We start from the raw sequence: 246,366 nt of genomic DNA on the forward strand, positions 1-246,366 counted from the left end.
GTCCCAGCGCTTATATGTAAATTCAGAGATAGTGGGCAAAAATCCTCAAGCTGATTGAGCAAGATCCTGGGGGGTGGCGGGGGTGGGGCGGTGAGGGAGGCAAGAGAGTCTCTGGGACAGAGCATTCCGGGCAGGCAGAGGTGATCGCCAACTCAAAGGCCCTAAGGCAGAGTCGTGCCAGGCTTGTTCCAGGAACACGAGAAGGCCCAAGGGGCTGGGGTAGAGAGAGCCAAGGAGAAGTAGAAGGAGATGAAATCACAGGAATAACAGGAGACCAGGTTGGCCAAGGCCTGGCTGGCATGCTGTTGTAAGACCTTGGACTCTTCCTCCAGAGTATGGGTCCATTGAAGGAGTTTCAGCAGAGGATTAAAATGGTCTACCTTATGCACTACAGGGATCACCCTGTGGTGATGGTAGCACAACAACGTGAACGTACTTAACGCCACTGAACCATACACGTTAAAATGGTAACTTTTATGGTATGTATATTTTACCACAATTTTTTTTAAAGAGGTCACCCTGGCAGTTGCTGTGCTCATACGTGGAATGGAAGCTGGAACACCACATAGGAAGACATTCCAGGAATCTCGATGAGAAACGATGGCTCCAGCAAGGATGGCAGCAGGATAAAGGATGAGGTCATATTTTGGATGTGTTGGATGTAAGGTATCAAAAAAGGGAAGATCGTGGTGACTCCAAAGTTTCTGGCCTGAGCAACTGGAAGGACAAAGTTGCCATCGACTAAAGAGGGAGCAGGTTTATAGGAGAACGTAAGAGTTAAGTTTGGGACTTACTGGGTTTGAGATACCTATTAAACATTCGGGTGGAAATGTCACATGTTAGTGAAGCTGTGGAGCAAGTAAAACTTTCACACGCTTGTGGGGGAGTGAAAATTGCAATAACCTTGGAAAACCCTTTGGCAGCATCTATGACCCGGTGATTCCATTCCCAGGTATATGTCCGATAGCAAATCTCTACATGTGTTCACCAAAAGACATGAACGAGAACGTTCATAACAGCATTCTTTGCAACAACCCAGAACTGGACATGACCCATCAACAATAGATTAGATAAAAGTGATATATTCACATAATGACATTTTATCGAGCAATGCGAATGAGCGAGCTACTGCTATGCAGTAATTGAGGCCGGAAGTAAAGAACAGAAGGGAAGGGAAAGCAGGAAACTGGAGAGAATGTGGCTGAATCTCTCATTAGAGAATATAATCTCCACAAAGTACAAAGTCAGACAGAAAAAGAAGATGAATCTGACCCAGCAAACCCACTCCTGGGCATATATCTGGAAAAAACGAAAACTCTAATTTGAAAAGATACATGCGTCCCAATATTCATAGCAGCACTATTTACAATAGCCAAGACGTGGAAGCAACCTAAATGCCCATCAACAGACGAATGGATAAAGAAAATGTGGGGGCTTCCTTGGTGGCGCAGTGGTTGAGAGTCTGCCTGCCGATGCAGGGGACACGGGTTCGTGCCCCGGTCTGGGAAGATCCCACATGCCACGGAGCGGCTGGGCCCATGAGCCATGGCTGCTGAGCCTGCGCGTCCGGAGCCTGTGCTCTGCAACGGGAGAGGCCACAGCAGTGAGAGGCCCGCGTACAGCAAAAAAAAAAAAAAAAAAAGAAAATGTGGTATACATGTACAATGGAATACTACTCAGCCATGAAAAGAGAATGAAATAATGCCATTTGCAGCTAAGTGAAGTAAGGTAGATAGAGAAAGACAAATATCATATGATATCACTTATATGTGGAATCTAAAAAAAATGATACAAATGAACTTATTTATAAAACAGAAATAGATTCACAGGCATAGAAAACAAACAAATGGTTACCAAAGAGGAAAAGGGGGGGAAGGGACAAAGTAGGAGTTTGGGATTAACAGATACACACTACAATATAAAATAGATGAACAACAAGGACCTACTGTATAGCACAGGGAACTATATTCAGTATCCTGTAATAACCTATAATGGAAAAGAATCTGAAAAAGAATACATCCATATAGCTGGGTCACTTTGCTATACACCTGAAACATTGTAAGTAAACTATACTTCAATTTAAAATAATTAATTCATTAATTTAAAAAAAAGAATATGAATCATGTGGCCAATTTTAAAGTTTGAAAACAGAAAATTGGTGTTCAAACAAAAATCTGTACACGAATGTTCATAGCAGCACTATTCATGATCGCCAAAAGGTGGAAACAACCCAAATGTCCATCAGCTGATGAATGGATACAGAAATGTGTTGTAGAAATACAATGGAATGTTATTCAGCCGTAAAGAAGGAATGAAGTACTGACACATGCTACAACATGGATGAACCTTGAAAACATTTTGCTAAGTGAGAGACACCAGACACAAAAGGCCATATATCGTGTGATTCCATTTATATGAAATGTCCAGAATTGGCAGGTCCATAGAGACATAAAGCAGATTCGTGGTTGCCAGGGGCTGAGGAGAAGGGGGGATGGGGAGTGACTGCTAATAGGTGTGGGGTTTCCTTTTGAAGTGAGTGAAAGTGTTCTGAAACTAGGTCCTGGTGATGGTTGCACAACACTGTGAGTGTACTAAATGCCACTGAACTGTATGCTTTGAAATGTTTAAGATGATAAATTTAAGTATTTTACTGCAATAAGATAAGAAAGATAAAACTCGGGCTTCCCTGGTGGCGCAGTGGTTGAGAGTCCGCCTGCCGATGCAGGGGACGCGGGTTCGTGCCCCGGTCCGGAGGATCCCACGTGCTGCAGAGTGGCTGGGCCCGTGAGCCATGGCCGCTGAGCCTGCGCGTCCAGAGCCTGTGCTCTGCAACGGGAGAGCCCACAACAGTGAGAGGCCCGCGTACCGCAAAAAAAAAAAAAAAAAAGATAAAACTCATCTCTGGTGTTATAAATCGGGATAGTTGTTATTTTGGGGTGCACAGAGGGGTAAGTGATTGGGAGGAGGACAGGGCTTCTGAGGTACTGACAATATTCCTTTTTTTTCGAAAACCTAGATGGTAGTTACATGAGTGTGTTCATTTCGTAAAGATTCATTGAGCAAAAGAGACAAGTACAGACAATTCTTGCAAGGTGTTTTGCTGCAAAATAGGGCTAAGAAAGTGGGCAGGAGCTAGAGAAAGAAGTGGGATTGCGGGAGGGTTGTTTTCAGATGGGAGAAATGAGAGTGGTAAGGAGGGCGAAATAGATGATGTAGGAAAGGTAGAAGAGAATTGCTTACGTGGTTCGGAGTTAGGGAGAGGAGAGAAGATCTCATGCATGCACGGGGGTTCTGCAGTGAGCCCATGATAGAAACTGGTAACAAGCAGGAAGCTGATCTCAGGGGTGTCGACGCTGGGGGTTGGGGAGAGCAGTGGTGAGTCTGTAGAAGTTCACTCCTGGCTTATTGCCAGGTTTATTGCCCCTCAATTTACCAGCGAGCACTCTGAGACTCAGGGAGAAAGGAGGATTGCTCCCCATCACACCACTGGGGCCAGGAGTGGAACCCAGGTCTCCCTGATACCGCGTGCAGGACACCGCGCTGCCCACATGCCTCCAGTTCACCTTCCCACCGTTGAAAAGAGCGCTTCCTATCATTTGCCCTGAAACAACTCCTCAGAGTTTCAGGAGTACCCCCCCCCCAGACTTCTAAGGACTCTGGGATTTGAGGAACAAGTGTGTTCTGCCTTGTGGACATGCCTTGTCATACAAAGGACTTTAGTTCTGTCCCCTCCTCAGCCTCCATCTTTCCCGGCTGGAGAATTCTCACTGTGGAGCTTGCCCTGATGGTAAAAAGCCCTTCATCACTCCATTGTTTGGCCCCTTTCCAGTTCTATTACGTCTTTCTTGGAATGCAGAGGCCATAACAACAGAAACCACAGTGGCTTCCATTTTGAAGAGCCTTTCGCAGGGACAAGGGCCCCATTTATGCATTCAAACCGATGGTCAGGGAGCCTGTGGTCTGCCCAAGGTCACACAGAGTGTCAACAATAGAGCCCAGCAGAGGAGAATTCCAATTGCTGTGATCCCTCCCCACACCCAACTGCCTGCATGCAGGACTCCAATGGGCACATATATCCGTCAGGAGGCATTCAGCAGCAGGAGACGGGGGAAAGTCACGTCAAAGCAATAAGGAGGATTTATTGAATGACATAACTGCAAGTCCTGGAGCAGGCAGGCTTCCGGGGTTGGCCCATAGGGGCTCAATGATGTCATCATGGTCCCAATTTCATTGTCTTGCCAACCACAGAGGCTGCAGTGGGTTGAATGGCAGCCCCCCAAAAGATATGTCTCTCTCCTGATCCCTGGACCTGTGAAGGTGACCTTATTTGGAAAAATGGTGTTTGTAGATGCAATTAAGTTAAGGATCTTGTGATGAGATCATCCTGGATAACCCAGGTAGGCCCTACATCCGATGACAAGTATCCTTACAAGAGACAGAGGAGAATAGGAGAGGCTTGTGAAGGCGAGGCAGCGCCTGGGCTGAGCAGCTACAAGTCAAGGATTCCGGCAGCCACCGGAAGCTGAAGGGCTTAAGGAACAGAATCTCCCCTCGAGCCTCTGGAGGGGGCACAGCCCTGCCGATAACCTGATTTTGAACTTCTGGACTCCAGAACTGCGAGAAGATAAGTTTCTGTGGTCTTAAGCCACCGAGTCCTGGTTATTTGTTAAGCAGGCCTAGGAGACTCATACAGAAGATGAGATATACAGGTCAACTTTGACCTGACCCCCACGCCCCACCCCCACATCTGGGGGTGAGGTTAGCTTTCCCCAAGGTCCATGAGAGACACGAGAAAGGGGTGATCATCAAGAGGAGGGCAACGGGTGTCAGGGAGGCAATCGGAGTGTCCACCCCACACACCATGTGCGAGAAGGTTTCATCTCCTGAGCATCTGCTCTCCGAGCATAGGAAAGACAGAGGGTGCCCTGGACGTGTGAGCTTCACAGGTGAAGTGCAAGGTGGAGGGCTACACAGCCCTGGGGAGTCCTCCAAACCCTGAGAGCAAAGCTGAACGTCCGGAACAGGGAGCACCTTCCTCTTACAGTACTGGCTGTGAAAGGTCTTATGAATCTAAAGATCATTCTCTCGTAAGAGACTGTTTAATCCACCTGGTTGCCCAAGCCAGGACAGACCTCAAGCTCCTCCCAGACTCTTTCCTGTCTCTTGCTCTACCCTTACAGCCAATCTGTCCCCACTTCTATAAAGAGTCCCAATCTGTTCGTTCCCCTCCATCTCCATAGCTGTCACCCTAGTTTAGGTCCCCATCCTCTCTTACTAGATTACAGCCCCCAGACTGACCTCCCTGGCTTGAGTCTCGGCCTCCTCCCACCGGTCTCCGCCAGGAACTGGAAAGTTCTTCCGAAAGTGAAAATCTGCCCAGGACACGTTCCTGCTAAGAACCCTGAAATCCCCTTGGCATAGCTTCCAAGGACTCTTGCTTACCTGACCATCCCTCACCATGTCCCCAAACACACAAGACCTCTCACACCCGGGGGCCTTTGCACACACAGCTCCCTCTGCCTGGGCGATCCCCCATCCCACTTCCTGGCCAAGTCCTCCAGGACTCAGCTTCTAGGCTGTCTGCTTTGAGGGGTCCCTTCTTCTGGGTTCCCACCATACCCTGGGCTTTTGTAGCTCTCCTGTGCTAATGTAAGGGTCCATTTATGTGTCATCAACTTCCCCCTAGACTCTGAGCTCCCTGAAAGCAGGAACCAGGTCCATCCTGAGTACGTAGTATATAGCAGGTGTTCAGAAATAAATTGATGACTAAAGATCAAATCTACACAGCAAGTGTATATTAAGCACTTACTATATGCCAGACTCTGGGGTAGGTGCTGGGGGAGGGGAGAGGGGGATAATGAGGACTCTTACCCTAAATTTCACAGTAACTTTCTGAGAAAACCCATCTATAAAATCAGGAGTAAATCCTGCCATGAATTCACAGGTGAGCTTGCCAACCAGTAGGAAGCCCACTGACAGGAAGGTAACCCTGAGCAAGCTCAGCATCTCCTCCAGGGCCCCTCACTCTTCCCTCCCCGTGGGTCATGCAGGAGACAGAGCGGCGATGGGTCTTTACTGCCACCTGCTGGACGAATGGAATAACGCTACAGGCGGCAGCCAGGAGAAATTCAGGCGCCTGCCCTTGAGTTGCCAAACACATGGCTCTGACTTATATCTGCCACATTTGTTCAACAGCTAATGAGAAGCTGTCAGAGGAAATGGCTTTTGAAATCAAAATCACCTCACCAGAAAACGGGGTGGGGGGGAAGAAAAAGAAAAAAAGGAAAGCCAAACTGTACCTTGCAATGGTCAGAAAATGGGAGCATGCCTCCTGGGGAAATTTCTCTCTCTGACTCAAATGGGAGGACCAGAGAATCCTGTAAGATGGAGAGAAATATCTCCTTCTGAAACTGTGGCTGTTTGTTTTTTTTGTTTTGGTGTGTTTTTTTTTTTGCGGTACGTGGGCCTCTCACTGCTGTGGCCTCTCCCACTGCAGAGCACAGGCTCCGGATGCACAGGCTAAGCGGCCATGGCTCACGGGCCCAGCCACTCCGCAGCATGTGGGATCCTCCCGGACCGGGGCACGAACCCGCGTCCCCTGCATCGGCAGGCGGACCCTCATCCACTGTGCCACCAGGGAAGCCCTGTGGCTGTGTTTTATTCCCCAGGCCCGCAGCAAGCACAAATCCTGGTGGAACTCTCCAAACCTTGGTGCCCTGGAACCCAACTGAACTCTCCTCCTGCCCATCAGCACCTGCAGGATCTAGCTTAGTCCTGGAACCAGCACAACAGAAACTGCCGGAAGCTGGGAGGCCGTTCTTTCCAAAGGCCTTGGCTTTGCAGCCAGACTCGCTAAGTCAACAAAGTGGAAGCCAGCCGTGCTGCTTGCCCTCCTGTTACACCCTCCAACTTCTCCTGGGCCTGCCACACTCACACACACACGTCTGCACGCTCACACAGAATGCTCCAGATCCAGTGTTCTGCTATTTGGGTGGGGAATCTGCTCTGGGAGAACTGGGAGGCAGAATCCAGATGGGCTGCAGCCAGAGTATTGAGTTGTTTTTTGTGTTTTTTGTGTTTTTTCCTCTTTCTCCATATTCCAACCATCCTGTGAAAAGCTGGGCCCAAGAATGCAAACTCCGGAAAACCAAGGGCAGTGCAGCGCCAAGATATTTACTTAGCCAGTGAGTGTGCTTCCGTCTCCCTGGTAGACAGTCTCAGATTTCCTCAGGGCACTGGAGCCTTGCAGAGTCCAGCCAGCTGCTTCTTTATATAAAGAGAATGGTCCCTGCAGCCTTCACAGTCAACCCACCCAGCCACCCAGGCATCTGAGAGAAAGCTTGGGGAAGCACCATCTACCATCCCCGCCCTGGGGTCTCAGGATGACCAAACCGTCCCCACTATAAACAGCACGAAACTAATTTAGGGGTGGGGTGAAAGGGTACATTCCCCCAGACCTTCCCAAAGGGAAGAAAGCTATAACAGACAGAAACACGCCAGAGCCATCAAAAATACACAAAACTGGGACTTCCCTGGTGGCGAAGTTGTTAAGAATCCGCCTGCCAATGCTGGGGACACGGGTTCGAGCCCTGGTCCGGGAAGGTCCCACATGCCGGGGAGCAAGTAAGCCCATGCGCCACAGCTACTGAGCCCACGTGCCACAACTACTGAAGTCCATGCGCCTAGAGCCCGTGCTCCACAACGAGAAGCCACCGCAATGAGAAGCCTGCACACCGCAACGAAGAGTAGCCCCCACTCACCGCAGCTAAAGCCCGTGCGCAGCAACAAAGACCCAACGCAGCCAAAAATAAAAATAAATAAAATTTTTAAAAAAAGAGTACCCAGGGGGCTTCCCTGGTGGCGCAGTGGTTGAGAGTCTGCCTGCCGATGCAGGGGACACGGGTTCGTGCCCCGGTCTGGGAAGATCCCGCGTGCCGCGGAGCAGCTGGGCCCGTGAGTCATGGTCGCTGAGTCTGCGCGTCCAGAGCCTGTGCTCCGCAACGGGAGATGCCACAACAGTGAGAGGTCCGCCAAAAAAAAAAAAAAAAAGAGTACCCAGGAAATTTCCAATGCATTTGTAACTTAAAAAAATAATAATACACAAAACCACTTATACAAATTGTGAATGGCACAATTCTGTTTGTTCTGCCACAGTACAAAAATGGCAAGTTTTTCATCCAGATAGAAAATAAAAACGAAGAAAAAATTATCAGCACTCTGATATGAATCAACCCATGATGATACTTTCAATACGCCATTCTCTACCTACCTGATGGCCTGGTCCCCTGCCCCCAGCAGTAAGTCGTTCTCATCTAGGCTTCTGTTAACTCTGCATCTCCTGCATCTTGGGGGTTCAAGAAGCAAAACTGTTGTCTCTCTGACCATCCCAATTTCCGACCCCGAGCTTCCATCTGGGCCTTCTGGGGTTCTCACTTCCTCAAGCAGTGCATGACGTCATCCAATATCCATCTTCACGGGTCCTCCTTGTCCCACGGCCCCTCTGGGTCCATCAGGTTCTCTGCATGATCAAGGCCTGGGCACCTTTTGCCAGATGGTCCTGACCGCCTAGAAGAACCAACATCTATCAGTCTCTGGGGACCTAACTCCCCAGTGACACACCAAGAAGCAGAGCTCATCATTCCATCTGCTCTTAGCGTCTCCAGATCTCTCTCTCTCTTCTCTCCATCTTCCTTCTCATAGCCCAGGGATTTTTTTTTTTTTTTTTTTTTTTTTTGGCCTGGGGAAAATTCTTTCTTCCCAAATGTCTACAAGATTCATAGTCTGTTGGCCCCAAACTCCCTTGCCTCCTTACCAAAAAAAAATTTTTTTTTTAATTTAAAAATCCCTTTTTGTAAAACCAAAACTAAAAACATTTCTTGGCTGTTTTCGACTCTGTCACATGCCTCCACTAAGGCAATGAGCCTGCTTGCATGGAGAGAGGGCAGGAGAGAAATGAGGGTATATCTGAAATGTCATCCAGCCACACGGTAAACACGTTTTTCCTCTCTTTTCCATCATCCAAGATTTTTAAAGTGGTCGGCTGTGGTTTCTTTCCTGGTAAATGATATTGTCTGAAAGAAACGCCAGAATAAGAGTTTCTCTTCTGTCCCTCCGAACAGTCCCTTTGTGCCTCTATTTCTCCAGCAGCCTCTGCCCACTTCTGTCCCTTTCCCTGGTCCCTCCTTTTCTGTCCCATGGCTGCCTCTTCCAGCCTGGCTTGTGCATTCTGAGAGAAGCTGGCCGGAAGTCATCATTGCCCCCGAGCCAAGAGAAACACTAGCACCAAAGGCTCAGGTGCATCCCCCAAAATGTGTTAGCCTGCAATGCCCTGTCCGCATCCCTGCACCTGCCCCAGGTCAATACATTCTCTGAGCACTTTCTGATTCCCACATCCCAAAATACCTTTTCAGCCTGCATCTTACTTTGCGTCTCTCTAGAAGAGATGGCCACTCCCTCTTCCTTAAAACTCTCTTCTCCTTAGATTTGGCTTGAGTGGTGCCTACACTCACCTGGTTTTCCTCCTCCTCTGCCACAGCCTGCCCTTGGGATCCGATTCTTCTGTTTACCCTGTAAATCGCTAACTCTCCCCAGGGCGCTGTCCTTGGCCCTCTTCTATTCCACAAGCCCTCGCTGAACAAGTTCAACCTCTCTCAACGCTGCAACGCCTGCCAAAACCTCAAAAATCCCCCAAACAGTCCCCTCTCCCTTCCCCTTCCCCCTCCTTCCCCCTCCCCCCGCCCCCTGATTCCAGACACATGTTTACAATGGCCTAGAAAAGGAAAAGCCAGAGAGAGGATAAGAGTGCTCATTTCCTACACTGGAAAGAGTGTCAGGACCACAGAGCAGACCACGACCACCAAATGGGTAGACTCCAACTCCATACAAGAGAGACTCTTCCAACAAGTAGCACTAGCCAGCAATGAATGGGCTCCTTCTGAGGTAATTATTTTATTTTTTGGCCATGCCGTGCGGCACGCGGGATCTTAGTTCCCCAACCAGGGATCAAAACTGTGCCCCCTGCAATGGAAGCACGGAGTCATAACCACTGGACCTCCAGGGAAGTCCCTACCTTGTTCTTTCATCACCAGCTTGGGATGTTGTCAGTCAACCCTAAACACAGCCTGGGCAAATACTGCATCATGGCTGAAGAAGACTGACTTTGTGCCAGTATTTACTGAATGTTTTCATGCTGGGCTCCAATGAAACAGGGGTGCTGAGGAGTAAGATGTGGTCCCGCCTTCAAGGAGCACTCACCCCAAGGAGGGAGGTGGACCCGTAAGCCGGTGATTGCAGCAAAGGGAGGCAAGTGTTGGGTATTTGTCAGAGAGAATGGGGAAGACTAGGCAGAGGAGGCAACTCTGTTTTAGGATAACAGCTTGTCTTTAAATACCTCATTGCAAAATCTATATTAAAATAACAAAAATATACAAGCAAACTGCCAACACCTCCACCGTCTCATCAAATTCTTTCCATTTGTCCATATTAATCCTTATCACTTACATATGCCATTTTTTCATGTTTCCAATATTATCAGAGTGGTTTTATAGTCTATATTTTCACTTATTATATCATTAGTATTTTTCCACATCTCTACTTTCTTTTTCTTACTTGCACTTCACCCCACTTAACTCCCCAGGCTGTGAACCAGTGTTCACAGCCTGGGGAGTTACCCATCTCCATCCTTCTCTGTTTGATCCATCCTAGGAGGGGCACCAGAACGATACCTAAATCAGAACAATTGACTAGCCCCTCCCCACTTTTCTTGTTCTCCTGACACACACAACTTTTGGCTGTGAAAGCCATTCTGATGTCTTTAACTCTAACAGAATATTGCTGGAAAGAACCGGGAGGAACTGCAAAGAGTAACTTTTGAAAAGCAGGAGAGTCTAAATTCACCACCATTCCATGGATCCCAGCAGCGGCAGCTTGTAAATTTTCTTTGCTCAGATACTCATGCACGTGTACTTTCCTTACTCTTTCTTCCGTCCCTCCCTCTGACCTAGGTGTAATCTCCCCACCTCGTGACTTCTTTTACTCGGTTTCAGCTGCCTCATAATTGCACATGGGCCCACGTAGCCTGTCCATAACACCACCTTTCTATTTGGCAGCCCTGCCACGCTCCTCAAGCCCTCAGTGTTTCTTAGCTCAATTTCTCAAGTTCCCCTTTTCGCGTCCGACACACTCGTGGTCTAATCAGCCATGGCACCGGGAGGAGTAAAGCAAGAGTGGTGTGGGGATGTGGTCTACGACTGTCTCTCCAGCAAGGACAGCGGAAGGGACCATTTTTTTCTCCCTAGGACAACCTTGGCCATGAGGGCTCCTCACGGCCAAAGCTACTGCCCTCCCTCATAAGGTGCTGCCTTATTCACACATTGTATGGGGTCTCTGAAAAATAGCTTAAATCGTTAGTTGTTCATCCAACTGCCGTGGATTTCAGGTCTGAAACTTTTTCCTGATTCAGCTTCAATACGGAGGCAGGGAGGTAAGAAGCAATGCCCAACCTGCCCAAGAGGCAACGGTGACATGGTCTGGTGTGTCACACACCTGCCGAGGTGTGGCCCCCAGGTCCCACGTCCAGGCTCACACACACACACACACACACACACACGGGCAACCATGGGAACAGACTTCAGAGTCATGTGAGGGTTCAGGTCACATTTCTGCTGTTTCCTGGCTGTGTGATCTGGGTGAGGTCAAAACATTTTGAGCCTTATTTTCCTCATCTCCCAAATGAGGTTAAAAAAAAATTTAAGTGACACGTAAGTAATTGTAAGGATTAAAAGGAAAGTAGAGTGTAAAATCCTTTCATGCCAATTGAGGGCTGTACAACTGCTGGTTTAATTAATTTGCCATTTCATTTTCCAGCCTACAGAAAGTCCTTGTTAACTAAGTAAATGGTCAATTTTCCATCACCAGGAATAGCAGTCAGCCGCAAAGTCACCAGTGTCTCTTGGGTTCCAATCTCTGGTCAATAGGGCCAGATCTACAGAGGCAAAAACTAAAGTATCGTTTTCTTTCACAGAGTAGTTTCATCTCAGACAACATCAATCCTGAAAATGTAAGTGAGGGGCTTTAAATGAAGGAGTGAGGCTTTGCTCAGAAGTTTCTAATGAAAAAGGGGGGAAAAAAAGTAGGCAAAAGCAGGCTGGTTTTTTTTTCTACTTTTATTTATAAAGAACACCATTCCTTCCCGACACAGACATAAACACTCACACATTCCAAGGAGGAGCTCATTAAAAACAACAACAACAACAGAACTGGGGGACAGAGGGCCTTATTTAACACCAGTCTGTGTGCCCGACTCGGGATTCACTGGGAATGTTTCCTCAGATATGACATCTCACCTCAAAGAAAGGAGACGTTGACCTGGAGGGCCCACCCACTCACCAGGCAAAAGCTATGCCCTCAGTCTTCGGCATCATCAAACTGTCCCGTTTCAAAGACCATCTTGGAATAATGGGGTATCAGTGGAGGTGGATGGTGCCAACTGGGGTCATAGATCATGTCTCCTTGCGGGGCACAGCACACCCAGGGTCTGACCTCTTGAGAAAGGCAGCCCTGGATGTCGTCAGCATCTGCAGGCAGTTTTAAAAGACAGATTAAAGGAAGGAGGGAGAGTGAAAAGAGAGAGCCAAAAATGTCTACGGGACAGACACTTGCACTGTCTTTGCTTAAACACATGCACGTACACGCACACAGACACAGACAGACAGACAGACAGACACACACACACACACACAGTCCTCCTTTCGTGGAGAATCTCAAGCACCTTCATTCTGATGCCACCCACAGTCCTGCTTCTCAGACACCGGTTCCTAGCAGCGCAGAGGAAGCAACTGGTGAACAGAGCACTTCTGTCTACAGCCGCTCGATTCACACAAAGATATTTGGAGATGGTAACACTGTTTCAATGTTACAACTGACCAATACATTATATAATAAAATGCAAAACTGGCACTTTTTCCCCCCCATATGAAAGAGGAGCTGTCACAGAAATTTCAGACCTATGAGAGCTATCAGGCTAAGCTCATGGATGTGGGTCCCTCTTCCAAACTGTTTCGGGGTTCATGTGTAGGAGGGTCTCAGAAGCCTGGCCTAGGACCCCCAAAACCCCACACCTACCATATGGATTCCCTAGATCTTCTTTCAACTCCAAGTCCCAGTCCTCGTTAAAAAGATCAGCAGCCTGTTCCCTGGGTGGACAGCCGGACACCCCTTCTGACAGCTCCCAGGGGTTCGGTTCCCCATCGGAATCCTCGTCATCCACAGCAAAGCCTTCCTCTTCACAATGGCTGCCCTCACCGTGGGCAGGACTATCATGAGGGATGCTCTGTGCTCCGCTGGCTAAGAAATCGACAAAAGGAAGGAGGTCTTAAAATAACTGGCAGACCAGAGAGGGCCAGTCGTGCACCCGGGAGATTTTTGGCAGACTTACTAAGAGGGCAGCAGTAACAAGTGTGCAGAGTTCCTCAGCCACCGGAGCACTTATTAAAAACTGTTGTTCTGTTTCCAGTTTTAGAAGTAGGGTTGATCATTTACTTTCAATAAGATGTTTTGCCTTAAATAAGGCCATTAATTACCAGCTCTTTTCATTCACATGAGAAGGCAGGCACAGTTTATGTTTTCAGGTAGTTTAAATGCCACTGAGGCAAAGGGCCTCTGGGAGATGACAAGCTTTCACAATACAGACCTCCTTGGTCTCTCCCAACACCCACCCCAGGCTCTGCTGCCTACTCGCCTAGTCGATCCGCAGCCTTCTCGGTCTCTCTCTCCTGACCGGAGCGGCCAGCTGGGGCAAAGGCAGCCTGCGGGAAGAAGAAACAATTACCCAGGACTTGGACATCTCGGGTACGGCCAGTATTTCAGCCCCACACCCACCCTTCCATACCCTCCTTTGTGAGGCTGGGGCAGGGACTCTGCCACCCACATTTCTGCTGTGCCCTGTTCGACTGGGCCTTGCTGCTTCCTCTTCCTGTCAGCATCACCCCTGCCAGCAGGATCGCCTGTCTTCCTAGAGTGGCCACTGAATCCAGTGCACAGTTTGCCAGCACGTGCAGAGCCAGCCTCCTCTCGAGCCCTGTCTTGAGCAGTCTCAGTCTCGGGCCTCAGGACCTCTCCTCCAAGCTCGGAGACTCTAGCACTAGCCGGGACAGTGCCCCCTCCTCAGAGGTTGGAATTTCAGCTCCCTGCAAAGCCTCTCCTCTGAGCTTGTACATTTCAGTCATTCCAAACTCACCCCTTTGTTCCGCTGTTTCCCCGCAGTGGCTACCTCCCTGTTTTTAGCTTTTCAGTTACTTAACTTTTTGTCTAGTTAACAGCTGCTTTATCAAATTCTCTGTCTCCTGACTGACACATGGGGACAACAGAGCTTTAGTTGTTGAAGGGAAATCGTCTTCTCCCATAGCCACCCATATGCTTCTCTGCTCCCATCACTCAAAAGTTCCTGAAATCCTATCACCTGTTAAGACCTCTTTCTAAGTGGGATGAGAAATGTTCACAGCCTGCATGAGAAGACCTGATTTCAATCCCATTCATTCAGTGTGTACCCTGGACACATCACTTCAGCCACCACACCTGGGTTTCCTTCTCTGGAAATTGGGGATGACTGTTCTGACCTTGCAGGAGGTTTATAATGAGATAATATTTATGAAAACACAGCAGGAATATAACATCTGTTGAATTGAAATCCACCTTCTTTGCCCCTACATCTAAACTGCGTTTGGCATCTGCCCCAATTAGTTCATGATCTAGTCCTACCTGGATTTAATGAGTCAATTCCATCTCCTGTAGTCAGCGACAACTCCTGGTCACTCCTGCTGACCAGTAGTGGGACCTCTCATCTCTTCCACCGCAAGAGCTCCCTAACTGACTTCCCACTCACCCATCTTGCACAGCCTTACACGCTTAATGACTCCTCTGATGAAAAACTCAACAGGCCTCCACTGCTGGAGCACAAAATTCGCCGTGGCATCCACACCTCCACCTCACGCTCCATCAACCTGTGCAGCATAGTTCTCTCTCCCAGCTCAGGGACCCAAGCTCTCAGCCATTTGCCCCGCATTTCCTCATCTCCACACCTTTGCCAGGACCACCATCGTCTCATCTTGGAGAGAAAGTGCACAAACCTTCCTGCTGTGCTCTGACAAAATTAGTTTTATCCTACCCGCACCCCAAAGTAATTTTCCTTATAAGCTTATCACTACCTTTTTCATATTATGGTTAAGATATGATATCTTTGATGCTTAGACAAGCATTCCATTCCTCCATCAAATTAATATGTGCGTCTACGGTGCCAGGCACTATGCTAGGCGCCGGGTTTACAGCAGTAAACAGAGGGTTCCTATCCTCAAGGAGCTCACCCTCTAACACGGATTGCTGATTGTAAACAAGGGCAGATGACTGTAATAACGGTCTCTGAAAAGCCAGGAGCTGTCTGGCGCGCAAATGAAAACACGTTTCTGGAACCCTGCGTCAAACGCGGCCTTTTGGTTTCAGTGAAGAGAAAAGGCGAGAGCGCATGAGACATCATCTGGTGCGCAGGCTTAGCTGAGCATCCCCACCAAGGGACACGGACCCTTCAGGGAAAGTCGCTCTCCTCGCTGCCCTCACCTGGCCCCAGCCCAGGCCCCCCAGTAGCGTCTCCAGCTCTGGGTCAGCAGCATCACCTCCCATTTAGCAAGGACGCACAGGCGCCCTGCGGCCGACAGCCAGCCCTCCCGGCCCGGCGCGCCCACCCACGTCCTCGGGGTGCCGCGCCCCACAGCCCGGCCGTTTCCAGCTCGGGCGCGCTCCCAAACGTCGGGGCTGCAGAAGGCGGGTCCGAGGCGCTTCCCCGGCTCCCCGCGGCCCCCGCCCAGCCCGCCCCGCGAGCCCCGCAACTTCCCGCCCCGGGCCGCAGGTGGTAGCCGCGCCCAGGACCCGCGCCGCGCTCACCCCCAAGCGGGGAGGCGCCTCCCGCGTGCTCAGCACCGGCAGACCCGGCGGCGGCTCCGCCGCCCCCAGCGCCGGGGCCCCGGCGACCTGAGAGTCCATGCCCAACGGCCCGCAGCTCCGCGCCCCGGACGCCGCTCGGCCACGTGACACGCCGGCCCGGCTGCCAGCCGGAGGATACGCCGCGGAGGGCCAATCAGCCGGGGGTGCTCCCGACCGGGGGGCGGGGCGCGGGGGTCACGAGGAAGCCGGGGCCGGGGCAAGGGGCGGGACGGAGCGCGGGGCGGAGCGCGCCCGACTGCGAAAGCCCCCCTCCCTACCTACCGGTCCCGGAATCTGATTTTTGTAGCTTCTGACGATGCAGATCCCAGGGCTAGACGACTAGCTGGGTCTGGAATGCCAAGTGTTATCCCTACGCCACCACACTGCGCATGCTTCCGCTTCATAAACTGTTAGAATAGTTGATTACCCGCGTCTACCTGATAGTGTATAAAACTCAGCTCTCAAAACTTTTCATGCAACTGTAGCTCTAACCCCATTTCACTCTTTAAACAGGTTTCTCTAGAACTCGGTCTGGAATTAAGACTATAGCTCACCCGCAAATGGATGAGACAACTCAGGAGCCCAGGATTCCCCACCTTGAGTTAATGTCAGTTCTTAAAGTTAACCCATTAGTAACCAGGTTGGATGATCAAAACAAACTCTTCCAACGTTCCAGACACCCTATAGGCTACGACAATTGGTCATAGTAACCCTAAACATTCTGTGCTGGGCCGGTACAGTCTCACCTGGGCGCCAATACCAGCAGAGGTTAGGCAGTGCCCGGGCTGGGGATAAACCAAACTCTAAAGACAGCTTTCCCTGCCCTTCCCTGCACTGTCTGAACTCCAATAACAAATCTGCTCAAGGTGTGATAATGGTAACCTTTAAATAGCAGAAAAGCTGGAAGCTGGGAGTCCTTGCTCACCAGGCCACCTTATGACAATCTGAGACATTAGCCTATCCGTTCATCTCCCTCAAAGAGTGTGTTTATACGTACACATTTGAAAAAATTTAGCCTAACAGTTCATACATTTTTTTCTCTATGTAGACTTTCCTACAAGGAAGAGAATGTGACCAATCAATGTGTGTTCTGTTCTGACCCATGAGTTAGTTTCCCCAAATCTAACTGGACCTAGGTCGTGTCCAACAGAACCTTATTTGATGGTGGAAATAAAAGTTCTGTTATCTGTGATGTTCAGTATGGTAACCATGCAGCTGGTTGTAAACAAGAAACTGAATTATCTAATTTCAATACATTTAAGTTCCCACACGTGGCTGGAAGCCACCCTAACAGTGCAGCTCTGGGTCAACTGGCTACATGCATTTTCATTACCTGCAGTGGTTAGAACCGGGTACAGGGCGTGATGACCCAAGGGTGACCCACCTTCATAGCCTTGCTTTAAGGCAGAGGTCCCCAACCCCCGGGCCACGGACCAGTTATCAGTCTGTGGCCTGTTAGGAACCGGGCCACACAGCAGGAGGTGAGCAGCGGGCCAGTGAGTGGAGCTTCACCTGTGTTTACAGCCGCTCCCCATCGCTCGCATTACCACCTGAGCTCCACCTCCTGTCAGAGCAGCAGCGGCATTAGATCCTCATAGGAACCTACTGTGCACTGCGCATGCGAGGGATATAGGTTGTGCGCTCCTTGTGAGAATCCAATGCCTGATGATCTGAGGTGGAGCGGAGGTGGTGATGCTAGCGCTGGGCAGCGGCTGCAAATACGATTATCATTAGCAGAGAGGTTTGACGGCACAGAGACCATAATAAATCAGTTGCTTGCAGGCTCATATCAAAACCCCATCAGTGAGTGGCAAATGACAAGCTGCATCTTACGGAGTAGACTGCACATAAGCCACACACTTCGCGTGTCACTGTCTCCCATCACCCCCTGATGGGACCATCTAGTTGTAGGAAAACAAGCTCAGGGATCCCACTGATTCGGCATTATGGTGAGTTGCATAATTATTTCATTATATATTACAATGTAATAATAATAAAGTGCACCATAAATGTAATGCACTTGAATCATCCCCAAACCACCCTCCCGCCCCCGTCCATGGAAGAACTGTCTTCCACAAAACCGGTCCCTGGTGCCAAAGAGGCTGGGGACTGCTGCTTTAAGGAATCACCCACCACCCTCTTTACTCTCATCTCTTATGTGCAACATGTATCTCTTTCCTAAAATAAAAAAGCCCTTTAAGGATTTAAATGTTGAACTTCCTGGGACTTAACGGAGAGGAGAAAGAGGAGATTTTTCTTATTTTAAAACAAATGACACACACACACCATTTTGGGTAAAAAAGCTCCTAATAAAGATGCCCTAAAATAGACTCTAATAGTCATAGGAATTTAATATATAATAAAGGTAGTATTACAAATCAGCAGAGACCAAAATGGCTACAAACGGTGTTGTGGAAAATTTAATTAACTGCATGGGGGAAAAAATACTGAGTTGTCCTCAGCAAGAGGTAGGGTTTTCAACAATAGAAATCATACATACAAAACCTCTGGACCTCAAAAAACACCACAAAAAAAAAAGCTGGGGGCAAATTATTTGCAAAAAAGAAGAGAAGAACTAAAGATTACTATTCTTAGTACATAAAAAACTCTTATAAATTAGTAAAAAAAAAAAAAAAGGTCAAAAAATAGTCAAACATGAAAAGACATGAGAGCCAGGAAAAATGCATTAACTGCACTGATATCAAAGAAATGCACATTAAAACAAGGATATATCAGTTTTCACCTATTAAAATGGTAAAAATAAGAAATATAATACCCACAGTGCTTGAAAGTATTTTCATAAATTGCAAATTGGCAACACTTATCAATATTCTTTAAAACAGTTATATCCCTTAATACAGTAATTCTCCTGTCAGATGTCAGTCTCCTAAAGAAATAACCAGGGATGTTAACAAAGATTTACAAGAATCTTCACCAACAGTACTTACAAGAAAAAATTAGAAATGACAAGGTCCAACCATAGGGGATTAGTAAAATAAGTCATGCCTCATCTATACAATGGAATGTTCTGAATTCATTAAATCTTTTTAAGGCTATTTAATGACATGGAAAAAAAACCATAATATTAAGTGAAACATAATAGTAAGTAAAACTGAACTGAATGCTTCTCCCAGTGACAGCATCATAATGTTAAGTTACAGAATGTACAATTCAAACAACTGCCTCCCCTGCTCCCAGAACGCCCTTCTCTACTCCAAGCCATCCTCCATCCTCGCCTCTGAAGCCCTTCTCTTTCTAACTTACTCCCTACCCCTGCCCTTCTTTTGTTGCTGGGCCTCCCCAATGTAAACATTTCTCTGCAGATCGGTCCCAGAGATAGAACACACTTTTATAATCACTTAAATCTTCTTAAAGGACATCTTTTCCCCCAATACCCAGCATCCTTCTCTGCTGCTTCTACCAACTCAGGACATCCAGCTCTGTTCCTCCAACCCTCACCTCCATCCCAGAAAGCTTCTCCTCTTTCCTGCCTATGACGGGCACTCAATGAATGAATGAATGAGTAAATGATCTAACAGTATAAATCAATTCTAATAAAGGAAATCAAATTAGTGATTTTTAGTCCAGATGATAAAATTACAGAATGCTTTTATTTTCTTTTCCACATTATTCTATTCCGCCCATATTTTCGACAACAAATGCATACCACATATACTTTTTTTTTTTTTTTTTTTGCGGTACGCGGGCCTCCCACTGTCGTGGCCTCTCCCGTTGCAGAGCACAGGCTCCGGACGCGCAGGCTCAGCGGCCATGGCTCACGGGCCCAGCCGCTCCGCGGCATGTGGGCTCTTCCCGGACCGGGGCACGAACCCGTGTCCCCTGCATCGGCAGGTGGACTCTCAACCACTGCGCCACCAGGGAAGCCCCCACATATACTTTTATAATAAAGAGAAAATAAACAGAACTGTACTTTCCTCTCTATCTTAACTGACCCCTGGGTCTAGATTAGAGATACTCAAGTTTGACCAGTGGTGATAAAAGAAGATCAGTGATGCGATTTCCATGTATTTTGGAAAACATTTAGGACCTATGGTAGGTCTGGCCTCAACAATTGGCCTCTGGCCACTAAACAGCAGTTCTCTTTTCTGGAATTAAAGATTAGTGCATTAACAAAATTAAAGCATGTCTCAAAATCAGACACCATCTCGCCTGCCATCTAAGCAAACTGCAGATGAATGCATAATACAAAACTATGCAGAGGGCTTACAACACTATTTCACAAAGTTGGCTGTGTTCTTCCTCTTTTCACAGCTGGCCGGCCTGGTGCACAGCATGTTTAGCTACAAACAGCTCTGCTGACTCTCCCTGCAACATTTTCATGGCTCGCCAGTAGATCTGTCCGCAGTGCTCAGGTCTACCAAGGGGGTGGTTCAATTCTTCTTTGATGTAATCCATCCAAAGATCTTTAAAGGGAATCCCAAAAATTACTGTAAACATACAATTAGGTAACTGACAAGGCTTTATTACATAAACTTAATTATTTAGTATCAATTCAATGCAAGATTTCTAAGAAACTTAATAATTTCTTGCTGTTATTTTCCTAGAACCCTATGGAAAACAATACCTCTCTCAGCTTCTTTACACTATGGTATTTCAAACCTTTTTTTTTTTTTTTAAAGTAGAAATCTTCACTTGGATCATGACAGTCTAGTGCTCTCACCTTCTGACACAGCCCACATTCTACTATAGAATGTGTATCTCTCAAGAAAACTGCTTTCACTTTAAAAAGAAAGAATCATGACAGTCTATATATTTCATAAACTCAAAAATACTAAATATTGTAGAGGGAGGATTTTGCTGAGTCTCTTTCAAGGTGAAACAGACCTCAATGAGTTCATTAGGACCTTGTCAGTTTGCTTAATAAAACTTGCTTGGGTTAGTAAAAATGCCATATTCATTCATTTCACCAGAAGGTCTGCTGAAACCTTGAAAAAGCTAATGTATTGTTTTAAATCTGAGTTTAACAACTCTACATGTCAGTTTTTGAGTTCACAAGTAAACAGACTTTACATGACTTAACCTATACCAAGAAGTATGTTTTACAAGTCCTATAAATTAGATACAATGTGGCAACAGCCCATGACAATCTTTGTCAATTAGTATCCCACTACCCTTCTGCTGTAATTCCCACCCCATTTTGTTCTGACCTACATTATTAACCTTTTCCTTACAAATATCACATTTTTCAAGGAAACCAAACCAAACGAACCTCCTTCTAGTCCAGAGTTCTTAACAGAAGACCCATGGATACCTGGGCTTGTGAACTTGAAATTATAAGCAAAATTATGTCTGCCAGCATTTATGCACTGAGTGAGGGAGGAGGCAGGGGAAGGATGCCAAGTTTTATCCTCAAAGAGGCCCATGACCCCAAAGCAGTTAAGAACCACTATTCTAACCATCATAGGTTACAGACCACACATGCTAACAGACCCATGTGTCTATAACTGAAGTTTACTTACCAGAATCTACGGATCCAAATTCTCTCAAAGCTCTCTCATAATATTCTCTTAAGTTCGCCATCTTGCAGGATTCCTAACAAAAATAATCAGACAATCTTGCCTCAAAAGCCTAATTTATATCGTCACAAATTCATTTCACACGTATTGTTAAGCAGCTATCAACTATTAGGCATTTGAAGGGGAGGAGAGATAGGTTTAAATGAACACAGCCTGACTCTGAACTTATCCAGAGAAAAGTCAAAGACACTACATGGCAGAGTGAAGTAAACGCCAAACAGTGATAAAAGCACTTTGTTTTGGTGGCAAGGAAAAAGCCTAATTAATTCTCACCTGGGGGAACATGGGCACCTCCACGGGAAAATATACGTGAAAGCCCTGAGGGAGGAGCAGGATTTAAATAAATAAATGGGGAAGGTTCTATTCCCTATGGTAAGGGATTTCTTCCTTTGAATATCTGGGCTCTGGCACATGTTAGCCACACCCACCTTAAAACTTTTTATATCAAGGCAAAATATATATAAATACTACTTATATGAACTTCAGGAAGTTTTCTGAACCCATCAGACAGACCTTAAAGTTTCCTCACCCATAAAATGAGGACAATAATATCCCTTAGGACAACTACAAGGATTCAATTAAAATGCTGATGAATTATGCACCAAGCAGAGTAGACAGTGTTAACTTTACAATCAATACCTGTTAATTCTTCACCTCTACTTCCATTTAAACGTATTCTCTTTGTTTCATTTTCAAAGCAGATTAATTAACATCTTCAGTTTAAAAATCTTTTTGTGTAGTCAAATAACTATTTCCTCATTCCAATTTCTCTTCACCAAGACTGTACTATTTTATAAAAAGCCAGTTTAACCTCACATCTTACACATGCATGAAAAACAGAATCACACTTTGTGAAGGGCTCATAGTGTGCATGGAACTGTGCAAAGTCCTTTCCATCCAGTCTCCCATTTGGCCTTGTAACCCTCACACCCCTGGAACAGGTATTCCGACCTCCTTTACAGATAAGGATGTCGAAGCTTAGAATTAAGTGACCTGCCCAAGGCACATAACCATTGTGTTATTAATCCAAAGCCTGGCTATGAATTATTATGCTAGACTAAGTCCTATACTGTAAGACAAGAACAGATCACTGACCCACACAATGGTCAAACCTATGAAAATAAGAGTTCAACCTCATTGTTAATTTTTCAAAATTCAAATAAAAATAATAAACACCAATCCCTGGACTTCCCTGGTGGTCCAGTGGTTAAAACTCCACGCTCCCACTGCAGGGGGCATGGCTTCAATCCCTGGTCGAGGAAGTTCTGCATGCCGCGCAGTGTGGCAAATAAAAAAAGTAAAAAAGTAAACACCAATCAAAATACCAAAATAAAAGAGAGAAGGCGAAACTGAACACTTGGAGAAGGTATGGAGGAAACAGGTATACTGATATATATACATGGTGATTATCACTATAAATAAGTATAACTTTTATAGAACTATCTGGCAATATGTAAAGAACCATTTAAAAAGCCAGTATAGGGACTTCCCTGGTGGTCTAGTGTTTAAGAATCTGCCTGCCAGTGCAAGGGACACAGGTTGGAGCCCTGGTCCCGGAAGATCGCACATGCCGCGGAGCAACTAAGCCCGTGCGCCACAACTACTGAGCCTGCGCTCTAGAGCCCATGAGCCACAACTACTGAGCTCGCGTGCCACAATTACAGAAGCCCATGTGCCTAGAGGCCATGCTCCGCAACAAGAGAAGCCACCGCAATGAAAAGCCCATGCACCGCAACGAAGAGTAGCCCCCGCTTGCTGCAACTAGAGAAAGCCCACACACAGCAATGAAGACCCAACGAAGCCAAAATAAATAATAAATAAATAAACATTTTTTAAAAAAACAAAAAAGCCAGTATCTCCAGTCCTCAAAAGAGAAGAAAAAAAAAAAAACTATATAAGCAAAATGCTTGCAGCGCTGTTTTCAATATCAAAAATCTAGAAACAACCTAAACGTAATGGAATGGTTAAGAAAACTACAGGTTTAAGAATAATACAACCACCATTAAAAATGATGCCAGGTAAAAACACAAGAATGTGTTTACAAAATGATGTTAAGGAAAAAAAAGTGAGAACCTCCACATGTCACGTAAGTCAGAAATAAAACATCATAAAACTGTGCATATGTATGTAAATAAGGATTAAAGAAAACAACAAAAATAAAAATAAATATGATCGGTTGTGTTATTGCGAGGGGATTACAGATATATTTGGAATTTCATGTATAATTTTTTTTAACTGACACTTTCCTGTATTTTTTCTCATTCACAAGTTCAGTTAAAGAACACCAGAAACAGTTACGAGTGCCTACTCTCTACCTCACAACCCAAAACAAGAGACAGACAGGGCACTGGAGGCAGAAAAGCAGCACCTCACACAGCCTGGCAGGGAGGACTTCCTGTAAGAGGTGACATCTGAGTTGTCTAGTTTCCAGACATGTACCTTTTCTTCTTTGCTTGATTACCATTCCTAAAGCCACATCTATGAAAAAGGGGTTGGAGGAAGGGACCAGAAATTATACTGTATTATAAGGAGTGCTTTTTAAATAACAAAGTGCTGCCATAGATTAGTTAGCACTAATCCATATTCCCAGACAAAAAATGCATAGACAGGACACTTACTTGCTCCTTTTCAAATTGGATCATCTTCCTGAAAAAATCAACTGAAAATGGACGGCTTTCCTGTAAACTAAAAAGGAACAGGGGGAACCGTTATCTTCCACAGTGAAGAAAGCCTCTTACATCGCATAAATATAAACACCTGCGCCAGTGCCTCCGCCACACGTAGCTGGATAAAGTCCTGGCTGCAGTTCAGCATGGCGACTGGACCTGGCTACCAGTCACTCACCATTTTCAATCTCCAGTGCCTTTACTCTTCACCACCACCAAACACCTACCCAGTTCTCTTCCTGTTCTCTTCTTTCTCACTCTCAGGGTTTTAAGTTCCCTCTCCTTCATCTCAAGGTCTTTTTGAAGGAGACCAAGAACTCCATTTCTAAGAACATATTCTAAGAAAATTATTTCCAATACGGACAAATAATATTTGTGCACAAAGGTTCATCAAAGCAGTTACTGTGGCCAAATAAATCATGGCACGTCCACAGGGTGGTATATCATATAGCTGTTTTTAATAAATGTTATTTATGAAGAATTGTAACTGGTAGGAAAAAGGCCAGTCTAATGTTCATCAATAAAAGTGGTACACCACGTGCAATTATAGCATAATCTCAGACATGTGAAAAACAAATTTTAAAATGATACATTAGGACGGTTTTTCTCTTGATGATAGGATTACAATGAATTATTAGTTACCTCTCTCTCTCTTTTTTTAAAAAACTTCCACAAGGGCTTCCCTGGTGGCGCAGTGGTTAAGAGTCCGCCTGCCAACGCAGGGGACACAGGTTCGTGCCCCGGTCCGGGAAGATCCCACATGCCGCGGAGCAAATGGGCCCATGAGCCATGGCCACTGAGCCTGCGCATCCGGAGCCTGTGCTCCGCAACGGGAGAGGCCACAACAGTGAGAGGCCCGCATACAGCAAAAAAAAAAAAAAAAAAAAAAAAATTTCCACAATGGGTATGAACTTAACAGCTCTTGGATTTATTCCTCCATCTATTTGTGATTCATATAATCTGGGTACGAGGGGCTGAGAAGGGGGTTGAGAGACTCATAATAGCTATGCGTGTCTGTGAGTACCTTTTAAACACAGCTCTGGCCTTTTTGTAGCCACCACTTCGATAAGCCCAATCCAGGTACTTATCCTTCAGAGTGACTGAGTCGCCACCCGTGATAGCTAAGACAGCTTTCTAAAATTTAAAAGAAAAGAGAAACAAGCTACATGAGGAAATGTCTACATATCAAAACAAATTTTCCCAAAACCATCCCAGGCCATGCAATGAATAGTGCTTTAAAGGGAGCACCTGCTTTAGAGATAACCCTTTGAAAGCTAGCCAACTGGCAGGGCTATCTGCTCATTCCCCACACACAAGACTTACAACAGGGGGCCTGTACCTTAAAGATTGCTTCAGTGTCTTCTTGGCTTTTGGCACCTTCACTCCACTCTGCCCAAGAAATCCACAATGGCAGACAAATCTGCTCACAATTTAAAAAAAAAAAAAAAAAAAAAAAGGTTAGAAAATGACATCTTAGCACTATGCTCTGAAAACTCATCACTATGAAGACGGGTTCCTCCTGAGATAATCAATATGTGCAATACAGAGTCATTCCCAGTCTGCCCCACTGTACAGAACTCTCAGTGCTTGGCAGGAATGGTACACCGGAACACAGACAGCCTTCGGACCCAGTTGCCCAAAGCAATACTCTCCTGTTAATGCTACTTCCCCCTGTTGGGGAATACTGCCTAAAGTTATTAGCATCAATTACCAGTAAGTTAAGCACTTAACAACCCAAAACTAGTCACACCCAAGCTAGCCAGGTCACGTCTGTGCTGTGTAAGACCACAACACAAGTGCTAACTAATCTAGGCTGAACTATCTAGCCTTTGTTCATGTCCCAGCAGCACATACAAATGAGCGGTAAAATAACTATGATTTTTTCCCCCTATTTTAACTCCTGGAATATCTTTCTCCTACTAGTATAAAAGATTCACTACAAAGCTTTAAGGTTTAGTCTTTTAAACTTTAAAGTTTAGAAATAATATTCTATTAGTATTTCTCACTTATAAGATATATAAACAGGAATAGAAAAGTTTACATAATTTAGTCGACTTTCAAATAATGAATTAGAAATAGGCTGGTAAATGGAAGTAATTCTTCCACCCATGATCCCTGAACCATCATCACAAATGCACTCTGGGGCCAGCTTTCCTTAGACAAGTCTACTCCAGATGAGCTTTGGCTGCAGTCTTAAAAGGTTTCCCAAACAGAATGAAATACAAAAGACACAACTCACAGACCTGGGGTTTCAGGTGCACAAAGGCTTCTTCAAAAAGCATGGCTACGTCAGGGCTCTTTGAGGCAATCAGGACCTGCAGCTTCACCTGCCACATCATCACGGAGCCTCTGAACAATTCCATCCCGGCTCCTGCCACCTCCAGAGCTTCTGTAAGGAAGTCATGGTGCAGCAACAACTCGCTCTGGATAAGACAAAGGGTCATTGGAAAAGTATCTACTGAGAGCTACATTATCTATGGAAATGGGGACAAATAAAGACCTCATGCGAGGCAATAGATTCAACAGCCTTTCTTCTAAACCTTTCACCATGGTGGCCAAACAGGCACAAAGTAAAAAATTTGGAATTTCTCCTCCATTCCCTGCTCCTATCCCCAAGGGCTATCAAAAAAACATTAAGTGAAAAAAAAAAAAAACGTAAGTGAAAAGCAGATGGCCTAAATAATTTAGGTTGAAAGTTATATGTTTTTAATAAAATAGTTCACTATAATAAAACCCACATCCACCACCAGTATTTGTGGGATGGTAAAGAAACAAGTTTATTCATTCAAACAGAGTTGGGCACACTATAAACTGGTACCCATTTTTCTGAAAAGAGTCATGAGACTGTTCATGCCACAAACTTGGGAATTTTACTTTAGCAAATATGACCCAACAAATAAATGAACAGGAGGAAATATCTGTTTAAAAATGCTTCTGTCCACACTACTGTAACAGGGAAAGAAAAACCTAAAACCAATCCAATTCTACAAAATTGTAAAAAAGCAAGTAAATGGCAGTATATAATGCATTCATTCAGCAAGCATGTTAATTCACGCTATACAGTCTAGACTCAATAATGAGGTCAGGTGCATTCCCTACTGCCCACAGCGCCTCCAATCTAGTAGCAGAGAGTCTGATACGTACCATCACAGAAAAAGAATCATATGCTACAGGAGTACAAAGCAGAAGCACCCAACAGAATCTTTGGCAGTGCTGAGAAAGGACTCCCAGAAAGGAAGCCCCATCTATGCTGAGACTTAAGGAAGAACAGGCATTAGGTGAAAGCAGAGATCCCCAGGAAAAAGAGAAGACTCTCCCACCAGCATGTGCAAGAAGCTGAAGATGATAGAAAGCTTGGATCCAAAAGGAAATCCAAGTTCAGAATGCCAAAAGAAACTAATAATGGAAAGAGAGCAGGACTGCCAAGGCAGTCTAAGCCACGCCCAGCTGAATTCACAGGGTGGGACGGACTGTCCTGCCAGCAGCATTCAGTAGCTCCAACAGAGCAGCTGAACTCATCAGGCCTGGGATTTTTCACAGATAGATTCCATAATGGAAGAAGGGTACCCAGTCGTGGTACAATACAATACGCTACTAATATATATCAATAGTTTATGTCGATCTACGTATAAAGTATAGAAAAAATGTTAATGTAAAAACAGTACAACACAGTACAAAACAGCAAGACATTAATTGCAATTACATAAAAATTGTGTAAAATATATAAATCAAAAGAGGTTAACAGTTATACAAATAAAAGGCATTCAATAAATATAAAGATTTTTGTCCTTTTTTTTCCACTAAGAAAGTATTTAAATACATTAACACGTTCACCATCTCATGGAATGCTATCAACAACTTTGTGAGGTGGCAAAAACAAGGATCACTATCATTATTCTAAAATCAAGTAAAGCAACTCAGAAGGGTTAAGTGGTTTGCCCATTACCTACCTATTAAGTCACAAAACCCAGTCTAGACCTGTGTATTCCCACACTACATTATTCTGGTCTCTATATATAATAATCCTTACCCACTTCAGAGTATAAGGATGGGTTAATATGCCTCTTACTAGAATGTCAGCTTCTAAAACACTGAACACATCTAATTTGTCTTTATTGTACCAGCGGTTAATCTGAGCCAAGCGTAGGTTCAGGAAAACATGAATGGATGGACAAACAAAATACACCCAGTTGTGACTCTGTTCTGCGTGTTTTCCACTATATATTACAATATTCCTCCCTCTACTGGTACAGATTTCGTTTCTGGCACACACTAAATACTGACAGCCAAATAATAAACACTCTCTACATCTACCATGCCAATCTTCCAAATGTGCTTAGTCATAAAACTATATATATTAAAACACATGACACCAGCCTGAACCAACCAGAATTAAGTACATGTAATTGACACTGAATGTGTCCAGGTCCTTACCCACTGCTTGTACTGGAATTCTGATAGAAGTTTGAGATCATGTGCCTTCCTGAATGCAACCATGGTTCTTTCCAGCCTCTGAAATCAGAAAAAAATCTCTCAGTTCATCACAAAGCTCCCAGCAGGGGTCTTTGGCCTCTGACAGGAACGAAAGCAGTTTTACACCTTTCTGAGAATTGAAAGAAGGGACAGAGGTGGTTTCACTTATGATTAAATGATCTGGGCAGTGGCATCAAGCACAGCCCAGGAAGAGAGGACCTCCTTACCTGGTGGCCAGAACTAGGGCAAAGCAGACTCAGACCTTCAGAATGACAGGTCATTCACAGGACAAAGAGTGGTTATGCAACAAGTTCTTGGAAGCTGTCTCAGACCCCAAAAACCTGTGCCTATGTTCTTTCAGAAGACACTTTCTAGTCAGCCACTGTAACCACATAACAAAGTCAATACCTTCTCTCTGAGGTGCCGACTGCTTGTCTTCTTAGCAAACCTTTCCATGCAAAAGTTGATGTAACACTTGCACATGGCCTCTGGAAAAATCAGAGGGATTATGTTGATCAGACCAGCAATTCTTTTAGTTTAACAGTCATCGTACATCTTTTCTTTGAAGGGAAAACTCCTCTGAGGAAGAGTTTAAACTGGTTTAGTCTGGTGAAAAATATAAGTTATTCTGATTACAGCCTATCAAACATCTCAAATACTGAGGGCAAACAACTGAGTAGTGACATAAATACAAAAATTAAAAGTCTTATCCATGTCATGCACCCTTTACCTTTATTTTCCAATATTACAAAATTATCAAGTATATCTATAATGGAAGATAATTAAGTAATGATAATGAAACATCCTTCTGAATGATCACATCCTAAGTATCATTTACTTCCCCAAATAAATGAACAAATGCCACAGCTATCGAGGAAGGTCATAAAAGAGAAAGAACAAGTTGGAAAAGCCAGGCACACTGTAAACTACCACAGAGAGGTTCCAGAAATGGATTCTGGTCATGGGAATGGAGCTTCAGATTCATATTCAAGAACACCGTTACTCCTCAGCACACAGGGCCTGGTGAAGCTCACCTGTAGGCAGAGTCTTCACTGCCTCTTCATACACAGCACAGCACCTCTCCTCCCGGCGGCCCACCTCTGCCACTTTGGTTTGTTTTGTTGTGGGCGGCTCTTCTCCTGGCTGTGACTCGATCTCTAATTCTCGGCGGGCCACATAATCCCAAGTGAGGGGGTCGTCTGTATGCAGAGCCTGAAGGCTGAAAAATACTGACATCAACCTAGGACATAAGATTAACTCAGAACATCAAACAGAGAGACAGTCCCAATGCTCTGAAAATGTACCCAGGACACCCCTTTAACAATTCCAGCACCAAAAGGGTCATTTCCCAACAGGCTCCCCAGATGTCTTCACCCTCACTATGTAAATGTTGTCAATGGATCAGAGCTGTCACACACTTGTTAGTTTCAGATTGTTTCAGACATCATTCACAAATGTTACCTGTAGGTTAGCTCTCAAAGTCAAACCAGCAGGTATGTGTGACAAGATACCTGGTTCTCGAGCCCAAGAAAACCTTATCATATCTAGACTCTTGATTTTCTCTAATAGAAGGAGCCTAATCATGTACCAAAACCCTAAAGGTATCCACAGAGCAAACTGATCCAAGTTCTCTCTTATCTCCTACGAAAGTAAGAGTCCTATTAAGGGTGAAGTACCCACAAGGTAGGCTGCAAATAATTCTTCAACCATATAACCAGACATTAAAAGAATAATGTCTGGGGCTTCCCTGGTGGCGCAGTGGTTAAGAATCCGCCTGCCAATGTAGGGGACACGTGTTCAAGCCCTGGTCCGGGAAGATCCCACATGCTGCGGAGCAACTAAGCCCACGCACCACAACTACTGAGCCGGTGCTCTAGAGCCCACAAGCCCCAACTACTGAGCCCACGTGCCACAATTACTGAAGCCCGCACGCCTAGAGCCCGTGCTCTGCAACAAGAAGCCACTGCAATGAGAAGCCCGTGCACCGCAACAAAGAGTAGCCCCTGCTCGCCACAACTAGAGAAAGCCCGCACGCAGCAACGAAGACTCAATGCAGTCAAAAATAAATAAATTTTAAAAAAGAATAATGTCTGATTACCTGCAGCACTCAACTATAAACATTCATGAGTACAACTCTCATCTTAAGGACAAAAGACATGCCAGGAAAGCAGGAATATAGATTTTTATATAAGCTATAGGACATATTTTTTATTGAACAAAGGCAAACTATTTCCCAAGGGAAGCCAGTAAGTGAGTCAAACAACTTCTCCAAAAATACACTTTTTATGTATACATAAAATACTATACAATAGTCCTAAAACAGCTTTCTTCCAAGGATTTTGTATGGTATCTTCTTTCCCCCTTTCTAAATATCCAACTTCAAACCCTTACCACAAGATCAAAACAGACATATTCACTTTTCCACTATTTTACTTACTCATCATAAATTTCTCTTTGCAGATCTTTGGCAAAGTCGAATAGCTGTGCAATTGAAAGCAGTGACACATGAAATTCTGCACCTAAAATTTAAAAAGCGGGGGAGGGGAGTAAGACTCTAAAGGAGCACTTTCTTAAAGTACTGGAGTTAGTTTTGGTTTTTTTATAAAGTGGGAAGTAAAACAAAAAAATCACACATGGTCCCACTATACAAGCAAAGTCATTATTAATATTTGAGTATTCATTAAGGACTTTATTCTAAGCATCTTTAGGACACAAAAGAATGTACTAAATCATTTATTCTTTTCAACTCCCCACATGATTTAAGTACTCAAAAACTTATTGAAATGTTCAGTTATAATCTAAGGGGAAATAGGCCTTTTCTGAAAGAATCGGGGCACTATTCCCTACAATCAGAGTTTTATACACATTCTAACAGAAATTTTCAAAATAGGCTAAAGGTTCCTCATTATAAATTGAATGTTTCACTTTCCCACCATAAATAAATTTTCAAAGGATACCTACTTTTAATTATGTTTACAGAATTTTTGTAGATGATCCTTGCCAACTCGCCCATAAGGATTTCTTCAGCATACTCGAGATTCCCCTAAAGAGTACGATATTAAACAACTGAACGGGTAATGCCAGTAAGTAGAAATAGCGCTAGAATGAAAATTAACAATCCTAGACTACCTATGCCACATGACCTCTGGCAAATTACGTCTCTCTCTGGGCCAGTTCCCTCACTTGTAAAATGTACAGCTTGAATAAGATCACTGATCTTCCACTGTATTCTCAGGCTCCCAGAGTTGTAGCAAGATTACACGGCTTAAGGCCTCACTCTCTACCTAGACCAGAATAGGTCAAGTTTTACATGCCACGTTCACCCTTCTGTGTAAGATTTTATTTGGATAAAAAAGTTCAAAGCTGGTAACCACAATAACAGGTGATAGTGAAGTTCCTTTTTCAGCTCTAATATTCTCAAACTTGTTTCTTTAAACTTACTCTGTCACGTAAAAAATTACATAAAAAGGAAAAGAAAGAAGGCTAGGAATCACACGTTTCACAACCATTCTTGAGCTCCTTCGACTCATTAACATATCATTTAATGAGATCATAAAGAACAGTATGTAGCCATTCCATCAGTAATAATTTCAAGGACCACTCCAATTAGTCCAAATGTCTATTTTTAAAGCACAAAATTCCATTTTTATTACTAAGCCCATTTTAATTAAATCAATGCAAGACATTTAAAAGTTTCAAAATATTAAGTTGGAAAGAAAAGTACATTCTAAAGATTTTCTTTTTTATTCCCACTTTGTCTCCAAGACCTGAAACCAAGAGCCACCAGGCAGTCAGTCGTGTGGTGCTGGAACTGCTGTGGCACTGGAATGGAACCCGCCAGCCACGGGCAGACCGGCAAGTCACGAACAGTGCTCCTAAAGATTTTCTGTTACTCCTAAGCAGGTTCAAAACACTGTATCTCGTTAACAGGTGACAATACATTAGGATCTTACCACATCCATCTTGGCTTTTTCAAACTCTTGCTTTTCCTTCCTCAGTTTCTCAGCATGCATCAGCTCCATCCTAAAATACTAACACAGAAGGGAAATAATGAACTGAAAACCTTTGGAGATAATTTTCTAATTAGAAATATATAACATGCCTCTTTTTACTCATAAATAGCAGATCTGGGGAAGTGTGGAGGGAGTGTTATAATCTATCTTGTTATGAAACTAGCTGACATTGACGAGGCTTTTTTTTTTTTTTGGTCACGCCACGTGTCTTGCAGGATCTTAGTTCCCCAACCAGGGATCGAACCCGGGTCCCCGTTGTCACCACCAGGGAATTCCCTCTCCCGAATGTTTCTATACAAACATATGGTTAACACATAATACAAAGTTGGATTTGTCCAGAATTTTTAATACTTTGAATTCTATGTTACAAGACATATTAAAATGACAAGTTTAAAAACAATGTTTGGGCTTCCCTGATGGTGCGGTGATTGAGAGTCCACCTGCCGATGCAGGGGACACGGGTTCGTGCCCCGGTCCAGGAAGATCCCACATGCCGCGGAGCGGCTGGGCCCGTGAGCCATGGCTGCTGAGCCTGCGCGTCCAGAGCCTGTGCTCCGCAACGGGAGAGGCCACAACAGTGAGAGGCCCGTGTAGCGCAAAAACAAAAGCAAACAAAAAACAATGTTTATATTCATTAACCCAAAAATTCTGCTTCCAGAAATCGATCATAAGGAAATAATCCTAAATACCTAGAAGTTTCATACACAAGGGTATAAGAGCAAATAACGCAGACAATCTAAGTGTCTAAAAGTAGGGAAAGTAAAATATATTATAAAAGAAGCAGACTGGTGATGCGGCCATAAAACAGTTACAATAGTTTAGTAATGGTGCACCACATTTCTAGTGATATTTTACTTTGTTTTTAAAGCTGGCTATAAAATTTTGCATATAACACAATTAACATTATGTAAAAAATGTGCACAGGAAAAAAGCCTATGAAGAAAGGTTAATAGTATTTGTCCTCAATCAGTCACACTTTTTCCTTTTCTGTGCTTTTCTGGCTTTTTTCCCAAGATTTTCTACAAAGTACATATTACTTTTAGAGTGGAAAATTTTTTTTAAATCTTTATTTTTTTTAACAAATGCAACTATCAAAACAGATAATGTATATCTCAAAATGTGACTTGGAGATACCTGGAGGTTCCCAAAACCCTTTCAGGGGGTCTACAAGGTTAAAACTATATAAAGTAAGGCCATTCTTCTCTTTAAACTTTGTTTCAGAAGAGTTTTTTTCATTTAAAAATAAGTAACCTATATTGACATGTAACGGGTTTATTATTTTTAAGTGAATATTTTTAGATTTCTTGGTTTTAATTTTCAATTCAATTAAATTTCAATTAAATATTTAATTTTCAAATAAAATTTAACAGATAACCCATATAACAAAAGATCCTTGGGGATTTCGGGAATTTAAGATTGTAAAGGGGTCCTAAGACCAAAAAGTTTGAATATCACTAATATAAATTAATATATACTAACATGGGACTATATTCGTGATGTATTAGGTAAAAATATAGAACACAAAAATGTGTAGTAGAATCCCACTTTTCAGAATAAAGCCTGTTTTAAATACCTGTAATATGCATAAAAGTATGGGAGGTAAAATTATGAGTACTTTTTCTGTTACTTTTTTCATAAAACTGCTTTCTCTGAACCATTTATAATAAATAAATTCTATTTACTTTTGATAAGAATAAGCAAAAATTCTATTTCCATTTTAGAAAATACAAGTCTAGGCAATTGTGAAAGCCTCCAAAAAACATAAACAATAACACCATACAATAAGCACTCTAATAGCAGGGATGACTGATTCTTATAACAGTTTCTCAATAAAAATAATAAAGGCCACAAAGAACTGTCTAACAGAATATGAAGAGAAAGGACGCAAGACTCTAATATAAAACATTAAATTACTACAAAACCAAAATACAGTTGAGACAGCTACAACACCTATTAGCTTTAAGACCCATCACACATAGGGGTCTTAATGAGGGTCTCCCTCATCACATAGGGCTTAATTTTCCTTTGAAGGTTCAACAGTAGTTTCTCCCTTATTCTGACAAATACCTCAGAAAAGGGTGCAGTTTCAATAATATGTCATTTCTAGCATTTGTCGGGTTTTTTAAAAATTAAATCTGGCTATCATTCATTGTTCTAGTGCACCCCTCAAGGGGGAATAAGTCCACCAGGAGGGGAAGGAAATATCTATCTCAAGAAAACTAGATGAAGAGAATGAGAACAAAGTGGGGAAAACAGCAAGGGAAGCCAAAAGAAGCAGGAAGGGGATGGGAGGGGAGAGCAGGAGAAGGGGAGGGGAATAAATGAATGAATGAATGAATACATACATACAAAGATATAAAGATGGCTGAACCCTGACCCTCAAGTAAAGAAAGGTAGGGTCCAGTTCCCTATCCCTCCCCACGGTAATGGACAGGTAGGAGTTCCAATCTCTCACTGAAAACCTGGAAGATGAGCAAAGTCAACACCTACTACTGGCCAAGAAATACCCTTCTGACCCCCTTTCCCCAGCAGCTCCCCTACTTATTCCTAGTCTCCATAAATCGAAGCCTTTTTAACTTAATAAAGTATATACGTCTCCAGAGGACCAAACTAAGACATGACTCTCACCTTATGTTCACACACACTCACCTCTTGATAAAGTTTTGGGCACTCTGGATGAAAGCGCAGAGCCCGAAGAAATAGTTGTCTTGCACTTTCTGAAGACAAGCGATCTTCCATTTCCCATTTGGCCGCCATAATCCACAAGGCTGTAAGTGAAAAACATCAGACTTCATTTCAATAAAGTAATCAAGTCAGGTATGAAAAGACCAATGCACCAATTTTGATACCCAAAGATCTTTTCTTTAAAATCTAATCAAAAGAGGAAGAGGATGAAGATAGGGAATTTCTAATGGTTATCTGTAAAGTATTGTTGCTTTATCTAAAATTTAGAGTGTTCTAAACCAAATCTGTAAATGTTAACATCTGTGGGTACTTATGTGCCCGTTACTCTATTCCATCAGATCTAAGGTCAACATCATCATTAACTCACATACAAATTTTTAATGTCTTAAAATGGTGGAAAAAATTGTGCATCTTGGAGTCAGTGAAATAAATTATTTTGCTCTTTTCTCTGTATTTAAAGTAGTTCATAGTTTTTTTCAAATGACTCAATTTTTAAAGTAAATTTTTTATCGTACCTACAGGGAATAAAGTCTTCAAACAAACAAAAAACCTTTGTCCTTCTACATAAGAAATTAACCTTGAGGTAACATTCTAGCTATCTCCCTAGAAACTTCATAAAGATCAGCAATTACCAGACACAGAGAATGGACCTGAGGACACGGGGAGGGAGAAGGGTAAGCTGGGACAAAGTGAGAGAGTGGCATGGACACATATACACTACTAAATGTAAAATAAATAGCTAGTGAGAAGCAGCCGCATAGCACAGGGAGATCAGCTCGGTGCTTTGTGTCCACCTAGAGGGGTGGGATAGGGAGGGTGGGAGGGAGACGCAAGAGGGAGGGGATATGGGGATGTAGGTATATGTATAGCTGATTCACTTTGTTATACAGCAGAAACTAACACACCATTATAAAGCAATTATACTCCAATAAAGATATTTAAAAAAAAAAAGATCAGCTATTACCAGGCAAGATTGCTTTTGGTAAAAATGACCCACGGTTTGTAACTGTGTCTGGACGAGGAGGGCTATGAATGGTAGACAGCCACTGCTCTGGGCTTTCTTGAGCATGTGACTCCTGAAACTGAGCACAGTTCACAGATATAATACCTGGAAGCTGCACCCATCCAGGGGTCCTTTACGCCAGTGTGGATCCTCTGCCCACTCCCGTGCTCTCATGCCCTCCCACCAAAGACAAGCCTCTGAACGGCTGACAGTACTAACGCTGTCTTGTTGTATCCTTCGGAATCAACCGGTGCCAAATGTAGCCGATTTTGAGTCTCGTGCGCTGTAAACCTAATACTCCAGAACAGACACTGAAGCACCTTCACTATAAAATATCGTACTGCTTACACAGTGTTCACAAGAGAAGTCCTTCTCTTACAAAACTTGAGTACCTACTCTGTGCTAATCGCTCTTGTAAAATCTGTATTAATATTTTCCCCTTTACGTTTCTGAAATCCTCAGACTTGACTGCCTCCAAACAGAATTCCCCTCAAAGGACTGAAGAGTTTCTTTCACCATCAGCTAAAAAGAAACTCAGTCCTTCTTGCTCACAGATACAATACCTGGCACAGTAACTAGTTCACAGTAGCAGGGATGAACTAAGAGGAATAAAAACTGCTGAGGCCAAGTTCATATGCTCAAGTTCTCAAAATAATTCTCTTAGGTTTATCAAGCAAAATAAATTCCAAAATGGCTTGAGTCTACAAATAAGGTAGAAAAAGAACTGACAAGGATTTCACCATACCTGGCTTGTTCGAATGAATGGCCAACATGGCAGAGAATACCTTGCTAAGTTGAACTTTGGTAGCCTGTAAAAGAAGAAAAATTCTACTTCCTGCACAGCAAAGTCATTGCTATTAAACTCTAAGTGATCTGCACTGTACCCTCACCAACTATGAGCTCCAATGAGGCGGCGACATCTGCTATTGCTAAGGACATATAAACAAATACAGATTCACTCAGGGTTCTCTTCTACCTAAACCACTTAACATAAACATTTTAAATATCTAAAAAATGTTTTCAACTTTACTGAACATATATGCATAAAGACCCTTTTCTTTTCAGCTGATATGGAAGCCATTTATATAGTCATTCAAATATGCAACAGGCTTCTTGGGTTCTTTTCCCATTTGTTAACCTTACACACTTTTGGAGAAAACATGGAGTTCAGTAGTCAAGGATGAGGTTTAAAATGCAGAATGACCAAAAGCAGGAAAGAGGGACCAAGACAGGGTTGCCCAATACTCACCCACTTCTTACAAAAGACTACATAAGACAGCCAAAGTTGAACATCATCCTGCAAGAAAAGCAATGGAGTAAGTTGCCTGAGTTTGAATTTTATATACAATACACCTTTGCATTAATTTTGTTTGCAACAGAGGCAGATTTCAGAAAATGTGCCACATCCCTCAGCCTATTAGGCTGCTCCTTACCCACCTTAGATCTCTTAACCATGACAACTTGTTCCATCCCCCCACTCCCACCTACTATGATCTAAGACAAAATTTGTCATCTATCCAATTTGTTCAATGCACTTCTGAAGTGGTCTCAATCAGAGGCAGCAAACTAAAATTTGTCATTCCCAAGAATCCAAAGTACTTCCCATATAATATATCCCAGTCCCAGAACCAAACTTGAAAAAAACCAAGTTACTGAGGTGCTGCGCCTACTCTAACCTTATCTTCCACCTCCAAGTTCCCCAGCTCGGGGTACTTTATTTAGAGACATATCCAAATCCCAGACAATTTTCTGGTCCTTAAATATGAATCAAATCCACTGTTTTCAGCATCATCCTCACAGACTAACTCTAAGGTAATGCGATCAATTTTCTTAATGGTTTCATAAGTGGTTTCAAGTCATGATATTATCATTAGAATAAGTATTGAGATACCCAAGGTAAGAATCCACAACCATACATTTGAATATCCATATTCATAATACATATAATACACATCTTCACATCCCTTACAGCTAAGGGCACTCTGAACACATACTTTCCACTTGGCTGACGCACGTCGGAAGACACCTTGTACCCGGTGTACGATAGAATTTTCAATCTCATCCTTCTTAAATGAATACCCAATACGCTAAAAAGGGACATTAAAAAAAAAAAAAGCCTCAGTTTAATCCCATTTATCCAAAGCAGCATTCCCAGTTGATCTTTAAACAGTACTGGTAGAGAAAGCAAATAATTACAAGTATCATTATGAGCACACCACCACACAATTATCAATGCCAACTACTTCCCAAACCCAAGTTCTAGCTTTGCAGTCACACTATTTAATTCTATATTTTTTTCCAACTTCCAGAAAATCATCTACTTACAACTCGTCTTCGCTGGATCAGTTCCAAAAGATTGATTTCATACTATGAAAGAAAAACATACAAAAAAAGAGAAAACAAGAAAAAGTATAACCTTTTATATAGAGGAGATGCATTTAGTCAAAATCATAAAGTAAATAAAAATCAAGAACACAAAACAGAAAATAATTTGCTATCAAGAAACCTAATTTACAGTAAATGTCTAGCATTCACTAAAAATTCACCTTACATCTGCAAAACTCAAAAATACATGCATGCATCTAAACATCTTAGATACAAAGAAAGCATGTTACTAAAACTCTAAGACTTCTAAGATTTACAATATCAATCTAACTTCCTCGTTTACAACGGTGTGTTCAGACTTTTAGGAAACTAACCATTCAAAAATTTTAGCTGACGCACAAGCAAATAAAGCAGATAAACAGGGTTGTACTAGCTGAAACAGGGCACCTAATTGGCTCTCCCTACCCTTGCCTCCAAAGGACCACTGAGAACCTCTAAGACTCTCCAAAAACCACTACTATATAATTCCTCTCTAAGCTTGAAAACTACTAGAGACAGAAGGCACAGAACCTTACAAGATCGCATGCTTCATTTTAAAACTGTCTTATGAAATATTTGAAGCATACAGAACACCCATGCAGCTACCACACAGCTATGTCAAAGCCTCCATTTTACTATATTTGATTCAAAACGTTTTTAGAAATAAAACATTTCAAATAAAGGCAAAGCCCCCCATGTCTGATTCCACTCTTCTCCCTCTCCAGAGGAAATGATGATCTTGACTCAGGTGTTTATCGTTCACAAGCATGACTTCAAACTTCATTATAATGTTGTCTTGAATGCTTTTAAACTTTATACAACTGGTATCATACTGAATGAACCCATCACTCCATATTTTTACTGAACATTTTGACTTTAGATATATCCCTGCTGTCATGTAGAATTCAAGTCCATTCACTTTAACTGCTGTATAGCATTTCATTATATGAACGTGCAATTTACCTATCCTTCCTCCTGTGATGTGTATTTGTTTCCAATTTTTCTATTACAAAAAGCTGCAATTAATATTCTTGTACACATCTTCTTGTGGATATATCCAGGAACTTTACCACTAACATGTAAGCTCCTCAAGAACATGATTTCTGTCTGCTTAATTTATTGTTGTACCCCATCAGTGTCATGTACATAACAGGTACTCAATATATACTGTATGACTGAATGAATGAAATTGCTGGGTCACAGTACATGCATCTTCAACTTCATGGGATATTGCCAAATTGCTCTTGAAAGTGGTGGGACAAATTACATGCTGATACTGTCAGTCTTTAAAACGTTTACTAATATGATGGGTATAAAGTAGTACTGCACCCTGGTTTTAATCAATACCTGATTACTAACGAGGCTAACATCTTTTCAAAAGTTTACCAATGACTGATGTTTCCCCTTTGTGAACTGCATGTACCTATTTCTCCAGTTGTTTTCATTTTCTTTCCACTTGTTTGTCATTTCTTCTTGATTTGTAGTTTTTTACATATTCTAGATTCTGACTATATATGTTGCAAATACTTTCTCTCATTCTGTGCCTTATCTTTTTACATTATTTATGATGTCTTTTTTGCACAGAAATTTTTACCTTCAACATAGTCAAATCAATCTTCTCTTTCATGGTTTGTGCTTTCACAGTCTTCTTCATTTTAAGAAACTTTTCCCTACCAGAATGTAAACTGGTACAGCCACTATGGAAAACAGTATAGAGTTTCCTTAAAAAACTAAAAACATAGAGTTGCCATATGATCCAGCAATCCCACTCCTGGGCATACATCCAGAGAAAACTATAATTCGAAAAGATACATGCACCCCAGTGTTCCTAGCAGCACTATTTACTATTTAGCAAGACATGGAAGCAACCTAAATGTCCATCAACAGATGAATGGATAAAGAAGATATGCTATATATACGTAATGGAATACTACTCAGCCATAAAAAAGAATAAAATAATGCCATTTGCCGCAACATGGATGGACCTAGAGATTATCACAGTAAGGGAAGTAAGTCAGAAAGAGAAAGACAAATACCATATGATATCACTTATATATGGAATCTAAAATATGACACAAATGAACTTACTAATGAATCAGAAACAGACCCACAGACATAGAAAACAAACTCAGGTTACCAAAAGGGAAACAGGATGGGGGAGGGATAAATTAGGAGTTTGGGATTAGCAGATACAAACTACTATATATAAAATAGATAAACAACAAGATCCTACTGTATAGCACAGGGAACTACATTCAGTATCCTGAAATAACCCATAATAGAAAAGAATATGAAAAATATGTACACATATGGATAGCTGAATCACTTTGCTGTCCACCAGAAACTAACACAACATTGTAATTCAACTATACTTCAATTTAGAAAAAAAAAACTTTCCCTACCTGAAGTCATTCATGTTTTTTTGTAGAAGATTTAGTTTTCCCACCACATTTAGCTATTCAATTCCATAGGAATTTATTTTTGCATGAGGAAGGGATCTAATTTTATGTTTTCAATGTGGATAATCAGAATCTCAATATAAAATGCCACTTATGTCTCATAGCAAGTATATATGGTTGTGTGCAGGCAGAGGGGGTATACATGTAAGAGAGGTGTGTATGTGAGTTTTTGTATCAACTTATTTCAATTTGTGCTCTAAAACTAAACAAATCAACCTAATCCACACATAGCTCTTCAAATATATGAAGAGTGAAATTATTTGCCACTTCTTAAGTCTCCCTAAGGTTAAACATCTCCATTTCCTTCAATGATTCCTCCCAGAACAAGGTTTACGTCCTGGCTGCCTTCTAACCAAAGTCTTCTTAAAATGTCAAAGTCCTTCTTAACATGTCATCCTGAGCTGACAATGCTCCAGACATAGTCTCACAAATGCAAAATATTTTTTCAAACCAACGTCTTCTGAGTGCCTACTGTTTGCAACCTCCTCTGCTCAGCTAACTTACCCAACACTCTACTTCTGTTCATGTAATCACTTAGATTATATGTTTTGACATGACATACTTCTTCATCTATTTGGATATAGCAATCTACTGAGCTTTAGGACCTCCTTCAAATACAAGATTCTTAGCCAGGTCTCATATATTGTTCATTCAGTAGGTTTTTTTAAAAGCTAAACTTAGAACCTTTTATAATGTTTATTAGTGTTAAAGTATAAGATTTATTTGTTTTGGTTTTTAATTTTATTTATTTATTGGCTGCGTTGGGTCTTCGTTGCTGCACGCGGGCTTTCTCTAGTTGTGGAGAGCGGAGGCTACTCTTTGTTGCGGTGTGTGGGCTTCTAATTGCAGTGGCTTCTCTTCTTGCGGAGCACAGGCTCTAGGCACGCGGGCTTTGGTAGTTGTGGCACACGGGCTCTAGAGAGCAGGCTCAGTAGTTGTGGAGCACGGGCTTAGTTGCTCCGCGGCATGTGGGATCTCCCCGGAGCAGGGCTCGAACCCGTGTCCCCTGCATTGGCAAGCAGACTCTTAACCACTGTGCCACCAGGGAAGTCCCAAAGTAGAAGGTTTATAACATCTTATTATTGGATTCTTTCTGAATCCTGACTTTATCATCCAACACATTATTCTCTCCCTGAAAACTGATCTAGCGTGTGTGTGTGTGTATATATTTTTGGGGGGGGGGGGTGCTGCGTTGGGTCTTCGTTGCTTGTGCATGGGCTTTCTCTAGTTGCGGCATGCAAGCTCTAGAGTGCAGGCTCAGTAGTTGTGGCGCACGGGCTTAGCTGCCCCACGGCATGTGGGATCTTCCCAGACCAGGGATCGAACCTGTGTCCCCTGCACTGGTAGGCGGATTCTTAACCACTGGACCACCAGGGAAGTCCCAAGCATGTATATTTTATCTTCAATCAAATTTTCCATTCATTTACAGGACTGAACAATCTTGCAGTATACCTCACCTCTCTCTAAATCAACAGAGCTCAGGCACATAAGCATTAACTTCCTAACCATGTGCTATCATCAAACTCACTTTCCTTTATTTTTCCCCACAAGACATAATTGATCAAACCTCTTGCTGAAATCCTGATACACTGGGTCTTTGGCAGACTCTGATCTACTAACCCTATAGAAGAAAAAAATGTTCAGTTTGCCAAGGACCAAAGCCTTAGTGGAGCAACACTATTACCAAATTACCTCTATTCCTGTTCAAAAATTACCTGTCTAATCATCAGTTCCAGAATTTTGTAGAAAACTGACATCAAGCTCACTATTCTATAACTGATTTTAAATTTGTGAGGGGATTAAAACTAAAATTATTCACTTACTTGAACATAATTGATAAAGTCTTCCTTAAAAAGAGTTCTTCGCTGTATTCTGTATTCTAGATCTGAAGCCTTTTTAATGATAGCCCTAAGGAGAAAGCCATTGAAAATGTAACACTTGAAACAAGAAGTTAAATAAATAACTTTGGAATTTTTAAAGTTTATTTTTAATATATTTGAAACATCTATTTGCCAAAATATATAATTCCCAAATAATTATCCTTCATAAGCAAGTACATATTCTTTTCTTTTAATATAAATTTATTTATTTTTATTTTTGGCTGCATTGGGTCTTCGCTGCTGCCTGTGAGCTTTCTCTAGTTGTGGTGAGTGGGGTCTACTCTTCCCTGCTGTGCAGAGGCTTCTCATTGCGGTGGCTTCTCTTGTTGTGGAGCACGGGCTCTAGGCACACGGGCTTCAGTAGTTGTGGCTCACAGACTCTAGAGCGCAGGCTCAGTAGTTGTGGAGCACAGGCTTAGTTGCTCCGTGGCATGTGGGAACTTCCGGGACCAGGGCTCGAACCCATATCCCCTGCATTGGCAGGCAGATTCTTAACCACTGCACCACCAGGGAAGTCCCCATTTTCTCTTACATAATTACCTCTGTGTTCTTTTTTATTATTATTATAAAGTATAGTTGATTTACAATATACTAGTTTCAGGACTTCTGTGGTCTTAAGGGCATGAAGATGTACCTTAAAACTTTCATGAAAATCACATCAATCGATTGCCAGGACCACTGACATTCCCACCAGCAAAGTAAATAATGTTAAGTAGTACTTTACATTATTTATATGTGGTATTAGTAGAGATTTCTTTTCCTCCAAATTCAAGTCACTTGGGTTTTAATAATAATCAAATTTCTTTCCTAAATTCCTCTTATTTCTGAATTTTCAACAGGTAGATTTAAAAAAAAAAAAACCTAGATTGTCTCTACCTATACCACTACTGCAAAGGGCTTATGGGAGAAATCTCACTGTATTTAGCTAAGGAATGAACTAAATACAGAGTCCACTCTTATTAAAGAGTCCACAATATGTTGCGTTTCATAAACAAATGTTTACTTTAAGGTTCCCATAGCCACAGTACTACATTCGCAGTCATTGTAAAATGAAGAAATAGTCACAGTAAACTATTAAAAACTATTATACAAATTAATGAGTAACAACTATATACTAGTTGTTGGCTAAGCCCTGGGGTAAAATATAAAATCGAGTTAAATGATCCCCATCTTCAAGTTTTGTTAGAATTATCTACTCCTCCTGGGCTCCCACGGCTCTCTGTTCACATCTCTAGGGCAGTACTCTACTACAATCAACTTACAGTACGCTGCACTGTGATCAAAATGTTTCACTTGTCTGTCTCCCCCACCATACTGTGTCAGGGCATCTAGCTCTTGACGGGCGGGTATCCTGGTTTTATCCCCTTTATAGCCTCAAAACCTCCTCCATGAAGAGCTGTCTGTATGTTTGAGGGGTAAATGGACGGATCACCTTGCAATGAGTGAGAAATTAATTCTGGGCATCATCAGAATCTGGAAATGGGCTTCTACCACATTAGAAAATATAAACACAACCCAAGTGTCCCCTATCCCTGCCCCCCGCCACACACACGCCCCAGCCTCCCCTCTCTACCCGCCCCAGCCCTTCCTCTTCCTCCGCTCTCTCACTTAATCTCCGCACGACTGAACAGTCCAATGCGCTCCAGCTGTTGCAATTCGGGGAGTCGATCCTCTATGCGTTCCTGAATTATCTCCGCCATGAGGTCGAACTCTACAACCCAGCAGAGACCTTCTCACAGCCAACATGCACAGGAAGCGCCCCCTCTCTATTCCAGGGACCCGGCCTTGTCGCTCGCACGTGCTGACGTAACGTGCGCCCCAGGTCCCGCCTTTCCGCTTCCGCCGCCTGGCCCTTGGACAGGGACCCCTGGCTCTTGCAGCCGCTGTCTCCCCCTGGCGACTGACTGTGGGTTTGCAACGAGCACCGCCCCCCTTCTCTGGAGGACTCAAGAGGACGGGAGTCGAGGGGTGGGGCCAGGATGGGGGTGGGGCTCCGTGCGCGGGATCTGGGATCGCGAAAATCACCTCGGGTCTAGAGGGGTTACCTGAAAGGGGCGTGAAATGCATTTTCTGCAAGATATTGTCTCCTTTTATTCTGATTTCCAACACCAAGAACCAAAATACAACCAAACCGGGACTTCCCTGGTGGCACAGTGATTAAGAAGCTGCGCTCCCAATGCAGGGGACCTAGGTTCCATCCCTGGTCAGGGAACTAGATCCCACGTGCGTGCGGCAACTAAGAGTTTGCATGCCACAACTAAGGAGCCCGCAAGCCACAACAAAGACCCAGCGCAATTAAATAAATAAATAAATACTTTTTTTAAAATACAAACAAACCGAGGGGAAAGCATAGAGGATATCGTAAAATTACAGTAAACATTTCAATGAGGCGTAATGAAAATTGTAGGGGGTGCTAAAATGGATCAGGCTGTCCCAAACACTATGTCTTTGGTTTCAACTAGATTTAGTAAACCAGTGTGATACTCGTTTTCCATGTGCCAATTAGACGGCTGGTTAATTTTTAAATGGGGAGACATTTTTATTACTTAAAACATTATACTGGCTTTGTAGACTCAGTCTTTCAAAATATGGCCCTGGGTGGGTATCAGAAACCGTATTTTTTTTAGAAGAGGGAATCTTGGTATTGAAAAGTTTGGGAGTTACCCAAAGAAGAATCAATAAGATATAGACCCTCCTTAAACCTTTGCCCAAGCAACTTAGCATTTCTAAGAGAACCGTCAGACAACCGAGCTTGAAAGCGACATTGCTGGTGTAATTACTAAACCTAAAATATTAACTACATGGCTCAGTTTTTTTTTAAGTTCTGGAAGATGATTTAAAAAACCAAAGCTGGAGTTCTTGCTAGACCTGTTTACTTCAACATTGGCATTAGCACCTTGATCCTCCGTGTGATTTATTAAAGAGGAATATATGCTTAGCAAGAGTTCCACCCTTGACCCTTGTGCCTTTTCTTTCCACTGGTCTCAGAATTTAGGCTAAGGTTGGCTTGATTCTTGATCCCCTCAGCTCTAAAACATGAGGGAAGTGGATGTAAAACAAAGATGGAATTTCTTTGTAATAGGAAAGTGTTTAGGGGCCTGTGTTAACAGTAAGAGCAGGAATGCCACTAGAAAGTAAGGTCCATATGGGCAGGGGATTTTTGTTTGTTTTGTCTACTTCGATACCTGGGCACTTAGAACAACGCCTAAAATATAATAAGCACTCAATTAGTAAAATCATGACAGAATAAGAAAATGTACTAAATGTTCTTTAGGTCCAAAGGAGTCAGCAAGCTCTGAGAGATTGTAATCTTTCCTTTCAAGGCAAATCTGATGGATAACTACATCAAATCAACCCAACTATAAACACTTTCCTCCCTTATTTTCAAATTTAGCTTCTATGCTTATCTTGCTCTAGGAATTATCATAACGGTAATGGCAAAGCCTTCTTGTGTCTCTTCTGTATCTCATAATAATAGCTATCACATATTTAGGACTTACTATGTGCCCAGCTCCTATGTGCACTGTTCTAAGTTTCTCATATATTAACTCTTCTACTCCTATCACAAACATTTTAAAATATCAACACAAGAAGGAGCTCTTGAAGAGGTAAAAAGCACCTAATAGAGAAAGACCAATACAGCAGAAGAAACTGTGTTTGCATAATGGCCACGGGGTCTCAGAATCCTTAGCTGAGCACACCTTCTAAGTAAGGAACCCAAGGGCCTGAGAAAAAGTGCTCTTGAGTCTGGAGTTCTAAGGTGTACCTCAGAAAGCGTGACATATCTTTAGTCTTTTATTTGACCTTTAAAATTCACCATAGATGTCAGATTAGTAAGCAGGTACAGACTGGTAGAGGGCACAAGGGAGCCTTCTGGGTTCTGGAAATTTCTATATCTGATCTAGGTGGCCATTATATGAATGTATACGTATATAAAAGTCCATCCATTGAGGTATACACTTAAGATTCATGCACTTGGGGCTTCCCTGGTGGCGCAGCAGTTAAGAATCCGCCTGCCAATGCAGGGGATACATGTTTGAGCCCTGGTCCGGGAAGATCCCACATGCTGCGGAGCAACTAAGCCTGTGCGTCACAACTACTGAGCCTGAGCTCTAGAGCCTGCGAGACACAACTACTGAAGCCCACGTGCCACAGCTACTGAAGCCCGTGCACCTAGAGCCCGTGCTCCACATCAAGAGAAGCCACCGCAATGAGAAGCCCGCGCACCGCAACGAAGAGTAGCCCCCGCTTGCCGCAACTAAAAGAAAGCCCGTGCGCAGCAACAAGGACCCAGCGCAGCCAAAAATAAAATTAATTAATTATATTTTTTAAGTTATAAAAATTATTTTTAAAAGATTCGTGCATTTTATGAAAATTATACTTTAAAAGAAAAAATTAATGACCAGCTCTCTCTTTGAGGATATTGTTCTCTTCAAGAGCTTCAACTATTATTTTTAGGAGTGTGGCAGGGTCAAAATACTGAAACACGAAAGACCAAAGCCTTCTCCCTCTCTGAAAGAGTTCATCTGAATTTTGCATTCTAGCCCACAATAGATTAGTATTTGTTCGAATACAAATTATTGTGGGTTTTCCCCCAGCTTGTCAAGTAAGATTAATCCCAGAAAGATGTACCCTGCTCACCCCACGTTAGAGAAACACTTGGCCCCATTGCAATGCTCACGAGACAGTTTGGAAAATAGTTAAGAGGGGTCTCAGTTAGGGTCCCAAGACAATCTTTTAAGGAGTCTGGCAGATGAACAGTAACCAGATGTTTGCAAATCAAGTTAAAATTTCTATTATGGCCTTCAAATTATTTAAATGTTAATTTCAAAGTAAACGTGAACTCTTCCCTAGAGTATTCATTGTCACGTCTGAAGATTAAGTTCACCACCAGCTCAGTGGTTAAAAACAGCAGAAAAGGGAATTCCTTGGCAGTCCAGTGGTTAGGACTCGGCACTTTCACTGCTGGGGCCTGGGTTCAACCCCTGGTTGGGAAACTAAGATCCTAGAAGCCGCATGATGCAGCCAAAAAAAAAGCAACAACAGCAGAAAAAGAAACGTTCCTCTCTTTTTTTCATTATTATTATTGTTATTATTATTAGGTAAAGAGAAGTACGTAATTTCAGTGATAATGAGAGGAGAGACACCTGGAATCCCATCCCCCTACCTTGTTCAAAGTCCCCTGTCTGCTTCTCCCACACAGAGAACCCTGGTAGACTTCAAAGTCAGAGCAGAAGTGATAGACAAGAGTCTGGTCTTTGATGCCTAAGAACATCGTATCCCTCAGTTTGACGTGAATGCAAAGCATCTGTACCTTTCAAACCTTTCATGTTACCTCACGTTGCTAACAACAAAGCTGAAAAGTTTGAGGTGACACACATTACACACATTAAAATATTTGCAACCAGGAACTTTTCATTTCTTTTTCTATCATATATAGCTTCTTTTACTTTGTGAACCACACTGGATAGTAAATTACTTCTGGCACGCAGCCTTGTCAGCTTGCCAAATTTCAACTGGAGCAAGTTTTTACAGCCGGGCTAATAAGCCCTGAAAATTAGGAGGTAAGTATAATGGAAATAATGACATGGTCTTTAACTGCAGGAGCCTAGAATGACAACGTGAGAGTCTAATAGATTCTACTTTTCCAAGTTTTTTTTTTATTCTAGTGAAGTCCTTTTTAAAAATTTTAGGTTCTTCAAGTTCAAAACACATGTAAATGGAGAGAGTTTCTTTTAATTGGTGAAAAGCATTTTTGTGGGTCTTTTCCCCTGTGGCTTAAGTTATTGCTTTTTGCAAACTCGAAGAAAACAAAAACAAAAAGAAAACCAAGAGTATGGTAGTTTGAGGATAACAACCTACTATTAAAACGAACTAACATCTTGAAAAAACATGTTCGGAAATGATTGGCTTCCAGGATGGGGCCTGGCGATTGTTTGTGTATGAATACATTTCATCAAAACCATAGCTGATTAGTTAACATCAACTTTTTTTCAGTTTGCCCCCAATCCAGATAGAAACCCCAGTCCCTGCTAAGTAACTTTCAGGTCTTTATGGAACAAATCTTCAAAAGATAGAAAATTAATATCACGTTTAATTTTTATCGCTGAAAGAAACAGGTAGTATCTATTGCAAGGTAGTATCCATTTCTCTAAATTTAATTCTTACATCCATTCCCCTTTACAGTTTACAAATGACAAGGAACATTCTTTTTCCCCTTCTCGTTCTGCCCTCCAATTAGACCAGGACTGATTAGCTGCAGCATCACATGCTCAGTCCCAAACTGTTTAAGCAAAGAAGAGGTTTGGAGTTGTGCGTGTTTTTTTTTAACTATACTAAAATAATATGGCCTTGCTCCAAAACTGCAGCTCTCTTATAGTTCCGCAACTATACTGTGCTGTTTTATACTTCTATTAACACCCACTATTCCCTGTGCCTGGGATGTCTTTGTCCCCTTATCCACTTGGCAAATTTAGTTCATGAAAAAAAAAAAAGGAAGCCTGCCCTTAATGCCCCGCCATCCCATCATCACCACCAACTTGTGCACTTATGTATATACATTTATATAAAGGGCTCAGTCTTCCTGTTTCGTTTTATTTTGTTTTGTTTTGGGCTGCACCGTGAGGTTGGGGGATCTTAGCTCCTTGACCAGGGATTGAACCCAGGCTCCAGCGGTGAAAGTGCCAAGTCCTAACCACTGGACCACAGGGAATTCTACTAAAGGGTTCAGTCTTTGAATCTCTTTTTCTCCATTCTCACTAATTATCTAGGTCCATAAAACAAGAAATTCATCCAGGTCCGTAACATCAGATGTCATCTTTCAGTGCTGTCCAATAGAACTCCAGGGATGATGGGAATGTTCCACACCTGCACTGTCCAATACAAGAGCCTCAAGCCTCACGTGGCTGTTGAGTACGTGAAATGTGGCTAGAGCAACTGAGAAACTGAATTTTTAATGTCATTTAATTTAAATTTAAATTAATTTAAATTTAATTTAATTTAAATTTAAATTGCCACATGTAGCTAGTGGCTGTCACATTGGACAGCATAGATCTATGTGACTTCCATATTTTTAACACCAGTTCATAACTGTCCCCTGAACTCCAGACTCATGCCAATATACCCAACTGCCTACTCAGTATCTCCACTTGCGGATCTTACAGGCATTTCAAAATTAGTACATTCAAAAGCAAGCTACTGATGTTCTCCCCCAGTATCTGCTCTTGCTGTAATCTTCTCCATCTTATTAATGGCAATTCCATTCTTCTAGTTTCTCAGAACACAAACCTTGGAGTTGTCCCTGACTCCACATCTAATTCGTCAGCAATCCTCTCTGTTCTACAAAATATAGCCAGAATATGACCTCTCCCCAGCATTACTACTGCAATCATCCTAGCGTACACCGCCATTATCCCTCACCTGGATTATTGCTAAAGCCTCCGACTCTTGTCTCCCTGCTTTCTTCCTGGCCCTCTTGAGTCTGTTCTTAACAGGAGTCTATTCTTCAGAACAGCCTATGTTATTTTGTTAGAATATAAGTCGGACCACATCACTCCTCTGCTCAAAGCTCTGCAGTGGCTTCTTGACTCAGAGTAAAAACTAAAACTCTTTCACAAGCCTAGAAACTTCCTACGATCTGGTGCCCTGCCCCTCCCTTTCCTTTCTGACCTTATTTCTCACCCGCTCTAGTTTCCTCCACTGCAGATACATTAGCTTCCTTGGTATCCCTCCACAGGGCAATGCAGGGCCTTTGCACTGGCTATTCTCACTGCCTGGAATTCTCTTATGCAGATAAATTCTTGGCTCATTCTTTCACCTCCTTCAGATCTTTCTCAAATTTCACTCTCTTGGGGAAACTTTTCGTATTTAAAATTGCAGCTCCTATCCTCAACAATCCTTAATTCTACCTTCTTGCTTTTTTTTCCTCCACATCACTGATCACCATCCAACATATTACAGTAGTGTTTATTATCTGTGTCTCCTCAAGCTTACACTGAAACAGAAGCTCCATGGAGCTGACATTTTTTGCTGTTCAATCTCCAGGGTTAGGCGCATAGTAAGTGCTCATTACCTATTTGTTGAATAAATGAATGAATATTTGTGTAGTTTACTACTTAGTTTGTGCTGTAACTTTTTTCTTTAATCTATGTCTACCCTTTATAATACTGTGACTTCCATGACAAAGAGAACAAATATTTTATTTATCTTCGAAGTCCCTAAAACCTAGCATTGGAAAACATTAGGTATTCAATAAACATTCACTGAAAAGAAACAACTCTACTAACACATACTATCTAAGAGCCACTCGCAGAGTTTAATATGCCCAAAACCCTTCCTGCAGGAAACTGATCTACCCACAGCTACTTTTTTTCTTACCACCTGACCCTGGGCAATTTGCCACTACTGCTCAGACCACAAGTAAGCTCCTGACTCAAGAACAACCCATCCATTGGCTGGCCAAAAACCTATAATGTACCCTGGCATGAAAAGATGAACTGAACTAACTTAACTCTCCCTCTTTGGATTCTGAATTAAGAAGTAAAAAGAGAATTGCATGGGGCTTCCCTGGTGGCGCAGTGGTTGAGAGTCTGCCTACCAATGCAGGGGAAACGGGTTCGAGCTCTGGTCTGGGAGGATCCCACATGCCGCGGAGCAACTGGGCCCGTGAGCCACAACTACTGAGCCTGCGCGTCTGGAGCCTGTGCTCCGCGACAAGAGAGGCCGCGACAATGAGAGGCCCGCGCACCGCGACGAAGAGTGACGCCCGCTCGCTACAACTAGAGAAAGCCCGCGCACAGAAACGAAGACCCAACACAGCCATAAATAAATAAATAAATTTTTAAAAAAATAAAAAAGAATTACGTGATGGGAACGTGTGAGTTAAAACAAAAGAGAATCCAAGAATTAAAGTTGGAGCTTGAGGAGCCTGGCAAGGCAAAGTTGTAAGGAAGCAGAAACTGCATTAAGTAGAAACTATGAAATATAGAAAAGGCGGGGGCTTCCCTGGTGGCACAGTGGTTGAGAGTCCGCCTGCCGATGCAGGGGACACGGGTTCGTGCCCCGGTCCGGGAAGATCCCACATGCCGCAGTGAGCCATGGCCACTGAGCCTGCGCGTCCGGAGCCTGTGCTCCGCAACGGGAGAGGCCACAACAGTGAGAGGCCCGCGTACCGCAAAAAAAAAAAAAAAAGAAAAGAAAAGAAAAGGCATACAGAGTAAAAGGGGATGGGGGAAGGAACACAGTACCTAAGAGAGAGTCACTGAATCCCATTAATAAGAGCACCCTGGAATGAGGATCCGCAGACTCCGGCAGTTGAAGTCCCATTTGAACTGTTTTGAATCCAGTACTCTTGAAATTCTGGGCCCCTTCTTGCTCTCTGTGTCACTGACGATAATGCCCAATTGCTTGAGGTGCCTTAAAGAGATTGTCTCTGTAATTTACAACCCTCAACCTAACTAAAATACCATTCTTGGTTCATACAGTTGCTGTCACCTGTCAAAGAGTGAGAGTATTGCGTTTTCGTATTTTCTACTAAATGATACACTTGAGATGTTCTTCAGAGCCTTTGGCCATTGACCCTTTGAGCTTTGAACCTTTATTAGGAGGCACAGGGACGAATGTTCTCTTCAGAGCTGTTTGGTTTCCCTTAAAGTCACCCTCCTGTGGCAAGCCAGGAGCCACTTACACTGTGAATGTACCTTGCTTTAAACAGATTTGAAACTCTGGATTTACAGCAATAGATTATTATGGGGTCACTTTTAACAATCTTTTATTTATTTATTTTATCAGAAAAATCACATACTGTTAGAAATTCAAAGGCCATATTCTTTTCAATAGTGAGGATTTATGAACCACAAGAGAGCCACAAACCTCAAGTTCCCCTTGCTACATTTCAGGGACTACCATTGGCTTGGGTACACACAAAGCACCCAAGCAAAGGTGCTTTCTGCTTCAAAGACTTGGTCACAATCTTTCTCTTTTTCCTTCTCCATGAGTAGCCCTCCCCCATGGGTCCACACAGCTGCCACTACCCAAGGAAGCCAGCTATTTCAAAATGCATTCGCTACTTTGCTCAAGGGGCAGTGGGGCATCACTGTTAAGACAACCAGCTCTATTCTGAGTACGTTTTGGCAGTATCTACCAACATTTTAAACATGTATGCTTAAGGCCCAGCCGTTGATGCCACTCTGACAACTACAAATCTATCCTACAGAAACACTAACGAAAACGCACGAACATATACATATAAGCAGGGTCACTGAAGCAATGTTTGTAATAGAAAAACATTGGAAAGATCCTACATTGTCTATCAGGCAAGTGGTTAAATGAATTAGAATACGTCCATACAATGGTATACTATGCAACTATGAAAGAGAATGAGGAGTGTGTTATGTAATGAGATGGAAATAGGCCTATGACACGTTGTTAAATCTAAAAAAGGCAAGTTGCAGAACAGCAGTTATCGTATAAGCCATTTTAAATGTGTGTACGTGCGTGTTAGGAGCAAAATAAAAAGTTAGGAGGATTGCCCATCAAATCATTCACACATTGGTCCTCTGAGAAGTGGAATGGGGACTTTCTACCATACTATATTGTTGAGCAATATAACAAAGGTGTATTATTTTTGTCATTTTTATTTAAATAAAACATTTCAATAGAGGGAAAAGCAAAATGAAAGAAGAGGCTTCAGAATCAAACTCTGGTTCAAATTCCAGCTGTATCATCTTTTTTGGGTTATTTGGGATATTAAAACGAAAACGTGCTTTATCTTAACTTCTGATTGACTTTACAGCAATTGCTTGAAATACCTCAACTTTTACTTTACACATTGTTGTTTTTAAACATCAGAGAAGATTCTGCCTTAAGGGACTTAGGATCCGTTCTTCATGTGAGGAATACTTTTGGTAAGGTGAGCAATTTCACTCCTTAAGTTATCTGTTTGCTAATAAGATACTCATAATAAAGAGGGCAGGGGCTTCCCTGGTGGCGCAGTCGTTGAGAGTCCGCCTGCCAATGCAGGGGACGTGGGTTCGTGCCCCGGTCCGGGAAGATCCCACATGCTGCGGAGCGGCTGGGCCTGTGAGCCATGGCCGCTGAGCCTGCGCGTCTGGAGCCTGGGCCCCGCAACGGGAGAGGCCACAACAGAGAGGCCCGCGTACCGCAAAAATAATTAATTAATTAATTAAAAAAATAAATAAAGAGGGCATATTCTGTGGATTTCAAAAATCCAGCTCCCTTTTCTCCCCTTCTCACCCCGAGCCTCCACAACCTGGGAGCTGTCCAGGTACAAATTAACATGTAAAAAGACCTCTAGTTGTTCACACAAGCAGCTCTATTATTGCTCTCTCCTTTACAGCCTTGGTCTGCTCAAAAACCCACATTCAAATTGGATCACATCCACTCCAGCCCTTCCGCACACAGGTATTGTGGCAGAGAGGCTGCTTTTGGCTACAAACCCCTTTATTCATTCGAAAATAACTTCATTCATAAGGGTCATTGAACAACTAGCTTGTGCCCATCACAGAATCTGACAAAGCATTTTTGCCTACCTGTCACACTAATCCTTACTGAAACTCTGTGGGTGGGTGAAGCTTCATTTCACAGATGAGCAAACCAAGATTCCAGAAGGTGAAGTGACTTGCCCAAGTTCACACAGCTAGTAAGTGGGGGAGTCTGCTGGGAAATCTAGGCTTACTAAAGGTCACCAATGGTTCTTTATCTTTTTTTGAACTAACTAGTTTTAAAAGTCAAATAGTACTCTAAAACATGTAAAGGAAAACAGCCTTTCCTAAAGGAAAACAACCCCACACGTCCCCTCTCTCCTATTCTAACGCACCTGTGCAACGACGTGCAACTTTTTCAGCTCTGTCTACTGGTTTACCGCCAGATTTCTAAATAAACGCATGACCCGTGTGTTGCACAGATTTAACCACCGTATAACCAAAACGCCACTCTACCGTCCACTCCCTCTGTTCGCTCTTGGTTCCCGGGGTCACCCACCCCGCCCAGCTTGGAAATTCTATCGGGGCCCCTTTCTTCGCTCACTTAGTCTCCAGCACCTCCGCTGCGGTAACTAGGCTGGCCAGGGCCAAGGGACCACCATCAGGACCCGGACCGGGGTGCGGGCTGAGCTGTCAGCCTCCTCTGGCCCGGCCCAGGCTCACCCAAGACCCCTCGAGGGCTGCGGACTGGGCTCCGGGCGGCGGTCGGTGTCTGTGAGCGAGGATCGGGCGGGGGCGAGGGCTGGGGTCGCAGGAGAGGGTCAGGGTCGGAGGCCCAGTGCCTGGCCCGGGGGACGAGGATCCGGGTCAGCGGGCGAAGAAGGTCTGGGTGGGGGGACGAGGGCCGGGGTCAGGGAGCAGGATCAGAGTCAGGGATGGACGGCCCGGCGGGCGCGGCGGCGGAGGCGGGCGCTGGAAGCAAGGCGGAGCGGAGCGGGCGCCTCCCCGCCCGGCCGCGGTGGCCCTCGGGGGGCTCCTGCCGGCCGTCGATAGCGCGGCCGCAGCCCGGCGGACAGGGCGCCGCCTTCCGCTCCCGTCCGGTCCCCGCGGCTACTCGGCGCCGCAGCCCGGGCCCAACTCGCCAGCCCTCCCCTGCCGCCCGCAGGCCGTTGGCCTCCCAGGCCACGGATTCCCCGCGGGAGGCGGCCCGGGTCGGAGCCGGCGCGGGGCAGGCACCGGGGCTCCGGGTTTCCCGGCCACTCGGCCCGAAGGCCGCCTCCGAGTTCGGAGTCGAGGGTTGCACCCCTGTCCCTTCCTCGGGGGACGAGGGGGTCCACAATCCCGCAGCCTTGCTCCAAAGAACCGCTCCAACCAAGCCCTCCAGTTTCCCTTCTGGCCCCGTTTGTATGTTCTTTCTCAGACTAAGGGGGTCCAAGACTTGAGCAGTTTCTGAGGGAAATGTCCTTTGTTTATGGAGGGGGCAGTCTGTTTCCCGTTCAATGTGGTATCCTCTTACCAGTCTCTCACCAACTCTCTCCCCTTTTCTCCACACACACTCATCCTCTCCACACCGTGGGTTAAATCAATTTTTAATTTACATTATTTATGCATTGAAAATACTTCTCACAGTGGGTCTGAGTAATATACTATGATTGTATCTCCTGTCTAGTCCCTGGAGTTAATCACTGTCTCAGTTCTTTGTTAAGCATTCTACATGCCGTATCTCACTCATTTTTCCCCAAACTGTAAATCCCCATTCATTCATCAGGTAAAATACATCTATTTTGTTTTTTCTCGGGATCTTCCCCCCATTCCAATCTTAACCGTTGCTCACTAAGCCAATTGCACAGCTGTTGTTCTGGGCTTTCCCTTCATCGTCATCCTGGGAATTTTCCTTACCTTTTTGTGTGAGTCCCCTGTGTCCTGGATCCCATGTCTTGTTTTTCTCCCTCGTTTTGGTGCAGCACATCTTCTGCTAGCTTCCTGAGAAGGAGTGTAAAGGAGGTAATCTTTTTTTGAGAACTTGCATGTCTGAAAATATCTTTATTTGACCTCCTCACTTGATTGAAGTGATGATTTGTCTGGGTATATAATTCTAGGTTGGAATTCATTTTTCCTTACAACTATAAACAGTCTTCTAGCTTCCAGTTATCTCAACAGTTATTGTTGAGAAGTCTAACGAAATTCTTACTTTTGTACATGACCCATAGTCCTTTGTGTATTACTGTATTTTATTTCTGGAAGCTTTGATTATCTTCTATCTTTGGTGTTCTGAAAATGCCCAATGATATATCTTGATATACATCTTTTCATTCATTGTATTAAACACTCAAGGGCCCTTTCAATTTAGAAATTCTTGCCCTTTAGTTCTGGAAAATTTCTCACTTAACTTTTTTTTTTTCCTTGCATTACTCATTAGATCGCTCCCCTCCACACACACACACTCTGCTCCACTCCATCCACATGTCTTCTCTGTTCTTACTTTCTCAAATTTCTGTTATCTGTACATCAGAATCTCCAAATAATTCTAATTCTCTCATCTTTTCTCTTCCACTTCTCATGTCTTTTTTTTTCCTACTGTCTGCAGATTTCTTCAACTCTATTTTCCAAACTTTTCATTACCCCTTGGTCAATTTTGCCTTCTAAACAATGGTGTGCTATTAAATGACTAACAACCAACTCTCCAAAGGCGGGGTGTGTGTGTGGGGGGGGGGTGGAGCCTTGATTGGTAATGCTTGCCCATTTTCAAAGTGTAAATATTTGCACAGTGGCTGATTTTAAGCTACCAACATTATACCATTGAATGCAGAACTGGGAAGAGAAGTGCAATAGTATATCATTATACTAGTATTTCTATAATATAGATACAAGAGACAATCTCAAGAGCATAGGTGATAATAAAATATCAATAATAAAATAATTTGGAAGTGATGGGTTTTGAGTATTACTTTTATTTTTAACATCTTTAATTTTAACCGTATATAACCTAATTTTAAATAACAACTGTATTTAACAAATGGCTTACAAAATTCCTCAAGATCCACCAGTTGGCTCTTGCAAGCTGGTATGAGCCAGCTCCTGCAAATTATTGTTTCAAAATAAAGGGCTCCCCTGGTGGCGCAGTGGTTGAGAGTCCGCCTGCCGATGCAGAGGACATGGGTTCGTGCCCCGGTACGGGAAGATCCCACATGCCGCGGAGCGGCTGGGCCCGTGAGCCATGGCCGCTGAGCCTGCGCGTCTGGAGCCTGTGCTCCGCAACGGGAGAGGCCACAACAGTGAGAGGCCTGCGTACTGCAAAAAAATAAATAAATAAAATAAAATATAAAATAAATAAATTAATTAAATAAAATAAAAAACCATGGTCTCTAATGTAATAAAATTAAATCAGAGTAATCCTCCATATGCAGTTCTGATCACATCACTCCCCTGAGTGAAACTCTTTATTGCTTCTCTGCCTTCTGACACCCTCAAGTCAAGGCTCAATTCACACTCTACCTTTCTTATTTGTTCATCAAACAAATATTGATCAGGTATCTGCTAAGTTCTAAATCAAAAGAGGCTGAGGATCCAAGGATGAATAATATAACACTACTATATATAACATAGATAATTAATGAGAACCTACTGTATAGCACAGGGAACTCTACTCAATGTTCTGTGGTCACCTAAATGGGAAGGAAATCTGAAAAAGAGTGGATATAAGTATACGTATAACTGATTCACTTTGCTGTACAGCAGAAACTAACACAACATTGTAAAGCCAGTATACTCCAATAAAAATTAATTTTTAGGGCTTCCCTGGTGGCGCAGTGGTTGAGAGTCCGCCTACCGATGCAGGGGACACGGGTTCGTGCCCCGGTCTGGGAAGATCCCACATGCTGCAGAGTGGCTAGGCCCATGAGCCATGGCCGCTGAGCCTGCGCGTCCGGAGCCTGTACTCCACAATGGGAGAGACCACAACAGTGAGAGGCCTGCGTACCGCAAAAAAAAAAAAAAAAAAAGGTATGTACAATGTACTATAGGAATGTCTAGCAAATGACTAATTCAGCCTGGGGGATCTACCAAGAAAAAACTCAGCGTGTTTTTCCTTGTCTGCAAGTGGGTCAGGTTTTTAAATTTTATTCAGCATTATATACTTTTCTCATCACAAGTCCTAAAGGTAAAGTGGAGTTTTCATTTTGAAAAGTGCTAGTGTATTTTTTTTTTTTTTTTTTAGCTACAAGAGATGTCCTCAGAATAAACTGCTGGTTAATTCAGTTAAGTGCACAAATTTTAGACTGAACTAATAGAGGATTTCTTAAAGCTATCTATGTATGGGAAAGATAGGAATATTAAAGTATATGATGCTAAGTTTCTGGACCATATTTACATGTATGAATAGAAGAAATGTCATAGAAATAATGTAAAACATAAATGGAAGTAATAGAATATGAGGTAGTGGATGAAATACACTTAAAAGTTGTAACTGAGCTATAAGAAGCTTTCCAGAAATCATACAGGCAGAATTTCATAGGACTAGCAATCTTCTTAGCAGAGGATCACAAAGATTTTTCTGACCCAAAATATTTGAGGCTATGATCTCATTCCAGACTGAGAATAACTGATCCAGCGGAATCTTCTAATTGTGTAAAGAAATAGGCCCAGAAAGTTGAAGCGACTTTTCTAAGGCTATGTAGATGTTGGTTGAGCTAGGATCAGAGAAGCTAGGTGACTTGGCTCCCACTTCAGTGTATCTTTCCCTTTAAATACTTTCAATATTTACCTAGGGGCAAGCTCTGATGTCCACCAAGCAGCACTGAAGCAACTTTATGTAGATATATTCATTTTTTGTTAATTAGTTCAACAAACATTTATTGAATGCCTTTTCAGCAATAGGCTTTAAAGATATACAGATGAATTAGATGTTAGCTAATAGGGTAGACAAGCACATACACTATGGGTAATTTATTCTATCTGGCAAGATTAGGCAGTATTTTCATGTCAGAGATGACATCTAAGTGAAAATGATAAATGTGCAGAACTTTGATGAGGGAAGGGGGGAAGGCATTCCAAGCATAGTAAGAAAGTATAGAAGTGCTCATGGAATAATGCTGAAACCAGTAGGACTGGAGAGCAGGCAGTATAGCCAGGAATAGAAAGAGATGAAATTCGAAAGTAGGAAGTGTTATAGACCAGGGTTCTTGGCCTACCCCAATCAACAGAAATTGACCAGAGGCCAGACAGGAAATTCAGGCAAGGCTTTATTGGGGCCCCTGCTGCACCAGGGGGGAGTGAAAACAAGTAACAAGTTAGCTTGCTTGCTGGCTCCCTGAAGGGGGGCAAGCTTGTTCCTTATACAGGGTGAGGGTAGGGGTGTGTCCAGGAGTCGGGCCACAGGGGTGGCTTAGGTGTTTTGCTCACCCCTTAAGTGGTGTTGTGTGCAGAGGGCATGCACAGTACCTGGCTTTTGCTCCCAAACCTGTTTTTGCTCCAGGCTCTTCAAAAGTGGTAGTTGGGTTTTTTGGTCTCTTTGTATCTTTTGGATCCAGAATTTGCCCCAGCTGTGCCTGCATGCAGTCCCATATAGTTTCTTTGTATTTTATTGCTCGAGGAGAGGTGTGTCCATGTGCAAGCACTGCAGCACTGCAGCAAAGGGTTCCAGGTCTCAGCCTGTCTCAGAAGGACTCTGATTTTGCAAGCCATTTTCCTGAGAAATTAGGGATATTAACTTTGCAAAAGGCTCTATCATAGTGTTGTTTGAAGCAGGATTCAGTAGCTTAGGCACTTGAAAAAGTCTTCAAGACTCATGACCTTCCAGACTACTTGCTATATACCATACTCCTCGCTGAGATACTCTTGAATTCACAGTGTCAGGAAACATTTATCCCAGAATAAAATAAGTTCCCCAACTCTGTTTGGGGTTTCATGGTGAAGTTCCCTCTGTTCAAGACATATTCTGTTCTCCCTTCTTCTGCTCAGACACTTCAGTAAAATTTTAAGATTTCCAAGAAATGAAAACTAGCTTCTAATAAGAAAAAAAAAGGAACTCTTGAGTATATAATTGAGTATATAAGAAACATAATTAGAATCAGAAAGATATAACTGATACTACAATTTTCCAGGAGCCCTTAACGTGAGAAACCTGAAACATGCCCCTTATGATGGGGACTCACGTTAAAGTAAAGAGAAAGCCCCCAGTCTGGAGAGTGAGCTCTGCCAGGAAAGAGGAAGGATAACTGAGAAGTAGACCTTCAACTAGTTTGCTGTCCCCACTGCCTCTTTCTCTCAGTGTTTGCTGGGAAGGGCAATGAGCCGTGCCACCCTTCCTTTTACTGGGGGATTTGGTTGTCATCTCTCTCCTCTGTAACATTTCAAGTTTCCTGGGAAAATGAAATTAGTTCTTTCTCCATCATATGGCTGATTTGCTTTGTTGTGCAACAGAAACTAACACAGTATTGTGAAACAATTATACTCCAATAAAGATTTATTTAAAAAATGAATATAATGTTATATGTCAATTATATCTCAATTAAAAAATAAACTAAAACCTGCATGTTGCAAAAGAAAAAAGGTGGTAATACCTGTTAAACACATAAGTAATTATATTAACAGCACCATCTGAGGCTTCTTGGGGTAAGTACTCAGGAAAGGGAGAGAGATTGAAAAGAACGTGACTACTACTATTGAAAAGCAAATATTAAAAGAAATAGAGTCAGAGACATCAGTACAAACTCAAGTTTAGCTTAATGTAATAGAGATGGCAGGCAGAAATAATTACAGATTTGTGTGTATGCACGTGCTAGAATACATACACATATATCCTATCCACTGAGAGGGCCTAGAAGAAATGACACCTCAGAAGCTATGAGCACACCCAGCACCCACATCTTGGTTTCTCCATCATTTTATCATAATGAAAGGAACCAGAGCTGCTTGGAGAAATGGCTGCTCTAGGACTGGGGTAGGGGAATATACAAGATGAGGCTGGCACTTGTCATAGTACAAGCAAGTAAGAAATTGCTAAAAGCAAAACACAAATGATGGTGCTACGTCAAAGGGGCAGATCTCCCCAATGGCCAAAGCAGCAACGATCTGAACAACAAATTAAATGATGTAGTACTGGATATAGCCCAAAGTATCCAAGTAAATATCCATAAATAAATGATTGAATAAATACAAAAATGAGGGAGAAAAGTCTTCTATACAGAGGAATTGTAAATAACTTACAAAGCTACTCCCCCATCAAGGAAGTGGAGCTTAATTCACCACCACAACCTCTATCACCACACCTGAGTGTGGGCTTCACGTGGGGACTTGCTTCCAAAGAGTAGAATGGAGAAGACTGTGAAATACTTAGTTGTTCTGATGGCTAAGGTTAACATCATCATCAATGACAATCATGTTGATAGCAGGTATCCTGGATATGAAGTGAAGAAAATGGCACTTCATCTCTGGGATCTTCCTCCCCAAGACCCATAACCCCACTCTATTAGAAAAACATCAGACAAGTCCAAACTGAGGAACATTATACAAAATACAAGTACTCTTTAAAACTGTCAAGGTCATCAAAAACAAGGGAAGTCTGAAAGCTGTCACAGACCACAGACCAGAGGAGACTAAGGAGCATGAGGACCAAAAGTAATGTGGTATCTTGGATGATGATAGATGGATTGATAGGTAGACAGACACAGATGATTAACTTTGTGTGTGTGTGTGTTTTCTTTTTCTTTCTTTCTTTTCTTTCTCTTTTTTTTTTGCCACAAGTGGCTTCCGGGGATCTTAGTTCCCCGACCAGAGATTGAACCCAGGCCCCTGCAGTGAAAGCATTGAGTCCTAACCACTGGACAGCCAGGGAATTCCCTAGATGATTAACTTTGGACACAACAGAAAATATCCGTATTATTGAAACATCCATTGAACATTACAAATAATTGACCATTTGGGGCCCTGAAAAAAAGACTGGGGACTTCCCTGGTGGCACAGTGGTTAAGAATTTGCCTGCCAGGGCTTCCCTGGTGGCGCAGTGGCTGAGAGTCCGCCTGCCGATGCAGGGGACATGGGTTCGTGCCCCGGTCCAGGAAGATCCCACATGCAGTGGAGCGGCTGGGCCCGTGAGCCATGGCCGTTGAGCTGGCGCATCCAGAGCCTGTGCTCCGCAACGGGAGAGACCACAACAGTGAGAGGCCCACATACTGCAAAAAAAAAAAAAAAGAATTTGCCTGCCAATGCAGAGAACATGTGTTCCATCTCTGGTCCGGGAAGATTGCACATGCCATCATGGGGCAACTAAGCCCGCATGCCCTAGAGGCCACGTGCCACAACTACTGAGCTCGTGTGCTGCAACTACTGAGCCCTGCGTGCTGCAACTACCGAAGCCTGTGCATCTGGAGCCCGTGCTCTGCAACAAGAGAAGCCACTGCAATGAGAAGCCTGAGCACCCCAACGAAGAGTAGCCCCCGCTCGCCACAACTAGAGAAAGCTTGTGCGCAGCAACACAGACCTAACACAGCCAAAAAATTAATTAATTTAAAAATAAAAAGAAGTAAAGGTAATTAAAAACAAAAAGATTTAACAAATTCCCAAAAGCAATTTATACAGGCCTTTTTTTTCTTCTTACCATAGTGTAACACAGAATTGATAGAAGATTGGTTGAATAAATTATTGAATATTTTTTAAAACGCCTAACAGCTTATTTTTTAACATTCCTGTCTGTGGGCAATTCAGACTGCTCAGATCCTTCTGTATCCTCAGCATTTTTTCAGATATTTTTGTCTTACTCTGTGAAAGAGGATTTTTATATTCTTGGATGATAAGTACAATATAAACTTTCCTTTTTCATTTCCCATTCTAAATATTGTGCAGCTCACCTTCTTACCGGGCACTCTTCTACATCATTTGACATGTTTTGAGCTGAATTTGTAACCCTTTTTTGCTCCATTGGAGAAAAGATAACACTATTTGCCTTTTGTTTATTCATCATTCAGGAACCAAAAATAGAACCCAAGTTTTATGATTTTTACAGAAAAGGAACATTAGGATGAATTTAACTTTTTTTTTTTGAATTTAACTTTGGTATAGCACACTAGAAGGTGATTTCTGTGATTTTCTTGGAATTAAAGAACGGGGATAACTTTAACAATAACCTATATCAGTGTTTCTTGATTTTTTTTCCTCAATATCTAATTTGATTTTTTAAAAAATTCCTATTCCCCTACCCCTGTAACCCATGTCTATCTTTCTAGGGAGATGTGCCTTAAGAACACTGATATATGGAAAACTGTCTACCTCTTCATGTACCCACTGATAAAGAACTTTATTTTCACTGATTATAGGGTAAAAACTGCAGATAGCTTTGTTTTTGCTTTCCAAAAATAAAATTATAATGTTGAACATGATTTTCCACATTACACATGATCTACGTTCAACTTCCAGGGATTCTGTTATGGACAAAATTCACTGGTCTAAATCAATCCTTAATTTTATATTTGAGAAAAGAAAGACCAGAGAACTTAAATAACTTTCTCAAACTCACACTGTGAAATAATGACCAAGTCAAGTCTTGATTGATAAGTATAATGTTCTTTCTCCTAAGTTTATTGCAAAGTGGAACTTGAGGAAAAACATAGATTTCAAAAATAGAAATAGAGCCAGAAGCATGTCTCTCCTATTAAGAAAACTCTCTTAGAAGAATACTCTCTGAAGAAAGCCCAACGAAATTAAAATTCGCCTCTGCGTGTTAATTTTGACCCTGATACACTAAAAGTACAGAAACAATTTATCTTGATATGAAGTTGAAGTCCTACTCCCCCAATCGCTCTCTCTCATCACTTACAATGCCTCTGTGATAGAAAATGGTTACAGAATTCTGAAATCTATGTCAAATGCTTATGATATCAAGGAATTTTTTCCAGGCACGGAGAGTACTATCCCAGTGGCAACATGTAAGGTCTGTGTTGTTCTATCAAAAACAGCTGCTAAAGCACTCTGTGGTCTCTTCAGTACACCTCTCTTATTCAGCTCAATCATGAGGGTGGCAACTTTCTCAAATTAGTCACGTGAATAAGTTATTGTAGGAAGCCATGAATATGAAGAAAAAAAAGTAGTTCAATCAGGAATAATAGCAATGTTTCCCCAGGGTCTAGTTCCACTGAATAGTGTGCAAGCAGAAATAAAATTCTGAGTAGAGTAAGATGGATGAGGACTTTTTTTTTATGAAGTACATAAAAAACATCCTAAAGAATACTGAATGTATAAGCTAAGAGGCAGCTTTTCCACAAATATTTAGCCCTATAGATTCTCTCTCAGCATATACTTAAACCTCCTGTGTGATCTTGGCAAATTAAACTGCGGAACTCAGTTTCCTCAGGTGTATGAAAAGAGGCTTAACTTTGTGATCGCCTGGAGGGGTGGGATAGGGAGGGTGGGAGGGAGGGAGACGCAAGAGGGAAGAGATATGGGAACATATGTATATATATAACTGATTAATTTTGTTGTAAACCAGAAACTAACACACCATTGTAAAGCAATTATACTCCAATAAAGATGTTAAATAAATAAATAAATAAATAAATAAAAAGAGGCTTAAGCTAGATACTATCTAAGTCTCCTCTAGCTATAAAATTTGTTTTCATATAATAAATTAATTTATAAACAGTAATTGCTAAATGTATCCTTCAAACAAAAACCATATCATGGAAAGAAGAACAATATTTGTAAAACAACAACTAGCTAAAAATAAAGACCTGTATCTCTTAATTTGTTCTGATTAAAAGTAGTAATCAGCAATTGTAAAATGAAGGTTAACTTATAAACTTTAAATGGAAATCCAGACTATACCATTATTATGGAAGTGGTATAATACCTAGTTTTCTTGATATTATTTATGAAGAATGGTGACATAGTAATGCTCTTTTTCCTCAGTAAATGAAGGAAACATTTAGTTTGGAAACAATCAGTTCACACAAAGATAAGAGGTAACAACAGCAAGGCTGAATTTTTTTTTTCTGGGCAGGGCATGCATGAGATATGCACAGATTTTTTTCATCTATATTTCATTACTATTAAAGTAATCTTCATTACTCTTAGCATACTCTTGTTTTTAATGGTGTCAAATTTTGAGGTGAGTATAGCCCAGAATACATTTTTAGTGTCATTTTAGCTCATTGTTTCTCATTATCAGGTTTGGGAAGGTAGCTGAGTGTAATGCGATGGTTTTCAAAAAATATTTTTTCAGCAAGTAGATCCATTATCTTCAAACAAATTATACAACACATAAAAGCAGAACAGCTCTGATTGAAGGTGAACGAAAGGGGAAGCAGAGTCCACACTGTTTCCCTTCAGGTAGCTTTTTGAAACTCTGGGGCTTCCAAAATGCTTCCTAGATACCTTTGTTGTACTGAAAAACACATGGGGTTTTGAGTCCCCTGTAACTGGGTTCAAATCTCAGCTCACCCACTTAAAAGCTGTGAGATGGGGAGAGAGTTACTGAATCTCTCTGAGATTCAGTTACTCGTGTGTGAGAGGCTAACAATAGTAAATAACATAACTGTTTATGATTGTTGTATGGATAGAATGCTCAATAAATATCAATTCACTCCTGCCTTTGTTTAAAATTAAAGATAAAACCCCCTGTCCTATAGTTTTAAAAATGGGCATAGTAGCTATCTCCAAATGTAGGCCTCCCAAAATTCAGGTTTAGATATTTCCAATTTGTCTCAGGTGGTTTTTCCTCCCTCAAGTTATTAGTGTCAAGTTTCTTTTTGTTTCAGGGGTTCTAACTATGCCTTCCTAGCGCCCTTATTATATCTGGTTAAACCTAGATAAACACACACACAAAAATCAGGGGTTTATTATGAAAACCCCATAATACACAGTGAACGTTCCATGGTTCTCATGTTTTTCTTTTCTAGACAAAGGAAACAAAAATGTGCAAGCTTTTGATTTTAGATTTCAAATAGAACTCTTAAAAAATTGTTCTTTCACACTAACTTTTATTAGTAGGTTATTAGTATTTTTACTTTGGAGGCTGTTCCTTTTAAAAAATCAAATTTGATTATATCTCTCCAATAATTTATCAGCAAATATAACTTCAGTTCCCTCAAAGCAAGACTTAAACATATATTTTTTTCTGATATAGCTTTTGTTGGCTTAGACTCAGTGCTTAATCTTAAGGTGATGGGAGTGGATGGAGGATAGAAAGACACTATACAAGTAAAAAGGAAAACTGACACCTAGGTTATTTTTCAGCAAATGCATTCAATACTGATGATCATTCATTCCAGTGCATCAGAGGCAATATTTACTAATCTTTCTTGACCTAGAAATGACACGTGCAATATTTTATATCTCTAAAGCTCTCCAGTTTCATGGCATGATGGTCAAGAGTGAGGGTTCTGGAAGCAGATTGTTTGGGTTAGAATACCAGCTCCATTACTTATCTTGTGCAAGTTACTTAACAAGGCTTGCCTTTGTTTCTTCATCTATAAAATGGGAAAAATAATAGTTACCAGCATCAGAGGGTCGGTGGGAGGTCTGAATGAGTTGGAATTGTTAAAAGCTTAAAATACTGCCTGGCACATAGTAAGTACTTAATTATTATTATCAGTATTTATATTTATGCACTGGTGTCCATTCCTATTTATCAAAACTCATTGGATGAGCCCCTATTCTATGCCAGGCACAGTGACAGACACCTCAGTTGCTAAAACAAATCACCCATCATCCCTGCCCCCAAGAGCTTACAGCCAAGTAGAAAGAAAAAGACTTGATGCTGTGACACCAAGTTGTAAATCTGTATCAAATTCAGGGAGTCTCCGAATTCAGAGGAGAAAATAAATTACATCTTTATGTACATTAACCTCTAACTGAAATTTAGCATTTCCTTCAACTACTAATATAGGTAACAAATCACAGTAGTGTTAGCAATGCCTGCGGCTTTGTTTCCAAGAGAAGTTACAGATATTTTCATATCACATTACACTTCTTGCAGTTACCTCAAAATATTATTTGCCCTCATCACTGCTTTGAAATTATGATAGTCATAAGACTGACCTGCTGCTAGATCTTATTTAGTAAATTTAAAAAGAAGCACCTATATTAACACATCACAACTTTTTTGGTTTCCCTTATAATCCAATACATTTTATATTTGTGCATTTACAAAACAAACATTTCATAGGCTTCATCAGACTGCCAAAGGGGTCCATGGCACAAGAAAGGTTAAAAATCCCAGCACAGTAGTCTGTGTAAGGCCAAGTGGGGACATTGATGAAAAAGGGCACAACAGGAAGGAGTAAAAAATGATTTTTTTTTGGTAAGAGAAGCTAAGTAGTCCTCAGTTTTTAAAACATACTTAACAGTCAACTTGAGGTACTAAAGATAACTTTATTCTGATTGCAAAAGTGCATAGAAATTGAATTTTAAAAACCTGGGTCCAGAGACTTCCCTGGAGGTCCAGGGAAGTGGTTAAGACTCCGTGCTCCCAATGCAGGGGGCACGGATTCGATCCCTGGTCAGGGAACTAAGATCCCGTATGCTGCATGGTGTAGCCAAAACCAAAAACAAAAAACAAAAACCTGGGTCCAACTCACAGCTCTGCCGCTAAATGAGCAAATCACTTAACCTCTCTGAGACTATGTTCTCTTCTGTAAAATGAAAATAGTGCCAATTTCATAGGATCATTATGACAAAGTGAGGTAATATACATAAAAGCATACTCACAACTATAAAGGTCAAAACGATTGCTCTTCTTCTTTCCTTGCACGTATATTTAGTCCTGTGCTAGGAAATATAAAAGAAATGAACAGTGGCCTTTGCTTTTTAGGAGTTTACCAATTCCAAATATGCGTGAAGGCAGAAACAAACAAAACCCTGGAAAGCAATTCAAATTCAGTGTGAGTTAGGGGACTAAACATACACCTGTCTTTGACAGTGAATTGGCATTGAAAGTCTCAAAAACTGTTACCACACCAAACTTAAAAATAACAACACAAAATAAATAAGCTGGCCACAGAAGTGACCAATACTGAGGTGATATACAGACATTTTACCTATAGGACAGAGTCTGATTAAGAATACTGTAATGTAACCAAGAAAACCCCTCAATTAATTCTAATTTGTCCTAGGGTATAAGGATTTTTTTTAGTGTTCTACATACATTCTCCACAAAGAAGAATACAAAAAGGGAGAATTTGTTACTATGCCCCTCCCATAGAATGGATGGGTTTGATTCTCATGACCAGTACTGGTAAGCGACTGTACGTTAAAACCATGTCCATGCTGAAGCCTAGAACGCTACCATGGCATTCCTAAAGGAAATACCCTTTAAGAACATCCCAACTCCTTTGGCTCCATTTTTCTGTTCATCAAAGATTTATGATAACCTGTGACTCGGTCTTTTTCTTTGACTGTACCTGTATCTCCACCCTCCCTTCACCCCAAAGAAGAACCCTGTATAAACGACGAAGACTGGTAATTCTGCCAGTTATATTTACTGTTAATTAATAAATTAGCATTCTGGTTTATAATTTGAAATCTTGTGATTTTGCTTAGTGCGCTTTAGTTCTCCAGACCTTGACTGAATTGATGAAACTTCATTTTCTAACCCTGTAAAGCTAAAGATGAGCAGTTTAGCAAGATCTAACACCCCACAAGCCTCTAGGGGTGGCACTAATCAGAGAAGGCTTATTTGACAAATCTAAAGAACAAAACAAAACCTCTTTTTTTTTTTCTTGGTAGGGGGGAATGTTTTTTTAAATATTGAGTACAGAACAGTATAACAAACAAGAGAGCATTCTGAACTTTTTGTCTGACTAAAAATATAGACTGTACTTAAAAATCAGCAACAGGTATACTTAATTTCAGATGTGTTACTGAAATGCCAAATTTTATACTACAAGGCATCATTTGTAGAGCTCACTTTCTTATGTAGCAAATGCATTGTAAAATCAGCACTTTGGTTATTTAAATAACCATTCCAAAGATGCTTGCTTTGTAAACAGCGTTTTGAAGTGAACTATAAAGGGCTCAAAGCAGGCATTTAAAAAATATTATTGAAAGTATGAAACGGCTCTGTTTACAGATTGGAATTTTTGAAGATAATGTTTCATTTTAATGTAACACAAGATTACAGGATTTGATTTGGAAGAACATCCTTAGAGATCATCTTGTCCGACCTGAAATTCAAATCTTGAAGAGTATTAGCTCAACTCCAAACCCGTCCGGGCCTATGCATCTCTCTTTTTAAGCGAGACCGGCTAAAACACCGGATCCCCTCTCCAGTTTTTGAGCGCAAAATGGGCAGGTTCTCTAGATGGGTGTAGGTGCTTCTAAGAAATCATCCAGTTTGTCCCTCTGGCCACTCCTGTGGTGTCCGGGAATCAAAAACCTAAGTTTTGCTTCCAACACGTTGAGAAGCCACAACCGCTCTCAGTAACGATCCTGATGCCTCACCGCACCTACAGAAAATCCTTTTCCTCATTTGATAGGACATTCCTGCTCCCTAGAAATCGCTCCCTTTGGTGGAGCCCAGCGGCGTCCGAGAGCAGCAGCCGCAACCCGTTGGCTGCCCCCAGTCCTCTCTAGGGCTCGCTGGGTGGGATTCGGCCAAGGGTGGCTTGAGGCACGTGGTGGCGAGGGGACCGGGGAACAGATCCTCGCCCTGAGAGCCCCTCAGACCAGAAGCGACCCGACCAACCCCCAGGCAGGCCCCTTTCTGTGAAGTTAGAGACTCGATGATCCGGCATGGATCTCAGTTCATTTAACAAGCCCCTCGACCCCCCAGCACCCGCCTCCCCGTTCCTCAGCGGCCCGCCTCTCCTCAGGGGTCCTGTATCCCACGGGGGCGGCGACTGACGACGCTCATAAGGCGAGAAACGGCTCCCTAAGCCGCTCGCTGGGTCCCTCTCTCCCCACAATGCACCGGGGCCAGCAGGAAGGCCGCTCCGACCCCTAATTTTCCCGCGAATTCAGTTCAAAGAGGCGGCCGGGCCCGCGATCGGCAGCGCGCACGGGCCAACCAAGCCGCGCCTCCGCGAGAAGCGCCTCCGCGTGACTGACGGGGGAATCCGCGGGCCAACAGGCTGGGCGGCCGGGCGGCGCGCGCTCCCGCCGGCCAATCAGAGCGCCGGGCGGGGGAAGTGGGCGGAGCGAGGCCAGGCTAGGGTGAGCGGTCTCCCGAGCGGAGCGGGGCTCTCAGGAGGAGACACTTTTTTTTCCTCCCTCCTTCCCTCCTCTCCTCCTCCCTTCCCTTCCCCTCTCCTCCCCTCTCTCCTCCTTCCCCCCTCGGTCCGCCGGAGCCTGCTGGGGCGAGCGGTTGGTATTGCCGGCGCTTACTCTCCGGGGCCGCCCGGCGGGTAGCTGGCGGGGGGAGGAGGCAGGAACCGCGATGGCGCCTCAGAAGCACGGCGGTGGGGGAGGGGGCGGCTCGGGGCCCAGCGCGGGGTCCGGGGGAGGCGGCTTCGGGGGTTCGGCGGCGGTGGCGGCGGCGACGGCGTCGGGCGGCAAATCCAGCGGCGGGGGCTGTGGAGGCGGCGGCAGTTACTCGGCCTCCTCCTCCTCCTCCGTGGCGGCAGCGGCGGGGGCCGCGGTGTTACCGGTGAAGAAGCCGAAAATGGAGCACGTCCAGGCTGACCACGAGCTTTTCCTCCAGGCCTTTGAGAGTGAGTGTGATGAAGGCTTTGAGGGCAGGAATCCCCACTCTTGCAGCGTTAGGGGGCCGGGACACTCGTGCTGGGACCCCCTTCCTCACCGGTAGTCGGTTTGATTCGGGAGTGGAGGGCGAAATTGAGGGGGCCGTTCCGCCTTCCGGGGTTACGGCTCGAGGGGGCCCGAAGTCTAGGGCCTTTGGGGGAGGTGGACTAGGGGGTCCAGGTGAGGTTCGTGCCTCCCCGAAGATTTACACGCGAGCTGAGGCATGGGGCCCCGCGTGGAGAGCAGGCTGCTTTTTAGGTGGGGAGGTCACAGTTGGACTGTACAGTTGGATCTACCGTCAGATCTCAGGACTAGTTCTTGCTTTCTTTCATGCCTTCCGTACTATAGAAGTACAAGGCTGTCGGTTGTAGGTTTAGAGGAGCAAAATTAAGCCCGTGAAGAGAGGAGTGCAGTAAAATCGACCAAATTGTCATTAGTCTGAAATGCCTTCGCACTAACTTGGTGCATTAACATGGCACCTTTTGATGCTCTGCACCTTTCACATCTTTCCACCCGTTTCATGGGTACGTAAACTGAGACAGGCAGTGTTTAAGCATCTTATTTCTCTCTAGACGATTTCGGAATTCTGCCCGTTTGTAGTTGTCTTAATTTCGGGCCATTTTCTGTTGTCAGTTTCTGTTTTTAAGGTCTGTTTGGAGGGCAAAGCTACGACTTAATTTGGGAAGGGGGGCAAGGTGTCTGGAAAGAAACAATAGAATATATAAGAAATGTCATGACTATGAGTAATCTGAACTGTTCTTTAATGAATATTACATCCTGATTGTTTTCCTCTTTGCTTTTGTACGGATGTTGTAATTTGGATGACCTTTAATAGCTAGATATCTTACAGAGACTTGAATAAACTCAGCTCTACCACTCAATGTCTTTATTTACAATTTTTTTGTGGCATATGTTAAGGGCATGGTATCAGCTGTTCTTGGAAAGATGTATTACGTTGTTTAATACCCTTCTTTCATTCTCTCTCATTAGTGCTTCATGAAATTCTAATTGGAATTTAATACAAGGAATTTCGGGTTTTATTGAAATTAGTATTGAACCTGCTTGAGAAAGATTCACATTATTCTAGCGTTTGCTCAATATACTTTCAGAAATCTGGAGAGGCTTTCAGTTGGAAATAATGGTGGAGAACTAAAGCACAGTGATGACAGTAAACATACATGTTTGCAGCCTTTCTAAAACATCTCATCTCCTTTTAGTTTATTTGAAACTAAACTAACTGAAGATTAAGTGGAAATTTAAAAAATTCTTTCTAAATGTTGTGAGAAGACAAATCCTGCAAGAAAGTTTTAGCTGTTTTGCTTTTTCGATGAGTCTACTTTAGAGAGATGAACTGTCATTAAGAGTTAGATATGGTCACAAAACAACTTGATTCTTCTCTAATATTGATCTTAGTTTCTGAGAAGTTTATATGCTTTGATGTATTTACTAATATAGTTAGTCATATTAGGTCATTTTTATACTGCTTTATTTAAAGAAACATAATACTAACAGGTCATTAATGTACCTGGTATTATGGTAGTTGTATATAAAATACTTTCTATCTGTAACCTAAGTCCTTTATAACAAGATTTTAACTAAACAGTATTAAAAACACTTTGGGAATCTGTTACTTTAAAAATATGTGTTGAGGTAGTATTTACATACTGAGGTAATATTTACACTGAGCAAAATAGAAACTTGAACTATAACTAGCAATATTCATCGAAAATTTTAGCTAACTTACGTCTTGGATTTCACTTTGATTATATCTGTATTAGGACATCTATCAAGGTAACGGTTTTATTCCATTTCGGCTGACTAGTGTACGGACTTTTGAAAAGACCAGTTAAAAAGTGAACATTTTATTTTGTTATTTGGCTTCAATAAAGAGTTCTTTTACTGAATCCAACTACCTCATTTTAGCTACTTTTTAGAAGTAGATAGGGTATAAATAGTTTAAATTAACTAAGTTAAATGAATGTAACTGCTTCTTTTCAGTTCTGCATACAGACTGGTTTAAAAATAGCTGCCTTAGAAATGCAAGGTTTAAGAACTAGATTGTAGAGAAACTTTAAAGTAAATGTAGATGCATTTTGTGAATGTATGCTATATATTGAATGTCTTTTGATCTAATTGTGCATACTTATTTTCTTGATGTAAATATTCACTACATAGTTTCACTAATAGGTTATTGGTTTATATTGGTTATAACATGGGCTGGGTTGGTATTTTCTTAACAACTTAAGTATGAGTAAATTTAGATAACTTTGGATTTTGTTTCTGTTACCTAGAACCAACGCAGATCTATAGGTTTCTTCGAACGCGAAATCTTATAGCGGTAAGTAATCAACAAAATTTACTGGTATTATTTTTTTCCTAGAATTTCACCTATTTAATTTTAATATTTTAACTTTTTTTATAGCCAATATTTTTGCATAGAACTCTTACTTACATGTCTCATCGAAACTCCAGAACAAACATCAAAAGGTACATTTTATGAATCTTATTTCAAGTTGTTCAAACCATGTTAAAATTTTGTTTTAAAGTATGATTTCTACTGAAAGATTAAATATGAAAACTGAGGTGAAAGAGTGAATTGGTTGCAAAGTGATTTTTAATAGTATCATTTTTGTAAATCCCAGTTGATCGCCAGTTTTTTCCTAACAAATGATTTGGTAGTGGAGTAAATGAAGTGATTTTACTGACTAATTTTTTTACTCTGTGCTAATAGTTATTTTCAAGTTTGGTAGAAGTTGAGGATTTAAATATTTACTAAAGGGCTCATGGGAATTATCTTTGATACATAAATTTAACAGTTAATGTCTGAATATTTCTTATATGTTCTTAACAATAGAGAATTCACTTCTATGATGATAGGTTCAGAAAGTCTCATTTTATATCTTTGGTGGTTGTCTTATTAAAAGGGAAATACTTTTGAAGTCAGTAGGAGGAATGTCTTTAAAAATTTCTTAATCTTAATCGCCTAGTCTTAAAGTGGAATCTGAAGGTGTCAGAGAGCTTGTTTTTGCTTTGTAACATTTAACCATATATAATTATAGAATGGTAGTTTCTTGTTCTGCACCCATGATTATTTACTGAGCATATCAAGTGAAGAACTTTAAATTTAAAGGAGAGAACCTCTACTAAGCATTTGGTATTGTTATAGTCTTGACTTTGTAAAACCATTAAGCTTTTCAGTAAACTTTGAAACTAAACTCCTTTGGAGACTCCTACTGGTTATTAAATAAGCACCGCGTTTTTTACAGCGAGACATAGTTTAGCTTTGTAGATATATCTAGATGTATTTTTGAAGGATTGAAATGTTACAACTATTTGTCATCTGGTAATCTTTCTGAATAGAGAGAGAGAGAGAGAGAGCGCGCGCGCGTTGCATTTAACGGGTGAAACCTGCCAGGTGCCTAAATAACTAGGAAGAAGGTGATGGATTAGGCAGCAGAATTATGTCAGCTCTTTACCTGTCTGCTGTATGCCAGGATTCAGGAAACTTTTTCTCTAAAGGACCAGATAGTAAATACTTTAGGCTTTGTGGTCCAGGAAACGGAATTGAGGATATTACGTAGTATGTAGGTACTTACACAAAAAGAGAAAATGAATATCAACAAATTTTTTTATTGATGAAATTCAAAACATAATAATTGAGTGCAGTGTTTTCTTTTTTTTTTCTTTTCTTTTTTTTTTTTTTTTTTGGTGGTGGTGGTGGGTGGTTGCTGTGCAGCTTTTGGGATCTTAGTTCCCTGACCAGGGATTGAACCTCGGCCCTGGCAGTGAGGGCGCCAAGTCCTAACCACTGGAGCCAGGGAGTACAGTGTTTTGTAATATGTGCCTACTAGTGAGAAATGTGGGATTCTTTTATTTTTTCGGGGTGGGGTGGGAGGGATAACATTTAGCTTAATTGGGATTTAGAGTTAGTATTCTCTGTTATCAAATCACTTGCAAATGTTTTATCTGTAAAAACCATTCTTAGCTCATGGGCTGTGCAGAAACAGACAGCAGCCTGGATTTGGCCGATGGTCCATAATTTGCAGACCCTTGATTTACTCTATAAAACTAGGAGAATTTGATTAAGTAGTAAACTTTTTCTTTTAGTATTTTTTTTTTTTTTTTTTGCTGTACGCGGGCCTCTCACTGTTGTGGCCTCTCCCGTCGCGGAGCACAGGCTCCACTGCAGGGGGCGCAGGTTCAATCCCTGGTCAGGGAACTCAGATCCTACATGTTGAGGTGCGGCCAAAAAAAAATTTTTTTAAGTACTTCAGTTATCATCTAGAATGCTGCCCGGTTTTTGTTTTTGTTTTTCTGCGGTACGCGGACCTCTCACTGTTGTGGCCTCTCCCGTCGCGGAGCACAGGCTCCGGACGTGCAGGCTCAGCGGCCATGGCTCACTGGCCCAGCCGCTCCGCGGCATGTGGGATCTTCCCAGACCGGGGCACGAACCTGTGTCCCCTGCATCGGCAGGCGGACTCAACCACTGCGCCACCAGGGAAGCCCCCGATTTTAATTTTAAAGTGATAAAGTGTTTTCAGAATAAATTTGAGTTTAATCCGTAAGTGGATTAAAAAATATACATCATATTTGTTTATTAGACTATTTGACTGCCTCATTGTGGGATACATTTCTGTTGTCTGCTAATGAGTGGAGGCAATTTTAAAAGCATGGCAGTAGAAATGAACTTTCTTAATTTAGTACCCCTTAGGTAAAAAATTGTCCTTTGGGACAGTTTCGAAGCAGTTTGCCAGCCAAGAAACATATACATTCCATTTAGTTTACTTCCGTGTAAAAATGCGTTAGGAATCACTTAATTCTTTTGTTGTATGCCTGGCGTATATAAGACAATAAGACTGATTTTTAACAAATTATGCTACAACTTAATATCTTCAAATGAGCGCTGTCCTTTTCAAAGTACTTGGTGAATTTGGAAGGTGATGAATTCAGCCCAGTGATAGTAGTCTTTGTTCCAAATGTTTTTGGAACTGCTTTTACAGAATTGCTTTTAGTACAATACCTTTGCTTAGAATGTTTTTGGAACTCCTTTTGTACTGTTACACAATAACATAATATTCATTGTTGGAGTACACTTATCACTCCTTTTGAAGTTGTATAAGCAGGTGTAACATTAAATCTGATATATTTGTTAAACTTGCCTTTTACTTTAGTTGCACTTCATAGAGGTATTCACATTCTGTAGGCTGACACTACACTGGCACAGTGGAAATACTGGTGAGGACAACGGCATCTTTTATTGAATCCATTTTAGTAGGTTTTATGTAAGCTGTTTCTGAATCCTCCCCAAAAAATTTTCTTGAATTTTAAGAATATTCTCCTTTATGATGACCTTTTGATAACTATTTCCCTTGTTAAATCTGAGCTACAGTAGCAGTACCTTTCTAAAGAAACAAATACTTGGTGTTGGGAGGTGGGGCTGCTTTTATGTAGTTGCCTATACAGTTTGTTTTTCCTAAGGAATGCTGGGTTACCTGTATGATCTATTCAAATGGTTGTTAATATTCAGTTTTCCTATGTACAACTCCATAAAGTTGGAAGAGGTGAACCTTGTGACCTACAGTCTTAACTTTTCTTCCTACAGACAGGGTTTCTTCTTAATCATTACACAAAGATAAACGTATTATTCTAAAAAGTTTTCAGTAACTTTACAACCCTCCTCAGTAGTACATTTCAGTATTTATACTGAAAAGTTCTTTGTAACTAGCCTAAAAGAATCCTACATTTTTCTTCTTTCTTCTCTCTTATCTATGGAGATTGAAAATGTATTGCCTGCCATCCTTCATAAAGAACTCCTTACTATGCTTTATTGGGTGAGACTTTGATATTGAGGTTTTCAGTAACTCTAAAGGTAAAGAGAGAAGCTTTTTTATAAAAAAGATCTTTTGTTAATGGAGGCTATTTATTCACCTGAAATATAGATCGTATCAATTCTGCTCTTCCTATCAGTGTTTTACTACAATATATTTACATTAACATTTCTCTACTGATAATTTTTATTATAGTAGTTGAGTACAATAGCTGTTTTTGAGGAATGAGCATATTAGTAATTTCTAATATCTGAATTCAAAATTTACAAGAATACATGAATCTTTCCAAGTTCTAAATTTGAAGAAAATATATGAGTATAAATAGAAATATTTGTTTCCAGTTAACATATATGGGTCTAGTCTTTCAGCTTCTAGAAAATGTATATAGTAGAGCACCTTAAGAACTAAGATGAGGCTTGTTTTAGAATCCATTCATTCTTAAATTGCTTGCTAGGTGTGTGATTATTCTTAATATAAGCTTCTGTTTTATTGGAAATTACTTTTTTCTCTTAAAGTTGTTAAGTTAAAAGCTGATAATTTTGTTATGATTTGATGGGTATGTCCTTTAAACTTCAAATTTTTTTCATGATGGTGACAACCATCTCTTTAAAATGACATACTTAACTTTAGCCATTGCTGCTAATCTTTGAGTGTGTTTTACTAACTTCATATTTGTTCTATGGAATATCCATATTTGTCAGGTTACTTAATGGAAATATGAGTGTTTCAAAATATACATAATTTGCATTTGTTTGGCTCAGTCCAACAAATGCTTGAACACCTACCAAGTATAAGGCAATATGCCAAGCACTATGTGGCTTTCCTTGAAGAAAACAAATCTCTGCCCTTCAGGAGCTAGTAATCTAGTAGAAATAAAATATTTATGCAAGTTTCACATTTAGGAGACTAAATGTCAAAATAAATGTAAACCAAGTGCCATAGGTAGGGAAAAATCACTCTGGTTTGGGAATAATTACAAAAGGTTTCGTGGAAAAGTTAGCATTTGAGATGGGACTTGAAGACTTGTTTGCTGTATTACAACATACACTGTCTCGATAGTATTCATTGTTACGGCTAACCATCCCATAATTTATCTTATTATAAATAAAATCAGATCTCCAACTTGCCTATTATAGTGACAATAAAGTGTAATCTGTTTGTTTTTCCTAGTTGAGAAGTGATTATTTTGTTTATCTGTTTCTTCCAGGAAAACATTTAAAGTTGATGATATGTTATCAAAAGTAGAGAAAATGAAAGGAGAGCAAGAATCTCATAGGTAAGATAACCTATAAGTTTACATTAAGTGACATACTTGAGGAAAGAGGAAAAAGTACAGAGATCATTTTCCTAGTGATCACCTCAATATTGTAAGGAGTTAGAATGAACCTTAGATGTCAGTTGGTCCAAACTCATACACAAATCAGGGATTACTTCTTCTGTAGCATCCCTGGCAGAGAATCAGTTCTTAAGCTTCATCTTGAATATCTCTAATGCTGGGAACTCACTGTTTTCTAAGGCAGTTCTGTTCATTATTGTTTTTCTCTACTACCAATTTCTTGCATTCTGAATCAAAGTTTCTGTAACTTCTGTAGTTAGTATTAATCCTACTACCTCATCTAAAGAATGATGGAGACTCATTTTTTATGGAATACTCAATGTATACGCTAGGTGCTGTGCCAGGTGCTTCACGACATCACATCTCTTCTAAGTGATCATCTACAATTCTGAGAGAGGCTCTGTCTCTTTTTTTCCCATCTTGTCCTTGTTCTTATTTACATCTTTCAGGCAAAATATTCTTAACTTTAGTTTATATTTGAAATATGTTTATCACATGATAGTTTCAGAAACCTGGCCCTTTGGATGGAATCTTATTGTCTGTTTTCACATGTGTTACCCAGAACTAATCCCTAAATGTTCTGACTAGTCTAGTATCTGCCTAGGCTACACAGTATGCTTCCATTCCTCGACAGTATGCTTCTATTTATTGTTTCATATGTAAACTAAAGAAAGTTGAATATTATTCTAAAGAGAAACAGGGACTTGGGTGGTATTTGTTTATTCATTGACTACTTTTAGGAAGAATGTAGAACTAAAAATACTAGATTAAAAAAAAATGGAATTGGGAAAATTGCCACATGGATTTTTCTTTTTCTCTTGAAGTTTTAAATCATATCTTACCAATTTAGATAGGATGTACACTGACTTAATGATGCTTCATTTATACTTTCTCATTTTTGTGACTAGTATAAGATATCATTTTTCAATTGCTTTTATTTTAAGTTCACCTTTTCAATTAGGTTATTTTGTTACTGGAATTTTTTTATTGCATTTAAAAATTTTTATATCAGTATTTGCAGTCTTGTAGAACTGAAGTGTAATTTATATTTCCATATCTAGGCAATTTTGATTTGTAAATAAACTGATAGTCCATTCCCAAATCTTTACCTAATCTATTATTGCCCAAGGAATACCTTACAATACAGGTTTAAAAAGACTGAGAATATTCCCAGCGCATGCCCTCTCTATTCTTTGCTTGAATTTCTATTCCAGACCGTTGGCTGTTCACCTACCCTGGACAGAGCTTTTGGGATCCTCAGGGCCTTTTTAACTTAAAGTATAAAGCTGTAGTCAGAGCCTGACCTGACATCCTCACTTCTTTTCTCATAAACACCTTAATAGTTTGCCCTCCAGGTCTTTCAGGGCTCATGTGAGAAGGAAGAATGAACCAAGAAGAAGAAAACTTGACCCTTTTCTTCATCTTCCCCATCAGGGTTCCACCTTCATCACTGCTAAACCTTACTACTATCTCATTGTGACACTGGCTTTGGTAAATATTACAGAACTTCCTTTATAGTGTGTGTTGTGAGGAAGATAGATTATACTGGTCAGTTCTCTCTGAATAATCACTCACCCAATAATTATATTTCTTTTGACCCATTGGGTTCAATAGCTAGTCCAGTACTATAACAGGGGTATTGTTAACCAACTCACAGAAACATCAGAGGGTTGCATAGAATTCCTGCTTGTAATTTTGAAAAACAACTTTTTCATTCTCTAGGATCTAGCTGGGACCAGTGAGTTGGTCATTTCAACACCCAAGATTTTTTTTTTTTTTTTTTTTTGAAACAGACCTAACTCTGTTGGAGCTGACCATGCTTATTTAATACCCAGTGAGGCACTTTAGGCCCAGGAGGTACTGAGTTACTGTACTAGGTGCTTCAACCACCCCCTCCGGCCCCCATCTTTATGAATGTCTCATTGTTGCTCCCCGAGTCACTAAAGTTAATTGAGAAATTGCTTCATTTTAAGTTTACCCCCAAGGCCCTATATTATTAAATTTCTTCAGTGTATTTCTCATCTCAGATTAGGCATAATTGGTTTAGTAGACCAATAGGTCTACTAAACTTATCACATAGGATTGTAAGAAGTTCTCTGGACACCAGTATATAATGCCAGCATTTTAAAACTTTACTTGTAAAATCTATGGGCAAATTCTCTGAGAGAACAAAATAAACCTTCGTTGTTCCATGTCGTTAATTAGTAGACGTTAAAATCTTTAATCATATACAAAAAGGTATTTCCATCTATATTTTTATTCTTTACCATCTCAAACATAGAGATCTTGTTCAGTTTAATTGGATCCTGGGTCTGTTCAGTAGCTACTATCTGGATATCTTCCACTGGAACTCATGTTCTTTTAGTACTTCCACAGTTTTAATGTCTCCACTCTCAAACCCAATGTATTTCATTCTCAGAGTTCCAGGAGAATATCAAGATACCCCAAATTTCTGTAGTACTACAGCCCAAAGCTTAGAACAGTCAAATGCCTGACCTGTTTATGACAGTTGTAGTGACTTATAAACAAAACCAAATTCCTGGCATTGTCTGTGCAAAATAAAGTTGGTGTCCCAGGATCTTTTTTGTGTTTTATACTCTAGATCTATATTTGTCTTACTTGTTGCAGATAATGGCAGAAATTTATTAGGGGAAGGAGCTGATAGAAAAAAGAAACATGGGACATTTCATGGTTTTCACTTCTTTAAGGTATCCATTTGTGACAGTAGACCAGAATTGCATTTGTAACCTTAAAACTCAACCATAACACCCACCAACTATGAAGATTGTTTCTTTTCTTGAACAGTGGCTTCTGAAAACTCCACAGCAATTAGCAAATTTTAGAAATTCATAGTGTTCACACTATTTGACCAGGTTTTTCACATAGTCTAGTGACCAGACCTCTAGTCTCCAGGTTTTTCCTAATCTTTCTCCTTGCTCTTTTGGTGTGGTTATGTATATTTAAAATATCTTTATTTTCTTTTTAGAATTTCTGATATAATGCCTTATATTCTATCTTCTCCGTCTCTTGTTTCTGGCATGCCAATACATTGTGGGTTTTGAATTTATTTGGAGTTTTGACCAAGCACCATGGTTTATTGGTATAAATCTCTGATCTTTCTGTAGTTCTCTGTTCTAGCAGGATCCCAGGGTGTCTCGTGGGCTATTTATCCTACCAATTTTGGAATTCTCTAGTCATATCTCTTCTAAGTGCATCTCCACTGACTGAAAGGTATCATGAAAAGATTCCCAAATTGGAATTGCTTCCAAAAGTATTTCCTGTGGTCAAATTAGAAGCATTTCCACTTAATCATTTTCTGTTCCTGGTCCACTGTTAGTAGCTGGAGAAATCCCCTCCAAAGGTAACTGAACTAGAACATCTACTAGATATATTTTCAAACCTATGTTTTTAGTAGGTTGATAAGGTAAAGTACCTTTCATCACTTTTTGTTGTTGTTATTACAACCTAAACTTTTGAATTAGTAATCTTCCTTTTATCATCTTTTTGTACTGTAACAAAGTCTGGGAGTTTTTTCTGGGATTCCCATTTCCTTAGTGTACCATGTTCCAGACACTATACTAAGTCCTAGGGGATATAATGATGAGCAAAACAGATGAAGACCTTGCCTGTATGGAACTTAACGGCATTTAGGAGAAAAAGACATAATTGTATAATAAATATAATTATAAAATAAGTGCTGGGAAAGAAAAGTACACATAGGGAAACTATGGGTGTATAAAGCAGGAGAATCAGCTCTTGTTTGAGAGTTGGATTTGGAAATAGTGATGTTCAGTGAGGGCTTCCCTGAAGAAATGAGCTTAAATTTGAAACATGAATATAGGAGTAAAATGGGGATAGAGGGTGAGCAAATAGGTGATTCTCGATAAAGGGAATATTATACATAACCTCATTTGAGGCCAGAGTCGCTGACTAGAGAGAGTAGGGAGAGTGACATTTGATGAGGCTAGAGCAGATGGCCATGACCAGATAATGCAGAGCCTCGTAGGCTATTTAAGGATGTTGGTCTTTATCCTAAGAAAGCCATAAATTATTTTAAATAGATATATTGCATTAATGGTGTTTCCCTAGCCACCTCTTTTGTAGATTTAGCTGCATTTTTAAAACTTCAAGCTACTTCGTAAGTTAATTGTCTTTTCCACCATAATAAGATCTGATGTCTTCCTCCCTCCCCTTTCTCTTTTTTTTTTTTAACAGTTCCGTCTTGATTGTAAGTTTTGAAGTTGTTTTCAAATCAGCATCTTTTCAAATTTAAGTTTTGTTCGTTTTTCAGAATCTGGGCCATAGATTTCTTTGTACATACCTACTCCTGAAGATGCCTTATCATTCACCACTGAACGCATAGGATTCTTAAAATCTAAGTATTTAAGAACAAATTTTTTTTCCCCAAAACAATCATGTCTCTATTGACTTTCTTTTTTACTGAATGCAGTGGCTGTTTTTTTCACTCTTAAAGAAAATAAACATCTTTTAGAAACAGCTCGATACATACAGTCTTCAGTGTGAAGCAATATACTAATAAGAACACTAGTTATCTTAACATTTACAGTTTTCATATATATTATGTATATGTATACATATATACACTATATAATGAGGCCAGATAGGAACAAATTTTTAAAATGTTCCTTCTTGTATAATCTTTGGCTTTACAATAATCCCTTTATGTTCTGTCTACGATACTTCTGGGAGGTGATTCATTTTTATGTAATGGACTCCCACCCCTCATTCAACTTTATCTTCTCACTGCAAAGTGTTCTCATCCTTAGGTCTGAACCTGGAAAGAGACATTGGATTCCAGAATAATGGGCTTGATGCAGTCACCAATTCCTCAGCTTTATAATACATCATAGCATGAAATGTAATAGTGTAGATGCCAAATAGCTTATCATCACACTTGGGCTATTTTGAGGTGATATCGCCATGACCCTAGAAATGAAGCCTTACACCTGCCACTATCAGATTAATGTGTACAAATTCAAGGCACTAATCTTGGTTTCTTTCCTGCATAAAAATGTTTGTCCTTCTGTGGGATCTGGCTGTTCTTAAAATTTGAGTTTCCTCTCATCTCAAAATGTTAGTCCCTTATGAATTTAAATTTACTTAACCTTATTCTGCAGACTTCTTTAGAATTGTCAGGTACTTGTGTTTAGAATCTTATCCCCAAATTTCACATTCCCCTCTAGTTTCCTATTGCCATATTGCTTGCTTCCTAAGATACAGATAGGGAACACATCACAAAGATGAACCAAATCCTTATCTGATATCTTATCTTGATCATCTAAGCTAGATCCTTTGCTGCCTAAAACTAAATAGGCCTGACCATGTTTCTTTCTTCTCTTCTTCTGATCCAGTTTAACCAGTTAAAATGTAGACATGGTAGCCACAAGAGAGGGAAGAGGGTAAATCAAAGGGAAAGAAAACTGCCCTTTTTCCTTGGACTCAGCCATCAATTAGGCCTCATTGTTACATTTTATTCTAGGTACATATCAAGAGTGTTTACTTTTAGGAAGGGAAGGAGGAGGGGAAATTATGCATAGCAAATCACATTCCCGTTTGTTCTTTAAGTTGGTTAATTGAAATTTGGAATTCCTTTTCTCAAAGAAACGTTATAATGGTGGCTGAATGTGCTTGCCATCTTATTTAACTTATAATGTAGCAATTAAAACTGTCTCAGACCATCCTTTGGTGACCTTTTTGTTTGTTTTTAATTTCCAGTCTTTTGTAGATGGATACGTTTGTAAATGTACTGATCACATACTTGGATGTTACGGCAATGTTAAATTTTTATGAAAGTGGTTAAAGTCTTATTCTCAACTTCTTGCCTTGTTGTGGAATGGTAACAGTTTCCCGAATGACCTCAGTTTGCAGACCACGTTTTGAATAACACTAATTTAAAATATTTTCTGGGGTAGATCAATGCAAGGTATTTCTGTCATTTCACAGCTGGAACTTAGAATCACATTCCCTATAAAAACTATGTAAATAATATTATAAATACTACAGTATAATGGGTCCTGATCCCTGAACTTAAAAATCTTATTACTCTAGGGAGGACATCATTATCCTTTTGAAAATCATTTGTTGAGTGCCTTTCTGTAAGACACTGCTAGGTGCTAAGGACACTGATATGTCAAAAGAGAATGTGTGTGAAAAAATTGTGACAAAAAAGTGGTAAATACAAGTGTTTGTAAAGGAAATTAAGCTCTGGGATGTTTGGGGATGGGTCTTTGTAGAAGAGGGAGAGGGTTTTTTTGTGTGTGTGTGTGTGTGGTACGCGGGCCTCTCACTGTTGTGGCCTTTCCCGTTGTGGAGCGCAGGCTCAGCAGCCATGGCTCACGGGCCCAGCCGCTCGGCGGCGGCGCATGTGGGATCCTCCTGGACCGGGGCATGAACCCGTGTCCCCTGCCTCGGTAGGCGGACTCTCAACCACTGCGCCACCAGGGAAGCCCAAGGGAAAGGGTATTTTGATGGATTGTTTAGTATTTTATCCAAGCCTCACAATCTTGAGAGAGGTTATCTCCTCATTTTATAGATATCAGGTCACAGCTAATACCTGGAGCCAGAATTCAAGCTTGGATTTTGTCATCCTATTCTACTTTCCTATATATGGCTTTAGTAGAGGTAAAAAGGAATGGGAACCGTATTACAGACAGCAGTTAGACAAAAGATTTCACAGTTTGGGACCCATTAGAAAATTGTAGAAAGGAATGATTCATTCAAAATCATTTTAAGAAAATTTACCTGGCCTTAGTATGTAGGTTTAATTGAAGCAATTAAGAATAGGATAGACTGGTTGTGACTAATGGATTATCTTCTAACATGGAAAATGTAGAATATTTCTTTCAGTTTTGTTTTGGAGTTTCACCAATTCTGCATTGTAGGTTACATTTATGGAACAGTTTTGATAGGAAAATGCTAATTATCTTTTAGTAAAATGGCACGTAGATTTCATAGATGGTAGATATACTTTTTAAAAATCAACTTTGGGTATAATTAACATTCAATAAAATACACTCACCGTAAGTATATAGTTTGAGTTTTGACAAATGTATGCATTCGCACAAGCATAACCACAATTAAGATATAGAACATTTTCATTACCTTGAAAAAGTCCTTTGAGCGCCTTTACAGTTGATCCCCTTAATGTACTTTTTTTTTTTTTTTTTGCGGTACGCGGGCCTCTTACTGTTGTGGCCTCTCCCGTTGCGGAGCACAGGCTCTGGACGCGCAGGCTCAGCGGCCATGGCTCACGGGCCCAACCGCTCCGCGGCATGTGGGATCTTCCCGGACCGGGGCACGAACCCGTGTCCCCTGCATCGGCAGGCAGACTCTCAACCACTGCGCCACCAGGGAAGCCCTGTACTTTTTTTTTTGAAGTATAAATTTATATGCATTCCAATTCACTCTTTGGTGTATAGTTCTGATGCATTCAATCAGGTAACAACCACTACAATTAAGATAAACCCTACAGATTCTCTCATGCCCCATTTATAGTCAACTCCCCACTCCCGCTGTGTTTTTGAAATGTATCTGATATGTGTCAGAAAGTAATATACATGAATTACCTGTTTTCAAGAATCCCATTTTATTTTTCTTGATACTTAAGTTATAGTTGCTATTCTTAGTTTTTCCTTTCTGTGTTTATGCTTTCTAACTCTGCTTGGACCCTTACACTTCTACTCCACCATAGTCATTTTGTTCTCTACTGATACCCTAGCATACTTTTCTTAGTACTGTTCTAGAAATGCCCTTTAGGACCTCCACTCTGTAGTTTTTTTAGCATACACTTTCATAGATTACCTCACTAAGAAAATAGAGGCATCCTCACATCTTCTGTTGAAATATCTCACTTACCTCCTGTTTCTCTAAGAAGAAGAAGAGTCCTGGGCAAAGTTACAAAGCTAACCTCTTTATAATATGTCCTCATTTCCAGTCATTACTTGTTCCTTAACGCTCTCTTGCCTCAAAGTCTTTATATAACTCTTCCCCTCTGATTATAAGAATGCGTAGATTGTCACCATCATTTTAAAAAAAACAAAAACATACCCTTTATTGATCCCTATTGCCCTTTTACTGCTATTTACTTTGATTCTTTAGTCAATTTCTTGAGTAAAAGTACTGCTTCCCTTTTCCCAACATCTGTTCTGGAAAGTTATGAATGGCTCCTGATCACGAGACAGATTTCTCTTTTTCCAGTTTAAAGCTACTACAAAAGCCTGTTGATGTTTTTGTTTATTCTAGCCCAACTTAATAGTTTTTCCATTGGTAGTAAATATTTTTCAAAACAAAAGGATCATTATAGTTTATGCTTCCTTTTCATTGCTTCTAAAACTAAAAGTGAAAATGACAAGTTGAAACAGTAAATTACAAATCTATAGCAGATTTGTGATTGTATATTTCATCCCTAATTGAAGTAGAAAGTGATGGTTCTGCATCATTTGTTAGGAGGCTAAATTTCCGTAGCTTGAAAATACTCAAACACTTTTGCCTGGATTCAGCTACCATTTTGACGGGTGGGAAGGGAAAACCTGTCCCCATTTTATAGGTAGAACACTAAAGCACAGTAAATTATCTTGCCTGTTATTTGGTGGTCTGTTTTTTTCTGCCTTGCTTCTTTGGTGTTTTTGTTTTTATTTGTGTGTGTACGTGTGTACGTGTGTTTTTAATGTGTATAAACACACTGTTTTGGATGTCATACTTAACAGGGAGAGCATGGGGTCATGGGCTTGAACAGAGTTAAGAATTAGACAGCCAAATATTTATAAATTAGCTGAAGTAGCTTTGCTTTCAGTGTTATATTTTACAGTTTAGGTTATTTTTATTATAGAATATTAAAGTGATAAAATTTTTTTGTTCTGTTTAGCTTGTCAGCTCATCTGCAGCTTACATTTACTGGTTTCTTCCACAAAAATGGTATGTACTTAAACATATTGGCATTCTTACAACAAAACACCTTTGTGACTGAAAAATAAAATTGCGTGTAAATTCATAAAATTATATTTAATGGAAAATATGGTGATGTTGATAATTTAATTTCTCTTTAGTGGATTTCTCCAGCAGTTTCAATTATTGCTTTATTTGGTCAATGGTGGGATATGGAGGAGGTAACTTGCAACTCATTAAACTTTAAAAGTAGTAGTTCTTAAATTTTAGTGTGTGTAGAAACATTTTGACAGTTTGTTTGAAATACGTATACCTGGACCCTACAGGGACTCAGATCTAGCAGGGTTTTGGTGGAGCTTAGGAGTCTGCATTTTAATAAAGCACCAAGGTAATTCAGAAGTACGTTGTCTGAGGAACAAGTTTTAAGAAACTCTGGCTTTAAAAAAAGAATGAAAAAAAAAAAAAGAATGTGTCAATATATATGTGTGTAACTGAGTCACTTTGCTGTACAGCAGAGGTTGGCACAATATTGTAAATCAACTACACTTAAATAAAAAAAATAAATAAGAAACTCTGCCTTAAAAGTTTTTAAAAATTGTAAGTAGACTTTATACATAAGGTTGTGTTCATCGCCTGGTTTTCTTATTGCTGTCTTGCTGTCTATTTAAGTTTTAAGTAGATTTTTAAATTATTAAAATAATCAGTGCTGTGTGGGATCATTCTTGCGAAGGTAAACGTTAGCTTCATCTGGCTCATATCTAAATAGATGAAATTCCAGCTCTTACCGCTCAACCGTACCTTTTAGGGCTCTAAGTATTGCAGTTTTAAAAATGGTGTGTAACATTATCTTACCCAACTCAGAGCCATCATCTTTCCAAAGATCGTAAGTAGAAAATAATGGGAAGGACTTGTAATGAAATTAAATTTCTTAGATTTTTTATTTCCAACATGTTTCGAACTTTAAATTATAAAGAATTATGATGAGAATTGTAGTTAATTGCCTTAGAACCTGGAATAGGTGAAGAGTCTCCTGAGTAGAACCCTTTTCTGCATAAACATTTTGAGTTTTTTTTTGTTTGTTTTTTGTTTTTTTTGCGGTACGCAGGCCTCTCACTGCTGTGGCCTCTCCCGTTGCGGAGCACAGGCTCCGGATGCGCAGGCTCAGCAGCCATGGCTCACGGGCCCAGCCGCTCCGCGGCATGCGGGATCCTCCCGGACTGGGGCACAAACCCGCGTCCCCTGCATCGGCAGGCGGACTCCCAACCACTGCGCCACCAGGGAAGCCCTTGAGTATTTTTTTAATACAATAATAAAACAACTGAAACAACCACTGCTACCAATGGGATATATCAATGTGTTAGATATTATATAAAGAAAATTATATAGTCTTAAATGTTACTTCATTAAAAGAGGTGAAAATGTACTGGGTAAAGTTTCAGTTGGTTTCAGAGTGGATAAAATGCCTCCAGGCTTGTCCATGTTAAATTTGTGTGTGTATCCTTTAATAATCATGTAGTGGAATAAAACCTTTATAAGAAACAGGTCAGGTTGGTCATCCTTGGTATTGTTTAGTAAGAAACAAAGTTTAATAATAAGCAGAATGGTTATATTAGAACAGTTTGATAACTAATCAGGTTTTTAATGTAAGAAATTTGAAGTCTGGTCATACCTGTATTAGCAGTTAATGTAACTTTACTTCTAGTTTTGCCTTATATCTGTTCTATTTTTTTATATAGAAGTAACCTCCGTAGCATTTTCATGTTTTTTTCCCTCCTAAATCATTTATAGTCATCTTGTAGAGTTCATATTTCTAATCATTCATCATACTTGGTCTTCTGTGATACTTAAAAAGTACATGAACTCTAATACTTCAGAAGCTTATAATTTGAATTTTATAGGTTTGTTAGCCCTTTGTTCTCAGGGGCTTCTATAAAACATATAAATTATTCATCACTGAAATCATTATGGATATTAATCGAATAATACTTACTAATTAATATTATTTGATTAATTAATAGTAATTAAATTTACTTGAATTAATTAGTTGAAATTAACTGGAACATGGTACGATAAACTTTTTTCCCATCTACATGACAAAAAAGTTCAAAAATTGCACAAATTCACTTGAACTTTATTTTCTTGATATTACTGAAGTAAATGAGAAAGTAAACTCTGTTGATACTTCTATTTCCAGAAAATAATTTCCCATTATAACTTTGAAATTAGTGGAAGTTGGAAAGAAGCAGATATATTGCCTCCCTTGTCTATTCAAGGTATATTCGTAGTTTTTTATTTTAAGAAATCAGGATAGAAAAGCAACATCACAATCCCTAAAATATGATTATTTTTTCTTTTGTTTTTAAATGAAGACTTTTGTTTAGCAATTACTACTTGAGACTGCTTAGATTGAATACACAAAGATTATTAGGGTACTATTTTCATGGTGAGTATTGTTCAGAGAGTATTTTTGTTACTGCATTTTAGATATTTGGTTATTTTATGGTATATTAATTTATTTTTATTCTGGATGCAACTTTCAAGAGACTGATTGAAATGTATTTTATGTATACACCCTGAGTAAGAAGAGTGTTTTCAAGTAGAAAGAAGTATTGTCCAAAATCTCAGAACAAAAATTATTTTATTTCTGTATATGTTTATGGATTTATCTATAATATATAGAGAACTATATAGAAGTACATAGTAGTTTGATATATTAGGAACTTGATGAATGAATGATTAAATATTTAAGTTTTTTGGACTATTAATGCCTTTGGGATTAAAGACAAGCTGTAGGGAAGTATTCTGGAACCTTAATTTGCAGAAGCCTTTGTTCATTGATATAGAGAATATAGACTATTACTTTAAAATTAAATTTCCTAAACATTATAAACCAAGAGATTTCCCTAGGTAGTAAATAATATCTTGATTTTTGCTATCCCATTTAGGCATGCAAGTTTTATGTTTAATATTTTTTGAAAACTTTTTAAAATCCCTTTGGTTATAAGTTTTGATCAAATCAAAGAGTCTTTTAGTGGGCTTCCCTGGTGGCACAGTGGTAGAGAGTCCGCCTGCCGATGCAGGGGACACGGGTTCGTGCCCTGGTCCGGGAAGATCCCACATGCTGCGGAGTGGCTGGGCCCGTGAGCCATGGCCGCTGAGCCTGCGCGTCCGGAGCCTGTGCTCCGCAACAGGAGAGGCTACAACAGTGAGAGGCCCACGTACCGCAAAAACAAAAAGAACAAAACAACAACAACAAAAAGAGCCTTTTAGTTTAAATATCTGAGCATTCAAAATGAAATGAAATATGTAAAATAGTAACCAGTTCAATTTAAATGTATCTTAAACTAAATAATTTTTCTAATAGATTTTAGAAGAAGGAAAAAAAAATTTTAATGTTTATTTTGTGTGTTAACCTCTCCTGAACTATTTCATTTGTGCTTTCTACTAAGAAGCCTTAACTGTATTTGTCAAATTTGAAACTGATTTGTCAAATTTGAAACTGATTTTGGGAAAAAGGAACGAGTAAACTTCTGAGAAGACTTCATTATAGGAAGTCTTTTTTGTAAATTCTCAGACTTCTTAGGAAAATGAATACTATTTTTAAAAATAGATTTTAATCACTTCTCAGCCTTTTGGCTAAGATCAGGTGTAAAATAGATTTTAAAGTATTGATTTTCTATTTAGATAAGCCATCACAAAATTCAGAAAATGAACAAAATTCTGTTACCCTGGAAGTCCTGCTTGTGAAAGTCTGCCACAAAAAAAGAAAGGTAATGTATAGGATGATACTGGTAGATGAAATGGAATAATTTTTTTCATTGAATATGTTTATGCATATATATTGTTTATGCATATAAACCTTAAAAGCTTTTAAATATGTTGATGGCTGAATTGTAAAACTGATAACCTCTTTGGCCAACCTCCCATATCTTCATTTTTTTTCTAATCTGCCTATAGGTATCTGCATAAAACTTTCTGTTACAGGAGTATGACAGTGAAGGGAAGAAGCTATCTTTTAGCATCTTAGGACATAAATTCAGTTGCTTCCTGCCACTCTAGTCTCTTAGCTTATTTGTTTTAGCTATTTGTACACATTAATGTTTTAAATAAGGGCTAAGAGAGAGTTTTTCCCAAAAGGATTATCTTGTAACACTACTCTCAGGCAAAGAAATTTCTGTTTCTAGCATTATCAGCCATTAACTTATAAATATATTGCTTCAAATTTTTATTTATAAGAGGAAATCATTTCACCATGGAAACAAGTATTATGGTGGTTAAATTTCCTGGGCAACCCACCAAAGCCAACAGATATACTTTTAGTAGCCTTAAGTCCTTGGGTATTTTAAGAATGGGCGGGAATTCCCTGGCGGTCCAGTGGTTAGGATTTCATGCTCCCACTGCAGGGGGCCTGGGCTCGATCCCTGGTTGGGGAAGTAAAATTCCACAAGCCATGTGGTGAGACCAAAAAAAAAAATGGAATGACCTGTATAGAGGTTCTGATTGCTCATGCTTTTCCAAAATCAATCACAGTAAGGTGATATGGTGAAAACTGTGCTAGAGCGTTGGTATGGAATAGACCAAGGTGATGGGAGACAGCAGTGTAAGTATTAAAAACTCTATAAAGTTAGTTAGTAATACTCCACGCTCCCACCCAACCCCCATACACAACAAGTAGTGATGTGAAAATTCAAGATAATACTATTATTTAGGCAAAAACATGTGCCTGTAACTATAGTATGGTCCTTTTTGTGTTAAAAAAAATAATAGGCGTAAATGTTTTCTTCAAAGGATATATACAACCAATTGCTAATATTAGTCTTCTCTGGAGTATAAGACCTGGGGGATGGAGGAGACTTTTATTTTTCTCATTTTATATTCTTGTAGAGCAGAATTTTAAGACCATAGCATGTATTCTGTTTGTTTTTAAAAAGAAGTTACCCAAAATAATGTACTATATTTTGTTGTTAAAAAGGTCTTCTGCATCTTGCAATTTTTCAGCTTTGCTCTTTCAGCATAACTCTAGTTATAGAATTACAGAATATTACTCATAAGATGATTAATGTTACTTCTTATAAACAATATATTTAAATATATGGATTTACTATTTCTCAGTGTTGTTGATAATGGGGTTATTGTAATAATCTTTTTTCATTTCTAACAGTCCTATGAGTCATTTTGTTAAAATAGAATGTTTAAGGGGAAAAGATTAATTTACATGAGTTGTAATATTTTAAGCATGGTTTTAGTTCTATATTTCTAACTTAAAACTTTCAGATGACCATCAGCTAAATATTAGATATACTATTATATCATTATTTTCATTATATTGAGGATATCCTCAATTATGCTATTATTTGAAAGATAGTTGATCCAAATTTTCTTTTTGCTTCATCACAATTTTCAGACATATGGTTAGAATTTTAGCATGCCATTTGGAAATCATGGCCTATACCATATTTCCTATAGCTGTGATTAGAGGTTTTATTGTAATTCTTACAATTGCATATGCATAAATAAATATAATAATCTTTGCCTTTGCAGGATGTAAGTTGTCCAATAAGGCAAGTTCCTACAGGTAAAAAGCAGGTGCCTTTGAATCCTGACCTCAATCAAACAAAACCTGGAAATTTCCCGTCCCTTGCAGTTTCCAGTAATGAATTTGAACCTAGTAACAGCCATATGGTGAAGTCTTACTCATTGCTATTTAGAGTGACTCGTCCAGGAAGAAGAGAGTTTAATGGAATGATTAATGGAGAAACCAATGAAAATATTGGTAATTTTTATTTTAATAATTTTACTAGATTTTGTTGTTGGAGATTATTAAGGTGATCAGTGAAAATGATTGAACTAATACATCTTCGTAGTATTCATAATTGTGTACAGAATATTTCTTTTTTTAGTTATTTTCATAATTATTTAGAGGGAAAAATGGTGCAGAACTAGAAATAAATGCATGTGTTCTAATAGCATGGCCTTTATTTGCAAATCTCTTATAGTCTAATGAGATAATTAATTTTATGGTAGATTGGCCTTGCTCTTAGACTTTTGGCTATTGTGTTGTACTAGGTATTTAATCTGTAAAATTCTCATTGTTGTATGATGAAACATTTCATGCAGCAAAAAAAAAATACATATATATATATATATATATATATATAAACACTGGATGGAAAAGACTGGTATTTAAATTAGTCTCTCAGCAAACAATGAATTCATTCCCCCCTCAACATTTTATTGTGAAAAATTTCATACATACAGAACAGACAAAAGAATTTGGTAGTGAACACCTATCTACCCACCACTTAGAGTCTACAGTTAACATTTTATTATACTTACCATACATCTATCCTTGTATCCTCCCAACAGTTCTGAATCCACCTTTGAGGTGATCATTCAAACAACATATAGGTGCTGGGGACACAAAGATGATTAAGAAATCCAGTCCCATCTTCCAAAGGCTCATAACCTAGAGTATGGAGATAAACATAAAATATAATTGCAGCTAAATGATATGTGGTATAATAGAGGTATTTGTGAAGTTCAGGGGAGAAGCACCCAGGAAGAAATAATCATTGAGTTTTGAAGTTCCTGGAAAGTAACCATGAATGAGGAGGGTTTTTTTCTCCTTGCCTAGCAGTAAAGATCATTCTGAACAGAAAATAATATTTGCAAAAATGTGGGATTAATAATGTCAATGAATATCAAAAAGTAAGGACATACACATAAGGTTGAGATGTAAAGTTGAAGAGTGTTTGGATATTATTATATTGTAACTTAAGTTTATTTGTACCTCATTTGGGATAAATGTAGTATGTTATGTGAAGGGACTATATATCATAAGTATGTTTTTGCTTGAATATTTGATTCATGAGAAATGTTTGTCAAATTCAGATGTCAGTGAAGAACTTCCAGCTAGAAGAAAACGAAATCGTGAAGATGGGGAAAAAACATTTGTTGCACAAATGACAGTATTTGATAAAAACAGGTAATGTTGATGGACAAGCAAGGCTCCCATGTTTTAGAAATGTTTTTATTTTGAAGCAGAATATAGTGGTGATACTGTTTCTTTGCCTTTGTTTCTCTTTATTCTTATGGATGAAAAAAGAAATTTGCAAATACTGAACTTTATCACGTAGAAAGCAATAAACACATATGAGGAACTATTTGAACGGCTCAGTTAAGATTGTTTATTCAGCTAGTATTTTCTGAGTGTCTCCTCTTTGTCAGACATTGTTTTAGGCGGTGAGAAGGCAACAAAACCCCTGCCCTCATGGAGCTTAACTTCTAGTGGAGGAAACAGACACCACCCCCCAAAATTGTATCAACTAATGTCACTTAGTGGGAATGCTGTGAAGAAGAATAAAGAGAATAAATGGTGGTTTTTGTAGAGAAAGCCTCTGAGAAAAGGTCATATTTGAGCAGAGAGCTGAATAAAGTGGGCCCCGTGCAAATCTTGAGATTATGTATTTACTAGAGTTAAGGAAGAAAAGTGTGTGTAATCATCATTGTGTGGCTCTGTGTGCATTTGGCACAAGGTAGCAAGGAACACTTGGATGTATAATCATCTCTACGGTTTTCGTTTGGGAATGAAGCATCTTAGTGCCAGTAAAAGAACCTCTGGGAAGCAAATACAGCATTCTTTTTTGATAGGGTTGGAGGATGAAACCTATAATACGTCATGATTTCTTGTCCTAGGCTGCTCACTGGTAGTTAACACAGTTCACTGTTAGGTATAGGAGAAAGAGCCAAGAAAAGCAATTAGTGTGTTTCTCCTGCTCTTTAAAAAGTAAATTGTTGTTTTAATGTAATCCACTTATTAGCCGCTAGGGTAAAGAAAGGTTATAGGGCTTTTAATGGGAAAGCAAAGGTGATTAGGAATAATGCCATGGATTTTGCTACCATATTGTCATAGAATATATCACTTAATGTCACTTAATGTTACCGGCAGAAACCAATATAGTGTTTTTTTTAAAGTCAGAAATTTGAATGTGGATCAGAAATTTAAATGGAGAACAACAGAAACATATATGCTAGGAGATAGGGGTTGTGTCTGTGGGAGAAGCAATTAGGCTGTTGTTGCACACTGGGCTTCATCAGTGTTGGTAAATGTTCTATATATTTTAGGCAGCATGAGGGAAGGGGTACATTATATTCTTTTAAGAATTCTTTCTACCTTATATTAACATATTCCTTGTACGTTAAAACAAAAAAACTGCTTTTTTTAAAAAGTACCAAGAGGAAATCATGGGAGAATTTTCTCCCACCTTCTTTTGAAAATTTCCAAACCTATAAAAAAGTTGAAAGAACAATACAGGTAGTAATTAATACCCATGTACCCTTCACCTAGATTCATCAGTTGTTAACATTTTACCACATTTGCTTTATTTGTGAGTGTATTTTTGTGACAAACCATTTGAGGGTTAGATCATGACGCTGGATTTCATTCCTTATTCATAAACACTTCATTCAGCGTATATCTCCTAAGAGCAAGGACATTTCCCTCCATAACCACCGTACGCCTATCATATTCAGGAAATTTAACATGATACAAAAAATACAATACTCTCTCCCCAGTTTCCTCGATAATGTCCTTTTCTGTTCCCCACTCACCCCAGTCAAGGATTGCGCTCTGTGTCAGTTGCCATATCTATTCAGTCTCCTTCAATTTGGAACAGTTTTCCAGCCTTTTTTTTTTTTTTTTTTGCCTTTTATAACAACACTTTAAATACAGGCCTGTAGTTTTGCAGAATGTCTTTCAATTTGGACTTTTGTGATTGTTTCTTTATATTTAGATTCGGGTTAAACATTTTGGGCAGGAACACTAATTGGTGATGTGTTCTTTGTGCACGTCACAAACACAGCTGATATTAGGTTTGATCACTTGGCTAAAGTGGTATTTACCATATTTCTCCATTTTAATGGTCCCTTTTCACTTTAATTAATTAATATGCAACCTGTAATAATTAATACATGAAACTGGATAAATGTCCTTTTGCTCCCAAGTCTTTTTTTTTTAACGCAATAGTTTAGCATCCATTGATGATTCTTACTTGAGTAAATTATTCTGTGGCTGTGGCCACATGGTAACTTTCTATCAGTTCTTCCATGTTTGGTTTGTTGGCATTTTTCTGTGAAGAAGAGCGTTCCTTCTCTCAACCTTTTTTTTTTTAATCAGTATGGATTAACAAATTCCAGTTTTATTCAGTCTGTTTTAATCTATTGATGTTGCTATTTTAGTGCTCAAATTGTCCCAAATTTTGTCAGGAGGAGCCCTTCCAAGCAGGCTCCTAAGTCCGTTTGACTTGTTTTTATTTATTTATTTCCTTGTTTTGTGGAATATTCTAGATATTCCAGGCTTTACATTCTCCTTTTCCTACCTCTGCTCTGGAATTGGCTATTTCTTCAAAGGGTCGTAGTTCTTTCAGTAGAGGAGAAGTATTTGCCAACCAAGATCTGAGGAGTTAGATGTTATAAAAATTCTTTTTATAATCTCTGAGAAGCTAAAGTCTCCTTAAAGAATAACCAAAATTAAAAAGCCATATTGAAAGAGTATGAAATATGGAGTGAAATTAAAAAACTTCTTCTGAAAACAAAAACGCCATCATAAGCCAAGTCAAAATAAAGATGACAAGTCAGGAGAAAATTAATTTCAACTCATAATGTATAGATAGATGCCTCATTCCTTTAATATAAAAAGATTATACTAAGTAAAAAGAAAATCACAGGCCAATAGAAGAATGAGGAAGGGATATCATGAAAATGTTTACAAGAAAAGAAAATATATATGGTTTTTAAACAACTAAAAGGTAAAACATCTGAATATAAAAGTACACTGAGATGTCATTTTTTCACTTACCAGTTTGACAGATATCAAAAAACTTGATAAAGCACTGTTGATGAGGCTGTGGGGGAAAAGGGCCTCTTCATACACTACAGGTAGGAGAGTACATTGGATTGTAGCTGTCACGTGTTCAGCCATAAAATAGAATATTATGTAGTCATGTAAACATGCAGGAGGAAAAGTCCTTTCCATTTTAGAAGCATACTAATGTATTACCTATTCAAATTAGTAAATAAAATAAAATTATTTTTAGAATTAATATTCTAAAAATATTAAGTTGAACAGCCTTGTTGATATATTATGAAGTAGAATAAATTCAGTAGCACAGCATAAAGACAAAAATTCTTAAGGCTCAAAATCATTCGGTGTTAAGAGTCAGACTTTGGAGACAGATTACCTAGATTCTGTTGCTAGCTCTGGCTACTCACTGTGTCATCTTAAGGCAAGTTATTTAACCCTCTCTATGCCTCAGTTTCTTCTGCACAATGGAGTAATAGCATCTACTTCATAGAGGTGTTGGGAAGATTAAATGAACTCTGTAAAGTCTAAAATAGTGCCTGGCACATAGTAAGCACTCAATAAATGTCAGCTAATACCACCTAACAGAATTTCTCTAAGACTGATGAAGAGATGCCAGATTCTTGATATACAATTAATTATTGAGTATGGTTGAAGAATGGTATTTAGGTTAGTAGTGTTTAATTGTATGGAAAAAATAACATAAACTATGTATACACACACAGATATGTACACACACATTAAAACTATACTGTGAGTATGGGTAGAATTTAATCGATTCTTTGATTCAACCAGTATTCCATTTATTCATTCACCTATGAAATGTTTATTGAGCACCTATATGTGCCAGGTGCCCCCCAGGATCTTACAGTTAATTAGTTTACTGTTCAAGTATAAAAGTCAAGAATTGTAGTTCAAGTACTTACAGTAGTTAAAGGTAACAGAGACATAATTCTTAGCGGTTCCCTAAGGCAAGTATTGTAACACCGTTGTTACCTTGTTTTTAAAAGTATAAAGCCTGCACACATGCTTTATACTTAACGTTTAAAACTTAGCAAGTTTTAAGACCTTAGGCATATTATACTTTAAGTGTTTAAAGTTACATCTGAGTAGCTACAGTAATGAAATAATCCTCTAGTAATAATTATCAGTACAAATCATTAAAATTTCTTTTGTCAGGAATGGAGTGTAGGTATATTTTTAAGTCTTGTTGGGTATGTAAGCTAGTTTATAAATTTAATAAATGCTTTTTAGTATAAATCTAAAGATGTAGAATTTGTGTACTTACAATAATACTCAGGTTACTTTAAAGTGTATGTGTTTGTCTAACAGGCGCTTACAGCTTTTAGATGGGGAATATGAAGTAGCCATGCAGGAAATGGAAGAATGTCCAATAAGCAAGAAAAGAGCAACATGGGAGACTATTCTTGATGGGAAGGTATGGACTACTTAGAAGACTGAGCACGTTATAGTTATGAACTCCCATTTTTGATTGATGTTTTCTTCCCCAAATGCAAATTCACATTGGAAGGAATTCATGTTGGAAGGAAGAGTCCTTTTTTTTATACTTTGAAAAACACAAGTCAGAATTATCTAGTCAGAGTATTTAATGGAAAGCATCATCCTTGGAACCATACTGCCAGCTTCAAATCTCCACTCCTAGCTATGTGGCATCTGGCAAATTACTTAATCCCCTGTGTGTCTCGGTTTTCTCATTTGTGAAACGAGGCATAGAATTGATGGGTTAAATGAAATGATTAAAGATGCTTAGCACCGTGCCTGGCATAAAATAAGTGCTCAATAAATGTTAACTGATATTTTAAATTCCATTCATAGTAACAGCAGGTAACATATGACTAATAAATTTATCAAGAAATCTTCAAATCTTAGATGAAGCAGGCTTAAAATAACTCTTCTAAGAGACTTAAAAAAATAAATAGGCATACATACATTTCTTGGATAGGCAGACTCAGCAGAATACTAATGTCATTTATTTCTAAATATATTAGATCAGTGTACCAGCACAAGCAAAATCCTGATTTTTTTTTAAGCCTTAAAAAAATTAGTCTCAAGTTAACCTAGAACAATATGTAATTATACTAAGGAAAATTATGGAAAAGTTTTCTGAGAACCTTTACTTACCAGATAATAGAACATAGTATAAAGTTAAAAGAACTTAAATTTATGGTAAAATCTTAGCAATAGATAAGCACATCACTGAAGCGTAGTCTTGAAATAGTTTCCTGTATATTTTAAATTTAATCTATGATAAAATTGGTGTTAGATCTGTGTGGGAAAGATAAACTGTTCATTATCCATGTGACAGAATTGGCCTCTAGCTTTCTGGAAATAAACTTAGACCTAATAAATTCCAGAAGGCTCATAAATGTAAATGTGAAAATTAACACTGTATAACTTCAGAAAAAAATATAGGTGAATATTAATCTTGCTATGAGGAAAAGCCCTTCTAGGTATGCTACAAAAGCTAGAAAGCATAAAATAAAAATGACTAAAGTGAATCGTATACTGCACAAATCTAAAGTTAAAAGCAAATGATGGACTGGGGCTAATATTTGTAACATAACAAAAGGCTAATATGAATATGCAGTTAATAAAAACATAAGCAATCTAATTAGAAAAAATGGATAAAGAATAGTCTGACAGTTCTTAAAGCAACAAATATAGATGACCAGTAAGCTTTTAAAAAGATATTCAGCCTTACTAGTATTCAAAGATGCAAACAAAATCAGAGATACTACTTTTGACTACTAGTTTGACAACAGTTAAAAAGGGTTGACAGTTTCTAGTTGGAGACATGAGAACACATGCTCTCAAATAATGCTTTAATGTAAGAATAAGTTGGTATAACCTTATTGGAGGGCAGACTGGCGATACGAATAATAATTTTAATTGTGTATATAATTATTAAGTTTTATGTAACAGTTAATTTTCATTCTACAGTTTTGTCACAAGGTAGTAACTGTTTAACTGAAAAGATGTAGATTACAAGTCTTGCCTGAAAATTTTAAATAGTGAAAAATTGGAAACACCTTTAACTCTAAAAAGATAGCCATTGAAAGAACAATACTTTGACAAGAAGATCCCCATGATATTTAATTTTTATGTAATAATACATCCACCTTTTATAAAATTAATCATAATAGTGGTTACCTCTAGGTGATGGGATTTTAAATAATTTTTATTTCTTTATACGTATCTACAGTGGTTGAATTTTCTGCAGGTATTTATTATCTTTGTTTTAAATTTCTTTTTTAAAGTTTGTTACATTTATCCATGGGAAAATAAGGATTATTATATGAGTTGTTGGGTTTTCCCAAGAAATTGAGGCAATATGAAATGGGTATCCTTTTAAGTCAGGTCATATAGATTTGCTTCTTTTTAACAGCTCTGTGTTATTCTTTTAAATAATGTCCCATAATTTACTAAACCAGTGTCACTTCAATGGATAATTTGATTATTTTAATTTTTTTTACATTTTCAAAAATGTTGTAGTGAGTATACTTGTATTGGGTTGACCAAAAAGTTCGTTCAGGTTTTTCTGTAAGATCTTAATGGAAAACCCGAACGAACTTTTTGGCCAACCCATACATGTATCTTTTTGCATTGCAAGTATTTTTATAAGATAAATTCCTAGATATGGACTCACTGGGTCAAAATTGGTTTATATGATTACACTTTCACTTCATTCCATCTAAAATTATAGTTTTAAGAGGATTATTTGTAATAAAGATGTACAGGGAGATTAGACTTGTGTGGCAGTAAAAATAAATAGGAGCCCATTGAACGTTTCTGTAAAAGGGAATAGCATGAAAGCAGTCTTTCAGAAGATTATTTGGATATGGATTGGGAAGTAAAAATTAGAAGCTGGGAGAGCAGCTAAGATACTGTACTAATAAGATAGTAAGGATCTATACTTGATGATTATGTAAGAAAAGCAGAAGCAAGAATAGGGGTCAAGTGTAATTCTGAAATTTTTAGTTTAGGGTCACCAGTAGACTGATAATGCTTGGAACAAAAATAATTGTGCCTGAGAAGGAAAGAAAAGATAATACGTTCACGTCTAAAAACATATTTTAGTTCAGGGTGACCTTGATATCCAAGTGGCAGTGTTTAGAGCTCAAGTATAAAGAATGGAGAACCAATTTGGGATCATCTGTCTAATGGGTAAATCCTTGAGGATGGGTGAAAGACTCAGGCATATGGCTAAATGTTAGCTAGGAATTAAGGAGGCCAAGAGAAGAGTGGTTTTATAAGTGACTAGAGGTGGAGGAGGAAATCCAAGATAGTTCAGTGTCCTAAAATCCGAAGAAGAGAAGTAAGGGCAGTCAGTGAAGCTGAGAGAAGTCAAGGAAAATTACTAATTGTTTTAATAATCATTCAGTTTACACACAAAAAGTAATTGGTCATCTAAGAGAGGTTGCAGACCAGCAGGCTTTGGGTATCATAGTTTTTAGTTTTTTGTTTTAATTTTTAAATTACCAACAAATAAAAATTGGAATATTTCTCTTGGAAACTTGGAAAAAGATCTGAAAATCTGGCTGTGTTGGGCTATTGTTTGTATGGGGCAACAATTCAGCAATTGCCAATAAGTAGTCACTCTTGTAGACAGTCTGAGCCCTCCAGTACTACAGGCTCTACTGCACTGTACATTATTTTATTTGCCTGGCCATCCATGTAGGCATTTGGGGTTTTTAAGGAAAAATCTCTTAAGTCAAATTCACATTAACATGTCATAATAAATATTTTCTTTTTACTCCTACAATTTCTTTCAGTTCATTATTTGGAATCTTCACTGTTTTCATGTTTTTTCTTTTTAAGAGACTGCCTCCATTTGAAACATTTTCTCAGGGACCTACGTTGCAGTTCACTCTTCGTTGGACAGGAGAGACCAATGATAAATCTACAGCTCCTATCGCCAAACCTCTTGCCACTAGAAATTCAGAGAGTCTCCATCAAGAAAACAAGCCTGGTTCAGTTAAACCTACTCAAACTATTGGTATGAAAACTTTGCTGTCAAAATAATGCTTTGCAGAGTTAGGACTTAGGCTTTAGATTAGTTTTTGTTTTGCTCCAGTAATCTTTGGGAAATATTATTTGACTTATTAGGTATATTGTGAGTAAATTAGGGTTCTCCTATTATTAGTCCTTTATTCAAAACCTTTGTGCCAGATGTATGTGGGAATTTTGGGGTTTTTTGGTTTCTTTAATTTTATAAGTGTGGTATAGTATATAGGATATATGTCGTATACTATATAACACCTCCAAATGAGGTTTATAGATAGCCTTATGTCAGTTTAGGGTTTTTCCATTAAATAAATTTGTCTCCATTAAATAAATTAAATAAATTTGTCTCCATTAAATAAATTAAATAAATAAACTCATGAGAAAATGATTGTTTTTCAGAGCTTTTTAGATGTTGGAATTGCAGCTTTAAAGGGCTTTGGAACTGTATGCTTTTAAAAATTCATATAAAAATTTGTTTATGTTATGGAAGTGACTTCATTATTTCAGAGTGTTTGTACATAGGGCTGGAAAAGGATCATCATAACCTGAATTTTACCAGGTTAAATTTTGCAGTAAATTTTTAAGAGGAAAAACATTTACAAATTGTAGCAGTTAGTTCTGCTAAGGCCCAGGTTGCAGTATTCTTTCATTTTGTTTATCTGTCTGATAAGAACACTGTCCTTGACCTGAGAGCATCCGTATGTTTTTATCTAAGACTGTTTAAGAAGGCAGAAGGCTTAAGACAGCTGTCTTTGATATATACCACTCATGTCCATTAATTGTGTGCAGGTCACTGTAAGTCAGATTCAAGAGATAAAAGAAATGACCCATGTCAGAGGAAAGATTTCCCAAGTAAATTGTGGTCTGGGCACTTCTCAAAGAATTCTGTGGCCAAGTAGATAAAAGAGTTTCAAAGAAACTGAGAAGAAGAGTTTTATACAAAATTGTACATACGAAATGATTACTTATGTCAGAGGAAATAAAAATTTTTATTTTTAAGTCAGTGAAGTAATACACTGGAATTATTAACAAATGATTATCTTTTGGATTTGGAATGATATTAGTGCAATCACTTTAATTTAATTTCTGTTAAACAACATTTAGTGGATATCTGCTCACTGCTGTGCACTGGGAATACAAAGTCCAATCAAAACCATACTCTGACCTCAAAGTGCTGAAAGCATTACAGTGACTACATATAATAATTACTTGGGGTTACTTTTAGAATGTTTTAGGACATTATAGGTGGTTTTTAAAGGAAAAAAAAAATGGCTCCTGCCAATAAAGACCTTACTATCTGATTAGGGTTGCTGATTAAGGGGATTGTTCCCCTGAACATCAGTTGAGGGTGAGAACAAACATTGTATTAAATACCACAAGAAGAATTTTGTGAAACCTTTATTGTTTAATTATTTTCACAAGATGTATTACTTCACTTTTAAGAAGCAACTATTTTCATTAAATATAAAAGTATATGTTTTCAGCTGTTAAAGAATCGTTGACTACAGATCTGCAAACAAGAAAAGAAAAAGATACTTCAAATGAAAACCGACAAAAATTAAGAATATTTTATCAGGTAAACATAGCTGACCCTTCTTTTTTAAGTAATCACGAGATGCCTTGGTTTTGCATGTTATATCTGAAGTATTTTGGCTATTTAAATAAGAAGAATGCCTCTGACTTGATTTTCCTTTTAAATTGTTTTAACTATTTTTAAAGGTAATATTGAAACAAAATAACTTGAGATATGTAAGTGGAGATTTGCTGTTCTTCTTTTTGTCTTCTGTTATTTTTAAAGTTCCTTTATAACAACAATACAAGACAGCAAACTGAAGCAAGAGATGACCTGCATTGCCCTTGGTGCACTCTGAACTGCCGCAAACTCTACAGCTTGCTCAAACATCTTAAACTCTGCCATAGCAGGTTTATCTTCAACTATGTGGTGAGTGACTTTCATCTTTTCTTACTCATAATATATTATACATTATAATACAATTTGACTTTCAGAAATTGTACTTTGTGCAAAATACCAAAATCTCTACACTGATGGATTGCTTATGCATGAATTAACAGTGAATGAATGATTCAGAGTTTATGTATATTTGCACAGTACACCTATAATGACTCACATAATCCTCACACCAGCTCTGAATTAAGTGGTAATTTCCTTATCCTTGCTCAGTCAAGAAATCATTTGTACGAAGTTACCAAGCCAGTAAATGGCATAGCCAGGATTATAACACAGATCTTTTTGACTCCAGGTCTTCTGACTTCCTGTTCACCATGCTGGTATGCCTAGCGTATTTTAGTTTTTGAAACATTAAGAACCCACAAGTACTTTTTAGTTAATTAAGTTGGAAGGATAGGTATTTAAGTTAGGATAATTAATATTTTCTTTTCCTAAACACCTTGCCATTTTTGTTACAGTATCATCCAAAAGGTGCTAGGATAGATGTTTCTATCAACGAGTGTTATGATGGCTCCTATGCAGGAAATCCTCAGGATATTCATCGCCAACCTGGATTTGCTTTTAGTCGCAATGGACCAGTAAAGAGAACACCTATCACACACATTCTTGTGTGCAGGTAGGTAAAAAAGTCATACGACAAAAATTTATTCTGACTTCTATTGATGATGTTGGAGGAATAAAAGGAAGCCAGACAAAGCTACATTTAGGTGGAATCCTTATTTCAGTATTAGCTAAGTCTCTGGGGTGGTATACTGCTGTGTAACCCTCCCTCGGCTCCTGTTTCTACAGAGGTTTTCTCACTTGCTCCTTACAGCTTTTTCCTGTGTTGTTAATGTTGCCACTGCTCTAGTGGTTATAGGGGGATTCAAGTGTCTCCCAGTGGAAGTTTGTGTGTGCATACCTAGGTAGAAACCTGTAGGAATGGAATGTACTCTATTTGGGGGGTGTGAGCCTTCTCTGTGTTACTTAACATTACATCAACATTGCTTTTCATTAGGCCAAAACGAACAAAAGCAAGCATGTCTGAATTTCTTGAATCTGAAGATGGAGAAGTGGAACAGCAACGAACATACAGTAGTGGACACAATCGCCTGTATTTCCATAGTGATACTTGTTTACCTCTCCGTCCACAAGAAATGGAAGTAGATAGTGAAGATGAAAAAGATCCTGAATGGCTAAGAGAAAAAACCATTACTGTAATTATTATTATTATTATTGTTGTTGCTGTTATCATCATCATCATCGTTGACAATGACTTTAGAATTTTATGATTAAATGATTTTTGTTTGAAAACTAATAATTGTTTAATATGAATTACATTTTGATTTAGTGTAAAGGAGCTTTTTCTAAATTAAGGAATTCAGGAATCTACAATTTTTATAATTGTGTCATTTTAACAGTAACCAACTAAAGGAAATACAGATTTTCTTCTTGTGATTCTGTATTGTGTTTTTCATTTTATTTAAAGGTAACTATTGTCATAACATAGAATTTCCCTTTTAAAGTTACTACCTAAACAGATGATTTTAAGAAACATTGCCACTTTGCTATATAAATAAGTTGTGGTATTTTTAGTTGCAAAAAATTCTGTTTTTGACATTCTCACAATTTTTTCTTAGAAATACCAATTATACTTATTCTGTATCTAACAGATATTTTTTCTTTTTCTCTTTTTTCTTTTTAAAGCAAATTGAGGAATTTTCTGATGTTAATGAAGGAGAGAAAGAAGTGATGAAACTCTGGAATCTCCATGTCATGAAGCATGGGTAGGGTATTTCTAAATTCAGATATTCCACTTCCTTTACGTTCTTTTTGTTGCTTCACATTCTATAAATCTGTTAGAATCTTACTTAAAATTCTGTTTAGATATAATTTGTCCTAAATATCCTAATTCAAGTATTATAAAGAAAAAATGGTTATCCTCAAAGAATGTTTAAGGAAGGTGCTAGCTCCATCTAACAGCAGGTTTTTATTTAATGTCCTTTTTTAAAAAAAATAATAATCCAATGTTTATTCCTTTTATTGCTAGGGGATACATAAATAATATGCCATGTGCTACATACCTGGAATTCCTGGAAACTTTATCACACTTATTGCCACAATTTTTAAAAATTGCTTATTCAGAATAAAATATAAGCAGCTTTTCTGATTTCTTATTACCATTTCATAAAGCTCAAGGTAGAACGATCCTTATTTCTTGTGCCTTTGTGGCTGAAGCATTGTTTTTCCTGCAGATCTGCTTCCTTCCCTATGTGAACTTTTACCTGTCAGTACATATATTTTTCTTCTCTACCTTCATTAGTATTAGATCCTCATATAAGGCTTTCTTGTATAGCACAAGCAATGTAAGGTTTTTTCATTTATAGTTAAATGAAATAAGTGGGAGAGGGCACTTTTGTTTCCTTACTCTTGGGGAGTGAAGAGGAGTTGGTACATAACTTCTAGTCCAGATATCTGGGTGCATGGCCTATAGCCTTTTTTTTTGTAAACTGCTTTGAGCTAAGAGTAGTCTTCACATTTTTAGTGGGTTGTAAAAAATTAAAAAGAGGAAGACAACAGAGATCATATATGGCTTGCAAAGCCTAAAATATTTACTATCTAGCCTTTTACAGAAAATATTTGCCTGATCCCTGGTCTAGTCACTAAAACTCAGTTAAGAGTAAAGTATGTATATGGAGGCTTGCCTGAAATCTGTTTTTCCTTTTGTCCTGATATGCCAGTTTCAAGATAGAATTTTAGTCAGATTACTTAATTGAGTTCTGTTTTAATTCCTGATCGAAATCTGTTAGCATAACAACTACTGGGTTCATGATACACTGGCATTACAGACTGGCAGGTATTTGGTAAACTATTCGGATTTTATCAGATCTGCAGGCAGGCTTTTACAGGCTCTGTTAGAGTCTCAAGTTTCAGTGGGTAACTGAGCAGCCTTCTCCAATTTTAATTTGCTTCTCTCAAATTTTATTCATTGCTTTCCACCAAAACAATCACACTGTACCACATTTGTTGTGACATCTTCATCTTTTCAGAGGTTTACCATGAACTGAATGTAGAGGAAACACTGCTTCTGATATAGGAAACTGAGAGAATAGTATTATATAGTTAATAAAAGTGGTGCTGGCAAGAGAAAATATTTTATACTTTTAACTGCTGAGTTCCTAATTTCGTTAGGAAAACCAGAAATGACATCTATTTAAGTTCTGGTTAAATTAAATGTTTAAATTTCTAAGACTGTAAGCTCATTCAGGTGATTGAATCTCAGACTCACTATAGTTTTACTACTTGTTAAGTCATCACTTAACTGAATTTGGATATAGTCTTAATGTTCTATAATGGTTATCACTGTGGCATTTGACAGAAATGCTTTGTATTGCTATTGATGTTTTGTGTTGTTTTTATTAAATAGGTTTATTGCTGACAATCAAATGAATCATGCCTGTATGCTGTTTGTAGAAAACTATGGACAGAAAATAATTAAGAAGAATTTATGTCGAAACTTCATGCTTCATCTAGTCAGCATGCATGACTTTAACCTTATTAGCATAATGTCAATAGATAAAGCTGTTACCAAGCTCCGTGAAATGCAACAAAAATTAGAAAAAGGAGAATCTGCTTCCCCTGCAAATGAAGAAATCACTGAAGAACAAAATGGGACAGCAAATGGCTTTAGTGAAATTAACTCAAAAGAGAAAGCTTTGGAAACAGATGGTGTCTCAGGGGTTTCAAAACAGAGCAAAAAACAAAAACTCTGAAAAGGCCTAACCCCATGTTATGGACAAACACTGAAATTTCATTCTAGGGAGTTCAGCCTCTAGGAAAGAGTCTTGTTTTTGTTTTTAATCATAAGTTCCAAACAGGCACTGTCAGATGAAGTAAATGATTTCAACAAGGATATTTTTATCAGGGTTCTATTTCACTTCATTATGCAGCATTACATGTATATCAGTTTTATTGATGTCATTAAAACATTCTCAAGTTTGAGCATGAAAAGCAATACTTCAAAGAAAGTATTTTTAACTTCAACAGTTGTCTTACGAAATATATTGACTTGATAATCGAGAAATTATTTCATATATTTAAATTACAATGTTTTTTTGCAGTTGTGACTGGCTGTTTTTCTACTTTGTAATTGTGAGACATTTTCTTGGGGAGGGAAAATTGGAAAATTTAGAAATTGAAGATTTTTGTGAAATTATGTTGCATTACTATTTGCAGTCAAACCTTGATCCTTGATTTTGAAATCATTTATCAATTTGGAATGAAAAATTGTGACATAAGATATTTTACATGATGTAAGTTCATTTTACAATTTAAAAATAGCACTTCTTCATCTTACGCCTGTTTGGGAGCATGTTAATTTTTCACATTGTCAATGGTGAAATGTCATGTTGGCTTATAAGGTTACTGACCATCCATTTGTTTTTATGTGGATAATTTTGGTGCATTGCTCACCCAGTATATTTTTTTAAACTTGAACATTTTGCTGGTTTTTTTTGTTTCTTGTTTTTCTTTCCCAATTAGGTAATCACATGGAAAATTCAGCTGTCCATATCTCTTCATTAGGATTGTAAACCAAGGGAAGAATGAGTTCGAGGTTTTTAAGATGCCACTTTTGAGGGAGGAAATGTTCTTATAAAAATGAACCAGAAAATGCTATAACTTTTTTTTTTTCTTCACAAGGATGTCTTCGTAATGTATTTCACGATTAGAATATCCAATACAGATAAGCTGACTTGAATCGTTTTGAGCAATTTTGCCCTGTGTTATATGTGTCTTATGCACATATTTGCAGTTGGATTTTCTCCAACAGAAAGTGGTTTCACTACTGGCACATTAACAAGCACCAATAGAGTTTTTGGTCCAACTCCAAGCACTGTGGTTGAGTAACATCACCTCAATTTTTTATTATCCTTAAAGATAAATGCATTTTCATATTCTTTATTTATAAAGGATCAATGCTGCTGTAAATACAGGTATTTTTAATTTTTTTATTTCATTCCACCACCATCAGATGCAGTTCCCTATTTTGTTTAATGAAGGGATATATAAGCTTTCTAATGGTGTCTTCAGAAATTTATAAAATGTAAATACTGATTTGATTGGTCTTTGAGATGTGTTTAACTGTGAGGCTATTTAACTAATAGTGTGGATGTGATTTGTCATCCAGTATTAAGTTCTTAGTCATTGATTTTTGTGTTAAAAAAAAAAAATAGGAAAGAGGGAAACTGCAGCTTTCATTACAGACTCCTTAATTGGTAAGCTCTCCAAATGCTGAGTTACAGTAAACTCTGATTATGCCTCTGGATAGTGGATTTCGAGCATTTTTCTCGGGCTTTAATTTGCTAATAAAGCTGTGCACATATGTAAAAAGAAAAAAAATAGATTATTTTAGGGGAGATGTAGGTGTAGAATTATTGCTTATGTCATTTCTTAAGCAGTTATGCTCTTAAATGCTTAAAAGAAGGCTAGCATTGTTTGCACAAAAAGTTGGTGATTCCCTCCCCCAAATAGTAATGAAATTACTTCTGTTGAGTAAACTTTTTATGTCATCTTATAATAAAAGCTGAAAAAATCCCTTTGTTTCTATTTATAAAAAAAAAAAAATTCTTTTCTATATGTACCCTTGTTAAGAGATTTTGAAGAAATCATGTAAGATGATAAAGCATTTGAATGGTACAGTAGATGTAAAAAAAAAAAATTCAGTTTAAAAGAACGTTTGTTTTTACATTAAATGTTTATTTGAAATCAAATGATTTTGTACATAAAGTTCAATAATATAAAAGCTGTATTCTGTTTTGTTTTTGTTTTTTATTATTATGCATTGTCAATACATGCACAAAAATTTGGGCTCGGCTAAGATAGTAAGGATCCAAAAAAATTACACCCGTCAGAGCTAATAAGAAATTAAGAGAAAAATTAATGTGAAATCCTGCTTTCAGTTCTAGTAACATCAGTTGCAACTAGTATGTTATTTATGGTATTACATAAATATTTTAAAATTTATATTCCAGAGTAATGTCAATATTAGTTAACCTAATGTTAATCCATCTTTGGTTTTTTCATTTTCTTTTGAATGAAAAAGAATTTATCGTGGCCTTCAAAAAGCCCATAGATTAAGAGTGGGGGATACAAATGATAACGTAAAACAATATATTATATAATAAAATTGTATGCTACATTCTGTGAGGTCAATAGTTTGTTGAAATAATTAACTTAGAAGAGTTGAGGGAAACTTTACAGAAGTGTTGACAATTCCACTGTGCTTGCTTTATTTACAAGTAATAGCTTGCCTGTATACATGTTGCTTTGTATTCTTTGAGCTGAGCACCCCTCTGCTTCCAAAGCTCACTGTGTGTGTTTCGTTTAAGCACCTGTTTCCTTTTCATTAGACTGCTAAGTCAGTCTCACTGGCCTTAGTACTGTGTCATGGTCTTAGTTGGTGTTCAGACATTTGCCACATGAACTGAAGGCTTTACATGCCATGCTAAGCGACTGGATTTCAGGCAGTAGGAAGTATTTGGAGATTTACTGCACAGACATGACACAAACCCGTTTGTGTTATAGGTGAGCCATGGTTACAAGAATTTGGGAGGGGAGAAGCTCTACAGAGGGAGAATCACTAGAATGCTGTTGTAGTCCTCCAGGTGAAATATCCAACTACTAGAACACTGCCCGTCGTGAAGTAAGTGCCCAAGAAGTAATCACTGAGTGGTGTTTGTTTCAGTGTGAAGGAATGAAAATGAACTAATACGCAGTGACAAAGCCGAAGGAGGAGAGTTTCAAAAAGGAAACAGTAGTGCTGTAACAGAAAATGAGTACGATATCACCTTCAAGGGAGTTTAGTGATAGAAAACAGGTTTAATGAGCCTAGTAAATGGAAAATGAGTTGGAGAAGTTCAACATGAAGATGTGAAAAATGGGGCCATAGGAAGAGGGAAACAGGCAAAGGAAGAGACCGGGGAGAGTGGATGGGAAGGTTGAGTATGTATACTGAGGAAGACACAGAGGGGACCAAAGATGCAAGTTACCAGAAAAAGGAAGGAATGAGATCAAGAACACAGATGGATTTAGCCTGCTAATAATACTGTTGGTAAAAAATGGGGAAGTGGGTACTCAGGACATTTCTGGTGGGAAAATAAATTAGTACAATCTCTGGAGACAGCAATTTGGTACGTCCCATGAAAATCACAATGCATTTAACCTTTGCCCCAACAATTTCATCTTCAGGAATTTAATCCTACAGATAAACTGGAACACATGTACACCGACAAACTGTGACCACTGTTGAAAAGAGCAGATTAGACACAAGTCATCAGTAGGAGACTGGTTAAGTAAGTTATAATCCATATAAGTGGAATATACAGCCACATAAAGGGGATCGGGAAGGTTTGTTTTTAACCAATGCAGAACAAATGCCAAGATATAAGTTCCATTTTTTAAAAATTTGAAAAGTTAATATATGCCCATATTTGCTTGGGTTACAGAATATGACTAAAAGGATACACAAAAGCAACTGCTTTCAGAGAAGATGGCTGGATGAAAGGACAGATAGGAAGGTGGCTTTTCACTGTGCCACTTCTGAAATCTAAATGTACTGCCTATTTTCTGTAGTTCGTATATTTTAAAAATCTAAAAAAATAGATAAGGGAGTTCAGGAAGAGGGATGATTTCTCACTGGGAACCAGGTATAATGGATAAGTGGTTAGCACAGAATTGGAACATAGTAAATTTGTATTAAGTAAGACGGGAAGTTCACTGTGAAAAAATAGTTTCTAAACATTCAGTTTATATTTTCTGTTTGTTAATCTAAATAGTATGCTGATCTTAGAAAAGGGGAAATACATGAGGTTTTATTAACTATACCAAGTACCATATTAAAACGGATCATTGATGGTTCCCAGTTGTTGACAGTGTAAAAATCGTATTCTTCCTCCCTGATCTGAATTCACTATGTTTTCAGTCTTATCTCTCATGTATGCAGTCTCCCGTCCAACCAGGTGAGATACCAGAGTACAGCATGGTACACACCATGCATTCTGGTGTTCTCTGTACACAGTCTACAATCCAGTTTCTGGAGCATATTCTATTCCTATGTACTACTTGTACAAGTGTAAGGTTGATTTTTATACAGAGGTAAAAATTCACTCAAGTACATTCTTAGGCAAACAAGATTGCTACTGAAGTGTCACATGGATGAATCACGTTATAAAGTTGGTTCTAGAGAACAGGGTGGCTATCTCCTGGACTACTATATTTCATCTGTTCTCTTTTCCCATTTCTGACTACCATCCTATCCACATGGCAAAGCTTCAACCAGGGGCTACCTGCAAGTGCACCATCTCCTGGAATCATATTTCTGTCCATGCTACCCCATTCTTTTTCAGAACCCAAATAGCTTCCACCTGCTCTTGTAGCATGCTACCACTAGCAGCCGTTCTGTCAGTCATCTGTGAATGTGTGCCAGCACTTGTCCCAAGCACTGGGAATGAGAAGTTGAATAAGACTCAGATCCTGTTTCAAGGATTCTCCCAGCCCCCATGGATCAAAACTACAGTCACTTCTTTCTCCTCCTGTCCCTAAACAATCATATACCTCTTTGCTAGATTTACTGCTCATTACTCCAGAGAAGGGGTGAAGTTATACAGATATCAGAATAAAACCTTTTTATATTTTGAGACAAATTTATGAATCACCTAATACAAGTACCTAGAACGTAACAGGGGTCCAATAAATCTTAGCTTCTTCACTAAATCAAGTAAGATTTTCTTCTGAATGGATCCTGTCTATCCCTGTTTCTCATCTGGGGGGCTGGTTCTTCTGTGCACCCCTGTAGGGAAAGGACCAAGGTTGCCATGTGCGTAATTAGCCTTAAGGAGCCTTACTTATTCGTTAAATACTTCCTGGGTGCCTACTATGGCCTTTGCCTTAAGCTAAGCATGAGGATAAAAAGATGAATAAGCCAGACATTGTTCCTGTCCTCATGAATCTTAAATTCCAGAGAGGGAAACATTCACTCATGTTTTAGTAAGCCGTATTTCCAAGTGTCTAATCTCCAATTGGTGCCCTGAGACGTCGGGTAGTGCGGACAGAGGGTATCGTGGTAGAAGAACTGACAGTCGATAGTCTTGGATTCGAATGCCAACTTTGGTGCCTTTGCAGCTTCAAAACTCACAGTTATTTACCGACACTGAGTTTGTTTCTTCAACTGTAAAATGGGATTAAAATGCCCCCTTCAACAAGGGATCTAGCACAGTAACCTGCTCTTGGTTAGCACGACTGTTTCCTTTCCCGATGGCCACACGGTTTTGCCAACTTCAATCCTCAGCTCTCACCGCTAAAGGAAAACCATATGCTTGCTCCCTCTTCCACAAGCTGTTTTAAGAACATGAAGAAGTCTCCTGAGATGACATTAACAAAGTCTAATTCTCTACAAAACTGCAAGTTTTCTAACATTGCCTTATGTAAGACTAATGAATAGAAGTGACACAGAAAGGTCACTTTTCATTTAATCAACATGAAATTCCATGAGAGATAGGCTTTTGTGAGAGATTAGTTTTATTTTGCTGAATATGGTTTTTGTTTTTTAAAAAGAAAAGTACTGGTCTTAGTTCAAAAGTATTTATCATATATATGGGAAATATATTTCCCATATATCAGGAAACGTAGGGTAGTAAGTAGATCCCAGCCTTTCGGATTTCAGAGACCAGTAATATACATTCAAAAATTTTTTGACTTTTTGTCAGATAAGATTTATGAACAAAACAAGCAAACCTGACATCTACTGTCACTTTCATGTTATAGAAGGACACAGTACAAAAAGAGCAAGAAGGATAATTTCAGAATAAAAGATAGTCTTTCAAAGAAAATTTAGATTTACAAAATAAATTACTACAGAGACTGGACTTTTGGTTACTTTGGAGCAGTTACTCCCAAATCTGCCTTCATAACAGAATAATTTCATTTCTTTAAAAAAAAAAAAGTGAGCGCCACTAGTACCAATTAAATCAGAATTTTTGCTGTTTTTAAAAGCTCTCCAGGAAATTCTAACGTGCAAGCAGGATTGAGAATAATTGCTACAGAAGATACAAAAGCTCAAGGAATTTATGATCTAGTGCGTTTAAAGTAAGTGTCAGAAATTCATCTACCCATAGGGTCAGCAGTTAAATGAGCTACGTAGCTGAGTGTTATACCAACCTAGGAAGACAGAATAAACAGATACCACAGTCTTCCAAAGAGAAAAGACATACAACCTACAAACAAATGGGCACCAGAACGGCATCAACTTTTGGTTGTATCCTAGGTGACAACAGAGCAATGCATTCAAATTCTGAGGGGAAATGATCTCCAACCTAGAATTCTTAATGAGTCACAGTCAAATGTAGGATAAAGAGATTTTCAGACCTCTACCTTTCAAAATATTTACCTCTTGGGCACCCTTTCTCAGGAAATGGAGGAAGTGCTCCACTAAAATAAAGGAATAATCCAAGAAGGAGGAAGACATGGGACACAGGAAACAAGTAATGCAGCAGTAGATCTGAGCTGAGCAAACTATCCATTCTGACACTGGTTGATTTACATACGTATGGCAAGTTCTGAACCAGTTTAGGAGATACCTAAATGAGTGTGTGACCGTCAATCACAGTTGTCACAATAGTTTGTTCTCAATAATTGAATAAATCTCACTTCTTGAACTAAATCCTTCACATTTAACACAGGAGCTAGATGCTTACTCTGCTCCCTCTGCAGGAAAACCCCTCATAAGAGACGTATTTACCTTTCATCTCTACTTCTGTTTTTGTTTTGATATTAAAATCTATTATATAGCTTCAGAATTTATGCTTCTGAGAAGATGGAATAGCATAATTTCCCTATTCCTCCTGCTAAGTACAACCAAAAACCCTGGAAAAAATATAAAACAAACATAAGAAGATTCTGACAGATGGCCGAGGAACCTCAAAACTCAAGGAACTCAGTACTGTGCGTTCCTAGGGTTCTCTTGTCTTACGTATCTCAGACTTGGGGCTGAAGAAGCCAGCATCATGGAAATACCAACAGACACAGACAAAACCCCAACAAAAGCCTGCTCTCTGTAGCCAAAGGACCAGGAAAGTGGCAGCCTAGTAAGACAGAAACTTACAGCCAACCACCACTCCACTCCAGCCAAACACCATCGTCAGGGTTGAATGACGCTGGCCCACAAAAAGACATGTCCACACCAGAACCTGTGATAGTGATTTTATTTGGAAAAAGGGTCTTTGAAGATATAAATATATATCTTCTTTGAAGATATAAATTGAGGACCTTGAGATCATCCTGGATTATTTGACTGGGTCCTAAATCCAAGAGAAATGTCCTTTTAAGAGACCAAAGGAGGGAATACCCTGGTGGTCCAGGGGTTAGTTAGGACTGCTGCAGCGCAGCTAAAAACAAAGCCCAAAGGCCATGGGAAGACAGAGACTGGAGTTTTGCAGCAACAAGTCAAGGAATGCCTGCGGCCACTAGAAGCTTCCAGAGACAAGGATTCTCCCCTAGACCCTTTGGAGGGAGTACAGTCTTGCCAATATATATGTTATATATGTATATATAACTTATTCATTTTATATACATATGGATCCTCCCACTTAAAAGTGAAGCTGACTTTTCTCCCTCTACTTAAAAAAGTAAACCTGAATTAATTAAATCTCATGAAAGAAAAAAATACACACATATACCTTTTAGTTTTTTATTTTGTTTCAGACAGTTGGACGAGACATCTACATTCTAGCACATCTTCTTAACAGTCACTAAGCAAGTGAAAAACAGCTTACTTATAATATAAAAAGGCAAGGGGAAAAGGTCATGATTGTCTAATAGGGAACTGGAATCCCCAAATAAATTATCTCACAAAAATATCAAACTTGCTTTTCCACTTTTCTGTTAAAAATGAAAAAAAAAAATTCACATTAAAGAAAAAAGATCTTAAGCTGTTATATAGCAAGATAATCATTTTTACATCCTAAGTCCTTCAAATAAATATTTTAAACAAATTTAAGTTTTCCAAAAAATAGGTCAAGTATTTACCCTACATTTGTTTGGTCCACTAAAAGACCATTTATGAAACTGACATGAAACTGGACTGCAGCTCAGACCCTAGGAAGAACAACATGCACGTCACTGAGGCTGGATATGCACCTGTGCATATTTCAAACATGGGACATGGCTAACACTGCTGTGCATACTACTTCCATAAGTAGTTTTACCCTGTAAAAACCCTCTAGCCTATTGTGAATTGAACTGCAAGGAAAGAACAAAAGAAAACACGTTGCCTGTTGTAGACATTTGCTCAGTTTTTTTTTTTTTTTTTTTTTTTGCGGTACGCGGGCCTCTCACTGCTGTGGCCTCTCCCGTCGCGGAGCACAGGCTCCGGACGCGCAGGCTCAGCGGCCATGGCTCACGGGCCCAGCCGTTCCGCGGCATGTGGGATCTTCCCGGACCGGGGCACGAACCCATGTCCCCTGCATCGGCAGGTGGACTCTCAACCACTGCGCCACCAGGGAAGCCCAGTAATTTTTTAAAATACAAAAATTATCGTGCTTTTGGGACTTCAAGATTACTGAACATGAGATAAAATTCAATACTGCTTACAAATCCCTGCATATGAAGAGCATATTCAACACTCCTGTGGAGAACACACAAGAGAGTGTACATTACAGCGTACATGGTGGCACGTTCTACCTGGTCTCTTCTTGCCTATTCATTCTAAAGTCTTGGATGGCCTTGGATCTTTAAAAGATAAAGATTTAATAAAAAAAAAAAGTTACGTTACATTTTTGTGTTCTTACAGCCAACTTTAAAAAGAAGTACAGTGGAAAGGTACATAGGGCTGTCTATATCGCCTCACACTTTTAAAAGCCAATTTGATTTTTATTGTGATGTGATATTCCAATTAACACTATGCTAAAAATAAAATGGACTGCATTACTGTTTTGTCCACAATATTCACACCTCTTATTGCTAAGATATTGGAAAATAAATCCAGTAAATAATTTCTGTTTCCAATGACTTAACTGAGAGATGAATCTAACCATTTTTTAAACCAATGACAACTGAACTGGGCTGAGGAAAGCTATGTGAAACCCCTGCAAACCCAAAGCCAATCATCTGAAAATCTAGAATACCAGCACTTTCCACCCAGGATAGAAAAACGAGCATCCAAAGTAAAGAGAACCACAAGACTGATCGAGCAACCAATCAAACACCACTTCTCTGTTATTTGAGCTAATAGTTACTCGAAGCTTGATGTTTCCGCCTTCGTTATTATTGCTGGATCCTAGAGTCACAGCTTCAATGTCAAATGTGACAGTGGACCCAGAAGTAACTGCGGGCAACTGATTAGTCATTTCTTTTCCATTTACAAAAACTGCACCTAAAATGTTAAGGTAAAGAGTCATTCATATGTGAGCAATAACTAAGAACGGAAACAAGATTCTAGATTATTGGTGATACAGCTAATTTCCTAATTCAGATACAGAAAACATTTTGGAATGCCAACTGGTCAAAGATAAATGCAGTTAAATATGTTAATTAACCCCCATCCCCAAGGCAGAAGAAGAAGTTAAAGCTTTAATAACTTTTTAGAGTTCTGGTCCAGGGTTCCACTCTTTTGAAATACAGACCATGAGTTTCCCATATGGATGGCATCAAAAGAAACTTGACTCCTTTATAAAATTACATCCTGTGGAACAAGATTGTTTCACATGGAATAAACAAGAATCTTGTGCTACCTACTGTTTGACCCACACAGTAAAATATTAATACATCTTGGCAGTGATTTTTAAAAGTGTGATTACTGCAAAGTAAGGGACCAAAGAACACTACAGATGTAAACTCTCTCCCCGTTTCCCTAATCTATGCCAAATTTATGTTGTCTAATCTATGTTGAATTCAGATCACCCAGGCACACCGAATCCAGGGGTAAACCGCCTGGTGAAAATCCCAGCTCAATCACCTCCAAGCTATGTGAGTTTAAGCCAGCTACTTCACCTCTCTGTGGCTGTTTTTATCAACTACAAAATGGATATAATACTACTCCTCACTTCAAAAAGCTGTTAAAAGGATTAAATAATGTGTTATTTTTAAAGGGTATAGAATAAGGCCTGGTACATAGCAGCCACACAGATATGCCATTAAGACCTAAACCTTTTCATCTTCTGCTATAAATGTGTGATATTGAAACTGATTCAAATCTTACTACAGTGAATCATAGATTTCAAAGAGAACGGCAGTAATTTCCCTCTTACCATTTGTACTAATGCAAACTGCTTGATCCCGCTGCAGGGAGTCATATCCGTTCTGTTTTTCTGCACACACTCCTATACTGTCTCTTCTGTCTGGCTGTCCCACAGTTTCAACTCTGTCAATGAGGTAGAAAGGTCATTTAATCTTTTTTACTTAACGTGATATCTAATGCTTAAAAAGAGCCATCTCATCACAATTACTCTTAAGAACAGCTAACGATGATTCAGGCAGGACTTCCTAAATTCCAGGCACTGTTCTAAAAACTCTGTGTCTATATATCTATCTATAAATCATCTCATTCAATTCACATAACAACCCATGATGTAGGTACTATTAGTATCATACCCAGTTTATACATGAGGAGACTGAGGCACACACAAAAAAATAAGGTTAAATAAACTGATGCTGATCACCTAGCTGAGTGGTGGAACTAGGACATGAACTCAGGCATTCTGACTGCAGAGTCTACGTTAACTATTTATAACTATGACAGCACATTTCTATTCTATATTCTGGCTCTAGACGTGTAGAAAATGTGTCATATTTGCCATTATAATGAATGTGACCATTACTGCCATCACCTAAACCTTCAGTATGAGAGTCTATGCAATGATTAGATTACTGTTTATCAAGAATTTAAAAACAAACATTATCATCTTTTTAAAAAGAGGATAATACAGTTATGGACTTTTTTTTTTTTTTTTTGCGGTATGCGGGCCTCTCACTGTTGCGGCCTCTCCCGTTGCGGAGTACAGGCTGCGGACGCGCAGGCTCAGCGGCCATGGCTCACGGGCCCAGCCGCTCCGCAGCATGTGGGATCTTCCCAGACCGGGGCACGAACCCGCGTCCCCTGCATTGGCAGGCGGACTCTCAACCACTGCGCCACCAGGGAAGCCCTATGGACATATTTTGGTTGCAGAACTTCATACATAGAAAGTTTAAGCATTTCCTTTTGTGTTTTAGTCTCAAATAATACATCATCATGTACTCTAGAAATGGGAAACTTAGATATAAAGGTCAATCTACATCCCTATTACCAGGGTCATCTTTCCCTGCATTCCTTGAAAGCCAGACTTTGCAAGGACAGGAAAAGAAAAATTAGCAAGGAGCAGAATGTAGATTTATCAAGGGAAGATGAGATTATTTATACTCAACGTGGCCTCAAAATGTTTTTCTTTGTAAAGTGGCAAACATACAGGTTCATAGTAAACATGTGGGTGCGTTTCTTAAGTCATTTCACTTCTAAACCAGCAGCATAAAGAAGTACAGGGAGGAGGAGAACGATGTCAGCAAATACAGCAGAATTGTACGTCCCAGGACTCATTCTACCACAGAAACACCACTTTCAAAACGATATACAGACCAAAATACCTTTATGAGATTTCCAGAATCCAGTTAAAAAGTCCCAAAGGAGCACAAAGCTGAAAACAGCTGTACTGAAATGGATAAGAAGAGCAATTTCACTGGCCCCACGTCAACCCCTCTTCCAAGCTACCACAGTTTGGCGCCAGGCAAGAACAGCCCAACTCCTGACTTTTCCTTGAGAAAGGAATCACAGGAGTGGAGTATGCCTCCAGCATTCTAGCTCTTTGGAAGGTGGCCTGAAGGACGGGTTTCTGACATGACTCATTTGGAGCACTGACAGAACTGGCATAGCACGGATGCCTGAATACTGCAAAGGCCAAAGAAAAGTGAGGGGTGGCATCCTGCAGGCAGTGCAATTTGGCATGGGAGGGAAGGAAAAGAGGAAAACTTGCTTCTGGTGTGCTAGCTTTTCACAGAGCTGCTCAAAGGAATCGTATGTCTCACCTCATGGGGAGCCAGCATACCCTGGAGGCCTGAGAGAGAGCGAAGGCACCCTGCTGCTGTAGCACCAGAGAACTTGCAGTGCCACAAACAGGCACCAGAGGGAGCAAAAGATTATGAGCTCCTAAAAAACCATCAAGCTTCTCTTAACTGAGAAATTGCACACACAAGCCCAGAGAAGTCAGATCCCACCAGAAAAGGTTTCAGAGGCCCCCCGGATCTTTAGCTGGGCTCATGTGTGAGGGTCTTCTCCTGTATGAAGCAAGGCCATAAAGATTTGGAAAGGTGGCTGTTTTTCCATACGTGCAGATCCCAACACAAAATTATGAAACATGAAGAAACAGGGAAACCTGGCTCAGACAGAAAAAAAAAAAAAAAAGAAAGAGATCTTCAGAAAATTATCCTAATGAAATAGAGGTATATGAATTATCTGACAAACAATTCAAAATATCCATCATAAAGATGCTCTACAGGCTCAAGAAAATGAGGCATGAACAAAATTAGAAAACCTACAGAGACAGAAAATTTTAAAAATAACTGAACACATTTTGGAACTGAAGAATACAATAACTGAAAAGTTCATGAGAGGAATTCAATATCACACTTAAGCAGAAGAAAAAAACATCAAACTTGAAGACAGGTCGTTTGAAATACCCCAACCAGAAGAACAAGAGGAAAAAAGAATGAGAGTGAAGAAATTCTAAGAGACTTACGAGAGAAGAGAGAGGAAAAGGGGCAGAATGTTTAAAGAAATAATGGCCAAAAATTCCCCAAATTTGGGGAAGGAAATGGACTTTCAGATTCAAGAAGCCTAAGGAACTCCAAAGAGGATGAACCCAAGGAATCACACTGAAACTCACTACAATCAAATTGTCAGAAGTCAAAGACTGAGAATTTCGAAAACAGCAAGAGAAAAGTGACTTGTCATGTACAATGGAACTCACATAAGACTAACAGTGTATTTCTAATGAGAACTCTTACAGGCCAGAAAGGAGTGAGATGATATATTCAAAGTGATTAAAGAAAAAAACCTACCAACCAAAAATACAATATTCAGCAAAACTGTCCTTTAAACATGAGAAAAAAATAAAGACATTCCTACATAAACAATAGCTGAGGGAGTTCACCACCACTAAACCTGCCTTATAAGAAATGCTAGAAGGAGTTCTTCAAGTTAAAACAACAAGACACTAAACACAACATGAAAGTATGTGAAAATATAAAGCTCACTGGTAAAAGTATATAGGCAAATAAATACTGTAATACTTTAACAGTGGTGCATAAATCACTTTTAATTTTGGTGTAGAAATTAAAATACAAAAGTGTAAAAAATATAACTATAAAAATATGTCAGGGCTTCCCTGGTGGCGCAGTGGTTGAGAGTCCTCCTGCCGATGCAGGGGACACGGGTTCATGCCCCAGTCCGGGAAGATCCCACATGCCGCAGAGCGGCTGGGTCCGTGAGCCATGGCCGCTGAGCCTGCGCATCTGGAGCCTGTGCTCCGTGACACAAGAGGCCACAGCAGTGAGAGGTCCATGTACCGCAAAAAAAAAATATATATATATATGTCAATGAATACGCAATATAAAAACTATGTAATTTGTGACATCAATAATAAGTGTGGAGGAGGAAGAAGTAAAAGTGTAGAGTATATGTATTCAATTGATGCTAAGTTGCTGTCAGCTTAAAATAGATTGTTATAACTACAAGATGTTTTATGTAAGCCCTAGGATAACTACAAAGAAAATACTCATAGAAGATACACTAAAGAAAACGAGAAAGGAATCAAAGCACATCATTACAAAAAAATCAGTGAAACGTGGGCTTCCCTCGTGGTGCAGTGGTTAAGAATCTGCCTGCCAATGCAGGGGACACGGGTTCGAGCCCTGGTCCGGGAAGATCCCACATGCCATGGAGCAACTAAGACCATGCACCATAACTACTGAGCCTGCGCTCTAGAGCCCACGAGCCACAACTACTGAGCCCACACACCACAACTACTGAAGCCTGCATGCCTAGAGCCTGTGCTCTGCAACAAGAGAAGCCACTGCAATGAGAAGCCTGGGCACCGCAACGAAGAGTAGCCCCCACTCGCCACAACTAGAGAAAGCCCTCGCACAGCAATGAAGGCCCAACGCAGCCAAAAATAAATAATTAATAAATAAATTTATTTTAAAAAAAAGAAAAAAGAAAAAATAACCAAACTACGTTGGTTTTTTGAAATGAGCAACAAAATTGACAGACTTAGCTAGATTAACTAAGAAAGAGAAAGATAACATACAAATAAAGTCAGAAATGAAAGAGGAGACATTACAACCAATTCCAGAGAAATAAAAAGGATTATAAGAGACTCTTATGAATAATATATACTAGGAAATTGGATAATCTAGAAGAAATGGATAAACTTCTATGAATATACAACCTACCAAGACTGAATCATAAAGAAACAGCAAATTTGAACAGACTTACAGCTAGAAAGTAGATTGGATCAGTAATCAACCACATCCCAGGACCATCAGTAAACAACAGCCCAGGACCAAGTGGCCTCACTGGTGAATTCTACCAAATGATTAAAGAAGAATAAATAACAAACCTTCTCAAACTCTTCAAAAAAAAACTAAGGGGGAGGGAATACTTCCAAACTTATTTTATGAGGCTAACATTATCCTGAAACCGAAGTCAGAGAAAGACACTACAAGAAAAAACTACAGGCCAACAACTCTGCTGACAATAGATGTAAAAATCCTAAACGAAGTACCAGCACTGTCGGTGAGAATGTAAATTTGTTCAGCCACTATGTAAAACAGTATGGAGGTTCTTCACAAAATTAAAAATAGAACCACCACATGATCCAGCAATCCCACTTCTGGGTATATATACAAAAGAATTCAAGGCACTGAGAAGAACACAATATTACTTCTATAATATTTCTGCTGAAGATGCATAACCTGAATCTAACCACCAGGAAACAGAAAAACCCAAATTGAGGGATATTCTATAAAATACCAGACCTGTACTCTTAAAAAATGCCAGTATCTGGGCTTCCCTGGTAGCCCAGTGGTTGAGAGTCCGCCTGCCGATGCAGGGGACGCGGGTTCGTGCCCCGGTCCGGGAGGATCCCACATGCTGTGGAGTGGCTGGGCCCATGAGCCATGGCCGCTGAGCCTGCGCGTCTGGAGCCTGTGCTCCGCAACGGGAGGGGCCACAACAGTGAGAGGCCCGCGTACCGCAAAAAAAAAAAAAAAAAAAAAAGCCAATATCATAAAATTTAAGAGAGACAGAGAAACTGTTCCAGATTAAAAGAGACATAACAAATGAATATAACACATGATCCAAGATCTTTTTTTTCTGTAAAGGACATTAATTGGGACAACTAAATCTGGTAAGGTTTGTAGGTGAGATAATAGTATATCAATGTTAATTTTCTGATTTTGATAATCTCTTTTTACAAAATACTCACTGAAAATGATTTGGGAAGAAAAAGTAGAGGACTTCCCTGGCAGTCCAGTGGCTAAGAATCCATGCTTCCACTGCAGGGGGCATGGGTTCAATCCCTGGTTGGGGAAGATCCCGCATGCCACATGGTGCAGTCAAAAAAAAAAAAAATGTAGAGAGAAAAATGATGAAGCAAATATTTAGGCATCTGGGTGAAAGGTTTTGGGAATTCTCTGTACTATTCTTGCCATTCTTCTGTAAGTCTGAAATCGTGTTTATAAAGATTTTAAAAATACACAAAATACTACTGGATAAATATATACATATAGAGAGAGAGATGTGGGAAACACAAGATACCTGAATTTTATCCGTAACATCCCTAATGTTGTTTCCTAAAAAATAAAAACCTGCTAGTATTATTAATTATAGATGGAAGACAGCAGTTACTTGTGTTTAGTATTGTGTGATGAAATATTTGGCTTGATCCTGGCAGGTAACCTTTAAACCACTGCAATTTCCCAAGTGATAGGAGTGTCTTTGTTATTCATGGTGGGTCCCTCAGACCACATCTGATAGTTTATACTAATGAGGTGCTCAAGGTGGGCCCCTAGATAGTTTATGCTAACAAAATGACTCAGGATGGGAACAGGTCACTCCAGAAAGACCAATCATATGATTACAGGGTTGAGGCTTTGAGCTACATGATGTCAGCCTATTCTCCTAGGAGGGCACGGGAGGTGGATATTGAGTTAGGTGGGGAATGATTTAATCAACCATGCCTCCACAATAAAATCCCAATAAAAACTCTGGACACCAAAGCTTGAGTGAGCTTTCCTGGTTCGTAATACTCTGAGTACTGTCATGCCAAAAGGCCTTGCATCCCTGAGATGTATGCTTTGTCTTTGGAATCCTCCCAGATCTCACACTATGAGTTCCTCCCTTTGGCAGGTTCTGATTTATATATCCTTCTGCTATAATAAAACTGTAATCATAAGTGAAGTGCTTTCTTTCTTTCTTTTTTTTTTTTTTTTTTTTTTTTTGCGGTACGCGGGCCTCTCACTGTTGCGGCCACTCCCGTTGCAGAGCACAGGCTCCGGATGCGCAGGCTCAGCGGCCATGGCTCACGGGCCCAGCCGCTCCACGGCATGCGGGATCCTCCCGGACCGGGGCACAAACCCGTGTCCCCCGCATCAGCAGGCGGACTCTCAACTACTGTGCCACCAGGGAAGCCCCTCTTTCTTTCTTTTTAATATTTATTTATTTAGCTGAGCCAGGTCTTAGTTGGAGCAGGCGGGCTCTTTTAGTTGCAGCATGCGGGCTCTTAGTTCCCTGACCAGGGATCAAACCCGAGTCTCCTGCATTGGAGAGCGGAGTCTTAACCACCCGACCACGAGGGAAGTCCAGTGAAGTGCTTTCTTAAGCTGTGTGAGTCACCCTAGCAAATTATAAAACCTGAGCATTGGTCCTGGGGACCCCTGAACTTGCAGCTGGTATCTGAAGTGAGGGCAATCTTTTAGAGGACTGTGCTCTCAACCTTGAGTTTGGTTAGCTCATTGCAAGTGTACATTTTTTTCTGTAATTAAACTTTTTAAATAAATAATTAATGCAAGTAAAATTTCTCGAAATTAACTAAAATCCTGGGAAGAAGGAAAAAAAACTCCTTATTTGAATAAATCACAAAATTGTTCCTAAAAGCATCTTACTTAACAGCATTTGATAAATAAGACAAGCCTGGAATTAAAAGCTTATAAAAGTTTCTCTGAATACAAAATGAACCACGAAAGTAAAGAGCTAATTTGCCTTAACAAAGAATTATTTTCACAGCTCACTAAGAAATAGAATGGAAGTTTAAAATCTTTGAATTTTTCCCCGCTTTGGCCACACCGCACGGCTTGTGGGATCTTAGTTCCCCGATCAGGGATTGAACCTGGGGACCCGGCAGCAAAAGCTTCAAGTCCTGACCACTGGACTTCCTGCCAGGGAAGTCCCTAAAATCTTTGAATTTTTAAATTGCAAGACAAGTAGTCAGGACATTATTTCCTAAAAAACTACCCAAGTGGTTCTCTCACATAAACAAGTCCTATAAGAAACTCTGCCATAAATCATCCAAATATAAAAAGTATATAAAAAAAGAAAAATGGTATACAAAATAATTCATAGTAGGGTACAGTGACCTCGGAGATACAATTAATAAAAAAAATCAATTTATGCACAAGTTGGTAGGAATGCATCCATTACATAGAGCCATGTAGAAAGTTCTAGGTGATAATTTTTCTCAAAGGTAAAGTATTCTGAGAAAGAACATGGTTCAGAACAAAAAGGAAAAATTTCGATGGGAGCAAGAAAGCTAATCTATTCCTACTACTCTGGCACTTTGGCTAACTGACTGGATTTAAGTGGCAAATTCTCATATAACCTCAAACTTCCTTCTTCTCACAATGAACACCTGGAGCAAAGATCCAAAAATTCAGTTGCTTGGCTAATATATCATAATATATTATGAAAAATATCCAAGTTTATGATAAATATAAGAAAGAAAATGAAAATATTATTATGTCCTACAGCTACAAATTAGGTAAAAACAGTAATACGTAATACTGACAAGGATGCAGTGACATCAGTCAGGACCCTCACACACTGCTGGGAAGACTGCAAGTGCTTCCAGGAACACAGCTAGTTGGCCTGTGTCACTAACAGGAAACTAGCCCAAGGAATAAAGAATAAGCCATATGTCAAAAAAGAGGGTCATAGCACAGCTTGACCTGTCAGGAAAAAGACAGAGAAGGAAGGGATGTCTTATCAAGTCATAGTAAACAAGGATTTTTGATATAGAAATATACTCCTTACTATACAAATCCTAAAATAGCTTTTATCCTCTCTTAAAATGAAACTGATAGTCTTATATCTATTATAGAAATTGAAAATCTTCCAACAAAAAAAATTCCAGGATAGCGAATTCACTGGTGACCTCTACCAAACATTTAAGAAATAATACCAATTCTCACAAACAGTTCTAAGAAATAGAAGAGGAAGAAATACTTCCCACCTCACTTTATGAGGCTAGCAATTACCCTGATACCAAAGACATCATAAGAAAAAACAGACAGATATCTCTCTTCTGAAGAGACATAAAAATCCTCAAAAAAATATAAAAGTTAAATTTAGCAACATATATAAAGAATAATACATGGTCAAGTGGAGTTTCTCATGCAAATGCAAAGCTGATCCAATGTTAAAAAATCTATCATTGTAACCATATCAACAGAAGAAAAACCATATGATTATCTTAATAGATATATAAAAATAATTTGACAAAATTAAACATCCATTTACAGATAAAACTCTCAGCAAACTAAGAATAGAAGGGGACTTCCTTAACCTTATAGAGGGTGTCTACAAAAAAACCCTACAGCTAGCATCATACTTAATGTGAAAGACTGAATATATTCCTGCTAAGATCTGGAATAAGACAAGGATGTCTGCTTTCAACACTGCTACTCAAAATTATACTTCCTAGCCAGTGTAACAAGACAAGAAAAAAATTGCAAAACACTGATGGAAGCCATTTTTTAAAAAACTAAATGAAGATGGCAATTCCCTGGAAGTCAAATGGTTAGGACTCAGTGCTTTCACTGCTGCGGGCCTGGGTTTGATCCCTGGTTGCGGAACCAAGATCCCACATGCCACTCAGTGTGGCCAGGAAAAAAAAAAACAAAAACAAAAACCTAAGTGAAGGGTGACTTTCAGATTTACAGCTCTACAGCCTGTCCTCCATTGCTATAGGAAGGTCCTGCCTTATAATATGGCTCTTCTGTGAAGCCACATCTCCTTTGACACTCAGAAACCTAATCTGGTTCAAAAGAGCTTCTATTGCCAGACCTCAGTTCTCTTCAAAGGCTGCTTATAAACTACTCTCCACTGTCACCAAGGGACACAGTCCTTGCTTCCTAAGATGATGCACTGTGACTCCCCTGGACATTTTTCCCACCTTTTCTCTCTGCTTCCTCAAGAACACTCAAGCACTGTTCAGTCTTGGCCCCGTTTATAGTCTTAGGGTGGAGTCTTCTCCTTGTGGGACTGAATATTTGGAGATTTCTGAGACTGGCCAGCAAACTCATGATTTCCAGGCTAGTTGTGTCTTAGGGGGCCTTTACAGCTAATTTGGAATTTGAGTTTTCTGTATTTCTTAGTTCTGTTGAAAAAGTACTTATGGGTCCCTACCCCCCACCTCTTTATTTCTCCAAAAAGTTTCCAGTAGTGGAAAAATTCAGAACTATGGTGCTACTATGCATCTATTGGTCTCCAAAGATCCCATCTCTCTTTTGAACCCACTCTAATCAAGCTTCCCTCCACCACAGCTCCCCTGAAACTGTTCATGTCAGGGTCACCAATCCACGTCCACGCTGCAAACCCAAAGGCCATTTCTCAGTCCTTTTCTAATCTGTTGGGTCAGCAACATTTGACATAATTGACCGCTACTTCCTCTTGGAAACACTTCCTTTGCTTGGCTTCAGGACACCACATTCTCCCACTTTTCCCATCTACCTCACCTGCTGCTACTCCTCAGAATCCTTTGCTGGCTCTTTCCTCCCCAAAAGCTAAATGTGAAGAGTTCTCCAGTGTCCTCTCCCTACACTCATCCCCTAGCTAATCTCATGCAGTCTCACGGCTCTAAACACACATCTATATGTTAAAAACTCTCAAATTAATATCTCCAGTCTGGTCTTTTCCACTGAGCTCCCGATTTGTATATCTGACTGTCTCTACCCCCCATTTTCACTTATATGTCTAATAAGGAACTCAAATTAATTTGTGAAAGAACTGATATTCACCCATAAATAGGCTCCTTATAAGGCCTTACCTACCTCAGTAAATGACAATTCTACCCTAAGTTACTTAGTCCAAAAACCCTGAGGTTACACTTGACTCCTTTCTCATACCTCACAACCAACCTGTCAATAAATCCCATCAGTTCTTCCTTCAAAATAAATCCAGACTCTGACCACTTATCATTACCTCAACTGCTTCATCCTGGTCCAAGCCACCATTAGCCATCACCAAGATTAATACTGGAATGCTGAATACAGCCTTCCCTTCATTTCTGGTAATATTTTTGCTCCTCCTCTCCAGCCTCCTAAATGATCTCCTTCCAGCCTGTACCGCTGTACAGACTATTTTCCACCCAGCAGCCAAAATGACTTATAAAACATATGTCAGATCACATCATTCATTTGCTCAAGGTCCTCCAATGGCCTTCCAACTCACTCTAAGTCCAAGCAGAGTCCTACAGGGCTAGACTGCTAGGATTTGCATCTCAGCATTACTATGAAGAATCTGTACAACCTCAGGCAGGTGGTTTAATCTTTTTACATCTCAGTTTCCTCATCTATAAAATGTGTCTACCTCCTGAGCATGTAATGAGGATTTACAGACATTAACTCAATACTTAAGAAGTAACACACAGTAGGGTTCGACAAAGGTGAGCTGGCTGTTATTATTTTGTAGCCTAGCTCAACTCGTGAATTCATGAAAAGTCAAATGCAGAGCATGACTCCCAAGACAATGAAATGTGAACCTGACTTGGTTTTACTTGGTGAAGACTTTTGTTGGAAAAAGGAAAAAAGAAAAAGACCTCTGTATGTGGTATCAAATGCCCTCCTTATAAATGGGCACAAGTGAGCTCCCAAGGGGCAAGTCTTTGAGAAATTGAAAAAGAAATAAATATACATAGCCTGTCCACAAGAATGTCGTACTTTTCTGGGGTTCTGACTATACTCCCATCTCTATAAAACCCATTCACACTCATTACTTCCCGTTCTTTATATTTTTTTCTCCTCCGTATCTTTGGTTCTTGCTTTGTTTCTCTACCTGAACTTTCCTTTTCAGCCCTACCTGAGATAAAGCCTTCACCAACCCCTCATCTAGAAGTAACTCTTCCTTCTTCTATATTCCACAGCAGTCAGGATCTTTCTTATACTTTATAATTTATAAACTGCCTATTCTGTGGTTAGATAAGATTCTAGTTTTTTCTTTTTCTTAAACTTTGCATTCCCAACAATACCAAGTACTGTAAGTACCATCTGAATGGAATAGGGTTGTATGAAACAATCAGCATCATTCACAAAGACCACAGGCGAGCAGAACTGTCCTTACATTTTAGAAAAGCAGTTTAAGACAGAAGGATATGGACAGGGAAAAAAAGTCTAAGGAATATTCCTTAGGTTATCTGGGAGGAATAGCTATTATATGTGAACATCCCAAAGCAGACATGTCTCCCTGACTTCATGTAATCCTCCCTCTACAAACAAACTAAAAGCTAGGGTTTAATATGATATCACTTACATGTGGAATCTAAAATACGGTACAAATGAGCCTATCTACAAAACAGAAACAGACTCATAGACAGAGAGAAAAATATGGTTTAAAAATCAGTAAGAATGGGAAATCTTAGAAGCAAGGGAAAGCAGGAATGTTCAAGACAGGAAATCAGAGAGAGGCCTGGAAGGAGGGGGTTGCTAGCAGACCCGGGCACCACATGAGACTGGGCTCTAGAGACTGTTAAAAGCCGGCCAGTAACAGGTTCCTTTGGTGTCAGCAGTTCTAAGGATTCCAGAAACTTCAGCAGGGATCGACTGGGCTGAGCAACAGGGCAGGGCTGCAGGAGTATAATCTCCCTTCTGACTATGAGGCCCTCAAAAAGCTGAATAAAGTTTACCTTGATTCAAGCAGGCCTATCTGCCCCCAACCCCATGCGTGAAGGTGCCCCATACAAACACTCTATTCACATCCTCTGCCTTAACTGCCAATGCCTGAAATTCCTTTAAACAGGAGAGAAAACATTTTCAATCCACATTCAAAGGAAAAATGACAACAATGCAACAGTCTGGCTAAGATAATACTTAGTAAGTTTAAATAAGCTTAAATAAGTTTCAGTTAATCACCCTACCAAGGGGGACCCCTTTGGAGGAGGAGGGAGGAACTAATGGTTTATTGAGGCCGACTAAGTGTTGTACTGTCCACAGACAGTACGTGGGTTTAAATCAATGTGTGTAATTTCCAATGTCGTAATCTATATACATTTATTGAATGACTTAAGAAACAAACCTAAGTAGATCATCTATCGGCCCTTCCCCTGTGTTCACAGAGGGAGAAGCTAAAAGTAAAAAGAGCATCAGATCACCATCACCCAGGGATAAAAATCATAGAAGAGAGAAAAGGAAAAGAGCTGAGGACACGGTAGCGGAGAAACTATACATTTCCACACTAACTCAAATCATGTTTACTCTCCCATGAAAAAAGAAAAATGAGAAGCAATACAGACCAGTGGTTAAAATTACTGGAGCCAGACTGGGTTTAAATCCTAGCTTTGCCACTTACTAGTTATGTGACACTGGGTAAATGACTTCACTTCTCTGTGCCTCAGTATCTTCATCCCTAAAATGGGTAACTACACCTATTTCATTGGGTTATTGTGAGAATCAAATGAGTTAATATAAGTAAAGTGCTTAGAACAGTACCATAGTAAATGCAATTTAAATATTAACTGCAATTTGTAATACTATGATTATTATTCTTACTATGACCTGAGGTATCTGGCCTGAATCTGTTAACTCAGGAAGTCCTATCATTATACAGAAGTACCCTGTTCTCAGCAGCCTCACTAATGGGAGTATTTCTATAAACAAGGGACATCAGCAGAGAAGAGGTTTGTTAGTACAGAAAACTCCTGATTACCTGGGGAATAATTAAATAGATGTTAGGTACCAGACTCCTCATTCCTCTGCTAGTTTTTTCTGGTTAATAAGTTATTCTTTTTTCATAACGTGAGGGGTGAGAGGAGGTGTCAAAAGTGAGACAAGGTTTCTGATGGTGACGACCTCCTCACGAGAACATGCCTCTCGCAAAGGTTCTCCTTCATCCCTCTCCAGAAGAGGAGAAGAGGAAACACAAGAAGAAGCGCCTGGTGCAGAGCCCCAATTCCTATTTCATGGATGTGAGATGCCCAGGATGCTATAAAACCACCACCGTCTTTAGCCGTGCACAAACAGTGGTTTTGTGTGTTGGCTGCTCTACTGTCCTCTGCCAGCCTACAGGAGGAAAAGCAAGGCTTACAGAAGGGTGCTCCTTCAGATGGAAGCAGCACTAAAAGCCCCGGGAATCAAGATGAATGGGAAAACATCCCAATAAACACATTTGGGATACGTCCAAAAAAAAAGAGACAAATGGGATTTCCCTGGTGGCACAGTGGTTAAGAATCCGCCTGCCAACGCAGAGGACATGGGTTCAATCCCTGGTCCGGGAAGATCCCACAAGCAGCAGAGCAACTAAGTCCGTGCACCACAACTACTGAGCCTGCACTCTAGAGCACACGAGCCACAACTACCGAGCCCACGTGCTGCAACTACTGAAGCCCGCGCACCTAGAGTCCATACTCCTCAACAAGAGAAGCCACGGCAATGAGAAGCGCACGCACCACAACGAAGAGTAGCCCCTGCAGGCCACAACTAGAGAAAGCCCATGCACAGCAATGAAGACCCAACACAGCCAAAATTAAAATAAATAAATTTATTTTTTAAAAAAATGAGGGCTTTCCTGGTGGCGCAGTGGTTGAGAGTCCTCCTGCCAATGCAGGGGACACGGGTTTGTGCCCCGGTCCGGGAAGATCCCACATGCCGCGGAGCGGCTGGGCCCATAAGCCATGGCCGCTGAGCCTGTGTGTCCAGAGCCTGTGCTCCGCAACGGGAGAGGCCACAACAGTGAGAGGCCTGCGTACCGCCAAAAAAAAAAAAAAAAAAAAAAGAGAGACAAAGCATAAACTAGTGCATTCTGATCATGCTGCCAGTTCAAATGACTTGGCTGGTGGAGAACATGGCAACACTAGCTTAGATAAAACTTTCAGATACACTCCATGCCTTATACAACAAGGGACTGACACCAAGAGGAACTTGGAACAAGCATTCACAATAAAATCCTATGATCTCACAACTTAAAACTTAGAGGAGAGTTTGCTACACTGAGGTGTGTATGGTGAACATCAGACAAGCTTCACTTTCCTAATTCAAAGTTTGGGCTTTGGTTTTTAGGAAAAGCTATTTAGAAATAGGACCACAGAGAATATATCTCAGACAACATGAAAACAAGAAAAAGGAAATTTTTCTAATACAGGAAGAAATGGATGAAGAAATAGAAAATTAATTGGCGGCAGGAGAGGCACGCTTTCAATTTTATTTTATAGAGACTATATATATAGTGTGTTTATTCTGATAGGTTGTCTCTCACAGATACTTGCTCTTATTGATTCACAAAGAAAAAAAAAATTGGGGACCTCTGAACGCTTAAGACTGATTTTTGAGAGGTATTCTATTTACCAAGAAGAAAGAAGAAAGAAACACAGTGAACACACACTATTTATCAGGCAGAAGCAAGGCATTTTATACCCATTATCTCAGTTCATGCTCATAATAACCCTGTGAATACATACGAGAAAAGCGAAGCAAAGAGAAACAAGTAAATTGCTCCAAAGTAACACTACCTAGAAATGACGGAATAAACTCAGGACTGTTTTGATCCGAAGCTCATGGATGCTCTGTGTACTTCACTTACTGCCTAAGGCATGACAGACAGATCTTTTAATATCCACTTGCCTGAATGTTAATGTCTGCCCACAGAAGTAAGTGGGAGCGCTGGAGTAGAGAACACCGGACGATTCAGCATCATTCCGAAGCGCTATGTTTCTTCGACTGCTCAGACTGTACCCCTCAAAGCCAGCTGTCCACTCTTTTTAAAAAGCAAAGATATTGTAAATTGTTAGAATCTTTTGGGGAATATCTTCAACACAGGCACATTAAATAAAACTTGGAAGTGGAAGACGCTACTTAGGGTTCATGGGCAAGTTCAATGAAAGGAAAAATTCAGTGACAGGGTGTCATGGTCAATCCTACCAATCACAAGAAAGATTTCAGTCTCTTCCTACACATTTTTGGCAAGGAAGATCAAATAAGTGTTATCTCTTACCGAATAAAATCACGTTTGAGCTTATTCCAACCTGATTAAGAAGTAATTAACCGAGTCTAAATCTTTTTTTTTTTTTTCTAAATCCTTAAAAAAAGTTATATAGGAGAGGTCAATTTTGGATTGTAAGACTTCTAAGAAAAAGCCTCTATCAAGATATACGTTGAAGGTTTGGGTCGAATGTTGCAGTCTTCTAATGCAATATTTAAACTCTGTGGTTTTAGGGATGCTTATAATCCTGCCTGGCACTATTCGGGGACTCTGAAGATAAGAACGAATGAAAATTTCTCAAAATTCACATGAAGCAATTTGAGCAGGAAGTAAAAGACATATTCCATGTTATTCTCCATCAATTCAGGGTTTATCCTTAGGAAAAAGGGTTGTCAGTGTGCTGCCTTTAGCACAGGATACGTGTACTCATACACAGTTAAGCTTCAGGAGTGAGAAGGCAACAGCATACCATGAGGCACCAGCGTGGAATGACCTATCTGGGGGACACTCCAAGGACTCCACTCCTGTCGGCCATCTCCTCGGGCGCAGACTCTGAACTGATAATCAACATTGGGGTCTATGTGCAATACTATGAATTCAGTTTCAGAGCCTACATACACGTCCTCAAAATGACTGGAAGTACATTTACGGAACTGGAGCCTGTAATCTTGGGCGGTAAAGTCGTCATCCACCTGAGGAGAAAGGCTTTACGTTAGGTAAACGTCAGAGAATAACTTCTCTCAGCATCACTACTTAGGAACTTTGAATGGGAGCATTTGGGGCCAAGCATACAGGTCCACATGCTGAATACAGGTTCTTCTCAGGAAGGTCAGAGGAAACGTGCCATTATTATTTCCCTTGTTTTCCTTATTGAACCATGTGTTTTATAACCCCAGTCTGATATGAAGAAAATGTGCTTCCTCTGAAGCAATGGCATGACTTCTAAACAATTAATGCCAAAGATAAGACATTCAAAATTCAAAGACAAGTATCCCAAAACTACATTATTCATATAACCAAGAGAGAGCTAATATCTGAAATATATAAAGGACTCCTTAAAATTAATAGAAGACAGAAAAAAATAAAAAAAATAAAAAAAAAAAAAATTAATAGAAGACAGGGCTTCCCTGGTGGCACAGTGGTTAAGAATCCACATGCCGATGCAGGGGACACGGGTTCGTGCCCCGGTCCGGGAAGATCCCATATGCCGCGGAGCGGCTGGGCCTGTGAGCCGTGGCCGCTGAGCCTGCGCGTCTGGAGCCTGTGCTCCGCAACGGGAGAGGCCACAACAGTGAGAGGCCCACATACTGCAAAAAAAAAAAAAAACAAAAAAAAAAGAAAATAGTTTCCAGAAGCTGACCACCCACCTCTGAATGATGTTATCTGTCAACAGCCGAGACATCATGACTCATCTGGACATGGTTTTTATCTAAAATATGGTAATTCACACGTATAATATGATTAAATATACAAAATTTTTGGCAATGCTAAGAGTGTGAAAAAACCATACTTTAAAACTTTATTTCAGAGGTATTAGTTCAGTGTTGAACAGAAAAATATCCAACACCCAATATTCACTATCACCTTCTGACTTTTCTAATTCTGAACGATCCTCAAGTCACCAAGCGTTAAGTTTGGGAAATATGTGATGGGAAACATTTCGATACAGAGATTTCATAAAGTACCTTCGAAAGTGTTTTTCCCAACTGGAAGAGCTACCTCAGTTCAGGTTCCCTGTGACCTTAGTTGTAAAGCAAAGGGCACTTTTGTTCATGCAGAGAAGAAGACATTCAAAGGCAACTAATAAAAAAAAATCGTAAAGGCCCCCAACTCTCAAATCCATAATGCTGAAGCCATTTCTACAGTCCTGAATTACGTACCTTACACCATCGTACGATGATGCCTCCGGGTTTCTCTATCAATTCTTCTATCTGTACTGGTGGGCGAGACGCTACCGTTCCATGCTTGAAAATATGGTCTTTCACTATGTTAAGAATTGAGTCATCCAACTGAGCAGATAAGCAAGGCACATCAACCAGTAAAGGCACCTCTGGTAAGCTGAGGAAACAAAGCTCATGTGTTTATAAGGCTTTTAACTGAGAGTTAAAAATACAAGGGAGTATAGCCTTGAAAAACTGCAAATCACTATGCTGTACACCTGAAACGTATACAACACTGTAAATCAACTATATCTCAATTTTTTAAAAAATAACAAGGAATATTTTATTTACTTATTTTTGGCCGTGCTGCACAGCTTGTGGGATCTTAGTTCTCAGACCAGGGATCAAACCCAGGCCCTCAGCAGTGAAGGCATGGAGTCCTAACCGCTGGACCGCCACGCAATTCCCCAACAAAAAATACTGTAGATCAGTCATATACTGTAACAGTGCAGAAGCCCCCAGTAAATAATGCTAATGGCAGTGGGGGTTTTGCAAGACATTACATTAAAATTCTCTTCCCAAATAAATAAAAGGAACGAGAGAAAATGGGTAGGATCACAATTGTTAAGTTTATAGCAAAAGATCTGGTTTACTGAGCTATGACGCAGGTTTGTTTGTTTTAATTGAAGTGTAGTTGATTTACACTGTCGTGTTCATTTCTGCTGTACAGCAAAGTGATTCAGTTATACATATATATACATTCTTTTTTATATTCTTTTCCCTTATGGTTTATCACAGGATATTGAATATAGTTCCCTGTGCTATACAGTAGGACTTCGTTGTTTGAGCTATGACTTTGTTCAGATTTTTTTAAATTAACAGTTCTCTTACACATTAGGATTGTAGAAAATCGGCAGTAATTCTATACCAGAGATTACAATCACAACTATTTCATACTAGTAATACTGGTAATGGGCAGTGAAAACTTGAGAAATACATTTTCTATATCCCTGAATCCGAATTTTTAACAGGCGAAAAGAAAAAAAGAAAAGCAGACAGCTTAAGCCCAAGAGACACTAACACTTTTACCTGTCCAACTGGATGTGTGAGGCCTTTTTGGTAAAGCTCCACAGTTTTTCATTCTGTTCTCCTACACCACCCAGAATGGCGATCTCACCTACAATCAGGAATAAGAGAACTAGTACAGGGAAAAATGGTCACGTTATAAACTAAGCAACACAACCCGTGTCTAAGTGGGTCTCTGGTTCCCTTGAAAACAATTCTTAAGTGATGTCACAAATTCCCCAAAAGTAAACGTAGAAACTATTTTAGGGACTTCCCTGGTGGCGCAGTGGTTAAGAATCCGCCTGCCAATGCAGGGGACACGGGTTCAAGCCCCTGCCTGGGAAGATCCCACATGCCGTGGAGCAACTAAGCCTGTGCGCCACAACTACTGAGCCTGCGTGCCACAACTACTGTGCCCGCACACCTAGAGCCCGTGCTCCACAACAAAGAGAAGCCACTGCAATGAGGCCCACGCACCACAACGAAGAGTAGCCCTCGCTCGTCGCAACTAGAGAAAGCCCGCATGCAGCAGTGAAGACCCAATGCAGCCAAAAATAAACAAACAAATAAATAAATAAATAAGAAACTATTTTAGAAACGACTTTAAGGTTAAACACAAGAGGAAGGGAGTACACAATGACAACATTCTGCCAGAGATGAAAGATTCTGCTCTACAAATGGAAACTTGGTTTGTCAACCAATTTTATGCAAGGCATAAGTCCCAGGGACCTCTTCCCATCTCCCCTACAGAATCTTTATCAACTCCAATAGGAGTCAGTGCAAATATTATCCTGCCACAAGCAATAGGGTGAAGGGTCATATAAAGGAAATATTATATAAAGTCATAAGAAAATGATCAACATCTCTGTCCTTCCACAGCCCTTAAGAACACTACTAGAACTGTTTCCCATCTCAGTATACCCTGGAGTTACTCAAGTGTTTTGAGACCATATGACATGACCTTCCCCCCTTACCAAAAGGAAAACAGACACACTGAACACTGCCTCAAAATCCTAAAAATTTCATAAATAAGTTTTTAATCCCTCGGGAAGGGAGGGGAGGAAAAAGTTTGAAATGTAAAACATTTCTGAAGTATTAAAAAAAAATCAGTTGCTGCCACAAGCATGTATGTGCCTCAAAGGATTTATTTTCTAAAATAAAAACATTGGTCAAGCCTCGTGGTGATTGGTATACACTCCTGACCTGTGCTGAACTGCTGCTGAGTTTGTTTCCAAATGCTAAGCGCCCAGGGAAAGACATTCTGAAGTCCTGCTAAAAATAATTTTCTCAAAGGCACTGTTATTGTCAGTGGCAAATAAACACTTCTCCTTGAAGATAAGACAAAAATGTAATTAGTGTGTAAAGATAACATTAGTACTATATTCTAAGTGGGACCAAAATGGGGACTAACTTCCAGCTGGAGTGACAGAGCTGGGAGCCAGCCACGCACACTTTTCATCCTATGCCACTCACAGCACTCATCAAAGAACCAATGGTATTCAGTCTCCTTCCCTGGATCCTTTTTCCTCAACGCCCTTTTAAATACTGACGTCCCTCAGAGTCCCACCTTCTGTAGCCTTCTCTTCTCATATTGTACACTATCTCTTGATGATTTTACTTATTCCCATGGATTCAGAGGTGACATACACACCATTCACTGCCATATTGACATCTCAAGGTATGATCTCTCTCCTAAGCATCACACCCACATTCCCAACTCCTGGCATCTCCGGCACCTTGAACTAACATACCCCAAACCAACTGTCTAACTACCCACCCTCCCCCTTCACGTTCTGTGTCAGTCAACGGCACAATTCACCGGTCGTCTAAAATCACGCTGGGTTGGGTCATCCTAAATTCTTCTCTTTCTCCTCCATCCTATAACCAGGCAATCACCAATAATCAACACTTATGGCTCAGTAAGATCACCATTAATTCTATCTCCAAAATATCTTTTTTTTTAATTTTATATTTATTTATTCATTCATTCATTTTTGGCTTTGTTGCTGCACGTGGGCTTTCTCTAGTTGAGGTGAATGAGGGGCTACTCTTCATTGCAGTGCACAGGCTTCTCACTGCGGTGGCTTCTCTTGTTGCAGAGCATGGGTTCTAGGTGCATGGGCTTCAGAAGCTGTGGTGTGTGGGCTCTGTAGTTGTGGCTCACGGGCTCTACAGCGCAGGCTCAGTAGTTGTGGCGCACGGGCTTCGTTGCTCTGCGGCATGTGGGATCTTCCCGGACCAGGGATGGAACCCATGTCCCCTGCAGTGGCAGGCAGATTCTTAACCACTGCGCCACCAGGGAAGTCCCTCCGAAAAATCTTAAAACCAGCTCTGCTTCATCTTCACCTGTCACCGTCTCCCATCGCTGCCTATCTGACTGCTGCCACAACTTCCTCATCGGTCACTTTTACTTCCTTACAACCTCTAACACAGTCTCCAAACTGTGGGCAGTGTCGTTTTTAAAAAATGCAAATCTGTGTAACTCTGCTGCCTAAAATACTGCATTCAATATCTCCCAGATATGCCATTCACTTTACTCTTGACGTTACTTCTACTTCCAATCGTGCTGTGACCTCCTTTTCTTCCTTTGTCTGCTTGATGAATTTCTTCAAGCCTCGGTGGAACTCCTCCTATAGAAAGCCATCCTACACTCTTCCAGAGGTAAGCGTTTCCCCTTCTGTGCTCCCGTGAGGTCTTAGATCTCTCTCATCGTGTGTGCTTCTCTCACTGGGCTGTGAACCCCAAAGGGCAGAACTTATTACCTTTTTATTTAATGTACCTGACAAAGACCTACAAGAGGGAAGGAGGGGAGGTAGGTAGATGTGGAGACAGGAAGGCAGCAAGGCAAGAACCGAGCATGATTTAACCAAAATAACTGACTAAAGTTAGGGATATAACCAGTGCGATTTCAGGAGTAAACACCAATCCTACTCATTAATCTCTAAAAAGAATGATGGCATTAAATCCTATAGACCATTGACACTCCGAAAAATATGTGAACAGACTCAAAATGACCGTAAAATCACTGTGTTAACAGAACCATGAGAAAAATCCTTATTTTGTAAATGATTATAATTTACTCCGTACTTTGTAAATGATTATAATTAGTACATTAATTGCATTTACCCTAGGATACCTCACTGTACACCTGTCATCCCATATCACAAACTGTCCCAAGGTACGCATAGCCTGAGCACCCCACAGATGGCAGGAAGCCTGCTGGAACCCTGAGACACCAGCAGTGTCAATCTGAATGTGCTGCGTTTAACAGGCTCCCTGGACTCCCCACCTTCTTTCTTTTTTTTTTTTTTTTTGCGGTACGCGGGCCTCTCACTGTTGTGGTCTCTCCCGTTGCGGAGCACAGGCTTCGGACGCGCAGGCTCAGCGGCCACGGTTCACGCGCCCAGCCGCTCCACGGCATGTGGGATCCTCCCGGACCGGGGCACGAACCCGTGTCCCCTGCATCGGCAGGCGGACTCTCAACCACTGCGCCACCAGGAAGCCCTCCCCACCTTCTTGGACTAAGTCCGCTGCAGTGTTAACTCCGTGCTCTATCAGCTTCTGGCAGTCATCTAGTGGTTTAATGGTCTCCTGTTCAATGGTGTCCACCTCTTGCAGAAGGGTCACCAATCGCTCATCCAGAAGCTTCCCAAGGGTTCCTTTCAAATCGTTAAAATGCTGTTTGAGGACATCTCTCGTCTGGGATGCACTCTCTTTGATCTGAAAAGAAATAACATAAAAACTCAGAATCAGAATCTCTAGAAGAGGCTAACCCACAGGCATCACCCCTAATAATCTCAAGGCACTACACAACCATCACCTTCCATTCAATGATAAACCAAATGTGATTCATTTGTGCAAACTGGCAGACTTCCATAGAGTTGGCCTTCAGGTGAGACAGAATGGTCCCATCGTTCACAACTATGTCAATCTGGCTAAGTTAATTAAACACATCATGCCTCAATTCCTTTATTTGTCAAATGAGTATAACAATGCTCGCTTCATGGAGTTGCTGCAAGGATTAAATAAAAATAGTCTATGTACCGCACTTGGTAGAATAACGGGCACACTTGTTCTCAATAAATAAATGTTAGAAAGAAATATGATCTGCACAAAGTAGTTCTCAGAAATAATATGTTTCAGTACCAAAAAAAATTAAATTAAGAAATTAAAATTCATTTTACTGAAAAGCAATAAAGAAATGGTAGATTAAAAAACCACAATACAGGAACTTCCCTGGTGGCGCAGGGGTTAGGAATCCGCCTGCCAAAGCAGGGGATACAGGTTCGAGCCCTGGTCCGGGAAGATCCCACATGCTGCAGAGCAATTAAGCCCGTGCACCACAACTAGTGAGCCTGCACCCTAGAGCCCACGAGCCACAACTTCTGAGCCCACATACCACATCTACTTAAGCCCACACGCCTAGAGCCCGTGCTCTGCAACTAGAGAAGCCACCGCGATAAGAAGCCTGCGCACCGCAACGAAGACAGAACACAGCCAAATAAATAAATAAATTTATATTAAAAAAGGAAGAATAGCTATAAAAAAAACACAATACAAAAAAAATCACTTCATGGACAACATGCCCTCATTATGGTAAAAGAAAACTAAGAATTTATTCACAATCCAAAAGGTTCAGAGGAGGCAGAAGACAGATGTTCAGGAAAAACACACCTTCTGGGACAATGACTTCATCCTTTTTCAGTCATGGTCCTCTTTGCGAATCTTAATGAGAGGTTTATGAACCTTCTTCCCAGAAAAATGAATAAACCCTACCCAAAAGACAGTTATTGAATTTCAGAGATTGCAAATTCCCTCAGATCCCAACCATGGCTCGCTCAGAGCAGTAATTCTGAAACTTGCTTTGCAGAAGAATCACATATCATACCATTGCATCCTGTTATAGTTTAGATGGCAGGGCTCCATCCCAGAACCAGCTTGGAGAAGGGGCTGGGGGAGCGTATGGGCAGAGTTCTTTTTCACAAGCACACCTGTGACTCTGTAGCCCACACTCTGAGAGACACTACCCTAGGTCCACAGAGCCCATATTAAGAACTGCTGTTCTAGAAGATATAACAGGAAAATCTTTACATCTCACAGATATTCTGAAAACAAGTCAGTTGTCTATATAGACACCGGATTTTTTTTTTTAAGAATACAGATAAGACACAATTCACTTTTTCTCACTTAACAGGAAAATTCTAACTATAAGCCAAACATTCAGTTGAATTAAAGCAAACTCATACTTTACTTTGCAGATATTATATTAGTTTCCTAAGACATGTTATGTTTACTACCCTAACCCTTTGCTAACTTGATCTTAGCAAGAGCATTTGACATCCCAGAAAAATACACCAAGAAAAGAACATATCAAAATATGGATAAAGTACAATATTTCAACAGTTAATAGAGAAATTTAGAAAACTTTCTATTCTCTAACACTAAAATTAAAAACAATACAAAACTGTTGTCCAGAAATGTTCACAACCATGTAAAAACAAAAGATGCCCACGTCTAAGGACTACAAAGAAACACAGGGAAAAAAAAATGGTTTGATTGGCTGGGGTGAGGAGATCACAGAAACAATGTTTTTCCCCTTTTGACATTAATGTAAGTTATGATGGTGTATGTGCGGTAAGTGAAAGAATTTCTTAAATCATAAAGAAAAAGAGAAATTCTAATTTGTTTAATTGTTAACTAATCTCTGTAAAGTTACTAGAGAACTTCTAAACCCAAGACGAAGTTTAAAAAAAATCAGGGAGCGGGTATATTCAAAATCTCCTTGATCTGGTGCACCACCAACTGTGGGATCCTTGAGAATCAGGCCCTAACATACATAGCACCTAGCAAATAAATGTTCAATGAAATTAAGTTAATCGTGTATGCTTTTAAGACCTTTTAAAAAGAACCAGTTAAAGAATGCCTTATGATTTTGATATATCTCACCTGGAATATTGTTAGAAATGCAAAATCTCAGGCCCCACCCAGAATTACTGGATCAGAAGCTGCATTGGTAACAAGATCCCCAGGTGATTCATACCGGCCTTACAGATACCAGAGTAAATGAAGACAATGTGTTGGCGCACCCTCACCACCGGGAGGAAATTCTGCAGTCGAGCGCTGTACCAATGAGGTCCTATCTCCCTCTTCAGCGGACACCGCACACACAGGAAGTGCATTAGTTAGGTAAAGTCAATTTCCTCTTTAGGAAGAATTCAAAAGCTCCTTCAACTGCTGCAGAGCTCCACTACGTTTTGTTTTTGTTTCAGAACCTCAGAAAAAAAGGAAGTGTGTGAGCACAAAGCAGTGAGAGGGCCAGCGAAGGGAGAATCCATTTCCAAATCCACCTCCCGCAATTTCATTATAAATTTGACTCCTTTTTGTTCATAGATTCCCGACCACTGCTGTTCCAAACTTGACACTACCTTGGTGGCATCATTTTCTTCTCCCTGAAACAGTTCATAATTCAAAGCCACAGCCACCTTTAATTGAATCATGTAACTAATCAAGTTCATTCGCTTGGCTTTTAATAAAACTAATTTTAAAATGCAAACTTTGCTGCTGAGTGAATTTCTTCATATTTGAGGTGGTACCATGGTCCATTGAGTGTTATAGCTCACTCAATCTTCCCAACAACACTGAGAGGTAGGTCTGTATTGTCTAGGTTGAAGAAAGTAAAGCTCAAGGAAGTCAAATAACTTCCCCACGGCTTCCCAGTGCCAGAAACAGTGCGACTCCAAGGACCATGGTCTGTCCACTACACCAAGCTGGTTAGTGCTTACAGACCCCATTTTAAAGCATTCCCATAAACCGGTAAATTATGTATTGGATGAAGACATTTCCTGCTGCAATGTGTATTTCTTGTCCTTGCATAAAGAATCATGTGGTAGATTCCATATATGTGTCAGCATATGGTATCTGTCTTTCTCTTTCTGACTTACTTCACTCTGTATGACAGACTCTAGGACCATCCACCTCACTACAAATAACTCAATTTCATTTCTTTTCATGGCTAAGTAATATTCCATTGGATATATGTGCCACATCTTCTTTATCCATTCACCTGTCGATGGACACTTAGGTTGCTTCCTTGTCCTGGCTATTGTAAATAGTGCTGCAGTGAACACTGGGGTGCATGTCTTTCTGAATTACGAATTTTCTCAGGGTATATGCCCAGTAGTGGGACTGCTGGGTCATATGGTAGTTCTATTTTTATTTTTTTAAGGAACTTCCATACTGCTCTCCATAGTGGCTGTATCAATTTACATTCCCACCAACAGTACAAGGGAGGGAGATGCAAGAGGGAGGGAATATGGGGATATATGTATACATATAGCTGATACACTTTGTTATACAGCAGAAACTAACACAACATCGTAAAGCAATTATACTCCAATAAAGATATTAAAAAAAAATTGTGGTAGACAACCACTCAGGGCAAAACAACTGTGATGGTTTGTAACAAAGTAAATTTAAGAAAAATACAAATGATATACAACTCAAGGTCTCAGAAGGGAAACTGTAATATACATTGTTTATGTTGATTAACAATATTCAGAACGAATTTTCTACTAAAACCTCTCCTGTAACAGACCATTAAATCTTATTTACAAAGTTTCCACTGCAGTTGACTCTAATTCCAAAGCAACTGTATTTTTAAAGTTTTAACATGAGGATAAGTTCTCAAAATGCCAAAAAGTCATCAAGATTATACATCAATACTAAGCCATGCAAAAGCCTATAAAAAATATACTTCACAGCCCTCCAAGACAACAGTGACTGATATTTTCTAGAGTTTAGCTACTAAAATGTCATAAAACCTACCTAGAATCTGATTTAAGACACCTCTGGTCTTAAGTGGCAATATACAGTTGCTCTATCTATAACACAACATAACATGTGTGTGTTTCAGGAAATTAAGTAACTGGAATCTCCTCTACCTCTCTGAAACATGCATTTTCATGACTTTATAGAAGAAAAGAATTTTTATCCTCCAAGGGTAATCTAAGAATTTATTTTCCCAATTGTTTTGCTTACAGGAAACTAACTAAAACTATTTTAAAATTAGAGACTGTCTTTACACACTATTAGCTAACAAGAACATAGGGATCAAAAATAAAAGACAAAGATAAAAAATAGTCAACTGAAATTGAAGAAGCTAACCAAAAGGTTTCTTCTCAGTTCATATGAAATGTACTGCATTAGCTATGTGTCTTCACACTGACACCAAGATATTAGTCATTAAAAATAAAATGGCAATAATAACAATACAACAGCAGCTCCCACCTACTGAACACCTACTGTGTACCAGGAACTTATACCCATGGTCTCATTTAAATTCTACCACAACCCGATGAAAAGCTAGTCAAGTGGCAGGAAATCTGAACTGTCTGCTTCGTGTATGGACTCATATGTGCTGATACATTTCCTTCTTGTCTCTTACAGTTAGGCTTTCTGTTTTTTTAAAAAATATTCATTTATTTATTTGGCTGCACTGGGTCTTAGTTGCGGTATGCAGGATCTAGTTCCCTGACCAGGGATCAAACCCGGGCCCCTGCATTGGCAGCGTGGAGTCTTAACCACTGGACTACCAAGGAAGTCCCTACAGTTATGTTTTTTTAAAACATGCTTATTAAAACTTTCAAAAAGAAAATCTTGATTATATTACTTGGTAGTGTGTTACATTAATGGCCCCAATGAACCAGGAACCATGCCTTGTGGTACTCATGTCCTCATGCAGACCTCTCCCCTGGACAGGAGGCTGGGCTGGTGGCCAGCAATGCAGTCACATGTGCATCGTTATAGAGTGGAACTGAGCTGTGCCAGCTCCAGGCCTCAGCCTTAAGACTACTTGGCAACTTCTACTTCTGCACTGCAAGAATTCCTGAGCCACTGTGTAAGAAGCATGGCTATCGGGGCTTCCCTGGTGGCGCAGTGGTTAAGAATCTGCCTGCCAGTGCAGGGGACATGGGTTCGAGCCCTGGTCCAGGAAGATCCCACATGCCGTGGAGCAACAAAGCCCGTGCACCACAAGTACTGAGCCTGTGCTCCAGAGCCCGCGAGCCACAACTCCTGAAGCCCGTGTGCCTAGAGCCCATGCTCCACAATGAGAGAAGCCACCGCAACGAGAAGCCCGCGCACCGCAATGAAGAGTAGCTCCCACTCAACACAACTAGAGAAAGCCCGCGTGCAGCAACAAAGACCCAACGCAGCCAAAAATAAATTAATTAATCTAAAAAAAAAAAAAAAAGAAGCATGGCTATCTTTCTTGAGAGAACAAGTGGAAGGGGGAGAAGAGTGAGAGGGGTGGGAGGAAGAATGTGGGAGGGAGAGAGCTTGGCATCCAGGCTCAGCCATGCCAGCATTCCAACTGAGTCCTGCTACTACTTAAGGCTCCACACAGGTAAGTAAATGTTCTATCTTGAACATTCCAGCCTCAGCTGCCATCTGACTGCAATTACATGAGAGCTGCCAGCAAAATCAGAACTGCCCAACTGAGCCCTGGGTAATCCCCCGAACACTAAGCAAATTGTTGCCTTTTAAGCCATTATGCTTTGGCATAGTTTATTATGTAGTGACAAATAACCAAATCATGATAAAACAAATGTTTAATTCTTGCTTATCTGCATTAGTGAATAGGGTGCCTATAATCAAGACTACGAACAATCTAAAAAGAATGTCTGCAAAATCACACCCACAACATTCATAAAGGCATTCATTCTATATTTATTGAGGTCTAGTGCCAGGAACTGGGGTTATAAAGATGAATAAGGCATGATCCTGACCTCAAAAAACTATCATTCTAGTAAAGGAGACAGTTGCATGCACATGTAACTATAGTAAAAAGTATTAAGTCCTTATGTAAGTGAGACAGCCACAAACCCATCAGAGCTCAAAAAGGTCATTCTGCTGGGAAAGAGAGTAGGAGACAGTTAAAGAATAAGTTACCAGTTGGAGAAGTAGGGGAGGTCACCTTGAATAATAATAATATTTGGTGGCATTATTTCTATGGCTAGTATTTATTAAGCAGTTCATATGTCCCAGGCATCGTGCTAAACGTTTTACATACATTTCTCATTTTAATTCCCACACTGGCCAAGTAAAGTAGGTACTATCCTTATCTACATTGTACAGATAGGGAAGTGAGGCGTCAGGAAAGTTAAGTTTCTCAAGGTCTCACACCTAATAGGGGCAAATGCAAAAAAAGTAAAATAACTGCAAATATAAATGATTCATGGATACCCCTCAAAAATAAAAGCCTGTCCCAGGAATTCCCTGGTGGTCCAGTGGTTAGGACTCGGCGCTTTCACTGCCAGGGCCCAGGGGCCCGGGTTCGATCCCTGGTTGGGGAACTAAGACCCCACAAATCATGCAGTGTGGCCAAAAAAATTTAAAAATAAAAATTAAAAAAAGTCTGCCCTACATTTGTTTGGCTTTAGATCACAAATTAGCCGTATTATTTACCAGGTTTCTAGTAATAAGAACAGTTCTTCTCTATCAAATTTAAATTTACATTACACTCTATATTGAAAAAAAAATTCTACACAGAGAGAAACTGGGTTCCTCTGTGACACTCACACACTTTTTGAGGTTAACATTATAGATTCTGAATGCTTGTTTAAATTCTCATTTATATCCTACATTTCAAGTGAGGTTTGGACTCAACAAGCAGCTTTCAGAGTGTCGTGTTTAAAGACAATTTGTGAAAAGACTTAAAAAAGGATGACTGAAAAGCCAATGTAAATATGTGGTTTTTGCACACAAATATATGTGCAGCTTTTTTTTCCCCTTGGTAGTTGATTTAGTGTTGCTTCTAGAGCTTTGCTTCCAGTATTTTGGCATATTTGAGTCAATACATTTTCAGCCTACCACCAACAAATGCTCCGTAAGTACCTATGTAACAGACTATTCACTCACCTCTGCATTAAAAATTAGACTGTACGTGGGAAATCTTTCATAATGCTTATGATATAATGCTAACCAAAAGAAAACAACAAGTATAAAGTTGCATATACAGCAGTCTTTCAATTTGGCAAAATAATATGTCTAGAAGGATACACCAAAATGCTAACAGTGGTAGTCTGTAAGGAGTAGAATTATGGGTGATTTTCAGATTATTTCATCTGTTCTTGGTTTTCCCCAGCTCCAGATTAAACCTTTTCTTAGGACACTATAATAGGGGCATTTTAAGTACTACTGCAGTAACAGATTATTTTCAAACAGATTTTTTGGACTGTTTTGAAAACGGGTAACAGAAGGGGAAGTGGGAGATAAAAGAAGCAATAACAGCTTTCTTTTCTTTGCTGAGCTACTAAGACTTCCTGTCCTGGTTTTCTGAAATAACTTTTTTCCCCCCACTGAGTTCTCTATCTGTTCCAGTCTTTAACTAGTATGCTACGTGTTTTCAAATCCTGTGAGAATAATGATCTATGGAGAACCTGGTATTGTACATTAGGAATATCAAAGTTCCTAATAAAATCTTCAAAAAATTATCTGAAATCAACTATTAAAAAATTGAAAACAAAATACTATGAGAGGGCTTCCCTGGTGACGCAGTGGTTGAGAATCCACCTGCCAAGGCAGGGGACACAGGTTCGAGCCCTGGTCTGAGAAGATCCCACATGCTGCGGAGCAACTAAGCCCATGCGCCACAACTACCGAGCCTGCGCTCTAGAGCCTGCAAGCCACAACTACTGAGGCCTGCGTGCCTAGAGCCCGTGCTCCGCAATAAGAGAACCACTGCAATGAGAAGCCCGGGCACCGCAATGAAGGGTAGCCCCCGCTCGCTCCAGCTAGAAAAAGCCCAGGTGCAGCAACGAAGACTCAACGCAGCCAAAAATAAAAATAAATAAATTAAATAAATTTAAAAAAAATACTATGAGAGACAAATTGTCACAGTACAGATGTTAAGACACGCTAGGGCAAGTGCTGGCTTGAGATCGTCAATTATTCACTTGTCTGTCACTGCATAATTATCTAAACCCATGCTATTTCAAACAGCGTTTTAATCTTGAGGATAAACCACAGCAGTTTACAACAACACACCTACAGTTCAGGATGAACTACAGAAATCGGTAGAGAGCTGATGAAGAGTTAATGGTATCCTCTAAGGCACTGTGCCTCTATTTTTAATGTGCATACACATCACACCTGATGATGATTCACCAGGTCTGGGGGGGCCTGATTCCTGCATTCTTCACAAGCCCTCAGGTCAGGATGACCCTGCTGCGGTCGTGGACCACACTTGTAGTAGCAATGATCAAAGGGACACCACTGCCCAGAGCTGGGCAGGGTCCTTGCCAGTGTCTTAATTAGGCACCAGGATCTGGCCCTTTACTCTGAAAGAGCAGAGACTTGCTCTTGTCAACGCCCCTACAGACACTGAATCACACTAATTAAAGGCACATGAAGGCCAACAGTTCATTTTAGAGTAAATTATAACTGTACACAGACTAGAATATTGGTATTTCTCACTGTTGGCACCTCCAGTACCTCAAACTAATCCCCCTTTGATAATGTACAAACATGGAGTTTCTGGACCTGCAAGGCTTAAAGACTAGGTCCTGGACAGTGGCAATGTCATCAAACTAGTGTCACTCTTTGAGGCATATCTGACTGGCCAGCTGACACACTACGTGACATCCTGATCAGCTATCTCTACTTACAACAAGCAGGAAAGTCAACCTGTAGAAGTCAACAAGGGATGAACAACACAATGGAACTGAAATCTAAAAATGAATACACAAGAATTTAGATTTCTCCTATTTGTTTTGTTTTTAGGTTTTAGAGTCTGATGACTAGCCACCAAAGGAAAGAGTAAATCTGTGAGAGCAATGCTGTTTCCCTACCCACAGTATTTCTAGGACCTAGAAGTATCTCTGACCCACAGAACGCACCCAGTGCATATTTATTGAGTAAATGAACAAATGAGTATTTAAGGAGGGTTGAAGTTAATTTCTTTGGTATTTACATCTTAATACCAAGGATTCCAGGGAGCTATACAGAACTATTCCTAATGATTTCAACATCAGTTACTCCAGGCTGACTGTAAAGATTATCTGATTTCCTGAAGACAACGAACATCTCTCTAGTCTTTAACGTATTCAAACAGTAAGAGTTACAGACTACCCTTCATTCCTACACAGAACTTCCTTTTCTCTGAAGACAGAGGGTAGGGCTTAAACTAACCACAAGAAGAGAAACTGCTACATGCTGCCAGTTGTTTTTCACACTAAAAGATTGACAGTAAAAAAACTCTTGTTCCTTCTAAATTTTCGTAGCCATGATTTCCTAACAGGAGGCAAATTTCATGAGAGATGTTTAAAGGGTAAGAAACAAAAGCAAAGATAGAGTATGCCAAGAGTTCTTGAAAAGGTTAAACAAAGAGTTACCACACGACCCAGCAATTCCTAAGTACTAAAAGAACTGAAAACATGTCTCCACGAAAACTTGTACATGAATGTTCACACCAAGGTTATTCATAAGAGCCCAAAAGTGAAAATAACCCAAATATCTATCAGTTGATGAATGGATAAATAAAATGTGGTATATCCACACAACAAATATTATGCAGCCACAAAAAGGACTAAAGTACAGCTACATGCTACCTCATGGATGAACCTTGAAAACATTATGCCTAAGTCAAAGAAGCCAGCCACAAGGGGCCACAGACAGTATGGTTCCATTTATATGACATGTCCAAAATTGGCAAATCCAAATAGAGACAGAGAGTGGTTTAGTGGTTATCAGGGGCTGGAAGAGTGACAGCTAACAGGTACGGGATTTCTTTTTGGGGTGATGAAAATGTTCTGGAATTAGTGGTGACGGCTGCACAACTTTGCAAATACACTAAAACTGCTGAATTGTACATTTTAAGGTATAAATTTTATGGTATGTAAATTACATATCAATTTTTTAAAAAATCCTATGCCAAAAGGAAACAAAATCGGCAAGTAAAAAATATACACAAAGGGAGCATCTTTCCTCTCTGCTCTCTCATCCTTCCCTGATACAAAATCTTTGACTGAAAAGCCATATATTTAATGTAGTTATTCTGAAAATGACTGGAACTCTAAAAATATCCTAACCACTAAACAAAAGCAGCTGCTTATTTTGATAACATTTTTGTAACACTGACCTTCCTTAAAATGCAAGTTGACAGAGGACTTATTCTACAAACCCAAACGTGTACAACCCACTGGAATTAGCTTTGAGGAAGAATTAAAGCTTTTAGAGCTAGAAGCTGTTGTAACTGGCACCGGCACAAAACACACTTCAGTTCACAATAGTATGACATTACTTAGTCTAGTCCGAAGGCAATGTCATTAAGAACCTAAGCTAATGGATGTTCTCTTAGTGTCTTCTGTTTCAAGCACAAGACAATGGTCCTCAAAAACAAAACAAAACCCCATACCAAACTCCACTAAGTTATAGGAAACTATGTTCTGTCTTTAAATTTTTGGACATAGAATTTAAAAGAATGTAGGTTTGGAAACAATACTAAACCATTCAGGATGAGATCATACTAAACTGTTTTAACGTGTTCAATATCACACGAGAAAGTAATAAGCACTTCTCCCAGGTGCTAAGCTCATTCATTTAGCATCACCTCTGTTTCTTAATCCTTGATGCAGTTAAACAATAGTCTCATTCATATATGACATCTTAATTGGCTGCAACATTAATCATATAATAAGAGATACTTTAATCTCTTTTTAAATATGCCCTAGATTTAGAACCTCTATTTCGAAACAGCAGAAGGAATAACGCAGGTGTTTTCAAGTGGAAATCAAAATGAATATACTGGAAGGCCTTAAAAAGCATTCGTCAAATCAGGATCACCATATCTAGATCTTGCTCCCAGATTTGCTACTAAACTACAAAAGATGCCTGGCCTACATTTAAAATCTACAAGGATTTTTAAACGTATAAAACCTAAAGCATGTTGAGTATCCTTAATGATGAGAATATCCAAGGGCACTATTCTACCAGTTGTAATTTTCAGATTCTGTGCAGCATGGGAGTTACTAGGATGACAACATATATTAATAACAAAAGTGATGTTGAAAAATCCCACTCACTCAAATGATTCCACTCAAACGGAATCCCACTGACTCAAAAAGCACTTATTAAGCACCTGAATTAATAGTAGCTTGAGGATTATCTGTCCTCCTGCACATTGGCAGTGGGTTATATCTTTTTCTGTATATGTTCCAGGGTGTAGAGAAACCATGTGGCGTTCCTTTATCTTTGATAACCAGGTCCCCATGGAGCAGATAACTGCCGTCACTTAAAAGTATATTTAGCTTCTCCTTTCAACACTTCTCTCTTTAAATCTGTTTTTCCATTTCCCTACACTTTTGTATCCCATCCCCCAGAGGCTTCATTTTCCTTCTTTTGCCCTTCCAACATAGCTTCACCTTAAAATCCAAACTCTCTAGAATGGGATCCCGCTACATGATTTTTTAATGCGTTCAAGATCATATGAGATACTAAGTACTACTTTGACATCACTTCCATTCATTTAGTGTTAACGTTACTACTCCTCCACTCCTCTGTCTCTCCTTAGTACATCCCTTCCACGGTCCATTCCGCCTCCACTTTGAGCTCTCCCCAAGTCACTGCTACACCTTTTCCTCACGCTCTCTAAAATCGCTCTCCATCCACAAGGTAGGTTTTCCAAAGAATCTCCACCTCCCCCAACTCTCTCAATCTTCACTACCCTCTGTGACGCCCTCGGTTTTTGCTCTGGTCCCTCACTCCCCCAACCTCGGACCCCATCGCATCCCCGACACCGCCCCACACAGCTTAGGGTACTCCCCTCACACTCTCCCTCGATCCCCCAAATTTGCCCCTTCCTCTTAAGACCCCCCGTCCCCCTCCCCCACCCCCCCACCCCCCCGCAGAACCCACCTCCCCATTCCCAGACTCTGCCAGGTCTCCCGAACCTTCAGAGACGCTTCCCTCCGCCCTTCAGAGTTTCCGGACACTCCCGCCCCTCGCAGCCCTCCGTGCCCTCGCCCATCGCCTGGCACCCCGCGCCCTCCCCGGGGCCCAGAGCGCCCCTGCGGGCGCGGCCCTCCGACCTGCCTCCGCGCCTCCCGCAGCCCCTGCAGCCTCTGGCCTAGCTCCCGCCGGTAGCTCTGCGCCGCCTCCACGCTCTCGCGGGCCTCCTGCAGCAGCAGCTCGGGCTCCAGCTCCATAGTCCCCTCGTCCGGCCGCGCGGCCGGCGGCTGCGGGCGCGGCTCCCGACTGTCCCGGGCGCCGCCGAGCGGCCCCGAGCGGCCACGCGCAGGCGGAAGCACCGCCCCGCCCCGCCCCACGGCGGCCTTGATTGACAGCAGCGCTCAACGTGCGTCCGGGACAGGGAGCCTCTCGCGCTGCAGGCCCAGCTGGTCTCAGCTCAGCTCCCAAGCAGCACCTGCCAGTGATGCTTCCTCGGGGCACGCACGGAGCTAGGGAAAGATTAATGACTACACCTCACGAAGTGCTTCCCGCACCTTATCTTATTCTGGCCTCACTACGAGGCCTCCTTGCACCTCTATCCCACAGAGGAGAAAACTGTGGGACAGAGAGGAGAATCAACTTTCTCAAGCCGTCGGGATTTCAAGCCGTTGGGATTTCAACCCGGATGGGTCTTGAATCATCATTGTCCTACCTGCCTAGTAAACGAGCATCCCTGCAGTGGCTAGTGTTTTAGGAGGTTACTGTGAATCAGGCACCACGCTCACAGGAATCAAAGGCCCCATCACCCAGAAGCTCGTAGTCTAATGAGGGAGCCAAGACAGAGGCCTAAGCGTGGGCCGGTGGTAGGTACCTCAATCCTGGCAGAGCTGCAAGGCGGATGTTATCAAACTTTCCTGTGTGGGCCAGGTAATTGAAAATGTGGAGCTCGGTGGGCCATAAGGCCTCTGTTGCAATATAGTGAATAAATGGGCGTGACCGTGTGCTAATAAAACTTACGGACACAAATTTGAATGTCACATAATTGTCACATGTCACAAAATATTCTTTGCATCTTTTTCTGTTTTGTTTTTGGTACGCGGGCCTCTCAGTGTTGTGGCCTTTCCCGTCGCGGAGCACAGGGTCCGGACGCGCAGGCTCAGCGACCATGGCTCACGGGACCACCCGCTCCGCGGCATGTGGGATCTTCCTGGATCAGGGCACGAACCCATGTCCCCTGCATCGGCAGGCGGACTCTCAACCACTGCGCCACCAGGGAAGCCCTCTTTGCATCTTTTTTCAACTACTTAAAAAGGTAAAAACCATTCTTCGTTCAGGGGCCATACAAAAACAGGTGGTGGGTCAGATGTGGCCTTGGCCATAGTTTTTTGTTTTTTGTTTTTTTAAAGTTTTTACTGGAGTATAGTTGATTTACAATGTTGTGTTAGTTTCAGGTGTACAGCAAAGTGAATCAGTTATACATATACCTATATCCACTCTTTTTTAGATTCTTTTCCATATAGGCCATTACAGTGTATTGAGTAGAGTTCCCTGTGCTATCCAGTAGGTCCTTACTAGTTATCTGTTTTATATATCCTAGTGTGTATATGTCAATCCCAATCTCCCAGTATATCCCTCCCCGCTTCTCCCCTCTGGCCATAGTTTGCTGACCCCTGGCCAAGGATGGTAGAGTTGCCTCCCCAGGAAACAAAAACAGAACAGTGATTGTCTCAAGGTTACACAATTAATCTGTGCTAGAGGCTAGATTGCAGCTTTCCTGGGCCAGACTAAAGCCCTTTCTACCGCATTGTTTGGTGCTAAGTAAATGACACTTGAAATTAGAGAAGTTTAGAAAATGAAGGCTCTTCTGGAGAAAATGGGAGATTATCTTTATCCTGAAGTAGCAAGCCACTCGGTAGATTCTCAACAAATACCTGTGGAATGAATCAAGGCATTAACTAAACAAAAAGGAGTAAGTAAAGGCACCCCAGGTAAGATAAAACTAAGGAAAGGGTATAAGGACTTGCAGACAGGAATATAAATGGATTGTGTAAGGAAGGAGGAGCAGACCACTTTGCCTGGAGAGGAAGGACGGAATAATATATTGGGAGATGAAGTTAAGAGAAAAGTAAGGGCCCTGGAGCTCAGGTTAAGAAGCTTTGACTTTAATGAATAGACATTAAAGATTTTTGCATGTGCAGTGACATTTGCAAAACAATGTTTTAGGAAGATCAATGATAGAGAGGTGGGACTTCGGTTTGTGTTAAGGTAAGGCAGGGGTTGGCATACTGTAAATTCTCAATAAATATTTGTTCAGTGAAATGAATATGCATGAGATAACTAGAGGGGAGTAAATAGGCAGAACTAAATGGCGTTAGTCTAGTTATGATATGATGGAGACTTGAATTAGGATGTTGGCTTTTACAGAGTTTTGTGGGGGTTTGTTTGTTTGTTTGTTTTTAATTTATTTATTTTTGGCTGTGTTGAGTCTTCGTTGCTGCGTGCAGGCTTTCTCTAGTTGTGGCAAGTGGGGACTACTCTTCGTTGCGGCGGATGGGCTTCTCATTGCGGTGGCTTCTCTTGTTGCGGAGCACGGGCTGTAGGCACCCGGGCTTCAGTAGTTGCAGCACGTGGGCTCAGTAGTTGTGGCTTGCGGGCTCTAGAGTGCAGGCTCAGTAGTTGTGGCGCACGGGCTTAGTTGCTCCGCGACATGAGGGATCTTCCCAGACCGGGGCTCGAACCCGTGTCCCCTGCATTGGAAGGCGGATTCTTAACCACTGTGCCACCAGGGAAGCCTTTGTATGGAGTTTTGACAGTGAAAGCAGGGGGAAAGATACGCAAATGGTTCAAGGGAACAGGAGAGTTTGGACACACATTGAGTCAGTAAAAAACAGGATTTATTAATTGTTCTTGAACATGATATGTTCTGTGTGCTCTCTAAAGCTAATTGAACAGAATTGGCTCCCACTCCAGAAAGCTTTACTAAGTGAAATTTAAAAAAAAAAAATTAAAAGGAAAACTTCCATAAAGACAAGCTACCAATCTTAGTCTCATTCAACTTTATTTCCTTGACCTACTAACTGATGGGAGGCAGGAAATGTGTATCTAATATATCCACACTACCCACAAAAATAACACGAAGAAAACTGAAGAAAAGCTGTAAAACTGTGCCCGCAGGCTCGAAATATTTTTATTTTTTATTTTTTTTAACTTTTTAACTTTAGAGCACAAGTTTCTGAAGAATAAATGCCCTGGTCAATAACAGAGAGGAAGATTGATCTAGAGGTGGTGATGACAGAAGCCAGCAGGCCATCAGACAGGGCTTTACAGAGTTTTTAATCTCCGTGTCACCACATTAGTCTAGCACTGACTTGAATTTCAAGAGTACCCAGAGGTGAGCAGATTCAGAGGCACAGACTCCTCATGCTACAAGAAACAAAGGACTTGGGCTTCCCTGGTGGCGCAGTGGTTGAGAGTCCGCCTGCTGATGCAGGGGACACGGGTTCGTGCCCCAGTCCGGGAAGATCCCACATGCCACGGAGCGGCTGGGCCCGTGAGCTATGGCCGCTGAGCCTGCGCGTCCGGACCCTGTGCTCTGCGACGGGAGAGGCCACAACAGTGAGAGGCCCGCGTACCGCAAAAAAAAAAAGAAACAAAGGACTTGCTAATTGATTTATTTATGATAAGAATATAATTGCCAGGCTTCCCTGGTGGTACAGTGGTTGGGAATCCGCCTGCTAATGCAGGGGACACAGGTTCGAGCCCTGGGCCGGGAAGATCCCACATGCCGCGGAGCAACTAAGCCTGTGCACCACAACTACCGAGCCTGCACTCTAGAGCCCGTGAGCCACAACTACTGAGCCCACATGCCACAACTACTGAAGCCTGCGCACCTAGAGCCCATGCTCCACAGCAAGAGAAGCCACCGTAATGAGAAGCCTGTGCACCACAACGAAGAGTAGTCCCCACTCGCCACAACTAAAGAAAGACTGAACGCAGCAACAAAGACCCAACAGAGCCAAAAATTAATTAATTAATTAATTAATTTTTTTAAAAAGCACTGAAGTTTAAGTTAGGAGACTTGGCTAAACATTGTAACTTTGGAAACATGTGTGAGCTACATTTCTCTAAATCGACAATAATGTAAATGTCTTCCTCACAGGACTCATGCAAAGGCTGAATAGTATGGCCAGGTAAAAGCACACATTTATTTACAAAATATCTAAAGAGTACAAGGTATGTGTCTGGCTCTGTGCTTAGGTGCTGGGAATCAAATCGGGAATGAGACCTAGGACTTGCCTTCATAGTCCAGTAGGGGGATCACTCACACATAAGCAGGAATTTATATTCTAATATATTGAGTGCAATGAGTAGAAGCACAGAGACAGCCACCTAATCCAGCCTAAAGTATAGTGGAAGGAAGGAGGTATCAGGAAAAGTTTCTTGAACAAGGTAAACCGTAAACTGAGTCTTAAGGCTTTTCTTGGCTTGGCCACAGGTGCTTCTCTCCTTTCCCTTCCAAAACCCCATCAAAATAACAATTAAGGGATTTAAAACTGGATTAGGAAAACAAATGGATTAGGGACAAATGGAACAGTAGAGAACACAAAAGAGCACTAGAGAGTTCCATAAATTTTTGGAAGATGGAAAGTGGAGTAGTAGTAATTGCCCAAGAAAACTGCCGGAAGTTACAACCTAAACTGCAGAGGATGAACCTTTCAGAATTGGGCTAACTCTCCCCAAAGACTCCTGAGAAACTCATGCTATATATCCTTTTAAAATTTTTAGTCACTTAAAAAAACTCACAACCCCTATTCTGACATTCCTTTCCTTATCCTACTTCCTGCATTATTTTCTCCTCAGCATTTAGCCCTGTCTTACCATATACTTTACTTATGGATCATTTTTATTACATGTCTCTTCCAACCAGAATACAAATTCTGAAAGGATAGGCATTTTTGTCTGTTTTGTTCACAGCTGCTTTGTTCATAGCTGGCACTCATTTGTATTTATGGAATGGATGGAAGGATGAATAACACAGCACATGAGAATGAGGTATGGAACTGAAAAGGGGAGACATCAGTTAATATTAGAGTTAGATATTTTAGGTCCATTGCCCTATTCCATGCATTTAGGTGATGCCTCCCTATTGCTTCCACAAAACTGCATGAGATATAAACACCTCTGCCCCCAAACAGATTGGAGGAGAAACCAAGTGGTCCAGAGAAAAGACCTCCACCTATTAACATTAGGAAGTCCCCCAATGAAAATCTCCTGATCATTCTACAGTAGAACCCACTAGTGAGTCCCACCTATGCTAAAAACCTTCAATCAGCTTGAACCATTTTTTAAACAGCTTTATTGAATATAACTGATTTGCAATAAACTGCATATATTTAGAGTATATGATGTGATGAACTTTTTCATCAGTATATACCTGTGGAACCATCACCATAACCAATATAATGAACATTTCCATCACTCCCCAAAGTTTCCATGTAACCTATTCCTTTGTAATCTATCCCTCCTTCAACCCCTGAACACAGGCAATGATGATCTGCTTTCTGTAATTAGAGATTAATTTGCATTTTTCTCAAATTTTAAATAAATGGAATCATGCAATATAGACTCTTTTTTCATCCATGTTGTTTCATGTATTGATAGTTCATTTCTTTTTGTTGCTGAGTAGTATTTCATGGTATGGATATGTTTCTTAATGTACCTGTTGATAGGTTGTTCCAAGTTTTTTACTATTACAAATAAAGCTGCTATCAACATTTGTGTACAAGTGTACAAGTCTTTATAATATAACTATATTGGGAATGTGGGAGGAGAGAAAGTATGGAGGGTGGTGTTACAAGAGAATTAACCACCATAACAGGACTTTAATGCATACTGTTTAAAATTGTTAGATCAGGGCTTCCCTGGTGGTGCAGTGGTTGAGAATCCGCCTGCCAATGCAGGGGACACGGGTTCAAGCCCTGGTCCGGGAAGATCCCACATGCCACGGAGCAACAAAGCCCGTGCACCACAACTACTGAGCCTGCGTGCTGCAACTACTGAAGCCCACGTGCCTAGAGCTAGTGCTCCGCAATAAGAGAAGCCACCATAATGAGAAGCCCACGCACCGTAACTAAGAGTAGCGCCCGCTCGCCGCAAGTAGAGAAAGCCGGTGCGCAGCAAGGAAGACCCAACACAGCCAAAAATAAATAAATAAAATAAATAAATTTATTTAAAAACATAGTTGTGTAAAGATATTGAAATATCTAAAGATAAGCAGATATTTATAGTGCTAGAAGACCAGGGGTCGAACCCGTGTCCCTTGCATTGGCAGGCGGATTCTCAACCACTGCACCACCAGGGAAGCCCTCAACACATTTTAAATGCTTAGCTTTTTAGAAGAATAAAAAGCGCTAGAGACATACCCTACAACCTAGCAATTCCACATTTAGGTGTGTATCCTGGAAAAGCACCATTTGTGTTCAAGGATACAAGAATGTTCGCTGATTCATTGACTAACAGAAAATTGAAGACAATTTAAATGATCATCACTAAGGAAATGGATAAATAAAATGTTGTGCATAATTGGGTGGAATGCTCAGGAATGAAAGGGAACAAATCAGATTGACCTGTATAGCTCTTGAAGACAATGATGAAAGAAACAAATTGCTGAGTGATATTTACATTGTTACCTTTTATGTAAAGAAAAACAAAACTAAAGATTTTTCTACGGATACGTATATGTATGTAAAAGTATTAAGAAAGGCTGCAACGCTATCCACCAAATAGGTAATACTGGCTGCCATTGGGGCTAAGAGGAAGAGACCGAGTTAGGGGGTGAAAGTCAAAGAGACTTTCAGTTTTTTCTGTAGTTTTCTAATTGATTGCTCCTCCTCCACGCTCTTGCTCTTCCATCTTCTCCTCCTCTTCGCCGTCATTCTCTTTGCGTCGCGTTCTTACACTACGTGAGTTATAAGTAAACGAAACCAAAACAGTTTATATTTAGAAGTGCAGTCTCCCTTCCTGAAAAACCTTATCCGGGGTTAATAATTTTCAAGGAGAAAGTAATTACCACTAATTTCATTGGAGAAATTTGTACCCTTTATGTTGTCCAGGCAATAGCAAATACCATAAAGATAGACACAATTACGTCAACAGTTAACATCAGTTTGCATAACCCGACCGAACAAGGTGGCTTCCCGTTACTATTTGATAGGTGTATTTACATGACTTGTTTCAGCTCTTACATACCGTGTAGTTAAAACTAGCACTCAGACAAAATAAACACACTCTCTATATTGCAAGTGCAATGAAAAAAAAAAGTAAAGCTAAACATGTCTGTGAAAACAATGCAAATGATGTATGAGATTATCTTCACTACAAACTAGCAAACTACTGGTACCCAGCAACAACTCGAACACACGCCAGCCAACTGAGGCGACGACCTTGGGCTCCTAGCTGCTCGCGAGGACGAAATCCACGGGAAGAAATGCCTCCTGACCTCAATTAGGGGTAAAAAGTCGAAATCTCGGACCCCAAGTGGGCGTATCTCTAGGTAGGACGCTTGCCAAAATAACATTTTATTCCGTGTGGGAGTGTAATCAATTGTTATTCCCTTTTCTGTATTTTTCGAATTTCCACTTTTAAATAGGGGCTAGTCTGGGGCGTCAAAAGTATGGGGTTCTAATTCTGCCACCAACGGACTTAGTCAAATCATATCCTCATCAGTGAAACTGGGCGTAAGAAGTTTGAATCTCCGAAGTCCCCGCTACTTTTAGATTCACGGTAAAGCAATCCCACCTCCTGCAGTCTTGCCGAAGAAGCATTTTGACCCTCTCGGCTCACTGTCCGCGCAGCCTCCGGAAGCAATCTAAACTCCGCCCCCTGCACTCTGGACGGCGCGAAAACCCAATTGACAAGAACTCCCTCCGAATCCCGCGGGTAGGATCTGTGTTCGGCCTGCTTTCCCCGCGGGATCCCCAGTCCCTATCACTCAGAACTGGAGCGGCGGCCTCAGGGGCACCCCGCGCTCACCGACCGCGCCCGAGGGTCTTCGCTGCCCGCGCTTTCTCACCGCCTCTTCCCGCGTTCTACTTGGTTGAGCTGGGCCCAGCCTCTGCGACCACCCCGGGCAGTGGGCGCGGGGGAGTCCGAGGTGGACCCCGCGGCCCAGCTCCTCGCTCCTGCTGGAGCCGGCCGCCTCCATGGCCTCCCGACAGGCCGGGCCGGGCCGCGGAAGGTCCTAGGAACCGGGATTCCGGGAAGCAAGGAGCATGGTGGGGGTCTTGGCCATGGCGGCGGCAGCTGCTCCCCCTCCGGTGAAAGACTACGGGAATGAGGTGAGTTTGAATATCTCCGAATGTTGGGTGTGGGGGAAAGGTAATCCCGACTTAGGATCTATGAGGGGGAAGGAGGGATCTGGTGACGCCCCAGAGTCTGACATTCTGTGGAACAATTGCTGGGGTGTGTCGTTTCTTAAAGACGTGATAGGTCCCTAGAAACATTGGGATTGTGAGATGTTTGCGGGGACCTTAAGATGCCTAGTAAAGGACTAGTTACCAGATCCTGAAATGTTTCTGGAACTTGATGTTTTGGACTTGTGAAATGTTACGGAGGATCCCAGGGTCAAGTCTAGGGTTCATGATAAGGAATCATAGAACTTTAGCGTTGAAAAGAATCTTTAAGTTCTACCTGTCCACCCAATCACCTGCTCTAGGAATACCGCTTAGATTGTCACTACAGGAATCAAAAAAGGTACGTCATTTAAAAATCACTATCTCATTGTTCTAGGTAGGGCTTAAGATACTGCAGTTAGAAGTCCCAGCTTGGCATGCTGTTATTCTCCTGTGTTCATCAAATTTCAGTGAAATGTACTAAGCAGTTGTTGTTAAGAGATTCTAATGCCATGAAGTAGTGGAGTAGCATCTAAAAGTAGACGGTTGTTATATTTTTACACCTTTCAAGCTCGCATTCTAACTGAAGTATGCAAACAGATGTCTTCGAAGTGAGTCAAGATGTATATTCACTTATTTCGCTGAGACTCTTACTTTTTAGAATTGAGTACTTTTGTCTGCTTGCTAATAGATGTTATGCTGATACTTCTTTGCTGAAAAGGCAGTGGCTCTGCTTGTCTCAGGTGTGAAGAAGGACTTTTGATACTTGAATTACACAGTTCTTGCTTTTTGTTTGCTCAGTTTTCCAGTCTTTTCATTACACGCTCTGCTTTTGGTGCCCTGCTTAGAGGGCTATTTCACAGTAATGATACTTACTGTTTAGTATTTTAAGGGTAAGGACCTTATACACATTATTTTACTTAATATCAGCCCTGTGATGAGGTGTTTTTATCTGTATTCTACAGATGAGAGAAGGTTAAGAAGTAATTAAAAGTAAGTTAGGTTAGAAAAAGTAAGTTAGAAAATTAACAATAATTTGCTTAAGGTCCCACACTAGTAGATGTCAGAGCCAGCACTTGAGCTTAGATCTGCCTGACTCCAGAGCCTATGGTATTGTGCCTCTGATACGAGCTCACGATAATAATAATACTAACAACTCATTAGCATTTTCTTCTAGTACATTTATCATTTCATTTTAAGATGTAAAATTTTAATCTGTCTGTAATTTATTTTGTCTCATATTTATCCAGAGGGTTAAAATTTGTCCCCGTACTATTTATTAACTACTTCTTTGCCCACTAACTTGAGTGCTACTATTATAATATACCAAATTCTTAAATACACACTTATGTCTCTTTCTGGTTTTCTAATCAGTTCTATTAAGTTGCCTGCCTATTCGTGCATCAGTGCTATGCTTTTAATCATGATAGCCTTATAATCCATTTTAATTTTCTAGACTTATAATTCCTTTGTTACTTATCTTCAAAAAAAACAAAAAGGTTTTCTTGTTGTTCTGGCAAGTTTTTTCTAACAAGTGAACTGAGGGAAGTTAAAAATAAAGTTGCTGGAGCTTTTTTTTAAGGGTACTAAATAGTATAAGAGGCAGGCGGTAACTCTTAATAGCATACTAAAACACTGAAAAGTCTTGTTTTATTTGTAGTAAATGTCCACTATAATTTTCACTTAATTAGTAAATTTTGAGATCCTAGACTTGTTCACCATGTACCTGTTTCTTGGAAATAGTTAGAATAATTTGTTTATTTTTAACTAAAACAGTATAAAGGGAATGGAAATTATAGAGTTCCTAGCATGCATCAGACTTCACATGTTTGTATGTAATATGTTCATTACAAATTCTGTGGGGTGGGTGGTACTATTCAAAGGTTATAGAGTAAACAGAGGCCAACAGTAATTAACACATTTGTACACAAGCATAGGGGGCCTTGAAACTTTTTATTGACGTATAATGTATAAAGTACATAAATTATAATTGTATAACTTGATGTGACATTGAGATTTGAATGTAGGTTTAACTTTAAAGCTCTTTTTCTTCCTAATATGTAATGTTTATCAACTAAGGGAGCCTTCTTTTTTTTATTGCATTACATAAAATAATAGATCCATGTTTAAAATTTATGTTGCTTGAAATAAGTGTTTTTCTTCTTTTAAATTGATAGGCAAGCAAGAAGCGAAGGAAAGATGATGACAGAACTTGCAAAACAATCACTAAATATTTATCACCAATGGGGAAGACTGCAGACAGGGTTTTCTCTCCACCAAAATCCAGTAATATTCTGGATTATTTTAGAAAGACTTTACCCACAAATGAGAAAACTCAGACAGCAAAAAAGTACAAGATAAAATCATCCACACCATTGCCTGCTGACAGTGACAAAGACTGTAAAACACCTTTGGAAATGTCCTCAAATACAGAGAATAAGAAGAGAGGAAAGAGACTTAATTTATCTCATCAACTAAGTCATATTAAAACTGAAAATGAATCTGCAATTGAAATTAACAGTGATGATAGCAAGGAAGACTCCAGTTTAAGTAACAATTTTGTGGGAAGTAGTACTTCTGCTTTACTCTACAAGAAACATGTCAAGGTACTTGCAGAAAGTATTCAAGATACCAAAAAACAATCAAGCACTATGACCTCCAAAAAAAGTTCTAAGAAAATAAGTCCTAAACAAGGCCCCTCAAAAAATGATCGCAGAAAATTGAGGAAAAGGAAGCACAGAGAGGTAATAGATCTATCTGAAAGTTTACCCTTAGCAGAGGAACTAAATCTCCTTAAAAGACATGGTAATAATACTAAACAGATAATGCCTTCCCTAACTAATGAAATGGAAAATACTGCAAATGATGCAGAATCTAGAGATAATATAACTAAAACAGCCCAGTTAAATGATAGTACAATAACTGTCTCATATGAGGAATTTTTAAAAAGTCACAACGAAAGTAAAGTGGAACAGGCACCAGACTCTACAGTGTCTGTTTGTATTCCTTCTGAAACTGTTGACGATGCAGTCAAAAGTGGTTGTATGACTGACCCAGAAACCTATGAAATTTCCCAACAGGTCCGCTTTAAGACAGTCACTGTTCTTGCACAAGTTCACCCCATCCCCCCAAAAAAGACAGGGAAAATACCCTCAATTTTCTTGAAACAAAAGCAGGTGGAAATGGAAAATAGTCTGTCTGATCCTGAGAATGAACAGACGAGTCAGAAAAGAAAATCTAATGTCGTTATACATGAGGAAGAACTAGAATTGGCAGTGTTGGAAGCTGGAAGTTCTGAAGCTGTGAAACCAAAATGCACTCTAGAAGAAAGACAGCAGTTTATGAAAGCATTTAGGCAGCCAACATCAGATGCACTTAAAAATGGAGTCAAAAAGTCTTCTGATAAGCAGAAAGAGCTCAATGAAAAATCTTTAAATGAGGAAGGAAGAGACAATAATTCTAAAAAAATCATGGAAATTCCTAATATCCAAATGATTTCAAATAATGGCAATTCACAGACACATGCTGATAAAGGAGGTTTTCCTAAGGAGAAAAGTAAAAAACTGAAGAAAAAGAATAAAAAAATCTTAGATACTGGTGCTATTCCAGGTGAAAATAGAGAGAGAAATCCTCAAGAGAAAGAATCAACTTTTTCCTTTAAAGAGAAACAAAATCAAAACAGGCTTAGAATGAGTTTAAGACAAAAGAAAACAGAAGTTTTCAAAAACAGCACATTACTTAACAGCAAAAACCTTGTTTGTGAAGATGCAGCAGATGATGACCCTCTAAAAATTTCCTCTCCGTGTAACAATAAGTCTTCAAGAAAAACCGGCATACCAGTTAAGGATAAGGTTATACACTCTAAAGCTGAGACTGAAGACAGCTTGGTATTTGTTTCTACACTGAAACCAAGCAGAAGATCTGTAAGAAGTAGCAGCACACCTGCTACAGTAATCATTAGAGCTACTGATTCTGAAGACGCACAAGACGATAGTCCAGTAAAAGCTTCCACTCCAAAAGCAGCGAACTTATCAGGGAAGCGTAGCTTATATACAGCGGAATTAATAACAGTATCCTCTGATTCAGAGAGTCCTATTAGGTAAAGTTTTGTTTTGTTCTCAAGTTCTAAATATTCTGCATGTATTATTAGATGTGAAGGAAAGTATGTCAAGCACTGAAGAATTGTTTTTTTTTCTAGAACACAGCTGATTTATAAGAAAAAGAAAACAGGGTTTCAAAAATGTTGCTTATTTTCCATATTTAATTTAAACTCAGGCATGATTTCAGAAGAATTCTAGCCGTATTTTAGATGAGTTTTAAACTCTTATTTATCATAGTTGTTAATTCCTGGAGAAATATCCTCCAAATATGAATTCTGTGCATTTAACAAACATAAGATTAAAAATAAATCATAGAACATTTTTAGGTAAGCTGAGCCATATACTGTGAGGTATTGTGTTGGCCAGAAAGTTTGCTCAGGTTTTTCCATAAGATGCCTCGGGAAATCCGAATGAACTTTTTGGCCAACTCAACATATACTTGCATGTTGGTTCTGGCTAATCCTAGGGGCTAATTTTCTGGAAAGCTTATGATTTATAAAATGAAACTTTATATTTTCTAAGAGTTTAACATTGAGTTTGGCTTACTTTTGAATCAGTTTGAAACTGATGGGGGGGTGTCTTTTTTCGTTTTCTGATTCAGAACTGTCCAGAAATTAGAGCCCTAGTTGGTTCCTTTCTATATTTAATTGAAATTCTTACACATTATAATGACATAAATGTTTGTGAGTATCTTTTTGGGTTTTTTTCAGAATGAAATTCACCAGAATTAGTACTCCCAAAAAATCTAAGAAAAAATCTAAGAAAAGGTCTAAGAAATCTGAAGCAGCTGGTGAAGATTTTGCGTCTCAGACTAGAAAGGTAATTGAAATGTTAGGGGGTCCTGTAAGTGGCGTTCTGTTTTGTAAAACAGTAACTATTACTATTGGAAGTGATACGCCTAAAGAAGATTCACATATTTCATAGATTGGTTATGTTAACTATAACCCTATATTATTTTTTGCTGTTATTTTATTCCTCTAGTTAGCTTATTAAGAGATCAACATATCTTATTGTGAGATGAAAGCAATTGATAAAGACAGTATCGTTTACTTAGAAAAAGTTTTCTTAGTGACAGTTATATTCCAATCTTTTTCCCTAAGGCTGCTTATGGAAATAAGCATGATTGAATTTTTGGTTTACTTTTATAGATTAGAGGCTAACAAGTGGGGTCTCTCAACCCTGCTACTGTTGACATTGTGCGCTGGATAATTCTTTGTTGTGGGGAACTGTCTTGTACGTTATAGGATGTTTCGCAGTAATCCTGGCCTCTACCCGTGAGATGCCAATAGCACCCCAGCTGCCCTAGCTATGATAACCAAAATATCTCCAGTCATTGCTAAATATCCCCTGGAGGGAAAAATCACCCCCAGTTGAAAACCATTTTCCTAAAGGGAGAGGTTGTATGTATAAGAATAGTTTAGCTGCTTTTGTAAAGTAAACTGCTTATCCCTTATGATGAGAGAATTGGATTCTCTCCTGGGTGAGTAGGTACAAATGTGTGTGTGTGTGTGTGTTGAAAAAGCCACCAGGGTGGTTCTGATATAATCCTTGGGTGAAAGCCACTGCCACAGAAAGTTGGTATCTCTTTTGTTTTTATTTAACAGCTCTCTCCCCCCCCCACCGCATCGGGGTGGGGGGGGGCTTCTTATCTCACTCTAGGTACTATGCTTGGTACTCTTATCATTAATCTTATAAAGTAAATATTTAACCCTGTTTTGAAGGACAGTGGCGCCAAAGGAGGTGAAAATATTTTTGAGAGTTGACATGATATATGATGGAATTTAAGCTGGGGACAGGGAAAAGGGGTACCAGGGGCTGATAAATAAGGAGAAAGTAGAGAGCTGTCAGGACGGAAGTTCCTGTTTTAGTCAGGAGTAACCAAGTGTGAGCTGGGAGGACAGGCAGCTAGGTCAGAAAGGAGGGTGTTGGAAATGACTGGTTTTTGAGATGATAGGACTATGGTTGATTTTGATTTTCTTCATTTTTCTGTTTTTTGTTTTTCTATAAACATGAACTTTTAAAAACTTTTATCAGAAAAATAACTATTAGGGAAAATGAAACAGATTTCAGGTAATAACAGAACTACATGCCAAAATGCATGTGGATTTTTTTTTTCACACATTCACTAAAACATGTCTTTTTTTTTTTTTCGGTACACGGTCCTCTCACTGTTGTGGCCTCTCCCGTTGCGGAGCGCAGGCTCAGCGGCCACGGCTCACGGGCCCAGCCGCTCCGCGGCATGTGGGACCTTCCCGGACCGGGGCACGAACCCATGTCCCCTGCATCGGCAGGAGGACTCTGAACCACTGCGCCACCAGGGAAGCCCTGTTTTTCTTAACTGTTTCAATGATTGAGTCGTTAATTTAAATTTAGCTGGATTATTTTGAATGCTAACTTATCCTAAGGTTCATCAGCCTGTCAAAAATTTTGCTAGGGACTTCCCTGGTGGCGCAGTGGTTAAGAATCCACCTGCCAATGCAGGGGACACGGGTTCGAGCCCTGGTCCGGGAAGATTCCTCATGCCGTGGAGCAACTAAGCCTGTGCGCCACAACTACAGAGCCTGTGCTCTAGAGCCCGCGAGCCACAACTACTGAGCCCACACACCTAGAGCCTGTGCTGTGCAACAAGAGAAGCCACCACAATGAGAAGCCCGTGCACCGCAACGAAGATCCAACCCAGCCAAAAATCAATCAATCAAATAAACTTATGAAAAAGAAAAAAAAAATTTTGCTAGCAGAACAACAAAAATCTGTCACTCTACTACTATAAAGCAGATCCTTAACATTCCTAACCTCCTTATGTATGTTCTGAATATCCATATCTATTCTTTTTTTATATTTTAGTTTTAATTTAAAAAATATTTTTTTCCGTGCCTATTCTTTTTAATGTTTTTAAAAAACATTTTAAAAGTTTTTGGAATTCCCTGGGGATCCAGTGGTTAGGACTCCGCGCTTCCACTGCAGAGGGCACAGGTTCGATCCCTGGTGTGGGAACTAAGATCCTGCATGTCACAAGGCACAGTCAAAAAAAATTTTTTTTTAACTTTTTAAAAACGGCAAACATTTGTTTAAAAGACACAGTAGTATATAAATTTAAAAGTGAAAACTTAAAATTTTCTCTCTCCTACTGTTTAGGGGGAACCCACTTTTTTTTTCTTAATTGCTATCTCTCTTACTTTTTAGAAAGATTCTACTGAACTTTTAAATGCTGCTTATATTATTTATTTATTTGGATTTTATTTAATTAATTTATTTATTTGACTGCCTTGGGTCTTCGTTGCTGTGCGTGGGCTTTCTCTAGTTGTGGCGAGCAGGATCTACTCTTCATTGCAGTGTGCGGGCTTCTCATTGCGATGGCTTCTCTTGTTGCAGAGCATGGGCTCTAGGTGTTCCGGCTTTAGTGATTGTGGCACGCAGGCTCTAGAGCGCAGGCTCAGTAGTTGTGGCGCATGGGCATAGTTGCTCCACGGCATGTGGGATCTTCCCGGACCAGGGATTGAACCCGTGTCCCCTGCATTAGCAGGCGGATTCTTAAGCACTGTGCCACCAGGGAGGTCCCCAGGGGGAACCCACTTTTAATAGTTACAAGTTCATCTGTCCAGACTTTTTCCTATCCTTAAATATTTATATGTCATTTTTAAAAGGGATCATATAATGTGAGCTATTTTGCAGCTTGCTTGCTATGTGTTTTCTTTTGGGTTTTTTTTTTTTTTTGCATCTTGGTGATCACATTTATTGGAAGGGTTGGAGATAAATAAAAATGCCATTTAGCTTAAGAATTTGTGAGTTATCTAGAAATCAACTTATTTCAGAAGTTGAAGAATTCTTGGTTATTTCTTAAAATCAAAACATACGCCGGTTTCTCTTTTGAATATCTTCTACATTTAAAGAGGCAATCATACAAAATCTCCTATTTTCCACACAGGATAAATTCTTTGTTTCAACCAACTCTCAGTGGTGGGGCAACTAGCACAACACCGTCTCCCCGGACAAAGAGCATCAGGATATTCCGTTTGGTTGATTTATATATCTCTTCATATGTTTCTTCATCCATTTCTATAGTGGTCACAGTTTCTTCCACATCTCCCAATATCATATTTAAATGCTGATCATAAGCATGTAACCTGCCTCGAAGCTCTCTGTCGTTTCTCATTTTCACATAGATTCGTTCATCCAGACTGAGCCTGAAGAGATCCAGAGGCTCTTCTACAGTGTTGGTAGTTTGTTGCTGGTCCACGTCGTCCGCCATCTTCCAAACCCTGCGCTCTTTGCTTGCTATGTGTTTTTAATTCAAATGTAAAAACCTGTAGAACTCAGAATATGGAAAATACATTATCTGGAAGATAATATTTAAATGCACAAGATCGCTTAGTACATCAGTGGCAGAGCCAGGCCTGAAGGCCAGACTTTATTCTTATCAGTGCTCTTTTCCATACCTACTACCTTTTCAACCTCTCTTCAAAGGACTCAGCCTAAAAGTGACTAAAATCAAAGAATAGGTGCCATGAAGATAATGGGGAAATAACCAGTAATTCTTATCTGTACAGACATCTATTTGTTTGTTTTGGCTGCACCACGCAGCATGTGGAATTTCCCTGACTAGGGATTGAACCCATGGCCCCTGCACTGGAAGCACAGAGTCTTAACCACTGGACCACCGGGGAAGTCCACAGACATCTTTTTTTTTCCGCGGTATGCGGGCCTCTCACTCTTGCGGCCTCTCCCGTTGCGGAGCGCAGGCTCAGCGGCGACGGCTCACGGGCCCAGCCGCTCCGCGGCACGCGGGATCCTCCCGGACCGGGACACAAACCCGTGACCCCTGCATCGGCAGGCGGACTCCCAACCACTGCGCCACCAGGGAAGCCCGCCAGACATCTATTTTTAAAAAAGGTTTTATATACAGACATTTAATATGGATATCTTTTTGGGTATTTTTCACAAATGTAATTTTATTTATCTGAATAGATTTCAAGCAAGCAATAAAGGCAAACCAAGTATAATTAGACACATTTTAATTTCATTTCCTTGGTAAGATTTGAATAACCATTTTTTTTGTCTTTTATTTAGTGTGATCTGTGATTATATTTTTCTATTATATATGTACTTAGTGGACTTCATTTTTTTAGAGCAGTTTTAGGTTCACAGCAAAATTGAGCAAAAGGTATAGGTTTCCCATATACCCAGTGCTGTCACACATGCATAGCCTCCCCATAATCAATATCAAAATAGTACATTTGTTATAATTGATGAACTTACATTGACACATCATTATCACCCAGTGTCTGTAGTTTAAATTAAGGTTCACTCTTGGTATTGTACATTCTGTGGGTTTAGACAAATGTAAAAATGACATGTATCCACCATTATAGTACCATACAGAGTAGTTTCACTGCCTTAAAAATCCTCTGTGCTCTGCCTATTCGTCCCTTTTTCCCTAGCAACTACTGATCTTTTTACTGTCTTTAAAGGTTTGCCTTTTCTATTTTTTTCTATTATTAAATATAAAATATTTGCCAGTAACCTAAATTATTATTTCACATTTGTGTTTAGGTAAGTAGTGCTTCAAAAAATGTATCCAAAGCAAAACAATTGATTGAAAAAGCAAAAGCTTTACACATTAGTAGGTCAAAAGCTACTGAAGAAATAGTGACACCTTTAAGGCGTTCGTCCAGACATCAGACGCTCCCTGAAAAGTCAGAAACAGAAGTAAGTATTACAAATATTTATTGATATAAATTCTGTTCTGTTCTTCTGTTTGAAATGGGAGAAGGAAACTGTTATAAAATTATAAGGTAGAATTGTAGGAAGCCCTGAGGTTGTAGAAAAAATATCATTTTCCATTCTCTTTTCGAAGGCTTTGGCTCTCTTTTGCCTACAGAATACACTCTGAATCCTTATCAAGTCATTCAAGATCCTTCTTAGGCTGAACTAGCTCCTCCTTTTCCTCAAAACAACCCCCCTTCCTAAAACACACTCTTTTTGCTCCGTCATACTAAATTATTCATTTTGCCCCAAAGGCTGCAATTTTTACTTTTTTCAGTTTGTAGTTTCAGCGTAAAATGTATATTAGGTACTCTCTTCCACCTGAGGAATTCCTACTCAGAGTTTAAGATCATGCTAAATTATGCCACCATCTCTCTCTCTTTTTTTAAAAAATATAATAACATGATTTATTTAAAGTGTGCAATTCAGTCACTTTTAAAGAGTGTGCATTCATTCACAGAGTTGTGCATTCATCACCACAGTCAATTTTAGAATATTTCATTACCCCCAAAAGAACCCTCGTTCTCCTTAGCTGTCACCTTCCTATCTCCCCTCCCCCAGCCCTAGCCAAACACTAATCTACTTTCTGTCTCTATAGATTTGCCTATTCTGGACATTTAATATAAATGGTATCCTACCATATGTGTCCTTTGTATCTGGCTTCTGTCATTTAGCATAATGTTTTAAAGGTTCTTCCATGTTGTAGAATCAGTATTTTGTTTCTTTTTATTACCAAATAACACCCCATTATATGGAAATACCACATTTCATTTACCCATTCATCAATTGATGGACATTTGGGTTGCTTCCACTTTTCGGCTATGAAAAATGCTGTGAATAATCGACTACCTACTCTTGAAAGCTTTGCTGATGCCTTCAAGACAAATAGTTTCCTTCCCTATATGTACTTTAATTTACTTTCATGGGGTTTTTTTTTTGTATTTAGTCAGTATTACTTTCACTATACTGTATTATAACTAGTTAAACTATGTTTTAAAATAAATTTATTTATTCATTTATCTTTGGTTGTTTTGGGTCTTCGATGCTGCGCACGGGCTTTCTTTAGTTGTGGTGAGTGGGGGCTACTCTTCGTTGCGGTGCGCGGGTTTCTCATTGCGGTGACTTCTCTTGTTGCGGAGCAGAGGCTCTAGGCATGCGGGCTTCAGTAGTTGTGGCATGTGGGCTCAGCAGTTGCGGCTCGTGGGCTCTAGAGCACAGGCTCAGTAGTTGTGGTGCACGGGCTTAGCTGCTCTGCGGCCATGTGGGATCTTACTGGACCAGGGATTGAACCTGTGTCATTGGCAGGCAGATTCTTAACCACTGCACCACCAGGGAAGCTCACTAGTTAAACGATTTACTCATAGATTAGCTCTCCCTCTGTCCCCTAAACCCTGGTGGAAACTTGACACCAACTCTAGAGTTTCATTTTTGTGTGCGTTCCCAGTGCCTGCTGTATTGCCTAACACATAGTAGATGCTCAATAGATGTATGCTGACCACATGAGAACTTACCAGACTACATCTAATACATATCTAGGATGTATAGTTCTGAAAGGGAATAGCCATAATTTTTATAGCTTGGTTGTATTGATTCTTTTATCTGCAATATAATCTGTTCGTTGCTTCTTTAAAAAAGAAAACCCATGGTCATAATCAATCCACTCTGATCACGTGAACTTGTATGATATAAGCACAGACTATTACCATTCATATCCTGTGTTTTCTGTGTTAGTTTCTGACAGGGAGATGTATGGAGTTGCTAATGTGATTATCTTGTCATGGCTTCTAGCACTGTAATCCTTTTGAAATTTTAATAACATTAATTGTATGTTATTAAAATTTTTTTTCTTATTCTGTCTTAGGACTCTGTAATAACAGGTTCAAGTCCTACTCCTTTAAAGCATCCTGAGAAAAATCAGAAGAAACTTCAGTGTCTGAATGATGTGTTAGGAAAAAAACTTAACAAGACTCCTAAAAATGTCCCTGGTAATCAGATTTGATAACTTGATGATGAACATTAGAATGTTTTGGGGGGATTATATTGTTCTGAATTTTAACTTTATCTCATTTTGATTTAATCTCTTGTCTTATAAAATATAACCTTTTAATTATATTAGATATTTCTATTTTAATAAGTGAGTAAAGTTATAATGTAGTGAAGAGTTTTACAAAAGGTAACTGAGTGTATTTTAAGTGATTGCATTTCTTTGTATCTATTTAGCCTCAGTTAACTTAGTGGTTCCCAAAGCTGACTGATTATCAAAATCATCTGGTAAATTAAAAAAATTTTTAAATCCTTAGGTCCTTCCCTAGACATACTGACTGAGAATCTCCAGAGGTGGGTTGTGGGAATCTGTAGTTTAAAAAGAAGCTCCCCAAGAGATTCTGATATTGATTTTGCCAAGTTGAGAGATCAGCTCATTATAGAAAATTTTTTAATTAAAAAAATTTTTTTTAAGTTTTAAAAGTAGCTAGAGGTAAGTGGAGATGATGAACCTTGATACTAACCTAAGCATTTATTTTTCTAAGGAAAAGTGAAAGTCGCGCCTTTATTTCTTACTAGAAAGGCTCAGAAAACAGCTGATCCTGTCCTTGGTTTTGATGAAAGCAGGTCAGTCTGATACAAATTTTAAAATGTCAAAATATTTCATGGAATGTATTTTGCATTCATTTACTTTGATGAGAAAGCATTTAAGTTATCATTTGAAGCTTTGATAAATCCATTTTTACAAATGACAATATTGACAATGCTACAACTGCAATTTGAATATCTTGGTCTTTTGCAAACATTTTGTGTCCATCTCTAGACAAAACAGTGGGAAAATAAACAAGCAAACCAAAAAGCTGATTTATGAACTTGTTCAGTAAATATTTAAATACCTACTATGTAGCAGGTGCTGTTTTTGGTACTAGGAATATCATGGGGAATAAGACACATTCCCTGTCCTCAGGAGGCTTATACCCTAGAGGAAAGACAATCTCTGATTAAACATTAATTGGGCCAACAAATGAAAAATTGCAGTGTGCTAAGAAGGAGAGGTACAAATGTCTATTAAAAGTTTGTTGAGGGCTTCCCTGGTGGCACAGTGGTTGCAAATCCGCCTGCCGATGCAGTGGACACGGGTTCGTGCCCCGGTCCGGGAAGATCCCACATGCCGCGGAGCGACTAGGCCCGTGAGCCATGGCCGCTGAGCGAGCACGTCCGGAGCCTGTGCTCCGCAATGGGAGAGGCCACAACAGTGAGAGGCCCGCGCAAAAAAAAAAAAAAAAAAAAAAAAAAAATTGTAAAAAAAAAAGAAAAGTTTGTTTAGTTGATTTGGTCTGGTCAAGCAAGGATTTTCTTTTTTTTTTTTTGCAGTATGCGGGGCCTCTCACTGTTGTGGCTTCTCCCGTTGTGGAGCACAGGCTCCGGACGCGCAGGCTCAGCGGCCATGGCTCACGGGCCCAGCCGCTCTGTGGCATGTGGGATCTTCCCGGACCGGGGCACGAACCCGTGTCCCCTGCATCGGCAGGCGGATTCGCAACCACTGTGCCACCAGGGAAACCTGCAATCAGAGGGTTTTAAACAGAAGTATGGACATAAACATTTGGATTTTGAAAGTTTAATTTGACTGCTGGATTAATTTGGCTCTTGTACAGAGAGTGGGATGGAAGAGGATTAGAGTGGATGCAAGAGTTTGGGTGTGAGATGATGGAGGTGTGGACTCAGGTGCTGGAGACGATGTATGAAAAGATTTTAGGAGATAAATTTAAGAACCCTTGATGATTAATTAGACATGGGGGCTGGGGGTGGGAGAGATGAAGGTAGAAGGATGACACTTAAGTTCTGGTCTGTGCCAGTAGATGGCATGATGGAAGAAGACCAGGTTTAGGGACATGAGTTCAGGTTATTTGGTTTTTTTCCTGTTTCAGTTTTATTGAGGAATAACTACATATTGTTAAATGCACAAATCTTAAGTATACAGTTTTGATAAGTACGCTTATCAAAGTGTATCAAGATGTCAAGATATAACATCTTTCTTTTACTCCCTAACGGTTACTTACTCTTTTCCTGTATCACCACCATCACCACCACAACAAAAGGTTACCACTCTTCTGATTTCTATTACCATCAGTTAGTTTGACTTCGGTTGCCATGGGTTAGTCTTGTCTGTTTTAGAACTTCATGTAAACTTTGTATATATTGTTTTGTGCCTAACTGCTCTTGTTCAGTACACATATATTTTTTAAAATCAACTTTATTCAGGTATAATGTACATACAATCATATGCACCCATATTAAGTGAACAGTTTGAGGTTTAACAAATGTACACACCTGTGTGATCGCCACCACAATAGAGAACATTTCATCACTCTCAGAAATTCCCTTTTGCCTCTTTGCAGTTCATCCCTGCCTTCCACTCCCAATGCCATGCAACCTGTGATCTGCTTTCTGTTGGTATAGATTAGTTTGCCTTTTCTAGAATTTCATAGAAATGAAATCATACAGGAGGTACACTTTTGTCTCTGGCTTCTTTCAGTCAAAGAATATCAGTAGTCTATTCTTTTTTATTGCCGAATAGTATTCCTTATACGAATATATTTACCACAATTTATTCTTTTATTGGTGGCCATTTGGGTTGTTTCCAGTATTTACCCATTTACTCATGGATTCCTGTTTTATTCTCTGGGTTTTAATCCATTAATAATTTTAATGCTCAAATTGATTCTAATTTGGCCATTGGAAGCCCTTCAGCTTGGTTTCTATGCCCCTTTGACACATACTCATCATTTATAGAGCATTTCTTACTTTTTTGAAACAAAGATATTCCAGGCTCGTCTTTTATTTGCCCTGCCCCAGCTCTTTAATTAACCTCTTCTGCAAGGAGCCCTGGTTCCTTTTAGTGGAGGTGCTTATTTTGCTCCTGAGGTATCAGTGCTTCTAGGCTTTCTCAGCAGATAAAGCTAGGAAATACACACACACACACACACACACACACACACACACACACACACACACACACATCAAAACTATTTCTAACTGTATATAATATATGTGTGTATATTTTTTATTAGTACCTTGTACCCCCTCCTTAAAGTTTACCTTCTGCTATAGGCACATACTAATATAGCTACTTCACCCATCTTTTCATCCTCCCCTCCAATTAATAGTCAAAAAGGTACACCTCCTCTTTTCTGAGATTAATCTCTTCAGTCTGGCTTTAGATCTCATCTTTTCTTCATTTCTCTCAAATGGGAAAGGAATAGAAATTTTTGAAGCCTCTTCTTAATTACCAACCCAAATTTCAGTTTGCAGAGAATATTACAGTCCTCACTCTATATATGGCAGGCTAGGAAGGGTGTATAAGCCGTGACACACCAGCACCATGCTCTCTCTCCCCTCCGCCACTCCATCATCCCATCCTCCTCTACCCTTTCACCAACTTCCCGCTAAAGTCAAGATTCTTATGATTAGCAATACAAGATAAGCCAGGTGAAACTGAGACATCAATAGTAAGGGCCTTAAGGTTCCTGCTATTGTATTGGAAACAATATTACCTTAGAAGTTCTTGTATTAACTTTTAGAAATGTGGCACTGATTTTGTTTTCTGATTATAATATAAATGTATGTTTAAATTAAAAAAAAAGGAAGACAGACATTTTGGTGGATGTCCTTCAAGACATTATTTTCTGTATATACTTATTTTTATTTAAATTTTTTTTAACACTGAAAGACTTTCGTTTTTACGATAAGCAGAAAAAGAATTTGCCCAGCTAACATCTCAGGTAGCTGATTAAATTTTTTCAAATAAAATTAAGAAGTATTTATTGTATAGTTAGTTTATTTTTTTAAGTGTTTATAACCTTAGCTCTCCTTTTCTTACATCATTTTCTTAAAAGTCAAGATGCAACTGAGAAGCCTCAGGCTGGTGATGTGCAGTTTAAAGCAAAGCGTGACTTTCTAATGAGTGGTTTGCCAGATTTGTTGAAACGACAAATTGCAAAGAAAGCTGCTGCGTTAGATGTGTACAATGCAGTGAGTACCAGTTTCCAGAGCGTCGTTCATGTTCAGCAAAAAGATGATGGTGAGTTTATTACTATGAAATATTTTTAAATGTTAGTAGTAATATGAAACTATGTAAGTTGGTTTAAGGTGAGACAAAGGTTTAGGTATAATTCTTATGGGGAATTTAGTGTTTTATCCTCTCTTCTTCAGCCTTGGACTGAGGAAGGGGGTGGGGCAAGAAAGCCAAAGGCATCCTCAGCCCTTACCCCTGATGCCAGGGGAGGGCAGGCACGTGTGTGGGCCCTTAAGTGAATGCTGTCCAGATGGGCGCTGTGTTCTAAAAGGAAGGCAGTTCCCTTCTGAAATCATAGCCTGTGTGTGAATAGATCATCTTTAAGAATTTCTCAGAGGAGCTCCAGCCCTGTCTTTGTCCAGTCTGCTGTTCACTGTTCAAGGGAAATCTGTTTGCCTCCTTTCCAGAACAGCTTGTGCTGTTTAGTACCACAAAAGTATCTTGTGGGCTATATCCTGGAATTGGTAACAGGGAGCTCCATTGGACCAACGATGGAGCAACAGTGCTCCATTGCTCTAGTTCGCTCTTTTCTCACATGCACCGTGCACGAGAGCGAGCTGTTTGCCCAAGCCTTGTAAGGTGGTGCTAGCTTGATCCTGAGCTAATTCTCTTTGGATCCAAGTGCTATGGCAACCACAGTCCTACTTTACTTATGTAGTTTTTAATTACTGATAATGTACAAAGCGTTCTATCTTTACTTTGTTGTTGTTCCTACCTAGAGTTTTTTTGTGAGCACAAGAACAGTTATATTCTTCTCAGCTGGCTTTGTGGTTTGGTTTGGTCTATTCCCTCTACTCATGAAATGTTCACTATGTTCTGTTCTCCTTTCTTTTCCTTTTATGTTTCTGACCTTGATCGTTTTTTTTTTAAACCCACATTTATTTATTTATTTATTTTTGGCTGTGTTGGGTCTTCGTTTCTGTGAGAGGGCTTTCTCTAGTTGTGGCAAGCAGGGGGCCAGTCTTCATCGTGGTGCGCGGGCCTCTCACCATTGCGGCCTCTCTTGTTTGCGGTGCACAGGCTCTAGACGTGCAGGCTCAGTAGTTGTGGCTCACGGGCCTAGTTGCTCCGTGGCATGTGGGATCTTCCCAGACCAGAGCTCAAACCTGTGTCCCTTGCATTAGCAGGCAAATTCTCAACCACTGCGCCACTAGGAGAGCCCATGATCTTGGTAGTTTTTGAGTTTTGTTTAGCCTCTCTTTTATGGGGAACTTCCCAGTCAGTCTTTCTAGTAATATTCCACTTTTCTTTTTTTCCCAGTTCTTTCACTGGCCATTCTGTTGATGAAGGCTTTCTTGTTACTTTTACTAGTTTATTTTTGTTTTTACATATTTATTTATTTAATTTTCTTTTTTGCTGAGTCGGGTCTTAGTTGCAGCACGCAGGATCTTCGTTGTGGCGCGTGGGCTTCCCTCTAGTTGTGGTGCGCGGGCTCCAGAGCACATGGGCTCTGTAGTTGTGGTGCAGTGGGCTCCCGAGTGTGTGGGCTCTGTAGTTTGCGCATGCAGACTCTCTAGTTGAGGCGTGCGAGCTCAGTAGTTGTGGTGCGTGGGCTTACTTGCCCCGCAGCATGTGGGATCTTAGTTCCCTGACCAGGGATCGAACCTGCATCTCCTGCATTGGAAGGTGGATTCTTAACCACTGGACCACCAGGGAAGTCCCTAGTTCAGTTTTATAAAGCATTTTCTAATAGTATGTTCAATTATAGAAGTTAGTTATGCTTTTCCTTAGGATCATGCCCACGCTCACCTAGTAACAGAATCTGGATTTCAGGATGCTAACTGCCCCTGAAATTTTTAACCTGATTAGCAAAGTTGATTTAAAAAGGAAAGAAAATATGCTAATATCTGCTTATTTTTAACAATTGGGAGGGAAGACTGGGTAATTTTTATGAATTGTATTTGTTGGAGGTGAGGGTATTGTTTCCTGTATACTCATTTGAGTTTTGGTACATTTGTATTAACTATGTAGTTGTTGTCAAATCTTCTCATGTTTATTTAGTTGGTATTTGATAAGTGGATAAGGATATGAATGAAGGTAATTAACATAATTTTTCTGTTTTTCTTTAGGGTGCCATTTGTGGCATTTGAAACCACCCACTTGTCCTCTCTTAACTAAACTTAAAGAACTGAATACTAAAGTAATAGATCTCTCAAAATGTGTCATGGCTCTTGGTGAATTTTCAACATTGAATTCAAATTCAAAAAGTAATAATTCTGCTGTTGTGGTAAGTATGAGAGTGGTCATCCATTGTAGGCAGTTTCCTTCATATCTTTCAGAGGGAAAAAATTTTGGATATTTACTGCTGTGGCCTGAAATTCATCTCTTCCTAGAGTCCAATTTTAAAAAACAAATCCCAGTTGAAGTACATATCTGTTTTAAATAGTCCTAGAGCTTTAAAAACATACTAGGAATTAATGATAGCCAGTTTTAAAAGAATATTAGATTACATAGCACATTTAGATACTTTATCAGTCAGAATTATAATCTCATAAATGAGTAAAATACAATTAGTTGAAAAGAAAGAACAATAAAAATATGAACTAAGGAACTTCCCTGGTGGCACAGTGGATAAGACTCCGTGCTTCCAATGCAGGGGGCCTGGGTTCAATCCCTGGTCAGGAAACTGGATCCCACATGCATGCTGCAGCTAAGAGTTCACATGCCACAACTAAGGAGCCCTCGAGCCGCAACTAAGGAGCCCTCCTGCAGCAACTAAGACCTGGTGCAACCAAATAAATAAACAAATAAATATTTTTTAAAAAACATGAACCAAGTCCTTCTAAAGCTGTGCAAATGCAGCTTTGCCATTGAGATTGTATTTAGTGACTAAAGCTAATCCTACAATGACATAGACTTATAGACAGAAAGTAGTTGGTAGTATTCTGATTAATATTAATGGACAATGTGGGTTTAATTGAGCATTTTATTCTTTATTGCAGTTTGTTGGGAGAAGGAAGGATTTGACTGAAGAAGTACGAAATCTTTTGCTGGAGGAAATTAGGTGGTCAAATCCCGAGTTTTCTTTGAGGAAATACTTCCCTTTGCTTCTAAAAAAGCGAACCGAGCCCCAGGTACTTTCCAAGTGTCATCGTAAACAAGGTTAGTGATAATTATTATTTCTGTTAACATTTCAGTTTTGAAAACACTAAGCTTAGCCATTGACTCTTGGAAGTGGTCACCACCGAGAGAACATTACTTATGGTTGATAGGGAGAACGGTTCAATTAAAGTAAAGCAACTTGTGTGATACAGTGTTAGCCCCTGACAGCTTCCAGAGTTGGCAACACAAAGACAGCTTTAATTATGTTAAAATACTAATAATTTATTTAAGGAAAGCCTTAGATGAGGTAGTTTATATAGCCCGTACAAAAGGCAATCTAAATAACGTTATCCAGTTTGCTTTCAGTATGCCACATTTGATTCTTGTGTTTTCACTTTATAGATAAGGCTATTGGATATTTTGAAGTGGTATTAAGATTATTGGGTATTAAAATTTGTTTTTTGTTGATTAATAAGCACATGCATTTCAATAATTCCCCAAATAGAAAGTCCAAAACTAGAGCCCGACGTCAGTCGAAAAGAAACCAAAAGGAAACGAGTGGAAATGGAAAATCATAAATCCAAAAGAAAGAAACCAAATGAGTATTCAGAAAGTCCAAAAAAGATAAGTGGAAAACTAGAAGAACTTGACAAAAGAAACAACTCCAGTGGGATAAAGCTAGATTCTTCCAAAGGTTTATTTCCTAAAACATCCAGGAAGAAACGAACAGCTTTGAGTACAAGGTGTAAAGTGGAAACAGAAGCCGTAGAAGATTCTGATATTCTGATAATAGATGGTGACACGTCTACATCAGAAGTATCTTCTATTCCGGGTAAATTAGACTTTCTCCCTCTGGTCCTAGAGGTTTTTTTGTTTGTTTTTAACTTCTCATTTTTCCCCTGTCTCTTAATATATGCTCACTGTAACATTCAAACAAAATAAGAAGTGGAAGCCTCACTGATTAGAGTCTTCCAGATAACCACGTTTAACAGATTGCTGTTTGGTCTTTGATTTTTCTGTGCTTCCCTAAATACATATGCTTTTTTAAAAACCTGGAGACTTCCCTGGTGGTCCAGTGGTTAAGACTCCACGCTCGCAATGCAGGGGGCCCGGGTTCAGTCTCTGGTCAGGGAACTAGATCCTGCCTTCTGCAACTAAAGATCCCGCATGCCGCAACTAAAAATCCCGCATGCCCCAACTAAAGATCCTGCATGCTGCAACTACAAAAAAGATCCCACATGCCGCAATGAAGATCTCGCACACGGCAACGAAGATCCTGAGTGCTGCAACTAAGACCCGGTGCAGCCAAATAAATTAAAAAAACAAACAAACAAAAAAAACAGGGGGCTTCCCTGGTGGCACAGTGGTTAGAGTCTGCCTGCCGATGCAGGGGATGCGGGTTCGTGCCCCGGTCCGGCAGGATCCCACATGCTGCGGAGCGGCTGGGCCCGTGAGCCATGGCCGCTGAGCCTGCGCGTCCGAAGCCTGTGCTCCACAACGGGAGAGGCCACAGCAGTGAGAGGCCCGCGTACCACAAAAAAAAAAAAACCAACAACAACCTGGAATCACACTCTACCTATTATTTTACACCTGTTTCACATATTTTTGACATATTCCCATTTGGTTACGTAGCTTTTCTGAAACATTCTATTGAATTAATGCATCCATTTAGATTATGTTTTGATAATTTGTACAGCAAGTCTCTGTATTTTTTAAAAATTATTTATTTTTGGCTGCGTTGGGTCTTCGTTGCTGTGCGTGGGCTTTCTCTAGTTGGGGCGAGCAGGGACTACCCTTCGTTGTGGTGCGCAGGCTTCTTTTTGCGGTGGCTTCTCTTGTTGTGGAGCATGGGCTCTAGGCGCACAGGCTTCAGTAGTTGTGGCACAGGCTCAGTAGTTGTGGCTCACGGGCTCTAGAGCGCAGGCTCAGTAGTTGTGGCACACAGGCTTATTTGCTCTGCAGCATGTGGGATCTTCCCAGACCAGGGCTCGAACCCGTGTCTCCTGCATTGGCAGGTGGATTCTTAACCACTGCGCCACCAGGGAAGCCCCTCTATATTAAAGAAAATTTTTTTTAATTTTTTAAAATTTATTTATTTGTTTTTATTTTTGGCTGTGTTGGGTCTTCGTTGCTGAGCACAGGCTTTCTCTAGTTGCGGTGAGCGGGGGCTACTCCTTGTTGTGGTGCATGGGCTTCTCATTGCGGTGGCTTCTCTTGCTGTGGAGCACAGGCTCTAGGCACACGGGCTTCAGTAGTTGTGGCTCTAGAGCGCAGACTCAGTAGTTGGGTGGCCAGGCTTACTTGCTCCGCGGCATATGGGATCTTCCCCGGCCAGGGATCAAACCCCTGTCCCCTGCATTGGCAGGCAGATTCTTAACCACTACACCACCAGGGAAGCCCTTTTTAAAATTTTTCTTGGAGCCTGGTTGATTTACAATGTTGTGTTAGTTTCAGGTGTACAGCAAAGTGAATCAGTTATACATATACCTATATCCACTCTTTTTTTAGATTCTTTTCCCAGATAGGCCATTACACAGTATTGAGTAGAGTTCCCTGTGCTATACAGTAGGTTCTTATTAGTTATCTATTTTATATGTGGTAGTGTGTATATGTCAATCCCAATCTCCCAATTTATCCCTCCCTGTCCTTACCCCTGGTAACCATAAGTTTGTTTTCTACATCTGTGACTCTACCTCTGTTTTGTAAATAAGTTCATTTGTACCCTTTATTTTAGATTCTACATATAAGCAGTATCATATGATATTTATCTTTCTGTGTCTGACTTACTTCCCTCAGTATGACAATCTCTAGATCCATCCATCTGTCATTTTTTAAAACTATTTTCATGCATTGACTCCACTAAATAAACTATAGATTCCCTTACCCCACAAATTCCACTGGGGTTTTGATTTTGCATTAGAATGTAGATTAATGCCACGTGGTGCGGCCAAAAAAAAAAAGAGAGGGAGATGCATACCACAACGTAGATTAATTTGGAGGGGACTGGCATCTTCCTAACTCTTCTCAATTGGGAGGGTAGCATCTCTCCGTTTACTCAGGCTGACCTAGAATGTTTTAATGTGTCTTTTTAGTTGTCAAGAAGAGGCTCCATGAAAATTATGCTGCGTTTGTTCTTTAGATTATTTCTTACAGTACAAATTATTTTTCATATTTTGTGTTTCTTGAGTGATTATTAAAATTTTTAATGTATACTTTTAAATCTTACTGTCATAAGACTTCATGGTGGTTAGCTTTTAAGAGGGAAGGGTTTTGATGTGAAAATTTTTAAATGTAATGTTAAGTTTTGAAATTGCCTTTTTGGCAATTTGTAAATAAAAATATTTGCACAAATACTTATTGTTACATGAAACAATAATGTAAATGCCTAAGAATATATGTTTATGCCAAGAAACAAAATACTTTAATATATATTTTTTGTTTTAGATTCTGGAACTGAAGACATGCTTTGGACAGAAAAGTATCAACCTCAGAACTCCGGTGAACTCATAGGCAATGAGCTAGCTATTAGAAAGTTACATAGGTTGGTAAAATTTGTAAAGGAATTGAGAAATAGTTTTTGAATCTAGTTTTAGTATTTATTTTATTTGTGCTAAAATCTAGAAATTATAAAGTAATACATCACAAGGTAAAATCTTAAAAAAAAAGAAAAAGGAAGAAGAATTTTCAGTGAAAAGTAAATGTACCTCTTTTCTCCTGTTTCTACTCCCTAGAGGTAAATGACTATTAAAATTGTCTTGTAAAACCTTCCAGAAAACTTTTAATGCATATATTTGCTCCTTTCTTCCTAACAAATAGGATCATATTACTACTAATTCAGGTAATAATCCTTTGTCTATAATTCCCACCTCCAAAGAGTTCTGGAAATTTAAAGTTTATTAACTTTATTATATACATAAAGTTTATTATAGTCTTTATCAGCCCCACTTAGTAGGAGTTCATATTTTTTTAACTAGAAATATTCAGTGATTATGGATGTACTGCCACAGACCCACTAGGGATATTATGTTTTATGTAGTATATGTACCAAATTACATTTCTAATATCTGAAAAATCCTGAATTCTAAAACTCAACTGGCCCAAAGGATTTCATACAAGGAATTGGGACTCATAATAATAAAACCTTTGAGATTGGCAGTGTTCTAAGCACTTGATCATGCTTAGCTCATTTGCTCCTTAGAACAATCCTATGAGGGTAAATACTGTTCTCATGAGGAATGTGGCCCAGAGAGGTTGAGTTATTTGTCCAAGGTCACACAGCTAGAAAGTGGTGGAGCTGGAATGTAAACTCAGTCTAGCTCCAGACTAGAACTTAATCTTTCTGCTCATACTTAGGATTGTATCAATATATTAGACATCTTTCACGTCACCATACAGTCTATTCAGTTCTTCATAGTTTCTCTGTACTGATATCTTATGTGAGCATACATACCATAAGGTATCTTTTCCGTTACTGATGTATTTTTAGGTTTTTCCTTTTGGAGGCTAATATAAACAGTGTTGCAGTGAATATCCTTGCACATATTGTCTTGAGTATTTAGGCAAAAATTACTTCATTTTAAAATATTCATGTCCATGTAAAATTATTCTACTATATAGTTGATTCAAAAATGTTATGGAGTTCTTAAAAACTAACAATATACCATCACTTCCCCCGACAATCATTTTAACGTATCATCTAAGAGATATCTATATTCTGTGAATTTTTTTATTAACATACATTTTCTTATGGTAGTTGGTTGAAAGACTGGAAAAGAAGAGCTGAATTGGAAGAAGGACAGAATTTGAAGGGAAAAAGAGATGAGAAACAGGAAGGTATTTTGAGTCATTTTTTTCCATTTCACTGAACATTTTTAGAATTAGATTAGCTGAAAATTTTTATAAAGCTGCTTGTTTGATATTTTATATTTGGTTTTTTAGTTTTTGTACGTTGAATTTCCAACATTTATTGGCAAGAAGTTTGTGGGATTTGGTCATTGGGTTTGGTGAGACAGAACTGATGCCTAAGCAATTGTTTTATGTGCATTTGAATGATTTTTCAGATCCATTGGACGGCATAGACTTTAAAGGCAGTTCAGATGATGAAGAAGAGAATCGTCTTTGCAATACTGTTCTTATAACAGGGCCAACAGGAGTGGGGAAAACTGCTGCGGTATATGCTTGTGCTCAGGAGCTTGGATTTAAGGTTAGTGGACAAATATTAATGTAATAATTACCCTTGAAACAAAAGGAAACATCAACCATTCTGCCATTTTTTCATATATTCTTTTAGATATTTGAAGTGAATGCCTCTTCTCAGCGCAGTGGTAGACAAATTCTGTCTCAGCTGAAGGAAGCTACTCAGTCCCATCAAGTAGACAAGCAAGGTGTAAACTCACAAAAACCCTGTTTTTTTAATAGCTACAACATAAGCAAGTCACCAAGTAAGTAAATTATTTTCCTGAAGTTGTAATGTTTAAAAACTTAAAATCTGACAAGAATTTTAATAATTAGCATTTTTAAAAAATAAATTTATTTATTTTATTTATTTATTTTTGGCTGCATTGGGTCTTCGTTGCTGCATGCAGGCTTTCTCTAGTTGCGGTGCGTAGGGGCTACTCTTCATCATGGTGCGCGGGCTTCTCATTGTGGTGGCTTCTCTTGTTGTGGAGCACGGGCTCTAGGCCCATGGGCTTCAGTAGTTGTGGCTCACAGGCTCTAGAGCGAAGGCTCAGTAGTTGTGGCGAACGGGCTTAGTTGCTCCGTGGCATGTGGGATCTTCCCCGATCAGGGCTCAAACCCATGTCCCCTGCATTGGCAGGCTGATTCTTAACCACTGCGCCACCAGTGAAGTCCCAATAATTAGAATTTTGCCATTCATTTTTAATCTTTTCCTATATATATACATGCCTTTTTCATTTTTCTTGGACTTTATGTTTTAAAACAAATCTCAGGACCATCACATAATTTTACTCATGTATATATATTTCAATATGTAGCTCTAACTGATAAGGACTTTTTTAAAAGCATAACCACTATATCATAATCAGACCTAACAAAATTAACTATATACCTTAATTTGATGTAATATGTAGTTTAATTTCAGTTTTCTGTTTCAAATGGTTTGTTCAAATCAGGATCCAAACAAGGTTCACAGTTTACATTTGATTAATGTCACTTAAGTTTCTTTTAATCTAACAGCTCCCTCCCTCTTTCTTTTCATGTCATTTATTTGTTGAAGAACATGGGTCATTTGTCATAAAATTTCTCACATTCTAGAGTTGGCTGATTATATCTTCATGGTATCAGTTAACACATTCCTCTTCCTTGTATTTCTTATAAACTGGCAGTTAGATCTGTGGGGTTGATTAGATTCATTTCCATTTTGGTGCTGGCATACATGCCAAGAGATACGTAACGACTGGTTATCCCACTTTTAGTGATATTTAAATTTTTTTTTTTTTTTTTTTTTTTGGTGGTACGTGGGCCTCTCACTGTTGTGGCCTCTCCCGTTGCGGAGCGCAGGCTCTGGACGCACAGGCTCCGCGGCATATGGGATCTTCCCGGACCGGGGCACGAACCCGTGTCCCCTGCATCGGCAGGCGGACTCTCAACCACTGCGCCACTAGGGAAGCCCTAAATATTTTTAAGATTACACCTCTTTCCTTGTGGTGTTAAAATGCCCTATTTAAAAAAAAAAAAATTATTTATTTGGTTGCGTTGGGTCTTAGTTGTGGCTTGCAGGCTCCTTAGTTGTGGCATGTGAACTCTTAGTTGTGGCATGCATGTGGGATCTAGTTCCCAGACCAGGGATTGAACCCTGGCCCCCTGCGTTGGGAGCGTGGAGTCTTAACCACTGCACCACCAGGGAAGTCCCTAAAATGCCCTATTTTTATGACATGATTGTGATATCTATGATAAATTTTTTCAAGCTCAAAATTTTCACTAAGTTTTCTGAACACCTATGATATGCAAGGTCTATGAGGGTACAAAAAAAGAATAGGACACAGTCATGGAATGGTGCACATATGCTGGTACATAAAGAAGATCCTGCTCTGAGTCCATATGATAATAACTAGCACTTGTAAAGGCTGAATGAGGGTACTTTGAGAGGAGCAAAGGACACGCTCTGGAATAAATGCCAGGCCACTGTTGGGCTTCTGAAGGGTAGACATCAGCCATTTGTTTTTTAACTTTGTATCCATCTTTCATAGCATATCTAGAAAAACATATTGTTTGCTTGCAATATCAGTTTACTGTGAGTTAAATTGAAGTTGCACAGGGAAGTCTGTAATGTGCTTAGTATGTACCGATATCACTTTTTCTCCAGCCTCTTCTGACCTCAAGCAGATGTAGACAGAGTGAATTAAGGGATTATGAAGATTTTTGCTGCAAGAATATATGTTTCTTGGGAAAGAGTATCTTTTCCAAATGATTGGTTTTGCTTTCTCTACTGGTTGAATAACTAACAATACAGTAATATTTGACTGGAAAGAGAATGTAAGAAAGAAAAAGAATTTTTATACCTTTGCTTTTTAACTGGTAAGGGTAGAAATATACTGTGGATAACTCAATCTTGCCATCTCTTTAATTTTTAGAATATTTGTCTTTAAGTGAAATTTGTTTTTGGCAGAAAAATTAAGCTCCCCCAAGAAGGTTGTTACATCACCAAGAAAACTTCCTCCACCATCACCACAAAGTAGTGGACCAAAGCGAGTACTTCCACCTAAAACTTTGGCAAATTATTTTAAAGTGTCTTCTAAGCCAAAAAATAATGAACAAATAGGAGCACTTCTGGAAAATAGTAAAGGTAAGATACTAAATTGACAGAGGCCCTGATAACATAAAAATATGATCACAGTTCATGAGTTCCTATTGCTATTTATTAAACCTCAGTTACACTGAAGGTCATATATATAGGAGTGTTGATACCTTGTTTCAGTTTTGATAATGGATTTCAGTTTGAGTTTATTCTGTGGAAATATCCAGTGTTCTGTTAAAAGTTGATTTTATCTAAAATATTAATGTTTTATTTATGCAGGAATCAAAAATTCTTTTGAACAGAAACCAATTGTTCAGACTAAATCTACAAACACAACTAACAAAACTGTCAAAGAGTTTGGGGCTGAGGAGCCCAACAGGAAAAATGCAACATCTCTCATTCTGTTTGAGGAGGTAGGCTTACAGAGGTATACATTTGTGATACCTCCTGATAAAAACTTATTCTAAAGATTACTGTATGTTTTACTATAAAGGACTGTAAAATAGCCAAGAAGGTCAGGAATAATTGTATCTATTTGAAATTAAAGTGAATGAAACTGTCAGCCATAGAAGAATTTTTTAGGAACATGATTAATGCAATTCAGTTACTGTTTAGTGTTTGTAGAAATTATTCTGACCCATACTTATCCAATTATAGGTGACTGCATTTTTTTGTTTTTAACGTTTGATAATTTTTTTACCCTTTTAATAGTATAAGACGTTGTAAGCTTTCGGCATGGTGTGAAGTCACACTGTTCACAAATTCATAAATTCTGTCTCTAATAGACATATAGTGTATCTACTATGATAACTGATATGATAATATAACAGTTATGATAACATAACTGACATCCAATAAGTGTATTGTTACTACATTAATATTTTAATAACCATTTGTTCTTAGGTTGATGTCATTTTCGAAGAAGATGCTGGCTTTTTGAATGCAATCAAAACATTCATGGCAACCACGAAAAGGCCTGTAATCCTTACAACAAGTGGTAAGTAACCAGTGATTTTACAATTAATTACTATTGGTTAAAATATTTGGGGAAAGCTTCTAATTTTAGTTAGATATGTTCCTTTAGAAGTCTGCTGGTAAATTAAGTCTGTTTTTTTCCCTAAACCGAGGAGGCTTCTAAATCTTTTTTTTTTTTTTTTTTAAATTATTTTTGGCTGCATGGGGTCTTTGTTGCTGCACGCGGGATCTTCATTGCCAAGTGCAGGATCTTTAGTTGCGGCATGCGGGATCTAGTTCCCTGACCAGGGATCAAACCTGGGCATTGGGAGCGTGGAGTCTTAACCACTGGACCACCAGGGAATTCCCTATATATTGTTTTATAACATTCTTTTCTAATATTTGTCATTACAGATATTCAGTAGAATATCTCTGCTATGGATTTCTGTTGGAAAATGTTTGTGTTAGACTCTACTTAGAAATTAATAGCCCGTTTGATAGTTAATGATTATACTCTAAAAATATCGATAAAAATCATATTAATCCCAAGTGAGATGGTAGTTTAATTAAAAAGTCAAGATGTAAGTTCAATTCCTTAATGACTTATAATTTGCATATTTTATTTTCATTACTGATGAAATATAGAATACTTTCATAGAAAAGTATGACTAGAGAAAGTACCTTAGTGGTCTTAATGTTTAAAAATATGTTTTTTCCGCATAGATCCAACATTTAGTTTAATGTTTGATGGCTTCTTTGAAGAAATTAATTTTAACACTCCTTCACTGGTAAGTTTTGAATTTTGATCAGCATAAATTATATATCACAATTATATAGAAGGTGGTTTATTATAAAATTTAGTTATAATTTTTAAATGTGGTTACTAAGGGGTATGTTAAAATTTCTGCATTTTAGGAGACTTCTGATTATCTTTTTTTTTACTTTAAAAAAATACCTTTTTCAAAATTCATGTATTCAAATTTTTACTAGACTCCAGTGTTCATTAGGTCTTTTTCATAGTAACCAGTGCTTTACTGAGGTGAAATTTGCATATAGTTAAAAATGCACTTAAGGGGCTTCCCTGGTGGCACAGTGGTTGAGAATACGCCTGCCGATGCAGGGGACACGGGTTCGTGCCCCGGTCCGGGAAGATCCCACATGCTGCGGAGCGGCTAGGCCCGTGAGCCATGGCCGCTGAGCCTGCGCATCCGGAGCCTGTGCTCCGCAACGGGAGAGGCCACAATAGTGAGAGGCCTGCGTACCGCAAAAAAAAAACAAAAAAAAAGTGCACTTAAGTACACAAATTGAAAAATGTGAACAGAGATAAACATCCATGTAACCATCACCCAGATCAAAATATAGAACATTTCTATCACCTCCAAAAGTTCCCTTGGGTCCTTTTTAGGCAGCACTCCCCTCTCCACCAGAGATAACCACTATTCTTTTTTTTATTTTATTTATTTATTTATTTTTGGCTGTGTTGGGTCTTCGTTTCTGTGCGGGGGCTTTCTCTAGTTGCGGCGAGCAGGGGCCACTCTTCATCGCTGTGCGCAGGTCTCTCACTATCGTGGCCTCTCTTGTTGCGGAGCACAGGCTCCAGACGCTCAGGTTCAGTAGTTGTGGCTCACGGGCCCAGTTGCTCCGCAGCATGTGGGATCTTCCCAGACCAGGGCTCGAACCCATGTCCCCTGCATTGGCAGGCAGATTCTCAACCACTGCGCCACCAGGGAAGCCTCATAACCACTATTCTAATGTGTATTAACTCAGATTAGTTTTGTCTATTCTGAAATTTCAAATAATAGGAAACATTATGTGTCCTTTTACATCTGGTTTCTTTCATTTAACATTATGTTTTTTAGATTTATCCATGCTGTTCTGTCAGTGGAATTGTTGAATCATATGCATTATGTTATTTTTATTTGTTTAGCTTTTTAAGACTGCCAGATAGGTTTCCAGTGCATGAGAATTCTGGCAACTGTTGTCAGTCTTTTTAACTTTGGCCATGGTAGTGGTATCCATCTGTGTGTGTGCATGTTTGCTTTCTGTTAATTAGCTTTGAAGTATAGTTTATTTACAGTAAAATACACCCACTTCAAGTGTATGGTTCAATGAATTTTGACAAATGTAGTTACAGAACATGTCCATCAAGATGGAGAACATCTTTATTACTACCAAAAGTTCCCTTGTGCGCCGTTGTGTTCTGTCCTTTGTCCTAACCCCTCGGCCCTGCCTACTACCAGTCTGTTTTCTGTCACTGTAATTTTGCCAATTGTAGAATTTCATGTCAATAGAATCTTATAATATGTAGTATTTTTTATTTAGTTTCTTTCACACACCATAATGCTTTTTCAGATTTGCTCATATTACCTGTGCCAGTAGTTTCTTTCCTTTTTTTAAAATAAGTTTATTTATACATTTATATATATTTTTTTCTTTTCTTTTTTTTTTTTTTTTGCGGTACGCGGGCCTCTCACTGTTGTGGCCTCTCCCGTTGCGGAGCACAGGCTCCGGATGCTCAGGCTCAGCGGCCATGGCTCACGGGCCCAGCCGCTCCGCAGCATGTGGGATCTTCCCGGACCGGGGCACGAATCCGTGTCCCCTGCATAGGCAGGCGGACTCTCAACCACTGCGCCACCAGGGAAGCCCCATTTATATATTTTTTATTTTTGGCTGCGTTGGGTTTTCGTTGCTGCAAAGGGGCTTTCTCTATTTGCGGTGAGCGGGGGCTACTCTTTGTTGTGATGCGTGGGCTTCTCAATGTGGTGGCTTCTCTTGTTGCGGAGCACGGACTCTAGTCGCGGGCTTCAGTAGTTGTGGCATGCAGGCTCAGTAGTTGTGGCTCACGGACTCTAGAGCACAGGCTCAGTAGTTGTGGCTCACGGGCCTAGTTGCTCCGCGACATGAGGGGTCTTCCCAGACCAGGGCTCGAACCCGTGTCCCCTGCATTGGCAGGCAGATTCTCAATCACTGCGCCACCAGGGAAGCCCCCTAAGGGATTTTCTTAAGGTTTAATAAAATTGCCTTCAGGATTCAAGTTGGAGAATCTCCCATAAAATTTTCCTTGCTGTCTCAGACTGTATACAGTTAATAAAAGAAGTTTATGTAAATGCTTTTAATTTGGTACCATATTCCTTTATATTTTTCTAGATCATTCTCAATAAAAGCTTAAAATATTGTGAATCTTAGCAAAATTTGGCTTGCTTTTTGATGTTATTGATGTATTTCTGTTAACTCTGCAGTTGACCATGTTTCTTTCCTGTGTCTCTCTCCCTCCTACCCCCACCTCTCCCCTCCTGTCTCTCTCTCACTCTCTCTCAGCTAAATGTTGCCAGCTACCTACAGATGATCTGCTTGACTGAGAATTTTAGAACCGATGTAAAAGATTTTGTAACATTGCTAACTGCAAATACTTGTGACATCAGAAAAAGTATCCTTTACTTACAATTCTGGATTAGAAGTGGAGGTGGATTTTTAGAAGAAAGGCCATTATCTTTTTGTCGTAAGTTGATTTGTTGTAAAAGAAATTTCTGTAATGGGATCCTATATTAAAATATATGCTGTACCAAAACATTTGAAAGATTATAAAAATTTTGAGCATTGAGGTATCATGTCAATATTAAAAGAAACATACATACATCAACTTAGTTGATGAAAAGTTTTGTAAGCATTAAATGTGGGTAAATACAATTAAACTGAACCTGGAACAAATGGTTACTTGTACATTTATAAACATAGTTGCTTATAAACAAACAGAATTATATTATTTAGCAACTTCCTTTTTTCACTTATTAAAAAAATAAGTATTGGTAATTTTTCCATATGTAAATTATTTTTAGATGACTGTATTGTAAGGTCCTTTTCAGCTTCCTTAATAGCCTATAATTCTCTCTTTCCTAAGAACTCTATTATTTCAGAAATGCTTTATTTTATTTCTTACCAATCTTCAGTCACTGTTACCTAATTCAAGTCACAGACATTTACTGAGGACTTTCTCCATGCCAGGTCCTGTGTTTATATGAATAAGACATGGTTCCTTCCCTGAAGAAGTTCATAGTTTGTGGTTTCCATGCTCCATAGTCACAGTTCTGTAGTTACAGATCCTGCTCTGGGAAATATACAAATATTTAATTTTAAAAAAGGTGAAGTTCTGTAATATTAATCCCTTATTGGTTTTCTGATTAGTTCAAAATTTAATATCTTATTTTTTTAATTTATTTATTTATTTATTTGGCTGCGTTGGGTCTTCATTTCTGTGCGAGGGCTTTCTCTAGTTGCGGTGAGCGGGGGCCACTCTTCATCGCTGTGCACAGGTTCTCACTATCGCGGCCTCTCTTGCTGCGGAGCACGGGCTCCAGACGCACAGGTTCAGTAGTTGTGGCTCACGGGCCCAGTTGCTCCGTGGCATGTGGGATCTTCCCAGACCAGGGCTCGAACCCGTGTCCCCTGCATTGGCAGGCAGATTCTCAACCACTGCGCCACCAGGGAAGCCCTAATATCTTATTCTTTTTCAAAGTATTTAATTCAATTTAAGCTGGCAGTTTTAACTATTTCTTAGAAGTAAATATGATAAATAAGACATGGAAAATATCCTATTTTAAACAAAATAGGTAATAACTATCACCATATTACTGGTTATAAAATGCAATACCAAGAACTTTAGCATTATTTCTTTTCTTGAAGATCTTAAATGCATTTCATTCCTGTCTTAAAAATAAAACACAGATACACACTCATTGGAAATCAGACAATACAGAAGTATATAATGTAAAACGTAAAAGATCTTGCCCCACTTCTTAAAGGTAGCTACTGTTAGACCTTTATCTATGCATATACAAATATTGCTACCTACTTATTTAGCAAAATTAACCAATACTATACGTATTGTTAAACAATTTGCTTTTTCTTACCTCACAATTTATTGTCAGTACGTATAGTTCTAGCCCTCTCTTTTTCACAGCTGCATGCTATTCCAAAATATAAAGTGGATGTAACGTCATTTAATTAACCTTTACCTACTAGGTGACATTTAAGTCATCTTCAGTTTGTTGTTAAAGTATGCAGTGAATATCTTTTTTAATTTTGCTAATTTAGAAGGTGAAAAATGAATGGTATCTTATTTTAATTTCCATGATCACTGGTAAAATTGTACATCTTTTTATGAGTTTATTCGATATTTGTGTTTCTTCTGTGACTTGCCTGTCCAGTCCTTGCTCTTTTTTCTGTTGGATTGTTTTGTAAGCCCACCCCACACCCCAGCCCCACTTAACCTATGTAGAAATCATGTTTGTATTGTACGCTTTATGAATTAGATACATATGGGGAGAATAACAAAATGAGGATTAGGTCCAAAAAATGCCAAAGGGGACTTCCCTGGTGGCACAGTGGTTAAGAACCCTCCTGCCAATGCAGGGGATGTGGGTTCAGTCCCTGGCCCTGGAAGATCCCTCATGCTGCACAGGCATTAAGCCTGTGCCTGTGCTCTGGAGCCCGTGCTCTGCAACAGGAGAGGCCACGACGGTGAGAGGCCTGCGCATTGCAACTAAGAGTGGCCCCCGCTGGCTGCAGCTAGAGAGGGCCTGCCCGCAGCAAAGACCCAACACCGTCAAAAATAAATAGATAAGTAAATAAATTTTTTGTTAAATGCCAAAGGATCTTGGATTTTAAATAATTGTTTAAATAATTGCTTGCTACAATTTGATAAAAATATGGATAGCTAAGGTTTTCTTTTACTAATTTTGTAGGAGGAAATAGCAGAAATGTACAACTTGTTTGCTCTGAAGATGACCCTGATTCCAAAAATAATGCTAAAAATAGTAAAAGGAATCCAACAGACCTTCCCAAATGTGACATTGGCTGTGCTGAGACCTTGTTTGGCCTTAAGAACATTTTTTCCCCATCTGAAGACTTATTTTCATTTTTGAAGGTATTTTCAACGTCTAGTAAATTTATGTTCTTTTTCATCTTCCCAACACTCACTTCTGTCTTTTGAATCTTAAGGTTAACTTAAATTTACCAGTAATTTTTACAGGCTTCAGATTTCTGATTTTAACACATTGTACCCCTTGACAAATGGTGCATAGGCCTTGCTCTAAATGTATATTACAGAATTTAGAATAGAACTTAGAAATATTTCAGATAAAAAAAGGCAATTTCAGAACAGTAGTTTTTAAGCAAATGAGCTTCTAATTATTGAATTAGGGTATATACTGACTATTAGAGAATTTAATTTTTTAAATTAACAGTCTAAATTAATCTTTTAGACTCATGATACTATTTGATGTATTAGGGAAGTGTAGGTTAATAAAATTATGAGGGTTAGCGACTCATTACTTTGAAAATAGATAGGAATGACACTATATTCATATGGGTAGAAAAATGTTCAGACTATGTACTGTTATGACATTTCTTTACTCAATATTGTTTTTCAGCACAAAATCAGAACAAAGGAAGAATGGCATAAGCTCATCCAGCTCCTTACAGAATTCCAAATGAGGAATGTAGATTTCTTATATAGTAATCTTGAGTTCATTCTACCATTACCTGTTAATATCATTCCAGAAACAGAAAACTTTTCTGGTTCATCAGTAAGTGTGGACACCAATGCAGCAACAAAAAATATGAAATGTCTTGCTAGGAAACTTTCTGAAGGAGAGAAGCCATTGAAAAAGTCACAAAAAAAGAAACATAAGAAAAAGATGGTAATTTTAGATGATAGTGACTTATTTGACACCGAATTGGACTTTTCTGATGAATTTATTAGGCTTTCCTCTGCATCTTCTCCAAATTCAGAAGAAAGCAAAGCTAGAGATAAAGAAAGCAATCCAGAGACAAAGAAACTAAACACATGTCTAGAGTCAAACGTTGAATCTATTCCTCGTTCTCCTAAAACACCAGCAGAAAAGAAATATTCTGTCCTTGTTTCTCACTGTTTAAATTCTCTCACTGAGTTCATGGACAACATGTCCTTCTTAGATGCCCTTTTAACTGATGTAAGGGAACATAGGGAATTTGGTAAAAATGATTTTGGCTGGACAAATGGAAAGGTTAAAAGTGGACTTTGTGATGAGTTCAGTCTCGAGAGTAGTGATGGATGGACTTCTCAAAGCTCTGGAGAATTAAAGGCAGCTGTAGAAGCTCTCAGCTTTACTAAATGTTCTTCTACTATTTCAAAAGCATTGGAAACCTCCCTGAATTCTTGCAAGAAAGTAGGAAGAGATCCAACAAAAGAACTTACTTTTTATGTTTCGCAAAAGCGCAACAATGTACACTTCAGTCAGTCAGCAGCTAATTTAGAGTAAGTCTTGACTTCTGTTTACTTTTCATTTTTCAATAATAAATGATAAAGCGGAAATTATTAGTTTCTTTCTCTTACTAATTTTGAAATGCTGGCTTTATTGATCATGGTAAGCCCTTCATATTAATAATGTAGCTTCTAATGAGACAGTTAAGGAGACCAGCCTGATTGCTGGGAAGAAAAAGTGAGAGATTGGGGTGGGGGTTAGGTTTGGGAGACTCTTGGATAACAGGGAAGGGGTCTGGATTTGCTGTGCAGACAGCAGGTAGCCATTAAAGTCTTTTCAGTATGGGAGTGATTGATGTGTTGAAAATGATATAGAAAGTGAATCTGGAATACAGTTAATCTAGTCTAGACCAGAAGCAGGGAGAAGCAGAGACCAGCAGCTGGTTTTGGGATTGTTGCATTTTTATTGGGCATTAAAAATCAAAAAATAATGCATTACTTTTAATTTACAGCAGTGCTTGGAAGAGGATAGCAGTCATCAAAAGTGTGTTTTCTAGCCGATCTCTTCCGAACCTGGGTAATAGACAAGCTAGTATAATAGAATACTTGCCAACTCTGCGAAACATTTGTAAGACTGAGAAGCTAAAAGAACAAGGAAAAAGTAAAAGAAGGTAGTTTCTATAAAAACATTTTACATAACTATTTCAAGACTGATAAATATTCTCATCTGATGGAACTATTAATATTAAAGTATGTTTTTCCTTGTAATTTTGACAGATTCCTGCACTATCTTGAAGGAATTCATCTTAACATTTCAAAAGAGACTATGAACACTTTGGCAGCTGGCTTCCCTTAATATCCTACATTTACAGTGCCTTGTACAGATTCTTACATGGTCCTTAAGAGACATTTTTTTTTTTTTTTGCAGTACCCGGGCCTCTCACTGTTGTGGCCTCTCCCGTTGCGGAGCACAGGCTCCGGACGCGCAGGCTCAGCGGCCATGGCTCACGGGCCCAGCCGCTCCGCAGCATGTGGGATCTTCCCGGACCAGGGCATGAACCCGTGTCCCCTGAATCGGCAGGCGGACTCTCAACCACTGCGCCACCAGGGAAGCCCAAGAGACATTTTTATAGTGATTTTCATGGAAGAGTTTATTTCTCTTAATGTACATTTAAAACATACTATTTGTATATTTCTTATTAGTGTGTAAATATTTTAAATGAAAATTACAGATTGTATTTATAATTGTGGTAGTGGTGGGGTTTTTTGAATTTTTTTGTATTATCTGATTTAGCGTTGTTGGAGTATTTTTGTATGTGTGTGAGCTGTTTCTAGAAGGTAGAGTTCACTGAATATTTCTAAAGGTGCTTCAGTGCTAAACTAATCCATAATTTTTCCCCTTCTGGTGACCCTTTATCCACGCTGTGAATGTGAATCACCTAGGTGATAATCTTTTTTAAAAATAAGTTTACACAGGGCTTCCCTGGTGGCGCAGTGGTTGAGAGTCTGCCTGCCAGTGCAGGGGACACGGGTTCAAGCCCTGGTCTGGGAAGATCCCACATGCCGCGGAGCAGCTGGGCCCGTGAGCCACAGCTACTGAGCCTGCGCATCTGGAGCCTGTGCTCCGCAACAAGAGAGGCCGCGACAGTGAGAGGCCCGCGCACCGCGATGAAGAGTGGCCCCTGCTCACCGCAACTAGAGAAAGCCCTCGCACAGAAATGAAGACCCAACACAGCCAAAATAAATAAATAAATAAATAAAATAAGTTTATACAATCCAAAATACAAAATAGCATGTATAATACATAAGCAAACTTCCTAGGAAAGAAATTTCAAAAAGTAAGATCTTCCTGATAAAATTATTTTTAGCGTACTCATCCAGTATATTTTTACCATGTGAATCACTGAACGCTGACAAGTTGAAATCAAGATTATAAATTGTAGTTTTCGTAAATCTTTTTTAGCAACCATACAAATGTGATATCTTGTATATTTTGACAATTCAAATCATTTGTACATTTTTCTTGTATTTTTATATCATTGGTGTTTTATTTCATAAAGATATTAATGATAATATAAATATTTTGGACAAACTGCTATTCACTGAAACTGTAACAAAGGATTCTACCCTAGGATTTCTACATGATAGCCATTTCGACTTAAGGTTATATTTTTGGAGAAAGTATATATTTTTAATTACAAGATTTTAAAATACCACATTTCACTTAAAATCATTTTTGCAATCAGATGTATCTGAAAATAGTTTCCTATTTCAAGTGTTTATATTATATATTAGCTTAATATTCAGTTACATTATCTGGTGAATTAATTTTCACTTCAAAAGATAAGGATCCTAATTTTGTACAGTTGAAAAATAGATGTATACCTGTGTACAAAATGTTTTTACCTCTTATTTGTTCAACCTACCTTTTCTTGTATTGATAGTACACTGATTTAATTAAAGGCTAAAGCTAAAAGACTGCAATGTTTAGAGAGTTCCAGATGTAATCATCTGGGTAAATATGGATATTGTATAGGCTTGGATATAGTCTATATCTTATAGGTTTTGTCCCTGTACAAAAGAGAATAACATCTAAGGCATTTTTTTAAGTATATGGATTTATTATTTTCTACTGAATGCAAAAGTCCACTACCTGTAGAGCATTTACCAGTTAATTTGGTCTTTAATTATTAGAAAATTCGGATAATCCTCATCAATTGAGGAACCAAAGTAAAATAACTCCATAGAATTGTATTTAAATGATCAAAAACCAAGAAATAATGGGGGTATTTTCCTCCCTAATAGGGACACATTTAATATCTTTTTTTTTTTAAGGTTAAGCCTAATTTTGGGAAATATTTTCTCAATTCTTAAAGGTTCCTGTAAGACTTAAGTTTTACTTTTGTGATCAAAGTAACCAAATTTTGATGACTCTTCAGTACTTAGCATCTTATCCTATAAATGTCTAATTTGGACACATTTCACTACAGCTATTTCTAGAAATGTTGAGAAGTAGAATGCCACACATCTGGCATGAACAATTGAATGGTTGGTGAAACTGTTTACTAAAGTATAAAACAATGGCAAATGATGTGGTCTGGAGGAAAGAGAATGATTTCAGATGTGTACTTGGAGGTATCTACAACAGTTACAAGGTGGAGATGCTCACGTATACAGTCACATATGTAGAGATTTACATGTGCACGGCCACAGTCTAGAGTGTACATCAGACTGCCTAGGGAGTTGGAGGTGCTGGAAGGGAGGACTTCTATGTATTTTATAGATTTCTGATTATTTGAATTTTTTTTTCCCAACAAGTATATTTCACTTTTAGATTAAAGGAAAGAAAAGACTTAATGTTTGACATCAGAGAGACTTGGGTTCAGTATAGGTGAGATATAATGAGGGCCTGAACTAAGGCAAATCTAATGGAAATGGAGAGATGTGGGGAAAAAAGTGCTACTTTTCTCAAAAGATGGTCTGTTAAGTAAAATATTTCAAAGTTTAGGGCTTCCCTGGTGGCGCAGTGGTTAAGAATCCTCCTGCCAATGCAGGGGACACGGGTTCGAGCCCTGGTCCGGGAAGATCCCACATGCCACAGAGCAGCTAAGCCCGTACACCACAGCTACAGAACCTGCTCTCTAGAGCCCACGAGCCACAACTACTGAGCCCGTGTGCCACAACTACTGAAGGCCGCACACCTAGAGCCCGTGCTCCGCAACAAGAGAAGCCACTGCAATGAGAAGCCCACGCACCACAACGAAGAGTAGCCCCTGCTCGCTGCAACTAGAGAAAGGCCCGCGCACAGTAACGAATACTCAATGCAGACCCAAAAAAAAAAAATTTCAAAGTTTAAAAATGAGCCTATTGAACTTCCCTGGCATTCCAGTGGTTAAGACTCCACACTTCCACTGTAGGGGGTACAGGTTCAATCCCTGGTTGGGGAACTAAGATCCTGCATGCTGCATGGTGCAGCCAAAAAAAAAAAAAAAAAAAGCCTATTAAACAAAGCTTATTTGTTTGGGGCTTAATAGATTGAGCTGATGAAAACTCCCTTCTGGAGGCAGTGCATCAAACCACATTGTACTTTCAGAGTAAGAAGAGGATTCTACAAGCTGTGTATTCAGTTATATTTAGCTTTATTCCCATGATGAGCACCATCCAGAAAAATCATTATTCCCTATTTTAACAGTATGAAAATAATGCAAATCCTTTAGTAGAGATGGCATTTGCCTTTCAAGGAAGATAACTTTGTTTCTTGTTTTGGATGTTTAGGGAACATCTTATTTTTTAACGCTTAAACCCAAAAGGCACAGAATCTCGTATTTATTGATTTAGCCTTGGTTTATTATTGTGTAAACCACTCAGTAGCCAAAAGTCTGACTTGAAACATCTAAATACACTCAAACTTATGTTTTCTTCTCCATTAACACGGATGTTCAAAACAGTTGGTTTTAAAACTTCAGACCTAATAAATATAAATTAATATGACATTAAGAACATGTAACATACTAACCTCAGAATTTTAAGATTCAGTATTAAAAACTGCCAATTCATAAAAGGCAATAGCTTGTAATAATGAATCATATAACTCTTCTACCCTGTATTGTTCAGTAGATGAAAACATCTGTCTGTAGTGGACTATCTTATCTAGTGGGAAGAATACCCGCGGCTCTTCTTTCAGTACAGACTCTGAGAGGAGCTGCTTCACTACCTCTTTTCCACTAGTCCGTGTGTCACCAATCATGAGTTCAAAGTGCTTCCCCACTGCATTTCGATTCATGCTCAGCACCTGATGATGGCCATCCTGGGTAAAAGTTGTATTCAGCAAGGCATACAGCATGGCTTCCATGATATGAAAATGTAATAGTATAGGAAACAGAGATGAGTTCTGAAATGAAGGTCCTGTTTTCTCCAGGACATAGAAGTCGGCTTTAGGCATCTTTGAAATAACTGAAGAAATCTTTTTTTTTTGGGTGGGGGGGGGGGAAGGAGGGAAGATAAAATAAGTGAACAGAAATAATTCATTAAGTTTTATTGTTTGGGCCCCCTCTCTGTCCCACTTCTACTTTTTAAATATATAACTTACATAATATTGCTATTGACAATTTTGAAGTAATTGAAAAAGCATTTTATGAAGGGGTCAGGACAGCCAAGTTCTTTCTAGTAGGAACAAGCTGAGCTAAAACAAGTCAGTTAATCCTCCTAATTACTAGTTTCTTCATCTGTACAATGGGCTTCATAATTCCTAAAAACTATATTGGCTTTAAGATTAGACACAATTGTCTTATTTAGCTTTTAAAAAATTCTAGGGTAGAGTATAGGGTTGGAATAACTAGCCTAGAATCAATCACCTCTGCAACTGACTAATCACATCATATACTTGATCGAACCAGTTTTCATAGATATAATCAGGATGATCATTACTTACTGCCCATCTCACCAGGTTTTGAAGACTAAATGAGACAATAAGTAATAGTGTTTGAAGAATAAGCTTTATAAAAATAAAAATAAGAAAAAAGAATAAGCTTTATAAATATGGTAATGAAGTTTCTTAACATTTAGAGTAATATACTTTACCACTGATTTTCTCAGGATCTGCCTTTGATTCATAAGGCATTTCTTAAAATAAATGATTCAATTTTAAAAAAATCATAAGTGATGGAAAATACAGGAATGGGTGAATAATAAGTACCCAAAGAAAATCCATCCTTACTATCTTATTTCATTCCTTTTAGGACTAAAAGACTACACAAGGAGCTCTAGCAGGTAGGGATTTGGAGGTGTAACTGCCTTACCTCTTCTAAATAGACCGACGATAGGTATGTTCCTTTCATCAATCGGCAGTATTCAGTTTGCTGCCAGTCCAGCACTGCCAGTTTACGATCAAGGTGAGCCCAGGCAATTCTTCGAGTACCAGAAACAATGGATACAATACTATTAATTGCCTAGAACAAAAAAGGCTGGTTTAATTACAAGTGTAAACATTTTAACAGATGTAAAATTTAAGATACAAACTCAGAAATCCAAATTAGTTTATTAATAGAAATATATTTACAGTTTATAAACTAAGAATTGTTAAAGAGTAATTATTATTAAAAGGTAACCAGTAGCAGTCTTTTACTTGTTAAACAGAACTTTTACTTGTTCTCAGCAACTAGCTCAAAGTAGGCATTCAAACATTCAGATGTTGCTGGGGAATGTGCTGGATACTGGGAAACAAGGGACATAACCATATATTATAAGAAATGCCACCATACAAGTTACACTGTAGAGAGGAGGAATGGTCAGGAAGACTTATTGGAGGACTAGGAGAATGAGTAAAATGGTAAACGGGGAGTTATTTCACCCAGATGTCTGCAAATACAGGCTGACACCTCTCACTCAGGCAGTGGAATAAAGAGTGCAAGTGGGAAAAGGGCAGAGGGGTAGGCAAATTTCTGCAAAAAGTAACTTCCTTTATCCTGAGAGCTACAGGGAGCCACCAAAGCATACAACATTCAGGTGTAACACGAGATATACATTTCAGAAAGAACATGGACAGCTGTGTGGAAGATGACGGGAGGCATCTAGACTAGAGGTGGGGATATGTGTTAGGTACCTGTTGCACGACAAAGTACTAAGAATCTAGGTCACAGTGAAGAAGCACAAGAAACAGATCAGAAGTAATAGGAGTAGAATTAATATGTGAGATGAAGGAGGAGCCTAGGAAAACAGCCATATATCTTCTCAACATTCCTCCTAAGTAAGTCTTGCCCAGACCTACTTCTCTACATCCACTGTCCTTTCTTCCTAGAATGCCTTCCTCTTCCTGCTAGCCTAGTTAGCTCTCCATGATCCAGGCTGAGTTCTTCTAGTAAAGATTCCCCAACCCACAGATCTCTCCTCTAAATTGCCAATTTACTACCTGTACATCTCATTCTTTGAGAATAACCATATAATAGATTATCTATTTATATGTGTATCTCTGGGCCCACCAACTAAACTATAATCTGCCTGAAGAACCCCGTCTTGGTGCCCAGAATAGTGCTTCGGTTCTCAAATATTTAGGCAGTATAAGACGCATTAAGAAAAAAAGAGTATACCTTAAGTCTCTCTCTTCCTATTTCTGGTTTGATGAGCTTTCTCAAGAGCCGATTTTCCTGTAACTTCCTTTTTTTCCCTCCAGTCTCTGGATTAAGAATGGAGTTACAAACTTGAATGGTGGTTTTATACTGGAACAAGGGCACATTCATTAAACTCTCCAAATTCTGAAATGGCCCAAACTTTTCTCTGTGCTCTACAATACTGAGGGACTTTTTTCCACGAAGCAATGTGAAAGCTTCAAGTTCTTTATTAGACGCTGTATTCAACACATGCAAGATGGAAGCCTGCTGTTCTGAAGAGAAGAGCTTGTCAAGTGCCTTTCCAGACTCCTTTGCGTTTTCATCAGAAAAATCAACATGGGGAATAATTTTCTTTGGTGCAGTGGATTTTTTCCGACAGCAGGAATTATGTAGGCCCTGGAATAAGGAGAACCCTAATGGAACTGGAAAACATCTCCACCTCCCTGAAAGGAAATTTTAGCAAAATGTAAGTTGAGACGTCTTAGTTCCTTTTAGCGTTAGTTGTGGCCTAACCAGAGCCTTTGCAAAGTGACATTGACTTTCCTATAATTTAACAACTAGTGGGGCTTCCCTGGTGGCGCAGTGGTTAAGAATCCGCCTGCCAATGCAGGGACCAAGGGTTCGAGCCCTGGTCCGGGAAGATCCCACATGCCGCGGAGCAACTAAGCCCGTGTGCCACAGCTACTGAGCCTGCGCTCTACAGCCCGCGAGCCACAACTACTGAAAACCGCGTGCCTAGAGCCCGTGCTCCACAAAGAGAGAAGCCACCGCAATGAGAAGCCCGCCCACCACAACAAAGAGTGCCCCCCGCTCACCACAACTAGAGAAAGCCCGTGCGCAGCAACGAAGACCCAACGCAGCCAAATAGAAAGAAAGAACTAGTGGATCATATCCATAAGAGATATCTTCTGATTTCTATGGATAACGCCTAGGTTTTACTACCTAGAAATCTTATTTTATGTCCAAGAAGCATGTATTTAAAAAATGATTTCAACTGCTTAACGTTTTTGAAATTTTTAACCTTAGAGAAATCTTTTTCCAATTAATAGATCTTTTAAACAATATTTATCTTCAATAGTTTCTTTCTCATCCAGTGGAACCAAATAAAACTAAATTTTAGGGAATTCTCTGGCGGTCCAGTGGTTTAGGACTTGGTGCTTTCACTGCCAGGGCCAGGGTTCAATCCCTGGTGGGGGAACTAAGATCCCGCAAGCCACATGGCTCAGCCAAAAATAAAGAGAAAAACCAAATTTTATACGTTTATAATAAATGTTTTAGCTGAGTGGTAGGTTTAAGGGCGTTTTTTATTTTCTTTTGTACACTTTTCAAGATTTCTACCATGACTATATTTCTACAAAGAAGAAAAACCATATAAAGAGCAACTTTGTAAAACCAATGGAAACTTTGACATTGCGGCCACAGAACAATAACGCATCCAGAAGCAAGCAAGCAGCCGTTGGACTCTGAACCCTCCGCCCTCGGCGCAGTCCGAGGAGTCGCTCGTGGACCCCTAACCCAGGGAAGAAAGCACAATCGCTCCTAGGCTCGGCGACCAGAACCGCCCCGTCAACTCAGCGGGGACTCCAAGAAGGAGACCTGGACACGGGACCCAAGGGGGAAATACTCCAGGACCAGGGGCTAATGTCAGACGGGAGATTCACCCAGTATTGCAGGCACCCTACCTCCCGCCAAGAGGAGACTAGGGACGTTCATCTTCCACGTTAAAGCAGTAGAGTCCCGCCCCCGTCTTCCTCCACTAACTTCCGGTTCCTGCGTGCTTCGCCCAAAAGCGCCCGGCCTTTCAGTAAAAAGGTTCCAGCGGAAGCAGCGTGCCGGCCGGCCCGAGGTTGTTCCCGCTGGGCTGTTGGCAGCCGCTCCGCTGCGCCTCTGGGCAGACGCCGGCCGGGATTGTGCCGGGATCCGGAGCCCCCGGGTGCGCCGCAGGCTCCTTCCACTGCATCCGGGAAACGGCCTCGCCCTCTCCGGCCCGTGACTGCCGGTGAGCAGAATGTCTGGGAAGAGAACGCCTGGGCGGGTTTTAGCCTGTAGTTGGCAAGATCCCTCCTCTGGGGAGACTCTCTGGGTTTATTATCTAGGCATACAGATTGATGAGCTCCTATTGGGGCCCCGCCTAGAGTCTGGTGGGGGAGCGTGGGCAGGAACATACATAACCAAATCACCAGGCAAAATGGAATAACTGGGACAGGTGCGAGGTGGTGTTTCAGGAGCTCAAGGGGGGAACTGTGTGAAGGCAGACTTCAAGGAAGGGAGAGGTAGGAAGAGGTGGCTTTGACACTGGGCCTCGAAGGTATCCTATTTGGAAGAGATGGAGGCAGCCGAGGCTGGCTCCAAATTTGGCTGGGCCTCGAATGCAGAATGGATCAGCTGAATAGTTCCATGAGGTAACTCGAAACCACCGGGGCTTTTGTAGAGTCAGATTTGAGGTGTGTTTCTAAAAATTTGGGCATATGTCGAAGTGTGAGGCTGGATTGGAGGTAAAGAGCCTAGTAGCAAAGTGTATTTGGAAGCTAGTGTATCTTCTCAAGGGACAGGCAACCATAAGGAATTGAACCTGGGAGGCTGTGTGATCAGGCCACTCAGGATGGCTGTTCTCTTGCTCTCTGTACATACCCTGCTGGAACAGTCCCTGCTTCTCCTACACCCTACTCAGGTGGCTGACCTTCGCTCCTAATCATGGAGCCTAATCAGTAAATGCCTTTGTACTTGCCCCCGGCCCCTGCTAGTGATTTTTCTAATCTATAGCCCAAAACATCTCCACTGGGATAGTTTATCAAAGGGGCAGTGAGGGGCTGTGCTCCTCTGCTGGTTTCCCTGGTAACCAATGTACCCACCTGACGTCATTTCCCTCTATAACTGGTAACCTCTCCCCCCCCCCCCCCGCACCCAATGAAGACTGCTACCATGTCCTGCCCTCCACCATGTGGGGCTGCTCCAGAACCCTTTTGCTTCATATGTGTAAGATCCCTTATCCATTAAACCATTGATGTCTCTGTTGCTAACTCTGGGTTCTTTCAGGAAAGATGGGACGACTTTAGCTAATTTTGTGAAAAACAGGGAAGTCAGGAGGGCGGTGGCTTTGGGAGGGAAAGATGGTGTGTTTGCGTTTTTATGAGGCAGCAGTGTCTGTGTAGCTACTGTCCAGGAGGTGGTGGAGATGTGGCCAGTTATAAGTACTCATGAGAATTCTAAGATTCTTGCCAATTTCTGCGGAACTTAGGAATCCAACACAAAATAAAGCCAACTTTTTGTGCAAAATTCTCCAAATCAATGGGAAATAATTTCCTTTTAACTCCAAGGCTTATTCCACTTAATGAGGTGTTAGTGAGTTGAAATGTATCCCTCAAAAAAGATTGTGGCCTTATTTGGAAAGAGGGTCATTGCAAACAATCAGTTAAGATTAAAATGCTGTCACACTCCAGGGGGTGGGGGGCAGCTAATCTGATATGACTGGTGTCCTTATAAGAAGAGGACCCTGTGAATGCAGGTGAAAATGGGGGTGGAGTTTAGAATGATGCATCTACAAGCCAAGGCCAAGGGTCATCAGCAGGTCACACACACCACAAGCTGGGAGACAGGCATGGTGCAGATTTGCCTGCAGAAGGAACCAACCCTGCTTGCATCTTGATTTCAGGCTTCTGGGCTCCAGAACCGTGAAAGAATACATTTCTGTTGTTTTAAGCCACCCAGTTTATGGTGATTTGTTACAGCAGCCCTAGAAAACCAATACACGAGGCCATACGGAACACTGGTGATTGATGCTTTCTGAGATGCTGTGGTTCACTGGCAAGATACAACAAATGACTTGCTATCTGCACAACTTAGACAGTTTCTCATCCCCTCTGAACCTCAGCTTCCTCATTTGTGAAATGGAGGTAACGGTACCTGCCTCACACCGCCAGGAAATCCTGCTGAGAGGATTTCTCGTTAGAGACTGGATGCAGAGAGCCTGGCATAGAATAAGTGTTCAGTAAATGTTACTTCCCCTATTAAACTTTCATCTCTTCTTTGGAGCTGATTATTAATGACCTTGAGGGGAAACTCCCTCATTCCTCAGAGCATTCATTCAGAATTACTTTGACAAGAGCCTGGAAGTAGTAAGAGGCAACCACTACGCATGATTTACTGTAAATCAGAATCAGTGGGTTCAAAATGAAAGTCATCATCTTCCCCAGAAACTAGCCCCTCACTTCCCTGTTTTTGTTGCCCAGATACAGATAGCCCTGGCCCTTCCCATGCCTGTGTCTAGCCCGTTATCTAGTTCCTGTGTTTTCAAAACTTTTTTGAACGTGACCCAGGACACATTGATGATGTACGTGTGAAACAAAAGCTTTATTTAAAAATACTTGTACCAACAAGGACCTACTGTATAGCACAGGGAACTATACTAAGTATTTTGTAATAACCTATAATGGAAAAGAATCTGACAAAGAACATATATATATATATATATATATATATATATTTAACTGAATCACTTTGCTGTATGCCTGAAACTAACACAGCATGGTAAATCAACTATATATCAATTTAAAAAAAGAGAGAGGGGCTTCCCTGGTGGCGCAGTGGTTAAGAATCAGCTTGCCAATGCAGGGGACATGGGTTTGATCTCTGGTCTGGGAAGATCCCACATGCCACAGAGCAACTCAGCCCATGTGCCACAACTACTGAACCTGTACTCTAGAGCCCTTGAGTCACAACTACTGAGCCCACATGCCGCAACTACTGAAGCCTGCACACCTAGAGCCTGTGCTCTGCAACAAGAGAAGCCACCGCACTGAGAAGCCCGCGCACCTCAATGAAGAGTAGCCCCCACTTGACGCAACTAGAGAAAGCCCGCATGCAGCAACAAAGACCCAAAGGGGCCAAAAATAAATTAAAAAATAATAAAACTTTTAAATAAATAAATAGACAAATAGGTGAATTCCATCAGATTCTTCTGCATGACTATTTGAGCTTCCCCTGTTACACATGCCTGCCCGTTATTTCTTTCCTTCAGAAAGGAAAACACTTCCAACAAGGACCTACTGCATAGCACAGGAACTATATTCAATATTTTGTAATAACCTATAAGGGAAAAGAATCTGAAAAAGAACATATATATATTTACTTACATATATGTATAAATGAATTGCTGTGCTGTACACCTGAAACTAACATGATATTGTAAACCAACCGTACTTCAATTTTTAAAAATTTTGTTAAAAAGAGCAACCTAGGGCTTCCCTGGTGGCGCAGTGGTTGAGAATCTGCCTGGTAATGCAGGGGACACGGGTTCAAGCCCTAGTCTGGGAGGATCCCACATGCCGCGGAGCAACTAGGCCCGTGAGCCACAACTACTGAGCCTGCGCATCTGGAGCCTGTGCTCCGCAACATGAGAGGCCACGATAGTGAGAGGCCCCTGCACCGCGATGAAGAGTGGCCCCTGCTTGCCACAACTAGAGAAAGCCCTCGCACAGAAACGAAGACCCAACACAGCAAAAATAAATAAATAAAATAATAATTACATCTGCAAACATCCTTTAAAAAAAAAAAAGAGCAACCTAAATGTCCATCAGCAGAGGAATGGATAAAGAAGATGTGGTACATATATACAGTGGAATATTACTCAGACATAAAAAAGAACAAAATAATGACATTTGCAGGAACATGGATGGGCTTAGAGATTGTCATACTGAGTGAAGTAAGACATAGACACTGAAAGACAAATATCATATGATATCGCTTATATGTGGAATCTAAAAAAATCATATAAATGAACTTATTTACAAAACAGAAGTAGAGTCACAGATGTAGAAGACAGACTTATGGTTACCAGGGGATAAGGGGGGGGAGGGATAAACTGGAGATTGGGATTGATGTACACACTACATATATAAAATAGATAACTAATAAGAACCTACTGTATAGCACAGGGAACTCAATACTCTGTAATGGCCTATATGAGAAAAGAATCTAAAAAATGAGTGGATATATGTATACATATAACTGATTGACTTTGCTGTACAACTGAAACTAACATAACTGTAAATCAGCTATACTCCAATAAAAATTAAAAAAAAAATTTTTAAAGAAAGGAAAACACTTTTGTGACCTCAAGTCCTCTCACTTTATTGTTTATTATTTTTTACCCCCACTCATTTCTTCATTTATTTCACAAATATTTATCAAATCCCTGTGTTGCTGCAGACAGTTGCCGGGGATAAAATGGAGGGCACACTGACGTGGCCCTGTCTTCACGAAGCTTAGAGGAGTGAGGGAGACCAACTACAGTAGATTGTGGTGCTTGAAAATACAGTGTTAAAGAGGGAAAATACAGCGTTAAAGAGGGAAAAGGCTTTGGGCACAAAGTTACTCACTACAGTGTTATGTATAACAGCGAAAAATCAGTCACCATCTATGTATCCAACAATAAAGAAATACATATACCCCATGGACGATTACATAGCTATTAAAATGATGTCATGCATAGAGAATGGACTTGAGGACATGGGGAAGGGGAAGGGTAAGCTGGGATGAAGTGAGAGACATATATACATTGACATATATACACTACCAAATGTAAAATAGATAGCTAGTGGGAAGCAGCCGCATAGCACAGGGAGATCAGCTCGGTGCTTGTGACCACCCAGAGGGGTGGGATAGGGAGGGTGGGAGGGAGATGCAAGAGGGAGGGGATATGAGGATATAGGTATACATATAGCTGATTCACTTTGCTACATAGCAGAAACTAGCACAACATTGTAAAGCAATTATACTCCAATAAAGATGTTAAAAAAAATGATGTCATGAAGCATCTATAGTAATATGATAAGAGATATAATGTAAAGAAATTTTTAAAAGGATATAAAATTGTATGAAAAATATGGTCCCAATGATCAAAAGATGTATAAAAGACCAGAAGGAAATTTATGAAATATTAATCAATATTAGTGGTAGGACCATTAAAAAACACCATTAGGTTGAACTGCATGACATTACTACTTTTGTAAGTCAACTTTATACATTTCAACATAATATTTTGTTGAAAAGGGCTCAAGATGAACTTGGATTTGAATCCCAGCTCCAGTACTCTGTATCATCCAGTATGTATCATCTCAGTTGTGTAACTGTGGTAAAATGGTTAGAATGGCCAATTTTATTTATTTAAAAAATTTATTTATTTATTGGCTGCGTTGGGTCTTCGTTGCTGTGCGCGGGCTTATCATTGCAGTGGCTTCTCTTGTTGCGGAGCACGGGCTCTAGGCACGCGGGCTTCAGTAGTTGTGGCTCGAGGGCTCTAGAGCGCAGGCTCAGTAGTTGTGGCGCACAGGCTTAGCTGCTCCGCAGCATGTGGGATCTTCCCGGACCAGGGCTTGAACCCATGACCCCTGTATTGGCAGGTGGATTCTTAACCACTGAGCTCCCAGGGAAGTCCCTAAATGGCCAATTTTATGTTATAGAGATTTTGCCACAATATTTTTAAAAGTGAAAAAAAATCCAGTTATGGGAAGAGGACTAAAGGGAGAGCAGCCTTGTCCTGTGGGGTTTGCCAGACACCACAATAGAAGACCTGGATGTAAGCCCCTGTTCCCACCTTTGCTTGGCTATGATTAGGGTACCTTAACCTCTCATCCTCCATGAGGATAACAGGCTGCTCTCAGAGGGCTGTCATGGAACTCAAGTGTGATCAAATGGTGTGAAAGTCTCTGTAAAAACACTCAATATTTGTTAATTAGCATTATCCCTCTCCCTCTCCCCTCTCCCCAAAGAAAGAAAGAAGGAAAGAAAGAAACCCATCACCATGGGGACTTCCCTGGTACTCAGTGGTTAAGAATCCCCCTGCCAATGCAGGAGTCACGGGTTTGAGCCCTGGTCCGAGAAGATCCCACATGCCGCTGAGCAACTAAGCCCGTGCGCCACAACTACTGAGCCTGAGCTCTAGAGCCCACGAGCCACAACTACTGAGCCCGTGTGCTGCAACTACTGAAACCCGCGCGCCTACAGCCCGTGCTCCGCAACAAGAGAAGCCACCGCAATGAGAAGCCCGCGCACCGCAACGAAGAGGTGCCCCCGCTCGCAGCAACTGGAGAAAGCCTGCGTGCAGCAACGAAGACCCAACGCAGCCAAAAATAAAATAATAAATAAATTAAAAAAAAAAAAGAAACCCATCACCAACAAAGTTTAACAGTACCGCTTTTTGTTTGTTTTTGTTTCTTTTGTTTGTTTTTGGCAAACCTTGAGGCTTGAGATTCTGGTGTTTTTTGTTTGTTTGTTTGTTTTGTCTTTAGTTTTAGTTATTTTTTTGGCCACACCGCGGCATGTTGGATCATAGTTCTCCAACCAGGGATCGAACCCGCGCCCCCTGCAGTGGAAGTGCAGAGTTCTAACCACCGGACCGCCAGGGAAGTCCCTTGAAATTCTGTTAAATAGAAACTTCCAGAAATAAGGACGGGAAGAGAAGAAACTAAAGGAACCTCTCAATCTCTTGCTTCTCACCGTGAAGGAGATGATATATTTTCCCTTGGGTTGGCTTTTTTGGGACCTCCAGGGAGGGGACGCTGAATCTCAAGGTGTAAAGAGAGCAGCTCAGCGGGACAAAGGCACCCAAGAAGCTCCCCAACATCACTCTTCTGCCCTGGCAGCGGAGAAATGATGTCCTTTGCCTGTCCCCTCTTCGTCCCCCACTTCCCCCCTCGCCTTGCCTTCATACCTTAGGTTGCCTTTCCCAGATTTCTCCTGGGAGATTTATTTCTGTCCCTTTTTTCATCTAAAGCAGCGGAAATGAATCATCTTTCGGCCTGTTTGGTAAACAACCCCTTGCCCTCTGACCCCTCTCCGGGCTCTCTCCCTGGTCCCTCTGGAGAGGTTCCTAGGCTAGTCCTCACCCCCACAGTCAAGACCCTCCTTGGTGCTTACTCTTGGTAATGTCCCCTTCCCCCAGGGCCTGGAGGCTTGACCTCCTCCACCCGGGGGAAGATGGGAAATGACACAGAGCATTCCAACGGATGATCCCATGAGCTGACCAGAGGGGCAGGGGAAGCAAGGGAGCCACTGTTTTGAGGGCTTTGTGTGCCACGTCCTGGCTCATCTCAATGACCCTATTAGGTGATCTCTCGACCCTCGTTTTACAGATGAGGTGTCCAAGGCTCAGAGAAGTGAAGGAACTTGCCCAAGGCCACACAGCTGGTCAGTGATGAAGCCAAGATTCAAAGTCTGGATTCCTGAATTCATTCCATTATACCATGCTGCCCTATGTGTTCGCATGTGTATATGCATGTGTGTTGAATTGGGGATGCTGGCAGATCAGGTGCAACCCACCAGAATGGAAACCTAAGATGATGTGCATTAAGCCTTATGCATATGACAGATATTTGCCTACAGAGGGGATGGCAAGTGTGCACAGTGTGTGCCTTACCAGGAGTCTGTGGATCACTGAGGATGGGGTCAAAGAGGGACAGAGATGGGGGAGGGGGATTCACGAAATGCCCAGATTCAAGACCACCTAAGCCCTGCCCACACCTCATGGTGATGGAACTTCACAGATAGAAATGCCCAGCAGTGTCCCTATTGGTGAAGCCACACTTCCTGGGGGACACAGTCATGCGACTATTTATTAGACTTCTAAAAATGTGCAGGTGCTTCTTCTAGGAGCTGTGTGGGATACAGAAGTAAATCTTCTGACATCAGAGTATCTAGTGTGCGCATGTGTGTGTGTTGGGAGGGGAGGAGGAATTAACATAAATATATAAATAACTGTAATGCAAGATCGGTAGAAAATGCTCAGGGCCAAAGGGTGAAATGGATCCAATAACGGTTGGTATTCTAGCAAGACCAGAAGCTGGAGAGATTACTCCAGGCTAGGGATCAAGGAGGGCTTCCTGAGGAGGTGGCATATGAATGTCTCAAAGTCTCTGAGTAGATGTAGGATCTATAATACTTCAGGAGAACGCTTTAACAGAAGTTAGATCCTTTTTAATTTGCCAAGGACATATGCCCTTATTCCTCTTTTACAGAGGTGTAAACTGAGGCCCAGAGAGGTTGACCAGGTTGTCCACAGTCACAACGCTAGCCAGTGGCGGTCCAGGATTTGACCTCGGTCCAGGGTGACCGACTCCAAACCCTGCTCTGGGTCCCTGCCGGGCGGGCGTGCGCCTTAGAGAGGAACGCAGCCCGCAAACAGGACGTGCCGGGGGCGGGACAGAGGGTCCAGGAGGGGCGGGGCTTAAAGTCCTGAGGGGCGGGACAGGCGGCGCGGGCGGGCTAGAGGCGCCGGGTTTGCGTCCCGCTCCACCTGCGGGCGAAGGCGCTGACCATGGGCGGCCGCAGGCCGGGGGGCGGCCGGACTGACCCCTGCTGAGCCCGCGGGGCCGGCCATGGGCGACCGCGAGCGCAACAAGAAGCGGCTGCTGGAGCTGCTGCGGGCGGCAGGCACTGGCAACGCGCACTGCGCCGACTGCGGGGCGGCAGGTAAGGGCGCGGCGGCGCGTGCAGTCCGGAACGTGGGACCGGCCCCCGGCCCGCCGGCCCCCTTCTCTCCCTTCAGGCCCGGGCCGGTCCAGGACTCCCGCTGGATCCGCGCGTGACCCTTATATCACCTTCGAACCCGGGCCCCCGGCAGCCCTCTCCTCGGCCAGTACCGCTCCCACTCGAACCCGGCCGGGCCGCCTGTTCTCCCCACTCTGGACCTCGACACTAGATCCCGGCCCCGGGTGCCCTGACCATTCTACTCACCTCCACTGCCAGACACCCTATTCACCCGGACCACGGTCCTTGACGTCTTCATTCCGGACCCAGCCACTTCCCACACGCTCGGATCCAAACATCCTACACACCAGGGATCCCAAACCCCGGACCCAGTTCTGCCCTGATGGTCCAGTGCCCCTTCCCCACCCGCCCCGGACGTCCCCAGGGTCCTCCCACGTTCCTGCTCCACAGCACTCCGACCTTGTGGACCCCGAGCGTCCCTGACTCCGACTTCCCCACCCGCAGCTCCCCAGCCAGGCGCCTCGGTGCCGGTCCCTTCCTCCGCGCTCTCCTCTAGGTTCCTCGGAGTCCTGACACTTCCACATCGCGCCCGCCTCAGCCTCTCGCCCCCATCCTCCTCGGGACTCCTTCCAAGATCTTCATCCTGGCCGCCGCCGCGCCAGGGCCAGTGGGCTGACCAGAGGGTTTCATGCTGATCTTAGTTCATCCAAGGCGGGGAGGCTAAGAGAGGAGTCATGGGCTGAGCTGGACACCTCCCCAGGCTAACTGCCAAGCCCTGCCTCTCCCGGCGCCCCCTGCCCAACCCTGGTTTCTTCACCCAGCTCCCCTCCTGTCCTCTTGTCCCGCAGATCCCGACTGGGCCTCTTACAAGCTGGGCATCTTCATCTGTCTGAACTGCTCCGGAGTCCACCGCAACTTCCCAGACATCAGCAAAGTGAAATCTGTGAGACTTGACTTCTGGGACGACAGTATTGTGGAGGTAGCAAGGGGCGCAGGTGGAGAGCATTGGAACAGCAGAACTGGGGTGGAGGCAGTGGGCAGGGCGCTCCCATTCTACAGGGAAGGAAACTGAGGCCAAGAGAGGGGCGATAAGGAGCCAATTAGACTTGCCTTAGACGAGGCCCTGAGTTCAAATCCTAGCTCCATCACTTGCTTACTTACTAGCTATGAGGCCAAGAGAAGGGCAATAAGGAGCCAATTAGACTTGCCTTAGACGAGGCCCTGAGTTCAAATCCTAGCTCCATCACTTGCTTACTTACTAGCTATGAGGCCCTGAGCCTCCTATTTAATGCTGGTTGTGAACCCTTTCCATATCCGTGTTATAAAGATACCCCTTCATAGGGCTGCTGTAAGGATTAAATGCAGGCTCAAGGCAGGTACAAAGTAAATAGTCAATTAACAGCTGCTGTTCTCATTCGCTGAAATCCTGGACTATAACAGAAGTATCCTGATTCATGGTACATAGTCCTCCTCCAGTCCCCCTAGCCAGGGAGGGGACCACTTTTTTCTCCTGACCTAAAAAGATGGAGGACACCTGCAGCCCAGATAACACCATTCTGGCCAGGAAACCTTCAGAGAGCAGGCGGTACTAAACTGGGCTGCTCTTTTGAGATCCAAAGCCCATGCAAATCCCACGACACAGCCAAGTGGCCACTGGGGAAGGGGAGAATAGGGTTCCCACTGCCCAAGGGACATGGATTAAAACCCTGATTTTTTTCCACACATGCCCTCACCCCAGATATGCCACTGCTGTTACTGAGTGCTGTTGGCCAGGGCCACTCCTGGCACATCTGCCTCTGGGTCTCTTGGGTGCCAAAGGCCCCCAGTGATCTTCCTGACCTACATACTCTATGGGGCGAGCACTGAACTTCTTCCATCCTCCAGCTCCATCTATCTCCTGCGGACTTGCAGGGGCTGCTGCTGGTGGTCCTGGCCATCTGTGGAGGGGGTGGGAGAAAGAACATGAGCTTTGGAGTTAGACAGGTCTGGGTTCAAATCCCAGCTCTCCACTGACTAGCTGTGTCACCTTGGGTAAGTCACCTAACCTCTCTGAGCCTCAGTGTCCTCACCTCTAAAACGGGGGTGGTAATATTACAATGGTTGAGCGGATCGAATGAACTAATGCAGGAGAGCTGTAAAGTGCTCTGCCTGTATGAAGCATGGTTGTTACAGCACCTCATTGCTCCAAGTTGGGGCTTCCCAGCAGCACAGATGACCAAGCTGGGTGGGGTGGCGGGGAGGAGGGGAAATGTGTCAAACTCCGGGAGGAGTGTCTCCTGACTCAGCCCAGGAGCCAGTGAGAACAGTGGCCTTCAGAGTAGACCGTGGTTTCATTTCACGTTTTTTCAAGTTCTAACATTACCCCAAGTTGCTGTTGTCTTGCAGTTTATGACCCACAATGGGAACCTCCGAGTGAAGGCCAAGTATGAAGCCAGAGTCCCTGCTTTCTACTATATCCCCCAGGCCAACGACTGCATGTGAGTGCGTGATTTCCTGATTCCCCCCCACCCCCGCTCCCACCACTACCCCATCTCCTGTGTGGTGGTCTCTTCTACAGACATGCCCAGCAGGTGGAGCCAGGAAAACGTTTGGTACTGTCATGGAGAGCACACAGACCTGATGAAAGCCCCTCTCCACCTTCACAGCTTGGGTTGTCACTTGCCCCCTCTGGGACTCAGTTTCCACAGCTGTGAAATGGGGCATTTTCTTTAGGATCTGTCCCTTTGCCTCGATGTTCTCATAGCCTACAGGTGATAACTAACTTGATTAAGAAGCCTCCGGTATTTTAGCAGAACAAATGTGTTTCAGCTATTATACTTTCTACGGAGTCCCACCTGAGCTGTCCCACCTGAGCTCAATGTTGCTCCAAAAGAGCTGCTTAGGCCCCACCTAAGCACTTACCATGTGCTCTGCACAGTACAAGCCACTTTGTATGCATTTAAACCTCTCAACAACCCTCACGGGTAGGTAGGTATAATATTATTGGCATACTCCCCAAGTTCAGAGGAGTTAAGTAACTTGCCCTTGGTCACACAGTGGATAAATGGTAGAGTGGGACCAGGTCCCAGGTGGCCAGACCCTAAGACCGCTGCTCTGTCCAGTGTAGCATGCTCAGATCTCATGGGTGGGCCACAGGAAGAGGCTCTTGGACTGTGCTGGCTTAAGCTCATGAACACACAGTGGGATGTGGCAGAGTAGATGGTCCAGGGGAGCTGTTATCTGTCTCATTGACCTAGAGGGCTGAGGCTGAGGTTGGAATAGTATAGTGGTGTGCATATAGCCCACTGGGGGAGATATTTCCCCCTGGGGAGACACTGGCAATGTCTGAAGACATTTTGGGGTTTCACAACTGGGGAGGGGGTGCCACTGGCATCGAGGGGGTGGAGGATGAGCAGAGATACTGCTAAACATCCTACAAAGCACGAGGCGTCCCCCCACCACTAAGAATTACCGGGTCCCAAATGTTAATAGTACCCAGGCAGAGAATCCCTGGCTAGCCTGAGCAGGCAGCTGCTGTGATGCTCCCATCCTCAACTGCGGGGTTTCAGAAAGTTGCCATGGGAAGAGGATGCATCAGACACAGCTGCCTAAAGAGTCTCTCTTTTTAGGGTCTTAAAGGAGCAATGGATTCGAGCGAAGTATGAGAGACAGGAGTTTATGGCTGAGGGGAAAACCATCTCACCCCCAGGTAAAGTTATTTTCATCATCTTTTGAGGGCTAGTTCTGATGAGTTCTAGAAAACAAAGTGCCTGAGTATTAGGAACAAGGTCAGCAGAGATATACCTGCCACTCTTGCTCTGGCCACAGAGGCCAAGTTGTGGGTTCCTCTGTCTCTGAAATAGCAACACATCGGCTGGTGGGGTTTTATGGTCTGACTGGCCGAGAAACACATTCGTCTCAGGTCCTTGCAGGGCCACAGGGTGTATAGAGTCTTCAGTATAAATTGCAAAAAGACTCACCCACCGGGCAGACCAGGAAGAAATAAGACACCCTGCTTCTGGCTAACGTAACCCCTGGTGTGGCACAAGCCTCGGGAAGGCGCATGGACTGGATTTCACCTCCCTTCCCGCCTTTGTGCAGGGCACAACCTCATCGGTGGCCCTGAACCTGTGGCAGTTTCTGCCCTGCTACTCTGAGTCCAAGTTGACACTGACCCAGAGAGCAAAGTATACAAAACTGCTCTTTGAGGACCAGAGGCAGCCAGTGCTCAGCTCTCCTAGTGGCCAGGAGCACAGAGGGCATTCATTATTCCCACACTCTGGAGAATTTCATTAGGCTGATGTCAACGTGAAGTTGGGCCTCCTTCAGAATCAATCCAGTTTCTTAGGATTTAGCCTACTTATTTTATTTTTATTTTTTTGTATGTGATAGGCGGGCCTCTCACTGTTGTGGCCTCTCCTGTTGCGGAGCACAGGCTCCGGACGCGCAGGCCCAGCGGCCATGGCTCACGGGCCCAGCCGCTCCGCGGCATGTGGGATCTTCCCGGACCGGGGCACAAACCCGTGTCCCCTGCATCGGCAGGCGGACTCTCAACCACTGCGCCACCAGGGAAGCCCAGGATTTAGCCTACTTAGAGTTTACTGTGTCTTCTTAGGAAACAGCCAAGGAAGAAAGTTGAGGGTAGCCCAACTGAAATCATACAACATTGCAAATTTGGCCCCAGACAGGACCCCCATGTCCTGCAGCTGAAATAGCTAAATTAGATCCTAGACATTTTAGCAGCAGGTGAGAGGTTCATTCCACCCCTGAGACCATACTGTACGGGGTTCATGAGTTGCTTGTTTGTCTTGAAGCCGTGAGTGTTCACTCTTTCTCATCCTTGGTGGAAGGTAACCGAGAAGGGTTCCTATGGAAGCGGGGAAGGGACAACGCACAGTTCCTGAAAAGGAGGTTTGTGCTCCTGGCAAGAGAAGGCCTCCTGAAGTACTACACTAAAGAAGGGGTAAGTCTTCTCTTATTCCTCCCAGAGCGCTGGCTCTCACCCCACTCAGGTCTACATTTTTATTTATTTATTTTATTTTTGACTGCTTTGGGTCTTCGTTGCTGCACGCGGGCTTTCTCTAGTTGCGGTGAAGGGAGGCTACACTTTGTTGTGGTGCGCGGGCTTCTCATTGCAGTGGGTTCTCTTGCTGCGGAGCACGGGCTCTAGATGCGTGGGCTTCAGTAGTTGTGGCACATGGGCTTCAGTAGTTGTGGCATGTGGGCTTCAGTAGTTGTGGCTTGTGGGCTGTAGAGTGCAGGCTCAGTAGTTGCTGTGCACGGGCTTAGTTGCTCTGCAGCATGTGTGGTCTTCCCAGACCAGGGCTCGAACCCATGTCCCCTGCACCGGCAGGCGGATTCTTATCCATTGTGCCACCAGGGAAGTCCCAGGTCTACATTTTGATCAATAGTGCCTGGTCTTGTGTATGAGCTCAGCCACTGAGACTTAGGTACCACACGCTGCTACTTTTCCTTGTTATACAATCCATCCAGTCCACTAAAAAGCACACCTTCTCTTCACCTAGAATGGGCTTAGACTGGTCCATGATTAAGCCTTTGATGATCACTTGATTTTTACTTCATTTGTTTATGTACTTAAGAAATATTTATTGAGCACCTACTATGCTAGACCTTATTCCAGGAACTGGGGATACAGCAATAAACTAAGAGAAGTTCCTGTTCTCCTGGGGCTTCCATTCTAGTGGATGGAGACAGGTGTAACCAAAACATACATCAATACATAATCTATCCAGTGGCAATAAGTTATATGAAGTAAAATAAAAGAGGGTGAAGAGTTAGAGCGTGGGGTAGAGGGAGGTGCTACCACAGGTGGTCAGGGGAGGCCTCTCTGATGACATTTGAGCAGAGAACTGAATAAATGTGAGTTATGTGGATTTGTGGGCGAAGGATAGAAGAAGTAGAGGGAACAGTATGTACAGAAGCCCTGAGCATGGTCATGTGTGCTGATTAGAAAAGATGAGCCCTCTGAGAGGGTGCAGCCCTGGTCCCTGTCTAGGCAAGCAGAAGCCTGCATGGCGGTTCTCACTTGTACCTTCAGCCAGGGGCTTTTTGTTCAGTGCACAAACTGCCCAACCATGAGCCGTAGCTCTGGCTTGAGCTGGGAATGTATTTGGTGAGTCTGGAGGACATGAAGGAGGCCAGAGTGCCTGGTGCAGCGTGAGCAAGGAAAAAATGGGGCGAGATGAGCTCACATAGTGGAAGACTTCAGAGGCCGTAGGAAGACTTAGGATTTTTCTTTGGAAACAGCTTTATTGAAATATAAATTCACACACCATTGGATTCACCCATTTAAAGTGTATAATTAATAGCTTTCAGTATATTCATGGAGTTGTGCAACTATCACCACAATCAATTTTAGAACATTTTCATTACCCTAAAAAAAGAAACCCCACATGTGTTAGCTCTAGTTCTCCACTCCATTCCCCTCCCCCAGCCCTAGGCAACCACTGATCTACTTTCTAACTCTATAGATTTGCATATTCTGGACATTTCATACAAATGGAATCATACAATATGTGGTCTTTTTTTAAAAAAAATTTTGTTTATTTATTTATTTATTTTTGGCTGTGTTGGGTCTTCGTTGCTGCACACGGGCTTTTTGTAGTTGCGGCGAGCAGGGGCTACTCTTCGTTGCGGTACACGGGCTTCTCATTGCGGTGACTTCTCTTGTTGTGGAGCACGGGCTCTAGACACATGGGCTTCCGTAATTGCGGCTCATGGGCGCATGGGCTTAATTGCTCCACGGCATGTGGGATCTTCCCTGACCAAGGCTCGAACCCATGTCCCCTGAATTGGCAGGCAGGTTCTTAACCACTGCACCACCAGGGGAGCCCGTAATAGTTCTTTATATATTCTATACACAAGACCCTTATGGGATATATGATTTACAAAACATTTACATTCTTTTTTTAATATTCTTTTCTACTATGGTTTATCACAGAATATTTTTACAAAACATTTAGGCGTTTGGATTTTACTCTACTGTTGGGAAGCCACAGGAGGGTTTTGAGTACAGAAGTGATCTGCTTTGACTAAAACTTTTGGAAAGGGGCACTCTGGCTGCTACCGGGGCGAAAATGGAGTTGGGGGTGGAGGCGAGAATGGAGCAGTGGGGAGGTGAGGGTGGAAGCAGAGAAGCCAGTTAGGAAGCTGTTGCAATAATCCAAGCGAGGAATAATGGATTAGATCAGGATAATCGTGACGGAGCTGGTTAGAGTGGTCAGATTCTACGTGTATTTTGGAAATAGAGCCAATGGCATCTACTGAAGGATTGGACACGGAGTGTGAAAGTCAGCAGAATCAGGAATGATTCCCAGATTTTTGCCTTATGCAACTAGAAGTCTAGATTTGTCATTTGCTGAGATGGCAAAGACTTAGCTCCTTACGGGGATGATCAAGAGTTCCTTTCCCGTTTGAGATGCTTATTAGTCATACACATAGAGACTGAGAAAGAAGTTCTCAGAAGTTCTGAGTCTAGAGATTTGGGGAGAGTTTGGAGCTGGAGTCATCAGCACGTAAACTGGTTTAGCAACCGGACTGGCTGGAGTCACCTAAGCAGGGGGTGGGGGTGGATGAGAAAAGATGTCGGAGGACTGAGTATTTTAGTTATTTGTTGCTGAGTGACAGACACACCACCCTAAAACTTAGTCGCTCAAAACATCAGTCTATCGTGTCTCACAATCCTGTGGGTCAGGAATCTGAGCAGGCAGTGGCTGCTCCATTGTACTCAATGTGGCATCAGTGGGGTGGTTGGGCTGCGCCAGGAGACCCAGGAAGCCTTCGCTCACACGTCAGGCGCTTTGGCATCCTCCTTGTGCCTTCTCTGTGATCGTTCCTCATTCAGGAGTCCAGCTCAAGCTTTGTTGCAGCATGGCAGCCGGCTTTCCCCGAGCAAATGAGAATGCTGCCAGGCCTCTCAAAGGTTAGGCCAGGAACTGCCTTCTGTTGGTCAAAGCAAGTCATGCAACCAGCTCCAATTCAAGAGGAGGGGATATAGATTCCACCTCTTTATGGGTAGAGTGGCATGTGCAAACTAGGAGGGAAGGAATTGGAGAAGCCCATCTTTGGAGATTATCTATCACACTGAGCCCTGGGATATTCCAATATTTAGAGGAAAGATAAGAAGTTTCCAGCAAAGAGAATGTGAAGGAATGGCCAAGAAAGTAAGAGAAGGACAAGCTCTGAGCACTTTAGCCTTCATCTTACTCCATTTCCTACATGCAGAAATTACTATTTATGTCCCCTGTTGCTTTCCTGATGGACCAGAGCAATGCCAGAAGATCTGTCCAGTGTGGCCTCAGTCTGGGGCCAGATGAAAAATGATAGGGGATGAAGAGTATTAACCCTCCAAGAGAGAGTAGGGATTTCTTCTCAGTCTTCAGTTTAAATCACTGAAAAATATTGCAAGTACTAAAGGCAGGAAGAAAAAGTGCTGCTACAGAGTTAGGAGCAGGCATCGAACCCCAGTAGCTGTTGTGAGTTAGGATGTGAGTCTCATCCTTGGTTGGAAAAAGTTGATCTGTTTCTCAGTCCTAAGCCTGTTCGGTCTAAAGCAGTCTAAAAATAGAACCAGTTGCCTTTGTTCTTTTTTTATTTCTTTACCCAAATGGAAAAGTTTTAAATTATAAAGGTAACTCATTTTTATGTGAAAATTTGGGGTAATACAAAAAAGTGAAGTTTAAAGAAAGCAAAACTCAGAAGATATTTCAACATAGCAAAATATTAATACCCAGATCACATTTTTTTAAAACCCTAAAAATCAAGAAGAAAAAAACAATCCATTGGCAGAAGAGCCAAAGGAAATGGTTTGGTAGTTCACAGAAAAGGAAACCAAAATGCCTGATAAATACAGGAAAAGAAGCCCCATCTCTCTGGCAGTCAAGGAAATGAAAATTAAAATCACAATGAGATATACTATGTATCCACCAGAATGGCTAAAATTAAAAAGGTTGACAACACCAAGTGTTAACAAGGATATGGAGAAACTGGAACTCTTATTGCTGGTGGGACATAAAATGATACAACCTCTTTGGAAAACAATTTGGCAATTTCTAATAGAGTTACGTGTACACTTAACCATATAACCCAGCTTTTCCACTCCTAGGTATTTACAAAAACATATGTCCACAACAAAATTTGTCCACAAATCTTGTTCACAGAAGTTTTATTTGTAATAGCCAAAACCTGGAAGGTATCCAAATGTTCATCCACAAATAAATGAATTAAAAAATTGTAGTACATCCATAGAATGGAATATACCCAGCAATAAAAAGGGACAAGCTACTAATAAATGCAATAATGTGGGTCAATCTAAAAACTATTGTTCTGAGCCAAAGAAGACTTATACGGGAGTATGTACTGTATAGTTCCATTTATATTCAATTTCAGAACAGACAAAACTATACCAATAGAAAGCAGATAAGTGATTGGGATTGGGTGGGGTGGGGATTGATGCAAAGGAGCAAAAGGAACTCTTTTAGGGTAATAGTGATGTTCTAGATCTTGATTGTGGTGGTGGTTACATGGGTATATACGCTTGTCAAAAAACTGCACTCTTAAAGTGAGTTCCATTTATTGCTTATAAATTATACCTCAATTAAGTTGAATAAGAGAAATTAACAATGAGATTCCATTTCAAACCCTTCATATTGGCAAAAATGTTAAAAAAAAAACTGGCAGCATTGAGTGTTGGTGAGAATATGGGGAAAGGGGAAATCTTCTTTGTTATTGATGGAAATTTACTTCCGGTATGTACATTGGTGCAACCACTGTGGAGAGCCATTAGCAAAATAATTTGGCAGTTTTCAGTAAGTCAAAGATGTACACACTTGTGAGCTAGCAATTCCATTCCTAATCGTGACCTAGAGACACTCTCACGGGGGTATACCAGGGATACAAGCTGACAGCAGCAAAAAATCAGAAACAATCTCAGTATCTGTCAACAGGAACATAGATTGATAACTTTTGGTGTAGTCATTTACAAGAGCCAAGTAGATTGGTATATCTCAACATGGACAGAGATAAAACGTTGAGTGACAAAAGCAAGTTGTAGAATGATCCATATAATGTGATACCATTTATGTAAATTAAAGCCACATAAAACAGCACTATGTATTGTTCATGGGTATGTGTATGTGTGTATAAAAGTGTAAAAAGTGAACTAGAAAGATGAACATCAAACTCATGACAGTGATTGACTGTGGGGAGTGGAGGAGGGGAAAGGGACAGGGTAAGTAGTAATTAAAGGGATTTTGGCTTTATTAGTAATGTTGTAGTTTTTAAACAAATTTCCTTTTGGGGAACGATATTGACAAAATTAAATACACTTTTTTTGTATTTTTAGTATTTTTCATAGTAAATATTTTAAAAGGAAAGTCGTACATTAATCTTTCAAGAAAACCATTGTGAAGAGTGTTGTTGTAAATCTGTCCATACTTCTTACGTACGTGCAAATAAACATATATACATATAGTTTATGTACATTATATATATACTATATGCATATAGTATATGCATATATATGTGTATATAATTTTTGCATTAATAGGTTCCTACTATACATCCCGTTCTGGGACTTGGTATTTCTCACACATGGATATCATGGACATTGTTTCATATTAGTAATATTGATTTAAATTTTCCTTTAAAAAATTCTGTGATATTTTATTGTGTGGATATGCCATGATTTATTTATTTAACCCATTATCATTGATGGACATTTCAATAATTTCTTCTTCTTTTTTATTTTTTTACTGTTATAAGCAACATGGCAGTAAACATCTTTTGATATATGTTTGCATAGTAATGCAATTACTTCCTCAGATAGATTCTTAGATGTGAAATTGTGGGTCAAAGCAAAACACTCAACATTTTAGTAAATATGACCAAATTTCCCTCTAGAGAAGACTGTCCACTAGAACTTTCTTCAGTGACGGAAATTTTCTCTGTTTGCACCTGTCCAGTACCCTAGCCACTAGCCACAGGTGGTCGCTGAGCATTTGAAATGGGACTACGTGTGACTAAGGAACTAAAGTCTTAATTTTATTTAGTTTTAATTTTAATAGCTGCATGTGGGTAACAGCTATTATGGGACTAGAGCGTTGGTATCATTTTTCTCTCTTATCAGTTATGAAAGGAAGCACTTGTTTCCCCTTTGCCTTCTTAGCATCAGTGAGGGCTCGAATTGTGTTCAGACCCTGAGAACAGAGTGGAGGGTGGGAGGGCGTGCCCTGAGGCCCCCACAGCTGCTTTTATCTGTTTGTTTAATCTATTTTATTTGTTTGCCTTCCATGGATATTTGTTTCAAATTCTTTTTTTTTTTTGGCTACATGGCCTGCGGGATCTTAGTTCCCCAACCAGGGATCAGACCTGTGCCCCTTGCAGTGGAAGCACCAAGTCTTAAGCACTGGACTTCCAGGGAATTCCTGATGATTCGTTTCAGAAAAAATTCTATGGCTAAACATTTTGAAAAGTTCTAAGTTAAGGTCTTTCCAAGCCCCGTTTCAGCCCAGAGAGGCCAATCTGATTAAGCAGAGTTCCACACGGGTCATCTGTTTGCAGTTAAGTCTCCCTGGCGAACGTGATGAGAAGTCACCCTGCTGACTGTCAGCATCTTAAGTATCTGCTTCCTCTCTTTTAGGGTAAAGAGCCCAAAGCTGTCATCAGCATCAAGGACTTGAATGCCACCTTCCAGACAGAGAAGATAGGGAACCCCCATGGGCTGCAGATCACCTACCGAAGAGAGGGCCACGTCAGGAACCTGTTTGTGTATCACGAGAGCGGGAAGGTGAGAGCCTCCAGCTCGCTGACCCCCTTGCACAGCAGCCTCCTGAGATCTGCTGCTACTGTTCACCTTAACCTATTGTCACTTTTTATTTTTTTTTGGCCACACCACGTGTCTTGTGGGATCTTCGTTCCCCAACCAGGGCCCACGGCAGTGAAAGCACCGAGTCCTAACCACTGGAATGCCAGGGAATTCCCTATTGTCGCTTTCTAGTTGGAGACAGAGGTACAAGTAAAGCAGAGCGAGATCAGGGAGAGCAACCTGGTGGGTACCAGGGGTGCGTCTGGATGGTGCACAACCGTCAAGGGGCATCCACTTAGCAGAAGGGACTATGCCCAGGGCTGGCAAGTCAGGTGGGGCCGGAGATTCCAAATATGGGAGGAGGAATGGATCAAAGCCTGGGCAGCGCGCACTCCACGGCCTTGCTTCTCAGAGTTTGGCCCGGCACCAACAGCATTAGCCATGACCTGCGAGCTTCTTAGAACTAGAGTCTCGGGCCCACCCGGACCTACCGAATTAGAAGCTGCATTTTAACAGGATCCCCAGGTGATCCTTGTGCGCACTGAAGTTTGGGGAAAACACCACTTAAAGGTCCAGGAAATGGACTCCATCAGAGAAAAGCAGGCCAATAGTACAGGTTCAAGAGAATAAGCTGGGTCCAAATGAGCAGGGTCATGTGACCGGGCAAGGGTCAGAGATGCTAAGTCGAGGTGAGGAGGGGCAAAGGTGGAGGCTGACATTTTGTGAGTTTCTTTTTAATTCTGTGCCAGGTGCTCTTCTTGGCAGTCACTATACATCATTTCTTAATCTTCAGATCAACCCTGGAAATGTTTTATCCCCGTGTTACAGAGGCATGGGCATGTTAAATAATTTGCTCAAAGTCACGTAGCCAATGGTTCCTGAGCCCTGCACCCATTTCACCTCCCCAAGTGCCTCTGCTGGAGGAAGGACCCTTGGCAGCAGGAGCCAGGAACCAGATACAGGGACTCGATCTTCCCATAAGGCCCTAGCGCTGGGATGGTGACCATGGATCACCCTCCCAGCAGGCTTCACGCTCCCTCCACATTCTGGGCTGACTTCCTGGTGTGGTCTGAAGAGCTGGGTTTGGAGTCAGAAGCTGGGGCTCTGGTTCTGCCACTCCCAGCTGTGTTATTAGGGCAGGTTCCTTCCCTCCCTAAGTCTGCTTGTTTATGGTTGATAACGTCCACCTCCCAGAGGGGTTTTGAGAGTTGAGTGACCATGAACCACGAACGTGAAAGCATCTCATTACGGTGAAGTGCACTGTAAACATTAGTTGCTACTGTAATTTGTTCATGATTGTGGAAGCTGCAGAAGAAGACAAACTCTTGTGAGTCATTTCACATCTGTGTCGTTTATGCATTCACGAATTCACTCTTTCGGTAAATCCTTATCGCACTCCTCCCCGCAATGTGCACAGCACTGGGGTGTGTAGTGAGTGGGGCAGAGCCATGAGTGGGATTCTGGGATCTCAGAGTCTCGGGAGGCAGATAGGGAAATAGGCACTGATGATGCTGTGTGAGGATGGGCTGGAGGCCGTGTTAGGGACACACAGGAGACATTTAAGTAGCCTAGTCTGGGGGGTGGGTGGGCTGGAAGGGGACAGTCAAAAAAGGCTTTCCAGAGGAAGGAGCATCTACTTAAGAATTGTGTGAATATGCTGAAAAGGAGAACACTCAAACCAGCTTAAACAGGACATGAATAGGAAAGATATAGGAGTGTTTATTTATTTCAAGGGCCAGTAGTATGGCTTGGCCTCCTGAGAGATTAGAATCAGGAGCTGTGGTGTGTGTGTGTGTGTTTAAGAGAGAGAGAGAGAGAGAGAGAGAGAGAGAGAGAGAGAATACACTCTAACAGCAACACATTGTTCTGTAAAACCAGGAGTGCGAGTAATGTCTCTCTTGTTTGTTTCTCTAAATTCAACGATCTCATTCCCCAAATTGCCAAGAAATCTATTATCAGTCATATTTCTCGGCTCCCTCCCTTGGCTTTACTAGAATCTTGGGACTTATGCAGTGTGGGAGACATGGAGGAGATGCCTGGTTTTCAGTCCACATTGGGCTCACTGCTGTAGTCCCATGTCCAGACTGGCTGGATACCAGTGGCTACCCCTCCACCCGCGCGAAAGCTACGAGGACTTTTGCTGCTGTGCCCAAGGTCTCGGACAATTACGGTACCTGGCTCCCTACCACTGACCCAGTTGTAGAGCTACCGGGAACCTGGTTCTGGCCGGTCTCCTCTTTCCCTGGATGCCTCAGCTTCTCCCTTAGATGGGCATAAATGGGAGTGGGGGGGGGGATGCTCAAACTCATGCCCACAGGAGCCAGGTGGGCAATTGAAAAGTAAAGTGGACAGCCTTAAGGCTGTGGCAAACAGGAACACCTGTATAGAGGACTGAAACAGACAGAACTTCAGGAGCCAAACAAACCTGTCTGCAGGTTGGATTTTGCCCCGGAGCCACCAGTTTGTGACCAAAGAGCCCTTCCAAAGTGGAGGCCTAGGTGGGTCTTTCATGGGATGGTCCCATTCCCTTAGTGCCTGAGCCTCTAGAAGTTTCTTAACACCCAGGACAGGAGAGCTCCGAACTCAGGAATACGGGGCCAGCAAGTTTGACCTGCAAGAGAGAAAGGGTAATGATGTTTCATACCTTTGAAACCAAATTCAAATGAATTTCTCAATCACCGTATTACATCTAAGTGCAGCACAGCCGCTATTTGAACAAGTCTTTCAGCTAGCTCCCCCAATTCCAAATTCCTGGGAGAAAGAATCTGATAGGCCCTGTCCAGCCTCTGCATTTGTCCAGTTGCTGTGGTCAAGAGTGGGTAGAATCATAGCAGCAAGCGTGGCTGCAACTGTGGGTGAGTGGTGTGTGCCTGAGAATGGGTGGGGCAATTCTCATAGAATCAGGGCTTGCGTGGAGCAGAAATCTATTGCAATATCTAAACTCACCCTCAGGATGAGTAGAATGTTCTAGGTAAAAGGTGTGTCGGGGGTGAGGGCAGAGAGTTGGGTGAGGCTGAGTGTTTCAGGAAAAGGTAATAGCATGTGTTGGGATGGGGTTGGGGGGAGGCGGGGCAGGGATTGCAATGGTTTTGTAGGGAAGGAGCTCAGAGGGCAAAGAACTTAGACTGTCTTCCTGAGGGTAGTGGAGAGGACTCTAAGCTAGACTCCATTAGATTTGCAATTCGAAAATCACTCTGGCTGCCATAAGGAGGCCTGAAAGGAGAGTGGCAGAGCAGAGGCAGAGCCAGCTGGGTAAAGTGAGAGACGATGGTGGGCACTGCCGAGGGAGGTGTTCTCCCAGAGGGACACAGAAGGTCCAAGCCAGCTTTAGCCCAAGTTGCACTCCAGGTGATGGGCATCCGCATTGGAGGAGCATCCCCAGGTGCACCAGCCCCCACCTGAAAGCCAGTCTTTGGCCTCTGAGGACCCTTGCTTCTCAAAGTGTGTCCCAATGACCAGCGTCATATCACCTGAGAGCTCGTTAGGAATGCAGAATCTCAGGCCCCACCCCAAACCCACTGAATACAAATCTGCGTTTTAATGAGATCCTCAGGTGATTCACACACACATTAGAAAGAGCCAAGCACTGTCCTAGGCCCTTGCATAACTCCTATGTGGTCCGCCTTGGTCCTTTCCCATGGCTCTGGGGATCTCCCTGTCAGTGGCTTCCCACTTGCTCAGGTGATGCCCCTGGCCTCGGGCACTGTCCTCCCAGATGCCTGTGAACAGCCCACAGGCCCCTGAGTGGGACTGGGGGTGCGTGCATGTGCCCAGACCTGAAGGTCCAGCTGGCTTCTTGCCTCCAGCCTCAACTCCCCCACTACTCTGTCTCATTGGCTGTCCATCTGTCCTTTGTATTTTTCTCTGCAGGAGATAGTGGACTGGTTCAATGCCCTCCGTGCAGCCCGTCTCCAATACCTAAAAATGGCCTTTCCTGAGCTCCCGGAGCCTGAGGTGAGCTAAATGTGGACCCCAACTTCCACATCTCCTCTCTGCCATCTCCTTTGCTTCTTGTCTGCTGACCTCGAAGACACTCAGAGGCCAGCCTCTGTTTGTTTGCAGGAAAGACCTTGAGATTTGGGGTTGGGGACCTCAGTGGGAAACAAAAAGCTTTCTCCTGGGGAGTCTGGGGGTTATGGCCTCACCCCTGGCAAGGCAGCCTCCAAAAAGTGGGTCAGGCTGTCCCCTTCGGGATGCATGGCTACCACCCACAGTGTCAAGGGGCTCAGGATTTGAGCATCTCTCTCTCACCCCTTCTCCCACTAAAATGCACAAATGGTCCCTCACATACTGCTTATACAGTGCTTTCGAGCCCATTGTATCTTGTAATCCCTTTTATCTAGTAATCCCTTGCAGCCAGCAGTTAGGTGAGTGTGATTATTCCCATTTCACTGATGAGAAACTGAGTCCCAGGAAGGTCAAGTGCATAACCAAAGGTGTTCTTCACATTCGAACATTCCCCCCTTTACCCTTTCATATTCTGGTATAAGGAAGGTAGTGGGATCTTTCCCATTATCGTTCTAACGGGAACAGTCTGCCTTTCATGGCCTAGGTAGTGGGGAGCCTGAGAACTTCATCTGATTGTCCTCAGATGTCTGGAGCATCCATCTACATCTCTCAGGCTTGGCTGGGGAAGCTGTATAGTGGGCTGGAGGATGCTGCCCTGAGCCAGGAGGCCTAGGCTCTTGTGGACGTTCTGCTGCTAACTTGCTGTGTGACCACTGCGGGTTGAGTCACCTCTCTGTGCATCTGTAAGATGGTGCTTGGTCTGGGTCATCTTCAGGGTCCCTTCCAACCCTGAGGTGCCGTACTCTGGTCCCTGTCTTAGGCCTGCTCTAGGAGGATTTTGTAAGAGATAGGGGTGGAGAGACCATGTTAGTCCTGGGACTTCTCCTTTTAATATTTATTTATTTAATTAATTTATTTTCTTTCTTTCTTTTTTTTTTTTTTTTTTTGCTGCGTCGGGTCTTCATTGCAGCACTCGGGATCTTTGCTGAGGCATGAGGGATCTTTTCGGTGCGGTGCGTGGGCTCTTTTTTGTGGCGCACGGGCTTCTTTCTAGTTGTGGCGTGCGGGTTTTCTCTCTCTAGTTGTGGCGCATGGGTTCCAGGGCGCATGGGCTCTGTAGTTTGCAGCACATGGACTCTCTCGTTGAGGCGCACGAGCTCAGTAGTTGTGGCCTGCGGGCTTAGCTGCCTTGCGGCATGTGGGATCTTAGTTCCCCCACCAGGGATCGAACCCAGGTCCCCTGCGTTGGCAGGCAAATTCTCTACCACTGGACCACCAGGGAAGTCCCAGTCTCGGAACTTTCTTAATCCCAACTGTTAGACCCTCCTTGGAAGCCTAAGTGTTCCTTAATGCCCAAGATTGCAGGGAGCAAAGTGTCTGGAACAGGGGTCCATTCCAGACCCAGTGATGCACTGAGGTGGCAATTCTCTAGGAGCAGTTCCAGCTAGACCCGGCTCAGGGCCCTCCCGGTCTGCAGAGTCAGCACCGGAGCTGGTGACTGCCTGCTTCCGTGGGCGGGGCGCTGGGGGTGCTGACTGCTGGCTGGAGAGGATGGAGGACAAAGTGCAGATGCCCAGCCTCATTTGTCTGGGCCGGCTCTCCAACTCTGCTGACCCCTGCGGAGGAAACTGGTCTTTGGCCAACATCCTCAATGCCCTCTTGCCTCCCTCATCCACCATTGTTACCCCTTATCCACTCCCAGTTTCCTCCCCGCCCACCTCTCTCCCCATCTTTCTTCCCCCCATGTCTACGTATGACGTGAGGTCCTGGGCAACCACCCATGCCTGGCTTGAGCTCAGGGATCCAGATGCTGGAAACCTGGGGAGCCCAAGCGGGGTTATGGTCCTATGATAAGAAAACGCATGAACCCAAAGTCAGAGAAGCTGACGTGTTACGTAGGACAAGTCCCCTCACCTCTCTGAGCCCCAGTTTACTCATCTGTCACCATGAGGACAATCCCTGCCTCCAAGGCTGCCGTCAGTCCAGTGAGCAGGGTGTCTAAGGTACAGTGAACAGAACCCCATCCACGTGCTTTTTCTTCTTCTTCCACTGGCTTCCCGAGGCCTAGACTCCCCCTGCTGTGGCTCCAGTTCAGACGACTGAGCTGTCAGGACTTCTCTTCTCTCCAAATGAAGGAATTAAAGCCTACAGAATGCATTTTAGGGAAAGGGGAGTGTTGTCCTTTATATATTCGTTTTGAGCTCACGATTTTCTCCCTTTCAGACTTTCCACTCCTATTCCCAGATGTCATGTCTGCTTCATCCCTGCCCTGGGCTCAGGCTCTGGAGAACCCCTGTGTTTTCAGAAACCTGGGCTGTCACTTGAAACTCTAGACTTGCCAGTTGACACCCTGGAGCATAGGAGACCAGCATCAATCCCTGGAAGCTTCTCTGAGCATAGGATGGCAAGTTGGAAGGGATCCTGCAGATCACCTAGGCCAGTATCCTTATTACATAGTGGGAAATAGGCCCAGAGAGGCATAAGGTCTTACCAAGGTAACACAGCTGGTTGAGGTCAGACCTGGAGCTAGAACTCAGGTCTCTTGACTCCTAGTCCAGAGCTTTCTCTACTTGCCCACCCTGCCATCACCTCCTACGGCCCTGGGTCAGAATCCCCACCAATGACCAGGTCTTGGCCAAGGGCCTGATCAGAGGGTTCTGCCGTGTTTATACTTTAGCATCATAGAGTAGCGGTAGGGGTACCACTAGTGTCTGTATGGTGTCCATCGCCTCTAGATGTGAAAGCTCTTCATCCTACCAATGACGTGTCTTTGAGAAAATCCACAACCACTTCTCTGAGGCCTGGTTTGTTCATATATACAACGAAGATGATAATATCCACCTCACAGTGTGGTTGAGAATTACGCACAGAGCCTGACACACAGTAGATCCTCAGAATACGCCCACCTGACACCAGGAGGGTCTCCTCAGAGCCTTGCCTGTGTCCTTCTCCTGGAGTTGCTGAAGGAATCCCTAAACTAAGCCTTGAAACTAAGACTTGGCTGTGCTGGTAAGCTCTGCAGACATCTGGGGTGCTGTTGTCTGGCTCTGTTGAAATGTTAATGTTGCGTCCATACCAAATATAACCCCCTGAACCACGCGTACACATCCTTCCCCATTCCAAACTTCCCCTTTTTTGGGGAGCCAAGTTCGGTGGGGACCCTCGGGCTCCTGGGTGTGAGGCAGGGGTGTCAGTGTGTGTCTTTCTTCCCCCAGCTTGTGCCCCTCATCACCAGGAACTACCTCAAGCAAGGCTTCATGGAAAAAACTGGTCCAAAGGTATATCCTCCACTCCCGGGGAGACTTTCGTGGCCCCTGTCCCAGTGGGCAGTAGGGCAGAATTTGGGAGGTGGGAAAATGGGGAACCAGGGGCAGAGAGGAGGGAGGAAGGGGAAGTAAATGGATGTTTGTGAGTTCCGGGGCTGGAGGATCAAGTGGAGACCAGGTGGCTGGAGTGTGGTCCAGCATGGCTGAGGTGCTTCTCCCTGTAATTGGGCATCCTCCCGCTTTATCAACATCACCATTAGCTTCTGTCTTCTTAACACCATCTAACTGATCTTACTCTTGGGAAAGCATAGCTGAAAAGGGACTCCTTGGGGGACAGCTTTTGACTTTCCAGAACCCTTGTGTGTTCTGTGCTGGGGCCCTACCAGGACTGTTCAAGTGACGCAGGGACTAGTGATCAGTCTGAGAGAACACACCTATATATACCCATGCTTGGGTGCCCAGCTGCATGCTGGTGGGGCGAGGCTCAAAGTCAGAAGATGGAGATGGTAGGGGGTTGTGACGGGCGGAAGCAGGGAAGGGAGGAGGGAAAGGGAGAAGGAAGGGAAAAGCAGAGGAGCTCCCTAAAAAAGAACCCCAAAGCGACAGCATTCCAGTGCGTTGTGTTTTTTGTTTGTTTGTTTGTTTGTTTTAAGATGTAATATGCTGACAGGATGCTTGTTAAGATGCCAGTCAGTGAAAGGTGTTAGGCAATCAGGGTAAAGAAAGCCTCGGGCAGCTGGAAAACTTGTAAAAGGGTTGCAGGTTCTCTTCCTTCACCAGCTGGTAGCACCGCCCTCCCCGTGGCTCTGGCCAGGGGCTTTCCTTCCCCTGACCTAGGATAGAATTCGGCCAAGGCCAGCACTTTCAGAAGCGCTGAGCGTAGCCACTTCTGATTTCCCAGCTTCCTTTTTCTGAGACTTCTTGTCCACAGCCTGAGAAAGGGGTAAAATGCTTCTTCCAACCCACACAGGCAGCACCTGGAGGCAGCAGGGCGAAGCTGGGGCTGGGGGAGGGGGTGGGATGGGTGGGGGAGAGATGGGGCGGAGCCTGCAGAGCTCTAGGCCTGGGGAGGGGTGCTGGGGTGTGCGACTGCGGGGCTGGGACCCGCCGGCTCCCTCGGCCTGGCCTAGGATGGCCCTCTGACCTCTGTCCCCACCGCCTGGCCGCGCCTGGTACGAGGTTTCCTTTTTTGCAGCAGCGAGAGCCTTTCAAGAAAAGGTGGTTTGCCCTGGATCCCCAGGAGCGGAGGCTGCTCTATTACAAGAACCCGCTGGTAAGAGCCACTGCCAGCCCCACCGCTGTGCACCTGCAGGCGGAGGTGGGGTCAGTGCTGGTCGGGAACCATGGGGAAGCGACAGGGCTGGAGAAACCCAGCCAGAGGCACACCTCCATCGTCACCTGTCTCTAAGTCAGTCTGTGCATGGAGCTGTGCTCTCCCTCACCTTCAGGAAGTCCTTTATGTGTGTCCAAATTGCTGCCAATGTATCAGTAGCTAAGACAGATGTTTCCCGGCAGGACTCTCTTCCAACCGGAGACTGTGGGGTGTAGCAGTTGGGAGTGAGGGCGCTAGAACTCGGCTGTCTGGGCTCCAGTTCCAGCCCTGCCACCTTTAGGGGTGCGCTCTGGGCAGAGCACTCAGCACTCTGTGCCTCAGTTTCCTCCCCCAGAAAATAGGCTTTATAACACTGCCCTCCTCAGAGGTTGCCGTGAGGATGGTCACATGAGTCACTATGTGTAAAGTCCTTGAATTCATGGTGCAGAGTTAACTCTCTGTAAATATTAAGTACCATTTAAACAGATGCCGTGTGTGATGTCTTTTATGGTTTGAGCCTTTTAAATTCTGGGTCCCATCTAGCCGAAATCCCCAGCAGAAGCCCCACCCAACACACACACCTCTTACTAAAATGGACCTGGGGGGCTGTCAGGCCTGCAGGTGGCCCTCAGCCCCAGCTGTGGCCTCTGACGACCTGTGTCTTCTATTTTCAGGACGCCTTTGAGCAGGGCCAGGTATTTCTGGGGAGCGATGAGCAGGGGTACCAGGTGTATGAGGACCTGCCTAAGGGCATCCGAGGGAATCGCTGGAAAGCCGGCATCACCGTCGTCACCCCGCAGCGGAGGTTCATCTTCACCTGCCCCAGCGAGAAGGAGCAGCGCGAATGGACGGAGAGCCTTCGGGATGTCCTCTCCCGCCCCCTGACGCCCCTCAACCTCCTCAGTAAGATGCAGGGCTTGTTCCTTTGGCTGAGGGCAGCAGGCAGAAAGGGGCTTCTTCACTTGGGTTCAGCTGTGAGCCCTGAAACTGGGGTCACGGCTCCCGACTGCCCTCTTTCCATTTTCTTCTCTTCCTGCCAAAGAAAAGTTCAGACAGTGCACAGTATTGCCAGGGAACCCTCTCTGTGCACGCTTAGTTCCTCTATCAGGAGCCTTTCTCTAGCCACGTCCGGAGGAGTTTCGCTCTAGCAGAGCTGTCACTTAGATCCGCTTTTCTGCCCTGCTCAGTCCAAGAGCCTAGCAGCCTCTCTGTCCCTCCACCCTCTGCCCCTGAGTCCCTTTTCTCATGAGAAAACTCTGGCCCGTTATTAAGGTCACAGCGCTGGGCAGCTCCTGGGATTTTGGACTGCTCCCCGCTCATAGAGGGAAGGCTATTTTTAGGACTCTTCTTTTCTCTGGGTCCTTTCATGTGTCTGCCCCTCTCCTGTTCTTCCCCTTCACCCCAGATGTGTCACAAGCAGGCTTCCCCATCTGCAGACAGCCCTGTGAAAGGAGGGGAGACATTCTGAGCCAGAGCAGGAAACTTCTGGCCCAGGGCCTGGCTTCTGGGACACCAAGGAGAAGTTCTTTGTTTGGAAAAGTACAGTCTGAGCAAGTGACCCCACACAGCCCCTTTGGAGAAACCCTTGTACCCTTTGAGTCTGACCAGGATAAACACAAACTTGCTTCACTTTCCGAAATCCCAAGGCCAAAGAGCCTCAGAAATGGGCTCGGAAGTTGTTAGTGAGGCAGCTGGTGCTTTTTTCCTCTGGGGGCCTGTGTGTCTGAGTCTCTGTTTTTCTCTGTTTCTGTGTCTGACTCTCTGCTTTTCTCTCCTTCTCTGGCGTGTGTGTCCCCTCTGTCTGTCACCTTTTCAGTCTGTTTTTTATTCCGGTTCCCTCTATCATCGTCCCCCTGTCCCCCTGCTGTCCCTGCCCTCCAGTGGGACTGCATTGGCATGGCCACGCCCCCCAGCCCTCTTCTTGTTCCCCTTGCAGCTGCATCAACAGAGAGTGGCTACAGCAGCAGGTGACCCACTGGCCAGCCAGCGCACCTGGTGGGAAGGAGAAGTTTTCACCTTGGCCTTGGGGGCCCCTCAGGAGTGCCCCACAGTCGGCAGCTATCAAGGGCTGTGAACTCTGCCGCAAAGACCGAAGCTTTGGCCTTTATCTGCCGGCTCTCTGGGCTTCCCCGCTACCCAGCTCTGGGGGTCTGAGGATCTGGTAAATGTCCTCAGGGCCCAGGACATCTGAAATGAAGGCATTGCAATGGAAAGGCACCCACAGCATCGCACAAGTGGCATGCTTGCTGAAAACAAGAACAGCAACAACAAAAAGTTAAATCTGAACCTAACCATGAGGAAACAATCAGACGAGTCCACATGAGAGAAATTCTGCAAAATAACTGGCTGGGCTCTTTGAGAATGTCAGTATCATGAAAGATCAAGTAGTCTGGATCTAGGTTAGAGAAGACTAAAGAGACATAGCAACAAAATGCAGTTCATGATTCTTGATTGGATCCTGGATTTAAAAAAAACAGTTATAAAGGAAATCATTGAGATAACTGGGGATATTTGAATATGGATGTATATTAGCTAGTAATACTGTAACATGGTGATGATTTTCTGTATTTGTGTAGGAGGATACTCCTGATCTCAGGGAGTATGTGCTGAGGTGTTCAGGGGTAAAATGTAATCACGTCTACAACTGACTTAAACGGTTCGGCAAAAAATGTGTATGTGTACATGTGTACATATAGAGTATATACATAGATATAGTGTGTGTGCATTTATGTATGAAAGATAGGAAGTGCGGGTGTATACACACACACGTATACACGGGGAGAGAGGGAAAGCGGGCCACTGTGCAAAATGTTAGCAACTGATGAATCTAGATGAAGTATAGCTGGATGTTCATTGTCTAATTCATGTAAATTTTCTATAGGTTTGAAAGTTTTCAAATTTAAAAGTTGGGAAAAATTTTTTTTTTAATCCACTTTTCACTCTTCGAAAGTAGTGGGTTTTCTACATGAATCAAAAATGTTCCTGGGGGAGTTCTACCTTTGTGCACATTTTAGAAGAAATAAAAGCCCAGATAAAGGCTTCCCTGGTGGTGCAGTGGTTGAGAATCCTCCTGCCAATGCAGGGGACATGGGTTCGAGCCCTGGTCTGGGAAGATGCCACATGCCATGGAGCAACTCAGCCCATGCGCCACAACTACTGAGCCTACACTCTAGAGCCCACGAGCCACAACTGCTGAGCCTGCGCGCCTAGAGGCTCTGCTCTGTAACAAGAGAAGCCACTGCAATGAGAAGCCCACGCACCACAACAAAGAGTAGCCCCCGCTTGCCACAACTAGAGAAAGCCCGTGGGCAGCAACGAAGACCCAGTGCAGCCAAAACTAAATACATTAAAAAAAAAAAAGCCCAGATAATACAAACTAAAAAACCAATGTCCCCATTGACCATCTGTGCACTCTGGAAGGAAAGAAGGAAGCTGAGGAGGCAACTCAGCTGGACCCCAGGACAGAGAGCTCTCCAGCCCGAATGCCGGGTCTGGCCCTGCCACTAATGAGACTGCTGGAAAACTCACTTCCCCACCTCTGTGCCTTGGTTTTTCTCTTTCAAATGAGGAAGTTGTACTAACTACTGAAATTCAATGGAAGCAACAAGTATTTCTGAGCACCTCCCAGGGGCCAGGCTGTGTGCCGAGCCCTGGGAACAGGCAGGAACCAGATGACGTGGTCCCCGCTGTCAGAGATTTCAGCCTGCTGGAAGGCAGCCTGTACATGGGGCAGGACAATGAGACCAGTGTTCCGAAAGGGGAAGTGGGGCTGCTGTGAGATGTGTGGCAATAGGGTTCACCCTAACTGACGGGAAGAGGGGAGACTCCTTCCTCTCCAGAAGATGACGTTGAAGTTGAAACCTTAAATTGTTTAGAGGTTAGTCAAAGGGAAGATGACCAGGAAAACACTCTAGGTTGAGGGAAGAAAATGTTCAGAGGCTCTCAGGTGGGAAAGAGGAACCGAAAGAAATCTCAAGTGGCTGAAGTGTTAGAGAAATGGGTCACCCAGGTCTCTGCTCCGTGATTCTTCGTCCGTTCGAGTGACGTGGAGAGAGACATTGAGTGTTTTCATTTCAGTGGAGACCCAGAGGGTTGGGAGGGTCTTTAAGACAGTCTCTGCTCTTTATGGGATCTTCCTTTGATCCCCCAATCAGAGGACAAGCAACGTCATCGGGGTGTCTTTCCTGAGGCTTCCTGACTGCCCAGATGAAGACGTGGTTGCTTTCTCTTCTGGCTCCTAAAGCACCTTGAAAATGTTTTTCAGCACCTGCTGGGTTGTATATTAAGGGTCGATCTACTTGTCTGCCTTTTTTTTTTTTTTTTAACATGACCCATGAGCTCTGTTGACTGTACTCTGTTAAGTTCTGAGAATGACAAAATCAGTAAAGGCATAGTTCCACCTTCAAGGAACTTATAGTCCAGAGAGGAAGAAAGAGAAGTAAACAGGCAATAACAAAACAACTTGAAGAGGCAAACTGGCATTCTTAGGAGTCCCTCAGCGGGGCAGAGCACAGACACAAGAGATGGAGACAAAGTCCCAGTGAAATGGAATGTCTGGTTTTGGTTGGTTTCTGAGGCCTAGCTGAATCTGTCTTTGGGTTGCCCAAGGATACTTCTGTACTCTTACATTAAATCCTCTTCTCCCTTTTGACTTATTAGTACAAGGAGATTTCTGTTACTTGAATCGGTCCTGACTAATGAAGTTCTCCAAAAGAGGTAATATCTATGCTGAGTCCTGTAGAAGGTACTTGGGTTGGGGTGGGGTGGTGGGGAGACAGAGTGTGTACAAAGGCCCAGAGACAAGAGAGAACATGGCCTGTTCTGGAAATTACAAATAATTGAATATGGCTAGAGCACAGATTGTTGGGGGCAGGAGGGGGGTCAGCTTCCAATAATGATGGAGGAGCTCATATCAGAACAACCATTCCACAGATAACAATTAGAAACTCTGTACAGATTGTAACAAAAATTATCTGGAGGCCTTGGAAAATAACCTAAAGCATGCAGAGAGGAGTTGGCACTAGGAAGCAAGGAATGGCAGGGGTGAGTTTCTCATTTTTTCGCTTTTCACCTGATGGCAGGCCCCAGTCAGTGCCTCAGAGGGCACTAAAATTCTGATGGAAACCTGCAGTCTTACTGGTTGAAAAATAGAGGACAGAGTTTAGGGCAACTTTAGCAGCAGGGAAGTCTTGGAGAAGAGGGCTACTGAAGGGGAGCCCTGAATTCTACTATCTGCCTGCTCTCTGGAGGAACATAACAGAATCCAGATGTTTGACATTCATAATATCAGGATGCAACCCTAAATTAGTAGACATATGAAGAAACAAGAAAATAACAATTGTACTCAAGAGAAAAAAAATCAATCAGTGGAAACTGATTCCAAGATGCCCCAGATATTGGAATTAGGCAAGAATTTTAAAGCAGCTATTATACCTATGCTCAACAAGTAAAGGAAAATATGATCATAATGAATATACGGATATGACATTTCAATGGAGACATAGAAACTATAAAAAAGAACCAAATGGAAATTCTAGAACTAAAAAATACAATATGTGAAAGAAAAATTCAGCTCAACAGTAAATTTGAAATGACTGATAGTCAGTGAACTTGAAAATATATCTATGGTAATTATCCATTCTGAAAAACAGGGGGAAGTAAAGGATTGAAGAAGTAAAAAGAGAGGACTTCCCTGGCAGTGCAGTGGTTGGGACTCTGAGCTTCCACTGTAGGAGATGTGGGTTTGATCCCTTGTCAGGGAACTAAGATCCCACATGCCATGTGGCATGGCCAAAATTTTAAAAAAGAAGAAGAAGTAAAAAGAAAACCTCAAAAGCTCTAATTTACATGTTATTGGGGTCCCAGAAAGAGAGAAGAGAGAGGTATTGGGGCAGAAGAAAATATTCCAAAATATATTGATTGAAATGTTATTAACTTTGGTGAAAAACATGTAGAGACTCAAGAAGCTTGGCAAACTTCAAGTGTTTAGAATAAATACAAAGAAAACTACATTCAGGTACATTACTGCCAACCTGCTGAAAACCAAAGATAAAGAACAGATTTTGAAAGCAGCCAGAGAAAAATGATACATTACATACAAGGAAATGTTGTTTCTTATCAGAAACAAAGAAAAAAAAATGAATGGACTTCCCTGGTGGTTCAGTGGTCAAGACTCTGAGCTTCCACTGCAGGGGGCGCAGGTTTGATCCCTGGTCGGGAAACTAAGATCCGTGTGCTGGGTGGGGCAGCCAAAAATAAAACCCCAAAGCAAAACCAAAACAGAAACAAAGGAGGCCAGAAGGTGGAACGACCTCTTTAAAGCGCTAAAAGAAAAAAAAAAGTCAGAACTCTAGAGAAAATATCTTTCAAGAATAAAGGATATGTAGATCTATATCTATCTGTAGAGAGAACAAACAAAAAAAAAAACTTCAGAAAAAGAATAAAGGCAAAATATCACTGAATTGTACACTTAAAAATGATTAAAATGGTAAACTTTATATTTTACCCCCCCAAAAAAGTGCAAAAGGCAGATTTTATTCTTAGGCAAACAAAAAAGGCAAAAGGCAGATTTTATTCAAAGGCAAACAAAAAAAGATATTTCTGGATAAAGATAATTGTACGTTTCTGACAGAACTGCAGTATAAGAAATACTAAAGAAAGTTCTTTGGGGTAAAAGAAAATGATACCAAACAGAAACTCTGATCTTTAGGAAGCAATAAAGTGTAATGGAAATGGTAAAGATATAAGTAAATATAAGACTGCCTATTTAAAGCAAGAATTACATGTGTTATGGTTTATACCATCGATAGAGATAATGTATATGACAACTACAGCATGAAGGCCTGGAGTAAATGGAACTCTACACTTTCAAGCTTCTTATATTTTACATGAAGTGGTACAAAATTAGGTCTACATAGATTGTGAAAATTCAAGGATGTATACTGTAATCCTTAAAACAACCACGAAAGGTATAATGCAAAGAGGTATAGCTAAAAAGCTAACAAGGAAATTAAAACAGAATTTTAAAAAGCATTTGATTAACCCAGAAGAAGGCAAGAAAGGAAGACAAAATGAATATGAAATAGATGAGACAAACTGAAAATAAAGAACAAAAGGGAGACCTTACCATATCAATAATTACATTAAATATTAGTGGATTAAACATTTAAATTAAAATGCAAGATTGTCAGAGTGGATAAGGAAGCATGACCCAATTGCATGATGTTAAAAAGACATTTTAAATCTAAAGACATAGGTAGATTGAAGTTATAAGTGTGGAGAAACATATACCATGCAGACAGTAACAATAAGAAGGCTGGAGAGGCTATACGGAGATCAGATAAAGTATTTTTTCAAGACAAGGAGTAATATCAGAGATAAAGAGTGATGTTTCATAACAATAAAAGGTGTAATGCATCAAAAGACACAACAATCATAGATGTGTATGTGCCTAATACTACATCTCCAAGGTATGTGAAGCCGAAATGGACAAAATTTAAGGGAGAAATAGACAACCATGAATCAAAAAAGAAATCACATGGGAAGTTAGAAAGATTTATAACTGAATGATAATAAAAATAAATGTCAAAATTGAAATGATGCAGCTAGGGCACTAATTAAAGGGAAAGGCATAAGAATCAATGACCTACGGCTGTACTGTCTAATATGGTAACAGTAGCCACACGTTGCCACTGAAGATTGAAATGTGATTAATACAACCAAGGAAATGAATTTTTAATTTTACTTCATTTTATCTAATTTAAAATAATTTAAATTTAAAATAAAAAACTGGGGGAGTTCCCTGGTGTCTAGTGGTTAGGATTCTGCACTTTCACTGCCATGGCCCAGGTTCAATCCCTGGTCAGGGAACTGACATCCTGCAAGCTGTGCTGTGCGGCCAAAATTTAAAATAAAAAAAAGTAAAAAATAAAATTAAAAACTGGAGCAGTGTAAGATACTTTTTCTTCAAACACAACTTAGTTGTTTTGGTAAGACGTATTTTAATTTAACCATTGCAGTGCATAAGATATTTATTATTTCAGTTGTGGAAAAAAATTTAATGATGAGGAAAAGACTAAAAACTAAATTTTATAAAAATTGAAGTATCTTCAGTTAAACTGCCAAACAATTACCTGTAGAATACGATGTTTTTTCCTAATAATGTCAAAGATCAGCTGATTCAACATGTGAAAACAGGCACTTTTCTTTAGTTTTAGGTGAGTTGTGTAATACAAGACTAACAATGAATAATTTGGGTAAGTTTTGTTTCAAAGGACTTTTAAATTTATGAGGAAATATCAATCCACTGCCTAAAAATCAAACTGATGGTGTAGATATTTTTGAATCTTTTACATCTGTAAGAGAAGAATTTCAGGTAGATATGGAAAACCTAATTTTTATTGTGACAGATGGTTCTTTAGCTATGTTCGGTCAAAAATTCAAATACTGAAATTTTAAAATAAGAGGCTGATGATTCTCTTATGATTTTGTTCCATTGTATGACACAAAGTAAAAATATTTATGTTCAGTTTTCTGAAACAGACTATGAAAACTGTCATGGATACAGTTGTTAAAATTGTTCAGCATGTACATGAAAATGCCAGTGTATAGAACTGTTGAAAGGAATGGAAGACAATTCAGTGATCTCGTATTCTTTGCCAATGCTTTTGGTTGAGTTCTGGACAAGTTTTACAATTATTTAGTGTACTCTTAATTTCAACTCAAGATTTTCTTGAAACCATAGGAATGCTTGCAAAATAGTCGATAATCAAAGACCTAAGGCAGTGTGATTATGTTTTCTCACTGATATCCCACTGCATATGAATGAGCTAATTTTGAAACTCTAAGGAAAGGTTAATTCGTGACTTAGCTAAGCAGTTACAAGAATTTATGTTGCGATGAAAACATTTAATAATACAAATCAGTAGTAACAATTTTATACACTTTTCTAACATGAATCAATATGCAGAACACTTTAATTATAATCAGTAGTAACATGTAAATTGTCCAAAAATACTATAAGAAAAATTTGCAGGACACTTTATTGATATTGAAGTTGCTCTTAAATTTATGCACTATCCCTTTGAAATAATACTGAGTTTACACTAGAGTTCATGAATTTATTCAACTTGGAGAGGCACAGTTTTCAAACTAATATGCTTTTGCTTTAAAAGAGTTAAATCAATTTTCCCCAAAAGATGAAACAGTTTTGTCAATACAATGTGATATAAATGGTTTGTTTTCTTATTGTTGAGTTTTGAGAGTTCTTTGTGGATTCTGGATACTAGTCCTTTGACAGATATAGGATTTGCAAATATTTTCCTCCAATCTGTAGCTTTTCATCCTTTTAACAGTGCCAGTGTAGCCTTTTTTAAGTCAAGACATTGAGGTCAGGGTTTGTAACTTCCTTCGTTTAATGATGATTTTTGTTGGTGACAAGGTTTGGCATTAAAAATATGTTTTGGCTTATATTTGGGTGTTTTGAGTTCATATAAAGTAGAGTGGAAATAAGGGTGATGTATGTCTTGTGAAAATTAATAAAGGGAAACCTCACTAAACTGGAGTCAGGAGGCCAGAAGGGGGAAGCTCTATCATGTACATACCACTCCACATCAATACAGATCCTAATAGGAAGAGAAGTACCTTGCATCTCCAGCAGGAAGTGACACTACTTTACTTCTGCCAGCAGGAGGAAGAAAAAATTTTTTCCTCGCCTGGCAATAGCTCAGCCAATAAAAAGCCACTGTACTTCAAACTCCCAATTTCCTCCAAAGGACCTTTTGTTTCTAGAAGCCCCTCCCAACGTCCCCTTCTTCTCTATAAAAGAGTTTCCTGTCCTTTGCTTAACTAGACTCGCATGTGGCTCACCATAGTTCCATGTCCTGAATTGCAATTCTTTGCTGCTCCCAAATAAACCCGTTTTCCTGGTAAAATTAACTGGTTGTTTAATTATTTTAGGTTAGCAGTTTACTGACTTCTGTCTTCCCCTGACAAAATATGCTTTGTCCCTTAAGGAATCCAATGAGAGCAAAGCAAAGAAAGGAGCACTGATAGAATATATTAATGGCAGTTGCACACAAACTCCTTTCCCATCTAACTTAGCATTAGAACTCAGCATCACAGGAACGTGTATTAACACATCTACTTGAATTTAACAATGATGTCAGATTCTATGATAGAAAATGAGTCTGATTTGATGGGTTTGACTATGAGAACTGGCACCTCCAGTTAGATTCTGTCGCCCATAATTTGCATGTATTGAATGAGCTAAATTTGCAGCTCCAAACTTTTGAAGGAAATATATTTCAAGCACTTGAGACAAAAGTACCTTTCCCAAAAAAATTAAATTAACAAAGGTGTATTTAAATGAACAATATTCTAATTTTCCTAGCCCTTTCTGAGTATATCAGGTTAAACAAAACGCCTCTAAGTAAGAGTAACTGGTATAACTGATAGTAGTTTGATAAACCTTGGTAAAGTCTTTTTAGCCTACCTCACAGAAAATAAGAAAGTGGATAATTCTAATGACTTTTGCAACGCAGGTGGTTGCAAATTCTCTGCTTTCAACAAAAAATAAAGGAAAATCTAATCAGGTTGTCAGCTGAGAGATTATTAAAAATAATTTCTGGTGATGAATCACTAATTTTTTTTGCATATATAGATACAGTCATTCCTCAGTATCTGCATGGGATGAGTTCCAGGACCCCCGTGGATAACAAAATCCTTGGATGCTCAACTTCCTGATATGAAATGGCATTCCATGCAAGGTATGAATTTATGATTCAATTTATGGATATGGAAACTGCTGATACAGAGGGCTGACTATATTTCAGAAAGTATTCAATAAAATGTGTGGTATTTTGTCATCTATTTATATATGTGAACAAGGTTTTTCAGCATTAGCATTTATTAAAAAAATAGAAATAGAATTTATTATTGAACCTTGTCTAATTCTAGTGTTAAGTAATGTTCATCACTCATGTAACTCAATAGCAAAACCTCCCACAAATAATCCAATTAAAAAATGGGCAGAAGACCCATATACTTGCGTATGTGTGCATATATATATATATATATATATATATATATATATATATGAATGTTATTCTGCCAAAAAAAAAAAAAGAAAAAGAAGAAGAAAATCCTACCTTTTGTGACAACATGGATGGAGCTTGAGGGCATTATGCTAAGGGAAGTAAGTCAGACAGGGAAAGACAAATACTGTATGATCTCACTTAAGTGTGGAATCTAAAAAAGTTGAGTTCATAGAAATAGAGGGTAGAATGGTGGTAGCCATGGGCTGGGAGTAGGGGATATGGGGAGATGTTAGTCAAAGGGTAAAAACTTCCAGTTATATAATGAATAAATTCTGGGGAACTAATGTAAAACATGGTGATTATAGTTAACAATACTGTATTGTATACTTGCAAGTTGCTAAGAAAGTAACTCTTAAGTGTTCTCACTGTAAAAAACAAAAGTAATTATGTGACATGATGGAGGTGTTAATTAACCTTATTGTGGTAAGCATTTTGCAAAATACACATATATCAAATCATCGAATCATACACAATGTTAAATGTCAGTTATATCTCAATAAAGCTGCAGTGGGCAAGTAATGTTCATCCACAGATAAATGTGTTTTTAAAAGAAGATGGACCATCCATCTCATGAAGAGCTTTAATTCCGATAAAAATTTACTTTTTGTTTAACAATTATTTATATAAATTTACAATATTTTTTGTTTTGATTGATAGTAATAATTGCAATGATAATTCAATCCAGGAGAAAAATTTAACAAGAGACTTTTGGTCACAGGAAGTAAAAAAGAGGGACTTCCGTGGAGTTCCAGTGGTTAAGACTCCCTGCGGGTTCGACCCCTGGTCAGGGGAAGCAGGGCCAAAGAAGTAAAAAGGTTGAAAATTCAATATATGTACATATTTTTGTTGCAGAAAATTATAACAAAGTGACGAAAGTGATCACAAAGTTATAAAAGACTTTCGTCATAAAATATACTCCTTAGAATAGAGTTCTGTGAGGAAAGTGGAATGGAAATACAAGTTCAAGATGAAAGAATGATAAAATTTCTGATGTAAAGGAAGAAATTGTTCATGTATTTTTCCAGCTAGGGCTGACCCCTCCTACCCCTCCCTCCTTTCTTGTAACCACTGCATGTTTTTGCATAAAACTTTTAGGATGTGTCCAAGAAAAAAAAGTTTGAAGACCACTGGTTAATCTACTCTTTCAAGAAATTTGGGGTGTAATGGAGAAGAGAAGGAGGGGTGGCTAGAGGGAGGCTTATATCAAAGGAAATTTTATTTGTTAAGATGGAAGATTTAAGCAAATGTGCCTGGAATTGTGCTTCTTTTCCAGAAAAGACAGGTGCAGAGAAGCTATGAGTTTACTTCAAATGAGAAGTCTCTGGAACAAAATCCAGGTAATCTATCAGTCAGGATAGGCTAGGTTATGCTGCAGCAACAAGCACCCACTAAATCTCAGTAACTTAAACATATCTCAGGTTTATTTCTCTCCTTTACTGCATGTCCTAGTGTGGGCCGGCAGGGGCCACCAAATTACGATTTCATCTCTAT

General features: G+C 40.8%; 9 protein-coding genes across 12 annotated transcripts; 4 read left to right on the plus strand and 5 right to left on the minus strand.

Moving 5' to 3' along the window:
- Positions 1–12,154: 12,154 nt before the first annotated feature.
- On the minus strand, positions 12,155–16,075 carry COPRS (coordinator of PRMT5 and differentiation stimulator). 2 transcript variants are annotated; one of them, XM_082679340.1, is made up of 4 exons: positions 15,934–16,075; positions 13,739–13,805; positions 13,123–13,344; positions 12,155–12,575 (listed from the first exon to the last, which is right to left on the minus strand). In XM_082679340.1, the coding sequence occupies exons 1-4, from the start codon at positions 16,030–16,032 to the stop codon at positions 12,406–12,408; spliced, it is 558 nt and encodes a 185-aa protein (XP_082535466.1). In that variant the 5' UTR covers positions 16,033–16,075; the 3' UTR covers positions 12,155–12,405. The 2 variants fall into 2 exon arrangements, with proteins under 2 accessions (XP_082535466.1, XP_082535467.1); XM_082679341.1 differs by having other exon boundaries at positions 13,123–13,340; positions 13,735–13,805.
- Positions 16,076–18,348: 2,273 nt separating this feature from the next.
- Positions 18,349–44,837, minus strand: UTP6 (UTP6 small subunit processome component). The gene is made up of 19 exons (XM_082679800.1): positions 44,661–44,837; positions 42,996–43,080; positions 38,675–38,716; positions 38,344–38,436; positions 37,599–37,646; positions 37,095–37,158; positions 35,311–35,429; positions 32,602–32,679; positions 31,610–31,691; positions 31,086–31,167; positions 29,683–29,867; positions 29,057–29,136; positions 28,610–28,687; positions 26,419–26,598; positions 25,515–25,595; positions 25,200–25,309; positions 24,128–24,194; positions 21,453–21,525; positions 18,349–20,396 (listed from the first exon to the last, which is right to left on the minus strand). Exons 1-19 carry the CDS (start codon positions 44,750–44,752, stop codon positions 20,239–20,241), a joined length of 1,797 nt encoding a protein of 598 aa, XP_082535926.1. The 5' UTR covers positions 44,753–44,837; the 3' UTR covers positions 18,349–20,238.
- Positions 44,838–70,856: 26,019 nt separating this feature from the next.
- Positions 70,857–109,856, plus strand: SUZ12 (SUZ12 polycomb repressive complex 2 subunit; the record flags this gene model as incomplete). The annotated part of the gene is made up of 16 exons (XM_082678372.1): positions 70,857–71,130; positions 73,453–73,499; positions 73,584–73,648; positions 78,197–78,265; positions 87,210–87,259; positions 90,914–90,999; positions 92,771–93,002; positions 94,121–94,214; positions 98,421–98,526; positions 101,928–102,105; positions 103,598–103,689; positions 103,912–104,055; positions 104,541–104,698; positions 105,080–105,278; positions 105,769–105,848; positions 107,489–109,856. 16 exons carry the CDS (start codon positions 70,857–70,859, stop codon positions 107,832–107,834), a joined length of 2,220 nt encoding a protein of 739 aa, XP_082534498.1. The 3' UTR covers positions 107,835–109,856.
- On the minus strand, positions 93,476–152,798 carry CRLF3 (cytokine receptor like factor 3). 2 transcript variants are annotated; one of them, XM_082678374.1, is made up of 8 exons: positions 152,634–152,798; positions 140,061–140,268; positions 136,573–136,660; positions 135,484–135,661; positions 134,073–134,295; positions 133,246–133,378; positions 118,362–118,474; positions 93,476–93,695 (listed from the first exon to the last, which is right to left on the minus strand). In XM_082678374.1, exons 1-8 carry the CDS (start codon positions 152,748–152,750, stop codon positions 93,619–93,621), a joined length of 1,137 nt encoding a protein of 378 aa, XP_082534500.1. In that variant the 5' UTR covers positions 152,751–152,798; the 3' UTR covers positions 93,476–93,618. The 2 variants fall into 2 exon arrangements, with proteins under 2 accessions (XP_082534500.1, XP_082534499.1); XM_082678373.1 differs by lacking the exon at positions 93,476–93,695 and adding an exon at positions 115,791–117,487.
- LOC309837747 (small ribosomal subunit protein eS27-like) lies at positions 131,476–131,780 on the plus strand. Its single transcript, XM_082678517.1, has one exon. It carries the CDS (start codon positions 131,493–131,495, stop codon positions 131,745–131,747), a length of 255 nt encoding a protein of 84 aa, XP_082534643.1. The 5' UTR covers positions 131,476–131,492; the 3' UTR covers positions 131,748–131,780.
- A 7,965-nt stretch (positions 152,799–160,763) lies between the features above and the next one.
- On the plus strand, positions 160,764–196,727 carry ATAD5 (ATPase family AAA domain containing 5; the record flags this gene model as incomplete). The annotated part of the gene is made up of 23 exons (XM_082679801.1): positions 160,764–160,829; positions 163,061–164,982; positions 165,694–165,802; positions 170,534–170,689; positions 172,608–172,731; positions 173,275–173,356; positions 176,626–176,810; positions 178,874–179,031; positions 179,747–179,897; positions 180,352–180,540; positions 183,291–183,387; positions 184,600–184,679; positions 184,907–185,049; positions 185,137–185,287; positions 187,477–187,653; positions 187,885–188,018; positions 188,509–188,602; positions 189,283–189,347; positions 191,878–192,058; positions 194,301–194,482; positions 194,988–195,853; positions 196,312–196,470; positions 196,577–196,727. 23 exons carry the CDS (start codon positions 160,764–160,766, stop codon positions 196,653–196,655), a joined length of 5,550 nt encoding a protein of 1,849 aa, XP_082535927.1. The 3' UTR covers positions 196,656–196,727.
- Positions 168,785–169,241, minus strand: LOC309838615 (U6 snRNA-associated Sm-like protein LSm3). Its single transcript, XM_082679802.1, has one exon. It carries the CDS (start codon positions 169,230–169,232, stop codon positions 168,924–168,926), a length of 309 nt encoding a protein of 102 aa, XP_082535928.1. The 5' UTR covers positions 169,233–169,241; the 3' UTR covers positions 168,785–168,923.
- Positions 196,728–199,825: 3,098 nt separating the features above from the next.
- Positions 199,826–204,664, minus strand: TEFM (transcription elongation factor, mitochondrial). Of its 2 annotated transcripts, none has more exons than XM_082678346.1 (4): positions 204,588–204,664; positions 202,885–203,348; positions 201,598–201,747; positions 199,826–200,762 (listed from the first exon to the last, which is right to left on the minus strand). In XM_082678346.1, exons 1-4 carry the CDS (start codon positions 204,616–204,618, stop codon positions 200,325–200,327), a joined length of 1,083 nt encoding a protein of 360 aa, XP_082534472.1. In that variant the 5' UTR covers positions 204,619–204,664; the 3' UTR covers positions 199,826–200,324. The 2 variants fall into 2 exon arrangements, with proteins under 2 accessions (XP_082534472.1, XP_082534471.1); XM_082678345.1 differs by having other exon boundaries at positions 204,567–204,648.
- Positions 204,665–213,213: 8,549 nt separating this feature from the next.
- On the plus strand, positions 213,214–236,819 carry ADAP2 (ArfGAP with dual PH domains 2). The gene is made up of 11 exons (XM_082679342.1): positions 213,214–213,372; positions 214,239–214,369; positions 215,776–215,867; positions 216,999–217,078; positions 218,220–218,332; positions 225,029–225,175; positions 229,064–229,147; positions 232,417–232,479; positions 233,663–233,740; positions 234,454–234,682; positions 235,716–236,819. The coding sequence occupies exons 1-11, from the start codon at positions 213,279–213,281 to the stop codon at positions 235,748–235,750; spliced, it is 1,146 nt and encodes a 381-aa protein (XP_082535468.1). The 5' UTR covers positions 213,214–213,278; the 3' UTR covers positions 235,751–236,819.
- The last annotated feature ends 9,547 nt before the right edge of the window (positions 236,820–246,366 follow it).

Source organism: Grampus griseus, assembly GCF_964374135.1.
Source record: "Grampus griseus genome assembly, chromosome: 20".
In the NCBI taxonomy this organism is placed as follows: Eukaryota; Metazoa; Chordata; class Mammalia; order Artiodactyla; family Delphinidae; genus Grampus; species Grampus griseus.

What these genes read in the sequence shown, in the direction of transcription:
- CRLF3 (XM_082678373.1), bottom strand. Translation starts at nt 152,750, where the DNA reads ATGGAGCTGGAGCCCGAGCTGCTGCTGCAGGAGGCCCGCGAGAGCGTG. An exon ending in TGCGGGAGGCGCGGAGGCAG is followed by an intron (nt 140,269 to 152,633) that starts GTCGGAGGGCCG and finishes ATTTCTTTTCAG; the next exon opens with ATCAAAGAGAGTGCATCCCA. An exon ending in GGGCAGACATTAACATTCAG is followed by an intron (nt 118,475 to 133,245) that starts GCAAGTGGATAT and finishes CCTCATTGACAG; the next exon opens with AGTTGAAACTGTGGGACAGC.
- COPRS (XM_082679340.1), bottom strand. Translation starts at nt 16,032, where the DNA reads ATGGACTCTCAGGTCGCCGGGGCCCCGGCGCTGGGGGCGGCGGAGCCG. An exon ending in AGGCGCCTCCCCGCTTGGGG is followed by an intron (nt 13,806 to 15,933) that starts GTGAGCGCGGCG and finishes TTCTTCCCGCAG; the next exon opens with GCTGCCTTTGCCCCAGCTGG. An exon ending in AGATCTAGGGAATCCATATG is followed by an intron (nt 12,576 to 13,122) that starts GTAGGTGTGGGG and finishes AACTGCCTGCAG; the next exon opens with ATGCTGACGACATCCAGGGC.
- ADAP2 (XM_082679342.1), top strand. Translation starts at nt 213,279, where the DNA reads ATGGGCGACCGCGAGCGCAACAAGAAGCGGCTGCTGGAGCTGCTGCGG. An exon ending in GGGACGACAGTATTGTGGAG is followed by an intron (nt 214,370 to 215,775) that starts GTAGCAAGGGGC and finishes GTTGTCTTGCAG; the next exon opens with TTTATGACCCACAATGGGAA. An exon ending in CCCCAGGCCAACGACTGCAT is followed by an intron (nt 215,868 to 216,998) that starts GTGAGTGCGTGA and finishes CTCTCTTTTTAG; the next exon opens with GGTCTTAAAGGAGCAATGGA.
- LOC309837747 (XM_082678517.1), top strand. Translation starts at nt 131,493, where the DNA reads ATGCCTCTCGCAAAGGTTCTCCTTCATCCCTCTCCAGAAGAGGAGAAG.
- TEFM (XM_082678345.1), bottom strand. Translation starts at nt 204,618, where the DNA reads ATGAACGTCCCTAGTCTCCTCTTGGCGGGAGGTAGGGTGCCTGCAATA. An exon ending in TAGGGTGCCTGCAATACTGG is followed by an intron (nt 203,349 to 204,566) that starts GTGAATCTCCCG and finishes ATTTCCTTTCAG; the next exon opens with GGAGGTGGAGATGTTTTCCA. An exon ending in CGTCGGTCTATTTAGAAGAG is followed by an intron (nt 200,763 to 201,597) that starts GTAAGGCAGTTA and finishes CAAAAAAAAAAG; the next exon opens with ATTTCTTCAGTTATTTCAAA.
- LOC309838615 (XM_082679802.1), bottom strand. Translation starts at nt 169,232, where the DNA reads ATGGCGGACGACGTGGACCAGCAACAAACTACCAACACTGTAGAAGAG.
- UTP6 (XM_082679800.1), bottom strand. Translation starts at nt 44,752, where the DNA reads ATGGCGGAGATAATTCAGGAACGCATAGAGGATCGACTCCCCGAATTG. An exon ending in GCCCAAAACTTTATCAAGAG is followed by an intron (nt 32,680 to 35,310) that starts GTGAGTGTGTGT and finishes CTTCTGTGTTAG; the next exon opens with TATTTTAGGATGGAGCTGAT. An exon ending in AGTGAAGACTCTGCCTACAG is followed by an intron (nt 29,137 to 29,682) that starts GTGAGCTTCACC and finishes TGATTTTTCCAG; the next exon opens with AGGCCATGTGCAAGTGTTAC.